The sequence below is a fragment of the Coptis chinensis genome, chromosome 6 (assembly GCF_015680905.1).
Source record: "Coptis chinensis isolate HL-2020 chromosome 6, ASM1568090v1, whole genome shotgun sequence".
Taxonomy (NCBI): domain Eukaryota; kingdom Viridiplantae; phylum Streptophyta; class Magnoliopsida; order Ranunculales; family Ranunculaceae; genus Coptis; species Coptis chinensis.
In genome coordinates, this window is record NC_141461.1 from 77,808,684 (window position 1) to 78,097,041 (window position 288,358).

Genomic DNA, 288,358 nt, shown 5'->3' on the forward strand with positions numbered 1-288,358 from the left:
AAGACAAATTTTTTTTTTCTTATTTTTCTTTCATGGAATATTAATTTGTTTCATATATTTTCTTTTCTTTTGGTTTAAAGGAATAACAAAGTGTAGTTGTATAATATAAGAATATAAGTTTACTCCTCATTATCGCTCCCCATTTTGTTTTCCTCATGGGAGAAGTTCAATGAAAAGTTCAATGGAACTGATGGCAACAAAAGAAAGATGCTTTTCTATCGACCACCCTTTTAACTTTCAATTTTAAGTTTTGAGGTTGGGATAAAGCTCCCATGTAAGCTCGATTACAAAGGAGAAGTTTTTGGCCAAGGATGCTTGGTTTCATTTTTGATTTCTTGTGTAGAAATTATGTTCTTAGCGGCTTATTTTGACTCATTATACAATGTGTATAGTGTGTTCAAGGTTAGTTCAATGCATTTTAAGGAACTTTGGGATTTTTTTGGACAAGAAATACAAGAGTGAAGATGATTATATTCATTTGGCATGAAGAAATTCATAGTTGGCGATTTCATGATTTCAAAATGACGGATAGTAAGACCGATTCCCATTAAGCCAAGTCCAAGAACTTCAAGTAATTTTTTCCATGATGTCATTTTTTCATTATATTTGAAGGAATGACCCTAAGGAGAATCTTTCCAAGTGGGTTATTTTAAAATTGTATGATTGAGAAATTACCACCATCTTGGAAGGATTTTTTTAAGAACTATCTTAAGCATAAACGCTAAAAATATGAATCTTGAAGAACCGATTGTCCGTTTAAGGATAGAGGAAGATAACCGCCAAATATCTCGAAAGAAAAAGGGCAAGGATCCTATGGTGGCAAAGGCCGATGTTGTGGAAGGATCAACTAAAAATATTAGTGGAAAGAGGAAGCACCAAGACAAAGCTATTATAAGGTGAAGAGAGTAGCATGATCATTCCATATTTACTAAGTTCAAGGGCAAGAAACATGCTACAATTGAATGGCAAGAACATTTATTTTTTATATATGTTGGCATATTCAAATTTCTTAGAGGATATTCCAAAAGGGTTCAACACGTGTATCTTTTGGTTGTGTATAAACCAATCGCTATTGGTAGAGCAGAGGTTGATGGTAGCATGTATAACCCGTCCAGAAGTCTCTTTACAAACTACTTTCAAAGAACACATCACGCCGTTTTCCAGACATAATACAAAGTTAGTAATGTTGTTAGACAATTGGACACTCTCAAATGGAGTTATCTCAATTTTGTAAGGTCGAAAAGATAACATTTTGAGCGGATTGGGCTCATTACAAAAGGTTTAACAAGAGCTTGGAATGAAGTAGAAAGAAGAATAAAGGGGGAATGGGCTTAAAGCTTTTTGAGATAATCAACCAAGAGTCATCATAATGGAAAAACCAACCTAGTTAAGAAGAAGGAGATCCCAAGATCTAAGGTTGAACAAAAATGGGCCAAAGTCGGTTTCCAAAAATTATGTTTGTAGTTTTCGGTTAGCAATTTGGAGATTAATATTATACTCTAACCCATTCCTATATAAAGTTCTGAACATTGTTCCATATGAATGGGTAAGCAGGAACCGGAAAAAAAGGATAAGTCAAGCTTTTAATGATTTACTATATCTTGGAATGTTATGTTATCCAAGTGGAGTATTAAAAGGATACTCTTTATAGAAATTATGTTCAGGGGCCGCTTCTATGAAATTTTAAAGGCAAATGTCTCAAAAGCACTATCTGAAACCGTAAGAAGTGTTCAAGCTTGATGAAAATGAACACAAACGGAGAACCAACATGATTCTGAAAGTGACTAATGAAGATGATTGTCTAGGTTTATGAATCAAGGACATTAATTGAAGTCACAGCCTCAGGAAAAAAAAAATCGACACCAATTAAATTTTTGATAATATTTGATTTCTAGGGTTCCTATTCACTAAGGCAAGTTCAAGGGCCTCCCGAAATTTCTTACTTGAGCTAGATTTGGTATAAAATTTTCATTTGTAAAAGAAGCCACTTTGAAAATCTTATTTGTTTATGATAGAAGTTTTTGCCAAATTTTTTCATTTGGGATTGTTAGAAAATTGGATTTACTCAAATCCATTTAAATATGAATGAGTAGTTTCTAATATTTTCCAAGTTACCCCAAAAAGTTTTAAGAAACATGAAATGGGTTTTTTGAAAAAAACAACCAATGTTATACAATGAAGAGAAAAACCTTTTCAAAATGATGCATTTGTTTGAAAAACAGTGCATTATGCCGAAAAGGTTCGAAATGTGCCTTTGTTTGAAACCAAAGGTGCATCATGCTTAAAAGGTGCAACCTTTAAATGCATAGGCGGTTCAAAGACCTAGAACCATTGTTATATACAATTTATGAAATGCTTCTATTTTCAACATTTGCAAACATGTGACTTTTCAAAAGAGTTGATGTCTTTTTTCTATTAAAGAGTCTTTGGTGTTATATTCAAAAAAAGGCACCTTCAACAACCTATAAATAGTGGATGAATTTGGAGAGAAAAAGATAATCAACTCAAGTTTGGAATGTTTCTTTAAATCTTAGAAATTTAATTTCTTATTCAAATACTATGTTACATGTTCTTTTATTAAGTAGTTTTTATGTGAATTTTGCTGGCTTTCTATTGAAGGAAATCCGTTTTCTATCTTGGAAGATAGTTTCCCATCAACCTTCAAGCAAGGGGAAAATCTAAAATCTTAAGGACATATAATTGTATGCAACTTAATCTACACTTCTCATCGGATTTTAATTAAGTAGTTTAGGACAAGACACTTACAAGATGAAAAGGTTTGTATAGTTTGGTAATTGTTAATCAATAAGTTTTACAATTAAGTTATATATTCCTAACACCTTTCACATGTACAAACCAAGTATTTGTTAGTATGTGGAAACCAAGTACCACTCATTATTTATTTATTTTTTTATAAAAAGTGTGTATGGTTTCATTTAAAAAATATAATGGTTTAATTTGCTCATACTATTGAAGCACTTCCTACTTCTTCTTCCTTGATTTTGTTTTTTTTTTTCTTAAGGGAAATTTATATTTAAAAGGAAGAGAATAAAAATTTGGTGGTCTTATAATCACAATAATTCTATTAATCTATCAATAGAGGAGCAAGTAGATAACAGTGTTGATATGCTTCCAACATAATGTCATGATGGTTAACAACCAAACATGTTAATTATTTTGTTATTTGTTGATGTTTTGTAGTTCGTTTGAATATTGACACTTCGATTAGTCGACCAAAACTCCATTTTAGAGTGTGTAATCTAAGCCAAATGGGCTACAAAGATTAATAATTGGTAATGAATTTTTGGGGCTTTGTTTTGTGGTTTTTTCTTAATGAATTTCAGGTCTATTCCAAAGTTCTTGGGGTTGAATTCATTGTGGGTTAGCATATACATATTTTCAAAGACATAAAACTATATCAATGAAGAATATGATTAAAATACATGTTAGACAGATGAATTTTTTTAGCTACTACTTATTTTTTCTGAAGTCATTGGGATTAAATAAGATTTCATGATTTGCAATCAACTCTCGTAGGATTCCAAGGCATGTATAGTCTTTGTGCTATAGAAACCAACCATTCTTTCAATTGAGATTATATTTTGTTATGTGAATTGGTGAAATTTCTTTAGGTAATTTTTTCCTGACTAAAAACATATATCAAGTTTTATTATGTACAAAAGGGTCTTTGATTAATTTTAAGGTAAGTTTATTGGCTTTGATTCCTTAACTTTCACTTTTGTTTAGCTAATAATTCTAGTTCAATTGGTGTTGTAGATGCCCATTTTTAGGATCATGCGTATCAATGCTTTTTAGATGCTTGAATTTGTTTGTTGAAATGTTGAAGAACCTGTAATTGCAAGGTCTTAAAATGATCTGAGGCTTTGAGTTTCATTTATTGTATTGAAAGGTGCATGATTACATGTGATTCCAATTTTCTTTTATTCTATACAACTTTACCTGTAGGTAGAAAACAATATTTTTCTTTTCTATCATCCTTGGAAGGTTGGAAGTTGCGATTTTGAGGTTTTTTCGAGGAATTATTCTTGGTACAAATGATATTTCTTCTCCTTTTTGTCTCAGGTTCTGTGTGAGAAGTGAGAAATGTGCCTCTTCTCCATATTGGAACTGAAATAAAAATTAGTTATATTTGACTAGATGACAAGTTAAGATTTTCAGAAACTGTGTGAGAATAGTTATAGCAACCGTTGTACTACTAATGAAGAACAAGAAGCCATGATTGGATATGTTCTTTGATGGCAAAATACAACTTGCACCATTGCGGTGTCAATTATTTGATCTCAGGTATAATGTCTTAACTCATTTTCATTTGAACTTCTACTATCATGCCAACTTTGTTACACTTCTTTAGTAGCTTTGGTATTGAAATTTTTATACTAGATTTGATGCGCCATGAGTTATGCCTATTTCGTTCCAAATATCACCGCCATTGTAGATGATTTTAGCTACAATTATATGTGATTAACCATAGCCTAAGTTTAGCGTGGATGCTGAGTCTATTTAGCTTAGGCATGGCATTAAGAATAATACAGAAGATAGTGTCAAAGGCTTTGTTTGTTCTAGGATGCTTTAGTTTGTGTTGGACTTCAACAATTAGAAATGTTTTATTTGGAGCATACAACTGGGCAAGCACCAACAACTTCAACAATGCATAAATTTAAGTCTCATCTCTAGGACAACATCAACATATATGATGCAGCTAAGCAAAATGTTACTTGGCCTCTTTTGGAAGTAGAGATTTCATTGTTGGCTTATATTTCATTATCATTATGCAAAATGGTTCATTGTCCTGCCTTCTTAGTTTTTTTTCCCTTGTGTCAAGAAGGAAGTAACAAATAAAATTCAAACTATTTTTTATAAGGTTTTTTTTTCAAAAAGTGAAAAAGAATGTTTAGTAGCTTAGTTAACGTTACAATGTTTACATGTGTTATTCTTTCTAGATGGCTGCATTACCCAAGACTTGCAGGTATGGCATGGAAATTACTCAAGGTCATTCGATGCAAATGTAAAGACTGTTGAGGTAAATTTTGTATCAAGTTACATTATTAATGATCGATCTGTAATATGTTGGGCTTTGGCCACTACATGGGAGATATGGAAGACTAGGAATCAGGTCGTTGCTTCTAATGACAAGCATTGCTTACAAAAAAAAAATGCAAACTGGGTATCAAGAGGTAGATAAAGCACGCTGGGACTTTAACTCGAGGAACATGATATGATTTCACTTCAATAGTAATACAGCACTGGAATTGGGCATTACCAACAAGTCACTTTGTTAAAATGAATTCAGATGGGGAATCATTAGGTCCCCCAGGCCCAGCTGGTGCAGGAAACAGGAAGAACTAGGGACATATTATGGGAGCACTTACTTGCAGGTTGCCAAAGAGTACAAGTTATTTTGTTGAATGCTGGGCTATCCGTTTGGGGTATTGAGAGAGCAGTAGAGCAAGGATCTCTTTTAATTTTAATAGGAGGTTACTTGGCAGCTGGCTTTGTTTATGCTACCATCATTATATTTCTATTACATTGTTTTCTACATGATAATATTTGCACAAAACTCTCTAACGTTGTAGACTATGTCACCTAGATGGTAACTTTGTAGCGTTTGCGAGTGGTGCAATTTTTGTTTGGGATTTCCAGTTATAACTTTTGTTTTATGCTTCATTGAAAAGAAGTTTTGTTCCATTTAGATGAATTTTTCCTATGCGGGTTCATAAAAGGATTTAAAATATTATAATGTCAATGAAACATGGGGGTTATGCCATATTTCAGCAAAGGATTTAAAATATTATAATGTTAATGAAACATGGGGGTTATGCCAGATTTCAGCGAGGCAAGGAGTCATGTTGTTCAGGAGTGCTTAGACATAGCGACAAAGACGTCCTAATTTAGAAGCTAGACAACGCCATTTTTCCTGCCTTCAGCTTGAACATTACACACCCAACCATAAATCATAAACTCATAAAGTAATCTGCATTGTTCATTTGGAGGTTGCATACACAATTGCACACTAAACCAAATAGATGTGATTTGGAAGCAGATATATATTTCCAAAGCATGGGTGAACATGCATGAGTTTCTTTTCAAACAATTAACCAACATAATCTTCCATTCATGTATACTATACCAAAATTAATTTTGGTGAGATGAATGTCACAAATGTTTTCCATTTCCTACTAAATTTCTTCCATTAGTAATAAAAGCACATGAATTAAAATATATATCCAAGACAAGAGTTGTGCAATTGCTAAATTATTCATTAAGAGACCAAAGTACTTCATTAAGACACCGATATAGTTCATTAAGAGACCAATATAATGTTGGTTTACACCATGTCAATGAATATGAGTTACCAGTTGAATTTAGTCCCCCAAATAAGAATTTGGCTGAATTCATATCGCTACTACCTTTGTGAGAAACACCGCAAATGAAGAAAATTAATTAAAAATAATTTCGCAGATGTTAATGCAAATTATTACAGAAAGTCACAGTAACTTTATGAAATTCGGCAGGGGCACTAAGTAGATTGATCGAGGTTTACACCAAGATGCAAATAACAAACAAGTTAGTTTGTTGGCATCCCTTCTTTTAAATTTTGTGCATAGGCCAGTGTTCATTATTTCGAATGGAATATCGGAATTCCGCTGAAGTATTTCATTTTGTGAGAAAATCAAAAAATAAAACATAGGGTCGAAATATAGTTAATTTCGGGTTTTTTAGATTTTCAGAATTCCAAGAATTTTGAAATCTTGAACTATGGCATAGGCTAATGTATTAAGGGTTAAGATTGTCGCTCATCGTATTGAACTTACCATTTTGAACTGCATGCATAGTTTGCTACTTTGCTCCGATCCTCTCAATCACAATTATAGTTTGATGAGTCACTCTATTGCATTTCGGCTAAGCATTGTCTGATAATATTTTTGGAGTCTTAGGCTTACTTGACCATGCAAAAGAATGTTTGAAATTCAAATTAGTTAACCATGTAAAGAAATGATGCATGTCATATGCTCTAAACTTCTCAAGTTCTTTGAAAACAACTAAACAAAACAAATTTCATTTTATTGTCCTAAGGTTTTACCTTAATCAAGTAGTTTATTCATATCTATTGTTTGGTTATGTGAGTGTGTCATTTCACTTGGGAATATGGCTCACAGTGTGCTAAGACTACTCGATGTAATTTTATTTTGAAGATTAGAAGATTGTCATAAAAATCAATATTGATGTATTAGACAATGTTTTATATGGTTGTATATAAAGTTATGAACAAGTTCATCAAAAAATTGTTGAAGGCGTGGTAGAGGATGACGTACATGTCAATTTTTTCCGGAATAAACTTTAAGTTGCTTTTGTTCATTTTTTTTTTCTAATAATTTATGGATAGACTCTATAATATTGATTACGTACAATTTACGTACCCAACTATCACTCATGTTTGACTAATCAAATTATTTTGCACATATCAATATTCAAATGTTCAATTCATCGTTAGACAGGGGTAGCTTTGAGATTTACAGGGCCCTGTGCATAACGTCGAAACAGGGCCCTCAACCATAAAAGCAAAGTAACCATAATAGCGAACTTTTTTTTTTGTCGACGTTATAGAAAAAAGAAATCGTAAACTGATATATACATACATTATATTTTTTTTTAGATTGAAAGAAAAAAAACAGAGAAGAAGACGGATAGTTTTTTTTCCCCTCTAGCTTTCTTGGTTTTCATAAGCCGATGTCTACATTAATTGATTGTAGAATTAAGTTTTAATTTGGAAACGTAACTTAATTAATTAGTTAGATAAATATTTCCATTCCGATTTTAATAGAGAGAATATAGGAATTTTCTTAGTTTAGAGAATAATCGCGTGAGAATTTCGGATTAATTAGATTTATTAGATTTTTTTTTTGGATTTTTCACCTACGTGTCAGCCCTTTATAAGTGAGTTTGGGGTCTTCAAGATTCGGAGCCCTGTGCGGTCGCACACCTTGCACATGCTCAGCGCTGCCCCTGTCATTAGATTTTAGCTTTGTAACCAAAAGTGAATAAGGAGTAGATGCATTTAGAAAAAGTGAAATTGTTACCTATCAAAAGGCTCCATCTATCAAAGGGCACAATGTTTTGGTTCGAGACACCACCACATGCTTGCATCTACAAAATAAACAATCACTTCAAAATAAAATGTCTACAAATTCCCACATAGACCACACATTTAAAAATATTTTGGGTGTACCAAGTTTAATGCCACAAACAACATAATAAGTACCTCATAACAAATCGTGTCATAGGCACGGGTGATACCTAGTCAATTAACAAAACAAACAATTTGATGAACTAACCTATGCAATTAATGATCTTGTTTACTCCTTAGGAAGTATATTAGGTGTGAGTTACGATTGTTCTTTCAAATTAAATTTTTTGTTATGTAAACTTTAATATGATTTTGAATTTGAAAATGGACAAACTAAACTAACAGTACAATTGTTTGTTTGCAATAAAAAAAAACTAAAAAGAAAATTTGACAAATATTAAACTAAAGAGAAAAAGTTAAAAAAGATACATGTACACTCTAATTGAATTGTGTTGAAAATTTGTAGTGCTAATCGGCTCACCCTGGAATAAATTCCTTGCTTCACCACTGATATAAAGTGTTTGACACGATGAAAATAAGACTAGTTGATGTTCGTTGTAGAGGTCGACCACCATCTAAAAGATTGCCATCTCAGACGGAGAAAGTTGTACTATTCAAAATTCAAGTAAAAAGATGACAAAGGTAGTGTTTTATTGTTTTATGAACTACATATTATTATATATTTTGTGAAATATAATTTATTTAATTTGTGAGGAGGAAAAAAACACTTCTCCTACGTTACATGTTACACAAGGTGTGTCTACGGCCTACCCAAGTTGATGGATCATCTGTTCAAGGTAAAATACAAGTTTGTTTTTAGTTTATTTGTTGTTGTTGTTTTTTTTTTACGGCTTTGACTTTGTTTTATATTTTAATTTGCTGTCATGTATTTTTTCGCTTAAAGTTAATTATGACACAGAAGTCGAACCTTCGGCTTTTAATTATTACACTTTTTTTCTTTTTCTATATATATATATAACAAATGTGTTTATACTTTACATTTCTTTTTTGTTTCAAGGTAACTATGGCAATGAAATTGAACGAGAAAATAGTAAGAAAGTCGTGAAGAAAATAGTGAAGAGAAACAAAAAAGAGAGTGCTAAGTCGATCTTAAAAGATGAGGAATTACATGCTAACTTTGAGGATGGCTAATCAGATTTAAATCTTATGTTTCATGATTTTGTTAAGGGATGGTCTCCAGTTAACGGGGATGGGCATTGTGGTTATGCTTCTATAGCTGCGTTGATATATAATGATCTATTTGCATGGCGTATAGTGAGGGGTGATATACTGCAAGAGTTATTGCGATATGCAGATGACTACATAGGGCTTTACGGTCTTCAAAGGTTTGATGAGATCAAAAGGAACTTACAATGTACTGCTCATTTCACAATGAATAGAAATGTTTGGCTTACTCTTCCAGATATGGGGTGCTTAATTACAAGCACTTATAATTGCATTTTTATCGGCGTTAGGAGATCAGAATGTAATTCCTACTTTCCCTTCAGGACACCTCCAAATATGTCGATAAACCGAGTAGTGGCCATTTGCCATGTATGGTGGGGAACACACTTTGTGCCACTTATACTTAAGGATGATGCCCCATTTCCTCCGATTTACCCAAGTTACAAGCCAGTTAGAACGCGAGATGCAGCAATGTGGGAGACTCTTTATCAAGGAAAGTTGAACGACTGGCGTAAGAAGGTGCCTAGCACATTTGCAGGGTTTATGCAATATGTGAATATGTTGGTTATTTTAAATTGGGCTCGGGTTTGGGCTTGGGCTCTTGATACCTTCTTTTTTGCATAACCAATTCGTCAAAAACGGAAAAGACATTTTGCATTTTGCTTTGATTGGAACGTTGGAACGTTATCAATCTTCCGCTTAGATCCCCTTTTTGCGTTTTCACTTACCTATAAAAACCAGGCTATGCAGCAGTCCAAATACACATTAGTTTTTGCATCTTGAGTCTCAATACACAGTCTAGAAATTTAAAGACATCTATGTCTATTTAGGCGTGCAAAAAAAAAGAAAAAAGAAAAACAAAGAAAATTAAGTAGCTAAACAACCGTGGGTGTAAATTGTTAATTGAAGGTGTCTTTCCAATATCAGTTCTAACTATAAAAGAGTGGGCTTCCCATGGGGTGCTTGAAGAGGTGCAGTACATAATGAGAGATACACTTAATGGAAGTCATTGAAATGAGTTCGTTATAACCTATGTCACATATATTTAAATAGAATGTTTGGTTGTAATCCTGAAAAAGCTTTTCCTCAGATATATGTGGTCTTCTCAAACATATGCTAGTTGAATTGGTATCCTGCTTCATATCATTTAGAGGACATATATTATTATTATTATTATTATTATTAGGAGAATTTTGACTTAAGCCCCCAAAACTATGTAGCGTTTTGACTAAAACCGACCCCCTATTTTTAAAATCATTTGAGTTTGCCCCCCACTCCGTCAATTTTGTCTGTAACAGACGTTTTATCTATTAACCATTTTGCCCTGATGATAAGATAGAGCCGTTAGGTTTTATTGTTTTGGGGTTTTTTTACTTAACCCACCTCCCTAAACCCTCTAAAATTTAGTATCGAATTTGAGTTTACCCCTGGTCGGTTTGGGCCTATTAACATTGGCTAAATTGTAACCCAGTTGGTTTGGTTCGGGTATTGGTTATTAGTTTAGTTCGGTTTGGTTTGGTTAGTATAACACAACCGGTTTGGTTCGGTTCCAAAAAAATATAAACCAATAGAGTTGGTTCGATTGTCGGTTTAGACCCAAACCCGACCCGTGCACACCCCTATACGGGAGAAACATTTTTTTTCTCCTTAGTTTTTTTTCTTTTCAATTTTGCTAATGGAGTAAACTCAAATGCTAAAAATTTTGGGGGGTTTATACAAAACTCTAAAGCCTATTGAACTGGGGGGGAGCAAACTCAAAACGTTACATATTTGTGGGGGGTTATTGAATTTTGGGGGGGGGGGGGCAAACTCAAAACGTTAGATATTTGTGGGGCGTTAAGTAAAAAAATCCCAAAACAATAAAACCCAATGGCTCTATCATCTCATAAGGGCAAAATGGTCAATAGATAAAATACCAACGTCTGTTACAGGCAAAATTGACGATGTGGTGGGCAAACTCAAATGATTTTAAAAATGGGTGGTTTAGTCAAAACGCTAAGTCAAAATTCCCCTTATTATTATTTGGTTTATGTGTTTTGTAGAATGCATGGTGTCACTACATAGTCCATTTTAAGTTTTGTTAGGTGGATCAAGTTCTGGAGCATCCTTAAAAAATATAGAGACAGGCTGGCCCAGTTTGTAAATGGTATGTATCTGATAGCTTCATCATGGTATGAGAAACTTGCCACATATGAGGATTTGTCACCAAATGGATAACCCTAAGATGGCAATTAAACAATCTTTGCAAAGTTTTTGAAGGCAATATGTGAATGTGTGTGTTCGTTTTTAGTTTTTAATCTAATGTTACTGGTTTCTGAGCTTATAAAGTTTTTATGAAAACTCATTACGAAAGAGTACCCCATTGTGGATGCATTTCACTTGTTGGATAGTCTACATAGATACGAGACCAACAGGAGCCAAAAGACGTCACATGATAAAAGCCCAAAAATGTAGTTTTAACCCCTTAATAATATTATATTTAGACCAATTATGTGTATAATAAATAAGAGTTAGTACTGTTTACGTGCTTTTGTGTATTTCAGGTACTGGAGTCAAATATGTAAAGAAATATGTCACTTTTGCAAGAGAAATGAGCAAAGGTTGGTTGCTAAGAAGTTTGATGATTAAAGGCCAAGTTTTAAGGAGAAAAAACCTTTTTAAAGCCTAGTCAAAGCTGAAAAGTCAAAGTCAACGCGGGCAGAAATAGAACATAAAAGTCAATAGAACTTCCACAGGCCATATCTTTGGACTCAGACCTCGGAAATGGGTCTACTATATGTCAAAACGACCGCTCGGAAAGAACTTTCTTATGGTCTAGACCTTGATCCAATCAAATAAGTAAAAGTAGACGAAAAGACTATTATAGTAATTTCTAGCAGAGAAACCCTTTTTGGACTTAACTAATTAGGCTTTGGGCTTGATTTAATGGCCCAAAACCCATGCATGAAATTGTAAACCTAGCCCTCTCCTATATAAAAAGTACTAAGATATAACTCAAAAGATATAGTTTTTAGTTTTTAGATTCCTTCCCATTAATTAGAACTCTCTTAATTAAATTAGTTTCTCTCTCTCTCTTTAGTATAACCTAATTATTAGTTCTAAACCCTAGCCTTTATTAATAAAACAAAGTTATTGTTATTATCTTCATTATGTCTTACTCTTCTTCTATTAATGATAGTCTAATGAATCTTAGCTAAACCTCCATTAGAGGGGTTTGATGAAGCGTTGATGAAGACTTGATGTCTTAGTTAGATTTATTGCTTATTAAAGAGTTTCAATCTAGAGGTTAGTTTATTCACCATGAGAATGGGTTAAACTTCCTCTCATGCTAATTATTAGTTGGTTAGAGATGTCATGAATAGTTAGAGATCAAATACTTAATCTTTATTGGTTAAGGTTGCAATAATCTACACTAACATATTAGGAATTTATCTAGGTGGAATCAAATCTCCCTAATCTTTTCTTCCCATTTAAAATCTTCGTAGTAATTTGTCGTAGTATAAACTAGACCATTAAATCTTTGTAATTAGTTATTTTTATCATATTAGTAAAATTACAATCCATTGCTCTCACGGATATATGTAGAATTGTTAAAACTAGTGAACTGTTATGTCTAAACAACTAGGAGTGGAACGAAATCTTTACTCCATAATATTGCATGATACTTGAGAGTAAAACTTTGATCTAATTGTATAATAACTAGATTTCTTATTTCACTACTAAAAGAAGGGCTTTTTGTGTCACTTTTTAAGTGACACAAGAAGTCACTTGTGTCACTTTTGAAACTAATTCTGAAGTGACCTATAATCCCCCGACACATAAAGTTCTACCAAAAGTGACACAAAAGCCTTACTAAATGTGTCACTTTTTGTTAATAAAAAGTGACACTTAAGAATAACCTCTTGTGTCACTTTTAAGAAAGAGTGTCACAGTGCTTGTCAAAAGTGAGACTAGTTGTATTAGTTTTGGACCAGAATGGGACATAATTTCATCAAAAGTGACACATTAAGTATACTAGTTGTGTCACTTTTGGACCAGAGTGAGACATAAGTACGTCAAAAGTGGCACATTAAGTATACTAGTTGTGTCACTTTTGGACCAGAGTGAGACATAAGTGCATCAAAAGTGACACATTAAGTATACTAGTTGTATCACTTTTAGACCATAGTGAGACACAAGTACGTCAAAAGTGACACATTAAGTATACTAGTTGTGTCACTTTTTAGACCGTGAGTGAGACATTACACGCCAAAAGCGAAACAAAAGCCCTTTACTTCTTGTGTCACTTTTAGGAATCAACTCCATGTAACTCGTATGAAAAAGAAAAGCGACACATAAGAGTGGTCATTTGTGTCACTTTTAATAGATATTATGTCACTTTTTCCAAAAGCGAGACAAATGAAAATAATTTTTTTTTTTTAACTTTTTCTCATTTTTGTATTCGATCGTATTCATTTCTCAACCTGCATCCTATACGTCATAACCAAAATCTCATTAACCTGCTTTATGATAGAAACAACATCCACATAAATTTATCAAAACATCACAACCAAAATCACTTTAACCTGCTTTATGATATGGAAACAACATCCACTCGAGAAGAAAGAAACAACATTCAAAACAATTAACTTCTATTGATTTCATAGATCAACCAAGTATTTATCATCTAGTTTGACTCCCAACAAAATAAATCATTCCTATACCAAAAGAATTATAATAAAATAATAAAAATAATAATTATATGACGCTAACGTTATCCTAGCTATATCTTAGTTTGTTGTGCGCACTTCCAACACCAAAAAACCTAGCTGCCATCTATTCATCTGTTAATCGATTTATGCATCTGCATCACGAAGTCCTCATTCCACTATGACTATACAAAATTAAAGAGCAAGTGAATCAAATAAAGGTACGGTATATTGCACAAGTAAGAAAAAAAAATCGATAAAAACAATATATCGTTAAAGAAGTAACTCCGGGTTCTACCATATCTTATCACGTTAGCAAAGGATGCAATGAATAGTTGTGAATCAAATTAGCTCAAATAATTGAGTAAACAACAAAGTCACTCCACATTGTTACACAAGTAACCAGAAGTTATATTTTTGTTCAGCTATATGCTTCAAATATCAAAACATGCGAGTAATAAGTTATTATAAGAAGATGCAAACAACGAAAAAAAAATGGCATGATAGTGTTTTAAGGTACCATATCAAGTACTTATAGCTTGGTTAACCGAAGGCATAGTCCTTATCCGTTCTGCACCAACGACATATCTTGGTTAACTTAGGATTCCATGAACTTATGAGGCCCTCTCCATGTGTTCAGCCCACTCAACAATTGTGCATTGGTCACAATCCCTTTTGCTTGGGTATAAATAAATGGATTCTATTACCCTGGAAAAAAAAAGTACTACTTTTTGGAAAAAGCTTTGGGCATAGGCTATTAAAATTAGTAAATGCAAACAAAAAACTAATGGTTTTACCTTAAGAAAAGCAGTGACCATACACAAAGTTCATGCACACCCTCCAAGTCTAATCGTTATCCTGTATTTCTCTTGTGCAAGCTTAGCATCCCAACATCTTATAAACATACAAGTCCAATCGTTATGCATGTTAAGAACATGCAAGGGCACTAAAAAGAAAAATATATATGTGGCGAGTTGCAGTAAACAACTGGAATTTCAGTCCGAATTTTTTTCTCTACAATCACTTGAGTGTCATAAATTATGGGTACAGAAGTAATTATACATAAAGTGTAGTTGCACTAGAGAAGCAAAGAAAAATATAAAAAGGTGGCTAAATAAAGACTTAAGATACACTTCTATTCATTTTATAGCTCATTTATAGAAAGGTAGTACCCTTAACTTTGAGGGGTTACTAGGTCGCGAAATAAAACTAAGCTATCAGAAAGATGACCAATCCACTAATGTCTCTGGTTAGAAAGGGACCAATTTCCAATTAAATGTCATTTTCTTTCTTTTTCTCTGGAATTGAATCCTTTGAGAGATTTGAGTTTAGTAGTGGAAGATTTCTATTAAAAACTTTAAAAAAACAAAATGTGTTTCAATAATTGAAAGAATTTCGTTAAACACGAGAAAAACAACACCCTAAACTAATGAACCATTAAATGTGAATTAACTTATTACCAACTGAAGAAAAGGAAGCATCTTCTTGTAATCCCTAGTATAGGAATGTACATGAAAGATACAAGAAAATACGTGTATGTGTGTTAGATACCTTTAGCCAACTTTTAAGAACAACACGTTTTTGGGCCACAATAGCATCAAGTAAATCTTCTCTAATGGGCATGGACTCATCAACAAGAACATGTACGTGTGCACTTTTCCTTCCAGCTATGAGTAATTCTAGCACCTACACAAAATACACAAAATTAGTAAAGTACCAACTTATAGAATTCTAAGCAATGTATGCCAAAATTTGTTTTTCGGTTATGAGAGGAACAAATGTTAAAGACACTCTGGCCAAAGTACTTGCAATATATGAATGGAACTTAATGTCACGTCTATTGCTTCTAAAAATTGCCAATTATGCTAAACGCAGCAGGTAAAACTGAAAACACTTGAAATGATTTACATTCCAGAAAATATAGTTGAGAAGGGAATCGTTTGTGGAGTTTACAAAAACAACACGATAAAAGAGGAAAACACTAGTGGGGAATGGTTCAAGGTTAAACCATAATTGAGAAGCACCAAAAAAAAAGTGTAGTAAGTATGCGTTTGATTGTGCATTAATATAATAGTTATACCAAGATATTGTAATGTAAAAATATAGTATGTTTAGCACCTTACTGGTAAATTTTAAAACAAGAGCATAACCAAGTTTATATTCAAATGAAGGTAATAGTAGCTAATAAAATAACAAGTTAGTCAAAAGACATGCAAATCCTCAATACAGATATAAACTAAAACTAGAAAGACCAACTCTAGTGATAATACTAACCTATAGACGATACATCTTCTTGAAGAGAACATTCCATACGATTAGCCTTTGATCCAGATACAAAAATACAAGTAGAACAAAACAGAATGAACCCGAAGAGAAACATTGTTTTTGCCAAAAGAAAATAAGAAACAATTAGCTTACGTAAGACCTACCACTCCCACACTCCCAAAATGTCCTAAACCTACAAAATTAAGCTTGCTAAAAGTCAAATTTGTAGTAAAGTATACGTAAGTCATACAATCACTTGTAGTTGGCATTACCGGTTCCAAATGATATATGGTCCCCATCTTTTATAGGGGCTTCTTTGTTTGGATACTGTTTCGGCAATAAACTGCTTCCACACAATGAGAGCAATGGTAAAGAACGCACTAAGAAACAGAGAAATTTGATGTTGGGGGAGATGAAACTGAACCAAGATAATGGCTGCCTACGTACCCAAGATCTATTATATGGGGATCAAGTTTCCACGTAGTTCCTTATGAAAAACAGTTTGGTATTTATATAGGTAGAGTAGAGAGTCCTTATAGCTTGAGTAATTATGATAGACTATAACTCTCATCTGATAATTATCTCTTTGATAAGAAATGAATCTGGACATAAATCAGTGTACATTAGTGACAAACCATGTGGCTAAGGTTTAGCTTTAGACACATGAGTTAATGGGCCTGTACATTGATCCATGGTATTACAAATTGGGCTTTAGCCCTGTCGATTAAATGAATAAAATAGACCCCTAATAATGGACGTTTGCCACGTATGTGGGGGTCGAAACACTGCCCCCTCTTTGTCATGCGAACAAAGTTCACATGGCAAAGAAGAGAAGAAAAGGCAAGGAAAAAAATTGAATAAGAAAAGAGTAAGCGGAATGTATAACAAAGTGTCGCGTGAACGTAAACGATAGGAAAATGGACAATCGGGAAAAATTCGTGAATTATTGGAAACGAAATAATGTCAAACTAATGTATACGGGACGCAAATAAAAAAAAAATGGCTGAAAAATGCTCAGAAAAAATAAAAGATGCACCGAAAAAATTTCAAAAGAAATTGATTGTCGAAAACTTTACCGAACGCATTACGTAACAATACGAAAGTTGATTTCGACGACGCGTGCCACCGGAATAGCGATACTAGGATTAGAACGTTGAAATTAAATGTAGGGGCAATATAATCATAATAGTAATAAAAGGAAGTTAAATATTAATCGGACTCAAAGTGTTCGGATGAGATAAAAATGTGGAGTAGATAAGAATTGAGATTAGAGATAAAGTTGGAGTTGGATTAGATAAAGAATCTCACCATCACTAGTAAACAACTCGACAAAACCTTATACAAGTGCTGGCTAATCTACCGCATATCTCAATCTAGGAAAAAACAGTCGCTCTCATCAAACAGAACGTGGTCAAGGCTCCCCTGAGGCAAGTGCTCGTAAACAAGTATCGTCACTTCGTTGGCGAAATGAAAACCTAACAACCTGACGAGAGTTCTGCGTGGAAGTTCAGCAACCAACACGACCTTACATCAACCAACTTAGCCGTGTATACCGACCCAAAATCCCTCTCGCCAAGCTTAAGTGAGACAGTAAAGGAGTCGTGGCATAAAAAAACAAGTGATTCGTCTGCTGCAGTATTGCCAACACTGCTGCTGTATAACGCTTTGATTCTTCTTCGCGTCAACCAACAGGTACGTCTCTCTCCATTAACCTTTGTTTAGATATAGACTTTGGTTGGTTTGTATAAAGTTAGAAAATTGTGGTTGGTTTGTACAAAGCTAGAAAATTGCATGTGGAGGACATGAAATTCTATGAAAAAATGCTGTAATGGCAATAAAAGATGGCGCCCATATTTAAAACTAAACTTAACAAAGATGATAAGGTGCAGCGCTAGCAAAGGAAGGACACCGTACCTGCTTTTCTTTAATTTGGCCCGGTGCATTCGGAACTGAAAGTAACAAACATGATACGGTGAAGCGCCCTCTAAGGAAGGGCACCGTACCTGTGTCCTATTGATCTGGCCCAGTTCACTCTTGTGGACTTAGTAAACTTGGTTTTTGAGCTATCTGACCTGTATTTTTTTTTTTTTTTTTTGCAGGTAGAAACGACCGTAATATACGGCAGGCGTAAGAAAATCGAAAAGAAAAAAAAAAACTCTATGACGATCGAAGACTTGGTGAGGTGGAAAGAAAGTGACAGATACAACGTACACACGAGGCCACGACGATGGTCACTTAAAGAACTACGGAAAATACTAGTACTCGAGAGATTTGAGATGGACGAAGTGTATGCATCTGAAACAAAAGTCGAAGAAAATGAAGTAGTAACGGCTTACAATTAAGTTGCGGGAGTGCAATTCCGTTAAGCAAAGAAATTGCGCAATTATTGAGTTATTTTGGGCTGTCGAAGAAGACGAAGAAAAGTCCGGAGAATATGACAAAGCGGTGGTAAAAAAAATCGACAGCATGAAACAGGTATGTCAGTATTTTTTTTTCCAGTTAGCTTCAAATTTTGGTTAAGTCTGAAAGACTAACGAAAAGATTTGTATTTACGTCGTAGGTTGAAACGGCGGAATTACGATCAAAAGATATTGACGAAAAGTTTCGAACGGAAAGATCACAATGTTGTAGACAAAAAAAAAATAATAATAATAATAAAGAAGCTGAATAAAGTTTTCGCTTAGAAAGTTAACGTAATGCGAATTTTTACCACACGGAGAAACGACGGTTTAATGCGAACGAGCCTCGAAAGTTTCGCTTTCGAAAGTTCAAATTTTAATGCCTTAGAAAAAATAATGACGCTTAACTTAAAATTGTCGCTCGAAAATTTTCGGTAGAGAGGTCGGCATAATGCCTTAGAAAAAATAATGACGCTGACGAAAATTTTAGCTCGAAGAATTTTTCGTAGAAAGTTCGGCAAAATGCCTTAGAAAAAATAATGACGCTGACGAAAATTTTCGCTCGGAGTATTTTTCGTAGAAAGATCAGCAGAATACCTTAGAAAAATAATGACGTACTTTTTAAAAATTTTCGCATTTCGGAGAATTTTTTCGTGAGAAAGATCAAACACAATGCCTTAGAAAAAATAATGAAGCTAACGAAAATTTTCGCTCGGAAAATTTTTCGTAGAAAGATCGGCACAATGCCTTAGAAAAATTAACGACGCTGACAAAAAGTTTAACTCTGAAAGTTTCTCAAGGCAAAAATGGCAGCCTCATACTCAGCTTCGTTATTTGAAGCGGCGAAGCCAAGTTGCACAGATTTCCCAATCTTTTCTTTGCCGGGTTTAACAAAAAATGCATCCAATTCCAGACCCAGATTTACTATAGGAGCCATCTGAGTAAACAATCCATAGGTCAATGGGATTAGAAATTGCGTTTTCATGTTAGTCTTCGTCGCCCCCAGTTATTAGCGGCATAATGTCTTCCATAGATTCTTCCTGGCACAAGAAATCGTCAATAAGAGAATCATCAATCGGAAAATCAGCTATCAAAAAGCCGAGCATGTCTTTTTTTCAAGAATACCACGACTTTCAAAGACAATGCTATATGCACTAAGATAACTTTCCCATTCGGCTAATCTACTTGATTCCTGTGCATTACGAAAGATCTTGCGTAAGGGATTTTCAGTATAATTCTGACCAACCTCCCCTGGAAGTATGGTTTCAATCGGCGAGCGACATGAACCAATGCAAGTGCAATTTTTTCCATCTTTGAATAACGAGACTCAGCTCCGGTTAAAGTCTTACTGATAAAAAAGACGGGTCTACCATCATCAATGAAAATAACAGCACTAACAGCTTGAGTTGTAGCTGCCAGGTATATGCCACTAGGTTGACCCGGTGAAGGATTTGTCAATATAGGAGGACTGACAAAGTATTTCTCCAGTTGTTGCAATGCCATCTCACAATCAACGTTCCAAGTTGCCACCCCCTTTAAAGTCTGGAAGAAGGGATGACAATGATCGAAATATTTAGAAATAAATCTATGACGAGCGGGAAGCCGACCAGTAAGTCGTTGAATTTCTTTCTTATTTTTTGGTGATGACATATCAATAACGGTGCGTATCTGATCAGGATTAGCCTTAATACCTATACGAGTCATGAGGTATCCCAGAAATTTTCCAGAAGAGAGGCCAAAAGAACATTTGGCGGGATTGAGTCTCATGTTATACTCGTAAGCCTATCAAAAACAAGTTGAAGATCGAAAAGATGATCACCAGTCTGCTTCGATTTAACGACTATATCATCGATATAAGCCTCCATTATTTTTCCCAGCAGATTGGAAAAAATTGTATTGACAAGCTTTTGGTAGGTTGCACCGGCATTTTCAGACCAAAAGGCATAACAAAGGTAGAGAAAATGCCTTGGTCGGTAATGAAGGCGGTGAACTCTTGGTCATCCACATTCAAAGAGATCTGGTAGTACCCTGAAGAAGCATCCATGAAAGATAGGCGTTGGAATCCCGAAGTGGCATCCACCAGTTCGAAAATTCGTGGCAACGGATACGGATGAATCGGACAAGCTTCGTTAAGGTTCAAATGAACTTTACGATGAGTGAGAAGTTACATCAAAGGGACTTCGTGTTAAGTGGGGGTGAAATCCATTTTATCCAGAAGATTCTAGCAGTAAATCACATTATTGTTAGGGTAGAAACGTGTTTTTTATCTTTTATCAAATGGCGCCGCTGCCATCTTAGTAGTGTTTAGATTAGTTCCCTTCATTTTTTTAATTGTATATATCCTAATTCACCCATCCACCCATTGTTTGGTTCTAACTGTGTTTGTGTTTTTCAGAAAAACAGAAAATTGCTCCTGGACGTCTACTGGAAATTTTCTGAATTGTACTCAGGAGCGCGCCCGCACCCTATTTACAGTTTATCTGAGCACGCCAGCACCTACCTTTCAGAACATCAGAAAATTGCTCCTGGAAGTCTACTGGAATTCTCCAGATTTGTGCACTCAACGCGTGCCCGCGCCCTCTTTACACTAACACTAAGCGTGTACGCGCCCGCGCCCTTGTTGCCTTATATTTGAGCGCGTCCGTTCCCCTTTTGAAGAAAGCCCGATTCACAGGTTAGGTTGCAGACTTTCCTTTTGTTCCAATTATTTTCTATTCAGTGTTTCCAACTTCTTAAATACACTGGGATTGCGTATACAAGACGCTATTAATATACGAAGCAAGGAGGCATTCAAGTACTCTTTCCTTCACTCATCGTCTTTTCTGTCAGAAGATTTTTCATTCTATCATATCAGGGTTGTTTGACTGCTGTTAGTGGTTTGTTTCATATTGGCCTTAGCCTTGCATGAGATTAAGATCCGGTAAGAGTAAACCATCTTCTGCTAGCTATCGTAAACGTCAACGCACACGCCTATCTAGAATACCACACACTACACCTACATTAATGGCTGAAGAAGCAGAGACTCCTCTCTCTGATTTTTACAAAGCCTTAAATGATAGCCCTAAGTCATGCATCGTTCTTGCCAACCCAGTGGGGGATTTTGGAATTCCCCCGAATATATTTAATTTGTTACCGGTTTTTCATGGGTTAGACCACGAGAAGCCTTATCAGCATATGCGTAGGATAGAACAAGTTCTTACCACATTTCATCATCCTACCATAGGTTCAGAACAAATTAAACTAAGGGTGTTTCCTTTCACCCTAGCCGATAAGGCGGCGTCTTGGTTAACTGCGCCCAAACGCTTAATTTCATGGACTCATGGGCCAAACTTGTTCAATTGTTCATGGAACAGTTTTTACCCACCATCAAGACATGATGAAATGCTTTAAAAGATTCATTTTTTCGCGCCGTAATCCTCATGAATCCTTTTCGAGGGCCTACAATCGTTCAATCGATCTTCATCGAAAGTGTCCACATCATAACCTCAGAAAAGACACGCTTGTTCATGCCTTTTTCAAAGGGCTTTTACATCACCATAAAAAGGTTCTTAATATAATGACTGGGGGTAGTTTCCTTAGTAAAGGAGCCTCAGATGCTTATAAGTTTTAAGAAGATCAATCTAAGCGTAATAATAACTGGGGGGCAATGACATCCCCCGCTCTGCTAATTCTTCTTCTACAGTTAAGGCTGCTAGTATGTTTGAGGTTAAATCTGATCCCGAGCTTCGAACTCTAATCGAATCCCTCACAAAAAAGGTAAAAGCCATTTCTATTCAACATAAGCCTACTTATGTAATGAACATCAACTCTCTTCCATGTAATTTCTGTTACAGCCTTGAGCATGCCGACTCCTTTTGTCCTCTTGTCTATGAACAACTATCATAACCACCATCACATCCTGATAATGTTTGCTCCATTAATAGCCAACCTAACGCACCTTGGAGACAAAACCTCAACTTCGGTTGGTGAAATAATCACCAAGTTACACCTCTAGGGTTTAATAATCAAAATATTAGGCCAGCAAACAATTACAACCAAACTCTACCAAGACAAGGATAAGGACAAGGGAATTATAATAATTATAATAATAACAATAAAGGTATCGTACCGGTTAATAATAACTATCACAACCCACCTGTTAATAATCAACGTGAGATAGTTCCAGTCACACCACTTGTGGCCACTACACCTTCACAACCGGATTGTTTCGAAGCCTATATGTAAGCTAACCAACAGATTTTACAATTCATTAATCATTCCATACAACAGTTAACCTAAGAGAAAGCCCAACCGAAAGGTGTGTTTCCAGGTCAAGCTATACCTAATCCTAAAATGCCAAACATAGCCTTTGAAGTATCAAGAAATACTATTAATGAAAACTTAAACGTAGGTGAGTTAAATGCCATCACCACTCTCCGTTCTGGCAAAGTGGTTGACAACGCCGTAACAATGCCCATTAATACGCCACCAGTAGTCGTTGAAAATGAAAAATTACTAGATACCGATATAGAAACTGAAGATCCTACTCCTGTAGAGGTACCAGTTAAACCACAACCCAAGAGGAAAGCGGCAAAGGTTAAAACTCCTATTGATCCATATGCTAAATATAGAGAGAAACCACCGTTTCCCTAGAGACTAGCTATGTTAAATAAGGATACAAATTTTGACTAGATTAGGGAAGTTTTTAAAAATCTAACAATAAACCTACCTTTTCTTGAAGCTATTAAAAAATTACCATAACATGCTAAGTTTCTAAAAGAGTTGTGCACTACTAGGCGGAAAACGAACATTCCAAAAGACGCATTTTTAACTGAACAGTTTCCAACTCTATTTGAATATAATGGAATCATTAAGTACAAGGACCCTGGTCATCCTACTGTACAATACACCCTAGGGGATACCCACACGACGACGGCGCTATTAGACCTGGGGGTGATAAGAGCCCAAAACTGTAGTTTTAACCCCTTAACAATAATACTTTTAGACCAATTATGTGAGTAATAAATAAGAGTTAATACTGATTACGTACTTTTATGTATTTTAGGCATTTAAGTCAATTATGTGCAGAAATGTGCCACTTTGGCTAGATAAAGGAGTAAGGGTTGGTTGCTAAGAAGTTCTGTGATTAAAGGCCAAGATTCAAGGAGAAAAAGCCCGGTCAAAAGCTGAAAAGTCAAAGTCAACGCCGGTAAACAAACACAAAAAGCCAGAACTTAGAAGAAGACCGTATCTTTGGACTCAAGCCTTGGAATTGGGCGTACCTTATGTCAAAACGACCGGCTCGGAAAGAGCTTTCCAATGGTCTAAGACTTGACCCAATCAGAGGAGCAGAAGAGGACAAAAAGTTTGCTGAAATGAAATCCATCTGGAAAGGGGTCCGTGGACTGAAAAAATTGGGCTTTGGGCTCGATTTTCTGGCCCAAAACATGGCTCCTCAGCCCATGCACGAAAATGTGGATCTGGTCTCCTCCATTTCCACACACAAGACTGAACTCTGAAGCAGGAATTAGGTTAGGTAGCAAGTAGCCATTAGAGATATTTTCTAGATCTAGATTTTAGTTTTCATTCCATTAATTAGTTTTTTATTATCTTGTTTTAATTTAGTTATTTGAATCATTGTTTTATTATTCATTAGATCAATAAAATAGTTAGTTCTTCATAATTTCGATTATTGATTTATTTAAGTACTTAGCTTTAAATTAAATTAATTGTTTGTTATTCATTTCTTAGTTGTTTAATTTCGAATTGAATTCTTGAGTAGATTGATGTAGTAAAGTTATAATCTTTATATTATGTCTTATTCAATTTTATATGGAAATGATAGTTTGATGAATCAAGGCTAAACCTCCATTAGAGGGGTTTGATGAAGCCTTGATGAAAACTTGATTGTGTAGTGTAGAATCGTTGTAAGAGTCTATTCCACTCTAGAAGGGAGTTGATTCGCCATGAGAATGGGTAGAACTTCCTCACATGCTAGTTATTAGTTGGTAGAGATTGCCATGAATGATTAGGAATTAGAACGACCAATTTTTATCGTAAGAACGTAAGAATTAGATTACAACAATCTATGCTAGTTTATTGAGTTGGATTCAAGGTGGATTCAACCCCCCCTAATTCTTTATCTAGATTCAAACCTTAGTATTCCGTAGCATTTCGTAGTTGAATCATTATAGTTAGTATCTTGTTATTTGAATTCACATCATAATATAAATTCCACACCATTACTCTCACTAACTTTGGTTAGGACTGATAATATTAGAAAACATTGAATGCTAAAGAACTAGGAGTGGAACGAATCTTTTACTTCACTCTATTTCGATAGATTCGAGAGTACAATAATCTTTGATAAACAAGTACGAGTTCAGTTTTAGTTTTACTTGCGTTTGAAGTTTATCGCTTAAACGTAGGTAGAACTATATTCGTTTTTACCGTTTATCAAATGGTGCCGCTGCCATCTTAGTTCCCTTTAGTATTGTTTTCTTTAGAATTGTTAGTCTTCCAAAGTCCCAAAACCCACCCACCCTTGTTTGATTCTATCTATGGTTGTCCGTTTCAGCATTGAAATTTTTCCTCACAGAATTACACGGAGTGCGACCCGTGCCCTAGGCAGTCTAAATTGGGAGCCACCCGCCTTCAACGCTGGAACTCTAGTTTTAGTCGAGAGTCGCCCTTTTGCCAAGGCAAAACTGGCGTTACCAGCTTCAAACGCATGGACCTTGAGTTTTTCCCGAAGCGCGACCCACGCCCTACCAAGGCTAAGTTCGAGCGCCCCCCGCGCCCAAACGCCTATAACTCCAGCTTGACTTGAGCGCGACCCGCGCCCTCTGCTGAAACTGCCCGATTTCCATAGGTTTGTTTCAAACTTCCCATTTCTTCAAGGTTTTCAGTGTTCTAACTTGTTATATACACTGAGCACGCGTATACAAGATACTATTCATAAGCGAAGCAAGGAGGCATTCAGGTACTTCTTTCTTCAAACACCTCACATCTCTTGTTAGAGGTTCATACTAGCATATCAGGATTGTTTTGAGTGTTGTCGTGTTTAGTTAAGATTGGTCTTAGCCTTGCATGAGATTAAGGTCAGGTCGAAGAAAAACGCCTAACGTAATCAATCGACAACGTCAACAAACACGCTTTTCTAGTATACCACTTACTACACCTCTAGCTAATATACCACACACACCACCTGAAATAATGGCTGAAGAAAGAGAGTCTCCTCTCTCCGACTTTTGCAAAGCCTTGAACGATAGCCCTAAATCTTGCATCGTTCTATCAGACCTAGTGGGGGATTTCTGAATCCCCCCAAATATATTTAATTTGTTACTCGTTTTTCGTGGGTTAGACCATGAAAAGCCTTATCAGCACATGCATAGGATTGACCAAGTCCTTATTACATTCCACCATCCTACGGTTGATGCTGAACAAATTAAACTGAGGGTATTTCCCTTCACTTTAGCCGATAAGGCGGCGTCTTGGTTAACTTCCCAAGCGCCTAATTCTATGGACTCGTGGGCTAAACTTGTTCAACTATTTATGGAACATTTTTACCCACCACTGAAGACCGATGAAATGCTTTCCAAGATTCATTTCTTTCGACAGAATCCTCATGAATCATTTTTAGAGGCTTGGAATCGTTTCACCGATCTTCTTATAGAGTGTCCACACCATAACCTAGCGAAAGACACGTTAGTTTGTGCCTTTTTCAAAGGACTTCTACACCACCATAAAGAAGTCCTTGACATAATGAATGGGGGTAGTTTCCTAAGTAAGGGAGCCTCAGAGGCTTATAAATTTTTAGAAGATCAAACTAAGCGTAATAATAACTGGGGGAGTAGTAACGATTTCTCCCGTTCCGCTAGTTCTTCTACAATAGGTAAAGCCGCCGGTATGTTTAAGATGAAACACGATCCTGAACTTAAAAATTTAATCGAATCTCTCACTAAAAAGGTAGAGGCTATTTCTATTCAACAAATGCATATCCCCGTCATGAATGTCAACTCCAATCCATGTAATTTCTGTTTGAGTCCTAAGCATCCAGACTCCTATTGTCCTCTCACCTATGAACAACAACAATTATAACAAGATAATGTTTGCTCAATTAATAGTTATCCTATTCCTAACGCCCCTTGGAGACAACACCCCAACTTCAGTTGGAGAAATAATTAACAAGTAACACCTCCAAAGTTTAATAATCAAAATGTTAGGCAAGCAAACAATTATAACCAAGCTCCAACACGACAAGGACAAGGTCAGGGAAATTATAATAATTATAACAATAATAATTCTAATTCTAATAGAGGTATCGTTCTGGATAATAATAATAACTATCACAACCCACCCATTAATAATCAACGTAACATAGTTCTTGTCACACAACCAGTAGCAAATCCTACTCCACAACCGGATCGTTTCGATACCTGTATGCAATCTCAACAACAGATTTTACAAGCCATCCAACTTTCCTTACAGCAGTTAGCTCAAGAGAAAGTATAACCCAAAGGTGTGTTTCCAGGTCAAGCAATAACTAATCCTAAAACAACAAACACAGCCTTTGAGGTGAACGGTAATACTAGTACGGAAAAGGCAAACGTAGGTGAGTTGAATGCCATCACCACTCTCCGTTATGAGAGAGTGGTTGATAACAACGTAACTATGCCTATAGTTACCCCACAAGTAGTCCCTACACTGGAGATTGAACTAGATACCGAAATAGAAACTGATGAGCCTACCCTTGTAGAGGTACCAGTTAAACCACAACCTACACTACTAACAAAATGGTTTATAAGCTCAGCTAAAAGGTGAGATGTTAGAATTTTTACATCGGTTTTCTAGGAAAAAACAACCGAGGTAAAATCCACTGAGATAATAGAGTTCTATTAAACCGAGATAATAAGCTACTAAATTATCTCAGAAGTCTGACATCTTATCTAAATATATTATCTCAGTTTTCTAAATGAAACTGATATTATATAGAATAAAACCGAGATGAATTGTTGATTGAAACCAATTAGTATATAAGAAAACTGAGATGTTTTTTTTTATTGAAACCGAGATAATATCAAAAAAATAACCGTGATAAATTCTTTTGGAAAGAGAGATTGTTAGACAACCTTTTATCTCACCCTTTGTCATTTTTTGCTGGTATTGCTCGATTATGACAATTAACCAGCAAATAAAAACCTGTCCCAAACCACCATATTCCCCCTTTCATATTCATAAACATCAACACTAATTAACAAAAGCAATCCAACATAAATAAATTCTTTGAAGAACTTATTTCATTAAGATAAGAAAGAACAATGTCGAACATGAACTTAACTTTCAAAAAGTACTAGTAATCAATCAATTATTTATAGAAACTCAAATATTGTATCAACTACTATTCTTCAAACTATAATTAGACATTTTTTTAATCTTTCTCTATATATTCAGGAAAGGAGACAAATGGTTCCTGTCGAATTTCCTCCTTATAGATGGTTCCTGCTGAATTTCCTACTCAAAAAAAATTTGAGAATCCACAGCTCCCAAGGTATTCACGTCGGTCGTCAGCTGTGAAAAATTATAGGCTCCAAGACTCTCTTCGTCAACTTAGTAAGTGTAGACGAATATCCAAGATGGTCCTGATCCATAAAAGAAACATCATTTCTAACAAACTCATCCTGTGCTAACTTCTAAAAGAATGACCAATTTTATGCTAAATCTAGTTCCATCATTGTACAACGGACTTATGCTAGAGGAGTCTTCAATCAATCTTTCCTTTGAAAATATATCTGACAGGAAATCCTGAGGAAATTGGTCATTGATGTCAATAAGAACCACACAATTAGAGATAATATAAACAAAAGAAGAAGGGCAAAAAAAGGAAGGGTTGAACAAGTAGAAAAATGTTGCAGCAGTGACCTTACCAGAAACTTTGGCAAACTGTGTCCCTTTACTTATAGAATCTCCATCTTTCTTAAACCACTCGACCTAATAGCGAAAAACGTTGTAAAAAATAGACACTTTTGTGCATTTAAAATAAATATAATAAAGATAGGAATTGCATAAACGACTCCCTACGTACCTCCAATAAAGGATCGGCCTCGTTAAATATCATCTCTGCAAGAGAAATTCCGGCAATGATGTCCTCCTCCTTGGCGAAGAAATGTGCTTCTACTTTCATATCAATTGGAACAATGGCCAAACAAGTGACGTCCCCTAGAAGCAACCCGATAAATAGAACACATAAATTAATGGCATTAAAGATGACATATCAGAATCCAATTCAATAAAAAGCCAACAATTTTTTGATTTGAATAGTTTTTATCAACATTTAAGGAAAGGACTCATAATTAACTTAAAAGTTGATCATGATACTTCTTCTATTGAGAATTAGAAAATGATGCATATAATGGTTCGCAAATATACATTTCTCTGTCTACCAAATAAAATACAATTAACTTGCAAATAACGCAGATTATGCCGCTTATTCACTTCTCTGTCTGACAAATAAAATACAGTTTGAAGTGATCAAATGAACTATTAAGAATCTCAGTGACGAGGGTACCAACATCGACTAATGAGCTGGTCAGGAAGCTTTCAATCACAGAGTGGAATCAAACTAGCATGACTCCAGTTGCAAGGGTGCATGTCGACTGGAAGGTCATTGAAGAAATAAAAGGCCTTCAACTTCTATTGCCTAAACCTTGATCATTTCCAACTTCAGATATTCTGACAACAGAAATACTAAATGTTGTGTAACTTATTGTATGATGGTCCTGGTCTACCAGTGCACTTCATTGCAGTTAAGTATTGGTTACCTGAATGAAGAGATGCTCATTGTTATCAACTTCAGAATGCTCCAAGTATTGTGTGCAGGTACTACTAGAAAGGTCACCATGCAATAAGGATCATCCAAGTAAACCTGAAACACATCTTCTTTTTCTAGACAAGCAATATTTTAACTATACATGTAATTGAAAAGTGTACAACACAGATGGATGAATTGGATTGTCTCAGCTAATGGGGGTAAGTTCATTTACATTTGACCTCCCCAGATCCAGTACTGAAGGCCATTACAAGCCATAATTATGAAAGTGACATAGTGTTATACCAAACAGTGGAGCCTTGTCTAGAAAATTGCTAAACCCAACATATAATTACTATGTTCCAATTGGCTTCCAACAAGCAAGGATTGATAGATGAAGTGATAAAAGAGCATAAAATTATTTGTAGTGTTTACCCGCTAATTCATTTGTCAAAATCATTCGTATAGTTGATGTATTGGAAGTAACAATGACATTATAAAAAAATCAAATGAAAATAAAAATGAAAGTAAAATAACAAAGACAATAGACTAACTAGAAATGAAGTGAAATTTAAAATCAGGAAGTTAATAAACACGAAAGTACTTGATAAGAGCCCAAAACTGTAGTTTTAACCCTGTAACAATCATACTTTTAGACTAATTATGTGAGTAATAATTAAGAGTTAATACTGATTGCGTGTTTTTATGCGTTACAGGCTTCAAAATCAATTATGTGCAGAAATGTGCCACTTTGATGAGATAAAGGAGCAATGGTTGGTTGTTAAGGAGTTCTGTGATTAAAGGCCAAGATTCAAGAAGACAAAGCCTTTCTAAAGTCAGTCAAAGCTGAAAAGTTAAAGTCAGCGCGAGCAGAAACAACTCACAAAGTCAGCAGAACTTCCAAAGGCCGTATCTTTGAACTCAGACCTTGGAATTGGGTCTACCTTATATCAAAACGACTGGCTCGGAAAGAACTTTCCAATGGTCCAAGCCTTGGCCCAATCAGAGGAGCAGAAGTGGACGAAAAGTCTGTCGAAGTCAACTACAGCTGAAGAGGCCTTTTTGGACTGAAAGTATTGGGTTTTGGGCCTGATTCTCTGGCCCAAAACATGGCTCCAAGCCCATGCACGATTTTTGGATCTGAACATATAAAAACAAAAGCTTAGGTCTTTGTTAATGGTAGCTAGTTAGACCTAAAAATATAGATAATTCTAGATCTAGTTTTCATTAAATAAAATTAAGTTTAGTTCATTTCAATTATTGTTTTAGATTAATCTTTAGAATCATTGTTCTTCATTAGTTTGATAAATAAAATAGCTAGTTTGTCAATTTCGATTCTTGTCATTTACAATTGTTTAGATCTAAATTCCCTTATTACTTGTTATTCATTTCCTAGTTATTACCTGAGATTTCAATCATTGTTTAGATAAATTGCATAAAGATAGAATTTTTATATGATGTCTAGTTTTAATTCAATGGGAAATGATAGTTGTATGAATCAAGGCTAAACCTCCATTAGAGGGGTTGAAGAAGCCTTGATGAAGCTTGATCTTTGTTAAACTTAGAAATCGTCGTGATAGTTATTCCACTCTAGAAACGATTAATTCACCATGAGAATGGGTTTAATCGCTCACATGCTAGTTATAAATTGGTAGAAATGTCATATATAATTATGGATTAGAATTACTATTTTGATATGCGAAGCATTCAATTTGGATCACGACGAGTCTTTGTTAGTAGGATTAAGTCGAGTTAAGGTGGATTCAATTCCCTTTAATTCTTTATCTAGATTCAAACCTTTAGCATTCTATCATTCCGTTATTAGTAACTTGTCAATTGAATCCACCCCGTAGTATAGAATTCCCCTCGTAAATCTCTCACTAGACTTAAGACCGATTAGTTAACTATGAAATCATTCCATGCTAAAGAACTAGGAGTGGAACGAATTTGTTACTCCACTCTATTTCAATAGAATTGATAGTAGAAAACTTGATAAACCTAGGCACGTAATAAGTTTTAGTTTACTTACGTTTTGAGTTTTATCGTTCATTTCGTAGGTAAACTATTATCTTTTTATGTTTTATCAAATGGCGCCGCTGCCATCTTAGTTACCTTTAGCATTGTTTTCATAGTATAATTAGTCATTTTAAGTCCCATTAAACCCACCCACCCTTGTTTGATTCATACCGTATCGGGTCGTCGTTTCAAAGATTGAAAAGTTCGCGAAAAATTAATCAACGCGACCGCCCAAAAGGAGTGCACAGCCTAAACGCCTGGAACCTTGACTGACCACCCCTAAAAATACTGTAACTTGAAGTTACACGGAGGACCTTTGCGCTTCAAAGTGAGCGCACCAGCCCCTAAGCTGAATTTTCCCGATTTCCACCGGGTTTGTTTTGAACTTCGAAGTTTTAAAGTTTTTTACGTGTTCTAACTTGTTATATACACCTGAACACGCCGTAAACAAGACGCTATTCATAAAAGCGAAGCAAGGGCTTAATCAGGTATTCCTTTCTTTTCATACCTCGCATCTCCGGTTAGAGGTTTATACTAATATATCAAGATTGTTTGGAGTGTTGTCGTGTGTTTAGACTTAGACTTGCATGAGAATAAGGTCCGGTGGGAGAAAACACCGAACGTAATTAACCGCCAACGCGTCAACAAACAATTCTATCGAAGTATACCAATCACTACACCTCTAGCTACTATCCCACCCACCACACCGACATAATGGGAAGAAAGAGACTCTCCTCTCTCCGACTTTTACAAAGCCTTGGCGATAACCCTAAATCTTGCATCGTTCTAGTAGATTGATGGGGGATTTTTGAATCCCCAAACATATTTAATTTGTTACCCGTTTTTCATGGTTTAGACCATGAAAAACTTTATCGGCTTACGCGTAGGATTGAACAAGTCCTTACAACATTCCATCATCTTACGGTTGGTGCGAGCAAATTAAAGCGAGGGTATTTCCCTTCAACTTAGCCCGATAAAGGCGTCTTGGTTAAGCGCCCAAGCGCCTAACTCTGTGGACTCGTGGGCTAAACTTGTTGTTGTTTATGGAACATTTTACCCACCCCTAAAGACGGATGAGATGCTTTCCAAGATTCATTTTTTTGAGAATCCTCATGAATCATTTTCTCGAGGCTTGGAATCGTTTCACCGAAGCGCTTATAGAGTGTCCACACCATAACCTAGCAAAAGACACGTTAGTTCGTGCCTTTTTCAAAGGACTTCTACACCACCATAAAGAAGTCCTTGACATAATGAATGGGGGTAGTTTCCTAAGTAAAGGAGCCTCGGAGGCTTACAAATTTTTAGAAGATCAAACTAAACGCAATAATAATTGGGGGTAGTGATGATATCCCCCGCTCTGCTAGTTCTTCTTCAACAGGTAAGGCCGCCGGTATGTTAGAGATGAAACCCGATCCAGAACTTAAAAATTTAATCGAATCTCTAACTAAAAAGGTAGAGGCTATTTATGTTCAACAAAAGCCTATCCCCGTCATGAATGTAAACTCCAACCCATGTAATTTCTGTTTGAGTCCTGAGCACCCTGACTCCTATTGTCCTCTCACCTATGAACAACAACAATCAGAACAAGATAATGTTTGCTCCATTAATAGCTATCCTATTCCTAATGCCCCATAGAGACAACATCCCAACTTTAGTTGGCGAAACAATCAACAAGTTACACCTCCAGGGTTTAATAACCAAAATGTTAGGCAAGCAAACAATTATAACCAAGCTCCACCTAGGCAAGGACAAGGACAAGGTCAGGGGAATTATAAACAAGCGTAACCACGACAAGGTCAAACACAAGGTCAGGGTAATTATAATAGTTATAATACCAATAGAGGTATCGTTCCGGTTAAAAATAATAACTATCACACCCCGCCCATAAATAATCAACGTGAGATAGTTCCAGTCGCACCACCTGTGACTACTACACCTACACAACCGGATCGTATCGATGCCTTTATACAGGTTACCCAATAACTTTTCCAAACAATGACTCAATCAAACCAACAGATCTTACAATCCATAAATCGGGCATACAACGGTTAGCTCAAGAGAAAGCCCAACCAAAAGTGTTTCCGAATGACAGCGATACCAAACCCTAAAATAGCAAACACGACCTTTGAGGTAAAGCGGTAATACTAGTACGAAAAACTACAATCGTAGGTGACCTAAATGCCATCACCACTCTCCGTTACGGGACGAAAGTGGTTGATAACACGATAACTATGCCTATAGTTACCCCATTAGTACTCCTACACCGGATATCGAACTAGATACCGAAATAGAAACTGAAGAGCCTACCACTGTAGAGGTACCAGTTAAACCACAACTTAAGAAACAGAAAGCCAAGGTTACACATCAAGTCGAGCCATACGCTAAATATAGAGCGAAACCACCGTTCCCTCAGAAATTAGCCATGCTAACTAGGGATACAAACTTTGAGGAGATTAGGAACATTTTCAAAAATCTAACGATAAACCTTTCTTTTCTCGAAGCTATTAAAAAGCTACCTAACCACACTAAGTTTCTTAAGGAGTTGTGCACTACCAGGCGTAAGACCAACATACCTAAAGACGCCTTTCTAATTGAACAGTTCCCAACTTTATCCGAAAATAATGGAATTGTTAAGTACAAGGACCCTAGTCGTCCTACTGTAAAATGCACCTTAGGAGATTCCCACACGACGACCGCTTTATTAGACTTGGGGGCGAGTGTTAACTTACTCCCGTATTATTTGTATAAACAAATAGGTCTACAGGAAATGCAGCCTACAAGAATAACGTTGCAGTTAGCGAGGCGGTCTATAAAGTATCCTAAGGGTGTAGTGGAAAACGTGCTTGTTAAGGTTCGGAGTTTTTCTACTATCCTGCACATTTTGTTATCCTCGATACGAAGTCGCTAGCGACTGCATGACCGATCATCTTAGGGATCCCCTTCTTGGCAACCGCCAACGCGCTTTATAAATTGCCGCGATGGTAAGATGTCCTTATCTTTTTGGCCATCTTTACGTTGAGGTAAATGTTTTTAAAATGATGAAACGATTACCGAATCGCCTATAGATAGGGGAGGTTAGCATGATCGAGAGCTTAGCTCAAGATTATTTTAACAACACTTTTCCGAAAACAATATGTACAAATTCCTTTCTTTTGGAACTTCAGATTTTGTAAATGACTCCTACTTAGAGGAAGTCAACACCATCCTTGAGTCCACACCAATTGTAAACCCACTGGTTGCTCCATATACTGAGTATGAAGACTTGCTACCTAAGCAAGTATTCATTATGCAAAATGGGGACCCTGATGAAACATCTATTGACATTCCTTCCACCCCAGTGCTTAAACCTCTTCCCCCGAAGTTAAAATATATTCAACTTGATCCGGATGGTAGTCATCCGGTAATTATATCTTCTCAGTTAACTAAGGGTGAAGAGACATGTTTAATCCGGGTGATTAGGGAACATCGGTCTGCGATTGGTTGGTCCCTAGCCGACATTAAGAGAATTCACCTTAATGTTTGCACTCATCGCATCCATTTGGAGGATAACGCAAAGACTTTCGCGAAACCAGCGTCGTTTGAACCCACGCCATGAAAGAGGTGGTTAGGGAAGAAGTCTTACGATTACTTTCGATCGCGGGTATCATATACCGATCTCGATAGCGAATGGGTAAGCCCCATTCATGTAGTTCCTAAGAAATCGGGGAGTTACCATGGTGCGTAGCGGAAAGGGTGACTATGTTGTCACACAAGGTCCTATGAAATGGAGAATCTATATTGATTACAGGCGTTTAAATGCTATGACACGAAAGGATCACTTTTTTACCTTTTATAGATCGGATGCTCGAGCGCCTAAATTGGTCATGCTTTTTATTATTTTACGGATGGCTACTCGGGCTATTTTCAGATTATTATTGATATTGATGACCAAGAAAAGACTACCTTCATATGTCCCTTTGGAGCGTATGCCTATAAACGAATGCCTTTTGGCCTTTGTAATGCTCCCGTACCTTCCGTGATTGTATGCTTCATATATTTAGTGACATGGTAGAGCGGTTTATGGAAGTTTTCATGGATGATTTTTCTATCTATGGAGACTCCTTCCGCGCATTTGCTTGTCTAACCTGTCTAAGGTTTTTGACGGTGTGAAGAAAAGAGCCTCGTTTTTTAAAGCTGGGAAAAGTGTCATTTCATGGTGAAAAGGGCATAGTACTAGGTCACATTGTATCTAGTGATGGCATCGAAGTAGATAAGGCCAAACTAGATAAGATAGTGACTCTACCTAAACCACGTTTGTCAGGTGATATTAGAGCCTTTCTAGGCCATGTAGGTTTTATAAGCGTTTTATTAAAATTTTTCGAAAATAGCTAGGCCTTTAACTAATCTGCTTTTGAAGGATGCAATCTTTAATTTTAATTTTAACTGTAAGCAGGCTTTTGAAACTTTAAAAGCCGCCCTAACCTCTGCACAAATTATCTGACCTCCCGATTGGTCTAAACCTTTCGAACTCATGTGTGATGCTAGTGATTATGCGGTTGTCTTTGTCTTGGGGACGTAAAACTAGATAATAAGTCCATTGTTATTTATTATGCTAGTAAAACCTTAAACGATGCTCAACGGAATTATTCAACTACCGAAAAATAATTCTTATTTTGTCATTTATGCTTTAGATAAGTTTTAGATCCTTATTTGGTTGGTTCTAAAACTTTAGTTTACACGGACCATGCAGACCTTTAAGTACCTTTTGCAAAGAAGGATGCTAAGCGAGATTAATCCGATGGATCCTTCTCCGCAAGAGTTCACATTAGAAATAAAGGGCAAAAGAGGGGGAAAACGTAGTTGCCGACCACTTATCTAGACTTACAAGCGGCGATAATAGTGATTACGAGTCCATACGGACTCGCGTTCACGATGAGCATCTATATGCTATTTTTCAGCACCATGGTATCGACATTGTAAATTATTTAGCGGCTGATGTTATGCCTTATAATTGTTCAAGAAATGAGCGTAAGAAGTTCTTGGCGAGTTAAGTTATACTCTCTTGGGGGATGAGCCCTACCTTTTTAAGTATTGTCGCGGATCAGATTATTCGTCGTTGCATTCCCCAGTGGGAATATAATGAAGTTCTATCGTTCTGCCATGACAAAGAGTGTGGTGGCCATTTTAGTGGAATGAAAACAGCCGCTAAAGTTCTTCAATGTGGATTTTATTGGCCTACCCTTTTTAAGGATGCCCAAGTGTATTGCAAGACGTGTATTCGTTGCCAACAACTTGGGCGAATCACGAAGCGTAATATGATGCCATTAAATCCAATCTTGATAGTAGAAATTTTTGGCGTTTGGGGTATTGATTTCATGGGTCCCTTCCCTGTTTCCCACGGTTTCATTTATATTCTAGTTGCCGTGGACTACGTGTCTAAATGGATAGAGGCCATGGCTTGCCGTAGCAATGATCATAAGACAGTTGTATTTTTTATTAAGGAGTATATTTTCTTTCGGTTTGGCATTCCTAAAGCCATCATTAGTGATGGTGGAACATATTTTTGCAATAGAGTTGTTGCATCCCTAGTGAAAAAGTATGGAGTTACACACAAAGTAGCAACTCCTTATCATCCACAAACTAGCGGACAAGTAGAAGTTTCTAATAGGAAATCAAAAAGATTTTAGAAACAACTGTAAAATCGATAGGAAAGACCGGTCGGCGCCTATCGGATGCCTTATGGGCATATAGGGGCGGCTTTCAAAACTCCTATAGGTATGTCTCCCTTTAGACTTGTATTTGGGAAACCATGTCATTTGTTCGTTGAATTAGAGCAATCGTGGCTCGTGGGCTATAAAAGCCTTAACTTCAATATTGATGAGGCGGGTGTCAAACTTGAAGTTGCAATTGAATGAGCTTGAAGAAATCCGTGGCGATTCTTTACGATCTCGCTGAAGGATTATAAAGCTAACATAAAAGCGTGTTCATGATAAGCAAATCTTGTGCAAGGAGTTTGTGGTTGGTCAAAAGGTTTTGCTTTATAACTCCCATCTACATATTTTCCCAGGGAAACTAAAAACCCGTTAGTGCGGTCCTTTTTAAGTTACTGAAGTCACCCCTTACGGGGCAATCACCTTGGTAAATCCTAAGGACAACAGTACCTTTCAAGTTAATGGTCAACGGTTAAAAAAATTTCACGAACTTCTGTCCCCTGATGTAGAGGAAGTCCTTTTACAGGACCCTGTCTATGATGATTGACCTTTGTCATTTGGTGTATGTACTTCCTTTCACTTCCATATAGTGGTAAATGCACCATTCAGGTAACCGGGCCCTCCCTATGGAGTGTGTGAATGTAAGTACCGGATCCTAAGTCCACGTTTCACATAATTCACGTTTTCACTTTTGCATGTTTTCTCGGTTTTTGAGTCATGTTCCTCTATGGGGTGAATTATATATTTATTGTTTTTCGTGTTTCTTATAATAAACTATAAACTAATAAAAAAAAAAAAAATATATATATATATATATATATATATATATATATATATATATATATATATATATATATATATATATATATAATAAAAATTCTAAAATCATAGAAATAGCAATCTAACAAGTATTGGGAATCTGACTTTAAACGACCCACGTTTAAAACAAATTTTGTGTTTAAAAATTTGTTTGGGGGTGGGCAGTCGGTCTTTCCATCCGGATTGCTCGAACTTTCCATTTGTGTTGCTTAGGCCATTAGTTATAGTTCATTTGGGTTGACGTTATCTAAAACTTAGATTTCCTTCGTTCGCATAACTTACGTCACACACTCACCTTGAGGCGTTTTTCCACCTTCTTATACGTCACCCATGGTTGGAATTGAGTGTTTTATGGATCATTGGATTGGAAATTCTCTATTGATAATTTCCATAACTCATTCGCCAAAATCGGACCAGTAACGAAGCGGCAAATTGAATTTGAAATTGCGCGAAATATAGGAAAAGTTCGGAATTCGAATTGGGCTTGGGCCCAACCCGCACGCACATCTGTGCATCTCCTTCCTTCCCAAAAACGCACAGTTGTTTCCTTTTCCAATCCCGCCGGTTACCAAAGTTTAAAACAAACCTTAAACACCTAAAAAAAAAAAAAAAAAAAAAAAAAAAAAAAAAAAAGAAAACCTAACTACACCCACGCCAAGCATTTAAATCAAACTAAAATCTTCCCCAAACCATTACCACCACCAACCCCACCAATTTTAAAACTCCGAAAACAGCCACCAATTCAAGCTTCAACCTGCCACCGTACCCACCATCCCTACCACCGTTGTTTTTAGTTGTTTTTCATCAAACTCGCTTCCTCCACCGTCTACAAAACCATTGGTTGTTTCAAAAACTTCAATGGCTCTGACGAATAATAATTGCCGAGCACGCCGCGTTTGTCGACAGCCGGCGCCATTTTACGACGCGGAGATGATTAGGAGAAAATGGAATGGATTGTGGTACTTTCGACCGAGGAATTCTATCACTACGATTTGGTAGAACGGTTTTATAAGAAGCGAGAATTGAGGGGATAGGATTTTCATTAAGATAGCAGGAATGAAGAGGGAAGTAACTTGAGGGCGGTTGTTGGAGCTGTTAGGAATTACGCTGAAAGCAACCTAGAAAGCGACCATTCGGGGAATCGATTATCTTTGGAGTTCCGCTTTGATGAAAGATCTTGTCGTGGAGGGTGAATACAATCTGAATTCTCATTCGCGTTTCGCCAGCAACCACGAGAACCAATCAACTGTTCGGTGGATTGGTAGGAACGCCCTCGGGAAAGACAAAGTCAGCGACATCGATCGGCCGCAATATCCGACGTTCTCACGGATTTTGCAAGCGAATAAGTATAATTTCTGATCCTCGATTTAATTTTTAATGTGATTAGAGGAGTGGGAAAAGAGCATGAAGCCTCTTCCCGTATTGATCACTAAGATCATGCTCTCATTTAGAGTGTCACAAAATCTGCTCCTATTAAGATCAAATTGCATTCTAATGCAAGTATTTATCTGGATTGCATCCAAGAGACTTGGCTGTTAATGCGAAGGAAATGTGGTTGAGTCGAGGAGGATGAAAGGGAGGATATGACATGTCTGGATGACGATGCATTAGATAGTTGTAGTTTTAATTTAGAACGTATGCAAGTGTTACAAACTGGCTTGCATTGCGTTTATGGTATTTGTGAAGATATCCGAGATAGACAGATTGTAGTTCGAAATAAGCAAACGAACCTTCAGACGGGAGTTGAAATGCTCAAAAGGGGTCAGGACGATATCTTGTCTAACATGGAGACTATCCACCAACATCACCAAGCCCAATTATCACGATTTTCGGGGATCGAGATGGAAGCATAGCGCTTGTTCCGAATAGAGATGCTACGACGCATGCCACCCGTGGAGGATTCTATTTCAGCCGAGTCTGAGAGGCATGAGCGTCGTCGCCGAAGGAGAGATGGCTCAAGCCATTCTTCATCCCATAACCAATCTCCATCTCAGGGTCCATCTTCATCACATGGCTAGGTGTGCACCATCAGTTTGTGTTCGCTGTTATTTCATTGTTTTTATTGTTTTATTAGTTGGATTTTAATTCAGTTGTTAAATTGAAATATTAATGTGTTTGTTTTATGTTGTTTGGATTTAAATTTTATTTTTAATATAATTGGTCATTTTCGAATTGTGCGTGTTTTTATCATTAATCCCACCTTCCCGAATTGTTTGGGGGTGGTAATATTTATACCGAGCATAATTCGTTATATGATCATCTTCTGTAAGGTTGTCTTGGAGTAAATGTTGAGAATTTGGCCGATATCGGCATATCTATGATTATGTGTGGTGGTAGCATGAAACCTAGGAGAGTTTAGAAGTTACTATCTAAATCCAGTATAAAAGATACCAGGGTTGTTAGAAAATCAAGAATATGGTTTGTTTCCGTTTTCGGGTTTGGAATTTTTCTATTTTCGGAAATTGCCTCAAAACAATTTGGCAACTTGTCGATTCATTTTGGAAGCTCAGAACCTATTTAAACTTCCTTTATTCTACACTCACAACCCACACTACACCCCACCATCATCTCTCACCTTTCACTCCAAGCTTTTCCTTCTTTTTTTCCTTAAACTGTTTCAAGATTCTACGAAGCATTCGCGCTTCTAGACCTTATCGAAATTTTACTCGGGCGCACCAGCGCCAAGTTGAGCGACTTCGCTACCAAACACTGTAACTCCAAAAACCCGAGTGCACCTGCTACCGCGACTCCGTAAAACACGAAAATTTCCAATTTTATGAGGGTTGTTCCGGATTTTTGGAATTCGTTCAAAGAGTAGTTGAGATGACATCTCCTATAGTCATACCGAATAGTCTTTCGAAGGCGTGTTGGGAACCGGAGACCTATGGACATTGGTTCCGTAATAGGATCCCCGCAGTTAGGATGAAGCCATCTACGGTAAGTGATGACGATTCATATTCAAAGACGACTTCTTCGCTTATTTCTACGACCACGTTAGATTCTATTGTAATCGGGATGGAGAACAAGAATTCTCCGTCGTAGTCGATGCCACGACACTAAAATTCAATAAAAATGTGGTCGCTTTAGTTTCGGGATTACCAATACCGATCCCTGTTTCACACATGGGGATATATGACCGATAATGCATACCTTTATGATTATACATATTTCCATGAGTATTATGGGGGAGGGTATTTCGAGTAATGGACCCGTGGGCGATATAGCATTGCCCTCCGGTAGCTCATCCCTAAACGTAGGCACCACCATGTTATTCATCCCGATGAATATTTTGGGGAATGGCGGTTCACTTCGCAAATAGTGCTGGTGACATTTTCCTCGCTTTAGGTGGAGGGGCGTCGCCGATATGACATTCCCCGAGTTTTAGTCGCTAGTCTTAAGAGAGAGCCAAAGCATAAAGGCGTAAGTATCTTCTTATGCCTGTTTTGGTAAGCCGCATCATGCATGCGTAGTTGTTTACCTGTATTCTGTGCCCAATTCACAGATTGGAAAAGGGTTAAAGTCATGAGACCCACCAATTAGGTGGTTCTCATTGTGAATTATGACTAGCGGGATGGCGGCAGTGCGACCTCATTTGTCGCCCATTACATCCCATCGGACATAATAACACTTAATAGGTTAGCATTAGTAGATGATAAATGGCGGCAAGCTTGGCAAGTTATAATGGTCGGCGGGATCGCGAAGGAACCTCATCTCTTTGATGAGGAGGAGGATCTTTTGCGGGGAGATAAGGCAAGTTTTTAGTTTCAGTTAGTGTCCGCTTATGTCCCAAGCAATTTAATTGTTAACCCCATAATGGGTGGAACTCTTATAGAGTCAAGGCCAAGTATTTTTATTTCCTATATTAGTATGTTCTAACCTTGTTTTGCGGATGTTCGAATTTCACGCGTTTCCATGGTATTTTTCTACCCTCTTTATTTAAATGCTTTGAGGACAAAGCATGCTTCTTGTTTGGGGGGCATAGAAACACATGTAATTAAGGCATCCTGTTAGGATATAGATATGTATAATATGCATTTGTTTTCAAGTTAAAATTTTCAAAAATATAAATAAATAAGTTTATGCTATACACTTAGGAATATTGGAATTGTTTTCTTTCTATGCTCTTAACAATCTAGAAGTCTCAATGAAGCTTTTGCATCGTAATAATTGTTAGAAACTTAGGTTAATATGTAGGTAATAATCTTTACATCTATCTATAAATATATTACATGAGTATCTATGATTGTTAGCAAGAAGTTTCTGAAATCTAGGCTAGAGTACTTATTCTACAAATCCTGTGAGAATATAGCCTAAAGCCTTATATATGAAATAAACATTTGAGAAATGACACTGAGGGAGAAGTAAAATCGGATAGAGAAATCACACGTCCACTTGCTTGATCACTATGACATATCCTAAGCGAGAATTTAGGCCCTCTTTGGATCGATATAGCCAGAAATTCAAACCTATGAATTATTTTCCGCTAGTCTCCCCTCTGAGCCTTTCTTTAGCCTTCCATAAAACCACAATTCCTTTACCCCATTTACAAAACAAAACAAAAAAAAAAATTCAACTTACCCAATCTAAAATAAGTCCGAGAATAGAATGAGTGAAGAAAAAGAAGAAGAGAAAACCCGTGTGTAAACAAAAATTAGTTAGTTGCTTCGAGAAAAAGAAAAGAAGTTTCCATCCAAGGAAAAGAAAAAGAAAAATAGAAATAAATAAAACTCGAAAAAATAGAATAAAAGTGAGTCAAAAGCCAAAGAAAAGAAAAAAGAAAAATATGGCTAAGGATGGAAACAAAGTATAGAAGCAAAAAGAAAATAACAAGGTTTTCTCTAAGTTACATAATATGAAGACTCTATTATCTCGGACTTGTCCTTTTGAATATCCATTTCCTTCCTTCTTAAACTATCTCCTAATCCCCCATGAACACCTAATAAAGACCTCTAGCTCAATTAGGAATAGGTTAGTGTGATAGTAAGTGGCGGATGTGTTTGATCGACTCCGGCTTTTCTTGTTTGTCATTGAGATTGTAAGGTAAAGTGTGCCCCACCGCATTAATGGAATAATAAACTCGAAAGCGAAAAAAATCGAGTGGTTTTGTCTTGACATTTATGTGAGGACCTACTTAAGGACGCTTATTCCGAGTTTTGAAACGAACCCGCTAGGCATTTCATAGTATTACTCATAGTATATATATTTGTATCATAGATGATTGATTATTATGCATATATTAGTTTAGGTTTTGACTTGGTTATTCTTATTTATTTGCTAGTGAGATGTATAGATAGTTGAGACATGAATGAGGAAACAATAGTTTTATTTCTTAGTCGTTGTAGTATAGATGAAGTTTGTGAGTACCTTCACTGGAAAACTCTCATGAGGTTATAACTTCGTCCACTAGGGAATTCCTAGTGGTTTAAAGGCCTTGTTGCAGATATGGTCAATGCAATCGCGACTCAACTAAACGCGAGAGTAGTTAGAACTTCATTTTTGGTCACTTATTCTAATTTCTCATATTTGCTTGAGGACAAGCAAAATGCTGTTTGGGGTGGTTTGATAAGAGCCCAAAACTGTAGTTTTAACCCCATAACGAGTCATACTTTTAGACCAATTATGTGAGTAATAATTACCAAGAGTTAATACCGACACGTGTTTTACGCGTTCGGGCTTCAAAGTCAATTATGTGCAGAAATGTGCCACTTTGATGAGATAAAGGAGCAATGGTTGGTTGCTAAGGAGTTCTGTGATTAAAGGCCAAGATTCAAGAAGACAAAGCCTTTTCTAAAGCCGGTCAAAGCTGAAAAGTCAAAGTCAACGCGGGCGTAAACAAAGACACAAAGTCGTGTGAGAACTTCCGAAGGCCGTATCTTTGGACTCATACCTCGGAATTGGGTCTACCTTATGTCAAAACGACCGTCTCGGAAAGAGCTTTCCAATGGGCCAAGCCTTGGTCCAATTAGAGGAGCAAAAGTGGATGAAACATCTGTCGAAGTCAACTGCAGCTGAAGAGGCCTTTCTAGACTGAAAGTATTGGGTTTTGGGCCTGATTCTCTGGCCCAAAACATGGCTCCAAGCCCATGCACGATTTTTGGATCTAAACATATAAAAACAAAAGCTTAGCTCTTTGTTAATGGTAGCTAGTTAGACCTAAAAATATAGATAATTTTAGATCTAGTTTTCATTAAATAAAATTAAGTTTAGTTCATTTCAATTATTGTTTTAGATTAATCTTTAGAATCATTGTTCTTCATTAGTTTGATAAATAAAATAGCTAGTCTGTCAATTTCGATTCTTGTCATTTACAATTGTTTAGATCTAAATTCCCTTATTACTTGTTATTCATTTCCTAGTTATTACCTGAGATTTCAATCATTGTTTAGATAAATTGCACAAAGATAGAATTTTTATATGATGTCTAGTTTTAATTCAATGGGAAATGATAGTTGTATGAATCAAGGCTAAACCTCCATTAGAGGGGTTGAAGAAGCCTTGATGAAGCTTGATCTTTGTTAAACTTAGAAATCGTCGTGATAGTTATTCCACTCTAGAAACGATTAATTCACCATGAGAATTGGTTTAATCGCTCACATGCTAGTTATGAATTGGTAGAAATTCCATATATAATTAGGGATTAGAATTACTATTTTGATATGCGAAGCATTCAATTTGGATCACGACGAGTCTTTGTTAGTAGGATTAAGTCGAGTTAAGGTGGATTCAATTCCCTTTAATTCTTTATCTAGATTCAAACCTTTAGCATTCTATCATTCCGTTATTAGTAACTTGTCAATTGAATCCACCCCGTAGTATAGAATTCCCCTCGTAAATCTCTCACTAGACTTAAGACCGATTAGTTAACTATGAAATCATTCCATGCTAAAGAACTAGGAGTGGAATGAATTTGTTACTCCACCCTATTTCAATAGAATTGAGAGTAGAAAACTTGATAAACCTAGGCACGTAATATGTTTTAGTTTACTTACGTTTTGAGTTTTATCGTTCATTTTGTAGGTAAACTATTATCTTTTTATGTTTTATCAGTACTCTATGCAATAGAAAAGACTGATTTAATTTCATTAAGGTTCTAGAATACTTAGCGACATAAGGTTTTTCCAGGTATACTGATTTGCAAATATTTCTAAAATCCAGCAAGTTAGGATCTTCTTACAAATTTAAACACAAGCATTAGAAAAGTCAGTAAAAGACTTCTCACTTCTCATGAACACGTGCAATCTGGTCATTGCCACCAGGACCGCATTGAACTAAAGGATATTCAATTGCAAGAACTCCTTTGCTAAAGCTATTGCTACCCTCCTCACTTTGAAGTTGAACAAACCCGCTATCAGTTTGGTTACCACACAAAGCTATTAACAAAAGGATTATTTCCCTATCAAGTTGGAAGTGGTATTAGAATGGTAGGCACTACAAGGCAAGGATGCAAATTTTGGTTAGCTAATATGTATGTACTTTCGAAAGGGCACGAGTCTAGGCATAAAAACAAGAAAACTTAGAATAAAGTAACACATAGTAAAGCATCTCCAATGGAGTGCTCCTGGAATTGAAGATTTAATATAAGTTTAATAAGTACAAGCCTATGTAAAACCAAAACCCAAGAAAATTTTTGTGGCCTGAATAAATATTTTTTTTTAAAAGTTAATGCATCTAGGCAGAAAAATTGAAAGCGTGGAACAACCCAGCAAAAACGCAGGCACAGTAAAACTTCTTCAATGGACTGCTCCTAATGATCGTTGATAAGAATAGAAGTATGAGAAGACTGCATAGCAACAACACTCATGTTCAGGGAGTAGCTAATGTTATGTGTAACAGAGAATGATTAGATTTATATTAAGGCTCAGCACTAGTGTTAATTACAATACTCATCTTCTACTAGAGTTTTGCTTGATAACATTCAAGTTCTTATTGTGTACAAGACTCCTATTACTAAGTGCAGCTGAGTAAGACCACGTGCTGGTCCATTCTCCATTTAAATCGAACACATGGGAATGAAAAGAGTGGTTAGATTAATTCTTTTACCACCGACTTATCGAGAACAAGACAAATCAACCCGATTCTTGATAAGGGGAAAGGTCAGCTACAAAATTGAACCCAACAACAACAAATTCTCGACAAAAATCATGGGACCAAGTAGACGAGCCGAGTTTACTTTGCAAAACATTCAATTAAAATAGATTTTCTAGTTCAATAACCATCAAAACTGATCCCATTTTAGGACCGAACCACCTCAAAGAACCACTTTTGTCAGTTACCCACCCACACAAGAACAAACAAGATAGACAAAGAATACAGGGTCCAAAGAATCACAGACAACCAAAAACTAGATAATTAATGAAGCAGATTGTGGGATCTTAGAGTTCCATAACTTTATTTTCTTTTGTCATTACAAGAAATTTACATAGCAAAAAAAGTGATAAGGAAAGTTAATGTGGAAAAGTTTTTTAAACGAATATCAAGTGTAGTTTGGTCGAAAGTAAACAAGTACATAATAAGCACTTCTGTAAGGAATTTCAGCAAACAAATGGCGGTTATGATTTATCATTTGCAATCACACGTAAAAAAATTGTTAAGCAGTGAATTTATGACTCTATTTTAAAGAGATTAATGCAAGAAAAAGGGGATTTCTTAGAAGATCAATACAATCATTTTTCAAGCTAAATACAAAATTCAATGTACACAAAAATTGAAACTTTTCCATTGTATAATTGTTAACCTAGAAACATGTTACAAACACAAAAAAGGTGAAGGAAAGCTTACTTGGGAACATATACAATGACTGTAGCAGTGTAGCCTCAACGAGATATAATGGTGGTTGATACGATTATACGAACCGTCTTCACTCTTCATCCCTGAGAACGAATAAGTTGAAGAGGAGAGGAGAGTTTTTTTCATTTTCAGTTCAGGATTGAAGAGAGATGGAGGGGGTTTCTGTTTCGTGCGGGGGATTTTTAGTTTGTTCGGTAATCGTGGGAGACTGGAAAAGAAATGTCTCTAGAGTCTAGATCGTGTCTGATATGATTTCGCCTATGCAAGATTTAAACACTATTATCTCGGTTTATTCCGAGATATTTGAAAGCTTAACTATCTCAGATGGAAGATATAGTGTGGTAACAAAATTTCTGTTAAATCGGCTATGTATGGACCAATTTAATTGATAAATTTCTCATCTTGGTTACCAGTTAACCATGATAATACATTAACTTGATTTGCCAAAAACACACTAAAAATAGTAGTTACCTCGGTTTCAAGAAAAACCGAGATGAAGCGAAATTTAAAACCGAGATAAAAAAAACCCTTTTTTAAGTAGTGCTAAGAAACATAAAGCAAATGTTAGACATCCAATTGATCCATACGCTAAATATAGAGAGAAACCACCGTTTCTTCAGAAATTAGCTATGTTAAACAGGGATACAAACTTTGACGAGATTAGGGAAGTTTTTAAAAATCTAACGATAAACTTACCTTTTCTGGAAGCTATTAAAAAATTACCTCACCATGCTAAGTTTCTCAAAGAGTTGTGCACTAAAAGGCGTAAGACAAATATTCCTAAAGACGCCTTTTTAACTGAACCATTTCCAACTTTAACGGAACACAATGGAATCGTTAAGTACAAGGACCCCGGTAGCCCTCATCGTCTAATGCACCTTTAAGAGATCCCACATCCGACGCACCGCTTTACTAGACCTGGGGGTGAGTGTTAACTTACTCCCGTATTATCTATACAAACAAATAGGTCTACAAGAGATGCAACCTACTAAAATGACGTTGCAATTAGCGGATCGATCTATTAAGTACTCTAAGGGTGTGGTTGAAAACGTGCTTGTTAAGGTCCAGGATTTCTACTATCCTGCTGATTTTGTTATCCTCGATACAGAAATCACTAACGACTCTGTTCAAATCATTTTAGGGGGTCCTTTCTTGACAACTGCCAACGCGCTCATAAACTGCCGCAATGGTTCGATGTTCTTGTCTTTTGGCCATCTTTCTGTTGAGGTAAATATTTTTAAAATGATGAAATAGTTACCAGATTCGTCTATAGATGGGGAGGTTAGCATGATTGAGAGCTTAGCTCAAGATTATTTTAATAACACATTTCCAGAAAATCAAATGCATAAATTCCTGTCTTTTGGAAGATCAAATTTCGCCGATGACTCCTACTTAGAGGAAGTTAACACCATCTTCGAGTCTACACCTATCGTAGACCCTTCTGTTGCTCCATTTACAGAGTTTGAAGACCTGCTACCTAAGAAAGTTTTCATTACTCAAGATGAGGACCCCCCAGAAGCATTTATCAATATTCCTTCCACCCCGGTGCTTAAACCTCTTCCTCCTGAGTTAAAATATATTCAACTTGATCCAGATGGTAGTCATCCGATAATAATATCTTCTCTGTTATCTAAGGAGGAAGAGACACGTTTGATCAGGGTGATTAGGGAACATTGTTCTGCGATTGGTTGGTCCCTAGCCAACATTATGGGAATTGACCCTAATGTATGCACTCATCGTATCCATTTGGAGGATAACGCAAAGACTTCTCGTGAACCTCAGCGTCGCTTGAACCCTACCATGAAAGAGGAGGTCAGGGAAGAGGTCTTACGGTTACTCGATGCGGGCATCATATATCCGATCTCTGATAGCGAATGGGTAAGTCCCATTCATGTAGGTCCTAAGAAATCAGGGATTACCATGGTACGTAATGCCAAGGGTGAATATGTTGCCACGCATGGTCCTATGAAATGGAGGATCTGTATTGATTACAGATGTTTAAATGCCATGAAACGAAAGGATCATTTTCCTTTACCCTTTATAGATCAGATGCTTGAACGTCTAGCTGGTCATGGTTTTTATTGTTTTTTGGATGGCTACTCTGGCTATTTCCAAATTATTATTGATATTGATGACCAAGAAAAGACTACCTTTACATGTCCTTTTGGAACATATGCCTATAAACGAATGCCTTTTGGCCTTTGTAATGCTCTTGGTACCTTCCAGCGGTGTATGCTTCATATATTTAGTGACATGGTAGAGTGTTTCATGGAAGTATTCATGGATGATTTTTCTATCTATGGAGACTCTTTCACTGACTGCCTATCTAACCTGTCTAAAAGTTTTGACACGATGTGAAGAGAAGAGTCTGGTTTTAAATTAGGAAAAATGTCATTTCATGGTGAAAAAAGGCATAGTACTAGGTCACATTGTATCTAGTGATGGCATCAAAGTAGATAAGGCCAAACTAGATAAGATAGCGACTCTACCTATACCACGACCGTCCGAAAGTGATATTAGAGCCTTTCTAGGCCATGCAGGTTTTATAGGCTTTATCAAAGATTTTTCGAAAATAGCTAGGTCGTTAACTAATCGCTTTTTAAAGGATGCCATTTTTATTTTAATTTTAATCGTAAACAGGCTTTTGAAACTTTAAAAGCCGCCTTAACTTTTGCACCCATTATACAGCCTCCCGATTGGTCTAAACCTTTTGAACTCATGTGTGATACTAGTGATTATGCAGTTGGTGCTGTCTTGAGACAGAAACTAGATAATAAGTCCATTGTTATTTATTATGCTAATAAAACTCTAAACGATGCTCAAAGGAATTATACAACAACTGAAAAAGAATTCTTAGTTGTCGTTTATGATTTAGATAAGTTTCGCCCTTATTTGGTTGGTTCTAAGACTCTAGTTTACACGGACCATGTAGCCCTTAGGTACCTTCTCGCAAAGAAGGATGCTAAGCAGAGATTAATCCGATGGATTCTTCTCTTGCAAGAGTTCACATTAGAAATAAAGGACAAAAAAGGGGTCGAAAAGCGTAGTTGCTGACCACTTATCTAGACTTACAAACGACGATGATAGTGATTCTGAGTCCATACCGGACTCTTTTCCTAATGAGCATCTGTATGTTATTTTTTCCCCACCATGGTATGCTGACATTGTGAATTATTTAGCATCTGATGTTATTCCTTATGATTGGTCAAGAAATGAACGTAAGAAGTTCTTGGCCAGAGTTAAACTATACTACTGGGATGAACCCTACCTTTTCAAGTATTGTGCGGATCAGATTATTCGTCGTTGTATTCCCCAATGGGAATATAATGAGGTTCTCTCATTCTGCCATGACAAAGAGTGTGGTGGCCATTTTAGTAGAATAAAAACAGCTGCTAAAATTCTTCAATGTTGGTTTTATTGGCCTACTCTCTTTAAAGATGCCCAAGTGCATTGCAAGACGTGTATTCGTTACCAACAACTTGGGCGAATCACAAAGCGTAATATGATGCCATTAAATCCAATCATGGTGGTAGAAATATTTGACGTATGGGGCATTGATTTCATGGGTCCTTTTTCCAGTTTCCCACGATTTCATTTATATTCTAGTTGTCGTGGACTACGTGTCTAAATGGATAGAGGCCATGGCTTGCCGTAGCAATGACCATAAGGCGGTTGTGTTTTTGTTAAAAGAGTATATTTTCTATCGCCCGACATTTCCAAAGCCATCATTAGTGATGGTGGAACACATTTTTGCAACAGAGTTGTTGCATCTCTCGTGAAAAAGTATGGAGTTACACATAAGGTAGCAACTCTGTATCATTCACAAATTAGCAGACAAGTAGAAGTTTCTAATAGGGAAATCAAAAAGATTTTAGAAATAACTATAAATCCCGATAGGGAAGATCGGTCAAAGTGTCTATCCGATGCCTTATGGGCATATAGGATCGCTTTCAAAACTTCTATGGGTATGTCTCCCTTTAGACTTGTATTTGGAAAACCTTGTCATTTGCGGATTGAATTGGAGCACCGTGCTATGTGGGCTATAAAAGCCTTAACTTCAATTTTGATGATATGGGTGGTGTTTGAAATTGCAATTGAATAAGCTTGAAGAAATCCGTAGCGATTCTTATGATCTCGCGAAGGATTATAAAGCTAACATGAAACGTGTTCATGATAAGCAAATCTTGCGCAAAGAGTTTGTGGTAGGTCAAAAGGTCTTACTTTACAACTCCCGTCTACATATTTTTCCGGCTTTCCTTGTGTGTCATTGAGATTGTAAGGTAAAGTGTGCCCACTACACACTGGAGTATGTAGCGAAACTTGAACGGAAAAATCATAGTGGTTTTTGTCTTGACATTTATGTGAGGACCTACTTAAGGACGCTTATTCCGAGTTTTCATAAACAAACATGCTAGTGCATTTCATAGTATTACTCATTATATATATGTTTATTTGTAGATGATTGATTATTATGCATATATTAGCTTAGGTTTCGACTTGATTATTCTTTATTCATTGCTAATGAGATATATAGATAATTGGGAGCATAAATAAGGAAACAATAGTTTTATTTCTTAGTCGTTGTAATATAGATGAAGTTTGTGCGTACCTTCACTGGAAAACTCTCACGAGGCTATAACTCGTCCACTAGGGAATTCCTAGTGGTTTAAGGTCTTGTTGTATATGGTCAATGCAATCGCACTTGGCGAAACGGGATTAGTTAGAACTCCATTTTTGGTCACTTATGCTAATTTCTCATATTTGCTTGAGGACAAGCAAAATGCTGTTTAGGGGTGGTTTGATAAGAGCCCAAAACTGTAGTTTTAACCCCTTAACAATAATACTTTTGACTAGTTATGCGAGTAATAAATAAGAGTTAATGTTGATTACGTCTTTTTATGTATTTCAGGCATTAAAGTCAATTATGTGCAGAAATATGCCACTTTGGCGAGATAAAGGAGCAAGGGTTGGTTGCTAAGAAGTTCTGTGATTAAAGGCCAAAATTCAAGGAGAAAATGCCCGGTCAAAAGCTGAAAAGTCAAAGTCAACGCTGGCAGAAACAGCACATAAAAGTTAGCAGAACTTCCAAAGACCGTATCTTTGGACTCAGGCCTCGAATTGGTCGTACCTTATGTCAAAACGATCGGCTCGGAAAGAGCTTTCCAATGATCTAAGCCTTGACCCAATTAGAGGAGCAAAAGTTGACAAAAAGTCTACTGAAATCAAATCCGGCTGGAAAGGGGTTTGTGGACTGAAAAAATTGGGCTTTGGGCTCGATTTTCTGGCCCAAAACATGGCTCCTCAGCCCATGCATGAAAATGTGGATTTGGTCTCCTCCATTTCCACACACAAGACTGAACTCTGAAATAGGAATTAGGTTAGGTAGCAAGTAGCCATTAGAGATATTTTCTAGATCTAGATTTTAGTTTTCATTCCATTAATTAGTTTTTCATTTTCTTGTTTTAATTTAGTTATTTGAATCATTGTTTTATTATTCATTAGATCAATAAAATAGTTAGTTCTTCATAATTTTGATTATTGATTTATTTAAGTACTTAGCTTTAAATTAAATTAATTGTTTGTTATTCATTTCTTAGTTGTTTAATTTCGAATTGAATTCTTGAGTAGATTGATATAATAAAGTTATAATCTTTATATTATGTCTTATTCAATTTCATATGAAAATGATAGTTTGATAAATCAAGGCTAAACCTCCATTAGAGGGGTTTGATGAAAACTTGATTGTGTGGTGTAGAATCATTGTAAGAGTCTATTCCACTCTAGAAGGGAGTTAATTCGCCATGAGAATGGGTAGAACTTCTTCACATGCTAGTCATTAGTTGGTAGAGATTGCCATGAATGATTAGGGATTAGAACGACCAATTCTTATCTTAAGAACATAAGAATTAGATTATAACAATCTATGCTAGTTTATTGAGTTGGATTCAAGGTGGATTCAACCCCCTAATTCTTTATCTAGATTCAAACCTTAGTATTCCATAGCATTTCGTAGTTGAATTATTATAGTTATTATCTTGTTATTTGAATTCACATCGTAGTATAAATTCCACACCATTACTCTCACTAACTTTGGCTAGGACTGATAATATTAGAAAACATTGAATGCTAAAGAACTAAGAGTGGAACGAATCTTTTACTCAACTCTATTTCGATAGATTCGAGAGTATAATAATATTTGATAAATAAGTACGAGTTCAGTTTTATTTTTACTTACGTTTAAAGTTCATCGCTTAAACGTAGGTAGAACTATATTCATTTTTACCGATTATCAGGGGGCGAGTGTTAACTTACTCCTTTATTATATATATAAACAAATAGGTCTACAAGAGATGCAACCAACTAAAATGACGTTGTAATTAGCTTATCGTTCTATTAAATATCCTAAGGGTGTGGTTGAAAACGTGCTGGTTAAAGTTCAAGATTTTTACTACCTAGCCGACTTCGTTATCCTCGACACAGAAGTCGCTAACGACTCTGTTCTTGTCATTCTAGGGCGTCCTTTCTTGGCAACTACCAACGCACTCATAAACTGCCACGATGGTTTGATGTCCATGTCCTTTGGCCATCTTTCTATTGAGGTAAATGTTTTCAAAATGATGCAACAGTTATCCGATACGACTATCGATGGAGAAGTTAGCATGATCGAGAGCTTAGCTCAAGATTATTTCAATGATACGTTTCTAGAGAATCAAATGCACCAATTCCTTTCCTTTGGAAGTTCCGACTTCGACGATGACTCTTACTTAGAGGAAGTTAATCCCCTTTTTGAGTCTACCCTTATCCTAGATCCCATCTGTAGCTCTATCTTTCGAGTTTGAAGACCTCTTACCTAAACAAGTCTTCACTACTCAAAACGATGACCCTCTGGAATCCTTTTTACCCATTCCTCCCACCCCTATGCTTAAACCTCTTCCTACTGAGTTGAAATATATCCAGCTTGATCCGGATGATAGTCATCCGGTGATCATATCTTCTCAGTTATCTGCTAATGAAGAGACATGTTTGATTAGGGTGATTAGGGAACATCATTCTACGATCGGTTGGTCCCTAGACGACATTAAAGGGATTGATCCTCGTGTATGCACGCATTGCATACATTTGGAGGATAATGCGAAGACTTCACGTGAACCTCAGTGTCGCTTGAACCCTTCCATGAAAGAGGTGGTCAGGGAAGAAGTTTTACGATTACTCAATGCGGGTATCATATATCCCATCTCTCGATAGCGAATGGGTAAGTCCCATTCACGTAGTTCCTAAGAAATCGGGGATTACCGTTGTTCATAATGCTGCTGGTGAATATGTTTCCATGTGAGTTCCTGTGAAATGGAGGATCTGTATTAACTACAGACACTTAAACGCCATGACATGAAAGGATCACTTTCCTTTACCTTTTATAGATCAGATGCTCGAATGTCTAGTTGGTCATGCTTATCAGTGTTTTTTAAATGGCTACTCTGGCTATTTTCAGATCATTATTGATCCTGACGACCAAGACAAGACTACCTTCACATGTCCTTTTGGAACATATGCTTATAAATGGATGCATTTTGGCCTCATATCTTCATATCTTTCGTGTATGCTCCTGGTACCTTCCAGCGGTGTATGCTTCATATCTTTAGTGACATGGTGGAGCGCTTTATGGAAGTTTTCATGGATGATTTTTCTATCTATAGAGACTTTTTCAGTGAATGCATGTCTAACATTTCCAAGGTGTTGACACGGTGTGAGGAAAAAATCTGGTTTTAAATTGGGAGAAATGTCATTTTATGGTAAAGAAAGGAATAGTTCTAGGTCATATTGTATCTAGTGACGGCATAGAAATAGATAATGCCAAATTAGATAAAATAGCGTCTCTACATATACCACGGACTATCCATGACATAAGAGCCTTTTTAGGCCATGCAGGTTTCTATAAGAGTTTTATCAAGGATTTTTCTAAATTAGCTAGTCCTTAACTAATCTGCTTTTAAAATATGCAATATTTGATTTCAATTATGACTACAAACATGCTTTTGAGACATTAAAAGCCGCTTTAACATCTGCACCGATTATATAGCCTCCCAATTGGTCTAAACCTTTCGAGCTTATGTGCGATGCTAGCGATTATACTGTTGGTGTTGTGTTAGGTCAGAAACTAGATGATAAGTCCACTGTTATTTATTATGCTAGTAAGACTTTAAATGATGCTCAAAGAAATTATATTACTACGGAAAAGGAATTTTTAGCTGTGGTTTATGCTTTAGATAAGTTCCATCCTTATTTGGTTGGTTCAAAGACCTTAGTCTACATGAACCATGCAGCTCTTAGGTATCTTCTCGCCAAGAATGAATGCTGATTCGATGGAGATTGATCAATAGTTTGGATCCTTTCCTACGAAATAGTTTACCCTAGAAATTAGAAGAATAAACGCGGGATCGAAAATATCTTTGCCGATGAGCATCTTTATTCTATTTTATCTAGACCTAACAAATTTAGCGGGTTAGTTCTTGTTTACGAATCCATTACCGATTCTTTTGCCGATGAGCATCTTTGAGATGATTTTTTTTTGGACCTTGAAATCGGAATTAGATGAATTATTTAGCTTCTAATATTTATTCTAATATTATTCCTGATGTTTGGTAAAAAATAGAACGTAAATTTTTTTGCCAGAGTTAAGTCATACTACTAGGATGAACCCTACCTTTTTAAGTATTGTGCAGATCAAATTATTTGTCGTTGTATTCCCCAGTGGGAATATAATGAAGTTTTATCCTTCTGCCATGAGAAAGAGTGTGGTGGCCATTTTAGTGGTATGAAAACGGCAGCTAAAGTTTGTCAATGTGGTTTTTATTTGCCTACTCTTTTTAAAGATGCCCAAGTACTACAAGACGTGTGTTTGTTGCCAACAACTTGTGCATATAACTAAATGTAATATGATGCCTTTAAATCTCATTATGGTAGTAGAAATTTTTGATATATGGGACATTGATTTCATGGGTCCTTTTCTTATTTCTCACGGATTTATTTATATTTTTGTTGCCGTGGACTATGTTTCCAAATGGATAGAAGTCATGGCTTGCCGTAGTAATGACTACAAGACAGTTGTATTTTTAGTTAAGGAATACATTTTCTCCCGTTTTGGCATCCCTAAAGCCATCATCAGTGATGGTGGAACTCATTTTTGAAATAGAGTTGTTACGTCCTTAGTTAAGAAATACGGAGTTACCCATAAGGTGGCAACTCCTTATCATCCGCAAACTAGTGGCAAAGTAGAAGTCTCTAATAGGGAAATTAAAAAAATATTAGAAACGACTGTAAATCCTAATAGGAAAGATTGGTTTAAGCGTCTAATAGATGCCTTATGGGCATATCAGACAACTTTTAAAACTCCTATAGGAATGTCTCCCTTTAGACTTGTGTTTGGAAAACCTTGTCACTTGCCCGTTGAATTGGAGCACCGTGCTATGTGGGCTGTTAAAAGCCTTAACTTTAATATTGATGAGGCGGGTGTCAAGCGCAAATTACAATTAAATAAGCTTGAAGAACTCCGTAGCGATTCTTATGATCTCACAAAAGATTATAAAGCTAACATGAAACACGTTCATGATAAACAAATTTTGCGTAAAGAATTTCTAGTTGGTCAAAAGGTTTTGCTTTACAACTCACGTTTGCATATTTTCCTAGGGAAATTAAAAACTCGTTGGTCTGATCCTTTTCTGGTTACTGAAGTCACCCCTCATGGGGTAATCACCTTGGTAAATCCCATGAACAATAGTACCTTTCAAGTTAATGGCCAATGATTAAAACATTTTCATGAGTTAATGTCCCTAGATGTGGAGAATGTTCTTTTACATTATCATGTCTATGAAAACTGACCTTTGAGGTTTGGTGTATTTCCTTTCATTTCCATATATTGGTAAGTGCACCATGAAGGTAACCGGGCCCTCCTTTGGAGTGTGTGGCTATAAGTACTGGATCCTAAGTCCACAGTTGACGTAATTCACGTTTTCCACTATTGCATGTTTTCTCAGTTTTTGAGTCATGTTTCTCTATGGATTGCATTATGTCTTTATTATTTTTATTGTTTTCCTTTATATTTAACCTTATTCATAAAAAATAAAAAAAAAATATTAAAACCTTATAAATAGTAATCTAGCAAGTTTTGAAAATCTGACTTTAAAAGACCCACGTTTAAAACAAATTTTCTAAACCTTGTTTTCAAAAATTTGTTTGGGGGTGGGGTGTTGGTCTTTCCCTATCTTGATCGCTCAACTTCCTATTCTTATTGTTTATGCCATTTAGTCGTAATTTGATTCGGGTTGACACTATCTATAAATTTAGATTTCTTTTGATCACATAACTTATGTCATTCACGCACTTTGAGATATTTTCCATCTTCTTATATGTCAACCACAGTTAGAATTGAGCTTGATATAGATAATTGGATTGAATTTTCTATGCTGATCATTTTCATAGCTCATTCGTAAAAATCGGACCGTTAACGAATCGGGGATTTCAGTTTTAAAATATACGAGGCATGGGATAGGATGGGAAATCTATTTTGTTTTGGGCTTGGGCCCGAAAGCTAAAAAACACTACCAGGTCACGTGCCACGCACGTGACCCCTTATTTAAATAAGAAACCCACGCATTTCTTCTTCTTTTTCTGCCTCCATTACTAAACACCTACTAACCTTGAAAAACCTTGAGCGTGCACGCCCTCTAACAAGGACCAATCAAAGCGCACCCGCGCCCTTACCTCTACACAGCTGCCCCCAAATTTGAACCGATTCATTTTCATTCATAACACACTTTCACCATCACCAAAAATTTTAATTCCAGATTGTCATGAATCCTCAAACCCCTAAAATCCTTCCCGAACAAGTTTTTATCAATGCTTAGTTTACACCATTTTTCGATACAGAAATGCGCATTAGGAAGTGGGATGGGTTGTGGTATTCGACTGAGGATTTTTACTATCCAGATTTGGTCTTGTCTTTTTACAGGAACAAGAAGGTTGAAGGTAATTGGGTTTTTGTGGATTGGGATGATGGTCGAAGGGAATTAACTAGAGGGAGGTTGGCTGAGATAACTGGCATTGAGGAAAGAAATGTTGTAATCACAATGCAGCAATCTCAATTCGGGGGTATAGGCCCGCTAATGACGGAGACGGTCTTGGAAGGATGTTACAATCCGGGTTCACATTGTGTTCATCAGTCGTCTCTGAGAAAGAACCAGCTGGCTGTGGCTCAGTGGGTTGGCAAGAACGTCATTGCCACCATGAAAGCTAGTGACATCAGTTCGAATTGTTTGCACATTCTATGGACCCTACAGAACAAAATGGGGTTTTGTTTGCTTGATATATGATTAATGAGATTATCAGAGTTGGTGGTACTACTGCCGCTTTCCTTGTTTTGATAACGAAGATCATGTTGTTGTGGGGATGTGTGCCAGGTTCGAGTAAGGTTAACTTGAAGGTGCATGAGAATGCACGGATTTATACAGAGTGTGTTTAGAAAGATTGGAATATGCATGAGGTGTTGGCTGCTGAAATGGAGTCGGAGGAGGAGGACGATGCTGCCTTGTTTTGATGCAGGGGCTTTGGAGTTGGCTACTATTGATAGAGCCCGTTTCTCCTTACTTCACTGAGGCCTGCGAACTCTCCATACTCAGTATGAGACGATTTGAACAGGTTAACGTTCCCTGGATGACCTCTGTGAGGCCCTTCAAACTAAGCAGGGTACCATTATAAATAACCAAATTAAGCTGCAGCAGAATATTCAATTGCTCAATGATAGTCACAAGGATATCCAGGATAACATGGAGAATCTCGCTCTGACTAATAAGGAGCGTTGGGAAGCCATGGATGTTTTAATGGAGCAACAATGCAAGTTTCAAGAAGAAGTTTTACGACGCCTACCATCTCACAATGGTTCTTCATCTTCTGGCTCCGGAAGGCATGAGCGTCGTAGACGTAGGACGGATGGTTCTGGACCTTCTTCAGCGCGTGGCTAGTTCATTTGTATTATTTTTAAGATATTTCCCTAATTTAGTTTATTTTTATTCCCAGTTATAATTAAGTAGTTAATATTGAATTATGTATTTGTTTATTATTTAAATTTAAAGTTGGTTTAATTTTCGGCATTTGCTATGTTGTTTATCGTGAATCCCACCATTCCAAACTTGTTTGGGGGTGACATTATTTATTTAGCAATGTGTTTAATCATATCCATGGATTTTTTTGAAATATTATTGCCTGCTTGATAAACTATCGGTTGTATGCGCACCATGCTAATAGGAAATAGCTAGAATTATATACTCTTAGTTTGTGCAACCTTAAGGTTTCGAAATTAGATGATTGCTATTTGTAATTCCAGCCGAAAAGCTATTGGTTTGATTTCCAAGGTTGCATTTCGTCTGTTTCTATTTTTGGTTTTAGAAATATTTTATTTTTCCATCATTTTACCTTCACAATTTGGGCAACTGGCGGAACTTAGATTAAGAAACTTGTGTGATATAAATACGTGAGTTGCTCTACACTTCACACTGCACCCTTATTTTCCATCACACAAGGATTAATCAAAGCGCGCACTCCCCTTATTTGCACTAATACAGAGTGTGCCCGCCCTCTGTGTCCAATATTGTAGATTTTTTCTTCTGTTAGAGATAGCACGCTCGCCCTCTGGCAAAGGCTATTCCAAGCGCACGCGCTCTCACCTCAACATACCACCAGTTCTTTTTTCTGGGGTTTTATGCACTCACTTCAAAGAGTCCAATACTGTAATTTTTTATATGAAATCCCCTCAAATCATACCGGAGCAGTCATTTGACGAATTGCTTGATAGTAACACGTATGGATACTAGTTCCGTGACAAGATCGTGTAGTCAGGATGACAGAATCTACTGGTAAGTGCTAATGACTCTTATTCTACTAAACTTACTACTTATTTCAATGATCATTATAAATTCTTTTATCGACCGGATGGGGAACAAGTGTTCTCTGTCACCATTGATGATATAATAATGGATTTCAGCAAGTTTTTGGTAGTTTTTGCTGTTGGGATGCATATGCCTCCTCCTCGAAACTCATGGGGCTATATGTCTAATAATATATACCTCTATAACTATGAGTATTTCCAAGAGACTTATGGGGTGGGGATTTATCATGTAGAGGACCAACGGCATTTTAATGTAGCCCTTGGTAGCCTGTCCCTTAACGTAGGCACTATCATATTTTTTATCATGCTGAATATCTTAGGGGAATGGCGGTTTTCTAGTTTTCATAGAATAACGCCTTATGCGGTTTTGACATCTTCCTTGCTTTAACTTAGGGACGATCTTTTATGCTATATGACATTCCCCGGACCTTAGTGTCCAGGGTTGAAGTTTAGCACGAGCCCATAGGATGAAACATAAGTACATTCTTATGCAATTTCATTTTGTTGCCTTGGTTTGCGCTTTATCATGGTATGTTTTTTCTCGATTTTGCATTTATGCATACTTACACGGATTAGGTTGGGGTTGATATTATCCCGACCCACTAAAATTGCATTATAACGATCTTTTCTATTAGGATATAAATATGTGCTATATTTTGAAGACTATATTATGAGCATCTCGGACTTATCCTTTTGAATATCCATTTTCTTCGATATAGCCAGAAATTCTTATTGAAAAACTATCACCTAATCCCCATAACACAAACACTTTTAAAATAAAATAAAATAAAGACAACCTACCCATTTTTGAATTAGAAATAGGTTGAAGTGTGAAAGAAAAAGTGGAAAACCAAAAATCTGTTTTGATCGAGTTTCCATCCAAAGAAAAGAAAAGAAAAATAAATAAATAAAATAAAAGTTAGAACTCCATAGAATCAAAGGATTGTAAAGGAAAAATATGGCTAAGGATGGAAACAAAAGGTGTAAGAACAAGGTTTTCTGGAGTTACATATTTTGAAACTTGAGTGAAAAAATCCATTTCCTTTTGTCTTGACATATATGTGAGGACTCTACTTAGGGTTACGATTATTCCAAAGTTTTCAGAAATCGACATCTTGAGATTATTACATTTCATAGCATAGTTCAATATATATATATATTTATATATATATATATATATATATATATATATATATATATATATATATATGTTTATCCGTAGATGATTGATTATTATGCACATATTAGCTTAGATTTTGAATTGATTATTCTGTATTCATTGCTAGTGAGATGTATAAATATCTGAGAATAAATAAGGAAACAATAATTTTTATTTCTTAGTTGTTGTAGTATAGATGAAGTTTTTGAGTACTTTCTCTAGAAAACTCTCATGAGGCTATAACTCATCCACTAGAGAATTCCTAGTGGTTTAAGGTCTTATTGCATATGGTCAATGCAATCACACTCGGCGAAACGAGATTAGTTAGAACTCCATTTTTGGTCACTTATTTTAATTTCTCATATTTGCTTGAGGACAAACAAAATGCTGTTTGGAGGTGGTTTGATAAGAGCTCAAAACTGTAGTTTTAACCCCTTAATAATATTATATTTAAACCAATTATGTATATAATAAATAAGAGTTAGTACTGTTTATGTGATTTTGTGTATTTTAGGTATTGGAGTCAAATATGTGAAGAAATATATCACTTTTGCAAGAGGAAGGAGCAAAGGTTGGTTGCTAAGAAGTTCGATGATTAAAAGCCAAGTTTTAAGGAGAAAAAGTCTTTTTAAAGTCCAGTCAAAACTGAAAAGTCAAAGTCAACGCGGGCAAAAATAGAGCATAAAAGTCAACAGAACTTTCGCAGGCTGTATCTTTGGACTCATACCTTATAATTGGGCCTACTATATGTCAAAACGACCGACTCAGAAAGAGCTTTCTAATTATCTAAAACTTAATTTGATCAGAGGGGTAAAAGTGGAAAAAATGCTATTGCAGTAATTTCTAACAGAGAAACCCTTTTTGGACTTAAGTAATTATGTTTTGGACTTGATTTAATGGCCCAAAATATAGCTCCAAAGCCCATGCATGAAATTGTAAACCTAGCCCTCTCCTATATAAAGAGGACTAAAGCATAACTCAAAAGATATAGTTTTTAGTTTTTAGATTTCTTCCCATTAATTAGAACTCTCTTAATTAAATTAGTTTCTCTCTCTTTCTTTAGTATAACATAATTATTAGTTCTAAACCTTAGCCTCCATTAATAAAACAAAGTTATTCTTATTATCTTCATTATGTCTTACTCTTCTTCTATTAATGATAGTCTAATGAATCTTAGCTAAACCTCCATTAGAAGAGTTTGATGAAGTTTTGATGAAGATTTGATGTGTTAGTTAGATTTATTGCTTATTAAAGAGTTTCAATCTAGATGTTAGTTTATTCACCATGAGAATAGGTTAAACTTCCTCTCATGCTAATTATTAGTTGGTTAGAGATACCATGAATAGTTAGGGATCAAATACTTAATATTTATTGGTTAAGGTTGCAATAATCTACACTAGCATATTAGGAATTTATCTAGATGGAATCAAATCCCCCTAATCCTTTCTTCCCATTAAAATCTTCGTAGTAATTTGCCGTAGTATAAACTAGACCATTAAATATTCATAATTAGTTATTTTTATCATATTAGTAAAATTACAATCCATTGCTCTCACGGATATACGTAAAATTGTTAAAACTAGTAAACTATTATGTCTAAACAACTAGGAGTGGAACGAAATCTTTACTCCATAATATTGCATAATACTGAGAATAAAACTTTGATCTAATTGTAGAATAACTAGTTTTCTTATTCCTAGCAGTAAATCACATTATTGTTAGGGTAGAAACGAGTTTTTTCTCTTTTATCATCACGCAGAATACTTTTGTCACTTAACTTTTTCTTTTCTAAATAAAAGAAGAAAAGAAAAACAAAAGAAAAAGAAAAAGGAAATATATACCTTTTTCTTAATTTGAAATTACATGAACTGGGTGGTTTGGGTATTGAAATTTAATGAAATGTGAAAGGCAAAATGGGAAATAAAAAGATAATGACCTATCAATATAACAAGGGAGCTGAGGGAAGTTTTATGACCAACGGCGGCCATCTAAGTGGTGGTTTAGGATGTTCTCGAATGGCCGTGTGTGCAAGATTAGACAATTAAATTAGCACTATTAGAATTAATCCTGTAATAAAGTTTATTATTAATTAGCAAAATTATTACTCTTATACCCAGTTACACAGCCCTTCGTCTCTCCAAAGAAAAAACATAACCAAGAAACTTTCAAACCAAAGGGAGAAATTAGAGCAACATTAGTAAATAAGAGAAATAAATTAGGAAATAAATAAAGGGCAATGAAAATAGCTCTTCGTCTTCCAATTTTATTGTTCTTTAATTAAGTTTCTCATCTCTACAACCTCTCTCTGCTCTTCTCCTCCTCTCTCAATTCTCCTTCGGAAGAACAGTAAAATTCTAACGTAGGTTACTAAATCAAATTTATTATTTTTCCTCTTCTCTCAATTTTTTAACGTGCTTTCTCCCTCCCCTCTTTCGTTGTTTTTGTTTTCACAATTTCTTTGTCTTTGTGTAGGAACTTATCAAATGGAAGATTTCATTTCAAGGTGCATACGTAGTTTAATTATTACTCGCTTATGAGATTCAACATACATGGAAAGCTTTGTCTCGACTCTTGAGGAAGTGGGACTGAACGTGATGGAGGTAATAATCGGTTCACATTATTTTTTCAGTTACATAGTTACTGTGATTCTCTTGGTGAGGTTTGTGGCACAATTAAAATTACGCTGGATCAAAACATAACAGAACCATGGTTTTCCAAAGGAAAATGCATGTAATTTTCTTTTCATTGTGTTTGCATCTCTTCAAACAATGTAATTTTCTTATTTTCAAGTATATTTCGACAACAATGTAGCATCACTTTGGCAATGGTACTGAAACTACTTTGACATATAAATTGATTTAGTTAATGTATCAAATGTATCATATATACATGAATAATATTAGTGATAGAACGACGAATTTTATTTTAAGCTCTTACAATTATTTTCAATTTTTTCTTTTTCAATGCTGCATTACAAATATTTTTCTTTTTTTCTTTCCTTTACTCTTTGTGGTAGTCCCTGTTATTGAGTTTGTTATGTTCCATTCTTTATAATCGTTACAAATATGCTAATCTGTTGTATGCCCTTTTTAGTCTTTAATCACCAAAAGACCAACTCTATGTTATTTAGTAGCTTTCAGTAAATAACCACCTCAAATGTATGTATTTGTAGCCTTGAATGGAAAAAGTGTGTGCCTTAGCCATATATGTCTCTTCAATGTAATCTAAAAGGGTATATGCTTTGAATTCAGTTGTGTTGGCCTAAAAAATGTGTGCGTCATAGGATTCTACACACCAAGAATTAGATTGAACAAAGCATTTCATATATTTGTGATCTTTCGACACATTTTTCAAATTGATACTTTCTACATATTGTCAAACCTACAATGAGGTTCCTTTTGGGAACAAGGATTTAGAAAAGGAGTCGAGGATGGTACACATTGGAGCTGAGCTTAAAGGTATTCCATTTCTGAGATGTAACCAATATGTAACAATTCAATTACAAAAATGGCAATTGTTGAACCATGCAAGTTTGCAAAATTTAATAACAATAAAAGATGATATTGTTCATTATTTGGATTGTGTATTCTATCATGATATCATCTTAGTTGTATACAAACGTGCATTGGGTACTACTATGATTGAAACCAATTAGACGCTTTGTACCATCATGATAACAATGACATTGGCAACTCTTTTCTACAAACAAAACTAATATTTACAATGTTGATACATAGAAAGTATTAATTGTATGTACCTATCCCTAGGCATTAATAAGACATAGGAGTTTGAGAGTGAATTGGGAACCTTCAACAATAAAGAAAATCAAAGGTTTTATAGTTCTCTTCTTCTACAATACTTATAGTTATAATTCGCCTTTTAGTAAGTGATTCTATGGTGTGTTTTGTCCATTATTCTCCTGACCACAGTTTTATTTTTTATTTTATTTTTTAGTTTAAATGTTTATTTATTCTTTTATTAGTTTCTTACTATGAATTCGAGATCCTTTTTTTTTTGTGGGTGACTGATGTGAATAACCTAACCAAAGTTTTTGTTATCTACGTAGATAGTAAAACTCAAACAATTATTGTGATCGACAGGTGTCGTGCCACTTAGTTGGGTTTTCATTCGAGGGTTGCATTAATGATTTTATGCAAACTTTCAAGCTGTATTGAGATATTATTCTTGAGATTCATCATCTAGAAAGCTAATTTTTTATTTGGTTCCCTCTTTGCTCTTTGATCATTTTGTCACTTTTAGAATCACCAACTTGGTTATTGTTACTAAACCGTTCAAGTACGATGTGGTTACTATTAGCGATCTTTCAAACATTTCCATTGTCTCTTTTCCATGTAGTCTATCCTATTGTCCAACTCTCAAAATCGAAATCCTCTAAAGGTAATTTATCTTTTCAAACTGTTTCATTTTATAGTTTAGATGCCATGGGCCATGGTTTAAGTTCCAGTTCCTATCATTCAAATTCATTTTATAATACACAAAATTGACTCTTGCAACTATATCCGACGTCATGTGGTATTATTATTTTCAATCCCAAGTTGGAATTGACGTTATGTGTGCCACCATGCAAGAATCATGAGTTCTAACTATTAGTCATCACAATTTTTGGTATTTTCTTGAGGTAATTTCTAGAGCATCAATAATACAATTATCTTATATGCAAGTTTTTTGTTTTTGAGTTTGCTTTTTCTATTTTTATCGAGTTTTCACAAGAAATCATTGATAAATCTATGCTATGAAACACAATTGCATCTCACCATTCTAATTGTCTTTTTTCTTATTCATTTTTTTTTTCTTTTTAGTGTTTGTTATGGTCCTAGGTGTATATTTGGAATCGCGTTAAGTTTCGCTAAGGTACTATAAAAATTTAAATATATTCATTTAACATAATAACAAGGTGACATCATATTCATAAATTGTTGCTCCCAAATCAAGAACGAAAAATGACCACGTTTTGAAGATAAGATTTAATGTGGGTGAAGATTGTCATGTTTTTAGAGCTCAATTCACATTCTGTTAACAATATTTTCCTGATTTCTGTATTTTGTTTCTACTTCTCATCAGTTTAGACTATGTACGTTTAGGTTAAGCTAAGGTTGTATTAAATTCATACTGTATCATTTTTATAGAATTTTGACATTTCTTGCATCCATCCATTAAACTGAGAACATATTCATTGGTTGTGTCACACACAATCTCTCTCTCTCTCTCTCTCTCTCTCTTTGGTTAAAGAATGAGACCTCCTAAGAACACATGTTTTATAATTTCTTGCATAGACTACTTTGATGGCCGGTAGTGGTGGATCAAGCATAGTGTTAGCAATCTTTTTTTTTTTGTCCTCTTTAAATATTTCAAGTATAACGTACATTTCATTAACTTCTGTTCTTAAAGTAATGTGTGGTTTGAGAAATCATTTTATGTCATTGTAGATTGTGCATGAAAACATGTTGAGAAAAATAGTTGTTGTTACAATATAATACATTGTTCTATTTATATCTCTTTCTTTGAGTGTGGTCATGGACATTATATATACATAAATGATGGATGTATTGTTATTGCATAAGAATGTTTATCTAAAATTGTGGTATCTGAGGGATCGTAGTTTCACAAGGACATTTTTGAGATGCAAATAAGTCGAAAACCCGTATGATTTTAAATATTGAAAACAACAAAAAAAATATTGACCACCATGTCATCTTATTTCTCACAATGTTATGCATTATTTCCTTTGTGTAATGAGTTGCGCATGCAGATTTAAAGTTTCTTTTAGATCTAGAAATGAAGAATATATAAATATTTTTGCAAAATCTCTTCACAGTGATGGACGGTTTATATGAACTTTTTGTTAGTGGAGGTGATGACGTACAGGGGTCAAACGATCTATTTTCTAGATTTCTATTTATTTATTTTTGTTGATTTGTTTTGATAGTTTTTATTTCTTTTTTTACTTTTATTTATTTTTCTTGACTAGCTTCATTAACAATACGACCTTCATTCTCAACATCACCATCACATGATTCGTTTACAATTTGGCTAGAATGTGGCTCTATCCCTCCCTTATATATATATATATATATATCTATATGATAGAGCCATATTATTCTAGCCACATTGTAAACGAATCCAAACAAAAGTGTAGACTTAAAAGTTGAATTAAGTACTAAATTTTTGTAGATAGGATCTCCTCACCATGGATAATATGCTCATAAATTTTTAGCTCATTCAAAGAAGTCTAACCTTGGGACATGCTCACAAAAAATTTGGAGCGTTAGATGAAAAACTCAAAAATGAACACTAATTTTTCCATGGTTAGACATATCCAAATATTATAATTTTTTGTGATAATGATCTTCATGGTGGGGAGATCATCTCCACAAAAAATCAAGGCTTAATACATTTGTACGTCGAAAATGTGGCTATAATATGCGCATAAGAATGTGGCACTATCCCCTCCCCCATATATATATATAGGCTACGTTGACATCTTATTTTGACATCTACAACTAGGGGTGCAAACGGATAGGTTTGGATTCGGATATGCCTGTATCCAAATCCGAATCCGAAAATTTATACTGATATCCGAATCCGAATCCGACGGATATTAAAAAATTTATCCGAATCTGATTTCGGATATCCAAATCGGATATCGGATAATATCCGATCCGAAAAGTAATATTGATTAAAATTTTATTTGGTTTGAATAATTCATTTTACCACTGTAAAAACTATTATATATATATATATATATATATATATATATATATATATATATATATATATATATATATATATATATTTGTCATTTATTATTATTATTTTGTTATTATAATTTTATATTATTAGTTTATGATTTTATATTATATTTTATACAATAATAAATAAATAAATAAATTATATATAATAACTATTAATTTTTTAAATCGGATTGGATATTTTTGGATATGGATATGGCAATATCCGAATCCAAATCCGTTATTCAAAATTTTCGGATAATATCCAATTTTTTGAATACAAATTCGAATCGGATTCGAATATTTGGATATCCACTTGCACCCATATCCACAACTTACACAATTAATTAAGGGCTGATTTTTGGTAGAGAAGATCTTCCTACTATGGATAGATCTTCTCTACCAAATAGCATATTTGTAGTGTAAAATAACCGAGTTATTCGGGCTAGGCTTGCTTACAGCTCGGCTCGGGCTCGTTCATATAATATATGAGCCAATTTTGAACTTATTTCAAAGCTCGTCAAGTGCTCCCCTAGAGTGCATGATAGGGTTATATACTAAAAGTATTACTTTTGTAATAACTCTAATTCTTTATATATTGAATGAGAATCATATGGGCAAATGTTATACATATTATATATGTTATTAGTTATATGCATGCATCTAATACTTTATGTTATAGATGATATGGTGTGTGGTCACATACAAAATATCATATCATCAGTACCTTATAAAGTATAAGTAAACGTTCACAACCTAGATGGATTTGGACAAATCATTGGTACGGTTGTAGTATAATATAATCTGGTATTAGTCTATCTTGACTATAAGATTATAATAGTACACTTTGTGTGTATTGAACATGACCAAGTGAGGTTGTTTCTCTTTATACTGACTATATAAGAGAACAAACACCTCTGTTATTATGGGTGCTTGTCCTCTTAATCCGGACATAATAACTGGCACTTACGTGCATTGTACATTGCTTTAAATTATCAATGAGTGAGATTCATTTGTGAATCAACAAACTCAATGGATTGGGTAATGACATTGTATGTAAGGTGTGCTGTTGATTATAGAAGAAATCTGTGACCCGCAAGAAGTCGGGTTGATGATGTCCCCTTGAGGAGCTTATAAGGATTGTCATGTAAACCCTACAGGAGGATTTAATCCGACATGACAATGAGGTTGAGTGGTACTACTCAAGGATATAAGAAGTTGATTAATATAGTTGTCAGTAACTTGACTTAATCAATGGGCATTCGATATCTTAAACACGGAGATCAATGAGCATATAATATCGGCCCATAAACGTAATTTTGGGATTAGGGCAGTAGTGCAACAATGGCCTTTAGTGGAATAAGTCATTTGTTGACGGACTTGGGTCGTGTGTTCTGGACGAACATGGGAAGCCCAAGCCCGTCAGGAGACCTAACGCTAATTTCTCCTCATGGTCCCTATTGTAGCCTATATAAAGAAACCCCTCTTTCTCTGGCCGAAATACTCAGGTTTTGCTCAAGAAAAGTGAGTTCCTAAATTCGGTTATGAACTAAGAGAGTGAGAGAGGCCAAGAGAGAAAGAAGGGGTTGGAAGATCGTTGCCCACACAACGTCCATTATAAGGATAGGAATACAACAGAAGATCAAGAGGTTGCTGATTCATAGAGCTTCGTATTCTCAGAGATATCACAGCTGATCAAAGGTATGTTTCCTAACCAAATCGTGAACACCCTTTATTCCGCTGCGCATGGGTTTTCACGGTTTGTAGTAAATCATTACATGAAACCATAACGGTTCCTACAGTGCATACATAATTCAATCAACGACCTTGCAGTAGCAGGGTTTAAACTATAATGCAGGGGGGGGGGGGTCGCCTTCCCCTAGCCGCTAGTGCATCAGCTACAAAGTTTGAGTTTCTACTAATATAATAGAAGCTACAATCATCCAAAATAGAAATACTGGCATAAATGTCGTGAGCAACCGAAGTAGCTCCCCAAGATAGGTTTGTCCCTCTACTCTCCAAAATCTCAACAAGTCTCTGGCAGTCCGTCAAAATGGCGATGTTCCGGATCTACATGTGATGTAAAAACTCTAGGCCTCCTCGGATGGCTCGAGCCTGCCTCTTCCGGACGGATCGAAGACTTCGTCTCTGTTATGTCCTGCACCAATGCAATAACCAAAGTTATTCCAAATAGCAAAACCTAAACCTACCTGTTTAGTATTACTATCCCACGAGGCATCTGTAGTACGTGAGGTAGCAACAGTTATCGGTTATATGAGGCCAGGCATTTATATGTTTGTTTTTAGCAAACAGTTTCTTAGTGTTAGTGATAAAAGTTGAAGCTTTGGAGATGATGCCAAAAAAATGTGTTTGTTTGTTGTTAAAGATAATATCATTCCTGCTAGTCCATATATATGGAGTACATGATTGAGGCGAGTTCACTTAGAGTGTCTTTAATATCATTTTTAAAATTTAGCATAGTGGTGATATTTGTGATGATAGAAATGATAGAATCATCGCTATGTCAATGATCGGTTTTGATAGAGAGTTTACAACCATACCATATGTGTCAGAGCATGACACAATGAAAGAGTGCATGATGAGTAGATTCCACCTGATTACTGCAGCGGGGGCAAGTAGCTGAGGAGATGATATTCCGATTTATCATATTTTCTCTTGTGGGCAAGCTGTTTTTGATTGCTTTCCAAAAGAACAATTTGACTCTCTCCGCTGTGTTGAGATTCCAAATGCTTTTCCAGAGCTGCCGATTTTGGTTTTGATCTGCATTTGTGCTTGCACTAAGGTATTTGTAAATAGACTTCACTGTTAATTCCCCATTTGTTTTCTCTAACCATTTGATAGAGTCGTTGTGTTCTTGTCGACTGAGAGGCACTTTCTAGAATTTCCTTGACAGTGGCTGGGAGAAATATGGTATCCAAAACATTTCATTTCCATGAGCGGTTTTCTTGATCAATGAGGTCGGCTACACGCCTATATGGGCCTACATGTGGTAGGGGTCCCATGGGTTTGTTGTATGGTAGAGTTGGTATCCAAGGATCGAGCCATATATCAATGTCATTTCCAGTCCCAATATGCCAGCATAGCTTAGGGAGGATCTCATCTCTTGCTTTAAGAATACCTTGCCATATCTTGGATGCTCCTCGTCTAAGGCATTTTACTCTCAAGATCGAATTTCCACGAACGTATCTCTATTAGTAAAATACACCATAATTAACCTGGCCTTTTAAAATAGACCAACCTTTTTTCTTCCACCTAATACCCCTGATTAAATAAAAAAAAATATTATTCAATGTCTTAAAAAAGGACTATTTCGTCATTTATTTTTTGATTTCTATTTATACCCTTCAATCACAACACACAGACAGAGGAGTTTTATGTAAATTCAGAGTAAAAACCCAAATCCACGCCTATATTGATATATGCAGTGTTATCTTGCCATTAATACCCACTTAAATACCATTAATACCCACTTAACTACCATTACTACTGAGTTCTTCAACTTCCCCTCCTTTCTTCTGGTTGGGTTTCTTCTGGCAATCAGAGATAGTGCATTTGATAATACCAAATATTCATTTTTTAAGTTGTCGATTTCAGGTCGAGCACATACAATCTATTTCACCACTTCATTTTTTTCCCATTCTTCTTTCTCGAAAAGAAATACACCAGCTCCAAATCCATGGCATCGAAGACGTATGCTTCTAAAGGTCATAATCCTTGGTGACAGTGGGGTTGGTAAAACATCTTTGATGAATCAATATGTGAATCGTAAGTTTAGTAATCAGTATAAAGCAACAATTGGAGCTGATTTCTTGACTAAGGAAGTTCAATTTGAAGATAGACTTTTCACTCTACAGATATGGGATACAGCAGGGCAGGAAAGGTTTCAAAGCCTTGGTGTGGCTTTTTACCGTGGGGCTGACTGTTGTGTTCTTGTATATGATGTGAATGTTATGAAGTCTTTTGAAAACCTTAACAATTGGCGAGAAGAGTTCCTGATTCAGGCAAGTCCATCTGATCCTGAAAACTTTCCATTTGTGGTGTTGGGGAACAAGGTAGATGTTGATGGAGGCAATAGCCGTGTGGTGTCTGAGAAAAAGGCAAAAGCATGGTGTGCCTCTAAAGGGAATATCCCTTACTTTGAGACTTCTGCAAAAGAAGGTTTTAATGTTGAGGCTGCTTTTGAATGCATAGCAAAAATGCACTTAAGAACGAACCTGAAGAAGAATTGTACCTACCGGAAACCATTGATGTTGTGGGTGGAGGACGACAGCAGAGATCGTCAGGCTGTGAATGTTAAGTGTCGATCGAGCTGCTTAGCATTGGTCTGCGTCGAAAAGGGTTACATCATTGTATCCCCATTATTCTCCAATGTAACTCTTCACTCAAATTCAAGCCAGTACGCGTTCTTTCATAATTGGAGCTGCCCACAATGAAATTTGCTGCGAATACTGGAAAGGAATCACATTTTCTAGAGCGATGTGTATCGAGTGGGTAAGAAACTATTTCAGTACCGACTTTGTTACCCCGATAAACTGATATTTGATACACAAAACATTCTGATGATGTTAGATGTTACATTCTCGGGCAATCTTATTAAATAGCTTCATCTGTAGTTTAATATAATGTTTTCTGTTTCCAACTTGACATATTTTTCTTTACTTGAAATGGTTTTGTGCTCTCACTAACGCAGGAAATATTGCATGCTGCTTTTTGAAACTAAGTGCTGGAGGAGTATTCAGAGGTAAAACCGTTGTTTAGCATTCAGATTGTGGACAGAGCAAGTACTTCTTCCTGCTTCCCTGCTTTTAGTCTTTTGCTCATGCTTACCAATGTTGTGTAACAACCTTGATGTCCTTTTAAAACTTTTGTGTTGGAACTTTGAAGGAAACTCTTTAATTTAAAGATCCAAAACAATCCAACTTTTCAGATTGCACATTATTGAATGAGCTGTTAGTGGTCCAATACCAAAAACTTTATATCTTTGACCTTCAGCATGCTATGAAGAGTGTTTTAGCCTTTACTGTGATTTTCTTATTTAGATGAATGGTACTTATTATAAAAATAAAGCAACAATGACGACTTATGAGCTTACTTCACTATCCTGCTGATTATAGTGGCGGACTTCATGATATGGATGAATTTGTCCAGTCGCAACTTATTCTGGCAGTGAGTACAATATTTTTTCTTTAAATGCTTATATAGTAGTTGTGGAAGATGGAATCAGTTATTATGTAATTGAGTAAAGTGACAGGTCATGAAAAATGTTATGTTGCCTCAAGACTTTGATCATACTGATTAGTAGACAAATATTTCCATTCTGAACCTTTTGAATGATGAAAACCTTCATTGATTTTTAATATGTTACGCTCGGAAAATGCCTAGCTATTTTTTTTCGTGTTTCTACACTGGGCGTTATTTTTGCTACCTTTGTTGGTTTACTATGTTACCGTCTATATTTAGATTTGCACTCACGATTTCAGATTACTTGGAAAAATAACGAGTCATGGTTTTTTAGTATCCAATACTTTGTCCTAAGGCGAACTAGACCAAGTAGTCGGTCGGTCAAGGCAATAAGGTTGAAGAAAGTGACATAAGGAAGTTACCATTTCTGCGTTGTGGTGAAGGAAACATTGAGGTTGCATCCTCCTTAACCACTTTTACTACCCACGCCACTACTTAACAACAAATGTTGGTCGACGCTGCTAACTTGAACCGTTTACACCTTGGAAAAATGTCAGGCGAAGAGGGTGTACCAACTGAGACTGCTGCTCCAGTTCTAAGCGAGCCAATGGATATAATGACAGCACTGCAGCTGGTGTTGAAGAGATTATTGGCTCACGATGGGCTTGCTCGAGGGATCCATGAAGGGCACCATCAATTAACTCTGATGGTACCAGCTAACAAAATTTTACGTACACATGTGAATCTGTGGTTAAGGATATGCTTAGTGGAAATTTTTTGTGCGCCAGATCATTTCTCCGCTCAACCACTTTCCAAACCGCATCAAAAGCCGCACGCTGTCCATTCCAACTTCCAGAGCAAAATCCTCTCGCAATCCTCTAGCGTGGTCGTCGAGGAAGGAGCCCATCAAGAGCCTACGGTCAAGACAATTGGATTTGACTTTACCTTATTGTTATTGTTGTACAAAGATGACAGAGTAAGGTATGCTGATAAATTTCCAGTACTGGTTTTTGCTTTATGCTTCCAATTCCGGTTAGATCGAACAGAACTAAAGAAGGACTTCTGACAAATTTCGCTGTTATACGTGGTGGTTTCTAGCGTGGTCGTCGACATGGGAGGAAGGACCCCATCAAAAGCCTACGGTCAAGACAATTCATGTAGCCCTTTTTGTTTCCAAACACTAAATCATTTGCCTGTGATTTTGGTTTTGAAAGTATAATCATTGTTAGTATTAGTTTGGATGATTTTTGGATTTTTGGATTGTTTCATTGTGGTTTATGTGTTTTTTATTTGGGTTTGTCTTTGTTTTGTAGATGGAATGGGGACTGCGGAATGGAGAGCTGCTAAGAGTCTGGCTTATTATAAGCGCGGTGATTATGTACATGGATTGAAGGTGAGGGGAAATTTATTTTATTGTGGTTATTATGTTCTTTACATTAAGCACACACACATAGTAACACACATTAAGCGTGTAAATCAGTGGAAGGTGGCGGTACTATTAGTTGTTTAGTCATGTTCTTAGGGGTTTGACTTGCCCACTATAAAAACGGGTAAGGGGCTCTGAATGTGTACTGATTAGAAGTATACCTTCTAAGTCTGTCAATGAGTAGGTGCAGCCTTTAGTGTGGGGAACATGTCAGAATGTCTGTTAGAACCGTATCAACTGGTGCTGGTTCTCAAATTTGAATTAGAAAGAGTTCAGTTGTTCAGTTGTTCAGATGTCCAGATGTTACTACATTAGTTCAGATGTTTTCCCACCCGTAGTTTTGGAGGACTCTTTTCAGTGTAACTCAAAGGATTTTGTTTGAGCAATTGCCACTGCTCCACATGGATATTCCTTGCCACATGAGGACAATTTTTATGCTCATGCACTTTATGGAGGGCCTCTCCACCTCTTGCGATCCCAAGACTCCCCCATGAGTCCTATACTAACTAAGTGAATAGTAAGAAGGTGTTAGTTTAGAAATTGGTATGCTTCTTAGATGACATCATGGAAACAATGATAAAAAATAGTTATTATTTTAGCAGGACTATAATTGATCTGTGAGCTATGTGCCTCTTACCCTGTATTTTGATATGGAGGATTGCCTGGGTAAGAGGTTTGGTACTACTTTGGTGTAAATAACTTAAATGGTAGTCTCGTGGTTTAAAGAAGAAGAGGGGTGTGATCTGTGAACATAATGGTGGGAGGCAGACATACCGTGTTGTGAGATGCAGTTATGGATTTATCTAATAACAATTGTTGGGTTAGTCTGTGTGTTTTTGTACTTAACTTAGAAAATACATAATGGATCTTTAGCTCAAATGGGAGAGCTCTTGGGAGTTGGAGTGCCATCTTCATGCATCCCAGGTGATGGTGGTTCAAATCCACCGGGATCCTTTTTCTTTCTTCACAGAATCTCATCCAATCCCCCTCTCCACTCACAGATGATTGGGCTCACAATACCAACCTCTGGCACAGCATTCATTCAGGGCATGGACATAAGAACTGACATGAACAAAATATATACCAGTATGGGTGTATGCCCTCAGCACGAGTAAGCAACTACTATTGATATTTTTCTTCAAAGAACTTCGTGAATCTTAGTTCTCAAATAATGACATTATTACAGCCTTTTTTTTTCTGATGAAACTCTTTTCTAATTATATCCAGCCTTCTCTGGGAAAAGCTAACCGGGAGGGAGCATCTGCTCTTCTATGGAAGACTGAAGAATCTCAAGGGTTCTGCCTTGACACAAGTAAGTTTTTGCCATGTCATCCCTGTTTTGCTTGCTCACCTTTGGCTTATGATTTTGAAGATGGCACATTACACATATGGTTATCTGCTGAGAACAGTTAATTATTAAGTAATTAACTGAGTAAATTTGACAAAATGCATGGGTGTCGGATCTTTATCTCAAGAAATTTATTGTTGTAAATGACCACATTGAGCCGCTCGTTTTGTTTTGTTCTGTCAAGAATAGGATGAGAGGGAAATGCGTACACACAAGTTCTGTATATGTTGCCTTTTAGGTACTTCTTTTGACTGCAACATTCATTGAGGGAATTCACTTATGCTCATTTACTTACTCATCTATTCTTGATATTCCTTTTGCATGAAGCACTTCCTCTGCAATGCGTTTATTTGAATAGAAAATAACTGAATGATCTAACACCAGTGTACATAAAATCCATCTACACTAAGGATTTGTGAAGCCAGGTTTTGTACTCATGTTCTGTTGGCCCTTCACAATCTCATGAAAACTTTTTGGGAGGGCTGTGAACTGTAATAGTTTATACTATTAGTATATTGGTAATAGGGTTCTACAATAATTTACAATTGAAATAGTAAAATCCTAATGGCACTTAGGTGGCGCCTATGTGGAGGTGTAATTTTACACCCCCATTGGAGATGCCCTAAGGTATTCTGTTATTTTGTTCCTCACTTTCTGGGCAAGTGAGACACCTCCTGTATCTATTTTATTATTTTATTTAGTGACGAAGCATCTATTTACAAAATAACAAAAAACCTAATATGTTGTAGCGCCGTGTTTCTGCCCGAGCTGGCATGCTGGGCGTCCTTGTTAGACCCTAGGTACGTTTGTTGTGCTGTCCTGCATCAGCTCACTGGACAGAATAATAAAGGGGACTTCGTAAGCTGAAAACTATATATTCAGTGTGGAATAGAAGGAAGCTAGCAGAAACAAGTTAATACTTGTTGAAGTTACAATGTTTGCCAGCGAAGCTTAAGTTTTTAAAGTCTGAACCTCTGAATTTTGCATTTGTTTTCTGTTTATTTGCTTCAGGCAGTGGAAGAGTCGCTAAAAAACTTTAATCTGTTTCATGGACGTGTGGGAGACAAACGAACTCACAAGTACAGTGGAGGGATGAAGAGGAGGCTTAGTGTTGCCATTTCTCTGATTGGGGATCCGAAAGTATGTTGGCCTCACTCTCTATTCCAAGTCATCTCAAAGCTAAGCCTCATGCTTAAATAGTTACTCTCCTATAACTTTTCTTACGGTATATTCCATGATATTTTTTGCAAGGTTGTCTACATGGATGAGCCCAGTAGTGGACTAGATCCAGCTTCACGAAACCTCTTATGGAATGTCGTAAAGCGAGCAAAGCAGAACCGTGCAATTATTCTGACCAGTAAGCCTATTCGTTCTGTATGACATACTTGCATAATTGAAAAGGAAGTGGATACTTGAGGATTATATATCTGTCATGTCTTTACTTGCAACTACGCTTTTCAAGTTTTCAGGCATTTGTATCTGCACTTCATGTTTTAATGTTTAGTATATTTGTGTGACTGTCTTTTTTCCGACTAACTCTTTGATAGATGCATTCTGATGGTTTCAGCACATTCAATGCAAGAGGCAGAGGTACTATGCGACCGATTGGGTATTTTTGTTGATGGAAAATTTGAGTGCATTGGAAATCCAAAAAGAGGTATGTTTATGGTAGTGTGATTGTGTATGGTTGTATGCGTGCATGTGGTTCTGCATTTTGCATGATTATGGGAGTGTGGACTGTGGACTCTTGTGGGTGTTGTGTGGACTGTGGACTCTTGTGGGTGTTGTGTGGACTGATGTGTGTATGTGGTGAATGGTGTGCGTGTGTGTAGACGTGTAGTGACTGCTGTGTGTGTGTGTGTATGTGGACTGGTGGTGACTGTTTGTGTGTGTGGTGGTGGTGGTGACTGTTGTGTGTGTGGTGGTGACTGCTGTGTGTGTGGTGAGGACTGCTGTGTGTGGTGGTGTGTGTGTCAACTGGTGGTGACTGCTGTGTGTGGTGGTGGTGGTGTGTGGACTGGTAGTGACTGGTGGTGGTGTGTGTGTCAACTGGTGGTGACTGCTGTGTGTGGTGGTGGTGTGTGTAGTGACTGGTGGTGGTGTGTGTGGACTGGTAGTGACTGGTGGTGTGTAATGCTGCTGCTGTTGGGTGTTGCTGCTCTGTTGCTGATGTTACTGCTGGGTGCTGCTGCTGCTCCAGCTTGGGTGTTAATTTAAATGTGTACAATACAACAACAACAGCAGCCCAATGTGTGGTAGCAGCATCAACAATTCAATCTGCAGCGGCCACGTCAAGTAAATATGTACCAGCCACTGCAAGGTAATGACAATGGGAGAGGCCGAGGTAGGGGAGCAAGAGGAAGAAGGGGTGGGTAGGGGTGGGCAAAATAGTTTAGTGAAGAAGGACCATAACACCAGTGCAATCAAGCCATGCCCCTGTCTAAAACCATTCTACTTACAAGCATACAAGACTCAGCTAAGGGTGGTGGATCAATCAGCTGCGTGTCAGTGTTATTTCCACATCATGGTGACTCCATCGAACAGAAGGTGATTTCCTTTTTACTTTGCATTTACGTCGACACTATAACAGCTCAACTATATGCCCCCTGCTCTTATTGTTTTTCATGAACTTCCTCTTAAAAACATTGTCAGTTATACATGTCGTCTTGGGTTTGGATTCAACCTGTATAGGTAATTTAGTTTCCAATAGGAATATCATTAGATATCAAGCCATTCATAAAGCCAAGGCTCCATGGACACGCAACTTGAATTTTGGACCGAGATACTAGCAAGGGGATCACCTACTGAGAATGCACAAAGGGGAAGCCATGTAGACTGAGATGCACTGGGACATCGGCACACAGAATACAGTGTCAAAAAGACAGAGAAAGTAATTATGAGAGTTTGTTTGGGTAGGAATATTTTCGCCTCAGTATTACTGAATACCGTACAGAGAATTCTCATAGGAATGTCTATCAAAGGTGTGCCTGTTCTCAAAGGAAGCAAGCCAAGTGTTTGCCAAAGTTTGTCTGTAAACACAATCTTGAGTACTATCCATAAAATGCCCATATGACCAATATTTCACAAAAGTAACAAAAAATCAATGTATGAATCTTTGCTCTTATCTTTCTTTTACCTAAGTTTGTCTTATAATATTTTTTCTTTCAAATTTATGCCTAAGTGTATGTAAAGATGTTTTCTTGGTTTTAATGATTATATTACAATTTATCCACAGAGTGTCATAAAAAAGAAGTATGGTCAGGATGCAACCAATGTTGGTGATGAAGGTGGATTTGCTCCCAATATCCAGGTTAAATGCAGCTATACTTGACGTCGTCGTCTTCATTTTTCTGGAAATGCAACAATCATTTCTTTTATTTGTGTTGTTAACTCTTCTTTCTTTCATGCTTTATATTCGGAGATCACATAGCGAGCGTAATCTGGGACCGCAAATTGGCGAGATCTTACAGAGAATGGGACTAAATAGTAGTTGTTAACAAAGTCATTTCCACCACAAGTGAAGAGAACAAGTGCTTCGTTCACCAGTCTTTTGGCCTGAACAGTGCCAATGAGTGCACCCACTCTTTGATGATACTGCTGGAAATACTTAATTTGCCGGCCAATCCTGATTATGTTTACCTACATAATAGTGTGTAGATAGGTTTTTTTGCCGGCCAATCCATTACGACGTATTTATTAGATAGGTTTTTTTGGCGCTAAGTGAGCAAGTTTAATTTATAATGTAAATACACTAAGTACAGTTCCATTTCGGATTAGTATTATTAGATAAGGTTCGGTGGTGTGGGAATTAGAATTTGAAATGTGAGGCTTCTTACAAATTGGATTCCAGTGTCGTTGAGGACTCCAATCCCAGCAGTGGCAAAGTTAGAACCAACCAGTAGTCTCCGTCCAGTTAGCTATGGGCTTAAGTATGACATAGTAGGTTCTTCACCAATTGACTGCCCTGATTTACATATATAATTATGGCATGTGTTAGTATATATAACATAGTTCTAAATTTAAGTAATAAAGCCCTTTCAAATAAATTATACTTAAAAGGGAATTGGAAAACAAAAAATTACTAAAGTACTTGGCCTTTGCTCAAATATGGAGCAGTACTTCCATTAACTTTACAGTCTGCGTACTATAGAGCATAGACACAAACTATAAATGTACTCCAATCAAAAGAATCTCAAAATATAAAATGCAGCACATGAAAAATGAGAGCTATTTTACTGATAATATCAGGGATGTTGAGTCCATTGGAGAAACGGCCAGTTGCACGATGAGTGGGATAGTCGATTCCATATGGATAAGCGTCAGCACGAGCAGTTGTTAACAGATAGTTGTTGTTGCCACTATCCACAAGTGAATCGCCAAATACAAAAAATGCATGCGCCTCTGCTTGAGGATCAAAAATGCCCAACACTATAACTACACTAATTACCATGGAAGCAACAAAAGCCGAAGAGTTCTCCATAGTGTGTTCAAATGTCCAGAATAAACAATGTTGAACACAGAAATCTCTTGAACTATCTGTGTTTCAACACACTCAACTCTGACACGTACAGAATGGTGGTTTGATATCGTCTTTTGGTTGTAAACAAACACAGTTGCAAGTTAATATTTATTGGGGTAGGTTAAGCGGTGTGCGTATGAAGGCAAGTTGAGTCTGATCGGCTATCCGCCATCCCAAAAATCTTTTCCTTTTAAAGTGCAATTCTTCATTGATTTCCATATGGTTTGGGGTGACAACTGTAAGAGCTATCCACTTATTTATAGGCAGGCCAAAAGAGGTACTAACATCTGCGACATCTATCAATAAAGATAAAAAGAGGATAAGGGATTCTTACTAATCACTCAAACCTCTGGTATCTGTTGTAGTTTTGAATATTTTCATGGTGGCTACACTAAAACTTTTGGAAGCAAATTCCAAATCTTAGGTTCTTCCATGTTAGTTTTGAAGCAAGATTAAAAAATGAAATTCTCTTGGTTGTTTTAACCTATGCATCTTCTACTGCAGCTTTTGCAAACTCTTTCGGTTCAGGACATGACTTCGTCAGGGGGTGGTAGTGGAATTGGAGGTGACGAAGAAAGTAGCAGTGGGGTTTCATGAGCATTGGTTAAGGACAAGTCAAAAATATGATTAATGGGTTCGGTTGATTAATCTTTGGACCTCAACTGGTTTCTCTAGCACCAACAAAAGATGCATCATTTGTAAAAGGTTTCCCTCCTGGTATTAAAAATCACATGGAGAGCCAACATAACGGGTAATTACTTATGGAAAACAATTACGCATTTGTGAACTCTCAGTCTGAAGTCTCCCATCGGTGGGAAAGAGTTAGCACACCGCAAGGGGCCTCAAGGCTACAAGCCCAACCACGTGTATGCACATTTACTCGGCTACTCATCAAGAAATCTCTTCCATACTTGAATCATGCGTACTTTGCTTTGTGCCTTTCTATAACTGTTTTTTTACTATACTTCATCTAAATCAATTAGCCCTTTGTTAATCGAGAGATCCTTAAGTTTCATATATTGTCACAACATGTTAGTAGAATCGGGTTTCCGTATAATTAGGTGGCCTAATTATTAAGAGTTCAAGACACAACACACATTACATACACACTCTCTTACAAAAAAAAATTGTGTGCTTTCTCCCAAAATTTGCTAGCTTCCAAAAAACCCAAATTGAAGATTAATAAAAAATGGCGAAGTAAAATTATGTTTACACTTTTCGCCAATTTCTTTTAAACATCGCGTGCATTGCACGTGCATCTTGCTAGTTTCTTTAGAAGGCTTACCACCCAAGGTTTGTCTGGCTCTTTAAGGATTCTCCAAAAAAGTTTAGCTTGAAGTGTGATATTGTGATAGGATGCACGCCTTATCCCCAATCCCCCACTTAATTTTGGTAAGCATATTTTGTTCCAGGAGATATAGTGCACCTTATTTGTGTTGTCTTCTTTTCTTCCCCAAAAGAAACTAGCATTTAGAGAATCCAACTTGTTGCATGTAGATGTTGTCAGTTGGAAAACTGACATCATGTAAGAGGGGATGGCCGAAGTAACTGCTTTAATGAGCATTAATTTTCCAGCTTGGAAGAGAAGCTTGGCTTTCCACCCTTCCATTATCTGAAAAACTCTTTCTAGTACTTCATCAAAATCAATACAACTCTTGCACCTAAAGATTAACGGGGCTCCCAAATATTTTTCATGGGTGATTATTTTCCCAATTTTCATAATTCTTTTCACAATGCATTGATGACGATGGTGGGTGTTGTGACTAAAATACTTGACTTCTAGAAATTGATCTCTTGACCTGAAACATTTTTAAAGAGCTCCAAAATATCCTTGAGATGATGTGCTTATGCAATATTTGCTCTGCATAAAATGAAGCTGTCATCTGCAAAAAGAAGGTGAGACATAGGAGTGTCACTCCTACTGATTTTAACCTCATGGATTTGTTTTTCTTTTTCTACTTTGGAGAGAAGACGAGAGAAAACTTCCATGCAGATAATGAACAGAAAGGGTGACAGGGGATCTCCTTGTCTGATACCTCATTCGGGTTTGAGGAAACCCATGGGTGATCCATTTATCTTGAACGAAAGAGAAGTAGTAGAAATGCACTGATTAATCCAATTCCTCTATTTCTCGGAGAAACCAAGGGTTTCCATAGTTTCTAGAAGGAAACTCCATTCTACTTTGTCAAAAGCTTTGCTCAAATCTAGCTTGATGGCCATACAACCAGATGCACCTTTTTTTATTTTCAGAGTACGAACTATCTCATGAGAGAGAACAATGTTGTCAAAGATCTGTCTTCCCTTTACAAAAGCACTATGGGACGGAAAGATAAAAATGTCAAGAAAATGTTTTATGCGATTTGCAAGGATTTTGGAGATGATTATGAGGCTTACGTTATAGAGGCTAATAGGTCGAAATTGGTCAAGAGTTTTCGGTCACTGGCATTTAGGTATAAGAGTGATGTTGGTGTGGTTCAGCTCTGCCAAGATGTGATCAAAGTTCATGAAGCTCTTGATGGTGTTAAGGAGGTCAGAAGAAATGATATCCCAATACTTATGGTTGAAAAGAGGGGTAAAACCATCGGGACCTGGAGCTTTATGTGGGTCCATAGAGAAAAGACCTTCCTTGACTTCTTCCAAAGTGACCTTTTTAGTGAGGTCATTATTTTGTTCATCCGTGATGACAGTGTCAAGAATGTTAAGGTCTCTAACATGAGTTTGGGGATTTGAAGAGGTAAAAAGGGTTTTGAAGTGCTCCACAACTATATCTTTAATAGCACTTCGCTCTTCAACCCATCTCATCCGCTTTTCTAATCTTATTGATCTCGATCCGATTTCATCGAACAACAGTGGAGAGATGGAAATAGCGGGAGTTAGTCCCATCACAGTGGAGCATTGTATCTCTAGATTTGTCTCTCCATAATTTTTCTTCAAGATGGGAGGCTTGATTAAGATCATGTATTAGATTGTTTTCGACAGTTGGGTTTGTCTTTGGATCGAGCTGGCACTTTTTAATCTCCTCTCGAATGTTCTGGATGTAGAGGTGAATATTTCCAAACACATCTCTGTTCCATTTTTGTAAGTCATTCTTGACTTTCTTGAGCTTATTGTAAAAGTAATAGGATTGTGAACCTCGGTATCTGGTATTCCAGGCTTTAGATATTACATTTTTGCATTCTGGTTCATTTACCCATATTGATTGGAAATGGAATTGCTTCCGTGTTGGGTAGGAGGAGGCTTCAAGTAAACAACTATGGGTCCATGATCAGATTTAATAATAGGGAGATTTATAGTCCTTGCATTCGGAAATAAATTCCTCCATTCTGTATTCGCAATAGCTCTATCTAAACGCTTCTTTATGAGGTCAGCTCCATTATTTTTGAATCTCTTATTTGTCCATGTGGAAGGAACACCTTCATATCCTAGATCCACAAAATTTGTAAAGAACATAAAATCCATAAAATAGGTTGCTTGAGAAAAGTTGAAAGGAGTTCCGCCACTTTTTCTCGCTTGACATGTGGTCTCATTTAGATCTCCAACAATGAGCCACGACAAATTGTGGTTTGCGAAAGATCCATGAAAGATTTCCACAATTTCGGCCTTTGGCTTTTTTCGGGTGGCCATAAGTAAAGGTGCATAGCCATTCCATGTCAACCAGATTGTTTTTTACAATGGCCGCAATATAACACTCTCAAGAATAAATAATCTCGAGGTCTATGTTGTTGTTCCATCCGAGCCATAACTTTGTCCATTTGCAGGAAAGTTCGCTGAATTTTGAAAACCAAGAAAGAAGAATCTCTGCAGACTGGTAGACACATCTACGCTTGTCTCAAAAAGAAAGCAAATATATGATTTAAGGGTGGTTATGTGGGTTTTAACCTCTCGAATTGTCATGGATGTGGCACTTTCGCAACAATTCCAAGCGAAAATACTCATTGCGACCGGTGGGGAGCCATCCTTTGGCCCGCCACCGATACAAAGTAACAAGTTTGTGAGGAATGGGATAGACTCCAAACCATCACACCAGACAAAAGAGGATGCATATATAGAGTGTGGTGGAAAGCAAATTGTGTGTGCACGGGGTGCAAAGATAAAAAGGTGCAAAGATGAGGTGAGGCAAAAATGTGAAATCCACGACTTATACTTCTAGGAGAAAGATAAGAAAAAAAGACCGACATCTCGAAAGGTTCCTCGCATTTAGGGCTAAGTGAAACACATACTTGAAAAAACATTTTAGATGTCAAAGAACAAACAACATAAATTACACAGCATAACATGGTGTAACTATAATAAAAGATGTATACACAATTATAAGAGCACCTACAAATAAACGAGGAATTATACATATAATAGATATGATAATGAAAGCAAGAGGTGTATGAGTTACAACTTTGATAAATAGCTTCAAGTAAGCTTTTGCATATGGAAGAAAAACGACAGCATGCAAACACGACAAATTGACCATTAATATGCTTATTTACACAGTCACATGTTAGCACCAGAGTAAATTCGGTTGTAGAAACGGGATACCTTAAAAAATTGAGAAACAAAATGACAACATATAAACAGACCATAAACAAGACAAAGACAATGTAAATCTTATTTAAAAAAACATTGGCGACATCTTTGAGTAGAGAGGACCATAGCTTTTTAATATGAGGCCCAGGGTCAAAAGTGAGTCTATTATGAGCATTTATTAACATAAGGCACAACATATTCATGTCCCAAAAGCATATGGACGAACTTAATAAAGATGTAGAATTGCATGCATTAAAAAGGAAGGACAAAAAATATGGAATTAAGGGCAAGCAAACCTGAGGTCCCAGCTTTACTTGCTAGTGGGTTTGTTTCTCTCCTACCCCCACAATGATGTCAGCTCCAATATGCTCCTCATGTGTATCTCCATTATTCATATCGCCCCTCACAATTGGCGAAATATAATTATAACGGTTTGGACTGCCTACTATTCCAGTGTGAGCCATATCTATTGGACACGCAAGCGGGGTGATTTCCCATGTGTCGTTCTTGCCCAGAGTAACAAGGAATCTAGGGGGTGCTGATGATGGTGTCTTAAGAGTTTGATGGAGATGATGCAAGTCAATAGGTGAGAATGGTGGAGATTTTTTGGATTTGATGGGTTGTGCTAGAGATGTGGAGAAAGAGTTTGAGTCCAGACTTGAGAAAGATAATGGGCTTACTTGATTATTTGGCCTATGCTCAGGGATAAGTCCCATCTTTATTGGGTTTTGATGCCATTTGGGCCTAGGGCCCTTAGTCTTGATTTTAAGATTCTTGGTATTGTTGGACTCTGCAGAGAAGATAAAGCAGTTGTTCTCCTTAGTTTTTGGCATTACCTTTTCCTTGGTCAGAGCACCATTTGTTAAGGAGATGTTGTGAGAAGTCTCTGTCAAGTCAGCTACTTTTTCTCTAACTTTTTCAGTGTTGAATCCCCCTTTGCCATGTGTCCCTTTAGCAAGTACTAATTCATGTGACTCTTTGACTATCCTGATTCTGCACAGCATCCTTAATAGACACCTCTGTTTCCTTAACATGCGCATATGCCTTCAACGTCTCTTTTGACAAGGGTGATATCTGGTGCTCCACATCTATTCTTGCTACCTTCGTTGCTAAAGCTGCCTCATCTAAATCTATTAGAAGATTTCTGACCACCAATTGGGTTGCTGGCGATCCCCTTTCCGTTGCCATTCTGCTGGTCATGCATCTTTTTCCAGCGAAATGCAGGGACTTGTGGAGATTGGATCAAGTTTGTGGGTTCTCCTGTCAGGAACCAAAAACATATATCCTTTGGGTTGTTTGCTGCCTCTGGTTTTTTGCACTCAGCTTCATAGTGTCCTAACATGGCGCACTTGAAACATATAGGTCCAACTTTTTCGTAGCGAAAAACCACCATTTTTCCTTTGCCATTTGGAAGTTTGGAGTTATTTCCAAGAACAAGAGGTGCAAGAGGGTTTATCATAATCTTTATCCTTGCATAACCAATGCAAGCTTGGTAGGTTTCATGGAGGATTTGTTAAACCCGGCCGGCGATGCAAATTGACCGTTTTTTTGCTCCCAACAAGAGCTGGGGAAAGTTGATTGAGTTGGACCCAAACTGTGGCAGCATCGAAATTGATCTTCTCTACATCAGTGAGAGGATCAAAATTCTTTAAAAGAAGGAGATGACTCATAACCGTCCAAGGTTGTTTTTTGACAACCTTAGAGAGTGTTGTTTCATCTTGGAATTGTGTGAGAAAGAGAATATTTTTTTTGTCATAATGACCTAAAAACCGCAACCTCAAATCTTTTGGGATTTCCCAGAAATTTCTTATGAGCTCCATAACCTTCTTTGGTTGCGCCTTGCTATTTCCTAGTAGTCTAACAGCCATGGTGTTTCTCCCATGCTCTGCTAGCTCTTCCCAAACATCTTTTGGGAACTCAGTTTCAGTGACTTTTGCTCCTGGGAGAGAGAGCACTCTCTTAAAAGATTCCTCAAGATTGACAAGTCGATCATGGTGTTGTGCCATGGCTTGAGTTGGAGGGATTTTCAGAAAGAAGAAAAGATGGAGAGGACTAAGAGGATGATGGTAGCAAGAAGAAAATAAAATGTAAAAACCCGTAGAAAAGAACTTGGAGGGACAATGAGTTTTGAGATAAAAGGGACAAGTACGTCTCCTGTCTAGGTGATGTTTAGAAAAAAGATGAGTTTTACTCTGATTCTGTAACATTTTAGTTGAGATTTCACAAGATGAAATGAGTTGTTGGCTTGATTCCATAATCTGATGTGGCAGAGAAGAGACTTTGCTCATATTATTGTTGATCCGAGAAATTAGTTGTATTAGTAAAACTCAGCTAGATTAGCTCGTACTCCACCCTTAAATTGAGAGGAACGCTTGATGATTTCAATAGGCAATCACAGTGCTTAATAAAAACCTAAATCCTAGATGATGTTACCGAGAACGCAAAAAGCCCAATGGGCCTCTTGCCATTTTAGTCCAAAAGAAATGAACGGTCCAAAACCCATCAATCTAAAAGAAAAAGATGTATATAAACCACTCTTTCATTTCATTTAGGGTTTAGCGCAACTAGGGTTTCACTGCTTCCAATTTATTTTCTCGACATGGTGAAGGGTAGACAAGGAGAGCGTGTTCGTCTTTACGTACGGGGAACTGTCCTAGGTTACAAGAGGTAGTAACTAGTAATTTCAAATCTATTTACCATTTCAAATATATTCATGGTTGTTATTGTTTGTTTATATAGGTCGAAGAGTAACCAGTACCCAAACACTTCATTGATTCAGATAGAAGGAGTGAATACAAAGGAGGAAGTTGCGTGGTATTGTGGGAAGAGGTTGGGGTATATTTATAAGGCTAAGGTCAAGAAGAATGGGTCTCATTATAGGTGCATTTGGGGGAAAGTTACTAGGCCTCATGGTAATAGTGGTGTTGTTAGGGCTAAGTTTAAGTCCAACTTGCCTCCTAAGTCTATGGTAAGTGTTGGCTTTTTTTTTTGTTGTTGTTTGTATTTGTGATGGCCTTTTTTGAGTAAGTGGGTTGTGTTTTTTTGTTTTGTAGGGAATGAAGGTTCGAGTTTTCATGTACCCAAGCAATATCTAAGGTAATATTTGTGATCTGATTATTGGGTTTTGATATGTTGATGTTTATAGAGCTATTGGGTTTCACATTTGTTATTTCAAGTGTTGGATTACCATATTGGTTTTGGCAGTGTATGAAATTTTATAATGTTGTTTTCGTAGGGCATGTTGTAAATATTATGTTGAGCTGAAAACAATGTGATTGTGTTATCTGGGGAGGAAAATTTATTCTACTTTATCTTGATGGGGATTGGATGGGTGATTGGTCTAATTAATCTGGTTTATCGTGTTTGAGTTGAAATATAGCTGTAAATTAGATAGAACATACACCATTTTTTTTTCCTATTAAGTATTTTGATATATAAATAGCAAGTATTTATATGGATAACTCTAACATGGTGGTGAACTACTTATTGCTTTGTATTCCCTTTTGTGTTAATCACTCAGCTGTGTTTGGTGTATGTTATTAAATCTTAGGAAAGTTAAAGAAAGAGAGAGGAAAGTGCAAGAGGAACAATTGAAAGATAAGATTCATCTCTGGATCTATTAGAGAAAAAGAAGTAAATCTACTTTTAATCTTTTGAAAAGAAAGTTGGTTTAAAATTTTCTCCATACGATTAAGAGATCAAGCTCATCTCTCCCTCTTTGCACTGTACTCTTTCTCTTTTTTCCTCTCCTGATATTTAGAATTACTGTACTAATCACAGCCTCTTGATTGGGGAAGATCTCATTACTTGGGTGTGATTGGTATGACATTATAAAATTTTAGGAAAGCTTGAGATAGAGGGGAGAAGGCAAGATGAAATGAGTGTGAGATGAGTTTCATCCGGGTCCATTTTGAAGAGGAAGGTGCTTTACATAATTATCTCTACAGTTAGGATATCAAGCTGATCTCTCCCTCTTTGTGTACTCTCCTTCATTTTGTCCAACTCTCGTGAAGTTTTGGCTGACTGAACACAGCCTTTTAAGTTTGGTATTTTCACAGCACTTGAAAGTGTTTGGTGTAGCATTATTAAATTCTATGAAAATTTGAGAAAGAACGAGAGAGTGCTAGAGGAAACAAGTGGGAGATGAGTCTCTGGATCTATATGTGAAAAAGTAGATTACCTTTTCATCTTTTGTAAGGGAAGTTAGATGGAGCTTATCTCTTCCTCTCTGTCCGCCACTCTCTCCTGATAAGATTTACTGAACCAAAAGCAGCCTTTTCAATCTGGTAAGATAAAAATGAAATCTAGTTATTTTGAGCTCCATCTGTTTGGTATGCATGTTAGTGTTCTGCTTGTTTGTTTGATTTTGGTTTTCTGTGAAACGGGACTGGTTTAGAGATTGTTTATTATTATTGTGGAGTGATGTGGTTTGAGTATGTGTTGGGATTTGGTGAGCAGATTACTATCATTTTTGTGTGTTTGGATAGGTGTTATTGTGAATTCGATATTTAGGCTGTACAGATGGTACACAGGATTTATTTTTTTAAGTGATTAAAATGTTGAGTTCTTTTGTGTTAAATATAGCTGTAACTAGATTAAACAAAGGCTTTGAGATCTAGTGGGCTGTTCTAACATATTAATAACTACTTGATAACCTGAAGCTTGTTTTTTCGAATGGATGTTTGAGCATATGTTTTTAAATTGGCTGATATAAGATATACTTCTTCTGTTCTGCATGACCCCATTTGTATTAATCATTTTAATTTACTGTAAGAATGAATAATTGTACGAACACATCTTATATATATTTAAAGTAACACTAATAGTTAATTAATGCTGTAAGCTCTTAGCCAACATTTTGCTGTTCTTGTTCTTCAAGTCTCTATACAGTAGTGTTCGTGTGACTTTTGTGTACTCTTCTGCTTTCAATACAAAGAAACAGTCTTAATTTCTTGCAGTCATTGTTATACATTTTTTATCCTTGAAAAGGTCACAAGTATCTACAGTGAGCACTCTTTAGAGTTATATATTGAGCTTCTGTTGTTTGGTTCTATGTTGTCCTATCTGCATATAAAATGTTTGATTTAGTGCTGTGTTGTTTGGTATAGATGTTTAGGCTTTTGTAGTTATTAAGTTGAGGGACTAGTAATTTAAGAAATGAATTGTAGTTAAAAACTAACCACAATTAATGCCCTTAAATGAATGAAAAAGAACTTAGCAACATCAGACGACAGGTTCAGAAATAAGGATCTGAAGTACACATTTTGATCACAGTGATTCTGTTTTGCATGTATGTTTTTGTCTTGGCAAGTGGAATTAAAAATCTGATGTGCTCCCTGATTTGTGCACTGCCCTTGGTTTGGGTCGCTATTGTGATCACTATGTTTTCTTTATTCATGGAATTTGTTTGGATCTGGTGAAGTAGGATTAGTGGAAAATGGCCAAAGGTGGAGAGTGAACTTTGGAGAGTCCTGCCAGAAAAAATAAGGAAAGTGATTTCTCATTGCTTAACAAGGTTGTTGCTTTCCTTGTCGTCTCTTACAGATTATGTCTCTTTCACTCTCTCCATCTTCATGCCAGTCTCTCATTTCACAAAATAAATACTGCGCACTTGTGTGTTTACTTTTCCTTTAGTCCCATTTGTATACTTACTGCACATTCTTAGTAGTGGAAGTTCAGTTGTATGAAAGTGTACTTATTATTGACCAGCATCAACCTTTTCATGGGTGCAGGTTGCAGTTCTGCGAAGATTAGTATTGCGGTTTTCGGGGGATGGTTTCTCAAGTTTATTACTTAGTTTTCCAAAATTTTGTGATGTAATTTGCAGACAAATTATTGACTTGTTCTATGTTGCTTTTACTTCAGTTGGAAAGAATTGGAACCTATCTTTTAGTTGCTATACTGTAACCTTCATTACTTTTGTTTTGCTTGATAGTATGTAGTTTACCTGTTTGTTTTTTCACTTCGAATTGTTGTGATATGTTCACAACTTCACCTAAGCACTATTTAGGTGAAAAGCTCTGGTACTTGCTTCCCATGTGATTATGGGAAGTAGAATTGAGCTGTAGATATTAACCTGGAAATTATTATTATTATCATTATTATTATTTGGTTTATGTGTTTTGTAAGAATGTTGTCATTGCATGGCCCATTTTAAGTTTTGTTAGGTGGATCAAGTTCTGGAGTGTCTTTGAAAAAATAGACAGGCCGGCCCAGCTTAAATGGTATGTGATACTCAACTTTGATGATCTTTGTTGCTAGCAAACTTCCTTTTGATCGCCTTCTTCTGGCAGAGACCCGAGATAACCTTTAAAGTGTCCTTGTAGCTCAGCTTGTCAAGTATTTCTTCACTCATTCTCTGTAAGATGTTGCATGTGTTCTGGAGCTCCTGAAAGTTCCTTTCCACAATGTACGTTATATTCTATGAGCTGTGTCCACAATATAATCTTAGAGCTCAATATAGGCAGACATGAAAAGATCAAAGTTAACAAAGCCTTGCTATTTGGTGGTACACTGTCATCTTTCTCAAGAGCAAAAGTTGCTGGTGAAGCATTGTTATCAACATGCTGCCAAGTCTTCTCGGTGCATGTTCCGGAAGTACTTCCGCCTTTTCAAAAAGAGACATAAGGAGTCACCGTTAAGGATAATTCTATCTTCATTTAGAACCATGGTTATAGGCATGGGAATTTTACAATTGCAATGTTGTTCTTATGCAATTCTTGTAGCTCCTTACAAAAATAATGGACAGTGTCAAGTTCGGACGCTCCAGCATGCAGATGCAGAAATGTGTTTGGTCCAACCTAACTTTGCCAAATTTGTTCCTTAGACCATTCTAGATTTTTCTTAGGGTATTCAATTACTATATCCCTATGCTCTGCTGCCAAATTTGAACCTTACATAAGCTTTTGAATGAGTTCAAGGGAGTCCTTTCGCTCTTGGTCATCAGATGCTGACCAGTTCTCTATGGTTGCCCATTCCCAGGGACAACTTTTTCTCAATTCAGAGTTCCACCCGGCTTCAACTATAGGCAACACAACAGAAGTATTTATCGGTGTCCAAGTTCCACCCTTAATCGCCGATTTCCAATATCCATGCATCAAGTGCTAAACACTGGACAAAACCCTGTTCTGTTGACAATACTTCAATGTGATTTTTCTCCATAAGATGTTGAATATGCAATCTAACATTAGCAAATGGCTTGCTACAATCTTATCAAAAAAAAAAAAAAAATGGCTTACTACAGCAACAGCAGCGCACATTCAAATTTAAGTCAAGTTTTTTGTAGTTAGTGGAAGTTGTATACAAGTAACACCACACAACAGCGTTCCTTGAGTCTCTTCAGAATCTCATCCTGATTACTTAAGATTTATTGGGATCTCTGAAGAAATATTTGACACGTGAATTTACGTTTGCCAAAAGGATCAAAGGCCATAAACAGATTTAAAATGTGGGGTTATGTACTTCTTTGTTCTCTATACAACCATGCAAGTTCATATGTTTTCCGACTTCTAAACCTTCCGCCAAAGCAGATGTTTTTGCAGCTTTATCGAAAACGGTGTTAATTGACTTAATTCTACGTTAAACAATCCCAATCCCAAAGAATATCTAACTAGAATGGGTGCGCTCACAGAAGTTGGCCTTGTGCGTGTACCCTCTCTGAATCCGGACTCATAGAAGAAGGCAATAAACTCAGCTCCCAAGGCCAAAGGGTACTGCAGTAGTGCAGGTTTCATTTCAATTTTAAAAGATCCACAAGATTTTATCTCTTTATTTTCTTAGTTTTGTAGTATAGTTTTCCTTCTCAAATTTGCTCGGGTTGTGGAATCGTTATGCACTTATTGATAGTTCTTATGATATGAAGTGAGTTTGGTTAGTTCACACTTGGTATAATACATCCGTTCATTTTTCCTTGGATACCGAACGCCAGGAGTTCATGAGTTAAGCGTGATGACCATTTCAATTTCAACGAACGGTAGAAGTAGAAAGGATTGAGCCAATGTGCCCAGATTAAATTCATCTAGCAAAGAACTTAAATGCTCTGTGTTAGAATAGTTGTATGAACACAGCAACTAAAGTAGAACAGAAGAAACAGTACACAGTAGTAACAATGAAGAGACAAGGACAGCAGTAACTGAGAATAACCAAGGCGCGGATTAGGCTGTCCTTAAGGAAAGATTTCGCCCCTTCCAATGGTGCAGAAAGACAACTGTGGCGTCTTCCTCACAGGATTCAATGGTTAACAATGACTGACTTTGCACTAGAACGGACTACCCTCTAGAAGCGGCAATATAACTCTCTCGGGCGGCCGTGGCGGAAGAAGAAGAAGAAAAGAATTGGTTTGAGTTTCTGTTTCTCTGAGTTGAGTTTCTGATCAAGTCTACTCTCTCTATGGACTCACAGTCCTATTTATAGAGGTTAGGAGGAAGAGAGACCAACTCCTAATAGAACACCTGAAACTTGTCTTTCAAGAAAAGGCAAAACAAGTTTAGGCTATTGGTCAAACCACTACCCACAACAAGAAGCCCAAGCCCAAGCCCGAACCCACCCGATGTGGTGGATAACCAATGTGGGACTATCTACTATGCACTAAAGTGGAGAGAACACCATTTGTTCATCTCCTCCACTTTGCACACACACACTAGTATTTAGAAATACACAAGAGATTCCAACAATCCCCCACTATTTCAAAATACTAATAGTCCCTCCACTATTTTGGAATAGGATATTACAAAAGAAATGGGTTAACGAAATGCCAGAGAGAATCGAAAAAACAATGCATAAGATACTGGTGCTTTACGGGCTTGAACCAGTCATAGGGTAATATGTCTTATAATACGTGAAAGTGGTTGGAATCTCCAAGAGTATTTCAAAATACTTGTGTGTTGTTTAGTCCCACATTGGTGAACCACCACTAGCAAGTGAGGTATATGAGAAATTCCTCCAACATAAGGGCGTGCCCTTAGGGTACAAAGGCTTTTGTGTTAGGAGGGAGGACTCACCCAAAGCCTCACACGCGCCCGCCCCGCACCGAACCGAGCCAAGTCGCGTCGTGGCGTGTCGGGTTCGGGCTTGGGCTTGGGCTTATTGTCTAGTGAGTAGTGGATTACCAATTGCCTAAACTTGGTTTTTGCTTTTGCAGCAAGTTTAGGCTAGCTAGAGTTCTACTTCGAATTGGTTTGTGAAACCGACTCTGAGAGGTGTCCTTCTCCCATCCCATCTGGTAACCGTATGATCCCTCTATATAAACACTGCTGTGTTCATAGAGGGAGAGATCATATTACAATACAGAGGCAGAGAGAGATAGGAGATAGAACTCGAGTATAGAGAGAGAAGTCGTCGCAGCTGCTCTTTGCCTATACACCGGTGAATCAATCAAGAGAAAAGAAATCGTGAATACCACGACCGCTTCATCAACCCAAGCGAATCGGAGAAAGCGAAACCATTGATTGCTTTATTCTTCTTCTCTTCTCTTCTTCCTATCGGCCGCCGCCGAGAGAGTTATATTCTTTACATTCTAGAGGGTAGTACGTTCTAGTGCAAAGTCGTGTTTGTTAACCATTGAATCCTATGAGGGAGGAAGACGCTTGTTGCCTTTCGTCCTTGTCTTCTATTGTTTTCTTTTATCTGCATACAACAATCTTAAGGTTCAAATTGGGAGGATAAAAATTGTTGTATGCAGATAAAAGAAAACAATAGAAGACAAGGACAGAATAATAGGTAATAACCAAGGCGCGGATTAGGTCAGCCCTTAAGGAAATATTTAAGCCCCTTCCAATGGTGCGAGAAAGGCAACAGATGGCGTCTTCCTCACAGATTCAATGGTTAACGAGCGACTTTGCTTTTACTATAACAGACTACCCTCTAGAACAACAATATAACTCTCTCTAGCGGCTGACAGGAAGAAGAGAAGAGAAGAAGAATAAAGCAATCAATGGTTTATGTTTCTCTGATTCGTTTGGGTTGGGATGAAGGGCTGTGTATTCACGATTTATGGTTTTCTCTTGGATTGACCGGTGTATAGAGGCAAAGAAGAAAGAATAACGACGCCTCTCTATATCTCGAAGTTCTATCTCCTATCTCTCTCCCCTCTGTATTGTAATATGATCTCTCCCTCTATGAACACAGCAGTGTTTATATATATTTGAGAATGAAAGCCAACTTTTGGTGGAAAAGTCATGTAGAGATGAGAACATTTGATGAGTACTGAATTATTGGAAAGAGACCTAAAGTAGTAGTACGTGCAATAGGGACGAAAACCATATTAAGCGTGTATTATATTTTCAGGTTATCCAAATACGAAGTTAACATCACCACGCATATCATGTCGTACAAGTGAGCTACAATGTCTTACTATGATCATATTTAGTTCAGTTAAATGTGTATTTTCAGGTTATCCAAATACGAATGTTACAATACTACATAATATCGTACATATGAGATACAATGTCTTCATATATAAATATTGTGGAAGGGTATTAGGGGTATTTCATACTATCATTAAGTGGGGGCCACGTCTGGAAGTGGAATAAATCTTCTTTGACACATTCAACGGGTTATTTTGTCCTACTCTTTAAGTCAACATCTGATTCAAGAATTTACCCTTCCAAATTTCCAACAAAGTGAAATTTCAAAACGTCTTTAACACAATCTTAAGTATTAGATAATCCACACGTTTAACTTTTAATCGTTGCTGGCATGCTAGGAAAGCTTCAACAAATATATACTAACTTTACTAAGGTAAAAAATGCCAAAGAATGGTTGGTATGCACTAATGGTTGGTATCCATTTGCCACCTCTGCATCTGCACAGAAATCACTAGAGTAAAAAAGAGTTGGATTGCTCACAAAAAAAAATAATAAAATAAAATAGTTAGATTCAAGAAGTACCCTGCTGAATGGAGGGGACTATGAAGAATGTTAGCCCAAATTTCATCAATAATAACCATAAGGGCATGTACTTTGCTTTCTTGTTTTTGAATTTCTTTGATAGTCTCCTTTGCTTGATTCATAGTGTAAATGTCTAATTTTATTCTACGGGATTAATAAAACATTACACTAGTGATTTAAGACTTAGCTCTAACTTCGGATGAAGAAAAAGGGATGGTTTTGGTTGGTGAAAATGGTTGCTCTTCATAAGTAAGAAGATGCTTACGTATCCAGCACTATGTAGTGAGACTAGAATCAAGTGTGCTGGAATCAAGCCATCCAACGTAGTTCTGAAAGTGATTTTTATAGGCATTGAGGGTGTACATATGATAGGACACATGTGGTGGTATGAACAGATGTGCGGTTAATATAAACACGTGTGTAGTAGCTCTAAGTGTTAGGTTGTTTGAGTGGCATAGTATGTAATGATGGTAAGAACAATGTAATGATGGTAAATAGTTGTAATGATTTTGTATTATTACTGGTGGAAGCCTAATGCTAATGCTAGCAATGATGAGAGTAATAGGTGATGATGTCACTAGATGAAGTCAAGTGACGAGTTATTGATGTTGTTCTGATCTTTGATGCTGAGTGAGCGAGTGCTCATGTTCTTGGAGTCGAGTTGGTGGAGTCGTTGTGTACGTGTGGACTGTGTGCACATCACGTGTTTGATAGGATGTCCCTTACACATAGTTTCGTATATGTAAGGCATTTGGGGTTTCCCGAATTCTTGAGGCTTGACGCTTCGACTAACTCTAATCTTCCACTCCTCCATATGTTACTTGGAGAAGCAACAAGTGAGGCAAATCAAACTTATATGCACATGTCCAAGTACCATAATAAATCCAATTCCTTGTATCATACCATCCAAAATATAAGGAAGACAACAAATAGAGATTTCTTGTAATCACACACAAATTCTTATTTTCCAAATATCCATATTCCATATAACAGTTAATAGTTGATATTGTGGTAAAATAAGAAGCTCCAATTCAACCAATGAAATTGCTTAAAAGAATAACCAGAACCCGACCCATTTCCACCAACTTTTCCTGTATCAAGATCATAAAAGATCCAATTAAAAGTACAAAAGCCAAAAGCCATACAAGATGCATAGAAGTTACACTAAGAGCATCATCACGTGCTGCTAAAAAAAAATTGTGACACGTCAGCTTTTTGAGTCAGCAAAAATTGTTAAAATCATGTTATGTACCAATGCATTTTTTTTTTTCTAAATTTTTGGTTTCTATTTTAGACTGGAATACTTGTCCTGTCCCATTTTTTTTTACAGGGTAAACTTGTCCTGTCCATTATTCCCTCCATTTCCTTGGCGCCAATTTATTTTGGCTCCCAACGGTACAAAATCCAGACGTTTCAATTTTTTATTAAAAAAAATAGAAACAAGTTTGAATGGTAAAACTTGACCCATCCCATTTGCAAGTGGGGGCGGGAAAACTTGTCTCGTCTGACCCGTTGCTAAAATTGTCACTATTTTGGTTGTGAATTTAACAATTGTTAAGATAGAAACAAGATTTTAGCAGCGCGTTGGTGGCCCAAATTGCCAAAAAAAATGCTACCTGTCACATTAGAAATGGTTTTAAGCAATGCATTGATGATGCTCTAAAGTGTTATGAAAAAGGCAGAAAACATCAATGTTGATATATATATAACACTTTTTATACAGCAATTTATACAATGGTCTATATCTCACTCTACAAATTCATTTAAGATTTGATTTTTTGTGGATCTCACAGTCTCACCATAGAGAACATCCCTACAAAAAATGGGCTAGTTTGGAAATTTCTAAATATGCCAAAAGAGGGTTGCAAAATTTCAAATCCTGGCCGTTAAAAAAATTCATATTTTCAAATATACTTTTGAAAGGGATAGAGATTTCGAAATGAACTAAAATTTTGTGGATATGATCTATATAGTGATAAGATCATATCCACAAAGTATTAGCTCTTAGATCAACTTAAAAAAGGGTGTTGTATAAACTGTTGTATAAAAAGTGTTGTATATGGATCCCTTTATCCGATCACTATATATATACTAGTGAATGTCTGTGTCAGTTAGCACTCTTGACACAATACTTGTGCTTGTTTTTCTTTTTCGTGAAATAACTCCCAAAAAACGATCTCTATTGGTAGCAGGGGATCAGATCGATGTTATTACTTATTTCACGCGCACACTCAAGTGAACTTATCGGAGTTGATAAGCATCCAAAACTGTAATATAAAATCTCGTAGAGACTTAGCATTTTGGTTAATTATATATTTAATAATCATGAAATAATCGTATTTTCGTGCTTTTGCAGGTTTGAGCAATCAACGTGAAAATGAGTATAAAAGCTTGTATTTAAACACGGAATAGGGTGTCTACCTGAAGTTTCCAATTTAGCCCACGTAAGGCCCAACTAAAGCCCAAAGAAGCAAAAAGGACAAATTCAAGTGAGTACAGTAGGGATGTAAATGGGGCGGGTCGGGGGCGGGTTTGCCATCCCCATCCCCATCCCCGACTTCAATTTTATTCCCCATACCCGCCCCAATCCCCACTTGAGAGTAGTCGGGGATTTCCCATCCCCGCCCCGTATGGGTACCAGGTCCCCATACCTGCCCCATTCCCCATTAACCTACTTTGACAAAAATAAATAAATCATGACTTGTACTCATCATACTCACCTAACTAAGTAATTGTACTAAAAAAAATTAGATCATTTAATAAAAACTAATAAGCTTTCACAATAGTATAAGTAGTAAATTGAATTTGCAAATACAAAAACTATATTCTAGCTCAATAATATCTAAGTCTAAGTATCTAACCAATAATATATTTTTTATAGCATAAAGTGGTTTAGGTCTAGTGGTTTGAGGGTTACTTTTCCATAAGAGGGGTCTTGTGTTCAACTTGTATACAAGTGGGGAAAAAAAATTCATGCATACATAATCGGGTCAGGGTCGGGTCGGGGACCCCCTTCCCCGTACCCGCCCCATCCCCGCTTAAGACCAGTCGGGGATTCCCCATACCCATTTAGTGCCCCCCATACCTGCCCCATTAGGGTCGGATCCCCATGGAGCCCCGTACCCATGGGTAATATTTACATCCCTAGAGTACAGGATGAACGTGTTGAAAAGCTTCAAACTCTAGAAGCCCATATCTTCTGAACCTGGACTCCAATGGCGGAAAATGAACCATCAGAATGATCAGTGCGATGAGCTCTACACATAGGCGAGACTTTATAACAAGTCAACTTTTGGACCCGCCACTGGTCGAAGCATGAGGGATCCACTGTGCGGACCCACAAGAATTGGTGACCAAGCTCACACCTCAAGCTTCAGCACACGTGTCAATTTGCATGAAAGACTTTTGTGCATAACTTTGGCACAAAGTCTTATTTGGTAGGCACAAATCATTAGGTGCATAAAGTCTTCATTAGGTGGCAATTAAGTTATCAAATGATAAAAAGTATTGAGTGGTAATTAAATGGACAGTTGGTATTCACGTGAAGGAAAGGAAAAAGAGCACTCTCATTTGCTATAAAAAGATGTCTTCAGTAGCAAGACACAACTTTTGCTCCGTAGTTTAGTTTTGTTATAGAGTTTAAAAGTTTCCATGTAAGGTTTTTAGTAATGTAATTTGTTTTATATCTAAGTTGTTAACAAAAAACTTTTTTATGTCTTTACATGTACTCCAATAAAATCTTTATATCTAAATTAGAGGTTTATGTCTTTTTGTTATTTCATTTGCCAACCATTAGATTTCTTTATTAGATTCACATTTTTAGTAACTTGCATATTAAGTCACCTAGGAAAATAGGTTTAAATAATATTTGTAAAATCCTGCTCACATAAGTTCCTCTTAGAGAAATTTCCGTTGGTTTTTAACTAGAGTTCTAGCCATTTGGTTTGGAACGAAACCCTCACTCCAAGTATATTGAAACGTGCACGTGAGCGAGGTATTTGAACGGTCGAATTCGAGTGTGCGTGAGAAACGCGTTCTTTACACTTGCAAAAGTACGATTATTAGGAGTCTTATATATGCATGTCATTTCCCGTAAATCAACTCATGGCACCTACTGCTTACATACTAACTCATGTGGAAAGCAGGCTGCGTGGGTCATACCAAATATAATGATCAAAATTGTTTTCAGTGCTACTACATAGAAACTAAAAGTACGTACGAACCAAAAAGCGTTTGCAGAGATACGACAATGAATCGAACCAGCTATCAATTGGATTGGAAAGATGCTACAAAGCAATTTCTTCATAAAATTGCAATGTGCAAACAGCGATGTAAAGGCCCGATTGGTTTCAACAATTTATTTTGCAAGTATATGGCTACCCTCATGGATAGGTGCATCCAAAACAAAATGTGTGACGATATAATTTGGTACCTTTTAACTTTCTTTCTTGGTTTCAAACCAAGATTTTTCTTTTATGGACAGAGATAAAATGGTGTCAGGTTTAACGAATAATTTGATATTTAGTTTTTACGAACATGTATAATCAATTTGCTTAAAAAGGGTGTTGTCGGGGATGTCTTAAACCAAGGTTGCAGAATGCAACACTAAATGGGTTCGTTTCTTACAACAATTTCAGTTTTGCACATTTGATTTATCTGGGACTATATAGGTAAAAAAATATTATAATTCCTAGACAACATTACAATTCAATTTATCTGAGAAAAGTAATTTAGCAGATTGACTTGCAAATTGCCGTGGATTCAACTCAGTCCTAGAGGCTTCAGGAGGATTAGTTCTCGAGTCTGTATGCCAAGTGCTCTTGAAAGTTACATTGCAAAGGAAAGTGCTCTTGGATCGAAACACACAGATTCATTATACATGGCACTTAAATTATGATAAAACAACTAATTAAGCTCAAACCCCAATTCATTAAAAAAAAATTTGGCTCCCGGAGTGCTCTATCTTATTAATAAAATTAACCGAAAACCTCAAAATCAATCTCCATCATCATCAATAGCTGCTCCTCTGCAATACTGTTCATTCTTTCTTCTCCATTAAATTGAATTGAAGGATGTGGATGGTTTGTGTCTCTGACAGTCAAAAACGTTAAATTGTGTAGTGTAAAACCCAAAGAGGAGTGGAAGTAGAGGTGGGGAAAAAAGTAGAGTTTTGTTATTGGGGCAGTAGGAGTGAAGAAGACGAAAAAAAACAAAAACTCATGTTTTTCTTGTTCGAACTCGCGACTTAATGTAAAAAAAGCTCGTAATAACCAAGTGAGACCCGTTTCCGTCAGTGCACCGGTTTTACCAATTAATTGTGTTTCACAGCAGCTGTTTGATCTTGCTCAAAATGATTTGGACCGTCCTTTGTGTGTTATTTTGGCCTGTAGCGGGAAAAAAAAATCTTATCTTATTAGATAGATAGGGGAGGGATAGAGCCACTCTATCAACTTACAAATTGAATTAAGACCTCATTTTTTGTGGATAAGATCTTCTCACAATGGATAGCATGCCTACATAATTTCATCATATTTGGATATGTCTAACCTTCTGAAAACTAGTGTTTAATTTTGAACGTTTATCTAACGGTCCAAAATTTTCCGATTTCATAATAACATTTTATTAGATTAGACATATTTGAATGAGCTGAAATTTGGTGGGCATGTTATTCATGGTGGGGAGATCATATCTATAAAATATTAGCCCTTAATTCAACTGGTAGGATGAGATATGACTTTGTACATTTTGGGAGTGGCTCTATCTCTCCCCCATGGGGTATATATATATATATATATATATATATATATATATATATATATATATATCAATCTTTCTCTAAAAAATAGCTACTTAAGTTAACTTAAAATAAGTACGTAAATAAAACTTCACCTAGAAAATGAATTCAAACCTAATTTTTTGTAGTTATGAAGCACTCACCATAAATATCATCTCCACAAAATTTTCGTTCATCGGGAAACCTCTAACATAGATAAAAATTGTTGTCATATTTAAAAAGAAATCAACCAGTCCAGAAATGTCGAGTTTTTGCAATCATTTTTTTACCAATGTAAAAGGTTTCCAAATGAGCTAAAATTTTGTAGAGATGATCATGCATTATGGTGAGTATATCATATCCACAAAAAATTAGGGTTAAATTCATTTTCTATGTGAAGTTTTACTTACGTACTTATTTTAAGTTAACTTAAGTAGCTACTTTTTAGAGAAAGACTATATATATATATATATATATATATATATATATATATATATATATATATATATATATATATATATATATAGAGACGCCATCCCCCTCCCCGCGACATAGATATCGCCCCCCGCCGCATCCCCCCCCCAAGACGACACAGATATACGCGTCTTTGGCTCCCTCGACGCACATCCCCCTTTTCCAGAGCCCAACAACCTATAAAAGTTCAGCCCAAAAATAGTCCACACTTTTTTTGTATGGGGTGGGTGAGGTGAGAAAAATTTTAAACTCACCCCAAAAAACTGTTTTCGTGCCGAAGGCGCGGCTGGCCTTGCGCCGGGCGCGACATGTTGTTTCATGCCGAAGGCACGCATTTCAGCACGCGTACGCCTTGCGCCGAAGGCGCGACGAGTTGTCGGAGGTAGCGCGGCAGGCGCGTTGAAGTCTCGCAGGCTGTAGGCACGGGCATATCCTAGTATAATAAGAAGAGGAGCTGTTGATAACTTGATATGCATTGGTCCAATGAACATTTCAACTGTGTCGGCAGCCTAAGACAATATTTTGAGGCCAAGGCAAATTGCAAATATTTTTTTTTTTTTTTTTTTAAAATGGTTTTGCACTTAAAGACCTTATTCTAAATTTCACTCCCCTAACAAAGCTTAAGGGAAGTAGGAACTAATTCCTAATCCCTATTTTTTAGGGGTATCCCAGTTATTTTATACGGTCGCATTTTCTTTGGAGGTGACACGTGGCAAAAGGCTTTGGAAAAAGAGTTTTTGGTCATTTTAGATAATTTTGGCCAACTTTGTATTAAATTGCGTGCTTTTGTTATCATGTATCTTCTAATGTGGACGCAATATGCAATTCATCCACATTAAGTCATTAAATGATGAAAATCCTATTTGTGCTCTTCCTTAAGTTTAAAAATACATTTTGGGGGAGTAAAATATTATATTTATTTTGGAGTGAATTTTTCATTTTATTTTATACGTCCAATTGATTGTTTAAGTGGCTTATTATGCATGTGGACTCAGGCCTCCCCGATTGATTCTACCATAGAGGCTAACGATAGACAATAACTCCCCCCCCCCACCCAGCTTACAACTTTCATCGTACTGTGCTCTCCAAAGAGCAACTCTTTTCAAAATCTCAAAAGGGTGCTGAGTTGGAATCCCATTCTAAGGATTCTTGCGGTTCCAGAGAATCCAGCAACAGGAGAACTAGGAACAGAGAGCTTTACCCCCTTTTCCTCCTATTGTAATTTGTTTAATTATATATATCTGGAAAAAAAAAATGTTATTTTGGAGTGAATGTATTTCATTCAATATATAAGTGTTTAATCACAATTCACACACCCCAATCTACAACACATTTAATTATACATACAAATTGAACATATATACAACCGAAGAAAACGACAAATGGAAAACGGGTATTCTTGAAAAAAATAAGAAAACAAGAAACAAGTCTACCTCAAATCAAAATCAAGAAATGAAGAAAAGAAAAGGCAACGATGGAAATAAAAGTGCTTACCTTAGAGTGGAAAGTAGTATAACAACCGAATCAAGACGGTCACTATGGTGGTGGATGATAGGATCGTTCCATGTCTTATGTATGTATATAGTTAACTAGTCACCTATGTATTGTATACTATTCAAATGTAGTTATCTTACCTGTTGAGTAGTTATGAAACTTCTCCAACTCCTCCAATGGATAGGAGTGTTTGTGTATATATATTGCCATATGGCCAATACATAAAATAGAGAAGTTCAACTATTCCTTATATTATAATGCATTCTATCATGTTTTCTTATTCTTCTTTTCTTAATTATGAATATTAATTCTCATCTATATAATGTGTACGTATCATTTAGTATCAGAGCAAAGTTAATTATGGCATATGGAATTGGTTTTGCAAGTTCCTCCCTATCTAAAGAAATATTGCGTGAGGTAGATCTCAAAAGTCTACTTAAAAAGTTAAAAAAAGTAAAAAGTATGAAGAAAATTATAGGAAAATCTTGCAAAAATTGTCAGCCCTGAACGAAATACGATTATATGGTTACCACTCTTACTCGACAAATGTCTTAAAATAATTTTCCTCTACGGAATGAAGGTGGTGAAGAGATTAATTATTCTATATAACAGGGGGCTGTATCCGAACGCGAGCAATTCGCTTGGATTTTCCTCGCTTTGATGGTGATGATCCAGACGGGTGGGAAATTGTGTCGAGCAATTTTTTTCTCATCACCATATTGACTCGGATCAGTGCATGACGATTGTCTCTTTTCATTTAGAAGGGGAAGCACTTCAATTAATGGTTCAGATGGATGGGCAAAGCTTCTAGACCACTCTCCTGCCAGGAATTTCTGAAAGGATCAATTTCAAAATTTGGATTGTCTCCATCTGAGGACCACACTGCTGCTCTCGCAAAGTTGAAACAGGTTACGATTCGATTTGATGTGCAAATGTTTAAACCTCAAAATGTGGTGTCTGCAATTAGCCTAGCAAGCTTACAAGAAGAAAAACTAGCAGCAAGAAGAAAAAGCTTCCACGAAAATGTTTACGGGAAATGGCAGAACCGGGTGGAACCAAGCAATGAACCAGGTCTTTTAGGACCAAAGCCTACAATTCCACCCATTAAACACTTGACGCAAGAAGAAATGGCAGAAAGACGCAAGAAGAATCTTTGTTATAATTGTGACGAAAAATATGCTCGTGACACCATTGTAAGAAGAAACGATTATTCTTGATTGAAGGAGATTGGTCTGATGGTGACGAAGAAAAGGAGGTGGAGAATACTGGTTTTGGCACTGAACAAGACCAAAACTTGAAGCCGAGCAACTGGAAATTTCTCTTCACGCCATTAGCCGGATCACATGCTCCACAAACTATGCGGGCTTCGTTAAAGGCCAATCTATCATGGTGCTAATTGATTCTGGAATCACACATAATTTCTTGGACAAAACTCTAACAAAAAGGCTTGGTTACCCAAAACACTACCAAAAATGCTTGGTTATCCAATTACTTCTTACGGTAATTTAGATGTAATGCTGGTCGATGGAGAGAGGGTTTCCTGTAATAGGAAGTGCACAGGAGTAGCAGTGAAGTTACAATCATACACATTCATAACAGATTTTCACGACATTCACAACAAATTTTCACGTGTTGAAGTGAGGTGCGTGGTTGTGATATGGTTTTGGGGGCTCAATGGCTACGCACCTTGGGTCTGATTCTTTGGGATTTTACTCACATGTGGATGCAATTTTTGACTAAAGGACATGAGTTTAAATTCTCTGGTTCTCAAGTTAATCCTATCTAGACTATTAGTGCCCATTGCATGGAACATCTGGTGAACAATGACAGTGTGGGAATGATATGTTGTTTGTACTCCATTGCTGAAATTCCTTCACAAAGTCAAATAGTGGAGTCTCCTGATCTTCAACAATTGTTCCAGCAATACAAAGATGTTTTCGAAACTCCTCATGGCTTACCTTTGCGAAGATTACATGACCACAAGATCAAATTGGTCCAAGGCGGCCAACCAACAAATGTTAGGCCCTATCGGTACCCTCATTTCCAAAAGAATGAAATTGAGAGAATTGTTTATGAAATGCTAGATTTTGGTGTTATTTTTTTAAAAAAAAATAAACTAAGGTTAAGGAAGACCCCCACCTGTTATATTGCAAATAGTTAAACCTTACAAAGCCTCCCTAAGAGTAGATCATTAAAAGGAGGAACTCGAAGACACAACAATAACAATAGGCTTCAAGCCTAACATACTTAAGATAACACATTGACCATGCTACATTCGAACCTAAGAAAGTAGGTATAGTAATCCTATTTCCTAGTCATGATGTCTGTAAAGGTTATATTTGGTTTTACCTTACAGATTCAAGAAAGGGAGGGGGATGATGTGTAAATATGATATTGACCGAGTTCATATGGACGAACTGCCTACGTATCAAGTTCTCTATCTGGGGAGATGTAACCTCGATTATATGACCAATTATATATTACATTAGTGATCTGGTCTCTTATTTTACAATACTATCGTCAACAATCCTAACTACACTAAAGACTCATATATATTTATGTAATACATAGTCAATTATTCCATCTTCTCAAAACATTATCCGACTCTAAGGGCAATCAACATGGTGAAACACACAGTAGTTCTATACCCTTCACCAGCAATAGGCCACTTGATCTCGGCGGTAGAATTAGGCAAGCTCATACTCAAACACCATCCTTCTCTCTCCATCACAATTCTCATCACAACTCCACCTTACAACACTGGCTCCACTGCTCCTTACATCAAATATGTCTCTCATACTTGTCCATTAATCCATTTTTACTACCTTCCCATTATCAATCTTCCTTCCACCAATTCACCTCACAATGAAACTCTAGCTTTCGAGCTTCTTCGCCTTAACAGCCCATTAGTCCACCAAGCTCTTCAGTCTATCTCTCATAACTCCACCGTCCAATCTTTCATCATTGACAGCTTTTGTACTCCTGCTCTTGATATTGGTATAAATCTCAACATCCCTACTTTCTACTTCTTCACCTCTGGCATCTCTGCTCTTTCTCATCTTCTTTACTTCCCCACACACACAAAGAAACTTGATGATCAAGACACCTATCTCGATTTCCCTGGATTGCCGCGTATCTCAATATCTGATATGCCGAAACCGATGCTCGATCGTACTGATAAGGTTCATGAGTTCATCTTAAGTACGGCTACTCACATGCCTAAATCGCAAGGAGTCATAGTCAACTCGTTTGAATCGTTGGAACCACGAGCTTTGAAAGCGATATATCGAAGGCCTCTGTGTACCAAGATCCTTCATTTAAAGGACCCGAAGCTGTGCAAGGAACGCTGCACAGAGATCAAGGAAGAGAAACTGTGGTCCATTGATCCGCTGTAGATCAAGCAGATACTTCTCCTCGCGAGTCTTATACAACTGTATGAATACAAAGAATTAATAAACGCATTCTTGTACACCAAAGAACATCTATCGCAGAAATTACTAAAGAAAGTTCATTTAACTAAATGACTGTTTACATGTCTGTTATTAGTAGTCTTCAGTTGCAGCAAATAACTTGTTGAAAATTATAAGATCCTCAGACTGAAAGACTTTAAAGCACCACAACCAAATGGCAAAAACTTAATGACTAGTGAAGAGTATGTAGATGATAGGGATGGTCTATTAGTAATTAGTAACACTGTAGTACATCGTGCACCAACTAGAGCACTAAGGTAATTTTAACGACGAGATCTCCTTGACCAGGAGCTCTTCCAAACCAAAAGAATGAATAACCATCCAATGTCTGTATGCCTACCTTTCTTAAAGTCAACTAGCCAAACCTCTCAATACTATTTTTTAATAACGCCAAATGAAGGAAATAATGGACACTTATTTCATCCGAGCGGTTCAGTCAGAAAAGATCTTCAAAGCGGAAGCATCAATTGACATCTATCTGCTTTCGTAGAAGGAAGGAAAGCAATAATGCCCCTACCACCCCACCACAATCCAGATAAATTATTTCTTTCTGGTAAAAGTGAGATATCATCTATATCTTGAAGTCTACGAGTACAAGAAAAAGAAGAATAATGAGTCCAGACAAGTAACTCTTAAATCTTAATCACCATATATCAGTAAAACCAAAGATTCCACCTAGCTACAAAATGTTCAAAAGGGCATACAAAAGATTGCCTGGTCTTAACTATGATATCCTATGTGTGATGATTGGTCAAGGTTGGTTTTACCATAACGGAAGCTTAATCTCCCTCTTTCAGAATTAATACGACATTGACAAAAAGACCTGATATTTCTTCTTTGGTTTTGCAAATAACTCAGCGAAGTATGGTTTCCAATTTAGGGGTGTAAAAACGGCCCTCAAGCCCTCGGCCCGCCCGACCCGACCCGGCCCATAGACCAAAAAAGCCCTCAAATTTAAGCCCGCATGCAATTTGAGGGCAGGGGTTAATCTCCGACCCTCATGTTTTGAGGGGAGGGTAAGGGCCTAAATATGGAAACATGAGGGCGGCCCTCAGCCCGACCCTCTAAAGCCCTCACAAAGCCCGTATTAAGGCCCTCATTGATATTTAGATTTTCTAAACAAAATTACGTATAATACCCTTAGGGTTTTAAGTTTTACTTATTATTACATAGGGTAGAAATGTAAATTTCAAGTATAGTAGTTGATATAATGAAGTCTTGTAATGAAGGTTCTCTCTCTTGTAATGAATATATTGTTAGAATATGTGAATATATTATATAGGATACAGCTGTATTATATGGATATAAGAATATATTCATATATTCTATTGTATATGTTAATGAAGTTTGATAGGTTTTCAAGAATTTTTGTAATGAATATGTTAATCAGTTAATGAAATCTGATAAAAACCAAATATGTTAATGAAGTCTAAACAAGTTGTATTCAAGAGTTTTGAATAATTGACAAGTTGTACAGCCCAGCCCATAGACCCGGCCCTCAGGCCCGGCCCATAGTTTTCTAAAAGGGGCTGAGGTGAGGGCAAGGGCTGTATAATTCAAGTGTTGGCCCTCACAGGCCCGACCCTCATAGCATAAGGGGGCTGGGCCAGCCCGGCCCTCAAATCATATGGGCTTTATGATTTGAGGGCCGGGCCAGCCCTACACCCCTAGTTTCCATGATATCTTGTAAAAATGAATAATTAAATAATAAAGACTGCATACCTGCACTTCAAACTTAACCACATTTGCTGATCTCATTAGAACACCATCATTTTCAACATTCGCAGATTCATCTCCAAAATAATCGTTACCTTGCACAAAATTCTTAAGCATGCCTTCATTAAAAAGCCTGGGAACCACCTGCACTTCATGTTATACTGCCCAGTCTTTTTCCATGCTACATTCAAATCTTGCAAAGCTTTGAGAACTTCCATCATTATTTCACGAGGATGGACTTGAGACTGTCAGATGAACCAAACAACACCATAAAGTATGAACCTATTAAAATTTCATCAGATAAGACAGCACCCCTGGCATGTTTTCACTACCTAACAGTAATGAAAATTATCATGCCAATCTTATCTGGGAGAGGGAATGAGTAAGTTTTCATCAAACAACCAGCCTATTTCACTTGGCCGAATTCGCTAGTAAAGGTAGCTAGTTTCTCATTGTTTGCATTTAAGAAGGCAGCATCTTTTTTTCCTCTCATCATCATCATTATTATTATTATTATTATTATTATTATTATTATTATTATTATTATTATTATTATTATCAGTAAAACGTAATAGATTGATATAAACACTTACGACATTAGCAAGAAGCTAAAGGACCCAAGACCATAACCCTATTACACCTATAAACAACCAGAAACACACACCAACACACAAAAAACAGTACAAGAAACTGAAAGTGCCAGAATCCAAAAAAGGCAAAAGCAAAGAGCAGGCATAATTTCAATGACTTCCACCATGCCAAAACCAACTCCACCACCAACATAGCTACCCTTCGACTCTCCTGTAACCTGCCATCTTTCTCTTCATTTTTTTCATTGAGGAAGGCAGCATCGATCAATCAAGTACGGCACTTGAGTTGAGAAACTCAACGAGACAAAACAATCGGTTTACAAGACCTCTGAAATCAATTCTCTTTACTCTTTATATGGGTTTATAAGACCAGCCAGTTGGTAATCTAGTACATATGTTCGTGATCTTTATATCCACCATATGTCTCACGCTTTGGGAAAAAGGATTGCATTGAGACATGAACAAGATTGAAACAAACCTGAAGTCCAAGAGACCACTTTCTTTCAACTGGAAGTTGGGGTCTTAAACCATTTTCCTGATGATCCATATACCCTACGATGCGATGTCCAACAGGTGAAGCAGCAGCTTCACTTGGATGTGTGCTGGTTAAATTGCTTTCCTGGGGGAAACACCCACAGAAGAAATTAGGAGATGACTCGAATATATCTGGTACATGCCACCTAAATTAAATACAAACGATGAGAGAAACTTGAGTTATCCATCAATCTGATTAGACAAATTAGTCTACAGATGGTGACCATCTAACATGTAAACTATACCAGTTCACCGTGAGTTGGAACATACTTGAATGTGGAAATTAGTTGGAAATATATGATCAAGATAATGGAATATTCCTAAAATAGTATGTCATGGACATACATACTTGATTCAAACCCAAACATTAATAAATAATTTGTAAAATCTACCGTTCAGGAGCTAATGAATTACAAAAGGGAAGTGCTTATCATGTCAAAAAACAAGTAACATCTCAGAATGAAAGATAGCATATGAGACAAAAAGATCCAATTAACAATGAGTGGCGTACTGGCATCAAATAAAGGTCTAACATATAGGATTCAGTTAAATTTATAGCTGACCTTTACAACCTCTTAGGAGAAAGGGATTGAGTGAATGAGTAAGGAGATAAAGAAACCCCACATTTGTACTCTTTTAGTTTTATTACTTTGAGGTAATTATGTTTATTCTGTGGATATCATCCAGTTTTATTTATCTCAGAAAGAAAAAAGTAGAGGCAGTGTCTTTTCAGAATCTTATGTATCCTGTTTATTGAACAGGATATCTGTTTTATGCTAAAAGTTCTGGTTTGAAAAGCTATTTAGTATGGGAAGAAACAGTATATGGTGAATATGCAGTGTTCAACTTGCAGGAGGACAAGACTCAAATTTTCGCTCTGCCTCGGAGATGTCCTAAGTCCAATTCGACAAAAAATCGTAAATAGACCACAAGCCTCAGAGAATCACTTAAGTCTTAAGGTATCATCAATATCATCAATCAGGTCAAGCGGCAGCCTGAGATTTCTTTTCCCAAATAAGACTAGTAATTTGTATACCAATATTTTTCTTTTGGATCATGCAAGAAAGAGCAAACAAAACTAAAGACTAAAATGTAGCACTCTCTCTCTCTCTCTCATGGTGGAGATATCACATCCACCAAAATTCAGTCCTTAGTGGTGGAAGGAGTTCAAGGAGATACCATTTGGGTCATTTGCTTTTTCTTGGGAGGATATCATCCGAGATGTCTAATCACTGTTGTATTTCTGCGTTTCCTTCTTGTTGTCTTTTATTTTACGGTTCTTAGTAGGATATCTCATCCTATATTGTAATTATCTTTTATATAGTTTAGATATATATTGATCATTTACCTCTTCAAAAAAAAAAAAAAAATCAGTCCTTAGTTCCCCCTAACAAGTTCACTGTTGGGTGTCGAGTCATGGGTAAAATCATGTGTACAAAACCATGGGTACAATGATCCCATTATACATGGTCCTGTGGGCCCTACAAATTTGTGAAGCTTTTTATGAGTAATTTTGGCATCTCAGCTATCTGCTCTTATATTATTATCGTGCCATTGAAGTCTATACCATGGCTACACTATTGGCTGAGGCAGGTATCCCCCACCCACTAGTATATAAAATAAGCAAAGAACTACAAAATGATAAAAGGAAACTATACATTGAGAAAAGAACACACCATTGACTCCTGAAACTCAGCTCCAAGAGAGCCGCTGGTAGCTCGGAAACGGTTATCCATAAGCAAATAATATGCAACGGTGGCCTGAAAAGGTTTCAACAAATTACACCAATGAAGTGGAAAAAATATCAAGATCGCCATGAAACATCAGATAGTACCTCATTTTGTACTCTGCTGCGAAGAGATTCAGTTAATTGATTCCTGTCAAATCCCATCTTAATCACTTCCAGGAGAATGTCTTTGTCAATCTGAAATTACATAAATTGCAGCAATAAAATAACATCAGGATTACACAGTGACTCAAAAGAAGGTAAACAACACAACTGTATCTGTCAGCAGTGGACCACTACATAAGCCATCCAGCAAAATTTATGAAAACTTCTCAGTGATTGGATTTGAGTAAAACAAAATCCAAGAGAGATTTACAAAAAAGATAGACAAATAAAAGATAGACAGATACTAAGAATGATTTCAGTATTAGATAAATTTAACAGATAGTCGTCTGAGTACACTATTACATACTTTACAGTCACAATTGACATTTCTAACATATATAGGATAACACTTCGAGACAATATATGGAAGCTTATGCTACAATGCTCTACAACGGCTTCTCTGTGTCATAACAAGTCGCACCGAAGAACTTAGTGAACATAAGACAAGCTTAAACAACAATTCCAAACATTAAATCAACACCCTGGAAACAAAAGCGAATTCGCAGATATCCATCCAGAACGGACATCTAAGTTTTCTGTTAGCATTCACAAGATACAAATATTAACAGTAAATCTCTCCGACCCCCTTTTCCTTGATAAATAGCTAAATGCAAAAACTATAACTGGTTGAGCTAGCAGTGCAAAGCATACATTTTTAGCCTGTTGCAGTGTATCTGGTGGAGGAACGGCTAAATAGCGTGGAAGATGAGCTTGGAACCATGTATGTTGACGGATTTCAGGAATAGTCATTCTTTTCATGGGGTCAACCACAAGCAACCTAGGTATCAGATCCCTTGCTCCAGCTGATAAAGGGCTCGGAAGTGTATAAATTCCACCCTAAAGAACAGGATGGTGTAAATATAAGAAAATTAACTTCACCATGAACAGAAAAACAAACAGAGACAAAAGATTAAATAAATAGAGAATAATAATGATGACAATAATAGTAATAACAATAATAATAGTAGTAATAATAATAATTTGCTATTCATTTTGAACAGGATTCGTTTTGCAATTCAGAAAGGACTCACTGCGCAATTTGTAGCGCGCTTGTTCTCTCCCTTTGTATAATTTATTATGGTTCAAAAAATAAATCTGCACTGCATAGATTACGAGGATTAGCTGCCTTTGAAAGAATATAAACCATAAAATGCATGTAATTACTCCACAACGACCAACGTCTAGTATAACCTAAAAGATAATTCTAACGGTCCACCACATACTATGTATCCATACAGTCCCCACACTCAGCCAGGATAACAACAAACATGTCGAGATTGTCCCTACTTAGCCATATCAGACCTCCAAAAAATGTGGAGATTTGTTTTCGACTGAGTTTCCCAGAATCCCAGGAGGTCATCCATAGCACTGTCCATGTGGTACCAAAGCCCCTAGTACTGCTACCTGCAAGCATGCCTAGCTGCTCTGTTCAGAAGGGATCTGCTTCCTTCATGCTTGACAAGGGTTGGGTATTACTTATTAGTATGTGATAAATCATCACCGTATCCAGTATCTAGGACTACTTTCTATAAATGTGGGACTAAAGGTTTGTGCTAGCATCACGACTATTTGGTGCCTTTCCAACATAACCCCCCTCCCTTTCTCTCGTTGGAGCTAAACCCATGGCCTGTCACAAGCCACCTTCTTAGCAGGAGCCTTCCTCAGGTCTGGCATCTGTAATCACCCACCACAAAGTACGTGCTGATGCTACCCACTTAGCTACTCTGGACCTCCACCAGTATAAGGTTTTGTACCCAATAGGACTTCCCAGGAGGACACTACATCCTAGTACTCGTGCCTGAGCATGCTTAAGACTTAACTATAGAGTTTCTGCAGGACTTTCTTTCTTCAGCCATTGCTTAAAAATTCCTCAAAAATACTATGATACATCATTAGAGTATCCACAATCTCGGACGACTTCTGGAAGGGGTACCAAACCTTGGAGCTACCATAAGTGGCTCTGGAGGTTTGGGGAGGATAGAGAGAGTCTCTGGAGGAAAGTTATTGTGTCTCGGTTTGGGGAAAGAAATGGGAGCTGGGAGAGCGGGCCTGTTCATACTGCTTATGGATGCGGAATATGGAAAGGGATTCAGAAGGTCAGGAAGTTTTTTCTCAAAAACATTGGCTACAACCTAGGTAGTGGGGATAGTATCCGCTTTTGGGAGGATGTTTGGTTGGAGGAGAGAACTCTGATGATGGCGTTACCTCAGTTATATGCTCTATCTGACTCAAAGAATAAACCAGTTCGCTGGTTCATGCGGAAAGATAATGGTTCGATTGCTTGGAACCTTGGGATATATGGGGCTCTCTGTGACAGGGACATTGCTAGTGTGGCTGCTCTTATAGGGAAGTTGGAACTCATTCCTAATGTGAGACCGGATAGAGATAAAAGACTGTGGCTCATCGACAAGAAGGGAATTTTTTCTTGTAGGTCATTTTATTTCATCCTTCATTTAACGCTTCAATGTCCAGGTATGAGAGTGTTGCATGATTTCCCGGGTCATATTATATGGTGTTCTAAAGTCCCTTTGAAAGTTGCTTTCTTTGTATGGTGTGCATCTCTAAACAAGATTCTGACTGTGGATAATCTTAGGAAAAGGCGTATTAAAGAGATGCTTATTAATTTCTGCCCTCTGTGTTTGAGGGATGGCGAGTCGGTCAGTCATATCCTTCTTAGCTGTCCTTTTTCTTGGAGTATTTGGTGTTTCTTTGTCTCGGAATCAGGCATTTCGTGGGTATGCCCTAAGTCGGTGAAGGCTTTACTAGCATCATGGCACTTGGATGTCTACTGTCGTAAAGGGAGACGCGTATGGAATATGCTAACCGCATTTTTGAGGGGGTGTCTTTGCCTAGGGAGAAGGTGGTGTTGACCATCAAGGCGCTACTTTGCTTCTGGCTGCGCATTTATGATGAGTTCCGGACAGTACCTTTTGAGAATTATGTCTGTAGATGGGAGTCCATTATGCTATGAGGACTCTCATAGAGGTTTTTCGTTTAGTTTTTTTCTTTGGTTTCTTTCCTCTTTGGTTCTTTTCACCGTTCATGTTGTACGCATAAGGATATCTCATCCTTTTTTCTTTTATTTTTAATATATTCACCTTTACCGCAAAAAAAAAAAAAAAAAAACCACTTGTGATTTAAGTGTTTTCCCATGGGGTATCACAATAAAGTATGCAACGTTACCAACACCAAACCATATAACTATAGCGAACTGAATTACATGTCATGGTAGTCGATATTTTTTTAAAAAATCTGAAAAAAATTTATGGATGGGAACAAGCGATAGACATTCGCCAAAAACATAGTCAACATAGGCAATTGGGACTGACTGAACGGTTGGAGATAACATGAATAAAACACTTTTAAGTACCATTCTGCTCCAAATGCCTGAGTTGAGGTGGGGGTGGGGGACTACATTATATAAATTGTACCATTCATGTACCTATAACGAGGATGGAACAAAATGCATACCAAAAGGAGCACATGTCTAATAGGATATATGTACCAAACATCCATGGGGATGCTAGCGGGGCACACCTAGTATAACACCACGTATCAGCATTGTTTCAGAGAGGAGCAACAAAGTATATCAAATTAACCAAAACTCCACCAAGTGAGCAGTGGAAGACAGATGGCTAACAGCCTCTCAAGGGAATAACACACCAAAGAAGTTACGATCTGGGAGCAAAATTAGCAAAACAAATTCACTTAATCAAGTTTTAGCAGGGAATGAATGCCCAGCTTCCTTAGACTACTTCTCAAGTAAAGCAACACAGGAAACAAAAACAAATGTAGTAACTAAATAGATAAATGATCCATAAGGCACCTTGCTAAATAACTTTTTAAGTTTTTATATAGGGTCGGGTTCTAGGGACATATATTTTTGACATAAATTCACTCATGTGCCCAACCACATGATCTCAAAGATTTAATGATGGACACATTGCCACGTGGCGAGCCACAAGGGTGATTCTCTTGTTTTTGAACTCAGCTTAGTCAAGCTAATCCCAACAAACCGCACAAACCAGGACCACCCTCCATTCCCTTAGTCTTCTTCTTGCTCCTGTTGCGCTTTCTCTTTTCTTGTTCTCTTTCTCACTTAAAACAATAGTTCTGTACTCCTTTACCGACCAAGCAGGCAGTGCAAGCAACAAGGTGACTCATGGACCACGCAGAAGCTTCACGGCTCAAAGGCCTTTTTTTTTTTTTACAAATTCAGCAATATTACTAAATAGATTGTACATCAAAATCCTCAAACTCAAAGTAACAATTGTTTAATTTTCCTATTGGAACCCTATTTTTGCCAAGCCTATATAAAGTATAATCACAATTCTTAATCAGAATATATTGGAAATTCGAAAGGATAAAGAAATATAACTTGTGAATAGAGGGGCCAACATTAAATAGGGGAAAAACAGGATCGATCTATGGTTTGGAGTTTTCTAGATTGGAATTGGATTTGTAGGAGCTTGGGTAATGAGGTATCAGGGCATGGGTTTAAAGTGACCGATTTTATGTAAGGAAGAAAAGAAATGGGTAATCTGTTTAGTAAGAAATCAAAACAGTTGAACAAAGCCACTTTGTAGAAAAATGTAAACCCATAATTACCTAAGAAATCTGGTAATAAAAAAAAGCGGTCCTCCTTATCTTATCCAGAAAAACACGTCCATTGTATTCACTTGGAGATTATGAGGAAGACTGGGGGGAGTTTTTTCAGTTATGGGCCATTTATTTTTGCCTCTTATAAGACACCAAGGTCTTAAAACCTCTTCTAAGAGGTGGACCACTGATTTTGGACATTTTTTTGGTTTGTTTTTTTGCCTCTTAGAAGAGGCATTCTACTAGAAATTTCTTATAAGAGACTCCAATTTTATAAGTACCAAAATTGGTTCTACTTCAATTCTATAAGTCTTATAACTTGGAAAATGACTCAAACGCACCCATATACCTCTAGCCCCCATTTCTCTCTTCTCCCCTTTTCACTATCTTCTTCTCCAAATAACTCCACTGCCCTAGCCGCCACTCACCCCTCCAAATAACTCCACTGCTGCTCCACCACCGCCACCACCATGCTATTAAGGTAATTTTCTAATTATCAAAATTGATTTGAAACCGAAAATCAAATGTTATGCTTGTTTAAAATTAATCAATTCAAGTTAAATGTGACGTAAAGCATGGTCATATTTGTCAAATAACCATTTATAGGATGTTGTGGATTTTCTTTTTCTTTTTTTACATGCGCTTATAAGAGAAACTTAAATTGAAAAACAAACCAATTTATAAGACATGGTCCTATAAGACCTTATAACTTAACCCAAAAACACCAATAGCCCCTCAGAATGGATGAAATCCCAGAATGGTGGCTTGCACAAAAAACTCGCAACTAGTCTCCTCGCGGTTTGATTAACTCGGTCCTTTTCGAATTGATTTTGGTGTTGTCGAAAAACAGATAAGGCAAGATGAGGAACTGAGGAAGAAGAAGACTCGACTACCAAGGTGAATGGTGGGCAAGGTGTGTACATTTGTTGCAGTTAGCTTGGCTAAAGCTGAGTTTGAAAACTAAGAGAATCACTCTTTTGGCTCACCGCGTGGCAATGTTTCAATCGTTGAATTTTTAAGATCATGTGGTTGGGCACATGAGTGAGTTTATATCTCAAACATATATGTCCCCAGATCCCGAACCTCCTATACAATGTTTGGGTTCTCTACTATGGTGGTACGCGTGCTCAATTTCAATATCAAAGAAACCTTGATTTTACCAACTACTTAAGAGTTAAGACAAATATTGTAGGGTCAACAAGCAGTAGACCTCACCAATAAGACTTGCTGGAGCAAAAAAACATTGGCAGTAAAGCAGCACAGAGACCTTAAAAAACGCATTATGAGTGTGGGACAAAAACCCAAATATCAATCTCATCAGACAATCTTGAAGTAAAATGTAATGCATGTGGCAGCACAAAGATAACTCCAAGAAAATCAATGAAGGTTCCAGAGAAAAATCCCTCAGCCAAAGGCAAATTGAGTAATTAGATGCCTGCTGTAACAGTACAAGTAAAACTGGAAGGTGCAAACAGTAAAAAACGAACCTTGGCATAAACGATGCGGAAAGAAGGAGAGGATGATGATATATTTTAAAGTGGACTTGCAGATACAGTATATGTCATAATAGAAGCTTCAAAGTGGGGATATCCAATCGAAACATAATTTGACCACCTTTGCAGTATATGGTGATAAGAAAGTGGTCTTAGTCATACTGGTACGGTATAGAAAGAATTTGCGAAAAAGAAATACATCAAGCCATAATACAATATTGCAAACAATGATACTACAATCCTATTTTAGGTCAAATATTAATATAATCTATATACTTCATAGAACATACCTTTATTTTCTTGAACAAGTTCGGAATGTTCTCGTCATCGAAAGGAAGAGTACCACAGAGGAGCGCATACAGTATAACACCACAGCTCCAAACATCTACTTCAGGCCCCGTGAGATATAACTTGCCGGAAATAACCTGCACAAAAGATTAAATGTTTATAACATATTACTTCAACCATTAGCACCGAAAGTAGCTAAAAAAACATTTAAAAGCCATCATTATTTCCAGGATCTTGAGTATTCAAGCCATACCTCGGGTGCAGCATAATTTGGACTTCCACAGCTTGTCTTTAGAAAGTGGCCATCCCGCATGATGTTGCTCAAGCCAAAGTCGGCTATCTTCACATTAGATCTCGAATCCAAGAGAAGGTTTTCTGGCTTAAGGTCCCGATGAACGACCATGTTTCTGTGGCAATACTCCACACCAGAAATTATCTGTTTTCAACAAAGTTACACTGAAAAAATGAGTAAACTTTCTATGGTACACTTGCGGAATAACAAAAGTGACATTGTAAATTTCCACAAAGGATATAGTATGTCCACCTGCTGAAAGAAGTTGCGAGCTTCATCCTCCTGCAATCGACCCTTTTCTACAATGTAATCAAACAACTCTCCAGACTTCACATACTCCATTACAACGTAGATATCTGCCTGTGTCTCTATAACCTCATAAAGTCGTATGATATGAGGATGCATGAATAATCTCAATATTTTAATTTCTCGCCTCACTGCAGGCATCAAACACAAGGTTCATTACAACGAACCGTAGAGAAATTTAAGGTTAGATTACATGCATCAGTTTGTAATAAGTTCATAGTCATCAGGGTATCAGAGTCGAGGTTAAGCTTCATTAGGAACTAGTGTTTAACTAATGTTATGACCCTTTCATTTTCCAAACTCCATGAAACGGAAATTACGATACAAACTGAAAGACATCACATACCCAAATGGGAGAGGTAAAAAAATTTAAATAAAAAATGAGATCCTAATAGATCAATAAATTATTCAAGAAGTGTTGGTCCGTAAAAGTCATTGGTATGAGTGTCTTTGAAGAAGCTGTAGCTATGAGTATCTTTGAATAAAAATAAAATGAACCTTTAATCATTCGTGTTAAGAAGTCAGAAGTGTACATTTTCACAGCACCATAGGGTACATGAATGTTTTGCGGTATAGTAGGGGTACCTTTCTCTTCCATTTCCATGTTCTTTATCTTGCGGCGGTTAAGGATCTTGATAGCAACCTTGTGCCCTGTGAGCGCATGCTCTGCAATTTTTACCTTACCAAATGAGCCTATTCCAAGGGTCTTCCCTAGCTTATAATTTTGTAAAACTGTATCAGCACTACTGCCCACTCTGCCATATGGTCCATCCATTCTTTTTCTACAAAGACATGCAAAAAGAGAGTTTAGAACAAGAGTGATAAACTTGGTATATAGTAGTGTCGTATTGTGTTATTGTGTGTTGCACATGTTCTCAAATCAGACTAATTAGTTAACGAAATGCATCAGGTTCCCACAAAATCTCATGCTTCCTAACGTCACTTTTTTCCACCACAATTTGCATGTTGAATAGTTAATCATAATTTGGACTATGGATTTAAAGAGAAAAGAAACTTCAGCTTTTCACAATATGCTAAATGTAGCATACAACTCTTTTCTTCTTTAGTTTAAAGTTCTAAACGTGCTTTTCAGTCCAAGAAATTTTCACTCTTGTTCTATCACCCACTATTGGGGAAAAAAATAAATAACAAAAATTCCACAAACACTAAAAATAACAACAAATCAGAGCCACAACCAATAACTGAAGTTCGACAGTTTTCTCATCCAAATCAAAGTCTACTTTCCCCAATTACAAGAATGAACCAAACTTACACGTTCTTGTCTAGTTATCCTAGATAAAAGGCGACACCCACTTGCGAAGCTTACAATTGCTCTTAAAGAAAACTGAAGAAAATATTGTCATGCTTGATCAACAAAAATGTGATCACCTTCTACAGAAAACAAAGCAAATCACTCCGTTTCATATAGTATAGTATCACCAATGATACCTGACTTTGAAATAGATACATCAAACGGAAATGGAAAAGAAACGGATACATTAAATAGAAACAAATAAACATAATAAGCACACTCAACCATAGTACAAAATATCCCGATATATCGCGATATTTGGGGATATCTATCCACATTTCAGAAAAAGATATATAAATATCACGATATGTTTAGAAATATATACGATTGCAAATATCGGCGATATTTCAATAATATTTGTGATATTTTAGGATATTTGGAGATATTTGGCGATATTTTATGTATATAACAATTTTATTTAATATTTACCATTATATTTCAAATAAATATAAATAATGTATCATGATATATCAAGAAGCATCCACAATATCCATGATATTTGTCGATATTTTGGATATATTCACGATATTTGCATGTGAAACAATGTTAAATATCCTCAAAGAGAAGGATATATCTACGATACATATCCAGAAATTGAATATCGATAAATACCCATATCCTGATATTTTGTACTATGCACTCAACTGCATAAATATAAACTCAATCGTCGTCTTCTCCAGGAGGAAGATTTCTCATCCTATTCCATAGATGCCACATGAGGTCTGTTTTCAACCTACTATGGATATCCTTTGAATTATCTCGTTGTACGCCCGTTACCCAATGAGATAAAACGAATTGTCGTTCTTCTTGAGTTTGTCCTTCCTCAGCCGACTCAATATCAGGAATGTATTGCCTAATGTCCTCTCCATGTTCATCTTCCACAATCATGTTGTGTAAGATGATACATGCTCTCAGAACAGTAACCATAATCTCCAAATACCATAACTTGCAAGGACTCCTTAAAAAAGCCCAACGACCCTGTAAGATGCCAAAAGCTTGTTTGATATCCTTTCTTGTAGCTTCATGTTTCTTTGCAAAGTACTTTTGTAACTAGAGATAGTTTGTATAAGAGTAGGATCTTCGGGATATATACAATCAGACAGGTAATATCCCATATCATAATGATGACCATTTACCACAAAATTGCAAGGATGGGTTGTACCATTGACTGATTCACCAAACACTGGCGATCGATCCACTCCATTGAGGTCGTTATGTGACCCAACCATTCCAAAGAAGGTATGACAGATCCATAGGTCTTGTGTGGCGACTGCTTCTAGAACAACTGTTGGAACATGATCGTGACCAACCCATGAAGGTGGACAGTTCTTCCATCGCCATTGCATGCAACCAATACTTCCCAACATACCAGGCCATCCCCGTTTCTCCGACTCAGCAAGCAAACGCTCTACATCCACCTGATTTGGTGCCCGTAAGTATTCCGCACCATACAATTTAACAATGGCATCACAAAAATATTTCAAACATTCATGACCCGTAAAGTCAGCAATATCCAACCGATCACCTACTCGATCATCCGGAGAACCAAACACAAGAATGCCCAATGCAACAGTTACTTTCATTTTCAGAGGCAATCCCAACTTCCCCGCCGCATCAATTTTTTGCTCAAAGTACTCCATTTTTTTTTTTTTTTATTGGTAAGCCTGTTTTAAATGAGATCAATAACTCTTTGATGCTGGCGGGATTCGAACCCTAGACCTCTGGTATCATCACCCAAAGGTTTTACCAAACCATTCAAACACGAGTAAACAACTTCTTGGACATACGAAACCGACGACAAAAATGATAATCATCAAAAACCGGATTGGGAACAAAATAATTATTCTCCAACTGATCCAAAGTCTCCTCGTAATTCCTAGGCTTAAATTTCCTACCAGGCTTGGACCCGCCGTGCTCGCATTTCATAGACTCCACTTCTAATTGTTGCATTAAACGCAAATGGTGTTTAATAAGTGGTAACCCAAGTGCAATAGAGTCGTCATTACTACCTACCAAGTCGTCAGAAGATGACGACGAAGACGACCATGATTTGTAATTAGGCCACTCTTCATCCATATCCTCTAATCTAAAAAATAATAATGCTTCGAGATTCGTGTAAATAGAACATTACAAATTGTTAGATGATTATATTCATACATTACAAATAAAACTATATAGTAAAAAAGAAATTAATTAGTGTGGTGAGGGAGCTTACGTACGGATTAGAGAGAGAAAACGTTGTTGGTCTTAATTTTAATGATTCCCAATTACTTGTTTTCGTTTTCAGAGATATCCAAATATATCGACATATTTTCACAGCACTATGTACTTTTATGTCTTTGTGCAGGACTAGTTGTGAAATATCGAGGGACAATTACAGTTTGTTTGTTTTGGTGTACGTATTTTGGTTCACTGCAATTTTCAGTTGAAACTGGATTTTGCTTTGAAAATTTAATTGTTATGTGAGGGCAGTCAACAAAAATTAACATTGAGGGGCCGTTTGGTAACTATTATGGTAATCCATTATATGAGAAATAATGTATGATGAGTTCCATAATTGATTTTGGATATGAAAAAAATTGTTTGGTAAAAAATTTTAGAAGCCATTATCTCATTCTCATAAACAAAATGAGATAATCCAATCTAATAAAACATAAACAAAAAAAAAAAAAGCCTAAAGAATGAGAAACAAAAATTATGGACTTTTTCTTTTGAAATGAGTTGTCATATTTTTATCATCTTTCGTTTTTGGTAATTTCAATTCTCTTTCCAATTTTGGTTTGGTCATTAAATCAATAATTGATTTGTATTTAGTTGTTTGATATCATTTCTTCCGTAAATGTTTTATCTAAAAACTATTTGTGTTAGAATTGCTTTTAGAAATATAATTATTTCTCACTGAAAACACAAAAATTGGACCGAATTATAGAAACACACTGATGTGGCAGTAGATACCACATGATTTCTAAGTGTTTCGTTATTTTCCTCTCACCTGCAAACCAACCCAACTCCCAATAGAAGAGATTGATGACTTGATCGTAAAGAAGAGTTTTCTTTCCTGTCGCTTGACAAAGAAGTTCACAGAGCCAGTTTGAAGTGTGAATTACAGGGGCTTATGAAAATAAAAGAAATATCATGGAACCAAAAATCTCGCACTAAATACTTCATAGAAGAGGAGAATAATACCGTTTTCTTTCATAAAACTACGAATGCTATGAACAAATCTAATAGCGTTAGCGCATTGTTTGTTGATGGTGTGGAGATGAGAGACAAAAAATGCATCAGGGAGCACATTGTTAAATACTATGAAAATCTTTATTCAGAGACCCTCTAGTGCAACCTGAAATGGCTGGAGTGGAATTTAATAGTATCACAGATTACCAGGCCATGACTTTGGATGCAGACTTTACTGAAGACGAAGTAGTCTCAGCAATCAATGAGTTGGGAGGAGACAGAGCTCCGGGACCAGATGGGTTCTAAATGGGTGTCTTTAAAAGGTGCTGGCATATTTTTAAATCTGACTTCATGGCTGTAGTGCGGGTATTTCAGGAGAACTCGACTATGGATAGAAGGAATAACTCTACCTTCATCACACTCATACCTAAGAAAGCCAGTGCCACATCCTTAATAGACTTTTGACCAATTAGTCTTGTTGGAGGGATATACAAGATAATTTCAAAAGTTCTTGCTACTAGAATTAGGGGTGTACTTCCATTCATTGTTTCTCAGCAACAATGCGCCTTTGTGGGAGGCATACAGATTTTAGATGGGCATTTGATCGCTAATGAGTGCATCGATACTCGTCTAAAAAACAAAGAAAATGGTATCTTGTATAAGGTAGATATCTCAAAAGTGTATGACCGTGTTAATTGGGAATTTCTACATTACTTGCTTAGAAGGATGGGTTTCGATGTAAGATACATAAACTGGATTATGACGCGTGATAACATGATTAAATTAGATTGAAAGATAGTAGATAAAGGATGGTGAAACAGTAAATAGATCACTTTCAAATATCATAGGATAAAGGGGAGTAGTCGTGTTCGATCCACTCTTGTTCCTTACATACTTAAATGCGAATCTAGACTAAATAAACTAATTTACTAATGAGAGTAATATTTTTATACTATGAAAACAATAAACTAAGATGCTAAAATAGTGATTTAAATTATATGAGAAGGATATAGAGAGGGGTAATCCACCACGCAATTCAATTGACTATTATAGTTGTCGAATTGCTTGTTTGATCCCTATTGAATACCAAATTATTTCTAATCAAGACTTCATTAGCATGAGAGATTAGCACCCCCACAAGTCTTTTTGATGGGGTTTCTAATCTCTAGTTCACCGTTATAAGTTCTATCTTTAGAATCTCACAGCGAATTGCCAAATATCGAATCTTTTGATGCAACGTATGAATCTCATTCAGCTTACATGCGAGTAGATTGTGAGGAGGTAATTTGGGTTGACAACAATAAATCTTGAGTTTCATTGTTTTCTAGTACTTGGTTATAATGAAAGCTTTGACTTATTAATTATTTGCGTTATCATTTTGATATATTTGATAGTTCTACAAACTCATTTTCTCTTAGTCAGTTTTGTTTGCCGATATTGTTTAGTCTACTTTAGTTGTATACATTGGTATTCTATCAATCTCAAGAACATTTAAGTCAAGTGAGTAATGTTTGTTTTGGTTTGCTTATGATAGGTAAGTTTAAGTCATGCATTTCTTTTTATTATTTCTTCGAAGTATCAATCTTTCTAACCTTATGTACTAATGTGTCTGCCCTTTGTAACAGTTTTCTATGGATCCATAAAGGGATGTCCAAGCACCTAAGAAAAGAAAGAGGATACATAAAAGGGGTTTTTAGGTTTTGGTCCTCCTAATAATAGGGTAATTAGGCTTTGGTTCAACAATGATCGATTATTAGGTTTTGGTCCTCCTAACCGTGAGTTGACTTGGTTGACCATCACATATTTTGCTATTACCCACAATACCCTTATGAGGTCAATGTTGACCGAGTTGACCATCTCCAATTACTCTATAACGAGTTCTACATTACCTCATAGATGAAAACAGGGAACAATAAATGGCTGAACCCAATTCCATGCAAATATTCTACAAGGTTTGTTTATTTCTTATTTTAATTGATCTAAAACACTGCACTGTTATCATTAGATGTTTTTGCACTTTGTTCCAGTTAAAGTAGAGAGAATTTTGTAAGTTTGCATCATAGCATGAACACAGAGGTAATGGAAGTTAAAGGATTATTTATGGAAAACTCACCCAATGTTCTCTGCACCTGAAAGGTTCTGAAAAGCAACTCCAGCAACCTTGTGAGACATAATTGCAGGGCCACCACTGTTTCCTGGATTGATAGCAGCATCAATCTGGATAGCCATGAGATGGGTTGCGCCATGGACATACTGTGTTGGTTCAACTCTGGAAACAACGCCTTTAGTGATAGAGATACTATCTCTACCTTGAGGGTAGCCAACAACAGCTACAACTTCCTGCAAGAAAGGAATGTCACCAAGCTCCAAACAGGTCATTCCCTCCCAGAACTCAGGACTTTGAACAACGAGAAGAGCTAAATAACATTCGTGGCCAACGGCTCTAACTTGGGCTCTGTACTTGGTTGGAGAGCCATGCTTTCTGACAAGAACAAATGTGTGCTCAGGTAAGAACTTTACGGCCCCTAATAACAAATTTTGCATTCAGTGAGTGAATTCATGAGAATAGTGAATAGTGTTCTTTGGGTGGGGGGTACGAACCAGAGTCGGTGGTTTCACGCTGGGATTTGTTCTGCCAGGGAAGAAAATAATTGGGGCTGCTGGCGACTATAAATATCTTGACAACAGAGTCCAAAGCGAGGTCGAAAGCGTCCAAACCTTGTTCTTCAATGGGAGGAGTGCAAGTGCTAGTAAAATTACGATAATGGAACAAACAAACGGTAGAAGTAGTAGTAGGAGACTGAATGCGAGGAGGAGAGAGGGTTTTGTAATGACAGAGAGTAGTAGAAGAAGAGATTCTCTGTGGACGGGGAGAATAGAGCTTCTTGGCCACTCTGCGAGATAACATTTCAACAGCTCCTCTTCTCTGTTTCTGTTTCTGTCTCCGCCTAAGTTGTTTGTTTGTTGATGTTCGTTCGTTCGACCCGGTATTTCGCTGTTATATCAACATTTCGGCCACGAAATGTTTCACGAAAGTTTTGAGTAATTGGAGATGGTCAACTCGGTCAACATTGACCTCATAAGGGTATTGTGGGTAATAGCAAAATATGTGATGGTTAACCAAGTCAACTCACGGTTAGGAGGACCAAAACCTAATAATCGATCTTTGTTGGACCAAAGCCTAATTACCCTATTATTAGGAGGACCAAAACCTAAAAACCCCGACATAAAATGAAGAAATCTACCAATGACGGTGAGCCTAACGTTAGAGTCCAAACAGTGAAACATTCATACAATAGGGATTGGAACGGTGTGAGAGTTGAAGTTGAGTTAGATGAACATGGAGTCCCAATAAATGAAAAGGTACGAGCAGACTTTGCTAGTTGGGCAGGCACTCATGTGAAAACTAATGTTCCGCTTGCTAAATAGTCAACTTGGCCAAAAGTTGATAAGAGAATAAAAGATGATGTATGGGTAGGCTTACTGATAATGCTTAAACTTTCATTTCTTTATAGTTTAAAATGTTTTGTGTTTTTTTATTTGTAAGTCAAAGTTTGACTACATTTTATTTGTAGGCGAGGTTCATTATAAATCCGAAATTTAGGAAGGCGGCTATTAAACAATGTGGTAAAATATGGAGGAAGTTTAAGAATTATCTGACAAGGGAGTTTATTAGACCTTTCATAGACGAACCTGAAGAGCTAGTAAAAGCACCTGAAATGTATCCCGATATCAAGCAACTAGAATGGGAAAAGTTTGTGCGGATAAGGTTATCAAAAGAATTCCAAGTATATGGCTATGTACATAATGCAAGTTTTATTTCACCATTTGACTATATTTCTACCGGCTTGTTGAAATATAGATATGTATACATCCTGCTCAGTTATCTTGGATATGCTCTTGTTGGGGATGAGTTCATCTATAGCAAATTAGATGTTAGCGCGTGGTTTTCTTTGCGACGGCGAATTCTCTCTGATTGTTTTTTTAATCTATTTGTACTGCTTTTCAAGGAACGCTAGCAGGGGAGTTTATAGTTTTCTAGTTCTCACTTCCAAGTTAGTTGAAGTATGACTTATGAAATTGTTTTTTTTTTTTGTGACGTGCATGCTAGCTTTAAATTTGTTCAGCATCCTTCAACTTTGTGCTTCTAGTTGTCTAGAATGTGATTTGTTGGACGACATCCCATATGAATTTGTGAAGGTCATCATATCAGTGAATTGATTGCTCCTAGTTTGCTTGCTACTATGGTCTTATGCATGACACGTGAACTGCTAGTGTTTCAATTGCTCTTTCTCTAGTGAGAAAATGTTTTCTTTTAAACATGAACCCTTGATATTGTTGGTTAAACTCTCATTCTGACTTGATTATATTATTGATACATAGTCATATTGTTATTATTTTGTAGGTGATTGAAGAACTTAAACGAAGATGGAATGCCTTTTGCTAAGTGGATATACTAATTAGGTTACGTTGATTTTGGTTTGTTAGGGATTTCCGTAAATTGTTTACAGTGTAACTAGTTTTTTTTTAATGATTTTGTGAAGGTTTTGGATTATGTCGTGACGCTTTGGTTACGAATTTGAAGGTTAACGGGGTCTAGGTTTATGGATGGATTCAAATTGACTATGTTTTGAATAGTTTGTTGGATTTAGTGTGTGGACCTTATTGTGAATGGCGATTAATTTCCAATTAATGAAATGGTTCTTATTGAATGTTGCTACCTATATTTTTTTTGCATCTTTTGTAAGGCAGGTTTAGTGATGATAGTATTGTAGATTTATATTCACTCTCATTTGCAAGTGTACCCATATTGCAGCAGGTTATTAGTCATGTATATATTGCATTTTTATTTATTTTAAACATAATAGATGCTATCTCGCTTCTATATGAAACCCGTCACAACTTATGATTACTTTGTGTGTCACTTTTGGCCCGAATTTTTTTTCTTAATCAATGGTTTTGAAAAGCGACACAGAAAAGTCATCTTCTGGTGACGCTTTTAAGTTATTTCTGGGTCACTTTTGGGTTTAAAGTGACACAAATAACAATTTTTTTGTGTCACTTTGATAACAGAAACTGACACAACAAATGTATTTCTTGAGACGCTTTTGCGAACTTTTAGTAACGTCGGCAGATAAGACGCTTTCATAATAATTAGAAAAGTGACACAAACCATTTTTTAAGACACTTTAAAAGTGTCTCGTTAAGACATTTTTTTTGTAGTGAAAGTAGATACTGATGCCGAACAGTGCGAGCTCTTTTCAGATTAGTGATAATACAGTTTATGATATCAAATAATGTATGATCTTGAGCAAGCGCATTGAACACTACACATGCAGCATCATTGGTAGTAGAAAAATGTCAATCTCCCATGATGTTCAAAATGATAAACAACATCGCATTCCCCATGTTCATGGTCATGGTTGCTAAGGGAATGGTGGTGTCTGACCATCTACCAGGTGTAGGTTATTATTCTTTAATTGCAAGACCATCACCATATGTTCCACGAAAAGCAGGCCATGAAAATGAACGGTATAAGTTATGGCTGATGTATGGCCATGTTGTTGCAGGCTCGTAGTAAGGAAGATCCAAAGCTAGGGCAAGCGTTGGCTCAGAAAAGATATGTGGTGTGCCACCAACTTGGATTGTGAACCCGTCTAAGAAGAAACCTTGGGCATGATTAAATGCATGTGTGTCTCCCATATTAGCATAAAAATATGCAGCCAAACTTATAAAATAAGTTTGGTCAGGTTGAAAAACTATGGAAGACCACCCGATGTTGGTGATGTATTCATGGAGTGAAGGCCATAAGCAAGGGAGTCTATTATAGCCTGGAAGGATTGCTCAGGAATGATTTTGGGGGTAGCCATGCTTGATGAAGATTAGTCAGTTGGAGCAGATAGAGTGGTAAGGCAGGGAGTCCTAATAGACTATCAATCAACGTGGCGAGAAGTCCAAAAATAAATAGTCACTATGCGTGAAGCAACTAGAAGGTCCCACCACAAGGGAATCAAATATGTTCCCCACGCCTAATGATGAAGTGGAAGAAAGTATGTCGTGATGGATGGAAGAGTATGGAAGAAGATAAAACCCTCTTGCAAACAAATTTAATTCAATAGTTTAAAAATTGTCTTTAAATGATGGTTTATTGATAACAACAATAATTATTACATCTAATGGGCACAATATCCTCAACCACTGCTTAACAATAGAAAACACAAGAAAAACAAAATAGGTTGACTAAGAGATAAATATAACTAAAAACCTAACTTTTAAAAGTGAACCAAAATCCAGAGCTTTGTTGACGACGAGGATGGCTAAGTGGAAGCAGATAATTTACAAGACTGTTAAGTTGATCAATCTGCTGGATAAGTTGCTGCTGAAGTTCACCTTGGTGTGTGGAAAAATCACTTTGGTTCTTCATTATGATAACGTGATTTTCCAAAATTTGTGAGTGGTTTTGCAAGAATTCATCCTGTGCCACTTCGTGCATTGCCTGAACTTCTTGGAATTCCGGGAGACGTGTAAAGAATTGAAGACGTCCTGATGTGCGTGCAGTGATTGCAGGCATTGGTGAAGAAATTGAATGTCTTCCATAGGATTAAAGATGTTATGTGATAAGATTGTGGTTTTTTTACTAACTAAAAACAGTAGATATGGGGAAAAACAGTAATTAAAATACTCTCAATATCAATATCGTAGAAATAATGAGGAGTAGTTGTGTTCAGTTCACTCAAGTCGTACGTTACTATAATGCAAGTTTAGATTAGATAGATGATTTACTAATTTGAGTAAAAATAATAGATTTGAGACACTAAAATAGTATATTTAAATGATAAGAGAAAATATTAGAGAAGGTTAATCCGCCACGCAATTCGATTGACCATTAGGTTGATTATCGAATCTGCCACAATTCGATTGACGTATCTTTGGACTCGGGCCTCGAAATAGGGCCTACTTTATGTCAAAATGACCGGCTAAGAACCAGCTTTCCAATAGACCCGGCCTTACCCCAATCAGAGACGAAAATGCTATAGAAATAATTTCCAGCAGCTGTGGCCTCTTTGGAGTTAACCTAATAGACTTTGGGCTCACTTTATAGTGACCCACCGTGTCCCTTTTTGGCCCAAAGTCCTCTTTTTTGAGCCATGACACAAAAATGTAATCTTAACCCTCTTGTAACCCTAACCGTCTTGCCTCTTGTTGTACTCTAGCAGTCTAGCCTAAACAAAGACCCTAACCCTCTTGCCTCTTGTTGTACTCTAACCCAAGGCCCAAAATATCGATATCGATCAATATATCGGTGTACCTAAAAACCGATATATATCGGATATTGGATATATCTATTTTTTTGGTGACCAGTCTAAACTATTTAAAATATCGAAAAAATATATTGGAAATATCGGATTTATATTAAAAAATGGTCAAAAAGTCAACTGATATATATCGATTATATCGGAAATATCAATTATATCGGCAATATAAAGTTTCATATCAGAAATTTCGATATATATCGGAAAAAAGGGTTCAATATTCAGTAGATATATGTCAAAAATATCGATATCGGTGTACCAATTTACCGAGATATATCGGCGATATTTTGGGCCTTGCTCCAGCCTAAACAAACCGGGTCAGTTGTTGTGGGGAGGTTGCTGGTAACCCTGTTGTTGGTTTTGTCCTCCCTTTTGGAGCTGAACCTAGTCGCTGGATTTGCAGTTCGTACGCTCTAAAAGATCTGCTCTAGCGGCTTGTTTTTGACTTGGGAAGCCTAAGATTATCTGAGACTAAACCTTTGCGCTTCACATTTTGCTACTCTGAAGTTCCACACTGCTTAACTAGCAACGAGTGTGGGAGGCTCCACTCTGCTACTTCCCAACCAGAAGAAAGCCCGGGTAATATAAATTTATTTCTTTACTCCGCCCCTGCCTAAAACCCTGCTACTTCCAGACTTCCAGAAGAAAGCCGGGTAATATAAATTTCTTTACTCCGCCTCCGAAAAACAGAGGGAGTCCACGAAAGGATTTACTTCAAAGTACCTAATTTTCCTCATTTCTATACTCTGCCCGGGTAATTTACTTGTTGTAATGGCTGGAGGATACATAGATAATAGTAGGAGCCAACGAAGCTTATCATAATGTTGTTGTCATTGCACGTGCCGGAGGGGGAATGCAAGGTGATCATCACCTTATTGTTCACGAAGACATGATGGAGCCAGATAACTCTGGAAGGCTAAGAGAGGTTGTTCAACGACACCAGCTTAGAGCTCGACGTCCTACTGCTGTACCACCAGCCGACCGATATTATAGAATGCATCAAGTAGTTGAAGTTTTACACGACAATGCATGGTGGGAAGGCACCATTGAGGCTCAGGGGCACGGGCAATTTCAGGTTCACAGCAACTTTGGTCTCCATTTTTATGATATTTCTAACATTCGTCCCCGTTTAGTACTCGTTAACGGTGTTTGGGGTCCTCATCCTTAGGTTTGTTTATTTGGCGATGTTAGTGGATGGGGGATGAACCGGATGTGGAGGAACCTAGAGATATCGGCAGCCAAGCTCAGGATTATAGTGCACTGCACTGAGGCCAACTAATGAGTGGAAGTTGTTTAGGACCAACTTTACTGAGAATATGTGGAACGAGCGTTGTATGTTTCAAACACAGAGTGATTGACCAGTTTTATGTTTTTTAGTTAGTTATATGTTGTATTTGTTTTGATTTGCAAATGCTATGGTTTGATTATATGTTGTTGATTAAAACGATGAAATCTAAATTTTATGGATCTTTTCAATTCCTACGTACTATATATTTTTTTAATAACTTATATTGTGGAAATGGATATGTGTTATGATCATATAATAATTTTAATAGGGATAGCAACACAAGCAACACCACAAGCACCAGTATACGATCTGAAAGGGAGACTAGTGTGGACTCAATCTATGGATGATGTCATGTTGGAAGTTTTCTTGGAACATCTTGCGAAGGGTTTAAGGGGAACCGGTGGATGTAAGAAAGAAATCACATTCTTTGCTGTCACTGAGGCAATGAGAGATCAGTTGGGTTTTGCTATCGATATTGAACACGTTGAAAACCGAATCAAGACAAAGAAGGTTGCGGTTAAATCATTCAAAGATTTGAGATCTTTTTCTCCTAGTGGTTTTGATTGGAATCCGGATACAATGATGATAGAAAGTGATACTTCAGTATGGGTAGGAGCATCATAGTGAAATAATTTTCTCTGTAATGACTCGGGTCATTAATATTGATCGTGCGATTCATTTCTATAAACGTTTTTGAAGTTTGTTTGTAAACATTTTTTCTATATAATTTATTCATTTGTTTGTGCAGGCATTGGGGATGAAATTGTTAATGAAAGAAGTGTGCCCCGAACTAAAGGTAAAATCATTTACCAAAACATCCTTTAACTTCTTTATGTTATGATCTTTTTTCCTCTTTATGTTATGATCAAGCAACATCAGTATGCCGGTACATCAACATTGATAGTTTGGTCCAATTTTCGAATGTCAAGTAGCATCGAGTAATGTGCAAAAGAAATGTAGGAAAATTTTTAAACATGATTTTCTAGCTAAACTAGAATTTTATCTTAGCAATGTTGAGATGGTATATTTTAGAATGGTCAATCAATGAAAAGCTGGGGATGCTGTAATCCCACCTTAATTGTCAAAATAATAAAAAATGGTTTTTCCAAGGAATTCAATGGTAGTCTTGCCTGTAGCTCTTGGACTCGTATTATTAGGTATCCTCATTTCCGAATTTGCTTTTTTCATAGTTTGTTAATGAACCTTGACTAATCACCCTAGCAAGTCCTTTATTCAGTTGAAGAATTAAGAACCAGTTGACTAAGTTACATTTCCTTGAGCATAACTAGTAGAGACCAAAGATTGTTATCCATATCCAGCAGATACGAGGTTACAGTACGAGTAGAACATCAAATTACAAATCCTATAGAAGCCAAGCCAAGGGTGCAGGGCATAGCCAAGATCAGTAAACCGACACCAGCAGTTGATGACGCTTTTAATGTATATTCAATGCTGTTGATGAGGTTATTGAAACACCACTAGTACTGCCAATAGCAGTTCTTCTAGGCGCTTGGCAATTTTTCCCTCGAATATATATGAGTCAAATGGAGCTGATTTAAGTGCAAACTAATGTCCAAGGGAACTGATTTGCACTATCGCCCTTTTCAACTTTTACTTTTACGTCTATATACAAATATACAATTACCAATGTGTCGTCGACAATCTTCCAAACTCAAATGCTCAAACTCCAAAACCGAATACGCCCCGCCTACTAATTTAGTTTCTTACATTCTGAATTGGGCGTCAGTTTGCGTATGATCAAGCTTTAGGGTTTTTTTTTAATTATTATAGAGACTTTATCTACGACGTCCCAATAGGTAGGTGCACTTCTCATCCTTGGAATCCTGTTTATAGTTTTATTACCTAGATAAAAAGGGTCTTATATATAACCAGTGGTTAGGGCGTTGCCAAGGCAAGCCTTCATAAGAAAGGTCCACATCAATGTTTAAAGGGTCTAAATGAAGGTTTTGGACGCATTTTGGAAGTATAAAGAGGGTGTTCTCCAATCGGTTCCTTTAAAGTATACATAAATTCATCCCGATTAGCGTGTCTGTAGGCAATATTTTTTTTTGAAAGTTATTGCTCTAATGGCTGAGATATTACATGAGTGTTTACTTCAAAATGCTTCAGGGGCTCCTCCTGCTTTCTCATGGGACTAAAGTTGGTGCTGGACCTACTCTTTCTTCCTGTATCCATGCATCTGCAAAGAAAGTTGTTGAGTGCAGTTTAACATTTTTGAGAGAGGTTGTCTTATCTTATGGTAATATTCTCCTTCTTTGCCTGTCTTTTCAACAACATCTGATTTGTATAAATATCAGGAGATATAATGGATAGAACTGCATCTTGGTCTTTCATTCTTCTCCTTTTCTTGGGTGCTCAATTGCTTTAGCTTTTCTATAGCATTGCTACGTGGTAAAAGTTTCTTGTTGGTATTTTTTTTAGATGAATGCACTTGTTGTTGTTTGCAAATTGAAAGTGTGAGACTTGTTTGTAGGAATGCGATGATTTAACTTTTAAAAGTTGATGTGCAGGTTCTCGCAGTTTGACTCATATCCCGCCGCTAGCTGGCACTGTGTGGGAGGCCTGTGAGTCCCTGAAGAAGACTCCCATCACAAACTACACAGCCATTGGGCGAGGCATAAAACAGGCAGCAGTATCTGTGAAGGATGTAGTGCGTGAGCTGAAGGAGCTGAAGCCAGGTAACAATGATCCAGTAGATGATGCTCTTGATAGGGATGCTGCTGCTGAAACTTCCCATGAGTCCCACAGTAATCACAGTTCAAGTGAAGATGACCTTGGTGATGATTTGAACGAAGAAGAAGAGGTGAAGTCACCAATGAGAATCTTCGTTGGAGGATTAGGAGAGAAAGTAACGGAGGCTGATTTACAAAAGACGTTCTCGTCTCTAGGGACAGTTAAATCCGTTGAGTTTGTTAAAACCAGCGGCCGTAGTTTTGCCTATGTGGATTTCCAACCTTCCTCGGATAAGTCCCTCAACAAACTCTTCAGCTCGGTCAGTATATATATATATATATATATATATATATATACCTTACCCCCCCTTTTTGATTTCATTTATTTACTTGTACATATCATTCCATTTAGGTTGATACTTTGTTGTGTTGTTGGACTTGATAATATGGCAGTATAACGGATGTGTATGGAAAGGAGGGAGATTGAGACTCGAGAAGGCTAAGGAGCATTATCTAGTTCGCCTGAGGCGAGAGTGGGAAGAAGATGTTGAAGTTGCTCAGGACAACATTGACATTCCAGAAAAGCCAAAGCTCTTGACCCAAGATAAGACACAGCTTAAGATATTCTTTCCCAGGTTACACAAGGTAATTTTTATATCGTGGGTCATTTTTGACAGATTATACTTAGATATATTGAAATTGAAATTTTTTATGCAGATTAAATCAGTGCCTTACAGTGGAACTGGCAAACACAAATATAGTTTCCGGCGCATTGAGGTTCCTTCTCTCCCAATTCATTTCTGTGACTGTGAGGAGCATTGTGGTGATTCTGAAATAGCAAAGGTGAAGCAGATATCTGCTAATGAAGAGCAAACTGAGATAATGAAGGAGGAAGAGCTGAATATGATGAGATCGGTGATGGACAAGATATTTAATAGAGAAGTTAAACCGAGTTCAGAGGGTCGCAAGGTTGAAGTGCCCACCGAGGAGGAGAGTCCAAAACACTCAATAGATGATCTTCCGAGTGAAAGTGAAGCAGATGAGGACAATGACAACATTGTGATTAACATAGTGAGAGGAGGGAAGACCAAACTGGGTTCTGTGGAAAAGGGGAGACTGGAAAATGTGGATCAGGTATGCTATTTTATGCCAATTGGTAAAGTTCCCTATATTTTTTATTTTTTATTTAAGGATTTCTATCGGGTCACCAAATCTAACAAGAGCTATACGTTTGTTTATTCCAGGAATCAGGGTTTGGGAAGCTCCAACCATCTAATGTTGCTCCATCCCATAATAAGATCAAAGCTCGCAAGGAAATTAGTGTTAATCCGTCAGACACAATTGCAAAGAAACCCCGGCTACTTCTATCTGAGGAAAGTAACATAAATGAGTTCACATCTACTATGCACAAAAGGAAGGAGTGCCCAGAGACCAACCTGGAGGCATCAAAGAGTCCAGTTGAGGCTCAACCTAAGCAAACAGGAAATAGTCAACAATTAACTACCGGTCATTCGTGGAAACAGAAGTCGTGCTGGAGGGAGCTGGTTGGTGAGACTGCCAAGAGTTCATTCAGCATCTCCCATATCTTGCCAGATGCTAATATATTGCCAAAGTCTACGGATTTTGAATCTGCAAGCTCCACTGACATGAAAAGGCATAAATCAATGAAAAAGGTGAGATTTGAATCCACTTGCTCCTTTGAACCTGTAGGACATTATCAAGAACACCATCATTATCTTGTAAAAATGAATAATTAAATAATAAAGACTGCATACCTGCACTTCAAACTTAACCACATTTGCTGATCTCATTAGAACACCATCATTTTCAACAATCGCAGATTCATCTCCAAAATAATCGTTACCCTGCACAAAATTCTTAAGCATGCCTTCATTAAAGCCTGGGAACCACCTGCACTTCATGTTATACTGCCCAGTCTTTTTCCATGCTACATTCAAATCTTGCAAAGCTTTGAGAACTTCCATCATTATTTCACGAGGATGGGCTCGAGACTGTCGGATGAACCAAACAACACCATAAAGTATGAACCTATTAAAATTTCATCAGATAAGACAGCACCCCTGGCAAAGCTGGCATGTTTTCACTACCTAACAGTAATGAAAATTATCATGCCAATCTTATCTGGGAGAGGGAATGAGTAAGTTTTCATCAAACAACCAGCCTATTTCACTTGGCCGAATTCGCTAGTAAAGGTAGCTAGTTTCTCATTGTTTGCATTTAAGAAGGCAGCATCTTTTTTTCTTCTCATCATCATCATTATTATTATTATTATTATTATTATTATTATTATTATTATTAGTAAAATGTAATAGATTGATATAAACACTTAGGACATTATCAAGAAGCTAAAGACCTAAGACCATATAGCCCATAACCCTATTACACCTATAAACAACCAGAAACACACACCAACACACAAAAAAACAGAACAAAAAAACAGTACAAGAAACTGAAAGTGCCAGAATCCAAAAAAGGCAAAAGCAAAGAACAGGCATAATTTCAATGACTTCCACCATGCCAAAACCAACTCCACCACCAACATAGCTACCCTTTGACTCTCTTGTAACCTGCCATCTTTCTCTTCATTTTTTTCATTGAGGAAGGCGGCATCAATCAATCAAGTAGGGCACTTGAGTTGAGAAACTCAACGAGACAAAACAATCGGTTTACAAGGCCTCTGAAATCAATTCTCTACTCTTTATATGGGTTTATAAGACCAGCCAGTTGTAATCTAGTACATATGTTCGTGATCTTTATATCCACCATATGTCTCACACTTTGGGAAAAAGGATTGCATTGAGACATGAACAAGATTGAAACAAACCTGAAGTCCAAGAGACCACTTTCTTTCAACTGGAAGTTGGGGTCTTAAACCATTTTCCTGATGATCCATATACCCTAGGATGCGATGTCCAACAGGTGAAGCAGCAGCGTCACTTGGATGTGTGCTGGTTAAATTGCTTTCCTGGGGGAAACACCCACAGAAGAAATTAGGAGATGACTCGAATATATCTGGTACATGCCACCTAAATTAAATAGAAACAATGAGAGAAACTTGAGCTATCCATCAATCTGATTAGACAAATTAGTCTACATATGGTGGCCATCTAACATGTAAACTATACCAGTTCACCATGAGTTGGAATATACTTGAATGTGGAAATTAGTTGGAAATATATGATCAAGATAATGGAATATTCCTAAAATAGTATGTCATGGACATACATACTGATGCAGTACAGATGCTTGCGGTAGAATACCTTGATGAATATGATAGGGTCGTCAACGTATGAATATTTGCTCTGAGGAGTACGAACGCTCAGTTTGCCTTGATACAAGCGCGGGTCGCGCTCAAGGCTAGTGAATGTTACAGTAGAGATAGCGCGTGGCGCGCTTAGTTTTGCCTTGCCATAAGCGCGGGTTGCGCTCTGGGCCTTATTGTGGGCTTTACACGAATAAAGTTATTGTTTTGCTTATTTTGGTAGGATTGGTTTTGGAAAGTCACTGCTTGTTTAGTTTAGGGTTAAGACGCCTATTTAAAGGCTTAGGAGGGTTGTGATAAGACTATTCATTGATTTTATAAAGTTACTTCATCGTTTCTTGGTTAAAGAGCGATTCTTTTGATAGTTTGTGAGCTAACGCACTTAGTATTATATTAGTTGGTATTAGATTCAGCTACGATCTAAATATGCCTCGTCAAGCAGCAAGAGGACGTGGTAGACCTCAGAGAGAAGCTTTTCTGGACGATGTGTATGCTAGTGACTGCATGGCCAAACTTTCAAGGCAGGTAACAGCGCTAACCCGCCAAGTCGAGGCCCTTAATCGGCAACCCGACCAACCACAAGACCGTGCACCATAGCATGTGGAGGACGATCTGGAGGCAGAGGATAACAACCCCTTTACCGTTTTGGAGGAGGATGATAATTTCCCCCATATTCCGCAACACAGGGAGAATAGACACTGGGAATCGGGTTTGAAAATTGATTTGCCTGAGTTTCATGGCAGCTTACAGCCGGACGATCTGATTGATTGGCTCGGGACTGTGGAGGAGGTTATAGAGTTCAAAGAAGTGCCAGACGACAAACAGGTGGCGCTTGCCAGGGCAACTTCGTTTTTCGTGGTCGTGCTATGGCTTGGTGGCAACAGTTGAAAGCGACTCATCACCGAAGAGGTAAATCTAAAATCGTTGATTGGGGGAAACTTAAAAAATATCTCCGTGCCAATTTTTTACTATTCAATTATACGCGTGAACTATATCAACACTTTCAGAACTTGCGTCAAGGTGCAAAATCTGTGGATGACTATACCAAAGATTTTTATCAGTTATTGTCTCGTGTTGATTTGACAGAGTCTGATGATCAGTTAGTGGCCCGTTATATTGGGGGTTTCCGTTCTAACCTATAGGATGCCTTGAACCTGTTTGATGTTTTTTCGGTCTCTGAGGCTCATCAACGTGCCTTAATTCTGGAAAAACAACAGAACCGCAGGAGTAGTGGTCCCTGTTCCCGTGCACTCTAATGTTCCTATCACTAGGCCGCAGTGGTCCTAAAGCTATAGGTGGGCGCTTAATGCGCAGTTAAGTGTTTTCGTTGTGGTGAGATGGGTCACTATGCTAACCGATGTTCCAAACCGCTTGCTCCTGGTAAGATTTTGTTTGCCGAGAATGAGGATATTGATGAGGATCCCGTGGGTGGTTTTCTGGGGGGTCCCATCTTTGATGTGGTTCGGATGACAACCAAAGAAATAGTCACCGGTGGCGGGGGTGAACCGGTGGTGGTACCGACCGCGGTTTTTTACTCCTAAGAAGAGGGTGTGGTGATGGTTGGCTCCACAATCATATTTTCCAGTCGACTTGTACCATTCTAAGAAAGTTTCGTAAAGTCGGTTATTGATTCGTAGTGTGAGAATGTCATCTCTTCCGTCGCTCATAAGTTTAACTTGGCCATCGAGAAACATCCGGTATTTATTCTCTCTCTTGGTGAAGAAAGGCAATGAGGTAATGTTGATGACTAAACGTTGTTTGGTTTCTTTTTCTATTGGTTCTAAGTATGTTGATAAGGTGTGGTGTGATGTTGTTACTATGGATGCTTGCCATTTGTTATTGGGTCGCCCCTGACAATTTGATCGGCGGGTTGCTCATGATGGTTGGAAGAATACTCATAGTTTTCAGTTTGAGGGTGTTAAAATTGTGTTAGTACCTACTTGGGAGCCTGTGCCCACAGCCTCAGCCGAGCCAAAGTCTTCTTGTTTGGCTTTGCGCAATTTTGAGACCAAAATGTTTGGTGCTAGTCACGTGTTTATTTTAATGTGTGAACCTAACACGCCGAAGATTGCAGTGCCAACATGTGTGCAGGGATTGTTACAGGAGTTCGCGAACCTTTTTCCGGATGAGTTACCGGCTGGTTTGCCTCCTATGAGGGATATACAGCACCAAATCGATTTGGTTCCTGGTTCTAAAATCCCAAATCGTCCGCATTATCGGATGAGTCCGAAAAAACATGCTGAATTACAACAACAGTTTACCGATTTGCTTAATAAAGGATTTATTCCGGAAAGTTTAAGCCCATGTGCGGTTCCTGCTTTATTAGTTCCCAAGAAGGATGGATCTTGGCGTATGTGTGTTGACAGTCGGGCTATTAATAAGATCACTACCAAATACAGATTTCCTATTCCCCGGTTAGATGATCTTCTAGATTAGTTACATGGTGTTGTCGTTTTTACCAAGCTTGACTTAAAATCTGGTTATTATCAGATTCGCATCCAAATTGGTGATGAGTGGAAGACCGCCTTTAAGACAAAGGAGGGCCTATATGAATGGTTGGTCATGCCATTCGGCCTCTCTAATGCACCCAATACTTTCATGTTAGTCATGAACCAGGTGTTGAAGCCATTTATGGGCAAGTGTGTGGTGGTTTACTTCGATGACATCTTAATATACAGCAAGAATACCGCGTCTCATCTCCAGGACCTCCAGGCGGTGTTGTCTGTCTTACGCCAAGCTCAGCTATTTGCTGCTGTTGCCAAATGCATTTTCTGTACTGACTCAGTTCTGTTTCTGGGTTATGTGGTTTCGGCAAAAGGTATCTCTATGGATATGTCTAAGGTCGAGGCGGTTCGCTCCTGGACTAGCCTGTCGACATTAACTGAAGCCCGTAGTTTTCATGGGTTTGCTTCTTTTTATAGCCGCTTTGTTCCTCATTTTAGTACTATCACTGCTCCTATTACTGACTGTTTGCGCGGTAGTAAGTTTCTTTGGTCTCAGGTAGCTGAAGAGAGTTTTCAGTTTCTCAAGACTAAGCTTATTTCGGCACCAATTCTTAAACTGCCGGATTTTTCATCTCCCTTTAAAGTGTGTACTGATGCTTCTAAGGTTGGTATTGGGGCTATTCTTAGTTAGCATACTCACCCTGTCGCTTATTTTAGTGAGAAACTCTCAGGTGCGAAACAGAAATACAGTGCTTATGAGTTAGAATTTTATGCCGTTGTTCAGACACTTAAACATTGGCATCATTATTTGATTCACTCCGAATTTCTTCTTTATACTGACCATGAAGCACTCAAGCATATTGGTAACCAAGATAACATCAGTGCCCGACAACTGCGCTGGTCTAGTTATTTGCAGGATTTTACCATTGTCTTGCGCCACAAATCTGGGGTTCAAAATCGTGTGGCGGATGCTCTTAGCAGGCGTTCTTTGTTGTTGGTGTCCTTGCGTACTTCAGTTTTTAGGTTTGACTCTTTTCCCGAGATGTACACTAGTGATCCCTATTTTTCACTCGTCGATTGACCTATATGGGAGGGCCGCTTATCCGAGTTTTAAATGCGGGAAGGGTTTTGTTTAAGGGTAAGAGTCTCTGTGTTTCTGCTTGCAGCCTTCGTCTTCGCCTCATCACTGAATTGCATAATGAGGGCCACTTTGGGTGTGACAAGACACTACGGCTCGTCTCTGAGTCTTATTTTTAGCCAGGTCTTAGCACAGATGTTCACAAATTTGTTGCTCGTTGTCATATTTGCCAGGTTTCAAAGGGCCATGCTACTAATGCAGGGTTATATATGCCTTTACCTGTTCCGAGTCGTCCATCATTAGGAGTTGGTTGCATTGTGGAGTCTTTATGTTTATCTTGTTTGTAAAATGCCTATAAAAGGCTAGTTGGTTTCAATTACAGATAATAAGAAGATAGTTCCCATACGTGTGTGTTTTCTTTAGTTCTTTGTTGCTATCTTAACACTATCAGCAACATGTCTAAACTTTTGATTTTATCTGTATTGAAGTCGGTTGCTTCCCATATTCTACTCACTCTGACTTTTATTCTGTAACTTCCGTTGGTGTCATTGATCTCCTTTATGCTTTTGTATCCTTTTTCAGCCATGTTCCTGTACAAAAAGTTAGTCTGAATCAAACACTCAAAAATTAAAATAGTTGTTCTGGTGGGATGTTCAATTCTGATGGGATTCATGACTGGTATTGTTCATTGTGAACTAAAATTTGTAATGTATAAGATGATTGCAGATGCGATGAATAGTCTAATTGCAAATGAGATGAGTTGTGTTGTAGCAAGTTGAAGAACATAAAAGTAATATATTAATAGGTTTGATGATCATAGAATAGTAGTGAGAACTAAGAAAACATACCTTTGAGTAGTCAATTAATAGACCAAGATTATGTTGCAGTTGAGATACTGGAGATTAATCACGTATCACGTAGGAAGTCACAGAAGTTATAATAAATTGTTTCTCCTTAGTGCCCTTTATATAGACCATTGTGTATTTTTTCTCAGAGAAGGTTTTATATTTTGATTTGTAATATAAATTCTAAATTTATTAGGATTGTTGTCCACAGAGTTATGTTATTAGAGAGTAGATATCAAATATGATTAGGACTCTTATATAGTTCCTAAAAAATAGGCAAGTTTACCATTAGTCTATGTATGATAGGTCTTCAGCTGCGTGTCTAGGCTCAGAAAGCCGAGAAACGGGATTATTAATTGCAAGTTCAAGCACTTTCAGTTTCTCCTCAGAGTGAATCCAAAATGGGAGAAGAGACGAACCATAAGCCAAAAGTGACTTGAAATCAGAGAGCCTGATTTCAATTCTGATGGAATTAAAGGAAGAAAGATTCATCATTCATTTCCTATGACGTTTTTCCAGGTACATAGACAAAGTTTGCCCAATTTTTTTTGTCCACATATTATGTCTAACAAGTATGCAAACCATGCTGGCATTGGTTTTTTTTTTTTTTTTTTTTCTAAAGTCTTGAAGTCTTGAAACCTGTCTCTCGAGTTGATAGTTAACATGATTTTTTTGGATTCTAATTGTAATATGTAGGAAAGGCTTATCTATTTTTTTTTTAATAGGGAATAATTATGTTATTTAAGTGACCATTAGAAAGGTTTTTCTAAATTATTAATAAAAGAGAGCTTGTTCTAATATTAGCGAGGGAAATTGGAGATAATTATATAATTTAAGTGATATTAGGGAGGCTTTTCTAAATTATTAATAAATAGGGTTTGTTCTAATTTTTGTGAGGGAGGTATTTTGAAATTGAGCAACTATGGAGATTACAAATTGCCTACTCGACAGTGGAGAGGGGTTCCTAAATACCGGCTATCATATAGTCTAGAGATAGCAAATTGGAGAAAGTAAGATTGTTGTATGTGAGTCGAAGTAAAACTTTGTCCTATGGGTTATTTAGGGTATCTGGTATGTGAGACGTTCTCAGAAAATTTGTGGCATCATTTGAAGTGACTGGGACTACAGGAAACTGATGAAAGTCATCCAGTTCTTGGTAACCTCAAGCAGGCAGTAAAGGCTCTTGTTCAACAAAGGTTAGAGTGCTTGAACCATGACAATCTTTGTGCAGTTTCTAAAATCTGATAAGAAAATGTGGAAGATGTTTCCGTTGCATCCTCGGACTAAAAAGAAAAAGAATTGTGTGTAGATATTTGCAGAAGGACAAAGTTAATGGTCCAGAAGGCAATACATTTTTTTATGAGCTTGCTGAGAGAGCACTGGATGAGTGCTTGAATAAGAGACTAAAAGAATACATATCACAGGTAAGCTTTCGAGGCTATATGCTGCTTATTTATTGGCCATGTTCTATGTTGGGCGTCATGTCTTTATGGGAAATATGGTGCCATTTATATGCATAGGACACATGTAGATGGAAGGTCACAAAATGTAATAGCTTGAAGCAATGGATATCCTTAAGGATCAGATGATTTCCTAGAAGACATTCCTCTTCTATTCATTAGAAATGCTATTATGATGGATGCAATCTGATTGGCTTGTATGTTAGCATAGACCGGTCTTTAGTGTAGAGCATTGCTTAAGTGCTAGTTTCACTAACCTTGGGACCATAATTTACTAAGTAATCTGTAGTTGGTAAAACGGCAACCATGCTGCGTACTTGCCTGTATGGCTTCTTATAGGGTCTATTCAGAACCATGTTTTTTGGGTATGTGTTTGTTTAGTGTCTGACATGATGATACTGAGCTTGGGATGGAGCTCTGTTCTGAGGCTCTTGAAGAGACAGTCACGAGCGAAGAGGCTCAAAGCCTATTCGACATGGCGGCTTCAAAGTTCCAGGAGGTTGCTGCCTTGGCTTTTTTTAACTGGGGAAATGTTCACATGTGTGCGGCTAGGAAGCGTATCCCGTTAGATGACAACGCGCCAAAGGAGGTGATAACCGCACACCTTCAGCTGGCTTATGATTGGGTTAAGGAGAAGTATGCCCTTGCGGGGGGAGAAGTATGAGGAAGCACTCAAAATCAAGCCAGACTTTTACGATGGCTTGCTTGCATTGGGGCAGCAACATTTTGAGACCGCAAAGCTACAATGGTCATTTACTTTGGCAAATAAGGTTGATCTGGAAACTTGGGATCCGACAGAAACCATTAAGCTATTTAATGATGCTGAAGAAAAGATGAAGGCCGCTATTGCAATGTGGGAGAAACTGGAGGAACAGAGAATTAATGAACTCAAAGACCACCCATAGTACTTCCACTTGGGCCTAATAAGTGCCAGGTGATATTTGATGGTCAAGCATTAGTATTGATTTAACATGTACTACCCATGTTGACCACACTTATTTTAGAAAGAGTAAATCTAGCATCTAAAGATCACTTATATCATACAATGGCATGGAACTAAGATGTGATGTTTGCGGAGATTGATCTAGACATCATGAAGAACATCATACCTGGCTTTGAAATGTCTGAACTTGCCAAATGTACCCCGCAGTTTTTAATATTTCTCAAATTTTTTAGTTCATCAGTTTTACATTAAATTTTCAGGCTTTTGTCGGGGTCAGAAAATTGATCATCTTTGCCAATCACAAAAATCCGCATTGTTGATGCTTTTTTGCCCAATAAAGTTGGAAACTATTGTTTTCTTTCGTAAAATATAGTATACATAAGTGAAAAATCTCCGATTCTATGTTTTATTTTCACCTAAGTTATAGTGACACGGATAGGTGTGTCCGAATCTGGCACAGATACGAAGTGTCTAACATGGCGAAATGTCAAAAAGCGAGGTATATCAGATAATATGTGTCCGACACGGACATGTGGATATGTATCTAACACGTACGGATTATTTTTAAGTCCATTTAACATAGGTGTTCACTTAAAAGTCAAAACCATAGTCGAAGTGTTGAACCTGTCTCATTTTTTAATTCCATCGACTGATTTAGCTACTCTTCATCTAATGCCTCAGGATGACAAATCTTTTATTGAAAGTAGTTTAGCAGAAAGTGAAAGAGTCCAAGTTTGAACTGTCAAATGCTTTTATTAAAGAAATAATTTGTGTCCCCCTTCCCTTTTCCTGAAAAATCTATCTATCTATTGTGACTGTAGATGGAAGACATTACATTGTGTGAAGGTGTTCAAAAGGGCCTGGAATCACCAGCATACTGCACTGGCAAGTATGCTCCCACCTTTGAGAAAGCAACGCATCATTTTCATTGCCTGTTGTTTGAGAACCTCACCAAATGAATAATAATTGTGTACCTGTTTGATGTTTCAACGGGATAAATAATATCTGTGAATCAAATGTATTCTATTTCATGTATCACATCAGCAATTAATGTATCTGTGAGGTGTATCAGTCTATTTTCCCCTGACGATTAGTATTGTGATAGGATTTGGATGTCCAATAGAGTTATGTTGCTTGAAAGCTTTAGTTGTTGAAAATCAATTGTCATTAAGCAATGACAGATAGTCCTAACAGACCCCTGCCGCTAATATAGATGGGATCTATGCTGCTTAACAACTTAGAGTTGAACTTTAAATCTGCTTCAAAGTTTTACAATTTTCTTAAACAATGATGCTGACACAGCACATCACATGCCAGATTGTATCTCATGTAACAGCCTATAGCCAGCTAATGTCGAGTGCGATGCATGTCAGAGTTGGATAATCAGTTGGTTTTTCTTAGTTTTATTGTAATGAACCTTGCTGTCTGTGTAGACCTTGTGACTTGGTCCTCAGACTTCTAGCTAGGACCTGCGTAGACCATTTGTTAGTTCTTCAATTTTTCATGTGGCCCTATACCCCTCTTGGCATAATCGGACGTAAGAAAATTGATGAGTGATATCTCCTCATCATGGTGCCGTAGTGTAAAAAGGGGATTGGCCATATATTGTAGTTTTTCTAAAAAATATGTAACTTGCTAGACTTCTTGTGATCTCCAAAACCACTCCAGCATTTTCATATGGCTTTACAGGGACGGAACTGTGCATCTACTGTTTGAAAGGTTGGCTGCCTTCATTTGTCCCACACTATTCCACGGGTAAGTCTGACATCACTACTTTTTTTTTCTTTTATATTTCTCCTAATTCTTCTTCTATTTCTTTTCTGACTCCCCCTCACCTTTTTTTTATCTTTACTTCTTCTAATTATATATATATATATATATATATAGTTTGATATCCATGGCCTTCTTCTACTTTATTGCCTGAGGTTCTTATTCTCTACGGACTCATTCCAGAAGAAAGAAATGAGAAGAAAGAGATTGTGACTTATTCCAAAATCAAAGAGAAGCTCCATCACAAGTACGTACAATTAACTACTCAAAATCTACTTATATATATATATATATATATATATATATATATATATATATATATATATATATATATAATCAACGAACTACATTATGTCAAAGTCAACAACAGGTCTATTTCTATATCTGCTTTTTCTATTATTAGTCTAGCATATATATTGTAGAAATTCTCCAATCTCTTAAATTAAATTCATATAAAAAATAAAAAATATGCTCATTACATTGTATATAAAATTGTTCTTATTGAAAATGCTCCAGTAGGTCCGTATTGTTTTCCTCACCTGCAAATATGAGAAAATTAAACAAAATAATTTTTTATAAGTAATAATATTATAAGAATAGTATAATGTAGTTTGAAAAGTACCTTTTCAAATATTTGTATTATGTGAAACCGTATTCGCTTCATCAATAGATCTATTGTTCCCACTGTTTCTTGATGTACCTGTTTGAATCATTGTAGGAATTACAGAGAGTTGATTTGATTTTGAATACTAAATCGTATGTATGTACTTTCTAAAGGTCGCCAGTAAATTGTATTACCCGTAGGCAAGTTGTTGAAAACTTCCTGAAAGACTATGTTTTGTGTGTAGCCATAGGGTTCACCGTCTTTACGCATTACCAGTATCTTCAGTCCTTCCCGTGAGTTTGTGCGCTAGACAACAACGTACAATTGTCCATGGCTAAAAACAGGTTTTGGAAGGTAGAGTCCGACATGTTTCAAGTCTGGCCTTGGCTTTTGTTAATAGTCATTGCGAAGCAAATTTTTATCGGAATTGTCGTCGTTTTAAAACGAATGGCCATTTCGTTGGATTGGACGACGTGACAATACGGTGTATTGAGACTTATTGTCCTATGTTTCTCCCGGTTAAAATTTTTGCCCTGATAATTCTGTCGCCAAATTCTGTCACTATAAGCCTTGTCTCATTGTAAAGACCCAATCCAGGATTGATGTTTCGTAGGAGCATAATCGGAACGCCTTTTTTTAACTCGAGGGCATGGTTTGGCATCCCAGACAGTTGCAGTATGTTAAGGTATTCCGTGGGGAACAAAATGTCTTGGTTTCTTATTTTCCCATTGACTGGGCAAATTGAGTCCGCACTTAAATATTTCTTTGACTCTCCTGGTAGAGTTGAAAGAATGAACACATTCACTTCTTCTATGCAATCATTTGTTGGTGCCAAAATACACCTGTCCTTTAGGTACTTCTGTTCGCTGTAGTTTTGCAAGATATCAGGATAAGTGCTTGTCACAATTTGCTGTATTGGATCATCCCCTTCTGGTATTAGGACTCATCTGCAATTTTTTTTCCAGTTTGCCTCTTCCCATTCATTGATTGCTATGACTGGCAATTTGCCTTCTCCAACATCTAGAACCCATTGACTGAACTGTGATATCGACTCGGCCTTTGTTGGATCAAGGTCTTTCTTTTGGAGGCGCATATTTGTTGTCAGCACAAATACCCGACAATAATCCCACAGATAAGATTTGTTTAGTGAAGCAGCCACCACCTGTTCCCTTGTTGATCTCTCAATGACGGGGAGTGTTTGTCTAAAATCCCCTCCTAAGAGCATGGTCTTCCCACCAAACAATTTCTCACTGGAATTCTGAACAGTGAATTGCATCAGATCTCTTAATGTCATATCTACTGCTTCAAAAATGTTTTTATTATTCATTGGTGCCTCGTCCCACACAACCAAATCCGTTTCTTTCATTAGCTTGGCCAAATGTGTTCCTTGGCCGATGTCGCAGCATGAGTTCTCATCTGTGTTAGTTGGAATTTTGAACCGTGAATGCGCAGTTCTCCCTCCCGGCAACAAAAGAGATGCTATTCCATAAGATGCAACAGCTAAGACAATTTTCCCTTGAGATCTCAACCTTGCTAGAATTGTTTTCCAAATAAATGTTTTTCCGGTTCCTCCACAGCCGTATACAAAAAATAGCTCCCCTGACTTGTTTTCTACCGCCTCAATGACTGCATCAAAAATGAGTTTCTGCTCTCTGTTTAGGTCCTTGTGAAGTTCAAAGAATTCCTTCTCAAGTGCGACTGTTTTCAACGCCTTTGTTTAGTGACATGTCAGGAAACGGGAAGCCCAACTTCTTGAACTCCTTGAGTGATCTGTTGTTCCTGTTCATTATCTTTTCTATTTCGCAGAGAGCATCGTTTTGTAGTTCACCGTCAGTGAGCGTTAGTTCATTGTTGTTCATCTTTTGTCTTTTGCGGAATAGAATGTCTTCAGATAGCAACTTCCAGTGACTGGTCCATAACTATAATGGATTGGTGACTTCATAGAATAGTAGAATTGTGACGAATGTTCTCTTAGTGAGGGAGGTAATGCCCAGCGTGATGCCTCTACAATTTCATCGTGCCACTCTCCGTCGTCCTGAAGTAATCCTAGCGCCATGCAAGCTGATTTGAAGCTTGGATGTACAATGCCATCTACGGTTTTTATTTCATCGTAGTTTCGTGGTTCCTTTACAATGTTCAAAAGCAAACGTAGATAGAACCGTTCCCCTGCTGTTGGGTGGCAATAGTAAATTCTTCCGATTGTCTCCTTGTCCATGTTTTAAACTTTTTGTTCCAAACCCATTTTGTTGGAAAGTCAACATATGTGAGCTGCCTTGCATCTTCGTTCTCCGCATTAATTCTCATCCATTCAGTGAATTTTGTCTTCTGCACGCCATCTGCATTGACTACCACAACAGGATTGTCTTTGTCATTGTATATTATGGGCTGCTCATTTTCAAGATGAAAAGAAAGGCGTTCTACTGCTGGGAATCTATATTGAATTGGAAATTCATAAATTCTCCAACATGCTTCGGGAGTTGAAATGTATCGACAGTCCAAGTATCTTTTTATCTCATCGACTTCGGGAGCAGCTTGTTCTCCATTTGACTCTCCATTCTGATTTTTCTCTTCAATAACAAATGTTCCCCTGTCTCTCCCCTTGTTTATGTACTTGAACAAATACTTCACGGACCTCATTTGGTTGCAGGATGTTGATGTGAGCTTGGTATTTTACGACCAAGTTGACATTATGAGGAACTACCCAACTGTTATCAACTTTAAACTGTTTCCGATGCTTTATCTTTATGGCCACCCTTTTGTCATCTCTTCTTCTATACACGGCATATCCGTTGATGTCAAATGTGGTTTGGCTACAAAGTTTCTTCGGATAGAAGCTTTTGCACTTGTTGTTTACCATGCAAGGACATTTCTCATCTAGGTGTCCACACGGACCATGTATCATAAATTGTAAAACTGCTTCGTAAGCAATGGGGTCGCTTTTATCGAGCAACTCTGTTGCAGTCCTCGGTTTGTTTTCAAAGAACAACAAAATGTGAGCATGTGGTAGTCCCCTTTTTTGAAACTCAATCGTGTAGACAGCTGCAAATTAACAATAAATGAAATGAGGTTTTAGTATTTGACAAAACACTTGGACTGTAGTAGAGTTACTTGAATAGGAATATGAATTCAGATAGTGTATATACATAGAGTGCTATGCTTTGTTAATTTGTACTTTTTTGGTCTTTGCTTATCATCTCTTTATCGTTGCTCAATTTTTTTTTTACATGTAGGTCTGTAGAGGCGTGATGAAGCTGCTTTGCTATTAACTGGGGGATTTTATGATAATGCACAATTTCTCTTCCTTAGAATATTTCAGACGACGGTACGGTATGGTAAGTGTTCCATTGTTATGTGAACTTCAGCTAAACGTTTGAAGCTAAGTGCTATATTGTTGTATCTCAATTTGATATTGTCTAAGTATGTTTTCTTGTGTCATCTAAGGTAATGAAACAACTCTATTTATCTCCTGAAATTTCACTTCAAGATGGAAAAGGGGAATTGGACAGGGCAAGAAAGATGTTGGGATACTCTACCTAAGGACCACAAAATAGGGACACCAGAGCCTTTGTTCAAGTAACTGGTACATCCATTTTCTGTTCTTGATTATTTATGTTGCCTAATTATAGAACATTTTTTTGTCTGTGTCGTTCTTGATATCCTTGCAGTCACTATATAGTTTACTGTTAAGTATTCTTTTGATGCTAACAGAATTTATAAATCGATTTTTATGTAGCGAAAAGCAAAACACAAAATCATGTTGTCAGTAGTCCTAAATCAGCTAAAATAGATTTAGTAAAACATAAATTTAAAAGTGATATTACCTGCCCAGACTTTTCCAAAGTGTTTTCTTTTGCACAAATCATCTATCAGTTCATCCAATTTGATTTTGAAAGCCCGAGCTACTATTTCGTCTCTATTTTCTGCTGTTTGCCCAGTTTTCTTTGTGAACTCTTCAATTTCTGGTGTCATGTAAAAGTGATGAAGAGGTCAGGTGATCCTGTAAATCTACAGATGGTGAGCGCATCTTGATAATTTTGTACCATATATCGTGGTCCTCCTGTGAATGTTGACGGTAAAACTACCCTCTTTCCTACAAATGATGGTGTTGTGTCTCCGGCAATAACGGCATCTTTTAGGTTTTGGTACAATTCGGATCTTATTTTGTTTTGGTTTTATCTTATATAGGAAAACCTGTCCTCTTCTGTGTATGCGTATAAGTCAACCAAATATTGTTTGAAGAGACGGTCACTTAGAATCACAATATGGCCTTCATTTTCTCTTTGTTGAATTCTGAATGCATAGAATTCTCGCATGCTGATTCTCTTTCTTTTTGACGTCCTTGTTCCTGGCACTTGATTGCGCTCAATGGCCACTGAGTATCCGTCTTCGCTGTGTGGAAAGAGCAATGGATATTCCAAAGCCATGAAACTTGGTTGTAGCTGATGTATTCTCTGTAACCCTTGTCCGACTCTATCCACAATGACATCTCTTCCTCGATTATGCTCAAATCCATCGTCTACAATTAGGGCAGCTACTTCAGATCCCGTTGGTAGATTATATTGTCTTGCGTCTCTGTTACGCGTTCCGATTAATCTTATACGCACAGGAACAAATTCAAATTCCTTAAATCTATCTCTTGCCATTCTGAAAACTTTTGTCAGATCATTCTCTTTGTCAAGCATTTTGATTAGTCCCTCAATTACTTCTCTATCTAAAGTTTTGCTTTTCTCAGCTTCGCTCAAGCCATTTATTCTGTTATCCACTTCATTTTGTGTGTCATAGATGTACAACTGTGCAAATTTTGGTTTGGTTCCAGGTATTGGTAGCAAAGATTCAATTTTATGGTGATTTTGGCCATCGAGTTTGAAAATGTAAGGTCCACCACCATTATTGATTTTTCTGTCAATTTTGCCACCCATTGATGTAAACGCAAACATCATATTATATGCCCTGATATTTTCTCTAAACTTTGCTGATCTAGGTCCTCCATTGTAGTCTAACAACTGTTTTAAAAATCTTGGAGTTTCTTTCAGCTATGCCAATTTAACTTTTCCATCCTGACAATTCAGAGAAAATTTTGGATTAAGCGGTCGCTTACTTCTTATGGTTCTTTCTTCGTACCACATTATAGCTCCACAGTGTCTGCACACGCAAGTTGGTCCACCAAAATTCCAAGGTTCAAAAAACTTTCCTGAAAAAAGATATATTAGGTTAGACAAAATACTTCATTGTAATTAATCAGTATTATTTGTGAATGTGTTATATGGAAATCCTACTTACTTGTGATAGTATCTTCACTGTTATCTCCGTCGTCATTCATTTCTTCATCTTGTGAACCTACATTTTCCTCATCTGTTACAAAATAATTTTAATTAATATGTATATAACGACAGTAAAAAAAATTATAATAAATTGATAATTTTATTTACCACCACTTGAAATTTGATCATCGTAGTCTGCGTACTCATTTTCGATGTCCATAGCATCAACGACAATTTCATGTTGATTTGTTTTTGTGGTAGTTTGCAAAGGTGTTGTGAAAGATTGGTGTGGGAATTGATTTGCCAGATAATTTCCATAAGTAGTCCAATTCATCCATTGTGTACGTGTCCCACCTGTAGAAAATATAATATATAAACCATGATATATAGAAATTCACCTTTGATATACCTTTTTTCATTATGCATGTTTTTATTTCTCTGATAACAGATTTGAAGCCAAGAACAACACACATAAGTAAGATACATTTGCATGTCCATTCAACTGAAGACTTCACCCCAATACTTGGAATACCTCTCCTGCTAAGGGTTACCTTCAGTCCAAATTTCATGTACAGGCCAATGATAACTTGGGTGCTACAGGATGATCCTTTACAACCCTCACTCGATAACAATAATAGATTTTGGAAGATGATAAAGTGAATTAGAAAGTATTTTAGTGTTCATACTTTTTCCTTTCTTGGATTATTTGTATAAGATGTATGTTTAGAACGGGCGTGCTTGCTGATTTGAGTGTGATTTAGAAAGTAAAATTGTCAAAGAAGTATCCATGAAGTACTGAGTGCTAGTGTCGAGGTAATGTAGTTTATATTTGGGTACTGTAGTACCCGGCTATTGAGATAGTAATTGTTTGTCATAGATGTTAAGTTGGTCAAGCAATTTTGTCACTTGGTAGTCTACTACCATATTAAGTGTCCCAGGGTGTATAATAATGTTTTTGTATATTAGGGACAAATATAGTCTTTGTTTTTCTCTTGCAGACTAATTATTGATATACCGCTTGTACAATATATATTACAGCTTTCTCTTATAAATAAATTTTTTGCTTTATACTTGCAGATTAAAAGATGTGGAGAGATGGCACGAAAACTATGTTATTTCAAGGACCAAATGACAAAGACTGGTTTTTCACCTTCAGCAAGGTCAATGATAGAAGTTGACATTGATCTTGATGACTTGGAGGTACAGACTGTTTATTGTATTGTAAGAAAAGTTAAAGTCACAATGTCACACTATCTATATTGACATATTTTTGTGCTTATTTGAAGATTAAACTTGGCAAGCTTGAAGCTGAGCTAGTAGAAGTCAATGCAAACAGTGAAAAGTTGCAACGTGCTTATAATGAGCTTGTAGAATATAAGCTTGTTTTAGAGAAGGCAAGGCATCTTTTCTTGTTTTATATTTCAGGTTGAGACATGTGATACCGCCAGAAGTTGACATAGCGGGCTGGAACAAAAAAGTTATCTGGCTGTGCTTTGCTACTATTTACTTTTGCACAAAACAGTGGCTGTTTGTGTTGCCTGATTTGTCTGGATTTCCAATTGGTTATTGCGTCTTGGTCTATCAATCTGTTTCTCGAGAAACTTTCTCATTGCACGTAATTAAATAGCCAAACTTGCAACTATACAGGGTTATGTAACCTGTTTGTGTTTGTTTTATAACCTGTGTTGTGTTTTTTTTGTAACCCGTTTCATTGGGTGTTTATCCTCTCTTGTTTAGAACATAAATTCTTTTACATTTTTTTTTTTAAAGTTGGTCTTACGGATTTTTCTTATGAAGTGATTCTTGGGTGGGTTTCTATGGGTTTAGCTTTCGGAAACTATTGATTGTACTGTTATTTTGGCAATCTCTTGTCCTCTCCTTGGGTTACATTTTCTGCTCAATTTCATTCAAGTTTGTGTCCACGTCCAGAGGTGTTAGTATCTTACTACTTCCCTATTATGAAGCACTATTTCTAGCTTTTTTAATTATATGTTATCGTGTTATATTGTGTAGTGTGTCTTCTCTGGCCTGGTTTATGTCAAATCAGGAGACAGTTTTGTAACTATTGGGCAGAGAGTGTTGGTGGCTTTAAAGTAAGTTACTTAGTTTTTGTATCTTCATGAAATTGGAACAATGGTCGTATGGGAAAGGTAAGGAAGCCAAATCCTTGTTCTTTTCTTTTCTTCAAAGGTTTAAAGTCTTTGGTGTGTCATATCCAAACAGATGAAGATGGTACTGTTGTTTTTGGTGTAAAGGCAAACCACCTTATGCATTAGAAACTTAGTCTTCTCACAACTTCTTATTATACTTTTTATTTTTTCTTTAGTTCGATCTACCTGGATTTTTAGGTCAAGTAGTGTCGAGGTAAGCTTAACTTTTCTCATTAGATCAAGTAGTGTCGAGGTAAACTAAAATTAGGAATATTGTTTTATATAGTAAACTTACCAAATGGTTGTGTGACAATATTTTGACACATGGAGTGAGAAGGCGTTGCAAAAGATTGGTTTGGAAATTGAAACGCAGGGTAATGTCCATGCTCAGTCCAATCCAAAAACTGAGTATGTGTTCCACCTGTAGATGCATGAAAAGGTGTTGCAAATTGATACATAGGATTATGTCCATAGGGAGTCCAATTCAGCAATTGAGTATCTGTAGAAAATATATATAGTGACATATATATGATTCCAATTCTTCTATCTACTATCTATATAAATAACATAAAACTTGATATGTAGAACTTACCAATTTTTTGTGTTACTGTGTTTCCTCGTATCATTGTAGAAGAGATTCTTTTGTTTTGTAGACACTGAATTCTCCATCTTCGTGATTCTTTTGAACTTTGCTTACTTGGAGTAGGAGTTGGAGCTGCATTAGAATTTTTTCGTCGTCATTTTCGTCTTGTTGAGATTTCTTTACCAGAGACCCAGAGTTGTCCATATTACCGGAGTTGTCCATATTGTTGAGTCTGAAATAGAAATAGGTTTCTTCATTAGATTGGATTGTTATTAGTTAATAATATAGTCTAATTGAATTATCATAGTCTAATTGAATTGTCTTACCTTTTACAGGATTTGAATTATCATAGTCTAATTGAATTGTCTTGCCTTTTCCAGGATCAATGAGAAGAAGAGAAGAACAAAATAACTCGATTGTTGTTGAGAATTAGGAGAAGCAAGATCTGAAACTATATATAGGAATTTTTTAGCAAAAGTTGATTTTAGACTCACTATTGTATTAAGATTTTATTCGCAATTTAGACTGTGAAATACACTAAGACTTGTACCGTAATTGGTATGCTAGCATTCATAGTGGTTTCCAAATTGGATTTGTAGAGATAATTGTTCTGCTAACTGGTTCGCTATTCAGGGAGTCTCCTAGGGACGTAATATATGTGTCAAACTGTCAACAGTGTTGACACAGGAAAGCTTCCGCTCCTATCCAAATTGGATTTGTAGAGGTAATTGTTCTGCTAACTGGTTCGCTATTCAGGGAGTCTCCTTGGGACGTAATATATGTGTCAACTATCAACAGTGTTGACACAGAATCACCTATTTTTTAGCTCCTCACGATAAGGCACAACATGCCAAAATCACCTATTTTTAAGTTCCTCACGTTAAGTTTTTAAAAGATTCACCTATTTGTTAGGATCGATTTGGGTTTGGTAGCACTCCAAATTGGATACACTGAATCACTCAGGAGACTGTACCTAAAACTCTTAAGCTCAATTTGTCAAGGCTAAGGGATGTTCAGGCTCAACTTCAGAAGATCATTGTCTACCAGGTATGTGGATAAGAAATACAATGTTTGTTAGATTTCTCTGTGTTGGTGTTGCATGGACATAGGTTGTTCTCTTGTTTGCAAATTCTATGTTTTGTTGTGTCCGTGTAACACAGTACCCCACTTCTAATTGCAAGAGGTCTACCCTGGTGAAAACCCTTGCTGACCAGATCATCTTAAGCTTTTTTTAGTAACAGAATAAAGGAACCGGTGTGTGTGTATGGGGGGGGGGAGGAATTAGCTCTTTCTTGATCTTCATTTAATCAACCATATATCGTTGTTTATCTTATACTTCTCCTAATGTTAATTTAATGAAATGTGCAGCATATTGGTTCTCCGGCAAATTCTTGTCAGTGAGAAATTAGCAACCAGTGCTGCAGATGTAGAAAATGCAGTACTCAACTATGTTGGTCGACTCACTGAGCTGCTGGACCAAGTCGAAGATGTGGGTATAGCAGAAATTGTTGAAACAATCAGTGAATCTTCATGTGACTTTGTGGACGCTGAGAAACTCCAGTCGAGGAAGGAGGTCATGGCAAATATGTTGGGAAAAAGCTTGAGAGATGGGGACCCTGTGTTTTCAAGTGTGTCTCGTGCTGTTTACTTGGCTGCAATGGCAGTTGTCTTTGGAGGAAGTGGGTTGCAAGGTAAAGAATTGGCAGAAATAGCACTTCGGCGCATTGGGGCTGCTGTTCTTACTGAAAAATTGATGAAGGCTGTAGAGGTTCTGGTCGTTGTTGCAACAGTTTACATGGACCCTGGTATGCAAAAATTATCAAGAAGATGTGATGTTTGCAAATTTGTCATGTATTGTACATAAGAAGTATGTATAATTGTCGGTAGTGCAGTTGCAGCAAAAGTTGTTAGGGGGGTTGTATATGGTGTAGATAGGATGCTAGACTGATGTCATGTAAAGTTACTTAAATACACGTGGAAAGTGTTTCAATTAGAGTAGTATTATTCCTTAATTACACGTAAGAAGTGTTTCAATTAGAGTACGAAGGGTTTCACGTAGGAAGTGTTTCAATTAGAGTAGAAAGGGTTTCAGTTAGAGATCCACGTGGTGTAGCAAACTCAAAAGCTTTAATATTAGAGTGCCACGTGGTGTAGCAGACTCAAAGCTTTGATATTAGAGTGTCACCTAGGAGAGAGAAAAATCTCACCTAGAGGTCTCTGCTTTAGTATATAGACAAGGTTTTTGACCCCGTCCATACCGGCCGGGATCTTTTAGATAGTTTTTGCCATAATTGTTTTATAATTTTGCAAACTTACTTCGTGGATTTTTAATTTGTTGTTTAGGCAAAACCATCAATTAAAAAATAATCAATTTGTTTATGTTGCACACCACTTTTGCAATATTGTTGCAAGGGGAATTCTATGTGCTAAGAATGTTTTTAATGGGAATGGATATATGGAGTATAAACATCTTATTATTTAGACACTTACGTAAATACCTAGCTCAAAAGATGAACTTTCATAAAGAGTTAAGGGCTTATGAACTTTCACAAAAGATGAACTTATGTACAGACGATGATCATACCACAGTTCCATAATAATAGGGCTCGAGTGCTAGCTTGACCTTGTTAACTGCTCCTTGGAGGTCATTGAAGCTAAACAACATGCATCCAAAACTATTGTCATAACTCCTATGGTATACAACATTCCCTAAGAGGTGTTGTATATAAATGAGATTCTTCGTTATGTTCATGCATTATATCCTACGCTTAAGAGCAAGATTTACACCCTTTTGCTACACTACATAATCTATATGGATTTTGCAGTGCAAGAGTTTCCAAGCTGGGATAGAACGTCCACCTAAGAGAAATTAAGAAAATCTTGCTTGGGTGGTAATTTCCTCAATTTTCTGAATTTAAGGAGTCACTACCTTGTATATCAAACAATTGCTTAGCTCAGGGAGCATATGATAAAAAGATAAATAACTAACGCAAAACATATTTCAGGTAACGTAGTTTAAACTGGACCAATCAATTTCAATATGGGATAAGTACTATAGTGATCAATTTGATCAGTAGTATAACTTGTGAATGGCATGATCATATCATGTCTAGATGCCTCAATTCTTAGCTTGCTTGTGAATATATTGTAGTAGATGTTTGTAAAACTGTAACCATTGTAGCATTCTCGATCTATAACCACCCGGTCTTTGAGTACTTACTTATCTATTAGAAAGAGGCTTCATAAATGACGCCAATACTGCACCTACACATCACATGCTCACAATTGTTATTGTATTATCTTTTAGAGTTTTTTAGGGTGACCTAATACTTTTAGCTATCGTTGAATTTTGAGGCTATGCCATTATTTTTAGGAATGTGTACGTCCTTAAGGTTCTTAGCTTTCGAGTGGGAGAGGAGACACGACTTTTGGACACGAACTCTTTTTCAAGAAAAAATATAATTAAATTGATGATATATATGAAACCGATATATATATTGATAATCTGCCAAAGTTGTATATAATAATCGCTTAAGCTAAGCGCTTCTATTAAGCCAAGCCAACGTCTACCCATTTCATTGGAGCTACAATAATATAATTCCAAAGCTTTTTAATTTTTTTTTTGTTATAACTTTCCATCAACTACATTCAACTACATTCTTGAAGACATAGTTTGAATAACATTATCACACGTCTAACAACGAACAAATTGAACACAAATCAAAGCACTACTCCATTATCACATATACTTTATTTACCAAAAATCAGTTCAATAGATCTTATACATATAACCTACACATAATCAATTCAATACATGCATATTCCATAATTAATATATAAATAACACCGTACCAAATAGCTAGCTTGAAGCTTTGAACATCAGACTTTTTCTACATAATTAAGGTAAAAGACTAAAGGATTAAACACCGTACCATAGGTTGAAGCCTTGAACGCCATAACCTCGACTATATAGATTTGGTATTATACACCAAAAAGAAGGCATACTACACATACCTGTGGAAAGAAAGACGGGTCTTAATAATCTCTCTACCAATAAAATCATTCCTCTTATTTCCTAATTTCATGTCTGATTTCCTATCTTGCTCCACCGTTAGATAATACTGTAAGGTATGGAAATTTAATCAATAACGTATCTCATGCACTCACGACTGTACATACTTGCAGCAAGTATATCCCAACCAAGACCATGAATGTAGATATTAATGAATATCGCGATATACAATTGTAGGAATTAGTTAAAGATACAAATTCATTGAAGTGAAGATCAAGTTAGTAATGGAAACCTTGCATATAGGAATTCATGTTTTGAAAGCAACGAAGGGTCAAATTTCATGCTATTTGTTTCCTGATCGGATCAGAATTGATTTCTAAATGTGGCTTATATTTGTTTACCTTTTTTTCAGTATATTATATTTGTTAGTTTAAGGATCAATTATGAAACTAAATACACAAAGATATAATTATTAAGCAGTAAATTATATTTGTTTACTTAAAAGTTCAAGTTCAATTAGAAAACTAAATACACAAAGATATAATTATTAAAAGTGTCCACGTCTCGGTGTGGTCGTATCCATGTATACATAACTTATGTGGACTTTTTATTACTCTCAATAACAAGCCCAGAACGCAGAGACCATGTTGCACGACGAATGTAAGCCTTGATTAATTAGGGCCCAAGCAGGAGACACATGTCCTTGCTGTTTTGATTCTTAACTCTTTACAAGTACCCACATGAAAAGAAAGGACACCAAGAAAATTGCCTAACAGCATAAAGTTGTAGATTACATTGAAATTCTTCTAACCAAAAAGTGCAGATGTTGAAGTTTGGATCACTACAGAGAATTGCACTCCTTAATCAATCCTAAGCAAAGAAGTTGCAGCATAAAAGGCTGTCACTGACAGCTTAAGCAAACAGGAGACCGTGACAAGTTGCGTTCATGTCATCCAAATTGTCCCAGGGATTGTCTTAGACCTGCAAGGCGCAAAACCCATAAACAATCAAATTGAGCTGACATGAAACAACACTGCATATTTTAAGGTAGTAGCCCATTGTGGAACTTTGCTATACATGTTAATGTTTGAGTTACCAACTTGACAAAATGTTCGCACTTCTAATTAAAAACAGAATCATTCTCTTATTAAAACGAGAATCACATTTCTTAATTAAGTCAACTATTAAAACGAGATCTCTCTCCCAATTAAAAACCAGGTTTCTAAAACTTAATTAAACCACTTTGTTAGGAAATTAGAGCGGGTTAGCAACTAAAACGGAAATTCTTTCCCCCAATTAAAACAATTTGTTAACAAATTTCTATATGTATAGTACGTCATGATTATTGAGCAAGTTTTCAAAAGAGTCAGTGCATATGCATGGGCCTACTTTCTAGTAATACATGGTGAAACATAACAAATCTATGAATACCATATAGGATTTGCCCTTTTCCATTATTAAAAAAAAAATCCTTTGTCCAATTATGTGCAACCAAAATAACCATTAATCAAAATAATAATAAACTCCGAAATGCACCAACTCAAAACTACATAAAAGAAACAACAAAGGAAAACCTAAATTGTTAAACAATAACAAAAAAAAAAAAAATAATATACATACATAAAATATCTAACAAGAGTTGTGTGAGCCAACTCACCCTCATTTATTCACTCCATCCATCCACTTTAGAAATAAAGAGCGAGCCAATACCTATAAAAGCAATAACAAAAAGTTATATCACCATTAAATTTGAGGCAATAGCTAAAAGCAACAACAAAAACTTATATCAACAGTAAATTTAAACAACCTAATACATGACATTAATATCTCACCATCTTCAATCCATCTGGATCAAGAAAACAAAGTGAATTCATTCTATCTCCTTCAGAACGTGAGTACAAACGCTTAATACTCCCTCCAAATTCTTGTACAGCCTGGTAGACAACCTCGCCAATCTCGTATAAATCCTCGGAAAGCACAAAATACTAAAAAACCAAAAAAAACAAAAATCATAAAATACCAAAGAATAAGAAACCATATGATGGACTAGAAAAGAAACCAACTGGAAAAAGGAAATGAAAAGAGACCACAACATCTACACAAAAACAACATAAAGCACTACTAAGTTAAAATCTAACATGCAGAGTCTTTCTCCATCTTCTCTTGTTTATTCTTTTTGGCGCCTTTCCATGCCATGCCTCGCCTAAAGCATTATGCCAAGGTAGCGGCCGGAACTCATGAAGCGATCATTACACAAAGACAGGGTGGAGGGCTTGAAGATGGAGCCTTTGGCGCACCCGAGGAAGTATAGGATAATTGGACCCCTCATTGCCCACTGTCCGGTCCCATTGCCACAACCAACCTAAGTGAAACACCCTATAAGGTTACATGATACAGACTCCTTTGTTTGGAAGCGATTCTAATTGGATAACCTAGTCTTGATACTTTGTGGTGAGGCTGCAATAATAAAATGGTTGGACCCGAAGTCCAAATGTATCGGTGCTTACCAAATCCACACATCACTACCTCTCTCACACAAAAATAAGACCAAAATCGGTAACCCTCTCAAATGTAAAGTACTCAATAATACTATTTCATTTCCTCGTGCTTACATATGATGTGAATGGTGTGTGGCATGTGGCACGTGATGTGGCACGGCGTGCACCATCTCATAAGCAAATTGAACACCTTGGTGACACCTTAGATAATAGCCATTTCCAATAACATAAACATATATAAACTGCATTACCATACTAGCTTTAACCCGTGGCTACGCCACTCATTGTCTTACAGGATTACTCCTTTCCACATTAACATGCATGTGGGGCATCCACAAAGATTATGCAATCCATATATATAAACATGTACGTCATCTCGTATTAGTTCAACTCCATCTTAATAATTTAAAGTCCACTAACGATGTAGCATTTCAAAATAGGTGTAGGAGTGCTGCTTAAAGGTACGGTACTAACTATTAAGCACACACACGTAGAATCAAAATAAAGCAGACAATGCAGAAGAAAAATAGCCTCCATTATATTTCATAAATGTCAGTTCAAAAAGACAAATTAAAAACGGAAATTCTACCTGCAATCAATTGAACAAATCTAAGAGCAAGTAACACAAATTGGAAAAAGCATGATATGAGTGGGTTTTGTGTTGTTCTATCAGTCCTGCTCCTTTGAGAATACTCATTTCAGTACCATAGATAAGAATGACAAGAGGTATGAGTACATAAACGGATCAAAGACCAATTGGCAAGGCAAAGTAGTGCCAGTAGACAAAGACAATACATCCACCGAAGTAGAAAAATGACTTCCACAAAAAGAGTAATTCAAAAGACTGATATGCATATCCAACTAAAGAATTACATCTACCTGACAAAAAAAAAACAAATACAAAATTTCCTAAAGGACGTGAACACGTGAAGCACAACATAACAGAGAAGAATAAGGTGGTGTGTCCAACGTTCAACACCATCTCCGATGCCAAATTTTGAACACTGAATTATGATTATACACAACATCTAGACTCAAATAAATTCTGATTGCAGATCAAAATTTTATAGTTACCAATTGGAGAAAACCATACAAAGAGGAATATAAGCGAACATGTAGATTATGGATAAACAACTCTAATAAGAGTGATTGAGGGCTTTTTTTTAAAAAAAAAGTATCACAAAAGCATAAATCACATGTTACCACATTTAACAAAAAAGACAGGGTAGATGCCTATGACAGTTCTTTGAGGCTAGGCTACATCATTTTGGTTGTGGCTAAGCTACACATACACTGATACAATGGTCAAGTATATATCATGGAGTAAATCCAATCACCAATTAATTGCACAACGGGATCCATACACTGATCATGGCTGTCACAACTCACAACCAATTTATTTTGCAAGGTGTTGGTGATTTGCAGCACCTATATCATATGTTTGATAATGGTCATTAAGAACGTAAAATACCAAGCAAACACATTGCCATTAGGGATGGTAAAGCATAGAGCTTAGCATTGGAATAACACAGCATTAATAACCATTAGGGGTTCAGGGTTCATGACTTAGGTTGCCACATAATTGAGTTACAAATAGTACATAACTAAACCTATCTATCTATACTAACTCTTTATAAAAATAGCACTTCGGGATTATAACAATTCAATGGAGAAGGAAAGGACGTTAATGTACAATTCGATGGAGAAGAAAAGCTTGGGTAAGCACAGTTTCAGTAAGCACAAGTATAATATTGTTGATTTCTTGCCATGTTTGAATCTAACAGATTTTGCAATCCATTAATAAAGAAAGTATTAAAAAAATTGGGGAAAATCATGGTGTAGTCTTGCCTAATTGAGAATTATTACCCTATATTTTCAGACCCAAGACCCAACTTTCTTTGAAATATAGAATTAGAAGATGGAAAGAAACTTAATAGATATAAGAAAGGCAAGAACGTACCATAATTTAAGAAGATGATGGTTGAATTTCAGAGAAACAAATGAGAAATGGATTCAATCATTGAAAGTGGGTTGAATACAAAGGGTAGAGTTGATACCTAAAAACTTGAATTCTTGACACAAGCTCTTGTGGTATCTCGACGGAATTTGGTTCTCTAAGGTATCAAAATTGTCATTTTGAGATCTTGAACTATGGTTATATTTGTCAAAATTGACAAGCCCCGAAACCAAAAAAAGTAACCCTAAACTCGATCGATCAAGTGATGCTTATTTTCCTTCTAGTTTGTTCTTCGCTCATGCTCAGTCTCCTCTTTTTGGGAAGGTAAGTTCACAACTACAAAATAAAAAATTCAGGTGAAGTAAGATATGCATATCTTTTCATCTTCTTCAAAATTTCAGAAGTAGCAACTTGGGTCAGAAGCTCTTTTTTGCGCATTTCCACGCTTTTATTCACCACGCCTTGCCTATAGTGGTCAGCTAGGTGCGCCGAGGCGGTAGGAGCACAATAAGAGATCATTACACATTGCAGAGGTGGAAGGTTGAAACATGGACGCCTTCACATGCTTCAGCAACACCTTTAACAGCATGGGTGCTTACATAGTCAATGAGTTTTACACGTCTCTCATTTTGTACATTTATCAAATAAAAGCATCAAGTTAATTGATCCAAGCGAGAAACTGAACAAGCATGTTAGTGGTTTGACTTGCTACTGTAAAAACTAAAAATCGACCAAGAGTATAATCTTTACACAACAAACCAGCATTTACCAATTTCATCCTTCAACTTACCTGTATGTTTGAGTTTCCTTGTTGGTATTCCACGACACCATGATAGGCACGAAACTCAAAAACAACTTGATTGGTCGAATCATGTGCAAAGCTCAAAAAAGCTGAAGTGTACTGCAAGGTGTGCAAAAAAAAAAAAAAAAAAAATCAATTAGTGTAGATCTATAAAGTGCCACATCGGATTTTTACCATTATCCAAAAACAAAGAGGGAAGGCATTGATAGGAAATTGTCACAGCAAAGTGTACTTTTAAATAAAGTGCACATCAGATTACATGAGTAACTCAATCCATATTACAAACAAACATTAGACAACTAGTACAAACACATCTTGTAAAAGGAGAACAACAACACTGAACTCACTCGCACACAATGGAGATAATTCCGTAAGACAAAATTTTTACATGTCACTCCAATAAATTCTTAGAAGTCTTTGATTCCTTAAAGTTAAAGAAAATGCATCCACTTTAGTTAGCAAGATGTCAACATAAGGTCCAGATCAAATCTGAAGAAAGTTTAATCGGGTAGACAAAGATGATGGTTAGCTGGCTGGCGCAAGAGCAAAAAATAGATTTGGTTGGTATTCGCCCTCGAATGAAGATGCTTAACTGGTTCGAACCTAGCTAGGAATTGGCGGAGTCTGCTTGCTTACCTTCTCTCGATGGAGGGCTTCCTTGCCTCATAGGGCTCCGATAGCTTTCACTGGGCCTTGCAAGGCATTGAGAAGGATAAAGAGCTGGGCTTGGAGTCGAAGAAACGCAGTTGGTTCAGGTAAATGTCTTGAGTCTGGAGATGGATAAATGGATGGTATTGGCCATTTGGCCGGGCTCGCTAATGGGTCAGTAGTTCCTATTACTGCTTCTGAAGCTGCTGTATCCGCCCCCACACACCTCCCCAAGCTGATGATTCAACGAGAAGTTCACTCATTGGGGCTCTTGCCTCCGCTGGAGAGCTTGAAACAGATAGCATTGGATTAGCTGGACTAGAGCTTTCAATCGATTGATTGGATTCCACAGATGAAGGAGCAGAGGGAGGGAGTGCCTCTTACTAAAGAAACTACGCGATTCGATAAGTTTTATAAGCAAACTGATCCTATTACTAAATCTTATAAGCTTCCAGAGCAAACTGAAGTTCTGATAAGCTTACTTCAGAAAGAGTAATGCCATCTCTTACTGAATTGGGATTAGATAAGTCTCATAAGCAAACAATGCATAAGCCAGAAACTCTGCCTTTACCACAGGTTCTTCTTTCTTTTCTCAGAGAAGAAATGATTCAAAGATAGTAAAAGAGTCTCCCGCTTTAAGAATCTCAGGCTAATCTGACAGGATAAACAAGCGCCTATCTTTCCTATTTCTTTCGAATCGGTATGAAAAGAAGTTGAAACTATTGTTTCGGACACTCCCCGGCCCCGATTAAACATCCGTTTTTCATTATATAAATAGAGATTGCGTATCCGATATGAGATAGATTGAAGTCTGGTATCCTAGTTTTGGGACTAGAGTTCGCTTACTTTCTCTATTGACTGCTTAACCGAACAGTTCATCGAATCGGAGCCTGTGAAAACAAGAACTCCCATCGCTTGCTAGATCCACCAGTGGACCCGCGACTTGCCTCACCTGTGGAAACTGATAGATTAGCTGCAGCATAAATCTAATTTCCTACCTCGAGTGATGTGTTAAGAGTCCCTGCCTAAAACAATTTCATCAATGCAATAAATAAAAAGTTAGATAAAGCTGAGATTGGATCCCCTAAAACAGAATTACAAGTTCACATAAACATTTATTTATTTATCCAATATTGAGTTCCTTCCAAACTCCATTACTAGCTTTTCTCTATAAATCGCCTCTTTCCCCATTACAGCCGCCACTTTATCAATCACTTTGTTAGCTGACAAAAAGTCCATTCTTCTTCTTCTTCTTCAATTTGAGGCAGGATTTCACTATCATTGTTTTTTCTTTTTTCTCAATCCCTTGAAATCCGTTGACTATTCTAAATGAGCATCAAGCAATATCTCAGCCATTAGAGCAATAACTTTCAAAAAAACAGATTGCCTACAGACACGTTGATTCGGGATTATGTATGAAGGTGTGGAATCTCCTGCATTGTTGTAGTCTTTTGTAGAATCCAAATCCTAGCATATATGACAAGTTATATTGTACTAGAAAACCACATGACTACACCTTCTTTAATGTTAATAAGCAACTTCCAATGAAGTTAATTTTATAGCGCACTGAGTGAGTCAGAATTTGCCAACTAACGAAAGACTAACATCACAAATTTCCAATGCCATTCCTGTATGACATATTTATGCATAAAAAGCCTTTAGAATCCATATTTGAACCAATCTGACTCTTGAATACAACCTCATTGCATATACCAAGTAGCTAAGCTGGAAACCTAACAGTGGTCCAATTAGTTAGGTCTAGGAAATAAATTAGTCCGTGTAAGCAGACTAATCGGCCTCTAGACGGTCTAATAGGGCTCAAGTTTGTATTTTTGTTTTTTAAAACTGATGACTTTCCAAAACAAAACCCAAGAAGGCTTATGATTTGAATATGGGTTCAAAAGACAAGTCCAATATTAATTTAAAAAATTCCCATGGGGATTTTGAAACAGAGTCTTTCACTTCAGCCCTCCCAAAATAGATTGTATTGTTTGGTCATCTCTTTCTCTGTGTCTCTGTTCAACTCAAACAGCTCACTTTCCATCTGCTATGTCTATTTTAAGTACTTGTGATTGTGTTTAATATTTGTATCATAGTAAACTAGCACTTCCGAACGCACCATGCGCTGCACCAAACGAATGAGATATGACAATGTAGGAAATTTCACACAAAAAATAAGATATTCCGTATCAGCATCAAATATGACTCTTGAAATTAAGTATAGTTAATCACCTCTCAAAAGAAGAGCACGAATTTGAGATATTAAAATAATTGTAATTGTACAGACTACAGAATGAGTTTTTAGTCCCCGAGTAGGTAGGAGTGTTAGTAATTGTTTAGTCTTTATTTAAGGAGAGTGAGTTGTATGTAATCATTACATTCACTTTCGCTATTATCAACATAATTTTATATTTCCATTGTAATTATTAAAGAGACACTGCTCCGATTTTTAACTGCAAGTACCAAACCTTTTAAACGATAAAAAGAGAAAACAATGACTGAATAATTTCTTCAAAATTAGTCTTCAAAATTGTGTTTCATATCATCCTCAGGAGAATTTCTTCAAGAACAAATGGGTATCCAACACCATTATTGTAAGGTTGATGTCGAGAGATAGTGTCTATGAGAAGAAAAATAATAAAATAAAAAGTGTAGATCACTTTACCTTAATAAAAAAAGCATTACAGCTTCAGCTTCGTATAACAACAGGCATTGTTTCCTATCTGTGAATTCAGCGAAATGGAATTAGGGGTTTTCTTGTTTTCTGTTTTCTCCTCAATTGTGTTGTGAGTTATAATTGTTTTGCTCCTTACATTTGGGGTTTGGGCATATTGTATGCACTTGAGGTATTTGAGTACTTGTTTCCATTTCGCATTTTCTCAGTTGTTTGGTCTGAACAGAAGTGGTGGGAAAGATGGTGAAGATATTAGGGAAAAGTGAGGGTGAGGGTTCTGGTTCGGTTGTTATTTTTTTCTTTTTGACAGTGTTGGTTCGGTTGGTGGACTTGTAAAGCCGATAGGGAAAATTTTGAATAAGAAGAGATGTTATGCTCCGTTTCTATTGGATTTTGGGCAGTCTAATTCCGTTCTACATAATTATATGTTCCTCAAGTAATGAACACACGGCCTAGAGGTATCGAGAAGAGGACTTGCAAACGACTCAATGGGACCGCACCAAGCACTTGCAGTGTCAAGGCAAACTCACAATAACTTTTCGAGCGACTCAATTCATTTGCGACACCCTAAACCCAAACGACTTGGCACTGTCGCCCCAAGGAAAAAAATCACAGTAAACTTTTCGAGAAACTCAATGGGACCGCATCACCCTTAACCCAAACGACTTGGTGGTGCTGCCTTGTAGTCCCCCAGATGACCTCGTTGGGCCATTTTCAATTAAAAAAAAGTTGATTTAATTACATCAATTAAAAGCACATAGAAGTTGATTTCAATCAAATGTTGTTTTTTTTTAATTACATTAAAAAGTTGATTTAGGACTTGGAGTTTTGAAAGTGGGGGGTATAAGAGAAGACAAAGAAAGTAAGGGCAAAAGATGGTTGCAACAGGTTACCTTCATGTAGTTGGGGAGTGCCCAACACAAAACATGTTTTTTAGGGCAATGGCAAACTTGTAATAATTCTTTTTTTTTGGCCTGCCCAACACAAAATGGTGCCCAATGAGAAACCCTTAAATATTATTTTACTTTAAAGGAGCCCATTGGAGGACACCCTCTTTATACTTCCAAAACGAGTCCAAAACCTTCATTTAGAATTTTAGACCCTTTAAACGTTGATGTGGACCTTTATTATGAAGGCTTGCCTTGGCAATGCCCTAACCACTGGTTATATATAAGACCCTTTTTATCTAGGCAATAAAACTATAAACAGGATTCCAAGGATGAGAAGTGCACCTACCTATTGAGACGTCATAGATAAAGTCTCTCTAATAAATTAATTAATTAAAAAAAAAAAACCCCTAAAGCTTGATCATACGCAAAGTGACACCCAATCCAGAATGTAAGAAACTAAATTAGTAGGCGGGTATTCGGTTTTGGAGTTTGAGCATTTGAGTTTGGAAGATTGTCGACGACATATTGGTAATTGTATATTTGTATATAGACTTAAAAGTAAAAGTTGAAAAAGGCGACGGTGCAAATCAGCTCCCTTGGACGTTAGTTTGCACTTAAATCAGCTCCATTGGACTCATATTTATTCGGGGGGAAAATTGCCAAGCGCCTAGAAGAACTGCTATTGGCGGTTCTAGTGGTATTTCAATAACCTCGTCAACAACATTAAATATACATTAAAAGCGTCATCGACTGCTGGTGTCGGTTTACTGATCTTGGCTATGCCCTGCACCCTTAGCTTGGCTTCTATAGGATTTGTAATTTGATATTCTACTCGTACTCTAACCTCGTATATGCTGGATATGGATAACAATCTTCGGTCTCTACTAGTTATGCTCAAGGAAATGTAACTTAGTCAACTGGTTCATAACAACTGAATAAAGGACTTGCTATGGTGATTAGTCGAGGTTCATTAACAAACTATGAAAAAAGCAAATTCGGAAATGAGAATACCTAATAATATGAGTCCAAGAGCTAGAGGCAAGACCACCATAGAATTCCTTGGAAAAACCATTTTTTATTAGTTTGACAATTAAGGTGGGATTACAGCATCCCTAACTTTTCATTGATTGACAATTCTAAAATATACCATCTTAACATTGCTAAGATAAAAGTCTAGTTTAACTAGAAAATCATGTTTAAAATTTTTCCTATATTTCTTTTGCACATTACTCGATGCTACTTAGCATTCGAAAATTGGACCAAACTACCAATGTTGATGTACTAGCATACCGATGTTGCTTGATCATAACATAAAGAGGAAAAAAGATAAAATTAACACATTAGAAGTTAAAGGATGTTTTGGTAAATGACTTTACCTTTAGTTCGGGGCTCACTTTTTTCCTCAGCAATTTCATCCCCAATGCCTGCACGAACAAATGAATAAATTATATAGAAAAAATGTTTACAGACAAACTTCAAAAATGTTATATCCAATATTCAACCTTTTCATAGAAATGAATCGCACGATCAATATTAATGACCCAAGTCATTACAGGGGAAATTATTTCACTATGATGCTCCTGCTCAATGAGCTCAAACGTATATCCATCGGGATCCTTCACCAAAACTTTACCAAATCCACCATCTAAGACAATTCCATCTTTCTCTAAAATTCGTTGGACCTTCCCATTCACCTGTCAATTCATGAAATTAAAAAATTATATATTTTAATAACAGGATACTATTTACAAAATTATGAATTTCTGTTAATTAGGAAACACTTACATCATTTGTGACAATAGTGAAATGTCCGAACTGATTTCCAACATCATAACCTACCGCTCCAAAAACTACAAATTGTTAAAAAATATATATATATTAGTGCAATTAAATGTCATTGGGCATAGAAAGTAATATTTTCGTGAAAGAGTAGACCATCTGGATTTCAGGTGGATGCTAGTGTGCCGGATGATGTGGTACTGGGAGAAAGGGCTATTCAGAATTCAAATTCTAATGTTATCAGTACTGGATGCTTTGTAATCGGGAGAAGTATTGGTTGAAGAGTGTCTGAACAAGCAATGAGTGTTCAAAGGTGGAGCTCTCATTCCATTAATAGGTAGAGATCAGAATCCCTTTTTGACTAGTAAATAAGCATAACTTGGCAAGCTCGGAGGAATCTAAAATTGAACAAAGCCCTAATTGTGTACTAAAGCTCATTACTGATCTACTAAACCACAAGGATACGTCACTAATCCTCCCTCTCTTGGAGACACGAATTGAAATAGTCCCAACGAGGTTTCAATTAGGTAATCGGGGATAACATCATTTTGGATACCCTCTAACGAAGCGAAATGGTTGACGACATCACAAAAAAAACATAAGTATTTTCGAAAATAAGGAAAAAGAGGAACATAAATTGGTTGACGATGTCACAAAATTATTATTTCATTAGCCATTTGCTTCTCTATTTCTTAATATAAAGTGAAATTTACCGAAGAAACTTACTTTGTGTAGGATGTAAGAAGAAGTCATGGCTTAGTTGTACAGCCCCACACAAGTATCTGTCTCGCGGAACAAGCCATCCCTTTACAAATTTAAGCCCAAGAAACTCGGTGTAAAATCTGTAATTAGATTTCGATAATTAGAACTTTCATAATCATACTAGGCACAATCAGTGGCGGAGCCAGGGGGGGCCCAGGGTACACCCTGGCTCACCCTCAACTTCTTAAAAAAAAAGTTTTTTTTTTTTTTTTTTTTTTGGATAATACTCAAAAAAAGTAACTACCATATATATGAATACAGTTTTGTTACTAAAACCTCACCGTGAATCCTGACCAAAATAAAAATCTATTTCCCTAACTAACATTGAGAAAGCTCATGATCTCTAATTTTATGTATTTTGAGAAACAACACTTTTGGCAAAGTTTTTCTTTGTTTGGAAAAACAAAAGAGATGAAAGAGAAAAAAGAGTAATAACACTCTCAACTCTCCGTCCCAATAACTCATATGTATATTTATTGGTATGTTTTCTAAACCTTAATTCCCCAATCTCTTATTCTTTTAGTTTTTGTTAATGAATTTTATTAATTATAATTCAATTTTGTATGTAATGAATTCGATCTATCGGCGGTTTTTCGAGTCCATTACAATTTTAATTTGTTGCATAAATTTTTTGATTGTCAATTGTAGTGAATTTATTACTTTTGAATCTACTTAAGGCGTTGATTGGAATTTGAATTGAATGAAAATGAAAACAATTAAAATAAACGCTAAAGTGACGACAAAAAAATGTACTAGCAAGTGTCTAAACATATACTTTTTTTAAACAATGGTGGGATCATAAACCATGTTGGCTATAACAAACTAGCTTGAAAATTCAATTTTTGCTTACCCACTATAGATTTTTGACAAAGCGGAAACATGGGGATTATATTCCCAATCTAGAATTTGTAAACGCTTTTGTAAGTCCAGAACACTATTTTTGCTATTAATATTAATTACTTTTTAGCCAAAAAAATGTCTAAACATTGTACAATATTCTTTATTGTGCCCTAAGTGCTTATGTTTTTCCTAATGCCTTTTGGACTATTTTCCTTACAATTCCAAAGAATTCATTGCTTTTTTTCATTTGTGGAATTTTAAAGTGGTTTCCATAAGCATATATATTTGTAAGAAGCATATATTTGTAGGCACTTTTTTCCCAAGTTCTTAATTTTCCAAAGCTAAATGTCCGTGTATTTATTTATTTTCTCCTAAATCATTTCATTAAGCAATCTAGTCTTTTGTAATTCCAAAATTTACATATCTTTTGTGATGGGATTCGAATTGTGTGTTTTTTTTTTATTTTTAAAAAATATGCAAGGGAAAACAAAAATTCTACAAATTGGGTGTTATTTTATTTTAGTTTTTTTTTATAGTGACTAGTTGTGGCTCACCCTCACCCAATTTTCTGGCTCCGCCACTGGGCACAATAACATATTATCAATATTGTAACTTACTCGAGAGTTTGTTGTAGGTTTGACACGTAAAATGTTGCATGCGAAACTTTAGGTTTCAGGGTCCTCGCCCAACCATCAAGCTCTATAGGTAAACTAGGTGGAAGATCTATCATATCCATCATTAAATTTACAGAATGCCTTCGCTGCAACCAGAAATCAAAACAAATGAAAACAGAAATAAAAATATGATAAATTTTAACAAGATGGTTTAATAAGATTTAAGACTTACAGAGAAGTATTCTTGGCCTAGTTTAACATGTTCATTATAAATACTAGCTCGAGTTTCAATGAGAGTCGAATTTGGTGGAATCACAAAATGTTTGAAGAATTTATCTGACCCCCCAAAAAACAATGTCCTATACGAGGATCTCCAAAATTCTTCCGGCGATAAACGCGCCGTCGTCACTGTCGTCGGTTGTAAAATAGTCGGTGGTAGAATAGGAAATTCTTGCGGCGATAAACGCGTCGTCACTGTCGTCGGTTGTAGAATAGTCGGTGGTAGAATAGGTCGTAGAATAGTCGGTACTGTAAGAGTTAAATCCTTTCTTGGTCTCCCTCTCTTTTTGGGTGCCATATTGGAGGATTTTAGGGCAGGGGCGGGGTAAAGAAATTTATATTACAGGCAGTGAGGGGGAACTTCAGAGTAGCAAAATGTGAAGCGCAAAGGTTTAGTCTCATATATAATCTTTAGTCTATGAGTGCAGTTTGTAGACATAAATTGGGTTTATTTGGCAATGATCACTGCTTAACAAATGCCCATGTCTACCAAGGGAAGTATGATGTCAGTTAACGCGTTGTGTGTCGCAAGAATGTCTTCTCGCTCAGCATTTTTTGCTCAGGAATGTTACAGCGCAATTAGTCCTCGGAATACATTGTCGGCGTACGTCAGTCCAGGACTAATAATGCTTTGTGATACACTGACCAAAACCGATGATTATTCATCTGCTAATTGAGTTCTTATGAAAGTCACGCTTATAATCCAGCAGTTTACTCATGATTGTTACCAAATAATGATTCCATTTCAGCATCGATGACCATATAGAAAAATTGAGCACAATAATGAATAAACTGCATTGTAAGTATCTTTACAACTTTTCAAGAAGTTAGGTACATTAGAAATTTAGAACGGGCTGATTGTTGGGAAAGTTGAATCTGCCGTGAGCAAATCCCAATCATATAACCTACTACAAAACTGTCTACTTATAGTCAACTTTTTCACTAACTCTTAAATAAGCTAACAAAACTCTGTAAATCTTTTTGAAAATAAGAAGTTGAAGTTATAAAGAGCTTTATGATCAGCCAAAATTGCCACTAGACATCTTCAAGACGTGCAAGAGGCCAGTGCAAGGAGTGAGAACAAATCACTATGTTTAAAGCTTTTAGCTGCTATAAAACTTGCAAACTGATGGTCCTAATCAGAGATGAATCAGATGACTTATAGAGTCACAGTTGTCACTTGACAAGCTTCGAAAACGATGGTTGTTAATAAGCTCAAGCGGCCCTAAGTTTTCTAGCTTACAAGTTACAACGTTCTCACATTTGACTTTTTGTAAGAGTACTATCATGAATTCTGATTGCGTTGTTTTTGTTTTCACAATTTGGGTTCCATGTTTGGTCTCCATGGAAAGGTATCGACGACTGCATACAAAGTACTAACATTTTCTCATGAATTTTGGATTAAAAGTTGAAAACAGAAACGTACACAAACAGTTGCTCTTTCCGCCCACATGACAATCATTCTCTGCAATACGAGTTCCTTACTTCCTTTTCAACTCATTGTGTCTTTAACCTTCACGACATTCCCACTTATTTCAACCTTTTCTAAGTTAAGGGGAAACATAATCAAGGTCTATAGTTTTAATTATACGGTTAAATACATCAGGCCATCAGGGCTTACCAAAATCTAAAGAAGAGAAATGTGTCCGGGCTTTGAATCTCATCGTGAACGTATGGGACTAGGTTGGTGTGCGAGTTGCAGCATCACCCGACCCAGGCTTCGACCTTTGCTGGTCCACTAAAACCGACCAACCTAATATTATTAGATCTGAAAGGCAAATGAAGCAACTGTCTTTTAACTGTTAAAGTACAAGAGAACAGCGTAAAGTGTTGCGAGTGGTTTTCAAGCAAAGAATCCAAAAGGCCAACCACACGTCTTTTAAGTACAAGAGAACGTAGAAATAAGTAGGATGCAGCCACAAAACGAACAAAACAGGTCAAAAAAGGGTTCTTCAGCAGATGGAGGGCATGAGTAGTAAGAGCACTAAGCCAATTTTGATCCACAGCTAACGAAACTTGTGACACCAATACACCTTTTAGTTAGCAAACTAGATGTCCGGGAATATAGAACAGGTTGAGAACTTGAGAACGAATTTCCTTTATCACCGCCTCCGTCTTCATTCTACAATCCCCCAAGTACAGTAAATCAGCAAGCAGTCTTTGTCTAATTTACAGAGTTTGCATGCAGCCAGCCAAATATGATGCTAAATGATATAACTAAGAAATTACAAAATGAGATCAGTCTGCAGAGGGGAACCTGTACGAATTCATAACATCGCTATCGTTTTTCTTCCATTTTCTCATAGTTTGACTAAAGTTAAATCATTGCATCTCACTAAACATGCACAAATCCTACTACTTCGGAAACAAAGCCTTGAGAAGCTAATCAGTCATCCCAACATCAACCAGATGTGCCTTCATTTTGTTCAACTCTCCAGTCATTAACTTCTGAAGAAGCGCCTGAAATCACACATAGAGATAGCAAGAAACTAAGATCTCTCTTGTGAGTCGTGCATAAAATTTCTAAAATTCTTAAAATGATACAATCTCAAGAAGACTTAGATTAAAATATCAAGCAATTGTTAAATAGGAAACAAAGACACAGTTCAGACAAGCACATATGGCACGTGTAAGGCCCTGTAAGTGTCAGTTTTCTCATGAAAAGAAAAACTAGTTCCTCCGCAGAATCCTGAGAAGAATTCGATCTAAATACCAGAAGTGGTAGTTTAAGTCGGTACCAAACAGAGTTCAGACAAGCACATATGAACACACTTAAGACCTGATAAGAGTCGATCTATGTTTGAACAAAGTGTTATACTCAATAGTGAAGATAATGCCAACTTTAGGTCAGATCTGTATAGCACCTCAAGCCTCACAAATTTTGTTTCTAAGATTTGCAAAGGTGAGGCTATCCATTTCAAATTTTTACTTGAATTTTGCATATGATCAGGAGCATCTTCTACAGCTATCCATGAGGACGATCCCCATAAGTTCGACCAAGTGAAACAGCACAAGAAATGTGCAACCTTTGCCAACGGCTGTTCATATGTTTTTATTTATTTATTTATTTCTTTTTATTTTCTTTTTGGAAATAGCTATGGAGTTAAGGCAGACCGCTACCTGTATCATAAAAAACAAGGCATGCAGCTTACAACATACAATCTTCTCCCTAAGACTATGATCAGGGGGTTCATAATATCCTAATATCCTCAAGGACAATCACATAAAACTCAATCCACAAGCCCTAAAGAAACGACATATACTATACATTAACAAGTTTCTGAATTGAAACTGACTACTAGATATAGAAAATCCTGATTCTGACATGAAGCACACATATGGATAGCAAGCCGCTATGCCAAAAGATTCACTAGAAATTACAGGAGGATCAAAGCGGAAACCTAAACAGTATATGTCCCATAGTTTAACTCATAACACCCTTTTTGTTAACCCAGAGCACCTCAAGTCAAATCCTCCACAACCCAACCTAATCAGCAATGAAGCACCATCACAAAAAGATGAAAAGGAAAGGCTGGTTCAAAATTTTACCCTGAAGTTTAATGGTGGGCAAGGGAACCATTCAACCTCAAAGGCAAAGAACAACCCCTACCAAACGAAGATTTGACATGAAGTGCCATGCAAGGATATCAAACAACAAATATAGGGAGATCCACTAAAGCTAGAGAGATCAAACAGAAGAACACAGTGATTGCACTTTAAACAAATCGGGTTCGGAAGGACCCGAAAACATACTTCCTACTCGAAGAAGGAAAAACCAACCCCAAAACAACTATGTCTCTAAGTCTCCGGTAACTAACACACTTCAGCTCCTATGATCCTTTATCACTATCACCATACCAAGTTGTATCTACTGTTTCTTCCAAAAATTCATTCCTTAGGATTGTTTTTAACTACATTTCTTAGGAATGTTTGAACTACAGAACTCTATGTTCACTGGGTACTGCTCACTGAAGCTGTTCATAAGGTAGTCCATTGCTTGTGATGCTGAGTTCCATGTACATTGTTTTTTTTTCCTGAGTGCACTAATCCAATTGGAGATTCTTCTAGAGCTGATAGCCGAGACGTTAAATGGTATCTCATACATGAGTTACGCGGATTACACATTTGTACTATTTAATTAGGTGTTGCATCTTCATCATTTTTTCTTTTTATTTTTTTTTTCTTTTTTATTTAATTTTTGCCAGATAAAACAATAATTTTATAGATAGAAACTAGTGTGATTAAGGAAATCACACTATAGCCCTACAAATAAGTAACATATATTAATGACTACCATCTTGGTTGTGTATTCCGTTCTATTTTCGTAAAAGTTGATCTGTCGGATTGTGCAAGTGTCTATCTATAGTTATACTGTGAGAAACCCATTTTCTATATGATTGTGTTTAATCATGTCCCTAAAGTTAAGCTATCATTTTACAATCAACAAATATCTACATTCCTAAAGTTAAGTTAAGCATTTAATCAATATTTTCACTGCCTAAATATATCTATCTCACAAGAGCTAAATCTCCACAAATATAAAGTTTTCAACATGGGAAAGAATTGTATTAGTTGTTAGTATACCCATTGACCAATGCCAACAAGGTATAGCTATTTTAGGGCAAAAGTTCTCTCGAGCACTGCATCACACTTACCGGACAAGAGCGATACGATTTCAACCCCTGATGCAGTTCCTGTGAAGAAATAAGTAGCTTCACTGGACGAAATTCAATTGATTGATTTTGTCCCCTGTTGTCCGTAAAGCTGATTAATTCACGTTGGAGGAGGTGTTCAAAGGCCTAGAGAAGATGAGTAAAAAGTTGTCAATATATCAGAAGAAGAATTAGGAAGAGACTGACTCTCAAAAGAATGATACATACCCGCAAGAAAACATTCCGTGCATAATAGTCAGAGATCCGATAAGAATCATGTATGTCTTTGTACTCTGTCAAATTTGACAAGATATCACATAGAGCACTAGCATTGAGTTATTTAAGATAGGAGAGCATATAAAAACAACATCAAATTCACACCTATCATAACTGAATTGAAATTGTTTGAGTTCTGCTCTTTGTCTTCCAATCTCTTCATGCATGCCAGAATATAAAGTTCTAAAACAGAACAACCTGCTTGAAACAAACAACTTAAATCCATCAGATTTATACAAGAAAAAAGAACTCCGACCAACTCTAAGAAACTATAAAAACAAAGATAACATCTAATTATGATGCCCGTCATTTGTTACATAAGATGTATATTCATTCATGCAAGTCTTGGAGCAGACATCATTATACATACGAAGACGTCTAATTTACATAAATCTCAGGAGAAACACGTGAACTGATAGAAATGCTATTTTAATTCACAACTTCCTTCTTGGTGCTAAGCCACAAAACACATATATATCAAAATTCAGAAGTACTGGAGTGAAACTTTTGATATGGATAACATGTTAGAGAGAGTATAATAACAAATATAGAATAGATTTTATATCCAATTGCCTAGCAACATATGAAGAATCTACCAAAATGAATGGAGATAAACGCTCAGCATGTTGTACAAGACTACAAATAAAACAATTTGAAACGAAGAAATGGAGATTTTGATAATAAATATGTCAATTCTGCCACCGACCTTGTAAGATTTCAAGCTTGTACGGCCTCTGAATACTCAACAGTGCAGTCTTAAAGTTCTCAACTGACAAAAATCCATACTCCAAATTCATATTGCAAACGCCCAAAAATCTGGCAACATTGATTTCACCAAATTTAATTTTGCCTCCTTAAATTGTACTGGAATAACTTACAATCAAAATGCAGTTCACCATGGGGAACCAGATGAGGCCAAGTAGACTTACAGGAAATTCAACAAGTGGTGAACACTGGAATCAGCATCTGACAAGGTATCAAGAATTTCTACAAATCGTTCATCTCCACAAATACTCTGTATAATGTCAAGGCCTTACATAACTTTATAAAAGAGATCCCATTTAATGGACCAGTACAATATATTCTTCCAAACAGTTTCTACTTTCCATTGTATAAAAAACCAGGCAACCACTCACGTGAGATGAGACTCAACTTAATTGTTCTAACAAAAACACTTAAAATCGATTCCCTTTAGAAAGATTGATAAAAGGCATTTACAATGATCATAATATGTAATTTTAAGTCAAGGATATCTTAAAGCAAATCATTAAAACTTACACAGTGACAAGCTAGTGGCTATTAGGAACTGAGGTATATAAGCAGGGACCAACTCAGCTGTAAAAGCACGATACTAGAATGACAACTTATATTGCCTGTATACAATTGCTACTAACTGTGCAAGATCACAGTCAACTTGTACAACATCGAGCAGCTATACGCGTATGCATGTGTTAAATAAGAGCTCAGTTTGAGACATAAAAACAGAGGGAATGAGATTTAATATTAGGTTTTTATAGAGATGACCTTCTCGTAGATGTGGAGTTGAAATTAACTCTCGTGCTTTAAAATGGAAGCATTAATGTAAATACAAATCATCAGTCCTGTCATAATAAGCCACGGTATGTTGTGTGTCAGAGTGTGCAGTGTGTCAGAGTGTAATTAACTACAACATTTTCTGAAAGACCCTAAAGTTTAAAGAGTGAAAAACCAATGAAAAATGAGAATGTATCAGCATTCACGGTCATCAGTCCCGTACTCTTGTCATACTGAGCCACGATATTAGACAAATTGGACCACCACTTTTATCTCAAACAGAACAGCAAATTGCCAAAAAAGGAGAATTAATTGAAAATTAAAACTTGTAATAGGTGTCGATCATTGTAAACCGGGAAAAGGATACATGAAGCTTTGCGTTGAATGTAACCGCATAACCATGAGGAAAAGTTGAGTCTTCTGGTAAAGCCAATACATGCTTGATCAATCTGCATAACAAGTAGGCAAAACAACAAGATAAAATCATTGATTAAATTGCAAAGCACAAGCCAACAAAATCGCCTCAGGTCAAAGTGTAAGAGAGCTTGCCTCTGCATATCTTCCTTTGAGGGAGGAAGAAACAATAGCTTTCTGTGTGAAAAACGAGATCTTACTCTCTTTTCTAAGAGCTGGTCTGCATCCTGCATGGCATAAAGCCTAACTTTTCAGTGAATTCTTAAGCAAAAGAGTTATTCAAACCATACATTTATAGAAAAGAGTTAGGATTTGAGGGGCACCAATAGTTCATTCTTTTCAGTTTTCAAATTCAATCGATCTATTTGTTTATTTATTTTTCAGTTAGTATCCTGAAGGAATTCCTTGGCACATGATTCAATATCTATCAAAGTTAATCAAAATTGGGAAGTAGGCAGCCATAGTAGAATAGATGAAATAAACCCCCCATCCCCCCTATTATTGCAATTCATTGAATAAACTAAATGACGCCTTTGGAGGATTTCCTAGGAAATCCAGGTGGCAAGGGAAAGAGTGCAGATTCTAGGAAACTGGATTCAGTGATAGAGAGTGATGTAATGATGAGGTATGAACCCCTCCCTCTCATTTCCACCCAAATCCCAAATCCTTTTGGGGTGTCGAATCCAACTTAGGAAGGTAATGGTGTCAGAAAGGTAAACTAGATTTCACAACCAAACGGTAAATGATGATAAAAAAAGAAAAACAGCTATGAAATGGGTGGGTGGCTTCGAAACACACCATAACTGAAGGAAAAAAACAACTCATAGAACCATAATGAAATTCAGTATTATAAACAGTGCATTAAGGTATGTACATAAATAATGTTCTTAACATAGAAAGAGAGTTTAAAGTATACCAAGCGGCAACTCACACCAATCACTACAGCCTGTGATGTCACAGATTGCATTGCATCTAGCAAGCTATAGAGCAGCCGCTGCTTTCCCTGAAAGAATCAATATGCAAGTTCTTGAAACTGTATAGTTCATTGTCCCCAGTTCGAAATGGAGGATAGATCACATTTTCACAAAAAATAGCGACCATGAAAAGAATGTCAATATGAAAGTGTTTCAACTTTTAAAGACATACCCGAGTAAAAAGATCAAACTCGTCAAGTACAAAGACGACAGTTTTATGAGCCAATCCGTATTCTCTAGCAGCAGAGAGTAATTCAAATTAGTTTATGCATAAGAGACACAGAAACAAGTACAGTGGTCAAATGATTAAAAATCTGCAAGCATCATTGAATTGAATGCATGCTGTTCCGGTCCCCACAAATGTAGCCCAATAAAAGCCCAATTCAATACAAGCACACCAGCCTACTTACCTTCCTATAATAAAGCCCATGCTCAGACCAAAATTGACCCTACTTACCATAACGTAAAATATTTGATATTCAACTAAACACGTGTCTTCACTTGACGAGGAAGTCGTTTGACCAATTCAAACAACTTCCACAACTTTGTCCACTTTCAATTCGTTCGCAAAACTTCATCCACTTCATATCTCCAGCCAGTTCTCCAACTTCATCTCACGATTGGAATATTGAAGAATGAGAAAGTAACCATCATCAATCCTACCTATAAAATTCAACATTCGTCATTCTCCAGAACTACGCAATCGAGACTTGATCCCAATCAATACATTTAGATGTAATAGGGCAACTTCACAATGAAGTCGGTCTCGGCTCTCCCAACAATCATCTCCTTCACAATCTCTTCCGAAAATAACACTTCCGACCCAACTAGTGTGTTTTGTCAAATCTTGCTGAAACATATTTGGCGCCGTCTGTGAGGATACTTTCAACCACAAAAAAGTTACGTCAATGGCTTCACGAAGAACAAACAACGATGAAAATTCTTCTCTTGCTGCTCAAGTTCAGCACTCAACTTCTACGAATGAGAATTCACTTTCCAAGTCCGATGGTTCTCAACCATCTGTGACTAAGAAGGTGGATATTCATATTGCAGATCCAACAACTCAATTCGCTCGTCGTCTTCGACAATTGGAGAACAAGAACAAAAATCTAAAGAAACAAATGCGTTGACTTCTCGAAGATGATTCAGGATCAACGACCCCAACAACTAAAAATCCAAAAAGTGTTTGGGATCGTCTGAATTCCGATGCATCATTATCAAAGACTCCAAGCACAAACTCCTGCACTAAGAGAAATCAGAGAAACTGTGCGAGTCGCTTACGAAAGGCTTCACGCAAACATGTGCAAGTGTGCAACACCGAAAGCCAACACAAAAAAGTTATGTCAATGGCTTCACGAAGAACAAACAACGGTAAAAATTCTCCTCTTGCTGCTCAAGTTCAGCCCTCAAACTTTTGCGAATGAGAATTTACTTTCCAAGTCTGATGGTTCTCAACCATCTGCGACTAAGAGGGTGGGTATCTGTGCCATCTGTGCTCTTACTCTCAACCACAAAAAAAAAGTTACGTCAATGGCATCATCAAACACTCAACCTAACGGAGAGGACTATCCTCCCGTTCAATTTTCAAATTCATAAGTTAATGGATATTCCCACGTCTCCAAGAGCATCAATGGTTCCCAACAATCATCTAATGCAATTGAGAGAGTGAATCGGATATCCATATTGCGGATCCAACAACTCTGATCAATCGTCATCTCCGAAGATTGGAAAACGAAAATAACAATCTCGGGAGATAGCTATGACGACTGCTTGAAGTTAATTTGGAACCAACGAAACCAACACGTAAGGAAAGATGTGTTTGAGATCGTTTGGACGATATTGGATCCTCATATAGCTGATGAAAGAATAAAAGCACTTGCTCACGCTCCAAGAGAAATCATGCGAGTCGATTATGGAAGGCTGCTCACAACAATATGAATGGGCAGTTCCGACGACCCTCAGTTTCGAGTGTGATTGTGAATGAGTCCAAAAACTCTTCCACTAACTTTGCAACCAATCACTCAACGGAATGGTAGACAACTCATTGAAGATATGAAGAAAAATAATGTTGGTGTAGCCAATCATAGCCGAAAGGCTATAAGAGGTCAGCTCTCTCCCAGAAGAAATTATCTAGACTCCGGACCACTAGAGCAGGTCAGCATGACAGACCACAAATGGAGGGTCGATATGCAAGTCCAAGTCGTAGTCCATTGCCAAGATGCCGATATTAGTTCCCATGTTTTAGCAGTTCAACGTCTCTGGAGGGTTGCTTTGCAAGTAGTGGTCCCAACTTTCGAGCTCTTTGTGACCAATGCATGTTTCACATTACATGCCATTGTGACTCAATTATAGAGGACCACAAAATGGGTGAGCAGATTCCCACATTTTGTCCATATTCTCCAGATGTTCAACCTAGGCGATGAAAGAACCGATCTTGGTCTCCTTCATTGCCAATTTGCAATATCTAATCCAACAACCAACAAAAAAATGCCGATCTAAAATTGGTTTTCACTTTGGTAGATCCAATTGGTCGGCAAAAGAAATTCTGTTATAATTGACTTTTTCCAATTTTGGCGCTCCAAGAATTTTTCTTCTTCGAAATAGCTCTTTTAATTTGGTCGTCAAGGAAAATGACGCAATTTGGTCACATGTACGTACAATAACTTAACAGTTGAACAATTCAATATGTTTGCCTTAAGGATCAACAACTCCAAACTAGTTCGACAAACTTTATTCGGACCAAGTAGATCTATATTTTATTCGGATCCCTTTATATTGCATAGATCATAAAGTATTGAGGAGATCACTTCATTAATAAATCTTCTTTTTATTCTGATCCCTTTATATTGAGTAGATTATAATATACTATTAAGCAGCTCAATTCATATTGGTTAGATCTCATTTTTATTATGATCCTCTTATATTGAGTATATCATAATCTAATATTGAGCATATCAATCATTTTGAGTAAATCTCATATAAAGTAGCTCGATCGTAAACATTGGAACTATAAGAAATTGGTATGCAACAAGAAGTGGTTGACCTCATATTGGAACTAGCACAATGGATAACAGCCAACATTTAGGGCTCATCGACATGCTAATTTGTCCAATATGATGATGTCGACAACCTTCTGTTTGTAGCCCCACCAAAGAATGAATCGACATACAACAAGAAGTGATTGATCTTGTCGTGGAACTCGCATAGTCGATATTAGCCTGAGCTTTTGGGCTCACTGACATGCTGATTTGTCCAAATGACGATATTTGATATCCTTCGATTTGTTTTTAGCCTTAACACCAAATTGAATTAGCATACAACAAGGGAAGTTAATCGTCGTCGTTGACTCAAATAAGTCGATTGTAGTCTAACTTTATGACTCATCCAAGTGTGTTATTCAAAGTTCAATATGACAAAACTAATAAACATTGCTTAAAGATATGTTGATTCATTGGTATTTTACATGAATGATGACATTCACTCTTTTACAAAAGAGAGACAAAGTCTCACAGTCAAAATGAAAGACCTTCCATTCATGCATAAGGGCGTCTTACATATCCTTTTACATTTATAATTAGTTTATTATCCATGCATGCACACATTTAAATTAGCATTCATATATAGCAATTCATTCAAAGTATTTTAATCATTACACTATGGGTGACACCCCAAATTTAATTACGTTATCAATACATTATTGAGGTGGCAACACCCCAAATTTCATTACGTTATTATTACACTTTGGGGGCGGCGACACCCCAAATTTCATTACGTTATCATTATATTATGGAGGCGGCGACACCCCAAATTTAATTACATTATCAATACATTATAGGGGTGGCCCATTACATCATCATTACACTATGGAGATCATTACGTTACTATTACAATATGGGGGCGACGACACCCCAAATTCCATTACATTATTATTATACTATGGGTGCCAATTACATTATCGTTATACTATAGGGGCGGCAACACCCCAAGTTTCATTACGTTATCATTACACTATGGGGGCGGCAAAACCCCAAGTTTCATTACGTTATCAATACAACATTGGGGCAGGTGACACCCCTAGTTTCATTACGTTATTAATACACTATGGGGCAACGACACCCTAGTTTCATTATCTTATCATCACACTATGGGGGCGGCAACACTCCAAGTTTCATTATGTTAGCATTACATTATGGGGCGGCGACACCCCTAGTTTCATTACGTTATCAATACACTATGGGGTGGCGACACTTCAAATTTCATTAACAAAACCTATCTTATGCAAACTTATTTTGAGTTGGAGTATGTCTCTTAAAAAAATAGATCTTCCTGTTAACTTTCGTAAAGATCTCTTTCGTTGGTAAAATTGATCTTTTCGAAAACTTTTTCTTTTGATCGATCCGAAATATTGTTTGACCGACCCTTATTGGTTCGGCCACAAAAAACTCACTTCTGTTGATAACCGGTCCTTGTTGGATTGGCTACCCAAATATTTTTTTTCCTTGAATAGTTCTACGTATATATACTGAGCACCCACCACTTACTTGTTTTGGTTAATATCTGTTAAATTGTTTACTAGCTAACTTATCTATTTTGAGTCGACCGCCCTCTATTACTTTATCCAAATTAAACTTGAGTTCTCAATTGCTTTGTTTTTTCACCGATCCCCCTTCATTAATAGACAACACCTTCTATGCTGAGCCGATCCTAGTTTTTTCCGCCAAGTCTTTCTGCCAAACCGATCCTCTTCTCTAATGAAGAAACGACCTCACTTATTTCATATCATCCATAAGTTTCAATCAAAAAATCCAATACCATTTTAGGATGGCTTTGTTCTTTTCTTATACAAGCCAATCTTTTTTAATGAAAGAGTGTCGGACTCCTTTTCTCTCAATTTTAGCCTGTATAGCCGATCCCTTCGTCACTTTTCAAACAAGTTTAACCGCTATTCTTTTTATTTTTCAGTCTTACTAGTCTAAAACAATCCGAAACCCGATAAAAAACCAATCAATTTTTCGAAAATAATTGTCGATCTTTAGTGTATTATTGTCAGCTATAAAATTACTGATCCTTTTATTACAAATTATAGCCGCCAGTTTGCAATCCAAACCAATCAGTTTAGAACTTGCCGACCAATTTGTTTAATTTGCCAATCAATTTGTTTGAACAGCCGATCAATTTACTTACTTGCTGAAATTCAATTTGACTATTAAGTTGCCAATTTAGCTTTTACACCGATCAAACTAAACTTAAAAGTTGCCGACCAAATCAATTCAATAAAACTTGCCGCTCCAATTCAAAATTACCGATAAAAAACAACCCAACTGTTTCTAATTGAGATCTTTTAGAAAGCTACACACAATTTCTTAACTGATCCCTTTAAACAAACCTGTCTAGAAATTGTCGATATAGCCACCTTTACCAATCAAACTAAGCACAACTCAATGACCAAGCTGAATCAATTTCAAATAGTGTCGTTCACTCCTTTTTCTACAAAATCAATCTTTCCCTATACAAGCTCCCTATTACCGTTCTCCTTCTTTTGCTAGTATCTTTTCTCTGTAATTACTGATCCCTGAATCCCCTTTTCATATTGATAACAACTACCTTCCTTTTATCATACTACCGTCGATTTTGAGTAGTTTAATACCTTTTAATAAAAATTTGGTCGGTCACTTCTAAGCTCTGTTATAACCCAACAGTTAGATAGCCGATCAATCCATCAACCCATTTCAATAATTTACCAATCAAACCAATTTAATTGTTTGCGATCGAAAACCATACAGTTTCTATAGCACAATCAATTTGTATCATTGCCGCTCAAACTCCAAAGGTCTATCAAGTAGCCGATCATTACAACCCAAAACCGATCCGTTTTTCAAAATTGTACCCAATTAAAAGGACATAATCAAATCAAATATCCGATGTAGCCATCTGTTCTTTTCCTATATCCAATCAATTCGCTCACAAGTCACAACCCAACCAAAGTTAGGAGCCGAATAAAATTGAAACCAATAAGCTATATCAAAAAATTATCGATCAAAATCCCAACCAATACTTGCCTTTTCTGCCGATCAAATTAATCAATGAAGATTGCCGACCCTTTGGATCTTCTCTTTGTTTTACTTTCGTCAAATAAGCGAAACCGAAACCGATCCTTAAATCCTTACATCTATTTTGCCGACCTACCTTAAGACCAATCATCTACTTAGGCCACCCGACCCTATATCACCCATTAAACCCATTAGACATAGCCCATCTCTAAAAGGAGGTCCATTGGCCCATTTCATTTTCAATAGTCTTCCTACCTATATTAATATCCGTTTCTCCCAATATGCTCACGGAAAGCCACATCAGCAATATTTTTAAAAAAGTCCCTACTTAAAATATAATTACTATGTTGATTACCAAGCTAGCCTTATTATTGGTGTGTTTAGCAAATTATAAAAAAACGTTTTGGTCTTTTCTCATGTGTAGGAAAACAAAAACCAAATACACGCTCATATTTGAATTATACGTCGGGGTAATTGAGTAATTAACCACCGAAAACAGAAACAAAACCTCACCCTACTCCAAACTCTCTCAAAATATCAACATATCTCTAATCTCTCTCTCTATACAATTTCTCTAAAGAAGAAGATCTGAAAAATGGCTTTGGACATCAGACTGAAACCAATAAGAAAAGAGATATAATAGTAAGCCTGGCCATAGGACAGGCAGATTAGCTAGTTTAACTATAGTTTTCTAATCCAAAAATTGCCAACCCTTTGCTTATATTTACCAAACTGCCATCATATGCTACCGAAAAACCACTTGTGAAACTAATTACTTGGCCAACCCAAATCTTTTTGCCAAGGTGTTCTGGCCCAATCTCTATACATTTCGATCAATTCAAAAATATTGAAAAGTGTACTTTTGACACCAATCTATTTGTCCACAACTCTCAAATTAACACCTCTCCGTTTGCCGATCAATCCAATTTAACTAATCAGTTACCAATCCAATTTAATTACTCAACTGTCAACTTGCCGATCCAATTATATTCCTAAAACCAATTAACATGCCGATCAATTTGTTTTGAACTTGCCGCTGGATACTATTGCTGATCAATTTCTTTAACTGACCACTCGATTGCCGCCCGAAGTAAGTGCCGATCAAGTTGAGTGGGTAGTTTACCTTTTGGTTATTGCCGATCCATAAACAGACCTTTATTTACCGATCCCTTTGAACTGCCGCTCGATTATATTGCCGATCAATTTGAACTGCTCAACTTTGAATTTTGAGCCGATCAGTTTATTTCGAAAAAGGAAGTTGCCGATCGAAATCCAATTTGCCAATCGATCAAACTAGCTACCAAGTTGCCGATCAAAATAACTTATCAAATTATCGATTTGTGTGAAGTTCGAACTAAACTATAGTCAATCATTAGCCGATCTGTCAATTTGCCGATCAAGTTACTTAACCCAAAACCCAATCTCAATTGGGTCAATTAGCAATCTCAATCGAAACCAATTCGAATTCATCCCTACTTTCTATATTAGCCAAACCATACCTACTTCACTTTATGGCCTTGTTTTACCGATCAATTGATCTTGCTCGCTTTCGCAGATCATTTTACTCACCACACCTACTTCTCTTTTGCAACTAAAAAATGCTGATCCTTACATCTGTCTTAGCTACCCGATCCTTTTAACATCAAAGCCCAATATGTCAACCCAAAAAACCCATATTAATATAAGTTTTAAAACACAATATAACACCCATCTATAAAACCTATGGACCCGCCTTTAGTCATATCTTTAGCTAGTCTACACATCTTCAAATCTTTGGTGGCCAATCCGTTTTTCCTCACCCCATAATATTTGCCAAACTGCCTATTCCCTCCATGAACTGCAAATCACTTCTACTTTACCAATCAATTTAATAAAAAACCTACCACGTACCAAAAAAAAACAATATTTTCTTTGCCACATGGGATTTGCCCATATAACAAAGAGAGGGCGATGTTCCGGGCCCCACAAATGTAGCCCAATAAAAGCCCAATTCAATACAAGCCTACCAGCCTACTTATCTTCCTATAATAAAGCCCGTGCTCAGACCAAAATTGACCCTACTTACAGTTAGAGAATTGAGAGCATCAATTAGAGAGAGGAGAGAGCAGAAAAGAGAGAGTCCGCTTAGATTCAAGCTGGCCTCTTCATATATTATTTATATAAACCCTAAAATAGGTGCAAAGACTAAACTGCCCTTTAAGACATAATACTAATACCGCTAACACTCCCCCTCAAGCTGGAGCATACAAGTCAAACATGCCCAGCTTGGAACACATAGTTGAAAAACTAGGTCGAGCCAAAGGTTTGGTAAGAATATCACCCAGCTGATCACTAGACTTCACATAAGGAGTAACAATCTGCTTGGACATCATTAAATCACGAACGAAGTGACAATCAACCTTGATATGTTTGGTACGCTCATGGAACACTGGGTTACTAGCTATATAGATCGCAGCTTGATTGTCACAGAACATAGACATAGGAGAAGGAGCATGAACATCCATTTCTAACAGTAGAGACCGAACCCAAATCATCTCAGAAGCTGTGTGAGCCATAGCACGATATCTCTTTGACCGAAGCTACAACACTTTGTTTCTTCTGCGCCAAGTGACTAAATTTCCTCCAACAAATGTACAATACCTGTATACCCGGCGATCCGTAGGATCACCTACCCAATCAAGATCTAAAACCCACAAATATCTAGTGTAATGCGTGAAGCGGCGATAAAGAAGTCCATTACCGGAGAACCCCGGATATCTTAGAATACTAATAACAAACATTCCAATGAAAAATATGTGGGCGTGTATGAACTTACTAACTACTCCAACCAGATAAGTAATATCCGGACGAAGTCAAAAGAAGATAGATAAGGCGACCAACAAGGCGACGATACCAACCACAATCGAAAACACCTCCCCCCGCTCAAAGATGAAGCTTCACGGTAGGATCCATGGGGTATCAAGCGAGGCTTCAATCCAAGAAGCCCGCCTCACTAAGAAGATCCAACACATACTTACGTTACGACAAACTAATACCTTCATTGGAACGAAAGCAACCTCAATCCTAAGAAAGTACCGAAGGAGACCTAAATCCTTCATTATGAAAATCTTTGCCCCAAATACCGTTTCAAATGAGAAATAATTTGCATCACTACTAGAAATAATGATATCATCAACATATACAATCGTAACAATAGTGCGGACGCGGAATGTCGAACAAACACGTAATGATCGAGACGGATCAATGAAAACCAACTGGATAACCACGTAACTAAACCTATCAAACCAAGCACGAGGTGATCGCTTCAATCCATAAATAGCCTTTTTCAACTTGCACACCATATTCTCTCGTCGGGGACAACAAACCCGGTGGGTGATCCATATACACCTATTCTTGTAACACACCATGCAAGAAGGCATTTTAATGTCAAGCCGATAAAAAGGCCAACCCTTGCACACAAAGAATGAAAGTAAAATCCTAACAGAGAGTTAAGCCGAAAGCAACGGAGAAAATGTCTCCATATAATCAACCCCATATGTCCGAGTGTACCCTTTAGCAACCAAACGCGTGCCTTGACGCCAACGTAACCATCGGGAGGTACTTCATCGTGAAAACCCACCTACATCCAACCGTGTTCTTCCCGGTGGAAGAGGCATAAGGTCCCAAGTCTTATTCCCATGAAGGGTGAGATTTCCTCTTTCATGGCTAATGTCCGACCAGAAAAAGCTAGTGCTTGGGTAAGGGGACGAGGAACTCAAAGCGTAAGACACGCACAAAGCAAAAGTCACGAAAACCGGGAGCAACACGATGTAATGAAAAAACCGAGAGATAGGATAAGGAGACTTAGACCTGATCCGTTTTAGCAATGGGTTCAACTCGAGTCGTAGTCCGTGTAAATGTACAACACGAACCGAAGGAGCCTCTAAAGAAGATGACGCATTCGTTTAGGTGTTGGTTCAACAAAGAGTAATGGGTAGGTTCAACATTAGTAACTTTCTTTCGAGGAAAAATACGATGATATTGAGCATAAATAGGCATGGACCCCCTAACGGTTGTAATAGGAACACGACTAGGCCCCTCCGCACAAGGCATAATAGGTGCGGGAGGCACCTCCTCGAAGGTACAACCGAATGGGACCAACTGGTTGGGGTAGCAGATTAAGTAACTCCCCCTCACGACAAGACACTAAATTTGGATCAAACAACTGCCCCTCTGTAGAGAAATAGGAAATAGACTCAAAGAAAGTAACATTAGCACTGACATAATAACGACGAGTAGCGGGACTATAACAGCGATACCGCTTTTGAAAGCACGCGGAGTAACCCACAAAACACACTTTATAGACCGAGGATCTAATTTGTCATGACCATGACCTAAAACATGAACAAACGAAACACAACCAAACACTCGAGGTGGCAAACCATAAGATGACCGAAAGTAGGATACATCAATGCAAAAGGAGACCGACCATCAAGAGCATCGACGATGGCATACGATTAATGAGATAATTAGCGGTGAGAACGAGAATCACTCCAATATGGCTTAGAAACCCCCATGGCAAACATCATAGTGCGAGTAACATCGAGTAAATGACGAAGTTTGTGTTCAGCAACTCCATTCTGTTGAGAGGTGTGGGGACAAGTGGTTTGATGAATAACACCTCGATCTTCACAAAATGTCGCGACACAAGATCGAAAGTATACTCTAAGGCATTGTCGTAAGCTTAATAATTTTAATTTTTTTATCAAACTGAGTCGCAACTTCATTGTAAAAATTGAACAAAGCACGAGGTAGCTCAATACGATCCTTTAACAAATATAGCCATGTCATTCTAGAAAAATCATTAACAAACACTACAAAATAAAGAAACCAGACAAGCTTTTATTTCGTGAAGGACCCCAAATGTCCGTATGGACTACATCAAAAGGACCCAAAGACCTCTTATCAAACCTACTGGGAAACGTACTACGATGGTGTTTTCCCAACTGACATGCTTCACAATCTAAGACAGATACTGGACTTAACTTAGGAAGTAATTGATGCAACTTAACCAATGAGGGATGACCAAGACAACGATGCCACTGAAGTGGAGACACAGACGCACTCAAAGCCGAAACAGAACTTGATTTCGCAACATCCAATACATATAACCCATCATGCTCATACCCCGAACCAATCGTCATCTTCGTCTTGAGGTCCTGAAACACACAACCAGTAGGAGTAAAAGTTACAGAACAATGTAGAGATTTAGTAAATTCACTAACAGAGACTAGATTAAATGAAAGATGAGGAACATAAATACTCGACTGCAAATTTAAGAACTTTGTAGGACGAAGAACACCGGTAGCAAGAACAGGACGGGAGGACCCATCAGCTAAAGTCATGCTAGTCTTAGTTGGCACAAAATTAGAAAGAAACGAGGGATTACCGGTCATATGAGCACTAGCTCCTGAATCAATGATCCAAGAGGAAGAAGGTACCGCCAAACTAGCGGACTTACTTAACTTGCCATAGTAGCCGTGTGGGTTGCGAAGGAACAAAATACATTAAGATGATTCAAAATTTGACCCAAAATTTCAGCAAGTAGAGGAGGAGAAGCACTAGAAGGTCCGGCGGAAGACCCAAAAGTCCGATCATAAGCATTATGGGCATAGGCGGGCTTCCCATGTTTGTTCCAACAAAATGGCTCCGGTGTGACCATCCTTACCACAATATGTGCACTTTTCTCTCACAAGTCACCATCATACCTATCCCCACGACCATTACGTCCTCCAAAAACCACCACGGTTACCTCCCGCCAAAACCAGAATTACCACTCTAACTTAGGGATGTCCAAGCGGGTACCCGACCCGCCCGAACCGATTTTTTCGGGTTTTGAGCGGTATCGGGTTACCCGGCCCGCCCTATTCTTTTGGTCGGGTCGGGTTCGGTATTTGTTGGATACATGTGACCAAACCCTACCCTAACCCCTATATTTCGGTGGGGTTCGGGTTCGGGTTCGGGTTTCGGTATGGTAAAACCCGAAATATATGAAATAAAAAGAATATTAAATCTCTTCATCCGGGAACATCATTTTCGGTTATTAGATCTCAAGATCTCAAGAAAAACCTCTTTTCATCTAATTAATCAAAAGCCATCTTCTTTTATTGGATTTGATCGTTTTAACTTTAACATCGTGAAGCCACCCAATAACAGCCATCAAAGATTCAAAACACAATGTGATTGCATTTTTGAAAAAAAAAAAGAAGAGAAAAGTAGACCAAGCAAAGCAAGCAATTCCAAGACAATAACTCAATAAGATTGATGGTTTTTTGGGAGTTTCGACTTCTTGTGGTGGTGTGAATCGACTGTTGATTTGACAATAAGATTGATGGCTTTTGGGAGTTCGGTTTCTTGTGGTGGTGTGAATCCGAATTCGTTGATTTGCTTTCGGTCTTGGTGACCACATTTAGAAAGAGATATTTGAGGAGGTGCTGCAAATTTTCTGAGTGAATGCAAACTTAGCAGCACCATCAAACCCACCAATCTCTTCATCATGAACGTGTGATTGGGTTGTCTTGTTCTTGGGGAGTTGTTGGAGGGAAGAGAGAGAAGAGTAGTAAGGGCGGTCAAAGGTAATTTGTCTTGAAGACTAAAAAAAAATAAATAAGAATGAAAAAGACTAAAAGTTTGTTGAAGATAAATAGATAATAAATGAAAATATAGTTGTTGGGAATTATGGTCTGGTTCGGGTTCGGGTTTTGGTCGGGCATTTTTACCCTATATAACTGGGTTTTGGGTTCGGGTTCGGTCTGGATATGGTTTCGGCTTTTAACCCTTTTAACGGGTTTAGGCCAAATTATCGGGCCGGGTTCGGTCGGTCGGGTTTAGATAGTGTGACCAAACCCGACCCTATGTATTTCGGTCCGGGTCGGGTTCGGGTTTTGTCGGCTCCAGGCAGGGTGGTTCTAAGGGTTTTTTTTCGGTTTTGGGCGGGTTTCGGGTTTTAGGCAGAATGGACATCCCTACATCTAACTCCACGGCCTATTAAAGCCTCGACCACCACCAAAACCTCCTCATCCACCACGATTACTTTCGGAGTAGAGAGTAAAGCAAATGACTCCTTAGCAACAGAACAAACTCACCATGCTCCAAACGCTTTCTTAAGACGCCGAAAAAGCTTCAGGCTGGCAGAGGGTACCGTTTCACTTGCTAAAATTTGATCCTTGTAAACACTATACTCAGAATTCAGCCCATGCAGCAACAAAGCAACCTGAAAGTGTTCACGTTGTTCTCGTTGCTTCTCCAAATTAAATGTAAATGGTTGATAAAGCAAAAGCTCTTCCCATAGTCCTTTCATAGTGCTATAGTACTCATCAATAGGTTGATCACCCTGTTTTGTCTTGAACAAAGACTCAAACAGATCATAAATTCGAGATAGATTATTTTCTTGGGAATACATCTCCTTCAATGATGACCATACCTGTTTTGTCGTGGGTAAGAACTGCACATTAGTAAGAACTTTTGGCTCCATACTATTCCACAACCAAGTCAAAACCATAGAGTTAGAAGCCATCCAGTCTTCATAAGTAGAATCATTAGAATTCGGAGGATCATCAGTAAGAATTTTAGATTTTTTTTCACACGAATAAAGTGTTCAACAGCATAACTCCATGAAAGATAATTGTTCCCATTTAAATGAAAATTAGTAATGGGCTTACCGAGATCATCGTTGACATAATATAAAGACTGTTTAGAGTCAGGTTTAGGATTCACTGTGTCATCCATTGTTCACACCAGAAAACACCAGAAACAACCACACAGAAAACAACCAAATCAGTAAAAAAAACCACACCGATTACAAACTGGATACAACCCTAGATACTAACGATTTCAACTCATCTAGGGTGCACAAACACACAAGGAAACAACAAACCACATAGGACATGGAGAGTCTCTCTAAACTTCCACCAAACCAGCAGAGTTATTGCAACCCACAAAAAAAAGGAAGAAGAAAGAGAAGAAGAAAGAAAGAGAAAAAAAAAGTTGCTCCGATACCAAGTTAGAGAATTAAGAGCATCAATTAGAGAGAGGAGAGAAAGAGAGTCATGGTGAGAGAGCAGAAAAGAGAGAGTCCGCTTAGCTTCAAGCTGGCCTCCTCATATATTATTTATATAAACCCTAAAATAGGTGCAAAGACTAAACTGCCCTTTAAGACATAATACTAATACTGCTAACACTTACCATAACGTAAAATATTTGATATTCAATTAAACACGTGTCTTCACTTGACGAGGAAGTCGTTTGACCAATTCAAACAACTTCCACAACTTTGTCCACTTTCAATTCGTTCGCAAAACTTCCATCCACTTCATATCTCCAACTAGTTCTCCAACTTCATCTCACGATTGGAATATTGAAGAATGAGGAAGTAACTATCATCAATCCTACCTATAAAATCCAACATTCGTCATTCTCTAGAACTACGCAATCGAGACTTGATCCCAATCAATACATTTGGGTACGTAGGCAACTTCACACTGAAGTCCAGTCTCAGCTCTCCCCAACAACCATCTCCTTCACAATCTCTTCCGAAAATAACACTTCCGACCCAACTAATGTGTTTTGGCAAATCTTGCTGAAACACATGCTCATGGAAAAAATTCTTAACTCACCGCAACACAGCCATCAGGAATTGGGTGTTATCATCTGATGAGGCCTACAATAGCACAAATTGTTCAAGAAACCAAGAATTCTACTCTTATAGATCATAAAGTGCATTGCCGTGACAAAAAATGCAAAAAAAAAAGACGAGAGAGAGAGAATTTCCACATACCATTTTAGAAAATAACAATTGATTCTCGGAGCATAATTGTCTAGCGATCTCCTGGAAAACTCATATCGATGTCAACGAAAATCAAGCCAGAGATGTAAGATTTACTGCCAAAAGGACAAGTTTGCAACAAGGAACAACATAATGAATGTAGATATCTCATATCAAAGAAACCAAGTTCTAGTAACCCGTATGGTTCAACGAGTTGTGAGGTGTTCTTAGACTTTGACGTGGTTAAATGGCACGAAGCAGAACACAACAAGCAAGAAGGCAGAAATTGGCATATGCGTCATCTGCTAGGTTACATGGACACGCCATATTTTGAAAAAAATTTGTGTCGGATACATATCCACATGTTCGTGTCTGTATCCGTGTCGGACACACACGGACACATATTGTATTTAATTTACCTTGAATTTCTGATTTACCATCTAATTTAATAAATTTATAATTATTAAAAAATTAATTAATTATTCCTATCCGTGTCCCCGTGTCGATCTTCAACTGCTCCCCGTATCCGTGTCGGACACCGACACGCGTGCCCGTGTCAATGTAACCTAAGTCATCTGACTTCTCTAGAACACCAAACACAATCTGAGGAAGAACCATTTTGGCAAAAGGGTTCTTTAAATGATTCCAGAGAACATTCATGCAACATACACCATATAAGTTGCATCAATGTTATAGAATGTGGAAAATGATAGGTTGGGTCATTCTGCGAATTATGCATCTAACTCTCCAACTAACAATCTACTCCGGATCGTCTTTTGCCTCTGTTGAGGCTCGCTCAGCTAGGTCTTGTTACAATATGAACCGAACGTGAACAAATTTTTAGTGCTATTATGAATAATGAACTTGACCATACTGAAGCTCAACCGGCTCGAGTCAAATACCATTCCTACTGGTAAACTAGCTCAGCTGTTCGGCTCATTTCTGCCTTGCTCGCCGAGCCTGAACATACTGAAGCTTGAATCGCTAGTCTTAAATACCGATTGTAGTAGAAAGTAAGGAGTATATTTTATTGTGAAAGCTGGACAAAATGCAATTGGGAATCATAAAAACTGGAAAACAAACCTTGAGGGAGCAGTTGTCATCATAGTGCAGTACCCCATCCAGTCTGACCTGACACATTATAGGTCACTCAAAAAATCAAAAACCATCTTCTAAAACATCTGTACAGTAAAATAATTATATCAAATCAACATACAACTGAGATTATATCCGGGTATTCAGCCTTTAAATCTCCCAGAACGAGACCCAACACCTAAAATAACCCAAAACATATATCAAAACAGAAAAAACACACCCTTTTCACCATCATAACAGTTAAAGGAAACAACTTTACCTCAATTTGACCACAGCCACGTGGCCCAAGTAACAAAACAGAATTATTACAACCTTCAGTCACTGAATTTGATACAATAAACTTCAATTTACTGAAAAATATCAATTACCCATTTCATATTAGTACTCAATTAATTCATTAACCAACAAAAAAAAAAACTGTTTCAAAGATAATGGGAACCTGAAATTGGAGTCAGGGGAAGAAGAGAAGATGGAAGTGCGGTTACAGAGTTTGGTTCTGAGATGAAGTTGGGCTTTTTCTACTTCTTTCTGAGTTTTTTGTGACTCCATTTCTAAGTGTATGTGTGTAAGCAACAAATAGTTGGTTATGATGTCGCTGGAATTGGTCATTTGGTTGAGATCTCGGTGTTATCTGTCATTTCTGTTTCTAACTGTGTCATTGATACAGATTTGTATTCGTGTTTATTCAAGTGCCCTGCAATTCTATGGAGTCTATGGTTATGTCACAGTATATAATTGTACTCAATGTATGTGTATAGTTAATGTACAGTAGGTTTATACAACAAAAACATTGATTTCTAAGAAAATAAGCTCTAGGAGCAAAACGAAGGAAGATTCAGCAACTATAAATATATTTTAGAGGCTTACTAACATTTTTGAAGAGGTAGCAAAATAATAGCAGTCCAACATTTAGAAATCCTTGCTTCAAAGAAACAATTAGAGGCTGGAGCTGATTCTCACAGGGTTAATTCTCAGATTTGTCGACATGCTATCTGCCTTTATGCTTTGACACTGGTCATATGGAGAATTTGATGATTGTTTTAGATGATTACCTAGTTGGTTTTGTTCTACAATGCTTATTTTATTGTTATCGTTATTATTATTTTTGACAGATCAATGAAGAGATTGCTGATGAAAAGGAGTATGGGAATTATGAAGTTGAAATTAATGACACGGAGAGCTATTGGGAAGAACTAGATGGCAGTTTTGAGCTCTATGGCTGCATGCGTAACAGCCTGCAACGGATTGAAATAAACAACTTCACCGGATTGGATTCTGAGGTAGCTCTTGTGAAGTTCTTCGTGAGCAACACACAGTGGTTGAGGACCATGACTATAAATCCTGCGAAAGAAATGAACCCATGTCAGCAGTTGGGATTCGCAAATCTTTTCAAATGGTTACCAAGGTCATGTCCTGATACGAAAATAATCGTGAACCAGGTAAAACCTGAAGTTTGAACTGTTGTTTATCTCGATTCTCAAATGGATGTACTGATTTCTGTCAGTTATCCCAATGTATAACTGATTTTGTTATGAGTAGTTTGATACTGTCTAGCAGTTATAGTCTTGTTGTAGGTATAATCTGGAACTGTTTAGTCGATATGAATATGTTCTTTAATTGATACTTTTCATTTGAAAGTGCTTTTTTTTTGGCACACAAACTGTCTTTATATTTGTTGATTCATTTGAAAGTGCTTATTAAGGTGCTCACTGGGTCTCTTAAGGTATCCTGCAAAGTCAGATAGGAAACTAAATGGTGTGATTGTGCAGAATGTTTACTATTGGTAGCCAGTTTTATATCCCATAACATAAAGAGTGTGATATTTACCGTTTTAGTTTTTTTTTTTGGGTAATAACATATATTATTTATGGCTAAATCTACCGTGCGCGAGATGTACTGAAACTAATGGTGCGCGCGTTTTCTAGCCACACATTTGCGAGGGTAGAACCGGAACAAACCGGGTGAACAAGTCAATGCAACAAAAAAGTCACATAAACTACTATTCCGGGTCAACAAGTTAATCCAACCAAAATGTAACAAAAAGTACATAACATTCGAGTATGATATATATAGTGTCATATATGAGATAACATTATCAGTCATATAAAAAGTGAGATAACATTCGAGTAAGACATATATAGTGTCATATCTATCTGTGATTGTTGGTATCGAACGTATAAAACTCTAATTAACATATATTCTAAAAAGTAACATAACATTCGAGTATGACATATATAGTGTCATATCTATCAGTGAGTATCTAAAATGATGTGACATAACTCCTAGGAGGTCGGAAGATCTAAAATTATTGTGTATACCTGCTGGTTCCTCCTCATATGATGAGGACTTGCCTGATTAGTACTAATTACAGTAATGAGATTAAGAAACCAATTCTTGATTGTAATGCGTGGGGAGAAAGGGACTATGAACATCTCATTATTCATAGCTACCGAACTATGAACAATTCTACTTTCGGTATGTTTTCAGATATCAGACGCATTACTTAACAATCAATGTTCATAGTCATGAGCTATGAATATTCTTTGTTCATACCCACAATTCGACTATGAACAATGATTGTTCATAGTTAGGTAGCTATGAACACTCAATGCTATGAACAATGAGTGTTCATAGTCATGAAGCTATGAACATTCTTTGTTCATACCACAATTGGACTATGAAGAACAATGAGTGTTCATACCACAATGGACTATGACAATGATTGTTCATAGTCATGAAGCTATGAACATTCTTTGTTCATACCACAATTGGACTATGAACATAATGTAAGGTTGGAGCTTTGCAGAGGAATATGTCATATGTTAACACATAACATTCTAGTATGACAACAAATATAGTGTTATATCTATCCGTGATTCTTATGATATACTACCAACTAATATATTATAAAAACTCACATAACATTCGAGTATGACATATATAGTGTCATATAAAACTCACATAATATATTAGCGATTTAATAATACTACCAAAAGTATAAAACTCTTATTAGCATATATTATAAATAGTGACATAAAATTGAGTATGATATATATAGTGTCATATCTATCATATAAAACTCTTACTAGCATATATTATAATTTCATATATTAGTAACATAATATCGAAAGTATGACATATATAGTGTCATATCTATCTGTGATTAGACCCAACATATAAAACTCTTATTGACGTATCAAATAAAAACTGAAATAAAACATTCGAGTATGACATTTATGAGTATAGTCATATCAGTGATTGTAGCGCTTATGACATACTACCAAACGTAAAACTCTTATTGAATTAAACAATTGGACCACCCATAAAGTATGATATACTTTCTGTTTATAGAATATGAGTATGATATACCATAAAGTATGCTATACTACATCCTATATGACATTTTTTATAACATATATCCATGCTTTTACAATGCAATACCAGGTAGTAGGTCACGTACCCTATGTTACTCTTAACATGAGTAAAACTCGTCACACCCCGATTGTCTCTCTACACACGGCACGTTTATTCCAAAAAAAACTGGTGCTCTCTCCACACCCCATTTTTTGTTAATATGACAATTATAACCTTAAATAACTCTCTCCACACCCCATTTTTATTAATATGACCATTATAACCTTAAAAAACTCTCTCCACACCCCATTGTAATTCAAACGAGCTCTTCACCGCATTTCTTACTACTCCACCTAACACTCCTACCACTCATGCTCTCTGAAATTTCTCCCTCCCTCCGTTGTTCTCGTAGGTTAGTCTTGAGTCACCCACAAAATTGTTGTTATTCCCACCAAATTTTCACTTTAAGAATGGACTCATGTGCTGGAAGCAACGTTCAAGATAAATTCTCCCGCCAAAATCAAAATGATAACTTTGATTAGTGTTAAAAGTGACATGGAGTCACTTTAACACTACCGCAATCAAATTATTATTCCGATGATGAACTTTACAACAATGTTGAAATTAGCTATCCCGATATGACCAATCATTTACAACAATTGAGGTAATAATGTAATTTGAAAGCTTGTATTTTTTATTTATTTTATCAATAACTTAGCAAAAACAATTTTCGGCCAATAGTATCTAAGATCAAGGGTTTACGCAGGTCTTCAAGATCGCCACTCGTTGATCCGATGGTGTTCGACAAAGCTTGGTATGATTGTTGGAGTTGTGGTTGTGGATATCAAGGTCCGATAATTCGACTTGGGCTAAGACCTAGAGTTTTCTTGAGTTGCGAAAGGAGTGGAAAATTTAGACCATCCGTAGAAAAGCCTAAAAATATTGAACAAAAAACCAAAGAATATAGGCAATCCAGTTCCAAGAAATGTGGTCAGCCCATTTGTGTTGAAAGGGGAATTACTTAAACGAAGGTGGATGGATACCGAAAGTGTTATGTGTGGAACTCATAATCATACTATCGGGGAGCATCTTATAGGTCGCGGCATTCATTCGGAAGGTTAAAAGTCAAGAAAAATTGATTGTTCAGATTTGTCTTTGAGTGGTGTTAAACCGCGTGATATTTTACCCTCTTGAAAAGAGAGATGACAATAATTTGTCAAACAAAAGCACTTTATACAATTATCGCCACAAGAATCGGTTGGTTCGGTTGAGTGGAAGAAACCAAATGCAAGAATTTCTAAGAAATTTAGAAGAATTTGGGTACAATGAGAGTTTCATAGGGATAATCCAAAGAATGTGAATGTAGAGATTTGTTGTTTGCACATCCCCAATCAATTCATTTGGCAAAGTGTTTTCCCGAGGTCATTGTCATGGATTGCACGCACAAAGACCTAATCTCTTCAAGATGCCATTGTTTGAAGTTGTTGGGTTCACATCCACGATGAAGACATTCTCAGATTGCTTTTGGGTATTTGGAGAGTGAGAAAGAAGGTTCTTACCTATGGGTTTTGAAGAGGTCATGCGTTGATATTCGACTACAAAGCTACTTCAGAAAGATAATTACGATCGATTGTGAGTTGGCACTTATGAATGCGATAGCTATAGTGTTTCCTCGGTCGCACACTTCTTGTGTCGAAGTTCACATCGAGGAACATCGAGACAAAGGCCAAAAAACATTTGAGAAATTTGTTGAGTATGAACAATTTATGTTTATGTTCAAATGTTGATAAAAACCGTGATCAAGTTGAGTACTTGGAACACCTACGCTTGTTTTAAACTTGAGCACGGAGATCATTATGGTGTTGTGGAATACATAGAAGACCGCTGGCTTTCAAGTACAAAGAAAGGTTTGTCTCGGCTTGATAGATCTCCATATGCATTTTGGTACTTCGAAAGCAAGAATCGAATTGAAAGTATGCATTCCTCTTTGAAGAGGCATTTATGCGTTCTAGCAATAATGGGTAACTGGCCAAACTTTAATTTGATTAATAATCTCGACAAACCAAGTGACGTAAATTGAAAGTTCTTTTAATAGGAGCTTGAATCTCCGGGATCATCGTTACATAAAAACAAAAACACATATGTGCAACTTAGAGGGTACATTTCTAGAGATGCATTGGATTTGATAGCAAAAGAGCTAATAAGGTCCGTTAGAGTTGGGACAGATGAAATTCGTTGTCGCTTGGTTTACAAGAGTATGTATGGGCTTCCTCAGGCGCATGAGTTATGTGAAATTGTTCTAATTGGGGGAAGCATCCCCTTATCTTTGATACACCCTAGGTGGAGACATTTTAGTAGCACTGATTGATCTTCCTAATGGGTCCTTTGATATTCAGCCCGAGCTTGCACATGATTCGAAGAAGTTTCAGCCGCCTCGATGAACAAAAGGTTTTGATGCTGAAAAAGTGTGTAGAACTAGGTGATCCAAAGGCAACTTTCAGGCGAGAGCCTCGGTCAACACCAATGTGAGGGTAGGCCACCCGGAATAAAAATTGGTGTGAAGACTTGTAAAGATAAAAGGGACACAAAGAGAGAGCCTTCAATTTCGAAAGTATGCACAAACAGTTGAGGAACAAATTGTAACTCAAGAAAGCAAGAATAGTAAAGCCAAGAAGTTGGTACCATGCAAAAGAAAACCAAGAAGAACTCATATTCAAGTGTTTGTAGATTTACCGAAATTGAGTCTAAATGGGATGATGGGCTACGTGACTTAAATCCATTGATAATGGAGACTTCATTGTGGATTGGCAAGATGTTGAACCGAATGGACATTGTGGATTTAGCGATTGCACGATGCTTAGTGGTCTAATGGAGGTGATGCATGGATTACCGTGGAGGGCTCTTATGTTGACAGAGTTGATTTCCCATGAGGCAGATTATACTTCAATGATGGGTGGAGAAGAACTAAAAAGAAGCGATCAAGACAAATCTACGATGTACGGTTCCATATACGATGAACCCCAAAGAATGGTTTGAACTTCCTTCAATGGGATTTTTAGCCGCTTAATACTTTTCAAGGTGTGTCCTTGTCGCCATGGGGAGAAAGAATGTATGTCATACTTTCCTTTGTGGATCGCTCCCCGATCCAACTCGGTCCGATGATAGCGCAATAGGCCACATCGAGGAGGCACACATTTTGTGAAACTCGCGGCTTGAAGATGATAGTCCTATTCCGCCACTTGCTCCAGGGTGGGGAGTCATTTGCATGGACGTAGCTTGGGATTGGGCAACTATAATGGAACCAAGGATCGCGGAAGTGGTATAAAAGGGTTCCAAAAATGTTATGGATTTAGACCTTTCGTGAACTATCCTTGTAATCGACGGGGTTTTTGGCTTTAATATCTATTTTGTGTATGTGTATATACCGCCATAAATTGCAGAATGTATTAGAATATAGAAATGGTATTAACTAGTTTTTGTTAAGTGTTTCTCAGAAATAGCATTAAAATGCAAGAATATATATGGTAAGTGCTTTGTCGGTTTAAGGTAGGAACCAAAGGCGTATCGAGCTTCGGGTGAGCTTTATCACTTGTGTTGTGACAAAAGAACACCAGCTGCCTTTACAGCACAAAGTGAACGAGGGACTGATGGGTTCTAGAACAAGCTATCTTAATTCGTAATAAGAATTCAGGATCGGGCTTAACTAGCAAGGATATTCCCCGCCATACAAATGCAAAAAGATTTTTTTTTTCTCTTGTAAATAAACATAAGTCGAGTATGTTTATGATGCTCGCAGTTGTACTTGAATCGCTTTTATAGCTAATTTTGGCACTTGTTTGAACTTGCATTAATTTAGTGAATTGGCAATGGAACGAAAGCAACCCGTGAGTCCAATACACATCTTAATCTCTCGACAAATGTTTCTTAATCACGCTTTGCACAAACTTTTGTTTTTCAAACATTCTCTTACAACATTTTTATAAAGAAAATGTAGCAAACTTCATGGAGTGCCTAACCAATTCCCATTATTTTAAACAACTCCTCCACTAGAAATTTCATTGCCAACCATGTTGACAACTCCTCCACTAGGCTTAGAGTAAGTAAGTTCATCTCTTTCATTTTGATTTAGTTATGACATTTTTCATGCTTGTCGAAAGTGAGCGGAGCTTAACGATCTTTTGCGTAGGGGTATGGACAAAACAAAGTTGGTTGGTTTCTGTCTCGCCCCTCAACTTTCTCTCATTTTTTCTTCGCCCCAATACCCTTTCTCCTTCACCCAACTCTCTCTCCCCAAGAATTCGCCACTCCCCAATCGCCATGCAAGATACTACTTGAATGTTCTTAGAATTTGTTGTTTCTCGCCAAAATTTTATAACCGGGTCAAAATATATTTTTATATCTTATCCCTTTATCTTATCTTCAATGCTACTCTATTGTCCTCCATACTACATAGTGGACTTTAAGTGTTCATACTCCTAGTGGCTCAAACAGGGGGTATCTCAATTGACCCATGAACATTCAAGTGTTCATACTCCTAGTGGACTATGAACACCTAATGTTCATACTCTTTGTGGACTATGAACATTCAAGTGTTCATACCATTGAATTATGAACAGTTGAATGTTCATAATTTTGTCGGACTATGAACAATGAATGTTCATACTCTTGTCGGACTATGAACAACTAATGTTCATACTCTTGTTGGACAGCCTTTATACATTGTCGTGATATAAACTTTCTTTGTTATATAGTGTTGTGCATAGCTTATTCAAGGTCGCCCATATAATGTCGTGATATAAGCTCTCATGAGTAGATATGACACTATAACTGCCATACTTATATGTTATGTCACTTCTTACAAAACAGACGGGTCGGTATGTCACTTACTTTAAGTGACATACTTTCGCAAGGTAAAACTCCAATCGTTGACATCTCATCGCATATGTCGTGATGCTTCCACAATGCCATTTCTAGTTGCATAAATTTGGCATAAAGTATGATATACTTTCGTTTATAAAACTATCCTTAATTTTATGTACCGGTAGTAGACCACGACTGTGACTCTATCAAATTTTGCATAACATACTATACTATGTTAATTAAAAGCAGATTTACAATTATGTTTACATAATACATTCGCATCACGTTGGTATGTACTTTGTTATGTATGACGGTATGCTATGATATTTTCCATGACATACTATATACTATGTATGTTATTTATAATCACATACATCATTATTTTACATAGTACCTTCGTAAGGTGTTACTTATGACATACTTTCTTGGCTATGGACTATTCGATGACATACTATCATCAACATAATGATATAGACAATTATTTGTTTATTATTTGTTTATACTAATTTTAGTGAAGCATTTTTAATGACATACTTTACTACGCATGAGCTAGGATTTTGGTGAACACGGTTTACCCTCGTCGGTAAAGTTGCACCTGTTTTAGTGGGGAAGAAGTTGTTTAGCATTACAATTAGGATTGCTGGAACCATCATTATGGTTTGACTAGAAAGATGCCTAAAGAAGGTGATGCAACCGCCGCGGCTTAAATATTTTATGCGTAAGAGTGCCGAGAATCCCCAGCTTTACTACGCTTATTGATCTAGATCAAAATGGGACTGCAAAGAACTTTTTTCGGGTTGATGGGAGGTCTCGAAAGTGCGAGATGAGTATTTCGGGATGTTGTCTCTTTTGATACCACATAACGCATTTAATGCATACTCTATGCCTTTTGCCCCTTTTCCGAGAGTCAATCAAAGATGCAGTCGATTCAGCTTATTTGGTTGCGCTACTGTTATTTGATGAGACGTAAGATACATTCATATGGTTGTTTAAGGGCCCGGCTTGCAGCCATGGGTGGTCGTGGCGCCAACCGCAATCATCACTTACCGTGATAGAGCGATGATGATCGCAGCCATTGCAAAAGTGTTCCCCGATACTCGCCATCGCATCGCTCTTTGGCATATTATGCAGAAATTTCAAGAGAAGCTATCCTTTACTAAAAATCGAGACAACCGTAACCGACCAATAACACTATTTCTCTCCTCGATTTTTTTTTTTTAAAGCGGTAATTGTATTAGATAGCAAAGAAAAACAAGATACATTTTGTGAGGGCCCCGGTAGACCACTCCAACATACATTTCCTAAATTTTAAGAAATAAATCTGAAATAAGTAGAGTGTTGATTCTCTAACCTATAAACAAAATTGGGTCTATTCTCCCACCATTGCTTCCGCCTTTGCTGTGGTCTCTCCTCGTGATAAGATTGCTGGTTTTGAAAGAAGATGGTGTACAATAATAGAGAAGAATGAGTTGTCCGCAAATCCTTTGGTTGTCGAAATGTATAATATGCGGAGAAATGGGTTCCTTTGTTATCTCGCTGACACATTTTTGCCGGTATGCATAATGACCGAGGAGTGAATCGATGAATTCTCGCTAATTTAACCAATTCAGAATTCGAAAGCACTATGTCGATGGAGTTTGTACATGGTAATGAGAGATCTTTGGCTTTGATTGCTAGGAATGAAAGAGATGCCGATTACCGCGACCGAAAGCATAGTTCACTTAATTGTGGCTAAAGATGCTTTCCTCCTTATGCATGCCGCTAAGGTCTATAATGATTAATGCATTCAATATATTTAAGGAGCAATTAGAGAAGGCAAAGATGGAGTACAAAATTGATGGGGACGAGATTGTCAACAATGGAACCGAAGCTACATGGTGAAATTCAGAGACCCGCAGAAGAAGTCCGCTTTGGAAAGTGAGTTTCAATAGAGGAACCTTAGAGGGAGACTGTGGAATGTAAGTATTTTCAGTTTATGGGGTTACTTTGTGGTCACATGTTAAAGATTTTTCAGCCGCTATTTAAATCAAGAGATTCCAAGGCATTTTCTTTGAAGCGGTGGATGCAAAAGGCAACACACGATAGAGCGGAGTTTCATAATCGATTAGTGGCCGCCATGAAAACCATGAACTTTTGAGAGTGGCTCATTGTATCAAGGTTGCTTCTCAAGTGGCTTACGACGCGGGAGTAGTGTTGAGGCTTATTCATATTTTATAGAAAAGATGGATGAAATGGCTAAGCATGTCTCAACGTTGAATATAGCTTCGAACTAAGGAGACTAAGATAATGAAGTTGAAGAGTCTTTCTTTGATGATACCTCACAAGGTTATGATTGTGATATTAATGTTTAATTTGATGGCATATAGGTTTAGTGTTTAATGTTATTTGATTTCTTATTATAATGTTTAATTTGATAAAAATATATATATAATATATATTTTGACTTCCAAATCTTTATTTCAGATATTGATTTTGAATCCCAACATTTCTCAAACAAAAGGGAGGAAGAAGAAAGAAAGAGAGATGGAAATCCCCGAGAGAAATAGCCCTAAACAATCCAGAAGAATGTGTAGAAACTGTGGAAAATAAGACTCGAGAAATTGTCCAGAGAAAAATAAGACGTAATTTGTGAAATAATGTAAGTATTTTTGGTTGCTAGGTTGCTTGGTTTGTAGGTTAATACATAATCTATGATATGTTAGAAGGGTGCACATGCTTTGTGCATTTTGGTATTTTTCTGACCCTCTACTTGATATATGAAAGTGATTATGCTGTGGTTGTTCATACCTATTTGGGGTATGAACAATCACTGTTCAAACCCCAATATGAGCTATGAACACTCATTGTTCATATCTTAACATGACCTATGAACACTCATTGTTCATGTGAACAACCATTGATGATGCATTAGCCAATGCATATGTCATTGAACTTGGCATATGTGATGCAGTACAGGTTGCCAATGCATATGTCAATGAACTTGGCATATGTCAATGAACTGGAAAAACGGGCAACAAAGTCGGAAAGACATGGACGCCGCCATATTTGATCGTAAACGCCAAAATAAGCATAACCCATCGCTTTGCCGTGGGCACCACCCCCTCTCGGCCTTAAATCCATCGCTTAGGCATTCAAAATCACGCTTTTTGCCGCTTTTAGGAAAGTTTTGTTTTTGCTATATCTTTTGATAGGAGAGTCCGCTTTTTATTTGGCCACTGTGTTAGTTATATTTTGATTAGTAGTTTCTTATATATGTTATCCCAAAACTTTCCATTTTGAAAATTTTCAAGTTTTGTGGTAATCGTGGTATTTTCGCCTATATAAAGGCCGGTAGTCTCATTAGAGTTTTCAGTTTTGGTTTTGAGTTAATCATATTAAGAGTTACCACAATTGGACCATGAACAGTGATATTAAGAGTTAATCATATTATGAGCTATGAACATTCTTTGTTCATATCACAATTGACTATGAACAAGTTGATTGATCATAGTTCGAGTGTGACGAAAGTATTACTCTTATTTATAAGCCCATATAAACTACAAACAATTAAGATCTAACAATTAATTATCCTCTTAATTATCGCTCCATTAATTATTTTTACATAATACATTCTGCATCGCTGGGTATGTAGGTATGTAGATACTATGTATGTTCTTTATAATCACATATAACGCTATGAAACATAGTACCTTCAAAGGTGTTACTTATGACATACTTTCTTGATGACTATTCGATGACATACTATCATGTATGTCAAACGTAATGATATATATACATTTGTCTATACTAATTTTAGTGAATTTTAATCACATACTTTACTACGATAATGCTTTGTGAGTTTTGAGATTTTAAGGCCCCTTGGAGCCTGGAGGAATGAATGTTGCACGCCACAATGAATGGTATGAAGTTAGGAAAATTTTCTAGTAGGGTGGAGTCCAATACAATAGCTAACACAATAGCATTTTGATAGTGATGGATAAATATGATGATCTATTTTGGATGATACTTAGGCACCTAGCTTTTCGGATAAGTGTGTAACTTCGTAACTTATAAATAACTATAAATAATTCCAAAATATAGTATTTGGTTGAATATGGATTTTGTTAGTTGGTTCAAATTTTCGCTTCATATGATTCTTAGGAAATTCAAGAAAAGAGTGGAACTAAAAAAGAGAAGCAATGAAATCTCATGTAATGGCATCTAATTTAAGAGAGAGAGTGAAAAATGACTTTTCGTTGAGAGAGAGAGAGTTAGATATGGCATTTTCTTTCCTTTTTGTGAGAGAGTTAGTTAGAAAACTTTTAGATGGTTTCTTTGAGGTTTTTGAGAGAGAACATAACAACAAGAAGTACCAAATCCAAAATAAATTTAACTTCATTAAGTCATGACCCAATAATTACATAGTCATAAAACCAAAGCACCTAATGAGTAATCAAATCCTCATGAAATTATCCTTAACAAAATTGACATTTTCAGCAACATGGACAAAATGGATCATCACTCTTGTCCCCACATTCTAAAAATCTAAAGTATTTGTTATTTTACGGACCCCAATTTTGTCATGATTCTCACAAAAAAAAATTATTATTACAAGTGTGCCATTGGTCTCAAAAAATCTGAATTCAAAAACAATTATTACAAGTATGCCATTGGTCCCAAAAAGTTGAATTCAAAAACCCCAAACTTAAACGAATGGCCAGGTCGCTTGAGACTTAGACAAAGGTCGCTTTGGGACTTATTACAAACGACTTACTTGGCCACACCGCTTGGGACTTGGTCCAAACGACGGCCACACCGGGTCAAGAACCCAAAAACGTAACTTTAAATTTTTTCAAAGTTCAAATCCCAAACGACATGGCCATACCATTCTGGATCGAGTCCAAAACGATGTGGCCATGTTGTTTGGGATTTGGACTTAGAAAAATGGCCCCAAGAAAAATCCCCAACCACACCGCTTGGACTAAGTCTCTCACGATATGGCCACACCATTTGGACTTAGTCCAAAACGATGTGGGCCATGTCATTTGGGATTTGAACTTTGAAAAATATAAAGTTCTGCTTTTTTGGGCTCTTAGGTCGGTCGGACTAAGACTTAGGGACCCAAACGACCTATCCGGTCGCTTAAGTTTGGGATTTCAATTCAATTTTTCGGGACCAATGGCATACTTGTAATAATTTTTTTTTTTAGATTTTTTGAAACCAATGGCACACTTGTAATAATTGTTTTTTGGGAGTCCGCCCCAACACAAATTGGGGTCCCAAGTAGTCATCTAAATGGGACTCATAAACAACCAAAGCAACTAATGATCCTAACAAAATATACATTTTCAGCACCATATACAATGGATAATCACATTAGCATCCAAGATCCACATTCTAAATTTATAGGCAAAAACTAACTAAAGCAACCGAATGACCCCTCAAAAAGATATGCGCTTCAAAGAACAAACACAAAATGGATCACCACTTTAGTTCCCACATTCCAAATCATTTTTGGCTAGATGATATAGCAACCATTCCCTACTCTCCAAAATTTTTTAACACCATGAACACCCTTTGCTTTTTGTCATCATCAAGGAGCTCTAAAGCTTTAATGAAAGTAATGCTATCTAGGTCGCACATTTTCTAATTCAAGAATGATCTTTGCTTCTTCTCAGATGTTCAACACTAGAACCGTAATTTGTTTCTTCATATTACTTAACCCTTTTCGAAATCGCAACAGTTTCCATGCCATGAATTGCCTCTTCCATACCCTCTCCAATGATTTTTCGCAGCTTCCTAGCATCGATTGATTGCTTGATCGCTATTGATCGATTCCTCTTAGCATTAGTTGATGGACTTGAACATTGTTCATCACCTTTTGCCTTCGCTCTAAATAAAAGACATATTTATTTTAATCGATCGCTTGATAACCTTAATAACCGACAGTAGTACGACATAGAAAATGACGCCAACAATACATGTGTTTACCAAGTTACCAACTAAGTCCAGTATAGTTCATTTATCCTATTCATAATCCATAAACCAAAATGACAACTGAAAAGGGATCCACCATTTTGATCCTTACCATGGCCCAAAGCAGCCTAATTCTTCATCTACTAAGTTGTTCATCACAGATTTGGGGAGGAGTCACAGTTGCCTCCTCGCTTCAGCTCGGGCCATTTTGTGCCTCTATCCGATATATTGATTCAAGAAGAACTCGCTACTGCATCTAGACTGCCTAGAACGACGATGATAACGCATGATACGCTGATTTCTTTCTTGAAAGTTCGCACCATTTCCACTTCGATTTGTCCGAGCCATATGAAACCCGAAATAAAAAGTTTTATAACTTCGAGGTACCAATCAACCACCCTACCTCTACTAAAGCCTCAGATAAGAATCGCTACTCGCTTTGAAGAGCGAGTAGTGAGTAGGTGTAATCGGGTCGGGATTAATTGATGATTTTTCATAACACTACATTTCTTTACAAATAATTATTAAATATATTTAACTTTGAAATACCAACATAATGAAGCCAATTAAGAACCCAATCAATCAATAAACAATTAAAACACTCAATCAACTAAAATAAATATGATTAAAGTGTAGAACTTTACGTAATCGAGGGGTTGGTCGAATCAGCAAAATGTTGAGTTCAATGTTTAACATTGAAATAGTGAACACAATTACGGCTAATCGAATTAGCCTAATCGGCCGAAAGTACTTGGGAGTTTTGAGCCCGACAGATCGGGATTAAATTGTTAGTCGGTCGGCTAAGCAAATGAGTAGCGAAGTACTCACCGACACTCGGGAGTACTCAACCATTTAATAGCCCGCACTAAAGCTCTATAAAGATGTACAAATGCTCCAAAATAAAATGATTTCCAAAATGATATATTACTTAAGTTTGCGGACGGGTGGAGACCGAGAGAGAGAGGAGGAAATTTCTGATTTTGTGGGAAGGAAATTTTATAAATTATCACGGTCGAGGGTCTGGTGGGGAAATCTGCTGGTTAATGGAAGAAAATTTACCCGAATTTTTGATTATTGATTTAATCCCAGGAGTTCGAAGATCTAAAATTATTGTGAATATACCGCCGGTTCCTCCTCGTAGGATGAGGACTTGCCCGATTAGTACCAATGGCAAAGACGATGAAGCCTCACCTCCACTACTTAACCCTAACATCTTCATCACTCAAAGTTCTCTCAATCCATCGATCAACATAAACTTCCCCACTCAAACTATCACCGGGTCATTGACATTGCAAAATAAAAAGAAGAAGAAAGATCAATTTTTATTAAAAGCACGACTGATAGCAAAGGATGGAAAAATTTCTTTCTTTCTAGCCTCGCCTTTCCTTTGATTGAAGAATGAAGGGACGAAAAACCTTTCACAAACCGAAAAGGCAAAAACCCTTACCTGCACAAACCTCGAAAACTGACAAAACCTTTCGCATTCCCATGACAGCAATGATAACTCGCCCACAAACCTGTCCAACACGTGTTCCAAAACTTTATTTTGGCTTTATTTTAGGCTAAATCTACTGTCCATCGCGGCGCGAGATGTATCGTGCGCCCTCACATCTGGGCCACTCACACACAAGGAGTGAGGTATTGCATCAATGGCATCGTGATCTATGGCCTCTAAGATGTATCGCGGCGCAGGATGTGAGTGGGCCTTTGATCAAGATTGCGGATGCAATACACACACAACCCCTGTGGATGAGTGGCCCAGATGTGAGGGCGTACCATACATCTCGCGCACAGTAGATTTAGCCCAAAAATAAAGGGAGCTTGTGTAAGTACTCTCCGTTCTACACCCAGTACACGTGTCCACACATCAGGTCGTGTTCCACCAGTTCGTACCAAGTCATCAGGTCGTTGTCCCCTTAACACCAAACCTCTACAATTGATTAGGCTATTTCATTATGAGTGCTATTTGATTAGGACTGCTACAAACAAACAAATTGATTATGTTCTCGTTTAATTGCAGATAACCGCACTACATTGGCGATAACTAAACTACATTGTTTATTTAAAGAACAAGCATAAGAAACCGTAATCGATAATAAACTAGAAAGATTGATGTCCGACATGAATGGGAGAATGGAGTGATTGCCGATGGTTGGGATTCTTTTGACAAATAACAACTTTCTTCATCAAATCGCATCTAAGGATACCGCCGTTGCATTCAAAAAAACTGCAATATTTTCTGTGGGAAGGTCAACGAAAAAATGGGTGACGGTAATGTAGTGAATAGTGAATACAATTTGTCCAACTAATACGCCCTCGGTTCACTCCACAACCTGTTGTCGTGAATCATGTAAAACCCTAAATTCTAATTTCTCAAGAGCATTGTTCTCCTCACCCCTTAACCCGAACATAATAGCAATAGTACCATTAAACCAAAACAGCTTTGTAATGACTTTGGTGGGGATTTAGTCCCAGGGTAGCCCAATCCTCGCCCAAGATTCGAGGGCAATGTTAAATACCAATATGCCTTCCTCATAAAGAGACCAGTGAAGATATCCTTTTGCAGCCACCGCTGGTCGCTTCCTCGATGCTCATCATAAAATGCCAAGTCCAAGTCGCTCAACCTTTCCATTCCAAACTTCGAATCAAACAATTCAACATACTTGATGCAGATAGTTTCGCTTTTATCTGCTTCGGTAGGCCTTTACAGAGTTGAATTTGGGATCCGACAAAATAAAACATAATGGTTCCATTGAATTCACCAACATTCCATGGGATTTTATAAAGAATCTAACCCTAGGAGTATGATTTGATACTCATGACATACTTTCTTGGATATGACTATTCATATGACATACTATCATGTATGTCAAACATATTGATATAGACAATTATTTGTATATACTAATTTTAGTGAAGCCGCTTTTAATGGCATACTTTACTACGATAATGCTTTGTGAGTTTTGAGTGTTAATGAAGTGAGCTAGGATTTTGCAGCTTCCATGGAGCCTTGAGGAATGAATGTTGCACACAAAGACACATAATGAATGGTACGAAGTTAGGAAAATTTTCTAGTAGTGGTGGAGTCCAATAGCTACACAATAGCATTTTGATAGTGATGGACAAATATGATGATCTATTTTAGATGATACTTAGGCACCAAGCTTTTTGATAAGTGTGTAACTTCGAACATAAATAATTCCAAAATATAGTATTTGGTTGAATATGGATTTTGTTAGTTGGTTCAAATTTTCGCTTCATATGATTCTTAGGAAATTCAAGAAAAGAGTGGAACGAAAAAAAGAGAAGCAATGAAATCCCAAGTAATGGCATCTAATCTCGAGTCCAAGTAAACAATTAGTAGTTAATCTTACTTATCGATTTTGTTTACAATCATTATCTCACTGCTTTTATTGCTCTACCTATCACTAGTCCGCAACGCTTTGCAACATATTAATTCTTGAACATGAACTAAGTAAAATACTTTACTCCATGTAACTAATTGAAGTCATAACCATGGAAATTCCTCGCTTCAAAGAGTCTTGAGCTAGACCTAATGCCCTAGTAGGTCTACGGTTTAGCTTAATCAACATTTAGAAGAACATATGAAATGTGCATGTTTAGAATCAATAGTAAGAGCTCACCAACACCGATGCAAAGACAATAGTGTTAAGGTATTACAAATCTAAAGGCTACATTCTATTGATTTGTTCAATAACCCTAGAAACCTAATACAAATATATACATACCCCAAATATATGCCCCCTGCAGCTTGATTACAATACCCCTTACGTAACGACCTAAATATCCTTATTATCGTGAATAAAGGTAATGCAAGGAAAGATGCAAGCAATAAGCATTTCAAGTTTTTCTCGATTCCATAGAGATGGAGGTAATCAAGACAATGCTATGATGCAAAGAACACTGCGTGGCAAGCAATTAAATTACGCATTGAGAGCGTAAATGGGAAAGGCTTAGTCAAATGCGTTGTTAAGAGATCCGACCTCTTATTTTCTTATAGTTAACTAAACTGCAAGAAATCTGAGCACCACAAAGAAGCTCCAACAAATTTTGTTTAAGAAGTGTGAATGCAGTAAATGTAATGTTTTTGTTCTTTTTGTTATGAAAAGGTTAGGGTCTGTGGCTTAACCCAAACCCGCAGAGATTCAATGAGTTGTATCCCAAGACAGCCTTTTTCCACAATACATCAGAGGCTTTCATTCAGTGGAGGAGAGTAGAGTACAAAATTGCATCCCTGTGCATACTCAAATACATTACAAATTGAAAAAGAGATGAACGATATGGAAGATAATATTTATAAGCAATATTGAGTATTTGATAGTTTAGTACGTATTTGATAGTTTGACAATAGAGCATTAAAGCTTATTGTTTTAATACCCATTTTCTACCAATGTAGAATCACTTGCCTTTAGTTAGAGCTATACCAAGCAAAAGCCCCGACCTAGCATTGTTCCCAAAACACTATCCTCCAATATCATCAATTTACCTTTTAAGTCCGCTTTGAAACCCTAACTACTCTAGTAAGTTAGCCACATATCCCAAATGATGGGTATGAGATACTAGGAACTGCCCAAGGATTAAAAAAAAAAAAAGAAAAGAAAAAGGTAACTTAAGTTAAAGAGAATGTACATCAAAATCAAGAAATTTAGATACAATTCAAACAAATGGGGATATTATATCCAACCATAATTGGGTCAACCATCCTGTGTCCTGCCCCAATTGTTCGCCTCCCACATTCTTTTTTTCTCTCAAAAAGAGACAACTCACTAACAAGACAAGTAAACAAACCTAATCTCACCTTCACAAACTTGAGACGGGCTATATGCAATGCAACACATCCCCGCACCTAGTATAAAATGTTTGGTGCGAGAGTGGTATTGTATCCCGACATGGATATAACACCATGACATAACCGATGTGTACCAACCGGGTCAACATATATGGGGATTGGGTCACCTGTAGCAATGAAATCACATAACATGGAACAATCTATTTATTTTCCATGACTCTTAAGCCTAAGCAATTTATGCATCATTTATATAGAAAAGTTATCGTGGTCCCTTTGGGGCATACCGGTTGTGGAACGCGACTGTGGTGACTCGATGACACGAGTCCTCCTAACAAGCCAAGTTGCCACCCACAACACAAAAGATAACACACAAGCGAAAAGCTTTGTAACAAAAACTAAACACCACCGCTTCATCGTGGTGGTGCCATTTACACAAGTTAATATATATAACAAACTTAAAGAAACTACAAATTGTCCAAAATACATGATGAACAACAACAAAATTATACACCTAATTTAATATATTTAATGTAGTCCTACTCTAATTACTTAAAGAAGTATGGTCGGACACAGAATCGAACACCTAAGTGTAAACACACTAAGCAAACATAGATGACCAAGTGAAGTAGTCCTAGTCTCCAGATCGGACTCGGCCCCGCATATATATACTTTTTTTTAATTATTGGCTAAATATTGTAGATATTTTGGTAGACTTCTACGCTGGTTGCATATTTATTTTTGCTATGTATACTTTGGACAAATTTATCTAGTTTTCATGGAATTTAAACCTTTGTACCATATATGTAGAATGTATATGACATGATTTGGTCGATGGTGAATTTTAACTAACTTAAATACACATTTTAATATGCTATACATTTTCTTTACCATGGGTTGCAAGTGAATAAGTATTTGGTTCTACACATCTTGCCTCATCATCACGTGTATTGCATCACAAAGTATCGATCCAAAGGTCTCACATCCGCGCAAGACGATACATCCAACAAGACTACTTCTTAATATATGGCTAAACCAACCATTTTCTTTACCATGGGTTGCAAGTGAATAAGTATTTGGTCTACTATCTTGAGGCCTCGTTTGTGGAGTGAATAGGTCCGCTCCAGCATTCAATCCAAAGTGGGTCGCTTTGAGGACGCATTTAAACCAACCAAACTCCCTTTGTCCCACAGAACACCCCCAAGCCTAGAAATTCGGCCACTTGAAAAAAATACGCCCAATTTACTCAAGAAACAAGACTTTTTTTTCGCTTCTATTATTTTTAGAGTTTATGAAATTGAAACACCCCCATAATTTCAAAATTAAATAAAATCATTGTGAAGTAAACACCCTTGAACCAACTAAAATTATAACAAAGATGAAGATACTAATTTCAAAACAAATAAGATAAAAATAAAGTATCTTCAAACCAAGCAAAACCGAACAAGATCGATATATTAAATTCACATCAATAACTAACAAAATATAAAACATCCCTAAAACATACCTTTGAAGCAAGAAAATCAAAGCGTAATCAATGCAAGCAAAATCTAAGCAAATGTAAACTAAAACCATAAATTAAGAATGAGATGAAAACAAATTGTTAACAATTAATGGAGAGATGAGTGGAGTATTCTACTTACCCTAGCTAGTTTAGAATATCGCAAAGAAAGCCAGCTAAAAAATAGTGTGTACTAGCCTTGAGGGGAGAGAGGAGAGAAAGGGAGGTTTTGTTTTCATATATGAGCCAGTGCCGACTAGCAAAGCGGTAAAACCTTTGGGTGATGATAGAGAGGAGAAGAAAGATCAAAGAGGATCTCATTTGCAAAAAAAAAAAATATATATATATATATATATATATATATATATATATATATATATATATATATATATATATATGAGCCGATTGAGCCGGGATATTGAGGTTTCCAAAAGGATTCAAAATAATGATAGAGCGGATTTTTGGTTTCCAAATTTCGCCAAATTTTCGGGTTGCTTTGGTTTCCTTTTTCGAAAAATTTTGAAATTTGCATTGACCAAGATGACCCTATGAAATTTGAGTATCGGTCGAACCGATGGAAATTTGACTAAATTTCATCAACCTTTACCCGATATGGGTCAAAGTCGAATCGGTTTTTGACCGATCAGGTTAGACCACTAGTTCAAATAAAACCAGAGCGTTCTTTGTTAGACCGGTTTTTGAAAAATCGTTAGACCATTAGTTAGAGAAAAAATCGTACCATTAGTTTTGGTAATTCTCCGACTCCAAAGACATCGTAGATTTAGCGATATGATTATAACCTCAGTAATTATAATGGCTCAATTATAATTGAGGCAACTAAAGGAAGTATTTGGTTGAATCAACACGCCGTGTTAATTGAAAACTCCAAAGTTAAACACGCTTTTTAACATTTGAACAACCGAAGTTGACCGGGTTCACCGGGTTCATAACTTGAATCGGCAGCTCAAACTTCAAACCATAGTACAAAATATCGATATGAGTGTTTATCGATACTCAATTTCTTGATATGTATCGTGGATATATCCCCATCTTTGGGGACATTTTACATTGTTTGATGGGAGGGGTTCAAGGTACATATCTTATCTTAACACTTAAACAAACTCAAAATTGTTAGGGCATTTATAAGTTTTGGGTTAGGCTAATTTTTTGTGGATATGATTTTCTAACTATTTTAAACATTGTCACAAATATTTTTAAAAAATATATATATATTATAAACTTGCTAAATACAATATCAACAATGGTGAAAATGAACGGTCTACAATTAGCCAAATTTTGTAAATTGTTAACTACATTAAACAAGTTTTGAATTTTTGTATTTTTTTATTATTTGTGAGAATGTTTAGAATAGTTAGGAGATCATATCAACAAAAAATTAGCCTAATTCAAAACTTATAAATGCCCTAACGATTTTGAGTTTGTTTACTTGTTAAGCTAAAATATGTCCCTAGAACCCTCCCTTGTTTGATATGCAAATATCGAGATATATCTAAAGCAATCTACTATCTATATACTAAAGCAGAGACCTATTGTATTTTCTATCCTACAATCCTAATGCATATGGGATCTCTTTGAAGGTTTGAGTATATTTCCAATTCTTATATTTGGAGAGTTTGAGTGTATTTCCAATTTTTATCTATTTGATTAAAAAAAAAAAAAATACTATAAAATATGTGATTTGTAGAAGGTAATTTCCTATTACTTAATCAAACACTTTTAGTGTTCCAATTCTTATATATTTGATCAAATAAAAAAATACTATAAATTAGGTGATTTGTAGAAACTAATTCCCTATTACAAATCATACAATTTTAGTGTCTATGATAAAGCACCACATATTTTGAATATATCCTTAACATGGCCTCAAAACATAGTTATTATACAAAAAATAACATCACAAAATAACAACAAAACAATAATGACAAATATTTTAAAATATGTATTCTAAATGAAACTAACGCCAAAAACAATTAATGGGGAATCAAAACTGATGCAAAATGTATCGAACTAACCTCAAATAATATTTAACAATAAATTGAAACCGATGCAAATGCAAACATTAAACTAATCTTAAAAAGTAATTAATATAAAACCGAATATGGATACAACTACATTAAACTAACCTCAAAGAATAATTAACAGTGAAATCAAAACTTGATGGAAATACATCAAACTAACATGAAAAAATAATTGTTGAAAATCGAAAATTGGATGCAAATGCATTGAGCTAATCGCTAACCCTCAAGATTAAATTAACGGAAATTGAAATTGGTTGTAAACTGCATTGAACTAACCTCAAAGAAAAATTAATTATAAATTGGAAACATATAATGCAAATGTGTGGAACTAATCTTATAAAATAAGAGTTAGTCTTCAAAGCATGATGCCGTGATGGTATGCATGCAAGATGGGCCTTTGATCAAGATTTTTGATGAAATACACCCACCCTCCGTGGTGTGATCGAGTGGCCAGATGTATCTCACAAGACGATACATCTCGGCAAGACCATAGATTTAGCCATAAAATAATTAACGGAAATCAGAAACCGGATGCAACCGCGATCAACTAATCTAAAAAAAAAATACACTAGATGCAAAACCTCAAGAAGTAATTAATGGAAATCGGAAACCGGTTGCAAATTAATTTAACTAACCTCAAACAATAACTAACCTCAAATAATAATTTACATTTATTGAATTTGGATTAATACAATAATTATTTGATGCAAAATGCATGGAACTCGACTCAAGAACAATTAACACAAAATTGAAAATTGATGCAAAATGTATTAAACTAACCAAAAAAATAATAATTAACGAGAAATCATAAATTTGATTATAACCGCATTGAAACCGATCTCAAAAAATAAATAACGGAATTGAAATTGATGCAACTGCATTGAACTAACATCAAAATATAAATAACGGAAAATCATAAACCTGATGCAAATACATTGAACTAACCTCAAAACATAGTTGGGTTATATGTTGTGGGAATATCTCGATAAGTATAGTTTTGCATTTAAAATGGTGTTTATCTTATCTCTTCCCAGATGATTGGGATATCCTTGCTATTCAAGTAGCTTCAATATATATGAACTTCACTTTATTAGGTAATCTCACAAAACTTCAATCAAACTTCTATTATTAAACAACAAAATGAAGTTGAGGGGTTTTATCAAAGGTGAGTTTTTTTTTTTTAATGGAGAGGAGATTTTCACGCTATAAGAAATTTGGTCGAGTAATCAATATAATTTTAATATATAATAGTTATGCATATTTGCAAATATTTTTAGAATAATTAATATAACAACACCCGCTTGTAGATAATATTTGAAGATTCCACATAGCTTAGCCATGCATAATTTAAAGAATAATTAACGGAAAATCGAACCGGATAATCTCGATGATCCCACATAGTAAATTAAGCATAATTTATTTTTATGTCATGTTTGCAAGGGCATGCACTACAAATGGATTAGTAGAAGTTGGTATTACACACCACATTGATAATTATAAGAAAATCGGAAACTCGATTCAAATACATAACTAAGCTCAAAGAGTAATTAACGGAAATCGAAACTTTATGCAAATGCAATAAACTAAACTCAAAAAGTAATTAACTAGAAATCGGAAACTGGATGCAATTGCATTAAACTAACGCCGAGAATAACTAACGGAAATCATAAATTGATGCAAATCCTTGAAAAATATTTAACGGAAATCGGAAACGGTATGCAAATACATCAAACAAACTTCAAATAATAATTAATGGGAAACCGAAATTTGATACAAATGTATTAAACTTAACTCAAAAAAATAATTAATAGAAAATTAAAACTGAATGCAACCGCATTGAACTAACCTCATAGAATAATTAGTGGGGAATCGTAAAACTAAATGCAAATGCATTTAAATAACCTCAAAGAATAGTTAACGGAAATAAAAATCGGATATAATTGTATTGAACTAATCTCAAATCATAAATAATCGAAACTAGATGCAGATCTATTGAACTAACCTTAAAAAGTTGAGCATGTCTTTAGTGCGCAGGTCGTGATGTGGGCCTTTGATCAAGACTTTTGCATTGCAATACACAACCCCGCCTCGTGTATGAGTGGCTCCTCATGTGATGGCACACGCCACCATACATCACGCACCCATAGATTTAGCCTAAAAGTTATTAACGGAAATCGAAACCGGATCCAAATGCAATGAACTAATCTCAAAGACTAATTAACTAAAAATTGAAAAATGGATGAAACTGCATGAACTAACCTAAATGAATAATTAACGGAAATTATAAATTTGATGTAACTACATTGAACTATCCTCAAAAAATAATTAACGGAAATCGAAACTTGATGCAAATGCATTAAACTAACCTCAAAGAACAATTAACATTAAATCGAAATTGATGCAACTGCATTGAACTAGCCTCAAAAGAGATTAACTAACGGAAATCAGGAAATCGATGCAAATGCATTGAAATAACCTCAAAAAAATATTAACTATAATCGAAGTCGGATGTAATTCCATCAGACCTACCTCAAAACATAATGTAAAGCTATCTTACAATCAACAAATATCACATTCCTAAAGTTAAGTTAAGCATTTAATCAATATTTTCACTGCCTAAATATATCTATCTCACAAGAGCTAAATCTCCACAAATATAAAGTTTTCAACATGGGAAAGAATTGTATTAGTTGTTAGTATACCCATTGACCAATGCCAACAAGGTATAGCTATTTTAGGGCAAAAGTTCTCGAGCACTGCATCACACTTACGGACAAGAGCGTCGATTTCCAACCCTGATGCAGTTCCTGTGAAGAAATAAGTAGCTTCACTGGGCTTAAAATTCAATTGATTGATTTTTGTCCCTGTTGTCCGTAAAGCTGATTAATTCAATGCGTTTGGAGGAGGTGTTCAAAGGCCTAGAGAGAAGATGAGTAAAAAAAGTTGTCAATATATCAGAAGAAGAATTAGGAAGAGACTGACTCTCAAAAGAATGATACATACCCGCAAGAAAACATTCATGCATAATAGTCAGAGATCCGATAAGAATCATGTATGTCTTTGTACTCTGTCAAATTTGACAAGATATCACATAGAGCACTAGCATTGAGTTATTTAAGATAGGAGAGCATATAAAAACAACATCAAATTCACACCTATCATAACTGAATTGAAATTGTATGAGTTCTGCTCTTTGTCTTCCAATCTCTTCATGCATGCCAGAATATAAAGTTCTAAAAACAGAACAACCTGCTTGAAACAAACAACTTAAATCCATCAGATTTATACAAGAAAAAAAGAACTCGACCAACTCTAAGAAACTATAAAAACAAAGATAACATCTAATTATGATGCCCGCCATTTGTTACATAAGATGTATATATTCATTCATGCAAGTCTTGGAGCAGACATCATTATACATAATGAAGACGTCTAATTTACATAAATCTCAGGAGAAACACGTGAACTGATAGAAATGCTATTTTAATTCACAACTTCCTTCTTGGTGCTAAGCCACAAAACACATATATATCAAAATTCAGAAGTACTGGAGTGAAACTTTTGATATGGATAACATGTTAGAGAGAGAGTATAATAACAAATATAGAATAGATTTTATATCCAATTGCCTAGCAACATATGAAGAATCTACCAAAATGAATGGAGATAAACGCCAGCATGTTGTACAAGACTACAAATAAACAATTTGAAACTTAAGAAATGGAGATTTTGATAATAAATATGTCAATTCTGCCACCGACCTTGTAAGATTTCAAGCTTGCGGCCTCTGAATACTCAACAGTGCAGTCTTAAAGTTCTCAACTGACTAAAAATCCATACTCCAAATTCATATTGCAAGCGCCAAAAATCTGGCAACATTGATTTCACCAAATTTAATTTTGCCTCCTTAAATTGTACTGGAATAACTTACAATCAAAATGCAGTTCACCATGGGGAACCAGATGAGGCCAAGTAGACTTACAGGAAATTCAACAAGTGGTGAACACTGGAATCAGCATCTGACAAGGTATCAAGAATTTTCTACAAATCGTTCATCTCCACAAATACTCTGTATAATGTCAAGGCCTTACATAACTTTATAAAGAGATCCCATTTAATGGACCAGTACAATATATTCTTCCAAACAGTTTCTACTTTCCATTGTATAAAACCAGGCAACCACTCCATTGAGATGAGACTCAACTTAATTGTTCTAACAAAACACTTAAAATCGATTCCCTTTAGAAAGATTGATAAAAGGCATTTACAATGATCATAATATGTAATTTTAAGTCAAAGGATATCTTAAAAGCAAATCATTAAAACTTACACAGTGACAAGCTAGTGGCTATTAGGAACTGAGGCATATAAGCAGGGACCAACTCAGCTGTAAAAGCACGATACTAGAATGACAACTTATATTGCCTGTATACAATTGCTACTAACTGTGCAAGATCACAGTCAACTTGTACAACATCGAAAGCAGCTATCTTGGCGTATGCATGTGTTAAATAAGAGCTCAGTTTGAGACATAAAACAGAGGGAATGAGATTTAATATTAGGTTTTATAGAGATGACCTTCTCAGTAGTGTGGAGTTGAAATTAACTCTCGCGCTTTAAAATGGAAGCATTAATGTAAATACAAATCATCAGTCCTGTCATAATAAACCCGCGGTATTTGTGTGTCAGAGTGTGCAGTGTGTCAGAGTGTAATTAACTACAACATTTTCTGAAAGACCCAAAAAGTTTAAAGAGTGAAAAACCAATGAAAAATGAGAATGTATCAGCATTCACGGTCATCAGTCATTACTCTTGTCATACTGAGCCACGATATTAGACAAATTGGACCACCACTTTTATCTCAAACAGAACAGCAAATTGCCAAAAAGGAGAATTAATTGAAAATTAAAACTTGTAATAGGTGTCGATCATTGTAAACCCGGGGAAAAGGATACATGAAGCTTTGCGTTGAATGTAACCTAAGCATAACCATGAGGAAAAAGTTGAGTCTTCTGGTAAAGCCAATACATGCTTGATCAATCTGCATAACAAGTAGGCAAAACAACAAGATAAAATCATTGATTAAATTGCAAAGCACAAGCCAACAAAATCGCCTCAGGTCAAAGTGTAAGAGAGCTTGCCTCTGCATATCTTCCTTTGAGGGAGGAAGAAACAATAGCTTTTCTGTGTGAAAAGCGAGATCTTACTCTCTTTTCTAAGAGCTGGTCTGCATCCTGCATGGCATAAAAGCCTAACTTTTCAGTGAATTCTTAAGCAAAAGAGTTATTCAAACCATACATTTATAGAAAAGAGTTAGGATTTGAGGGGGCACCAATAGTTCATTCTTTTCAGTTTTCAAATTCAATCGATCTATTTGTTTATTTATTTTTCAGTTAGTATCCTGAAGGAATTCCTTGGCACATGATTCAATATCTATCAAAGTTAATCAAAATTGGGAAGTAGGCAGCCATAGTAGAATAGATGAAATAAACCCCCATCCCCCTATTATTGCAATTCATTGAATAAACTAAATGGCGCTTTGGAGGATTTCCTAGGAAATCCAGGTGGCAAGGGAAAAGAGTGCAGATTCTAGGAAACTGGATTCAGTGATAGAGAGTGATGTAATGATGAGGTATGAACCCCTCCCTCTCATTTCCACCCAAATCCCAAATCCTTTTGGGGTGTCGAATCCAACTTAGGAAGGTAATGGTGTCAGAAAGGTAAACTAGATTTCACAACCAAGCGGTAAATGATGATAAAAAAGAAAAACAGCTATGAAATGGGTGGGTGGCTTGAAACACACCATAACTGAAGGAAAAAAAACAACTCATAGAACCATAATGAAATTCAGTATTATAAACAGTGCATTAAGGTATGTACATAAATAATGTTCTTAACATAGAAAGAGAGTTTAAAGTATACCAATGACAGCTCACACCAATCACTACAGCCTGTGATGTCACAGATTGCATTGCATCTAGCAAGCTATAGAGCAGCAGCTGCTTTCCCTGAAAGAATCAATATGCAAGTTCTTGAAACTGTATAGTTCATTGTCCCCAGTTCGAAATGGAGGATAGATCACATTTTCACAAAAAATAGCGACCATGAAAAGAATGTCAATATGAAAGTGTTTCAACTTTAAAGACATACCAGTAAAAGATCAAACTCGTCAAGTACAAAGACGACAGTTTTATGAGCCAATCCGTATTCTCTAGCAGCAGAGAGTAATTCAAATTAGTTTATGCATAAGAGACACAGAAACAAGTACAGTGGTCAAATGATTAAAAAATCTGCAAGCATCATTGAATTGAATGCATGCTGTTCGTCCCCACAAATGTAGCCCAATAAAAGCCCAATTCAATACAAGCACACCAGCCTACTTTACCTTCCTATAATAAAGCCCATGCTCAGACCAAAATTGACCCTACTTACCATAACGTAAAATATTTGATATTCAACTAAACCGCGGTTGTCTTCACTTGGCCGGGAAGTCGTTTGACCAATTCAAACAACTTCCAATAACTTTGTCCACTTTCAATTAGATTCGCAAAACTTCATCCACTTCATATCTCCAGCCAGTTCTCCAACTTCATCTCACGATTGGAATATTGAAGAATGAGAAAGTAACCATCATCAATCCTACCTATAAAATTCAACATTCGTCATTCTCCAGAACTACGCAATCGAGACTTGATCCCAATCAATACATTTAGGTACGTAGGCAACTTCACAATGAAGTCCAGTCTCAGCTCTCCCCAACAATCATCTCCTTCACAATCTCTTCCGAAAATAACACTTCCGACCCAACTAGTGTGTTTTGTCAAATCTTGCTGAAACATATTTGGCGCCGTCTGTGAGGATACTTTCAACCACAAAAAAGTTACGTCAATGGCTTCACGAAGAACAAACAACGATGAAAATTCTTCTCTTGCTGCTCAAGTTCAGCACTCAACTTCTACGAATGAGAATTCACTTTCCAAGTCCGATGGTTCTCAACCATCTGTGACTAAGAAGGTGGATATTCATATTGCAGATCCAACAACTCAATTCGCTCGTCGTCTTCGACAATTGGAGAACAAGAACAAAAATCTAAAGAAACAAATGCGTTGACTTTCGAAGATGATTTCCGTGATCAACGGCCCCAACAACTAAAAAATCCAAAAGTGTTTGGGATCGCCTCAATTCGATGCATCATTATCAAAGACTCCAAGCACAAACTCCCGCACTAAGAGAAATCGAGAAACCGCGGCGAAGTCGCTACTTAAAGGCTTCAACGCAAACATGTGCAAGTGTGCAACACCGAAAAGCCAACACAAAAAGTTATGTCAATGGCTTCGAAGAACAAACAACGGTAAAATTCTCCTCTTTTTTTTCGAGTTCAGCCCTCAAACTTTTTAATGAGAATTTACTTTCCAAGTCGATGGTTCTCAACCATCCGCGACTAAAGGGGGAATTATCGTGCCATCCGGTGGCTCTTTACTCTCAACCACAAAAAAGTTACGCCAATGGCATCATCAAACACTTTCAACCTAACGGAGAGGACTATCCTCCCGCTCAATTTTCAAATTGAGGAAGCTAATGGATATTCCCCGTCTCCAAGAGCATCAATGGTTCCCCAACAATCATCTAATGCAATTGAGAGTGAATCGGATATCCATATTATGATCCAACAACTCGATCAATCGTCATCTCAGAAGATTGGAAAACGAAAATAACAATCTGGGGAGATAGCTGACGACGCTTGAAGTTAATTTGGGTGTGAAAACCAACACGTAAGGAAAGATGTGTTTGAGATCGTTTGGACGATATTGGATCCTCATATAGGCGATGAAAGAATAAAAGCACTTGCTCACGCTCCAAGAGAAATCATGCGAAGTCGATTATGGAAGGCTGCTCACAACAATATGAATGGGCAGTTCGGACGACCACCGGTTCCGAGTGTGATTGTGAATGAGTCCAAAACTCTTCCACTAACTTTGCAACCAATCACTCAACGGAATGGTAGACAACTCATTGAAGATATGAAGAAAAATAATGTTGGTGTAGCCAATCATAGCCGAAAGGCTATAAGAGGTCAGCTCTCTCCCAGAAGAAATTATCTAGACTCCGGACCACTAGAGCAAGTCAGCATGACTGACCACAAATGGAGGGTCGATATGCAAGTCCAAGTCGTAGTCCATTGCCAAGATGCCGATATTAGTTCCCATGTTTTAGCATTCAACGTCTCGGAGGGTTGCTTTGCAAGTAGTGGTCCCAACTTTTCGAGCTCTTTGTGACCAATGCATGTTTCACATTACATGCCATTGTGACTAATTATAGAGGACCACAAAATGGGTGAGCAGATTCCCACATTTTGTCCATATTCTCCGTGATGTTCAACCTAGGCGATGAAAGAACCGATCTTGGTCTCCCTTCATTGCCAATTTGCAATATCTAATCCAACAACCAACAAAAAATGCCGATCTAAAATTGGTTTTCACTTTGGTAGATCAATTGGTCGGCAAAAGAAATTCTCGTTATAATTGACTTTTTCCAATTTTGGCTCCAAGAATTTTTCTTCTTGAAATAGCTCTTTTAATTTGGTCGTCAAGGAAAATGACTTAATTTGGTCACATGTAACGCATAATAACTTAACAGGTTGAACAATTCAATATGTTTGCCTTAAGGATCAACAACTCCAAACTAGTTCGACAAACTTTATTCGGACCAAGTAGATCTATATTTTATTAGGATCCCTTTATATTGCATAGATCATAAAGTATTGAGGAGATCACTTCATTAATAAATCTTCTTTTTTATTTCGATCCCTTTATATTGAGTAGATTATAATATACTATTAAGCATTTCAATTCATATTGGTTAGATCTCATTTTATTATGATCCTCTTATATTGAGTATATCATAATCTAATATTGAGCATATCAATCATTTTGAGTAAATCTCATATAAAGTAGCTCGATCGTAAACATTGGAACTATAAGAAATTGGTATGCAACAAGAAGTGGTTGACCTCATATTGGAACTAGCACAATGGATAACAGCCAACATTTAGGGCTCATCGACATGCTAATTTGTCCAATATGATGATGTCGACAACCTTCTGTTTGTAGCCCCACCAAAGAATGAATCGACATACAACAAGAAGTGATTGATCTTGTCGTGGAACTCGTGATAGTCGATATTAGCCTCGAGCTTTTTGGGCTCACCGACATGCTTTGATTTGTCCAAATGGCGATATTTGATATCCTTCGATTTGTTTTAGCCTTAACACCAAATTGAATTAGCATACAACAAGGGAAGTTAATCGTCGTCGTTGACTCAAATAAGTCGATTGTAGTCTAACTTTATGACTCATCCAAGTGTGTTATTCAAAGTTCAATATGACAAAACTAATAAACATTGCTTAAAGATATGTTGATTCATTGGTATTTTACATGAATGATGACATTCACTCTTTTACAAAAGAGAGACAAAGTCTCACAGTCAAAATGAAAGACCTTCCATTCATGCATAAGGGCGTCTTACATATCCTTTTACATTTATAATTAGTTTATTATCCATGCATGCACACATTTAAATTAGCATTCATATATAGCAATTCATTCAAAGTATTTTAATCATTACACTATGGGGCGGCGACACCCCAAATTTAATTACGTTATCAATACATTATTGAGGTGGCAACACCCCAAATTTCATTACGTTATTATTACACTTTGGGGGCGGCGACACCCCAAATTTCATTACGTTATCATTATATTATGGAGGCGGCGACACCCCAAATTTAATTACGTTATCAATACATTATAGGGGTGGCCCATTACATCATCATTACACTATGGAGATCATTACGTTACTATTACAATATGGGGGCGACGACACCCCAAATTCCATTACATTATTATTATACTATGGGTGCCAATTACATTATCGTTATATCATAGGGCTGCAACACCCCAAGTTTCATTCGTTATCATTACACTATGGGGGGGCAAAACCCCAAGTTTCATTACGTTATCAATACAACATTAAAGAGGTGACACCCTAGTTTCATTACGTTATTAATACACTATGGAGGCAAGCGACACCCTAGTTTCATTATCTTATCATCACACTATGGGGGCGGCAACACTCCAAGTTTCATTATGTTAGCATTACATTATGGGGCGGCGACACCCCTAGTTTCATTACGTTATCAATACACTATGGGGTGGCGACACTTCAAATTTCATTAACAAAACCTATCTTATGCAAACTTATTTTGAGTTGGAGTATGTCTCTTAAAAAAATAGATCTTCCTGTTAACTCAGAAAGATCTCTTCGTTGGTAAAATTGATCTTTTCGAAAACTTTTTCTTTTGATCGATCCGAAATATTGTTTGACCGACCCTTATTGGTTCGGCCACAAAAAACTCACTTCTGTTGATAACCGGTCCTTGTTGGATTGGCTACCCAAATATTTTTTTTCTTCGAATAGTTCTACGTATATATACTGAGCACCCACCACTTACTTGTTTTGGTTAATATCTGTTAAATTGTTTACTAGCTAACTTATCTATTTTGAGTCGACCGCCCTCTATTACTTTATCCAAATTAAACTTGAGTTCTCAATTGCTTTGTTTTTTCACCGATCCCCCTTCATTAATAGACAACACCTTCTATGCTGAGCCGATCCTAGTTTTTTCCGCCAAGTCTTTCTGCCAAACCGATCCTCTTCTCTAATGAAGAAACGACCTCACTTATTTCATATCATCCATAAGTTTCAATCAAAAAATCCAATACCATTTTAGGATGGCTTTGTTCTTTTCTTATACAAGCCAATCTTTTTAATGAAAGAGTGTCGGACTCCTTTTCTCTCAATTTTAGCCTCTATAGCCGATCCCTTCGTCACTTTTCAAACAAGTTTAACCGCTATTCTTTTTATTTTTCAGTCTTACTAGTCTAAAACAATCCGAAACCCGATAAAAAACCAATCAATTTTTCGAAAATAATTGTCGATCTTTAGTGTATTATTGTCAGCTATAAAATTACTGATCCTTTTATTACAAATTATAGCCGCCAGTTTGCAATCCAAACCAATCAGTTTAGAACTTGCCGACCAATTTGTTTAATTTGCCAATCAATTTGTTTGAACAGCCGATCAATTTACTTACTTGCTGAAATTCAATTTGACTATTAAGTTGCCAATTTAGCTTTTATACCGATCAAACTAAACTTAAAAGTTGCCGACCAAATCAATTCAATAAAACTTGCCGCTCCAATTCAAAATTACCGATAAAAAACAACCCAACTGTTTCTAATTGAGATCTTTTAGAAAGCTACACACAATTTCTTAACTGATCCCTTTAAACAAACCTGTCTAGAAATTGTCGATATAGCCACCTTTACCAATCAAACTAAGCACAACTCAATGACCAATTTGAATCAATTTCAAATAGTGTCGTTTCACTCCTTTTTCTACAAAATCAATCTTTCCTATACAAGCTCCCTATTACCGTTTCTCCTTCTTTTTGCTAGTATCTTTTCTCTCAGAATTAATCGATCCCCTCGAATCCCCTTTTCATATTGATAACAACTACCTTCCTTTTATCATACTACCGTCGATTTTGAGTAGTTTAATACCTTTTAATAAAAATTTGGTCGGTCACTTCTAAGCTCTGTTATAACCCAACAGTTAGATAGCCGATCAATCCATCAACCCATTTCAATAATTTACCAATCAAACCAATTTAATTGTTTGCGATCGAAAACCATACAGTTTCTATAGCACAATCAATTTGTATCATTTGCCAAACTCCAAAGGTCTATCAAGTAGCCGATCATTACAACCCAAAACCGATCCGTTTTTCAAAATTGTACCCAATTAAAAGGACATAATCAAATCAAATATCCGATGTAGCCATCTGTTCTTTTCCTATATCCAATCAATTCGCCACAAGTCACAACCCAACCAAAGTTAGGAGCCGAATAAAATTGAAACCAATAAGCTATATCAAAAATTATCGATCAAAATCCCAACCAATACTTGCCTTTTCTCACGATCAAATTAATCAATGAAGATTGCCGACCTTTGGATCTTCTCTTTGTTTTACTTTCGTCAAATAAGTTTAAACCGAAACCGATCCTTAAATCCTTACATCTATTTTGCCGACCTACCTTAAGACCAATCATCTACTTAGGCCACCCGACCCTATATCACCCATTAAACCCATTAGACATAGCCCATCTCTAAAAGGAGGTCCATTGGCCCATTTCATTTTCAATAGTCTTCCTACCTATATTAATATCCGTTTCTCCCAATATGCTCACGGAAAGCCACATCACAATATTTTTAAAAAGTCCCTACTTAAAATATAATTACTATGTTGATTACCAAGCTAGCCTTATTATTGGTGTGTTTAGCAAATTATAAAAACGCGTTTTGGTCTTTTTCTCATGTGTAGGAAAACAAAACCAGATACACGCTCATATTTGATTTATCGTGGGGTAATTGAGTAATTAACCACCAAAACGTAAAACAAAACCTCACCCTACTCCAAACTCTCTCAAAATATCAACATATCTCTAATCTCTCTCTATACAATTTCTAAAGAAGAAGATCTGAAAAATGGCTTTGGACATCGATTTGAAACCAATAAGAAAAGAGATATAATAGTAAGCCCTTTGGCCATAGGACGGTGATTAGCTAGTTTAACTATAGTTTTCTAATCCAAAAATTGCCAACCCTTTGCTTATATTTACCAAACTGCCATCATATGCTACCGAAAAACCACTTGTGAAACTAATTACTTGGCCAACCCAAATCTTTTTGCCAAGGTGTTCTGGCCCAATCTCTATACATTTCGATCAATTCAAAAATATTGAAAAGTGTACTTTTGACACCAATCTATTTGTCCACAACTCTCAAATTAACACCTCTCCGTTTGCCGATCAATCCAATTTAACTAATCAGTTACCAATCCAATTTAATTACTCAACTGTCAACTTGCCGATCCAATTATATTCCTAAAACCAATTAACATGCCGATCAATTTGTTTTGAACTTGCCGCTGGATACTATTGCTGATCAATTTCTTTAACTGACCACTCGATTGCCGCCCGAAGTAAGTGCCGATCAAGTTGAGTGGGTAGTTTACCTTTTGGTTATTGCCGATCCATAAACGGACCTTTTTATTTACCGATCCCTTTGAACGGCTCGATTATATTGCCGATCAATTTGAACCGCTTCAACTTTGAATTTTGAGCCGATCGGGTTTATTTCGAAAAAAGGAAGTTGCCGATCGAAATCAATTTGCCAATCGATCAAACTAGCTACCAAGTTGCCGATCAAAATAACTTATCAAATTATCGATTTGTGTGAAGTTCGAACTAAACTATAGTCAATCATTAGCCGATCGTCAATTTGCCGATCAAGTTATTTTAACCCAAAACCCAATCTCAATGGGTCAATTAGCAATCTCAATCGAAACCAATTCGAATTCATCCCTACTTTCTATATTAGCCAAACCATACCCTACTTCACTTTATGGCCTTGTTTTACCGATCAATTGATCTTGCTTTCGCTTTTCGCAGATCATTTTACTCACCACACCTACTTCTTTTGCAACTAAAAATGCCGATCCTTACATCCGCCTTAGCTACCCGATCCTTTTAACATCAAAGCCCAATATGTCAACCCAAAAAACCCATATTAATATAAGTTTTAAAACACAATATAACACCCATCTATAAAACCTATGGACCCGCCTTTAGTCATATCTTTAGCTAGTCTACACATCTTCAAATCTTTGGTGGCCAATCCGTTTTCCTCACCCCATAATATTTGCCAAAGCTGCTATTCCTCCATGAACCGCAAATCACTTCTACTTTACCAATCAATTTAATAAAAAACCTACCACGTACAAAAAAAAAACAATATTTTCTTTGCCACATGGGATTTGCCCATATAACAAAGAGAGGGCGATGTTCCGGGCCCCACAAATGTAGCCCAATAAAAGCCCAATTCAATACAAGCCTACCAGCCTACTTATCTTCCTATAATAAAGCCCGTGCTCAGACCAAAATTGACCCTACTTACAGTTAGAGAATTGAGAGCATCAATTAGAGAGAGGAGAGAGCAGAAAAGAGAGAGTCCGCTTAGATTCAAGCGGGCCTCTTCATATATTATTTATATAAACCCTAAAATAGGTGCAAAGACTAAAGCGCGCCTTTAAGACATAATACTAATACCGCTTAACACTCCCCCTCAATTTTGGAGCATACAAGTCAAACATGCTGACTTGGAACATATAGTTGAAAAACTAGGTCGAGCCAAAGGTTTGGTAAGAATATCACCCGGTGATCACTAGACTTCACATAAGGAGTAACAATCTGCTTGGACATCATTAAATCATTTAACGAAGTGACAATCAACCTTGATATGTTTGGTGCGGCTCATGGAACACCGGGTTACTAGCTATATAGATCGCAGACTTGATTGTCGCACGAACATAAACATAGGAGAAGGAGCATGAACATCCATTTCTAATGGTAGAGACCGAACCCAAATCATCTCGGTTTGTGGCGAGCCATATAGCACGATACTCGCTTCGGCCATTGACCGAAGCTACAACACTTTGTTTCTTCTTCGCGCCAAGTGACTAAATTTCCTCCAACAAATGTACAATACCCAGTAGGCCGGCGATCCGTAGGATCACCTACCCAATCAAACATCTAAAACCCACAAATATCTAAAGTGTAATGCGTGAAGCGGCGATAAAGAAGTCCATTACCGGGAGAACCTTCGGATATCTTAGAATCTGAATAACAAACATTCCAATGAAAAATATGTGGAGCGTGTATGAACTTACTAACTACTCCAACTGCATAAGTAATATCTGGACGAGTCACAGTAAGATAGATAAGACGACCAACAAGGCGACGATACCAACCACAATCAGAAAACACCTCCCCCTGTTCAGCATGAAGCTTCACAGTAGGATCCATGGGGGTATCAACAGGCTTCAATCCAAGAAGCCCCGTCTCACTAAGAAGATCCAACACATACTTACGTTACGACAAACTAATACCTTCATTGGAACGAGCAACCTCAATCCCAAGAAAGTACCGAAGGAGACCTAAATCCTTCGTATGAAAATGCTACCCCAAATACCGTTTCAAATGAGAAATACCTGTTGCATCACTACTAGAAATAATGATATCATCAACATATACAATCAGAACAATAGTGCCAGACGCGGAATGTCGAACAAACACAGAATGATCAGAGACAGATCAATGAAAACCAAACTGGATAACCACAGAACTAAACCTATCAAACCAAGCACGAGGTGACTGCTTCAATCCATAAATAGCCTTTTTCAACTTGCACACCATATTCTCTGTCGGGGACAACAAACCGGGTGGTGATCCATATACACCTCTTCTTGTAACACACCATGCAAGAAGGCATTTTTAATGTCAAGCTGATAAAAAGGCCAACCCTTGCACACAGCAACAGAAAGTAAAATCCTAACAGAGTTAAGCCGAGCAACAGGAGAAAATGTCTCCATATAATCAACCCCATATGTCTGAGTGTACCCTTTAGCAACCAAAGCGTGCCTTGGGCCTTTCAACGTAACCATCAGGAGGTACTTCCTTTGTGAAAACCCACCTACATCCAACTGTGTTCTTCCCTGGTGGAAGAGGCATAAGGTCCCAAGTCTTATTCCCATGAAGGGCTGAGATTTCCTCTTTCATGGCTAATGTCCAGCCAGAAAAAGCTAGTGCTTGGGTAAGGGACGAGGGAACTGAAACAGAAGACACAGACAAAGCAAAAGTACGAAAACCAGGAGCAACACGATGTAATGAAACAAACTGAGAGATAGGATAAGGAGACTTAGACCTGATCCGTTTAGCAATGGGTTCAACTCGAAGTGTAGTCCGGTAATAAGTACAACACGAACCGAAGGAGCCTCTAAAGAAGATGACGACTGTTTCAGTGTTGGTTCAACAGTAGTAACAGGGGTAGGTTCAACATTAGTAACTTTCTTTCGAGGAAAAATACGATGATATTGAGCATAAATAGGCATGGACCCCCTAACGGTTGTAATAGGAACACGACTAGGCCCCTCCGCACAAGGCATAATAGGTCGCGGGAGGCACCTCCTCGAAGGTACAACGGAATGGGACCAACCGGTTGGGGTAGCGGATTAAGTAACTCCCCTCACGACAAGACACTAAATTTGGATCAAACAACTGCCCCTCTGTAGAGAAATAGGAAATAGACTCAAAGAAAGTAACATTAGCACTGACATAATAACGACGAGTAACAGGACTATAACAGCGATACCCTTTTTGAGTACGTGAGTAACCCACAAAAACACACTTTATAGACCGAGGATCTAATTTGTCATGACCATGACCTAAAACATGAACAAGCATAAAACACAACCAAACACTCGAGGTGGCAAACCATAAGATGACTGAGTAGGATACATCAATGCAAAAGGAGACTGACCATCAAGAACAGACGATGGCATACGATTAATGAGATAATTAGCAGTGAGAACAGAATCACTCCAATATGGCTTAGAAAACCCCATGGCAAAACATCATAGTCGCGAAAGTAACATCGAAAGTAAATGACGAAGTTTGTGTTCAAAGAACTCCATTCTGTTGAGAGGTGTGGGGACAAGTGGTTTGATGAATAACACCTCGATCTTCACAAAATGTCGACACAAGGTAGGTATACTCTAAGGCATTGTCGAGCGAATAATTTTAATTTTTTATCAAACCGAAGTCGCAACTTCATTGTAAAATTGAACAAAGCACGAGGTAGCTCAATAACGATCCTTTAACAAATATAGCCATGTCATTCTAGAAAAATCATTAACAAACACTACAAAATAAAGAAACGGACAAGCTTTTATTTCGTGGAAGGACCCCAAATGGTATGATGGACTACATCAAAAGGACCAAACCTCTTTATCAAACCCTCTTGGGAAACGCGTTTCACGATGGTGTTTTCCCCTAACCGACATGCTTCACAATCTAAGGCGGATCTGGACTTAACTTAGGAAGTAATTGATGCAACTTAACCAAATGAGGGATGACCAAGACAACGATGCAATGAAGTGGAGACCACAGACGCACTCAAAGCGAAAACGTAACTTGATTTCGCGAACATCCAATACATATAACCCATCATGCTCATACCCAACCAATCGTCATCTTCGTCTTGAGGTCCCGAAACACACAACCGATGGGAGTAAAAGTTCTGAGAACAATGTAGAGATTTAGTAAATTCACTACTTGAGAGACTAGATTAAATGAAAGATGAGGAACATAAAGACTGGACCGCAAATTTAAGAACTTTGTAGAGACGAAGAAGAACCGGTAGCAAGACGCGGGACGGGAGGACCCATCACCTAAAGTCATGCTAGTCTTAGTTGGCACAAAATTAGAAAGAAAACGAGGGATTACCGGTCATATGAGCACTAGCTCTGAATCAATGATCCAAGAGGAAGAAGGTACCGCCAAACTAGCGGACTTACGAACTTGCCATAGTAGCAGGTGTGGGTTGCGGAAGGCAAATGATTAAGATGATTCAAAATTTGACCCAAAAATTTCAGCAAAGTAGAAGGAGGAGAAGCACTAGAAGGTCCAAAGAAATGGAAGACCCAAAAGTCCGATCATAAGCATTATGGGGGCAAAGGCGGGCTTCCCATGTTTGTTCCAACAAAATGGCTCGGTGTGACCATCCTTACCACCAATATGTGCACTTCCTCTCGTCGGTACCATCATACCTATCCCCACCACCACGGCGGCGCCCCTCCAAAACCACCACGGTTACCTACGCCAAAACCGAATTACCACGAACTCCGCGGCTATTAAAGCCACCGACCACCACCAAAACCTCCTCATCCACCACGATTACCGGAGTAGAGAGTAAAGCAAATGACTCCTTCAAGCGGGAACAAACTCACCATGCTCCAAACGCTTTCTCTTAAGGCGAAAAAGCTTGTCAGGCTGGAGAAGGTGGATTTCACTTGCTAAAATTTGATCCTTGTAAACACTATACTTTCGAGAATTCAGCCCCATGCGGCAACAAAAGCAACACGAAAGTGTTCACGTTGTTCTCGTTGCTTCTCCAAATTAAATGTAAATGGTTGATAAAGCAAAAGCTCTTCCCATAGTCCTTTCATAGTGCTATAGTACTCATCGATAGGTTGATCACCTGTTTTTGTCTTGAACAAAGACTCAAACAGATCATAAATTCGAGATAGATTATTTTCTTGGGAATACATCTCCTTCAATGATGACCATACCTGTTTTGTCGGGTAAGAAGCGACATTAGTAAGAACTTTTGGCTCCATACTATTCCACAACCAAGTCAAAACCATAGAGTTAGAAGCCATCCAGTCTTCATAAGTAGAATCATTAGAATTCGGAGGATCATCAGTAAGAATTTTAGATTTTTTTTCACACGAATAAAGTGTTCAACAGCATAACTCCATGAAAGATAATTGTTCCCATTTAAATGAAAATTAGTAATGGGCTTACCGAGATCATCGTTGACATAATATAAAGACTGTTTAGAGTCAGGTTTAGGATTCCTTGTGGTCATCCATTGTTCACGGAAAACACGAAACAACCACCACGAAAAAAACAACCAAATCAAAAAAAACCACACCGATTACAAACTGGATACAACCACAGATACTAACGATTTCAACTCATCTAGGGTGCACAAACACACAAGGAAACAACAAACCACATGGGACATGGAGAGTCTCTCTAAACTTCCACCAAACCGAAGAGTTATTGCAACCCACAAAAAAAGGAAGAAGAAAGAAGAAGAAGAAAGAGGAAGAAAAAAAAAGTTGTCTCGATACCAAGTTAGAGAATTAAGAGCATCAATAGAGAGAGGAGAGAAAGAGAGTCATGGTGAGAGAAGCAGAAAGAGAGAGTCCGCTTAGCTTCAAGGTGGCCTCCTCATATATTATTTATATAAACCCTAAAATAGGTGCAAAGACTAAACTGCCCTTTAAGACATAATACTAATACTGCTAACACTTACCATAACGTAAAATATTTGATATTCAATTAAACACGTGTCTTCACTTGACGAGGAAGTCGTTTGACCAATTCAAACAACTTCCACAACTTTGTCCTTTCAATTAGATTCATGAAAACTTCCATCCACTTCATATCTCCAACTAGTTCTCCAACTTCATCTCACGATTGGAATATTGAAGAATGAGGAAGTAACTATCATCAATCCTACCTATAAAATCCAACATTCGTCATTCTCTAGAACTACGCAATCGAGACTTGATCCCAATCAATACATTTGGGTGCGTAGGCAACTTCTTAATCGAAGTCCGGTCCTCTCTCCCAACAACCATCTCCTTCCACAATCTCTTCCGAAAATAACACTTCCGAATTGACAACTGTGTTTTGGCAAATCTTTTTGAAACACATGCTCATGGAAAAATTCTTAACTTCACCGCCGACCGCCCCGTGAATTGGGTGTTATCATCCGACGAGGCCTACAATAGCACAAATTGTTCAAGAAACCAAGAATTCTACTCTTATAGATCATAAAGTGCATGCCGTGACAAAAATGCAAAAAAAGACGAGAGAGAATTTCCACATACCATTTTAGAAAATAACAATTGATTCTGGGAGCATAATTGTCTAGCGATCTCCTCGAAAACTCATATCGATGTCAACGAAAATCAAGCCGAGATGTAAGATTTATCGCCAAAAGGACAAGTTTGCAACAAGGAACAACATAATGAATGTAGATATCTCATATCAAAGAAACCAAGTTCTAGTAACCCGTATGGTTCAACGAGTTGTGAGGTGTTCTTAGACTTTGGCGTGGTTAAATGGCACGGGCGAACACAACAAGCAAGAAGGCGAGAAATTGGCATATCGTCATCCGCTAGGTTACATGGACACGCCATATTTTGAAAAAATTTGTGTGGGATACATATCCACATGTTAGGTAATGCAGATCCGTCCGGACACACGGACACATATATTGTATTTAATTTACCTTGAATTTCGATTTACCATCTAATTTAATAAATTTATAATTATTAAAAAATTAATTAATTATTCTATCCGTGTCCCGTGTCGATCTTCAAGCTGCTCCCGTATCCGTGTGGGACACCGACACACGCGTGCTGCGCCCGTGTCAATGTAACCTAAGTCATCCGACTTCTCTAGAACACCAAACACAATCGAGGAAGAACCATTTTGGCAAAAGGGTTCTTTAAATGATTCGAGAGAACATTCATGCAACATACACCATATAAGTTGCATCAATGTTATAGAATGTGGAAAATGATAGGTTGGGTCATTCTGCGAATTATGCATCTAACTCTCCAACTAACAATCTACTCGGATCGTCTTTTGCCTCTGTTGAGGCTCAAGCTCAGCTAGGTCTTGTTACAATATGAACCGAGCGTGAACAAATTTTTAGTGCTATTATGAATAATGAACTTGACCATACTGAAGCTCAACCGGCTCGAGTCAAATACCATTCCTACTGGTAAACTAGCTCAGCTATTCGGCTCATTTCTGCCTTGCTCGCCGAGCCTGAACATACTGAAGCTTGAATCGCTAGTCTTAAATACCGATTGTAGTAGAAAGTAAGGAGTATATTTTATTGTGAAAGCTGGACAAAATGCAATTGGGAATCATAAAAACTGGAAAACAAACCTTGAGGGAGCAGTTGTCATCATAGTGCAGTACCCCATCCAGTCTGACCTGACACATTATAGGTCACTCAAAAAATCAAAAACCATCTTCTAAAACATCTGTACAGTAAAATAATTATATCAAATCAACATACAACTGAGATTATATCCGGGTATTCAGCCTTTAAATCTCCCAGAACGAGATCCAACACCTAAAATAACCCAAAACATATATCAAAACAGAAAAAACACACCCTTTTCACCATCATAACAGTTAAAGGAAACAACTTTACCTCAATTTGACCACAGCCACGTGGCCCAAGTAACAAAACAGAATTATTACAACCTTCAGTCACTGAATTTGATACAATAAACTTCAATTTACTGAAAAATATCAATTACCCATTTCATATTAGTACTCAATTAATTCATTAACCAACAAAAAAAAAAAACTGTTTCAAAGATAATGGGAACCTGAAATTGGAGTCAGGGGAAGAAGAGAAGATGGAAGTGCGGTTACAGAGTTTGGTTCTGAGATGAAGTTGGGCTTTTTCTACTTCTTTCTGAGTTTTTTGTGACTCCATTTCTAAGTGTATGTGTGTAAGCAACAAATAGTTGGTTATGATGTCGCTGGAATTGGTCATTTGGTTGAGATCTCGTGTTATCTGTCATTTCTGTTTCTAACTGTGTCATTGATACAGATTTGTATTCGTGTTTATTCAAGTACCCTGCAATTCTATGGAGTCTATGGTTATGTCACAGTATATAATTGTACTCAATGTATGTGTATAGTTAATGTACAGTAGGTTTATACAACAAAAACATTGATTTCTAAGAAAATAAGCTCTAGGAGCAAAACGAAGGAAGATTCAGCAACTATAAATATATTTTAGAGGCTTACTAACATTTTTGAAGAGGTAGCAAAATAATAGCAGTCCAACATTTAGAAATCCTTGCTTCAAAGAAACAATTAGAGGGTGGAGCTGATTCTCACAGGATTAATTCTCAGATTTGTCGACATGCTATCTGCCTTTATGCTTTGACACTGGTCATATGGAGAATTTGATGATTGTTTTAGATGATTACCTAGTTGGTTTTGTTCTACAATGCTTATTTTATTGTTATCGTTATTATTATTTTTGACAGATCAATGAAGAGATTGCTGATGAAAAGGAGTATGGGAATTATGAAGTTGAAATTAATGACACGGAGAGCTATTGGGAAGAACTAGATGGCAGTTTTGAGCTCTATGGCTGCATGCGTAACAGCCTGCAACGGATTGAAATAAACAACTTCACCGGATTGGATTCTGAGGTAGATCTTGTGAAGTTCTTCGTGAGCAACACACAGTGGTTGAGGACCATGACTATAAATCCTGCGAAAGAAATGAACCCATGTCAGCAGTTGGGATTCGCAAATCTTTTCAAATGGTTACCAAGGTCATGTCCTGATACGAAAATAATCGTGAACCAGGTAAAACCTGAAGTTTGAACTGTTGTTTATCTCGATTCTCAAATGGATGTACTGATTTCTGTCAGTTATCCCAATGTATAACTGATTTTGTTATGAGTAGTTTGATACTGTCTAGCAGTTATAGTCTTGTTGTAGGTATAATCTGGAATTGTTTAGTCGATATGAATATGTTCTTTAATTGATACTTTTCATTTGAAAGTGCTTTTTTTTTGGCACACAAACTGTCTTTATATTTGTTGATTCATTTGAAAGTGCTTATTAAGGTGCTCACTGGGTCTCTTAAGGTATCCTGCAAAGTCAGATAGGAAACTAAATGGTGTGATTGTGCAGAATGTTTACTATTGGTAGCCAGTTTTATAACCCATAACATAAAGAGTGTGATATTTACCGTTTTAGTTTTTTTTTTGGGTAATAACATATATTATTTATATATTAAGAAGCAGAATTTACATTCAGTCTAACTCCTCTTCCATCCAAGGAGTTCATCAGCTAGCCATATAAGTGGTAGCTGGACCCATTCACAAGGAAGTTGAATATTATTTATACGATTAAAAAGGGTATCAAATTTTACAAACCTGAAAAAAGTTAACAAGGAGCTGGAAGCTGAATGGTTGGTTAAGGAGGAAAGTTTCTGGAAACAGAAATCCACTATTCACTGGTTGAAGGATGGGGAAAAAACACTAGGTTTTTCCATCTTTCCACCATTTTTAGAAGAAGAAAAAACAGTATTGAGAGGCTGCTTGGGGGGATGGAGTAAGGGAAGAGCTGAATTGGGAGATAACATCAACTCCTATTTCCAAGCTCTCTTCAAGTCTGATCAACCTCATCAAAATGATAGCATTCTCAACTGTTTCACTCCTTGTATCCTTGGAAAAGGAAAAAATGAGACGCTTTTCTTGCCATCCCATCTTCTGAGGATATTTGGAGAGTTGTTAATAAGATGGGAAGCCTGAAGGCTCCTGGGCCTGATGGGTTCCAAAGGTGTTTCTATCAAAACACTTGGGAGATTGTGGGGAGCAGTATTGTTGCTTTTGTGAAGGATTTTTTCCATAAGGGGGAGCTGAACCCTACTTTTAATGAAACCTATATTGCTTTCATTCCTAAGATCAATAATCCGGAGACTGTGGCACAATTTAGGCCTATTAGTCTCTGCAACTTTTGTTATAAAGTCATCTCAAAAATCCTTGCCAATAGGCTCAAGCAGCATCTGAATAAAATCATATCTCCCTTCCAAGGGGCTTTCATCAAAGGTAGAAACATAGGAGATAACACTGGGTTAGCTTGTGAGCTCTTTCATCACATGAAAAACATGAAAGATAAGAACCATGGCTGGGTAGCGTTGAAGATGGACATGGCAAAAGCCTATGATAAAGTTGAGTGGTCCCTGGTGGACAACATCTTTGATAGACTGGGTTTTAGCCAGAAGTGGAGGAATCTGATTAAGCAGTGTATATCCACTGTTTCCTTTCAAGTGCTTCTAAATGGGAGTCCTCTTAATAAGATAATCCCTGAAAGAGGTCTCAGACAGGGTGATCCCCTATCACCATATCTCTTTATCATCATGTCTGAGGGCCTTTCTAGGATGATTGCAAAAGCTGAGGCTGAGGAGAAAGTCCATGGGATTAAGATCCAGAGGGCTTCTCCTCCCATCTCCCATCTTCGTATGATGAGATGACTGATCCTCGCTTCACCGAGGAAATCTTGAGGATGGGGGTCATCTTAAAGATATCCTCCAAGACTATTGTGCTGCTTCTGGTCAGTTGATAAATGTTGATAAATCTAGCATGTTTTTCAGCATAAACATCAAGTTTCGAAATAAAATAAAGTTAAAGAAGTTATGGAAAATGAGGTTTTTTTATCCAAAAGACAAATACTTGGGTATACCTATCATGCTATCCAAAAAAAAAGCTGAGGATTTTGACTTTTTAGTTGATAAGATCCATAAGAAAATAAAAGGTTGGAAGGCTAAGGTCCTTTCACAGGCTGGAAGGGCTACCCTAATCCAATCTGTGGTACAAGCTACTCCTCTCTATGCTATGTCTACATATATGCTCCCCATGTCTACTTGCAATAAAATAGACAAAGCATGCAGAGATTTTTTTTGGCATGGTGTTGAAAATTCTAAAAGTGTCCACACCATTGGGTGGGACAAAGTTATGTAAAACTAAACCTGAAGGAAGGTTGGGGTTTAGAAAGATGAGGGATATAAATGTAGCAATGCTAGCCAAGCTCCCTTGGAAAGCTGCTACAGATACTGAATCTGTTTGGACAAAAACTCTTGCTAGTATATAAGTAAAAACTGGATAGGGGATGTCTGGAAACCTCCTGGGCATGCCTCTTTCTTTTGGAAAGGTATCCATAACACTTTCAATCTCATAAGTGGAGGGTTAGTCTGGGGAATCCACAGTGGTAACTCCACCTCAGTTTTAGATGACCCTTGGGTGATTTGCAATGGAAAACCTCAGACTCTGAGAGAGTTAAGGGTGGAGGATCCCAGACTTGAAGGCCTTCATGTGGCTGATCTCTTTCTGGAGGATAGAACTGGATGGGATGAGGCCAAGCTACAAGGCTTCTTTCATCCTTTCCTTGTGGCAAGAATCAAAGATATTATGATCAGACCTCTGGGTCTTGGCAAGGATAGGGCCGATCTGGAGTGGGAGAGAAGTCCGAGGAGATTCTTGTGAAATGGTCCACAAGTATCTAGCCAAAGATAGTGGTGAAGGACAGAGTTCTAGTTTCAATACTAAAACAGTAAAGCTTATTTGGAAAGCCAAAATACCAGCCAACATTCAAATGTTCATATGGAAAGTCTATATGAATGCCTTACCTATGGGAGATAGGTTGGCTTCTCGGAAGATGGAGGGGGACTTTTCTTGTCCCCTGTGTTACAACAGTTTGGAAACAGAAAACCATATGTTTTTTGAATGTGATTGGACCAGAAATTTGTGGTTCACTTCAAGCTTGGGTTTAAGAATGGAGATTCAGGGTAGAAACAACACTAAGGATTGGATTTCCAAATTCATAAGTTGGAGCAATAATAAGAGCCAACATATAGCTCAGGCAGGAGTCCAGGCTTGTTATCTTCTATACAACATCTAGAAAACTAGGAATGAAGCCAAGTTTGAACAGAGGCTCCCTAATAGGGAAAGAATTCTCAGAAGGAGTGAGATGGAGGCCTGCAACTGCTACAAGGGTTTTGCCACTACCAAAATGCAGAATGAGAACTCTATCCCCTCTGAAACTTACTTTGATCAAAACTTTTTTGAGTTAGATTCTTTGTTCTTTGTTATTCCAAATGATTGTATTAATATTAGATATGATGCTACCTTTCAGGTTATGTCAGGGGAGGCAGTTGCTGGTACTATAGCCTGGGACTCAGAAGGCAAAATAGTAGGGGCAGGCACTAGAAGGTTCCAAGCTAGGTCTGCAGAGGAAGCAGAGATGGTGGCTGCTGAGGTGGCACTAGGACTTGCGATGCTTCATGGGTGGACTGCTGTGTACATAGAAATGGACTGCTTAGAGGTCACTAAGGCTCTTAATGGCCAGACATGTTCTTGGAAGTCTGAGAGCTTGCGAGACTATGTAGTAAAGTTAATCTCTAATTTTGCTTTCTGTAAGTTTAAGTGGATCAATAGGAGGTCTAATGGAGAGACACATTTGCTTGCACAATGGGCTTTCCATAAGCAGCAAATGGATCAGCTTCCTCTTTGTATCCTGCAAGACAAGTTAATCCCTGTTCTGGTTTGATGGTATTAGTAATATATATATGGTATTATCAAAAAATAAAAAATTACACGTTTTGACAATATGGAGACCAAACTTTTTTTCCCTCCCCAAACTGTTTGATTTTTGCAATGTAGGAATTTCCGTCAAATTTTTCTAACACCGTTTCTAATTTGTATTTTTTTTTTCGAAAAGTAAAAGACATGCTGATGTGGCAAGAAACGGTGTTAGAGAAATTTGACGGAAGTTCCTACATTGCAAAAATCAAATAGTTTGGTCCCCAAACTGTCAAGAAAAAAAGTTTGGTCCCCATATTATCAAAATATGTAAAGTTTGATACCATTTTTAGTCGTTTTTCATTATTTATATATTGATTGTCATAAGTTGCTAGGATATGTGCAACTTTGTTTCCAGTACGTCCTACCCAGTTTGTACTGACGTTATCAAAACAACCAAAAAATACTAGTCCATCATTGAGAATGAACTGTGATGTCCATGATAGGTTCGTATTCTTCCGCTCCAATTTTTTTTTTGCTGCCTAAAAACTTGTCTCCACCTCTATATTGGTAGACGTAAACTTCCTACACCAGCTGATTCCTCTGAGTAAGGCTCAGCATACTGCCTCTTCAAAGCATTTGTCCCATCCCTGTTCTATTACTGCAACAATATAGATTCCATTAATTAGAGTCTCTTGAGACATAGCTATAAATAGATTTGTCTCCCATTTTTTTAAAACTTGCGTCAGTATTAAGTTTTAGGTAATTCCCCGAAGGGGGTTTCCACTTCTTGAATTGTTATGACATCTGTAGAGTACATAAATGGTCACATGAGAATGATTAGTGGCAAAGAAATTTTGAACTAAACTATTTAGTTTATACATATTTAGTGGTTGTTTATTGTGGAAGATTGAACATCTTTCTAGCCAGATGTTCCAGTACAACATCAGGCATAATTTGGTCCATGTTTCATTGTCAAAGGGCAACTCTGCAGGTAGTGCAAACCACATATTACCGGTAGATTATCAAAATTTGATATTTGGACCAGCCAAGGAATGGCATACCATAGATTCTATATGTAAACCACATAGCATGCATGATTTATCAGGTATGTACATGAATTGACTAAGATGATCTAGTATGAATAATATCATAATAACATTTCCAAGCAAATAAAGAGGCTCTTGGGTTATGATTATTTTTCAATAAAGCTATATTAGATTTATTGACACAGTAATTATGAGTTATACTAGCTGATTATTAGCATTTCCACATGAAAATCAGATTGGGGGAAATGCTTTTAAGCATCAAATTAGATAATTGCATGAAATTCATAGTAATCGTTTACCCCTGACTCCCTGAGCCTTCTATTGGGTTTTAGAGTCGGACCCATATATATACCTAACCGAGCCCAACCAAACCTTATTGGGCCTCACAGACAACAAAGATAAAATACGGCTCACAATAGCTACACTTGACGGAATCTCGCTAACATACGCAGTGAGATACATCTCAAAATACCAGCCAAACAAGTGCAAAAACAGAAGACCACTTATTACCATTATTTTAGATTCTTCCATACAGAATTTGTAAGCTTTGTTTCAGATGATGGGTTGCACTAGTACTAGTACTGCTCTCATTTCTCACTCTCCCCATATCAGCAACTCTTGCTTCACCTCAAAACAAAGAACAACAAGCTTTGTTCATTTCAAATCCAGCATAAGAAGAAGAAGAACTAATAATAAGTATCAGTTTTTTCCAAATCAACTTATTAGTTATAAGAGGTTGGGTAGGATTGTTTGTTCAGCTGTTGAAGACTTAAATGGACAGAAACAACAGCTGGGCGGTGTTGGTTCTGTTCTTGAAGAAAAGCCCGGTAAGTTTTTTTTGTTAAAGGAATGATTTTTATTCATATTTTGTTTATTTTAATTAAAGGGTATTATTTTTATTGGATTTTATAATCAATAACCTCAAAAAGGCAAAAACATAAGGCCCCTTGCTACTGGACAATAGCATAGGTGACCTGTTGCCGAAGGTGCCAATAGAACTGTATGCAGAAATGTGTTTATTAGCCATTGTGAGGGAGGTTATACCATAAGTCAATCCAGTTCTGTACCTGCACATGCTGAAATGCGGGTAGTTTTAGATTACATGGAGTATTTAAAATATAATGCTCAAGTGAAGGGACAATTTAGTAGATATGGTGTAGTGATTCTCTATCCATACCACATACTTCCCAAGCTTGACCACTAATGTGCATAAGTCTAGCAAGGTGATCTCTGGTTGGCACGATCTTATGGTAACATTTTCATGCAAATAGGGTGGATCTAGGGTACATTTCTTTCTGCCAAAAGACAAGGTAGTATTTGGAAAAACACCGCTGGTAATATGAAAGCTTAGTTGGTGGTAGGTGGATTCCATTTTTAATCAGTGCCCATTTGACGGTATCTTTCAATTGACTGTGGGGAAGGTTGATATTTTGGAGTTTGAGGCTAGTTCGAGTGTCAAACAGTCAGTCAAGGATATCAAACCTGAGTTTGGTAGTCGGTTCAGATTCCATTTTGAAAGCACAATATATAGGATGCGGATTGATATAGTACTGTTTCGGGTGAGAGAAAGGCAATAGATTTGGGTAATCCAACTCAAAACCAATTGGAAATTAATGGAGCGGCCCCGGCCCTGGATTTATATTGTTATCTGAGGCTTTAAATTCCCAATATGGGAATTTGCAAATGCCAACAACAGGAGAGAGGTGCTACTCTCTTGGAGTTTAGGATGTCTTTTTTGGTTAGCTGAGTGTGTTCAGCATATTAGGAAATGTTATTGGGTCTCAGGTACTTGTAGTTATAGAACTGGTATTGAACCTGAGTAGAGTATTGTACATCTGGAAACTGCTGTTACAAAAATTTTGTTTCTCTTGCAAGCGTTCTCCCTTTGGAAGATTTTGGAGCTACTACAGAGTAACAGAGAAGTGTAGACTTGGAGCCACCATTGATCTTTTAGAGTTGCGATCCAGAACTCTTAAGGTGCTTACAGTTTCTTGTGGGGCATGAGATACATGTTCAGGTCATAGGACAAGTCCTTGAATTCCTGCTGAGTGTATCTGTCTCACATAGAATTACCTCTGAGTGGGGATATGTTTCATGCCAATTCTTCGGTGAGTACACAACGCACAGTTATAAACTCCAACTAGTCTCTACGGAATCACCAAATGATGATCAATGATATAGCAGTCTCTAAGTCCTCATGTATTATATGTCTCCATCACTACTATCATTGTTTACACAGACTGTGTCTAATGAATGTAAAGCCATGGTGCTGACATCAGCAAGAAACCTGTTGAATATGGAAGGGGTGAATGCAATTTTGTCTTGATCCTCCAATCACCCCATACATGTATAATTTCATATTTCCATAATTAGGGGATATGAAAATATAATAAATGCCTTCTAATTTGCCTCCATGGTAAGTACAACCTAGTGAGTTTCGCTCATTGTTAGACTATATGAACTTGTATATGTAATATGTTCATGCAAATTAGTACGTTCCATATCTGATCCTGTGAAAATAAGTAGCACAATCCCAATCACTGCAAAATCATATACAGACCGTAATCAAAGTTTGCTACTTCCCTGAGGTTGGGGTTCGAAGAGCATGATGTATGAAAAGGGCGATGGTTTACTGCTCCGTTGATGTTCCTCTTTTATTGGTGAACAATAACAGAGTACTGCTTTATTTTCACAGAGTTAGGAAAATAGGCTCCCCTAATAACAGTTGGAATACACATCTAATGACATTGAGCCCCCCACCCCCTCCTTTCTTGTCTCCTAAGCTCAAAAGTATGATTTGGAGGCCATAAAAAAATGATGTAATGGCTAATTAGAAAACAAACAAAGAAAAGAAGGATTCTTCATTTGTTTAGTACTTTAGTTGCAACACCCAAAACTTTCTTTTAGAAAGAATCACATAACTTTGTAGGGAAACTCGCTGATATGGTTTCTACCATAGTGAATCTGATATCTTTCACGGTTGTTACGCGAAGTGTATTTTCCTCATATGCTTTCATCATGACATCGCCCTCCGATATGATCTAAATGTAGATCACCAAAGTTGATTTCTGCATCTCCTGTTCTGATCGTACTTCCTATTATAGTTTCTTGGCCACTTGAATCTGCGTCCCCCCCTCTTTTCTCTGTCCAAGTCCTTTATATGCATGTTGTGAACTTGTTTATAGAAAGAATTTAACTCCTTTTTGTTATCAGTTTTTAATGTTCTTCTTGTTTGAACTGTAGACCCTGGAGACAACTTAGAAGATGGAGCTATAGAAAATGCTGATCAAGCAGAAGGGTCAAATTCCGTTTATGATTTTCTCTATCCTAGTAAAGAGCTGCTCCCAGATGATAAAGAAATGAGCCTATTTGATCACCTTGAAGAGCTACGCCAGAGGTTATTTGTGTCGGTGTTGGCAGTGGGAGCTGCGATGTTGGGATGCTTTGCATTTTCTAAAGAACTGATAATGATCCTTGAAGCCCCTGTTAAATCCCAGGGAGTTCGCTTTCTACAACTAGCTCCTGGAGAGTTTTTCTTTACTACTGTGAAGGTAACAGCGGACAATTTCTTTTTGTCAATAATTAGAAATCAAATGTCCATACAAATGATCACATACATGGAATAATGAATATTTATTTCTGTTTGTGAATTACGAAAACTCATTACTGTAATGTCTTCAATGGCACTATGGCAGGTATCTGGCTACTGTGGGCTTCTCTTAGGGAGCCCAATCATTCTGTATGAGATCATAGCCTTTGTTCTTCCAGGTCTCACGAGCTCCGAGAGAAGGTTCTTGGGGCCAATTGTTTTAGGCTCCTCGGTGCTTTTCTATGCTGGTATTTTCTTCTCCTACTCAGTTCTCACTCCAGCAGCCTTGAATTTCTTTGTCACCTATGCGGAAGGGGTGGTGGAATCACTATGGTCCATCGATCAGTACTTTGAATTTGTACTTGTTCTCATGTTCAGCACAGGCTTGTCTTTCCAGGTATGTAGCAACATAAGATTATCATTTACCAGGGAGATTCAAAAGGAAACAAGAATCAGTTCTCTCAGACACAGGAAAAAAGAAAAATGGAGAGATATCCCAAAAATATACCCGTATAAACGATAAGGTTTTTGTGGATTCCTATATCTCCAAATTATAAAAGTGAAGTACTTGTTTTGGAATCCACAAAAAAGCTGTCATTTGGATGGGCAGCTTTATGGTACCTCCACTAAGGGGCACCTCCTTCAGCATTCCTTTAAGGGAACTATGGAAATTCTTCCAAGAACATGATGTCTTTTTTCTGGAACTTGTGAACCTAATAGTCGTACAATAAGGATACATATTACAGCATAGTTGCCTCCTTATCTAGCCAGCACAAATTCGAGGGACACATAGTCATTAATTTCATAACAATAGATGTTGATTCTTTGGATATTTGTTTCTGGAGGAATCTTATTATCTTTTTATCATGATTAGAGTTGTTGGATAATTCCATCTTTTATCATCATGCAGTCACCTATTTAAGGAAATCCTCGTTTATTTAAGAGTCGTATTTCTTTTTCCAGGTTCCCGTTATACAACTTCTATTGGGACAAGTAGGTTTAGTGACCGGAGACCAAATGTTGTCAATTTGGAGATATGTTGTGGTTGGTGCAGTTGTTGTAGCAGCTGTTCTCACACCGTCAACTGATCCGCTGACACAGATGCTGTTAGCAGGACCTCTTTTGGGTCTCTACTTGGGCGGTGCATGGATGGCAAAACTAACTGGACGTTAACTGGATGGTGGATGCTGCGCTGCATTACTTCATGTCAAGAACATAGTTTTCTTTTCATCAACACTGCCATATTATACACAATATGCCTGTTTACTTTGAGTATTTATCATATAGCAGATAATGTCAAATTGTTGTATTCCTTCTTGACATTGCTGTGAAAGGGGAATGGCATAAATTCATTTTATATGTAACCTAAATCTTCATATAAAATAGTAGGGACAGTAAACTTCTTTAGCATCTCTAAGTGTGGAAAAACTTTGATTTGTCCCTTTTAAGAAATTTGTTTGTTTACATACACCATCAGTGCATAGTGCATACCACCCATGCTTCCACAGTGTTTACATTCTTAAATGAAATGCGTGTATTATCTCGCATAGTCACACTCAAGATTGTGTTAAAGACGTTTTGAAATTTCACTTTGTTGGAATTACGACATATTTGTAAACTTAGAACTTTTTTTCTATTTTCTCGTTGTTCAAGCCCAATTGCATCATGGGATTGGTCCAATTATTGGGCTGGAAAAAAACAGGAAAAAAAAATGGGGAGAGCTGGAAAAAGGTACCTTACTCGAACTCTGAAATCATATACAGATGGTATTCAAGAGACTATTCAGGTAAAGCCTATTTCATAACTTATTCTTTCTTGCCTGCCCATCTTTTCAAAATTGTATTTTGAGTATTCTTTTTGTTAGAAAGTATGTTTTTTTTCCTACTTTGTATGTTGTTGTTTCTTAATATATTATTGTTATGCTTGTTTTTGTTACTGTAGTTGTTTCAAGAAGCACCTGCTTCTACACTTGATAAAGTACCATGGGAACAAGTGGTTGCAATGGCAGACCAAGTATCAAAACAGGCTACAATAGGTATTATTCTCTATTTTTTTTTTTTTGAGAATTTGTGACTTGGGGGATTCTTTTCATATGTACTTGGAGTAATACCTTTAGTATCTGTTTGTGGGGGGTAGGTATAGAAGTAATTTTGTTCTGTACGTTGTTAATAATGAGAGGTGAGGCATGAATATAATTGATGGTATGATGGTTGCATTTGGATTAAGTAATTAAGTGTGGCTTCTTTACTGTTTTAGTTGAGAAATTATTTGTAGGTGCGGGTTCTGCAAATGTAAGCATAGAGAAATGTGCTAGGATGTTGGGGAAGGTCTATGAGGGAAGTGCGCCATGTTGCTTATAAAGGAACGTAAATGTTGACTTTTAGCATCAAACTGTGTAGTCCCACACCACCACAATGTGCCCTCAAAGTTCCATTAGTATTCTGTTGTGAAGTGGTCATTAATTGTAGCTATTTCTTCATGGCTTTAAAGTATTCCATGGTCTCGGGCTGCTAACAAGTATCCCCATGTGTTGCTCCCAGTATAGCCTTCTCTCAGGTAAGAAAAAATCCTAGCAATAAGAAACGGTGTTATCCTGCTCTTTCCAGGACTAGTGTTCATCTTATGGAAATACCCTGGCACAACTTAGGGCCATCTTGTGTTACTACTCAAGATTACATTATTGGGTAGCAAAAAACTCGGGGACGCTCCTTATTTTATCTCACTACTTTTTATCTTATATTTTTAGCATAAAATTTAATTTGTTTTAGCATCTAAATTGAGTGGGAACTTAATTTTAAATGTATGTTAGGGAAAATCAACATAGTTATATCTCAAGTTGATTTCCCAATTGCTATTGAGCTTGGCACTGTACGTGGCATACATTTCAATCATGTTGATGAAAAAGAAAATAAAGGTAATTTCTAATGGTTCATCTTCTCCCTGTTTTATGATCACTTCCCATCTTAATCACATATTGATTTTAGTCTTTTTAGACAACTGAGTTAGCCAGGAAAGTTACTATGTATACATGTACTTCTGGAATCAAGTCATTCCTCATGGTTGCAAGTCATTACTCATGGTTGTTTTGTATACAGCTGGGTTGCTATGGAAAGAGGCAACGACAGAATTGCAAGCACTGGAAGAAAACATGAGTGTTTACTTCAAAATTCTTCAGGGGCTTCTCCTGCTTTCTCTTGGGACTAGAGTTGGTACTGGACCTACTCTTTCTTCCTGTATCCATGCATCTGCAAAGAAAGTTGTTGAGTGCAGTTTAACATTTTTGAGAGAGGCAGGCTTATCGTATGGTAATATTCTCCTTCTTTGCCTGTCTTTTCAACAACATCTGATTTGTATAAATATCTGGAGATATAATGGATAGAACTGCATCTTGGTCTTTTGTTCTTCTTCTCCTTTTCTTGGGTGCTTAATTGCTTTAGCTTTTCTATAGCATTGCTACATGGTAAAAAATTCTTGTTATTTTTTTTAGATGAATGCACTTGTTGTTGTTTGCAAATTGAAAGTGTGAGACTTGTTTGTAGGAATGCGATGATTGAACTTTTAAAAATTGATGTGCAGATACTCGCAGTTTGACTCTTATCCTGCCGCTAGCTGGCACTGTGTGGGAGGCCTGTGAGTCCCTGAAAAAGACTCCCACCACAAACTACACAGCCATTGGGCGAGGCATAACACAGGCAGCAGTATCTGTGAAGGATGTAGTGTGTGAGCTGAAGGAGCTGAAGCCAGGTAACAATGATCCAGTAGATGATGCTCTTGATAGGGCTGCTGCTGCTGAAACTTCCCATGAGTCCCGTAATCACAGTTCAAGTGAAGATGACCTTGGTGATGATTTGAACGAAGAAGAAGAGGTGAAGGCACCAATGAGAATCTTCGTTGGAGGATTAGGAGAGAAACAGAGGCTGATTTACAAAAGACGTTCTTGTCTCTAGGGACAGTTAAATCCATTGAGTTTGTTAAAACCAGCAGCCGTAGTTTTACTTACTTGGATTTCCAACCTTCCTCGGATAAGTCCCTCAGCAAACTCTTCAGCTCGGTCAGTATATATATATATATATATATATTCCTTCCCCCCTCGTTTTCATTTCATTTATTTACTTGTACATATCATTGCATTTAGGTTGATACTGTGTTGTGTTGAACTTGATAATATGGCAGTATAACGGATGTGTATGGAAAGGAGGGAGATTGAGACTCGAGAAGGCTAAGGAGCATTATCTAGTTCGCCTGAGGCGAGAGTGGGAAGAAGATGTTGAAGTTGCTCAGGACAACATTGACATTGCAGAAAAGCCAAAGCTCTTGACCCAAGATAAGACACAGCTTAAGATATTCTTTCCCAGGTTACACGAGGTAATTCTTATATCGTGGGTCATTTTTGACAGATTATATTAAGATATGTTGAAATTGAAATTTTTTATGCAGATTAAATCAGTAACTTATGGTGTTTCAGTTTGAACTTTGAACAAGAGCTCAAAGAGGGCAGCCCATCAGAGAAAAATTGCTTCAGTTTGAACAAGAGCTCAAAGATAGGTAGAATTTGCAGGACTTGAGGTTTGCTCAATTGTTATTGGACTTTTATATGCAACAGTTCTAAGATTTTTGGTTTCAATGTAACTAGGCATGCGTTTTTGCTGTCTGGAAGTCAATTTTCTTAGGTGAACTATTTACTCGGGTATTTGATATCTTCTTTATCGTAACAGTGGATAGATTCAGGGCTTATTTGTTTGTTTGTTTATCGTAACATTATCTTGATTTAATTCAGCTAGAGAAACTGCACATATCTAGTTTTATGAGGAATAATATGGAGTGGTGGTAAATATGCCTAGCAATAGCATCACCATTCACCACAGCAGTTGTTTAATTTTTGCAAATGATTAAAAAAATATAACTGCACTACTCCGTCGTCGGTTGAACAGTTGTGACTGTTATGCTTGGTTTCGAAAGCAACCCTTTGTCACTGGTAAATATAACTAGCGTCATAATTATTCACCCGTAATACAAATTCACAAACGGTTCACTATTCTTGGCATCTAATTTTAGATGAGAAATTTGGGTAAGAGAAATCAGTAACATAATTCTTGAAACGAACCACACTGTTGGTTCACTGGTGATCGATTTCTTGCGAAGATGATAGTATTGCCACCGAAATGTATTTTCAAAAGGAAAATTGTAGGTACCATTTTGTGTTACACCACTCCCACAGCGTTTAAGCATAGAATCTCGATGCATTTTACTTGGATCACTTACAAAAGCTACTGGTGAAAACCGCACCTCGATCACTTACAATGGTATTTGGCATTCCATGTAATTTGAAGATGTTGTCAATGTAAACATGAGCAATGACTGAAGCACTTGAAGGACGAGAAACAGCAACAAAATGTGCATATTTAGATAGGCAATCAACAACCACCATGATAACACTCTTCCCATTTGAAACCGGTAGCCCTTCGATAAAATCCATGGAAACATCAGTCCATATTATAGTGGGTATAGGCAGAGGTTGGAGTAAACCAGGTGAAGCAACTGGTTTAGACTTATTCTTTTGACAAATATCACACGGAGTAACATAATCACGAATGAAGCGACGCATACCCCGCTAATAGAATGAACGCTTAACACGATGATAGGTTCGTAAATAGCCTGAGTGGCCTGCAGCAGCGGAATCACGGAATTCTTGCAAAATATGTGATAGCCAAGTTGAATTTGGTCCGAGCGCCAAAGAGCCCTTGTACTTGAGAACTCCATTTTCATTGGTAAACTTGTCAGAATGTCCACTTCCAATCTATTGTAGCTTTGTCTGAACCCATGAGTCTTGTTGGACAGAAGTTTTCAAGTCTTCCAACCAAGTCATTTGTGGAAAAGATATAGCCAGAAGTTCTTGATTATCATGTTGTCTTGATAATGCATCAGCCACCTTGTTATCAACACCACGCCCATCTCATAATCATACCCAAGTAACTTTATAACCCATTTTTGCTGTGCAGGGGTTGTTGCTTTAGCGTGTAGAAAATAGTGGTGCTATTGTAAATATTTCTACTGGGGTCAGTCTAGTGGCGCTGCACAAGGAGTTACTACCCTGGCCATTCAAGTAGAAAATCAGAATCATGTGAGGGGAGTTGAACAAGTCCAGGTAACGGCTCAACAACTCTATGAAGGGACTACTCATAAGGAAACAGAGAGTGATGTAACAGTGCAGCAAGGAGGTGACCGCGTATCTGAAGGAGCAGTTGAACCTCTTGCCATAGCGGTTGCGACGAGCTCACTTACGGAACAAGTATTGGCCATCAGAGAAGCAGATATTGAAGGAAACTTAAATCAGAGGGGCGAACGTGTAGAACCCTCGTCGTTGCTACAGAAAGAGGTGGTGCCATAAACCCTCAAACTGCAAGCCCTAGACAAGGAAGTAACAGAGGAGTGGCAAGTGCAGATGAGAGTCGTCAACATAGAGTTTTACCGGTTAACCAACTGCCGAGTAGTAGAGAACGAAATATGTATGAAGGGTTAGTTGCTGGATATGAGGACGAAGATGATGATCTCTCAGAGAATGAAACTGAGTTCTTTAGCGATAAAGTAGCACTTGTGTTGCCTAAGAGCTCATCAAGGTATGAAGTGAAGGTATGAAGTGCCTTATGAGGATCAAAATCAATGGACTACTGTGAAGCCAAAAAGAAGCAAAAGGATTCAAGAGCGTTCTTCGGGAGAAATAGAGCCTACGCTTGCAATGATGAAGAAGGTAAAATTGCTAACAAAAAAAAAAGATGAGACGACTTGAGGACTACACTAAAGAGTATTGGGATGATACTTTGGGACTCACTTATGTGTATTGTGCTTACGAAGGATTCTTTTGTAACTATGAGGAAGCGCATACTCATCTTAGGAAGGATCATCTTAAGATTGTTAAGGACATTGTGAGGGAGTAATATTCACATCCAATGAATATCACACACGTGTCCAACATACACAGAACTACCAACCAACCTAACATCCTCGTCCTTAGAGCTTGCTTCATATATAGTGACTCCACTCAGGCAAGCAACCTACTCAACTTGCACCTAGAGCGATATCACCATCGACCGAGCTCACGTACTCGGCCTGTAAGCTCGCTCCAAAGGAGCTCAAGGCGAGTAGGCGATCTCACCCCGAAGAGATCTCCATAGCGCTCGCTTCTCTCGCGCCACAACGGCTGGTAACGTAAGCCTTTACTACAACCATCAAGATCGTAGCTTCAGGCACGCATCTCATTGATCCATCATAACTCGCCTTCATGGCTCATAAGTGACCTGAAGATCTGGATCTGACCTGAAGCAAGAGAGCAAGAGGTGCGGGCATCTTGCCTATATAAAGAGAATGAGGAACTACGTCTGACCTGATTCAAGTCCCCCCAGAGAGAGAACTTGATACGTAGGCAGTTCGTCCATACGAACTCGGTCATTATCATATTTACACATCATTCCCCTCCCTTTCTTGAATCTGTAAAGTAAAACCAAATATAACCTTTACATTGGCGCCGTATGTGGATCGAATTACTTGAAAATTCATCTACTCAGAAGTTGCATCACTTCTAACAATCTTCTTAGATTCCTAAATTTTCAAGCCCACGAAGCATGGAAAGCCTTTAAGAACAAGTGAAGAATATGGCTACCCAAATGGAAGCCATGATCGGTAACATCACCCAACTCTGACAGGAAAATGCCACTCTCAGAACCTAGGTCGAGTCTCAGAACCCGAACGGAGTTACCGCTGAGGGCGGGATCAATGAGGTCAACCAGCAGATCAATAGCCTCTCTCAGCAAATCGAGCAGAACAATGGAAAGAAGGATGCCACTCAGGTCGTCCATAAGATGTTGAAGACATACCGGGCGTCACCCTTCACACTCGAGGTACTCAGTAAGCCTCCCCTACATATTCCATTCAGCCTAGGGTTCGCAATAATGCGGCGTCGGCACATGCCCAGTCGACATGTGGCTCGCTACATTCGAGCCTGCGACTATAAAGCGCGAGGAATTCGACCACCCTCTGATCTTTGCTTATTCCCAGCAAGTTTAAAGGATGGAGCTCTTGATTGGTTCTACTCGTTAGGACCAAACTCCATCGACAGCTTCAAAAAGTTCATTGACCAGTTTGCCAGCCAGTACGTCCACAAGAGACGTAAAACGGCCGACCTGAATTCACTTTTCCAACTAACTCAGAAGAGTGATGAGTCAATTCACACCTTCCTCGGATGTTTCAAGACAGAGCTATTGTCCATGGAAAGCGGCCTCAAGGAGTCGTTCGCCACAGTAGCTTTCTCCAATGCGATCGGGAAAAACACTGAGTTATCCAGGTTGCTCATGAAAGAGCACCAAACACCGCCGAAGCAGACGTATGCGTGCGAGTGGAGAAATACATCAAGCTTGCCGAAGGCCCTCAAAAAGAAAGGTGAAGGGCGGGAGAGGAGAAGTCATTTGCGATCTCGGATAACGCCCCATCCTCCAACAAGCAACCCAAGCAATAGAGCCAACAGACTAGCACCAGGAACCAAAGCAAAAGAGAGTTCACTGTGCTAACTAGATCTCCAAGTTACATACTGGAGAAGATAAAAAACACGGCTTATTACAGACCTGAGGTAAAATGCCCAGAGGACACACCAGGAATGCCGTACTGCGCTTTTCATAAAGCAAAGTGTCACGAGACTAACGAATGTCGGGGGCTAAAAAGCTACCTTCAAGACCTCATCGAGGCAGGGCATATCAAACACTACACTGATATACCTGATGGCGACCTGCGCCACAAACTCATGGCTCGCAGGGAGCGAAGTTGAACTCCGCCACGACCAACCGACAGAGCTCGTTCTCATGCTAGAGGACGTTCAAAGGAGCGATCGCGTCACGAGCGTCGCCAGCACTCCTCTAACAGAGACACCGATAGAACAATCAATATGATCACCTTCCAGGACGACTCTGTCACGTTCTCCAGAGAAAAAAGGAGATGAGTAGGTGCCCTCTAGGAAGTCTACCAGTTCTCCTCACAAACGGCCCCCATCCCACGTACACATGGTCGCAGCTCAGGAGACATCACCTTCACCAAGGCCGACCTCAACAAGGTGTGCCTCCCTCATAATGATGCCTTGGTAGTCCACGTCAGAATCAGCGATTGGCCTGTCAAACGCGTCCTCATCGACCCAGGCAGCTCGTGCGATATCCTATTCTATCGAACTTTGAAGGAGATGAACATGCCCAAGTCGGTTATGATCGATCCAATAGCCCCCCTTTATGGCTTTAACGGATCACGAGCTGATCCAATAGGTGATATCATTCTACCTGTCTTAGTGGGATCGCATGAAGACAAGGTCAGCATCAACACACGCTTTAGAGTCCTGGATGTCAACTCGTCCTACATGGCTATACTAGGACGTCGTTGGATCCACAAGATGCAAGTCGTCCCATCAACATTTCATCAAGTGTTGCATTTCCCTGGCCCCAGGGGCATGATGGAGCTCCGAAGCAACCAGCTTGACGCCCACAACTGTAATCAGATCCATTCAGTTAGCAAACCCACTAGGGCTTCCCTCAGTAACAACGGAGAGATTGCTAAAATCAAGTTGGCAAAAGACTTCATCTCTGAGGTCAAGGCATTGATCAATACCCCCCTTATCGAGGTCGCTAAAGAAAACATTAGGGGCTCAGTAGAAAACGTCCTTCCAGGACTCCAGCCCCCAGAAGTCGCTCCACCCATGCAAGCGGAGGAGCCATCGTCGCAAGGGAGCAAGACAGCAGAGGTCGCCCAGCTTACCGAAGCGGTTACCCAGACTGAGATGAAGGAAAAGGTCAACTTATGAATGGAGGATGACTCCAAGTTTGTTTATGTAGGAGCCAACCTTGATCCTACTCTCAAAGCACAACTTGTAAGCTTTTTATCGTTGAATAAAGATGTTTTTGCTTGGTCGTATATTGATGTGCCAATAATCGATCCTAATATTGCATGCCATAAGTTAAATGTGAACCCCAATGCAAAGCCAGTTCACCAACGACCTAGGAAACTATCTCTTAGGTTCAGAAAAGCAATTAATGACGAGATCGACAATCTCAAAAAGGTAGGCTTCATTAGAGAGGTGGACTACCCCGAGTGGATTGCTAACATAGTAGTAGTCCCAAAAAAGAACGACACAGTTCGCCTATGTGTCGACTTCACCAACGTCAATCAAAATACCCCTAAAGATAGCTTCCCTTTACCAAAAATTGACTAGCTCGTAGACCAAACCGCTGGCCACGAACTCATATCATTCATGGACGCCTACAGCGGCTACAACCAGATTCCTCTGGCCGAAGAAGACCAAGAGAAAACATCATTCGTCACAGAACAAGGCATCTACTACTACAACGTCATCCCGTTCGGTCTAAAGAATGCGGGGCGACCTACCAGAGATTGGTAACCAAAATGTTCCAGGACATGTTAGGAGACACCATGGAAGTTTACATAGATGACATGGTTGTAAAAAGCAAGAAATCTGGAGATCACTTAGAGTCTTAGACCATCTTTAGACGAACTCAGATGAAGCTCAACCTAGAGAAATACGTCTTCGGCGTGTCCTCCGGTAAATTTATGGGGTATCAAGTATCCCAACGAGGGATAGAAGTGAACCCAGACCAGATTCGAGCATTCTTGGATATGCCCGATCCAAAAACAAAACAACAAATACAGAAACTATCAGGAATGGTGGCCATCCTGAACCGATTCATATCGAGAGCGTCAGACAAGTGCCGACCTTTCCTGTAAATCCTCAAGAAAGGGGAACAATTCTCCTGGAATGATTAATGCCACCGAGCGTTCTCTACTCTCAAGGAATATCTGACAACACCACCTGTGATAGCAAAACCGATTGATAATGAAACGCTGGGGCTGTACCTAGCTGTTTCTGACTTCTCTATCAGTTCAGTTCTCTTCAAAGAGGACCTGAACGCAGAGAAACCGATCTACTTCACAAGCAAGACTTTGTTGCAAGCTGAAAAGAACTACTCCCCCATTGAAAAGGCAGTACTAGCACTGCTTTATTCAACAAGAAAGTCCATGCCCTACTTCCAAGCACATCCAATCAAAGTGCTTACCGACCTGCCACTTAAGAAGATCCTTCTTAGGGCCAATAAGACAACTCGCATGGCAGTATGGGCAGAAGAACTCGGCGAACACCATATTGAGTTCTTCCCAAGAACATCTCAGAAAGGCCAAGTCGTTATTGACTTCTTAGTGGATTTCCCAGTTGACAACTTGAACTGGGAACTAGAGGAGAAAATTCCCGACTTCTAAACAACGAGACCCATCGGTTTGGTCACTATTCGTGGATGGAGCTAGCAATCCTGGGGGTAGTAGAGTCGGCATAGTCTTGGTATCACCAGATGGCTCCATGGTCGAGAAGTCAGTTTGCATCGATTTTGTGACCTCCAACAATGAAACGGAGTACGAAGCCCTTATTATGGGATTCCAGATGGCTTTAAAACTCGATGTTCAGGAGCTCAAGGTCTTTAGTGATTCACAACTGGTCGTTCGCCAGGTCGCTCATAAGTATACCACCAACGAAAGTAACCTTTCTAAGTACCTTCAAGTTGTAGATCAATTATTACCATCTTTCAGAAAAGTCACTATACAACACTTTCTACGAGACGAGAATCACCACGCTGATAGCTTGGCGTACCTCGCAACCCAAACACTGAACTGTGACCCTAGGAAACTACTCATCGAAGTAGTAGACCGACCTGCTTACCAAAATGAGCACGTCCTAGAGGTTACCGACCTATGCCCACTTTCTGACAGTCAGATGAGTCAAACATGGATGCAACCTATCATAGATTACATTCAGCTAGGCAAAGCACCAGAAGATCGCATAAAGGCCAGACAGGTTCATTATCAGTTAGGTCGCTACTGCCTCGTCAACGATAAACTTTTCAAAAAGTCGGCTAGAGGACCACATCTGAGGTGCATAAGCCCAGAACAAGGTCAGACGATTTTCATAGAAATTCACGAGGGAGAATGCGGTAAACACGCAGGAGGTCGCTCTCTGGCTCACAAAATGATCTCACAAGGATACTTCTGGCCGCGAATGCAGATCGATGCCAAGAAGTATGTACTCAAATGGGTTAAGTGCCAAACATTTGGCCACAACATCATTAAGCCAGCTTGGGAACTGATCAACATTTCCAGCCCTTGGCCATTCCACATGTGGGGCTTGGACATCATGGGTCCATTCATTCCACAGAAGAGCACATGCTTTCAATTCGTCCTAGCTGCAACATACTACTTCACCAAATGGGTGGAAGCGATTCCCTTGGCACATGTCAAAGAGGCTAATGTCAGGAGCTTCATTTGGGCCAACATCATCACCAGATTTGGCCTCCCCCACACATTGGTGATGAACAATGGCTCTTAGTTCAAAGGAAAAATGGTGAAAGAATTCTTGGCTAAATGAAAGATCGTTCACGCATTCTCCACTCCCCAGTACGCCCAGAGTAATGGTCAAGCGGAAGCTAGTAACAAAGCGATCCTAGAAAACTTGAAAAAGAATATTGAAAAGAAAAAAAGCCAATGACCAATGCAACTAGAAAACATTCTGTGGGCTTATAGAACGACAACCCGTTCTAGTACAGGTGAGTCACCATTCTCATTATGCTACGGCACCGAGGTCGTCATCCCTACTGAGCTGACAATTACAACGATTCGATCAGAGATCATCAAATCTGGCCAGAACGATTCCATTCTAGCTCGTGAGGTCGATTTACTCGAAGAACGACGCGACCTAGCAGCCATTCGAGTGGCATCCTACCAACAAACCCTGAGGAAAACTTATAACAAAAAAGTTAACCCTCGAAGTTTCCAACCTGGAGACCTAGTCTTGAAAAAGACCAAGGATGACTCGAAACTGGCACCAACTTGGGAAGGCCCTTATATAGTGGAACGAGTCCCTGGCAATGGAGCATATTGAATCAAAACCCAAGAGGGACAGGCACTTTCGCCTCCTTGAAATACTTTCTTGCTAAAGAAATTTTATCAATAAATAATTCCATTTTATGAATTCTTATTCTTAGTATTAATACTCATACTTTTTATTTTGCACCAATGCACTGCAATCTCGCAATATTGTCAAATCGACGCACAACTCACTCTCGAGGAGCAGAACACGCAATTGAACTAAAACGCTCTACAGAGTTTAAACGTTCTCCACATTTAAATGCTCACTTGAGCTCAGAGCTACATAGCTCATAGGCTTCTTAGCCTTAGCACTTCTCACTAGTTGGAAACCTATACTTCTAGGGTCAACTAAGTGCAAAACGCTCTCTAAGGGCAAAACATTTAAACGAACTTAAACGCTCTTTGAAGCTCAAACGTTCTGAATGCCAAAACGCTGACTGAAGCTACATGATATGGCAAGAGATTAACACTAGCACCAAGGTCTAAAAGAGCATTACCTGTGAATTTTTCTCCTATCTTGCATGATATTGTAGGACTTCCTAGCTCTTTGAGCTTGACTGGAGCTTGCTGATGGATAATAGATGTTGTTTATCCAGCTAGAAACACTCACTTTGGAACATAAGTACTTCTCTTTATGTTGCATGCATCCTTCAAGAATTTGGCATATGATGGAAACTGCTTGATCGCTTTGAGAAATGGGATATTGATGTTATCTTTCTCAAATACCTCCTTCATCTCTAAAAATTGCTTGTCCTTTTTGCTTTGAGCAAAAAACATAGGAAAAGGTTCCTTCGGTACAAACACATCAGCATATGTCTACTCTTCTTTCTCTTTGGCATTCTTGCATATCTTGTCTTGGTTATCTTGAAAAATGGGAGTTAAAAGGATTTCTCCCACTTCCTTTTGAACTTCATTTGAAATTTTGACCAATTGCTCTGTAGCAATGTCATCATGAGAAGGTAAGTTAACCTTGTTGTCTATCTTCAATCCTGATCTAAGAGTAGTAACTGAGCTGACATGATCATGGAGGTGATCAATACTAGAAGTTATCCCAATGTGGCATACATCTTCACTCCTCAATATTGGTTCCAATAAGCTAGGTTGAGTGGCTTTTGTCTTTACAGACAAAGCAGTAGCGAGTTGGTCGACCTTAGCCTCTGAAGACTCCATTCTAGAACATTGACTTGTCTGAGATTGCTAGAGATTGAGTTGAGACTATGCAATAAGCTCTAGAACACTTTCAAACTTCTTATTTTTCTGTGATAGCAAAGTAATAGCATTCTCCAGGTTGGCAGGTGCGGCATAATTTCTCCTAGGATCAGGCACTAACTCTCCACTTATATTGGAATTCTGCTGAGAGTATAATTGTTATTGAGGAACCAACTATGAAGCTTGACTTGTCTGTGGAATATAACTTTGATCTTGAGAACCTGGGGGTCCAGCGTTCTGTCTCCAATAATTGCCTTGAAAGTTATTACCACATTGGTTGGGCCTCTAAAATGAGTTAATATTGTACTCTCCAACTGATGCATGTTGATAGTAACTAGGACATTCTAGAGTTGCATCTAACAGACTTCACAGTATCGGCTAGCTTGCATGACTGGGAGAGATTTAGCTTGAAACTTGTTGATCTTGGAGGGATTCATGGAGAACTGGTTGAATTTCTTACTCGAGAGTTTCAATCTTTGGTGGCCAAACCGCCAATGTAGACTTCAGTTCTTGATCTGATTGTTCATGTGCTTGGTAACCAAATTGCTTTGGCTCCCCCTCCATGCTAGCGACATCCTCGTTGCTAGTAGTCCATTGTTGTGTTTCTTCAGCTAAATTCTCAAGAAAGTTGTATGCTTCCTCTCCATCCATTGATGTAAACTTGCCTTTGTGCATTGACTGTATCATCTGCTTGTTCATCATCGAGAGTCCTCGATAGAAAAAATGAGCCAGTGTGCTCTTGTCGTATCCATGATGTGGACACGAGACTAGCAGATTGTTAAATCGCTCCCAACTATAATGATATTCTTCAGTCGCTTTTCCTTTGAAATTGCTGATAGCTTGCTGCATGGCATCAGTCTTCTGGGGTGGGTAGAACTTGTTCATAAACTTCATTCTTAACTTCTCCCATGAATCAATGGAATTGATCGGTTAAGCAGATAACCATTCAGATGTTTTACCTTCGAGTGAGAGTGGAAAAAGAATTAACTTGATACTCTCATCCCTGATATTCTGGTTCTTGAAAGTTCTGAGGACTGATAGAAATTTGTTCATGTGAACATAAGGTTGAACATTGTCTGAACCATTGAACTTTGGAAGCATAGAGATTACTGATGCTCTAAGTTCAAACTGGTTAGCTTCTGTCTCTGGAAAAACAATACTGCTGGGAGGGTCTCCAATGATTGGCGAATAGAAATCGCTCAGCTTCTTCCTCTGCTGTGCTTGCATGGGTGGGATAGCTTCAGGATTATTCAGGTCCACAACACCTCCATCATTGCGTGCGGCCATTGTATCAATCTTGTCTAGTATTCTTGTGAGTCGGTTGTTAAATCTTGTCCACTGTTGTGTTCTTACTAGACGACGATTGGGACGACAGGGCATACACTAGAAAATGCTATGCAAAAAATGACGAACACTATTCTACTATGCTTGAATGCAATTACACTAATATGCAACTATTCTAAATTATACTAATATGCAAAACTACTTTCCTTCAACTAGGTTGGGCTTTGCAGCTAGTATCTCGCCCGTTGTCTAAAGCTGTCTCTTCTAGGGTTATAGTGAATCACTTGGATTGCTTAAGTACCACGGCCCATAGACGATAGTCCGTTTGTCAAGATTCAGACAAGAAACACTAGAGTTTGATGTTTCGTTGTGTTGGCTTACAACTTCAGTTGTTGAAAAGGTCCTAAATGCAATTATACTAGAAATCAATAATACTAAACTATGATGCAATTATACTAAGAATGAAATAAAAAGAATGAAGATTCGACTAACCTGGATGGTAGATCTTGTCTTCGAGATGTCCTTCAAGCTTCTTTCTTTCTTAAAAGGATGGATGATGCGGCTAAAATTACCTCAAGATCCAAAGTTCTAATCTTGAAAGAAAACGTTAAACACAAACAACTTAAAACGACAGCGGCGCTATTTGACCTTGCTCCTTTTTGTGTATGTAATGGTATATGGATGATGTAGATAGATGATGTAGATAGATGATGGTCGTTGAATAAAATAGAAGCGTATCGAAACCTAATCATCCCTCAATAAGTAAAGGATGAGTAGGGTATCGTTCTACTTTTAAGTGTATGTTATATAAAGGACAGGACTAGAAAGGGGGTTTGAGGGATTAAAAACTATGATTGTAGAGATTTTAGATTCTAATGCTAAACTAAACTAAACTAACTAAACTTATACTAAAGCTAAGAATTGGAAATAGGGAGAGAATATGAGAGAGATAAATTCAAGAGATTCAAATCCACTAATGCTTTTGATTCAATGACCTTTTGCTTCATGTTGTTCTCCAAGTAGACTACAATCGGGCAATCAAGCAAGTGTTGATGCCTTTTTGGGTGAAACATCGTTAAACAATTAATTCTACTCAAGGTTGTTCCTATGTTTATGTTACTAGTATCTTCTTTCCTTTTATGTGAGCTTGGGCAGCTATTCAATGAATCACCATCTAAGGCAAACACAAGGAATACTTCCCTTACTCTAAATAAACACTACACAACTAGAAGAAAAGTAGAGAATAATAGTATAATATTCAATTACAATAAATAAAACCCTATTCTAGCATTATATTCAATTGCAATAAATAAAAGCATGTCACTAGCAAATATTCAATTGCAATAAATATAACCGTAAATTAGCATGATATTCGATTGTAATAAATAAAAACCTTAATCTATACTTCCATCCCCTGGTCTGGGCAATGGAACTAATAACTAAAAACATAAAGAACTAACCTGATTGAAGAACACCATGAACCAGAAGAATCATTAAACCTTAAGCACTTGGACGGCCATCTCCTCCCTTGAAGGAGAAGATTAGCCTTCCATAAAGAAGGAAGAACACGAAGAAGCGAGAAGAAGAAGAGTCGAAGAACATAAGACTAGAAAGACTAACTTATTAAGACTCGACTAGTTAAAACCGAATCTTTTATTATTAATCTCTCTCTGCCTCAAGTTCTGGAGACAAGAATATAAGTGAATTGGCGAATTACATGAGGCACTTAGGTCCTCTATTTATAGAGGTTACAATGAGTTCTAGAAGCATTCCAAACCGTCATTTGTTTCCTAATACAAATCAACTTCCTTCAGAGTCCAACTTAATCTCCAAAACTGAGAAGAAAGTGGCTACAGTGTCAGTTCATGCGTCTAGAAGCACGATCCATGCGTCCCAGACACGGAAGTCTATTTTCCCTCTTTTGCTCTATCCTTCTGTCTTCTTTTGTGGGATTTGGTCCAAGCAACGAATCCTTTTGCCTTGAGCTTCCAAATAGGCTTTAAAATAGGTCCAAGTCACATATTTAATAGCTTCAATTCCTTGGCCTTCTCTATGATTGTCCACGAGCTTCCCATGTGATCCTTAATGCTCCGAATTGCTCCATATTACCCCTTTTTCTCTAATATTCCACAAAACTCTCTTTTTCACCTGTAGAATCATAAAACATAACTTACAAACATTATTAGTCCACTAAGATGGCTAAACAAGAGCATAATCAAGGGTTAAATTGCACTTTTTGAGCACTTATCACATCTCGAGCGAGTTGCAAACTCAGCAGGTCCGCCTTTATCTTTCCCACATCATTTTCTACATTTCCCATAACTCGGGCCGCATGCTTCAACTTATGATACCCAGTTAGAAACTACAACAAAAACATACACGTTATTCTCACCAATAAAAGAAAGAGACCAGAGAATAGTAAAAAACTTACCAAACAGCAAGCCATATCCATGGTATCCACACTCTTATCCAAGTCTTGGTCTTCTAGAATCTCATTGTTACCATCCAAGACAATACCTTCCAGAAGACAGTTAGCTATGGGTGCCGACCCGAGGCTACAGTCAGATCGTTTTACCGCTCGCCTCTTCCCTGTTTTCCTAGCGTAGATGAACGATCTTCCCAGGTCGCCATCCAGCCCCCCTAATATATCAGCCCCAGAGCTTTCCCCAGCAACAACTTTTCCTTCCTTCCCAGCCACAGCACGGCTTCACTGCGAGCGCCCAAATCGACCCTACTCCCAGAACGCAGGCCCCAGATCACCAAAACTCTAGTTCGCTTGCGCAAACCAGAATCGGAGCGACCCACACTTTTAGAACGCTTCTTGGCCCTCGAGTCAGAAGCAACCGCTTTCCGTTTACCCACATCACACGAACAACGTGGCAAGAATTCAATCTCCTCCATGACGAGCGGAGAGGTCTCCCTCACCCCTCCCATTGGAGGGACCAAATAGTCAAAATCGTCACCATCTGCCCTCGACATGCTACACTCCATTGACAACACAAAAATCAGCGAAGGAAGCATACTAAGCTTACACAGCACAAAGTAGAAAAAGGAACAGAGGTCGCAAACAAACCTGAAACGCTACACCACTTTGGAAAGAACTTCGACGGAGCTAACTTTAGAAGCACTTTGGCAAGAACTTGGCAACAAGCTTGAAGAAAGTGACGAACCAGTACCCCCAAAAGCTCACACAAAAGACCTTTAAGGCAACCGTTCCACTTCCCAAGGCATTCCATAAATATACCGAAACCCTAACCGACGTGCTAAAAAGACCGCCATTTTTTAGAAAATCCCATAAATCAGCGAGGTTCCTTTTCTGGCTCCCAAACGGTTCACATCCTCACACGTGCCACACACGTGCTAAGGTCCACTCCAACCAAAACGTTCTAAGACGAAAAACGCTCTCTAAGAGCAGGACGCCCACTCGAACTAACAAGTTACATAACCTTAGAACTTCTCATAAGTTGGAAAATGCAACGGAATACAAGTACAACAATATCAGGCAAAATGCATTCCAGACGTCAAAAAAAAGAGCAGGGAAAATAAACATGCATTTTCAAGAATGTAAAAAAGCGAACTTCCCGAACAGACTCACGAAACCAGTTCTCTATAGTTACCGAACTGCCACTCCGGTGCAAGCCAGTTCGTTCCGACATAAAGCAGATAATAAAGGCGAACTGCCCAGGCAAACCAGGTTATCAGCTCTTAATGTATCGGGCCATAGGCTATACAACAATAAATAAAAGCGAATTGCCCGGACAAACCCAGAAAACCAGTTCTATTGTATCAGGAAGAAAAAAAAAACCCCAATATCAGACAAGACAAGTAAAACAGGGAAACATCCTCTCAAAGCTGACAAGATTTAAGAAATATTTGGCAAGTTCTCAGTGGCTAGGGGCTCCAACACATCCTCCACAACAGCACTATCCAGGATGGGATCCACGGCAACCTCATTCACAGGAGTAAGATCTTCACATATAGGAAGAACGGTACTAGCATCTCCAGGTGCATCTAGCACTACAGCACATCGAGCCCCACGTTCTGGTTCTGCCTATAATGCAAGGTATTTCTGCTCCAGATCGTTATAGTCTTTGGCCAGCTCGTTCGCCTCCCCAAACGGAGTCTCATAGGCGTCCTTCTCCGCCCTAGCTACAGCTGTTGCCTTCTCCACGTACCCAGTGTACTATACCACCTCGTTAGTTGCTTCTTCCAGTGCCGTAGCCATAACCATCTTTTCCATAACAACCTGATCATGCTGCTTCTTCAGTTCGTTATAATTGGTTTGGAGAGAGATCTGAATAGAACACACATTCTCTAGTTTTTCCTTCATCTTCTCTCACTCACCTTTTTCAGCATCAGCGATCACAACCAACTCTTTCAATTTTTGGTAACCGGACAATACCTACGACGCAGCAGTACGACCACAAAATCAGCAAATCATCCTACTCACAAAAAGCAAAATTCAATGCGTACAAATACGTACCAAACAATATGCAAGGTCCATGGCCCTCACTGTTGCAGAAAGGTCACCCATAGCATCTAAGTTCCGTCGATCTCCATCAAGAACAATGCTATCCAGCAAGCAATTCACAATTGGAGCTGACTGGAAGCTACAGTCCGACCTCATAACGTACTGGGCCTCTCCAGTATTAGGATTAACATAAGTGACACCCGTCTCCAAAGCCTCCCCCTTACCAAAATCACCCTTGACACTACCCTTGCCAGAAGACTTCTCTTTTCTAATGGAAGGAACAACAATCACAACAGCAGAACCTTTCTCCTTCTCAAGAGGGTTCAGGTTGTCATCTCCCAGATCGACCCTCTGGAACGACCTCACCTGATAGCTCGAACCACCCTCAGAACGACCAGTTTTCTTTCCCACAAAATGGTAACCAGACTCCACCCCTATTATATTCTCCAAGCGAGCTACCTTAGCCATCCTATCTTCATCGTCACTAGCTTTTCTTTTCCGTAAACTTCCAAGTTCACGAGCTATAACTCTCAGCTCGTCTACATCCACCAGAGCGGGCACCCGCCTCTTGCTGTGGTCCCAGGGAGTAGGATCAGAACCAGAGTGGTGACCCTTCCCACCACTAAGCCTGGGCATCCCACTATCACCCCCAGAAGGCCCAGCACCTCCCACAGGCTTTAGGGGCTCGCTATGGTTTTTATTCCTTTGCTCTCTTGTCAGAACGCCACTATCTTCCCTATTCATGATGAACTTGTTAGAAGACTCACTGTCGACTTGACCACAAGCTCTTTTCTTTTGATTCCTCTGCTTAAGCCTTATTCCATGACCTCCCCTTTCTACAAAGAAAGCAGCGACCTCGGGAAGTTGCTCTTGCTTCTTGGCTCGACTAAGCTTAGCGAACCTCTCAATCATGCCACGTTTAGTACGAGTGCCAACAGGACCTCTGCAAAATAACCGATTACAAAATCAATTCAAAAACAAGCAAGTACTGCTCAGTATACAACAAAGGACACAACAACATACCAGAAAAGTTGCAAACCCTAGTATGAATTGCAAACCCACTAGCACAGTATTGTCCAATTAATAAACAACAGCTTTCTCTCCCAAGGCTCGTTGCTCACACCATCTAGAATGCTTGACTTCCCCGTCAGCGTCTGCAAGCTAAAATTATGAGCATGAGATCGCTTCACAGCGAAGTGCTCAATAATATCAACGACCTCAACACGATACCCCAACCTCTCATTCAACAGATCGAATACCCTCAGTAAACGCCAAGTGTTGCCTACGAAATGACAAGGCGACTTCTGACAAAAGTTCAAAAACTTACAGACAAGTGGCGAAAACGGTATCCTCATACCAGCTCGCAATTGCCCTTCACAGACTACCACCCCATATGCCCACGGGATATACTCATTACTTAAAGCATCAACATCACCATCTACTTCATGTATCTCCAGGTCGCTAACATGAATACCACAAGTGTCCCTTAATTCAACAAAACTCTCCAAAGCACGCCTATCTACAGTTCTAGGGGGCAACCCACTAGAAGAGGAACCTTCACAAAGTCCAAAGCTGCTCGCCACCGTGACCACAGACTCAGAATCAACCTTTTCAACTTCCTCACTTAAAGAAACTTCTCGAATCTCATCAGATCGGGTATCATCTGAGTCCAACATACTTCCTCTCCTCTCACAAGTTAACACCAATAGCAGACAACCACCAATGACCTCACAAACCAACACAAAAAAAAATATAGCAAAGATTGAAAATAAAAAATGGCAGAGGAGAGAAACTAACATTACGCTCTCGTTTTTCAGTGAGATGCAAATGACGAACCATTCACTTCTCCAGGCGTATTAGGCAAGTCACCAGTTCATTTTCCAAAAGAAACGTAATCATTTCATTTAACCTTAACGTGCCACGTCTCCCCACAAAACGAGGCGGTTCAGCTGCAACCTTTCAAATCAGTCGTACCACGTGCCCACCACGTGCCACTTAAAACTCCCACCAGGTCGCCATTCACTGTGTACACAACCTGCGTAGATAAGTTGGTTGCTATTTCTGCGCGAATGGATTCACTTCCTCAAATGTGTTTAACACGTGCTATCGTTCTTTCTCAGCAGAACGCTCTTCTGCAAACAACGACCTACTGAGATGGGGCTGTGTGAGGGAGTAATATTCACATCCAATGAATATCACATACGGTTCCAACATACACAGAACTACCAACCTAGACCATTTTTATGCAAAAACTTTAACTAGCCATAAGAGGATTATCAGAACTAACTAATTTTTTTGATAGACACGTAATTGATGGAATTACAAATAGTATTGGTGTTACAAGTTTCTTTGTAGCAGAGATTATAAAATATGTAGGGGGTAAGGACTAAACAATTTCAAGGTGGCCATATGCCCCACTTTCAACTCCTGAATTTGACGGTCTATTTATCATGCTTCTATCGTTTTCCATTCCCCGGTGGTATAAGAAAACAATTCGAAATAAGGAATGTGAAAACAACCTCTAAAATATTATCTTGATACAACCAACTGCTACTCAGTTCAAGCAATATTTACACTATATTAAGAAATCTATCAGTCACAAAGAAGCAATTCATTTGCATAAACAATCGAGTTTCAACAAATTGTGGAAACCAGTTTCAAAATGAAGCTGAGTGATCTCCCACGGGATATTGCTCAAGTAGTAACAATTTTTTGGGTAGATACATCACCACTTTTCTCTACTGGGATTCTATCCTGTGGATTTGAAAGATCACTTTGATGAAAGAGTTACTGATCTCATTTAAAACAGGCTTACCAATCAAAAAAAAAAAATCACTTTGATGAAAGCTTGGTGTAACCGTAACCAGTGATACAGTCATACAGATGTGTAGGTCGTTTCTTGATTAACGTACAAAAACATAGATCATTTGGTAAAGAAACTCCAAATTAACTAAAACTAGAGCCGAATGGTATATATGCTGCATAAGATTAGCAGTTCTTTACATGCTCACCGTAAGGTTCTGCATACCAGGAACCAATTCAGTGGCATCGGGGGAACCCAACTCAGACTGCAGTTTTCTTAGCGATTTGCCAAAATCTTCACACGCATGAGAGAAACGTTCTAAAGAGACTTCAAGGCTGAGGGCCTCTGCCTTCATTCCATTCACAGCACTGGATATATTATCAGATGCCACCTTTATGCTAGTAAGTTCTTGTGGAGGATAAAGGCATGCCCCAAGGTTGTCCACCTCTGCTACAATACATTGAGAAAGCCCCAATAATCTCTCCAACGAATTAACAGACTGGCAGCTTTCCATGTGGTCTGGACACTTCAGCAAACGCGTAATGAAACGCAGAAGTTCCTTGATGATGACAAGTATGTCAGATACAAAGCTGACAGCAGATTGGGCAATTATCATCTCTTCTGCTGACAAGTCATCACCAAGGTCATCTTCGCTAGAACTGTGATTACTGTGGGACTCATGGGAAGTTTCAGCAGCAGCATCCCTATCAAGAGCATCATCTACGGGATCATTGTTACCTGGCTTCAGATCCTTCAGCTCACGCACTACATCCTTCACAGATACTGCTGCCTGTGTTATGCCTCGCCCAATGGCTGTGTAGTTTGTGGTGGGAGTCTTCTTCAGGGATTCACAGGCCTCCCACACAGTGCCAGCTAGCGGCGGGATATGAGTCAAACTGCAAGAACCTGCACATCAACTTTTAAAAGTTCAATCATTATAGGTCTAAAGCAAAGATATGGTCACTGAAAGATCTTGATGTACAGTAACCATGTGGATGCATCAAAGATGTCCATAAGATGCATCGAGCTGGTCCCATTTGATTGAGTGCACAATTCATTTCCATATCAAATAAATAAAGAAAAATGTTTCTGGTTCCCCATCTCATTAAGTATTGAATAAGTTTAATATCTTTATAAGAACAGAAGAGCAATGAACCGGTTGTGTTCCATTCTGTCTTTCAACTCCAGGAGAGTGAACAACAATTTTCCATAGATCGAGCAGTAATGCCTATGAAGCTCTTGCAGGAATTCCTACTTCTCTTTACTTTTCTTTTTAAGGGCACCGCTTAGGGCTGCTCTTGTCTTTATCCATTCCTTCTCTGAATCATTGCTCCTCATGAAAGGACAGACTTTGCTAATGACGATCTTCATAGGAGCTTTATTATTTGACGCATTACTCCCCATGGATTTTTCTGGCGCAGTGTTGTCTATTTTACTATTTTCTGAATTCATTTCCACTTTGTCACTCTCGCCATCCAAACTAGCTGACGTCTTTTCTTCCTTGGCAGAGGGGCTAGAAGGCTTGTCATGCAGGATGGTATGCTTCCCAACATTGTTGGACTCGTTTACAGGAACTTCACTTGTAACCTGCTTCGTTGAGTTCTCTCGTTTGTTGTGAAAGGCGCCTGCAATGCCTGTACTGAAGTGATTTTGTGCATTTTGTCTTTTAGAAGCAATGTCTGGCACTATGTTTGAGATGCTGAAAGAACCATTGCCCATCTCACCAACCAGTTCCTTCCACGAGGACTTCTGACTCCATAAATGACCACCAGTTGTTACAGGGGCATTAGCTAGTACTTCAGCAGGTTGAGCTTCTTCAGGGGCTTTTGATTCTTGCTTAGGTGCATTAGCTAGTAGTTCCATAGGTTGGGCTTCATTAGGTATCTTTGATTCTTTGGATAGGCTTCCAGATTGTACCATAATGGAGGCACCATCTCTACTGTCTGGTAGACTTTCATCCTTCAAATGTCCTACAGGTTCAGAGGAGCAAGTGGATTCAAATCTCACCTTTTTCATTGATTTATGCCTGTTCATGTCAGTGGAGCTTGCAGATTCAAAATCCGTAGACTTTGGCAAGATGTGGGAGATGCTGAATGAACTCTTGGCAGTCTCACCAACCAGCTCCCTCCAGCATGACTTCTGTTTCCACGAATGACCGGTAGTTAATTGTTGACTATTTCCTGTTTGCTTAGGTTGAGCCTCAACTGGACTCTTTGATGCCTCCAGGTTGGTCTCTGGGCACTCCTTCCTTTTGTGCATAGTAGATGTGAACTCATTTATGTTACTTTCATCAGATAAAAGTAGCCGAGGTTTCTTTGTAATTGTGTCTGACGGATTACCACTAACTTCCTTGCGAGCTTTGATCTTATTATGGGATGGAGCAACATTAGATGGTTGGAGCTTCCCAAATCCTGATTCCTGGAAGAAACAAATGTATAGCTCTTGTTAGATTTGGTGACCCGATAGAAATCCTTAAATAAAAAATAAAAAATATAGGGAACTTTACCAATAGGCATAAAATAACATACCTGATCCACATTTTCCAGTCTCCCCTTTTCCACAGAACCCAGTTTGGTCTTCCCTCCTCTCACTATGTTAATCACAATGTTGTCACCGTCATTGTCCTCATCTGCTTCACTTTCACTCGGAAGATCATCTATTGAGTGTTTTGGACTCTCCTCCTCAGTGGGCACTTTGACCCTGCGACGCTCTGAACTCGGTTTAACTTCTCTATTAAATATCTTGTCCATCACAGATCTCATCATATTCAGCTCTTCCTCCTTCATTATCTCAGTTTGCTCTTCATTAGCAGATATTTGCTTCACCTTTGCTATTTCAGAAGCACCACAATGCTCGTCACAGTCACAGAAATGAATTGGGAGAGAGGGAACCTCAACGCGCCGGAAACTATATTTGTGCTTGCCAGTTCCACTGTAAGGCACTGATTTAAGCTGCATAAAAAATTTCAATTTCAGTATCTTAATATAATCTGTCAAAAATGACCCATGATATAAGAATTAGCTTGTGTAACCTGGGAAAGAATATCTTAAGTTGTGTCTTATCTTGGGTCAAGAGCTTTGGCTTTTCTGGAATGTCAATGTTGTCCTGAGCAACTTCAACATCTTCTTCCCACTCTCGCCTCAGGTGAACTAGATAATGCTCCTTAGCCTTCTCGAGTCTCAATCTCCCTCCTTTCCATACACATCCGTTATACTGCCATATTATCAAGTCCAACAACACAACACAGTATCAACTTAAATGCAATGATATGTACAAGTAAATAAATGAAATGAAAAAGGGGGGGTAAGGAAAATATATATATACTGACCGCGCTGAAGAGTTTGTTGAGGGACTTATCCGAGGAAGGTTGTAAATCCACATAAGCAAAACTACTGCCGCTGGTTTTAACAAACTCAATGGATTTAACTGTCCCTAGAGACGAGAACGTCTTTTGTAAATCAGCCTCCGTTACTTTCTCTCCTAATCCTCCAACGAAGATTCTCATTGGTGCCTTCACCTCTTCTTCTTCGTTCAAATCATCACCAAGGTCATCTTCACTTGAACTGTGATTACTGTGGGACTCATGGGAAGTTTCAGCAGCAGCCCTATCAAGAGCATCATCTACTGGATCATTGTTACCTGGCTTCAGCTCCTTCAGCTCACGCACTACATCCTTCACAGATACTGCTGCCTGTGTTATGCCTCGCCCAATGGCTGTGTAGTTTGTGGTGGAAGTCTTTTTCAGGGACTCACAGGCCTCCCACACAGTGCCAGCTAGCGGCGGGATATGAGTCAAACTGCGAGAACCTGCACATCAACTTTTAAAAGTTCAATCATTGCATTCCTACAAACAAGTCTCACACTTTCAATTTGCAAACAACAACAAGTGCATTCATCTAAAAAAAATAACAGCAATAAACTTTTACCAACTAGCAATCCTATAGAAAAGCTAAAGCAATTAAGCACCCAAGAAAAGGAGAAGAAGAACGAAAGACCAAGATGCAGTTCTATCCATTATATCTCCTGATATTTATACAAATCAGATGTTGTTGAAAAGGCATGCGAAGAAGGAGAATATTACCATACGATAAGACTGCCTCTCTCAAAAATGTTAAACTGCACTCAACAACTTTCTTTGCAGATGCATGGATACAGGAAGAAAGAGTAGGTCCAGCACCAACTTTAGTCCCATGAGAAAGGAGGAGGAGCCCCTGAAGCATTTTGAAGTAAACACTCATGTTTTCTTCCAGTGCTTGCAATTCTGTCGTTGCCTCTTTCCATAGCAACCCAACTGCATAGAAAACAACCATGAGTAATGACTTGATTCCAGAAGTACACGTATAGATAGTAACTTTCCTGGCTAACTCAGTTGTCTAAAAAGACTACAATCAATATGTGATTAAGATGGGAAGTGATCATAAAACAGGGAGAAGACGAACCATTAGAAATTACCTATATTTTCCTTTTCATCAACATGATTGTGATGTATGCCACGTACAAAGCTAAGCTCAATAACAATTGGGAAATCAACTTGAGATATAACTATGTTGATTTTCCCTAACATACTTTTAAAATCAAGTCCCCACTCAATTTATATGCTAAAACAAACTAAATTTTATGCTAAAAATATAAGATAAAAAAGTAATGAGATAAAATAAGGAGTGTCCCCGAGTTTTTCGCTACCCAATAATGTAATCTTGAGTAGTAACACGAGATGGCCCTAAGTTGTGCCAGGGTATTTCCATAAGATGAACACTAGTCCTAGAAAGAGCAGGATAACACCGTTTCTTATTGCTAGGATATTTTCTTACCTGAGAGAAGGCTATACTGGGAGCAACACATGGGGATACTTGTTAGCATCCCGAGACCATGGAATACTTTAAAGCCATGAAGAAATAGCTACAATTAATGACCAATTCAACGGAACTTTGAGGGCACATTGTGGTGGTGTGTGGGACTACACAGTCTGATGCTAAAATTTAACATGTACGTTCCTTTATAAGCAAAGTAGCGCACTTCCCTCATAGACCTTCCCCAACATCCTACCACATTTCTCTATGCTTACATTCGCAGAACCCGCACCCACAAATAATTTTCTCAACTAAAACAGTAAAGAAGCCACACTTAATTACTTAATCCACATGCAACCATCATACCATCAATTAAAACAAGAGCAGAACAAAATTACTTCTACACACACACACAAAATAGGTAGAGAATAATACCTATTGTAGCCTGTTTTGATACTTGGTCTGCCATTGCAACAACTTGTTCCCATGGTACTTTCTCAAGTGTAGAAGCAGGTGCTTCTTGAAACAACTACAGTAACAAAAAAAAAAAAAAAAAAAACATAACAAAAAGAAGAGTCAAAATAAAATTTTGAAAAGAATAAGTTAAGAAATAGGCTTTACCTGAATAGTCTCTTGAATACCATCTGTGTATGATTTTAGAGTTCGAGTAAGGTACTTTTTTCCAGCTTTCGCCATTTTTTTTTTTTTTTTTTTCTGTTTCTTTCTTGCCGCTGTGTTCTTGGAAAAGTTTTGGGGTTTATGAACGAAGCCCAATTCAATGTATGTATTTGGGCTGGATCAAGCCTACAGGCCCAATAGTAAAGGCCCAGCCCAATAATTGGACCAATCCCGAGATGCAATTGGGCTTGAAGAACGAGAAAATAGAAAAAAGCTCAGAGTTTACAAATATGAAATATGAAATGAGTGTTTCTTCAATGTGCATCACATTGAGGAGACTCAATGAGCACAATTTGTTGCCTTTGATTTGAGTAGACTCAATGTCGTAATTCCAAATTCGGTGAATTGCTGGATCGGACGTTGAATAATGTATCATCCCATTCTTGCCCGTTGAAAGTGGCAGAGATGTTTTAATCCCATTTTGGACGTGGTCCCCACACAAAAAGTAGTTTTGACAAAACACAGTTACGTTTGTACCCTTCGTCCTCTCTCTCCTTATTTTCTCTCAAGAACCCTCTTTCTCATCGCTTTCTCTGTCTATCCTAGTTTAACACTTTCCAAATTAAGGCTTGTGTTTTCTTCTAACCCACTAAGAAGGTTCTACATATGTTGTCATACCATTAAAAAATATATATATGTTGTCATAGGAAAACGTTGGTATCATCTTCCAAAAACAAGCTACTTATTTCCATCGCTAAAGTGATGGTAGTGACCATTATACAATAGTTTGAACTAATAGGAGATTGTAGCCTGCAAGATAGATTTTAAGATATCGGCTTCTCCTTTTCTTAGCTATCTCATTCAAGATGTATTCTGCCAATTAAAAAATCGTAACCCACTAACAATTATGTGAAGTTGATGAGATTGGTTACTAAAAATCGTAATCTAGATGAGATTGGTTACTATGAACTTGATTTGTAGATTATTTGTCATTTAATGTTTGTGTTTGGCGTGATGACAAGTACTATGTGCTTTGGTGAGCTATTCCTCCACCTATATACTATTATTCAATATAATGTCTTAATTCCTTGTTATGTTGTTTCTATGTTCATTTTCAGAATAAATTTCTACAACAGTAATGAATATTAAAAAGGCTAAGGAAAAGGAGCCTTCAAATAGCTAGAATGAGACGAATTTAACAGCACCACGCACATAATGTCGGACAAGTGAGATACAATGTCTTACTATGATTATATTTAGTTCAGTTAAACGTGTATTTAACATCACAACATAATGTCGTACATGTGAGATACAATGTCTTACTATGATCATATTTAGTTCAGTTAAACGTGTATTTTCAGGTTATCCAAATACTAATTATATAGAGGGATCATACGGTTACCAGATAGGATGGGAGAAGGACACCTCTCAGAGTCGGTTTCACAAACCAAATCGAAGTAGAACTCTAGCTAGCCAAAACTTGCTGCAAAAGCAAAAACCAAGTTTAGGCAATTGGTAATCCACTACCCACTAGACAGTAAGCCCAAGCCCAAGCCCAAACCCGACACGACACGACGCGACTCGGCTCGGTTCGGTGCGGGGCGGGCGGGCGCGTGTGAGGCTTTGGGTGAGTCCTCCCTCCTAACATAAAAGCCTTTGTACCCTAAGGGCACGCCCTTATGTTGGAGGAATTTCTCATATACCTCACTTGCTAGTGGTGGTTCACCAATGTGGGACTAAACAACACACATGTATTTTGAAATACTCTTGGAGATTCCAACAATCCCCCACTATTTCAAAATACTAATAGTCCCCCACTATTTTGGAATAGGATATTACAAAAGAAATGGGTTAACAAAATGCCAGAGAGAATCGAAAAACCAATGCATAAGATACTGGTGCTTTTCGGGCTTGAACCAGTCATAGGGTAATATGTCTTATAATACGTGAAAGTGGTGGATTAAAAAATCTTTGAACCAACATTCCCTTGTAGTAAAATAGAGGACATGCACCCACATTGCTCTTTCATTATATGCCTGTTCTGCGGTGTTGCGCTTTTTGGCCCTTGCGCTGCCTGTGTTCCATGAATGCTCTAGAGTATTTGCCTGAATACTCATAAGAACCGACCCAGTTCTACATTCACGTAGGTGGATATCCATCAAGTGTACATTGCAGTTAAAATACACTATCTCAAAAAAAAATAATGGACTATGGATTCCATTAAGAGTAAAATAACTCATCCTTTTCTCATTACAATTCAAGTTATACAAAGTATACAATAATGCTATCTAGTCATAGGGTGGGACGTCTCAAAGAAAGACAATAGCATACCAGAGCGACGAGGTGACTTGTTTTTCCAATTGAACCTACTTCATGGGATCTCCAATCACATAGGTGGGGTTGCCATCAGTGTCGCCCTCTATCTAAGGCAAAAGTCCCATCCCCCTTGACGTATCAACCACTTGTCTCCTGTTAAGTGGTTTTGTCAGAGGATCGGCCAAATTTAACTCTGACCTCACATAATCTAGAGCCACAACTCCAGATTCCAGCAGCTACTTTATAGACTGTAGTCTCAGACGAATATGTCTGCTTTTCCCATTATACAATTTGCTCTTTGCCTTTGCTATCGCGGCCTGACAGACACAATGCATAGGTACAGTTGGAGGCGGTTTTGTACCAATAGGAAGATCTGCCAAGAGGTTTCTAAGCCACTCAGCCTCAGCACTTGCTTTATCTAAAGCAATAAGCTCGGACTCCATGGTTGAACAAGCTATCAAGGTCTGCTTTGAAGATTTCCAAGCGGCTGCACCTCCACCTAGGGTGAAAATATAACCACTAGTGGACTTGATATCATGAGAATTAGATATCCAGTTTGCATCACAATAACCCTCTATCACAGGTGGAGTTTGTCTAAACCGCATGCCGTAATTCATTGTTCCTCTCAAGTACTTGGCTAATCTTTCTAAGGCACTCCAATGTTCCTGGCTAGGACAATGAGTGTATCTGCTTAGCCTGCTAACTGCATAAGCAATGTCAGGTCTAGTGCAATTCATCAAGTACATGAGACTACCAATAATTTGGGCATATCTAGACTGAAGGACACCATGTTGAGCATTTTTCTGAAGTTCACTATTTGCCTCATAAGGTGTCAACACAGGCTTACTATCATAAAAGTTAAACTTCTTCAAAAACTTCTCAACATAATGCTCTTGTGAAAGCATATAGCCATCATCAAGTTTCGATGATTTTGATTCCAAGAATCACATCGCCTTCTCCCAAATCCTTCATTTCAAATTGGGAGGATAAAAACATCTTGGTGTTTCTCACAATATCAAGGCTAGGACTCATGATTAACATGTCATCCACATATAGACAGATAATCACATATGTATTCACATCAAAAGATTTAAAGTAAATACATTTATCAACATCATTTACATTGATATCCATTAGACATCATGACAACATCAAACTTTTCATGCCATTGTTTTGGCTTGTTTCAACCCATACAAAGACTTAACTAACTTGCATACCTTATGCTCATTCCCGGTACTATCGTACCCTCAACGCATCATATATATTTCTTCATCAAGATCACCATTCAAAAATACAGTTTTACATCCATTTGATGAATAAATAAATTATGAATAGCAGCTAGAGCTATTAGAACTCTTATAGAAGAAATCCTAGATTTACGGAGCATAAGTATCAAAATAGTCAATGCCTTTTTTTCTAGGAGAATCCCTTGACTACAAGTCTAGCCTTGTATTTCTCAATGGAACCATCTAGTTTCAATTTCTTTTTGAAGATCCACTTGTAGCGTTATAGGTTTTAGCCCCGTGAGGTAGATCAACTATCTCCCATGTGTGATTAGCTATAATCGAATCTAGTTACGAGTGTATAACATCCTTCCAAAAGGTGCATCTCGAGAACTGATTGCCTCATTATCGTCCACGGGATCATCATCAAGAAGAAATGTGTAAAAGTCATCACCAAAATTGGTGGATTTCTGTCTCTTTTACTCTTTTCGAATTTCTTGTTCAGAAATTTTCGGGATCTGTTGATTGTTGTTCACTAGGAGCAACCAACCTCTCAATGCTAATTTTCAAAGGAAACAAATTCTCAAAGAAATCAGCATTTTTACTCTCTATAATAGTGTTAGCATCGACAAGGTTATTATCAGATTTTACTACTAAAAATCTATATGCAGCACTATTATGAGCATAACCAATGAACATACAATCAATAGTTCTAGGTCCCAATTTTCTCTTTTTAGGTTCTTTCACAAGAACCTTAGCAAGACACCCCCACATTTTGAAGTATGTCAGGTTAGGTACATGACCTTTCCATAACTCATATGGTGTCTTATTCCCTGTTTTCTTGTTGGGTATCCTATTCTGTATATGGCAAGCAGATAGGATTGCTTCCCCCCACAAGTTCAGGGAAGCTCCAAAACTTACAAGCATAGCATTCATCATCTCTTTTAGTGTTATGTTTTTCCATTCGGCTACTCCATTAGACTCAGGAGAGTATGGTGGAGTAGTCTCATGAATAATGCCATTCTTGTCACAAAAGTCCTGGAAGGGGTTAGACTCATACTCTCCACCCCTGTGAGACCGAAGTCTTTTAATCTTACAGTTAAGCTGGTTTTCAACTTCAGCTTTGTACTTGAGAAACATCTCACCTGCCTCATGCTTGTTTCTAAGTAAATATACCATGGTGTACCTAGAGAAGTCATCTATGAATGTAATATAATAAAACTTCCCCCCCTCTAGACATGCTACTTCTGAATTCACCCAAATCCGTATGAATAAGAGTTAGTAATCCAGTTTTATCTCTAGAAACAATTCTGCAGGGTTTCTTCGTGGCTTTAGTCTCAGCACATATCTCACATTTATCATTAGAAAAATCAGAAATATCAGACAATAAACCACATGCTTTCATCCTTTTCATATACTGAACATTCACATGTCCTAGTCTACCGTGCCATATATTAAAAGAGTCAAGCAAGTAAAGCGGTATGATTCATTCTTATTAATAATAATGTTGTCAAGTACATTCAACATGAAAAGACCACTGTTATTACAATAACCTTTACCAACAAAACCCTCATTCTTTGTCGAACAAACTTGTCACTCTCAAAAGTTACCTTGGCCGACTTTTCCCAAGATGGGACACGAAATCAGATTCGGCGAATCTCGAAACATGAAGAACATTACTAAATGAAAGGGTTTTCCCTCGAAGTTAACGAGGAGAAGAATCTTGCCTGTTCCTTCAACAGAACGGACCTAGAGTCACCCATATAGACCTTTTCATCTTTCACTAGTATGTAGTCCGAGAAGGCTTCAACATCACCACACACGCGTGGCGGGTGGCACCGAGAATCTAGTACCCGGTTCTTCTTCCCGGTGGCCATGAACACTTGTGACACACCACAAACAAAGAATAATATCATCTCCCTCAACTAGATTAGCATTGGGAGGATTATCGGTGTCTTTCTTGTGTTATGACTTTGAAAAGCCCTATGTCGGGTTTACCACAAACATAACAATTTCCATTGCCGATTACCACTCCTTTTAAAAGAAGTGCCTTTGACCTTGAAATTCTTATTTTTGTTGTCTTTCGCTTTTAGAGGTTTTGTTAGATTTCTTTGGGTTACCTTCAATGATATTGGCTTTAGAATGGAATTCCTTAGACAACACCTCATCCCGAAGTCTTGTTCTTTTCCTCTATGTGAATGTGAAAGATCACATCCTCAAGAGTCATCACGCTTCACGCTTTTATGCTTCATACTATTTTTATAGTGTTTCCAAGACTCGGGGAGTTTCTCAATCAAACAACCAGCAACAAAGGTTTCGGGTAAATTAATACCCTCAGTTTTCAAATCATTAATCAGCACATGATAATCATGGATTTGAGACGTTACATCTCTATCCTCTCTCATATGGAACTTTAGAAAAGTTCCAATAGCATATTTCTGAGTACCAGCATCCTCTATTATGTATTTCTTGTTCAAACTCTCCTATATATCATGTGCATTCTTATTTGAACAATAAATATCAAAAATTTCATTGGACAAGGTACTCAAAATAGCATGACGACATACCTTATTCCCATTGAGCCAAGCAGCTTGATTTCTTTCAAAATCATTAGAACCCTCCATGGGTGCTGTATCAGTGAGATACCTTGCATAGTTGAGTACATCTAGGGCTGTGAACACCCTTTCTCTCCATCACTTGAAGTGTGAACCGTTGAATGATTCAATCTTTGACACATTGGGTAAGTTGCGAGCATTCAGTAGAGGTGCAGCATCTCTTATAGATGAAGTAACTTCCATGACTCCAGAATTGGTTTCCTTGATCGGCGTGGTGTCAACAGGTGTAGACATCTTGATCTTTCCTTAAGATTGTTGTATTCAGTGGCTAGATTTGCTTAAATATCGTATAATTTTTGTTGTGAGGGGTACAGTTAAAGTTTACTTTTCCTGAACCTATGATATGATATTTACCATGTTTGGCATGAATGCATTATTTAACATTGGCATGAAGCTTAACCATGTCATATATTATTAAGTAATGAGCATTGTTGTCTACGAGAGGAAACAATATGGGAAACAATCAATATCCTCTTAAACCTAATTTAGTCAAGGAGATGTAAGGTAATGGATTGTCTTCTTAGACAATATCCTCCAGTGACTATTTTAGACAAGGAGATGTAACGCTTGTAGATTGTCTTATTAGGCATTATCCTCCTATGACTATGAATAAATAGCCAAGGTGATGTACAAGTGCGTGGATTGTCTCCCTATGACAGTTAGAATGTTGAATGATGAAAAGAAGGATGATAATGATATTATCTCGAGTAAAACCCTTTTTATCTAATTCTTCTATTTTTTAAGATTCATTAAAATCTTTTGTGGATTTTCTTTCATATAGATAACATGAACATAATATGACTATGTTTAATATGATCCAGAATCATAGACTTGAGTAAAGTATATTCTTGTCATAAGAGTGCATTTTATTGTTGTTGTTTCTTTTAGTGTTTGTAGCGGTATAATGTGTTTTGCATGTAAGTTTGATTAGGTTGAGTAACCATTGAACTGTGGGGGGTGGTGACCCATATGCATAATACTGTTTTACCATAGTTCATCTCACAAGATAATTGGAAAGACACTGAACTACAAAGTATGGAAAGGTCTTGGGCTTATCCAAAAAATGTTTCAAAATATGGGGGGTGTCTTGCCAAGGCTATTGTGAATGAATCTAAAAGAAATATTTTTTTTTAAGACCTAGAACTATCTAGTAGATGTTCATTGGTAAAACTCATAATAGTAATGTTTGTTTTAGTTGTCATGCGTGATAACAATCTTGTAGATACCACACTATTATTGAATGTCTTATATGCTAATTTTATTTGAGGTTGTGCTTTCTGAGAAATTGGCATAGAGTGGTTGAATGTTCATAATGAACTACATAAGATAATCCCATTATTTCTGCACAAGAAATTTGGAAGACTATCAATGAGTATTTCCACCATTCACGGTGATGATGTTTATATGTTTCTTGAGAAAGATTCATTAACCTATAAGGAAGTTGTCTGTCTATGAGAAGTGTCATTTTTTGAAGGATACAACTCCTCTAAACTAGACTCTTGTTTTATTGGGGGATCTATAGGTTGAATTGGATATTCAAGAGAAAACTAAAACGTGATAGTTGTATTGCAAAATACAAGGCTAATAATAATAACCAAGGGGTTTCAATCAGAGACAAGATTTATACTACTTTGAAACCTTGCTCATGTAACTAGAATTTCTTCTACAGAATTCAAAAGACTCTAGTTGAGTAGTTGTGCGGAACTACAATACCAAGTAGTACCAGGTGATGAGCTGAAGGTATACAATTTAGTTAAATCTTTGTATGAGTTGATTCAAGCGCCTATAACTGGCATGAGCAATTCAACAACATATTAGTGTCATATGGATGTCAAAGTACCGTTGTTGATAAAGGTGTGTCTTTCCTTTAGAATAAAGCAAGACATATGTGTTAATCTCTCTTTGTTTAGATGATTTAATATCATGAGTGCTAGCATTGAGAATGTGTATGAGACAGAGAAATTCCTATTTGAAACACATAATAGACCGTCATTGAAAATGATAGTTCATTATGTTGTTAAACTCATTTCTGTAACTGCTATATTCAATTGTCAAATGTTGACGTTTGAATATGGTTGAAGCCCACATCGTACCTTAAACCAGACCGGCCGGATGGTCTAAGGGATTTTTAGGCACTATAGAATTGAATGACTGGTGAATATAGGAATTATAACTCATGTTGGTCTTATTATATTGTTTTAGCACGTAGTAGAAATATTTTTCATTGAAAAGTATGGGTATTCTAATAATAAGCATGCGTCAACACCTTTTGTGGCAAATATCCATCTTATGAAAAATAATCTACTTGTGTTTTCTCATACTAAATATGTCAATATCATTGGTAGCCTACAGTACTTGATAGATAATGTATGTGAGACATGACATTGCCTACATTTATGGCATACTGAGCTGATAACCCATTGTGTCTTTATAAGGAACTTTGATGTATATTGTCAGATTATCAAAGTACTATAGCAGAGCCATTGATTATGGACTGATATTTAGTAGATTTCCATCATTGTTAGAAGGGTAATATGTTATAAACTGGATCCAATAATGTTTATGTGTTTACCTTTGGTGGAAATTGAGTATCTTGGATATCATCCAAGCTAATCGCCTTAGAAAAGACATGTGATGATGCTGAGTGGGTTAGCAACCTCTTGGCAAATCTTCCCATTGGCTTTAAACAGCCTCCTGATGTGTATATGCTTTGCAACTGTCTCATTGCAATAGCTAAGACATGTTATCTTATGTGCAATGGGAAAAGAATACATGTAAGTTGAGATATAACTTAATCAAGCAACTGCTAGAGATTATGTTAGGTTGGACTTAGTTTGGCCACATGTCTAACCGCACCACTTCTTTGGAGGCAAGTGGTTATACGTCGATGGGGATGGGACTTTTGCCTTAGATAGAGGGCGACACTGACGGCAACCCCACCTATGTGATTGGAGATCCCATGAATTAGGTTCAAAGGGAAAAACAAGTCACCTCGTCGCTCTGGTATGCTATTGTCTTTCTTTGAGATGTCCCACCCTATGACTAGATAGCATTTTTTGTATACTTAGTATAACTTGAATTGCAATGAGAAAGGATGAGTTATTTTACTCTTATTAGAATCCATAGTCCATTTTTTTTTATAATGAGATAGTGTATTTTAACTGCAATGTACACTTGATGGATATCCACCTACGTGAATGTAGAACTGGGTCGGTTCTTATGAGTATTCAAGCAAGTACTCTAGAGCATTCATGGAACAGGCAAGCAAAGGGCCAAAAAGCATAACACCCATGAAACGGACATATAATGAAATAGCAATGTGGGTGCATGTCCTCTATTTTACTACAAGGGAATGTTGGTTCAAAGATTTTTTAATCCACCACTTTCACGTATTATAAAACATGTTACCCTATGACTGGTTCAAGCCCGTAAAGCACCAGTATCTTATGCATTGTTTTTTCGATTCTCTCTGGCATTTCGTTAACCCATTTCTTTTGTAATATCCTATTCCAAAATAGTGGAGGGACTATTAGTATTTTGAAATAGTGGGGGATTGTTGGAATCTCTTGTGTATTTCTAAATACTAGTGTGTGTGTGTGTGCAAAGTGGAGGAGATGAACAAATGGTGTTCTCTCCACTTTAGTGCATAGTAGATAGTCCCACATTGGTTATCCACCACATCGGGTAGGGTTCGGGCTTGGGCTTGGGCTTACTGTTGTGGGTAGTGGTTTGACCAATAGCCTAAACTTGTTTTGCCTTTTTCTTGAAAGCAAGTTTGGTGTTCTATTAGGAGTTGGTCTCTCTTCCTCCTAACCTCTATAAATAGGACTATGAGTCCATAGAGAGAGTAGACTTGATCAGAAACTCAACTCAGAGAAACAAAACTCAAGCCAGTTCTTTTCTTCTTCTCTTCTTCTTGTCGGCCCTTGAGAGAGAGAGTTATATTGTTTGTTCTAGAGGGGTAGTACGTTTCTAGTGCAAAGTCAGGCTGCTGTTAACAATTGAATATGCAAAACAATTGAGGACTCCACCTCTTCTTTTTACATGAGCTCAAGCAAGATAGGATACCCTATCAACAAGACCTCAAGTACTACCACAACATCTAATGGCTCAATCCATTAATGTTTTAAACTAGAAAACATTTACCAATAAACTATCATCGATAAAGTTCAAAGTAAATTCACGATGATTAATATCCAAAACTAGCATGCTATACAACTTTAACATATGCTATATTGGATATAAGCTACAAGTTACTTTATCTAACATGTATTTTCACAACAGTACAATTATAACCATCGTCTAACAACTTGTACACTCAATAGAGGTAAACAATTATATATTGAATACATTATAATTACTATCCAAAATTTGAGTGTGGTTGATACTAACTATCTTAAGGTCTCTCTTAGACCATCTACATACATCTACATATATACAAAGAAAATTAATATCAAACTACTTCTAGTCAAACCAATTAATATCTTAGTGAGAAACACATATAATTTGTTGACTAGGTTATTAAAGAAGTTTAAACTTAGGGATTTCCCTCCTAAGAAAAACTAGCATGCAACTCAAGGCAAGAATATCACCATATAATCAAACCAAAAGAATTGCAAAGAGTGAAAGAATACGATACCTAACCGATTGAAAAATCGGATTACCATATTTTCCTCCTTCTAGAAAAAATAGTTCAAAAGAACTGTAATTCTGAACCAGCTCATGAAGAATTGGGTATCAAGCCTTATACCACTGGAAAGCTATTTGAATCAGCTATCCAACACAAAAAGCATATTGCAAAACCGAGCTCTGAGCTGAACGTTATAGCAGTTTCAGTAACGA

General features: G+C 37.4%; 9 protein-coding genes, 3 long non-coding RNA genes and 4 pseudogenes across 47 annotated transcripts; 8 read left to right on the forward strand and 8 right to left on the reverse strand.

The window, feature by feature from the left end:
• Positions 1 to 28,533: 28,533 nt before the first annotated feature.
• On the reverse strand, positions 28,534 to 30,036 carry LOC147494609 (uncharacterized). Of its 2 annotated transcripts, none has more exons than XR_015198669.1 (3): positions 29,483 to 30,036; positions 28,747 to 28,880; positions 28,534 to 28,652 (listed from the first exon to the last, which is right to left on the reverse strand). It is a non-coding gene; the product is annotated as an uncharacterized LOC147494609 (long non-coding RNA). The 2 variants fall into 2 exon arrangements; XR_015198670.1 differs by having other exon boundaries at positions 28,747 to 29,367.
• Positions 30,037 to 71,304: 41,268 nt separating this feature from the next.
• LOC147494610 (ras-related protein Rab7 pseudogene) lies at positions 71,305 to 72,004 on the forward strand (annotated as a pseudogene).
• Positions 72,005 to 74,096: 2,092 nt separating this feature from the next.
• Positions 74,097 to 79,095, forward strand: LOC147494611 (ABC transporter A family member 8-like). 2 transcript variants are annotated; one of them, XM_086569111.1, is made up of 8 exons: positions 74,097 to 74,221; positions 75,256 to 75,365; positions 75,482 to 75,566; positions 76,614 to 76,742; positions 76,854 to 76,959; positions 77,170 to 78,149; positions 78,838 to 78,912; positions 79,033 to 79,095. In XM_086569111.1, exons 1-6 carry the CDS (start codon positions 74,147 to 74,149, stop codon positions 77,277 to 77,279), a joined length of 615 nt encoding a protein of 204 aa, XP_086425237.1. In that variant the 5' UTR covers positions 74,097 to 74,146; the 3' UTR covers positions 77,280 to 78,149; positions 78,838 to 78,912; positions 79,033 to 79,095. The 2 variants fall into 2 exon arrangements, with proteins under 2 accessions (XP_086425237.1, XP_086425236.1); XM_086569110.1 differs by lacking the exon at positions 79,033 to 79,095 and having other exon boundaries at positions 78,838 to 78,913.
• On the reverse strand, positions 79,005 to 80,082 carry LOC147494612 (GDSL esterase/lipase LTL1 pseudogene; annotated as a pseudogene). The gene is made up of 3 exons (XR_015199531.1): positions 79,839 to 80,082; positions 79,439 to 79,566; positions 79,005 to 79,241 (listed from the first exon to the last, which is right to left on the reverse strand). The product of XR_015199531.1 is annotated as a GDSL esterase/lipase LTL1 pseudogene (transcript).
• Positions 80,083 to 87,148: 7,066 nt separating this feature from the next.
• Positions 87,149 to 90,601, forward strand: LOC147494613 (large ribosomal subunit protein eL33w). 3 transcript variants are annotated; one of them, XR_015200064.1, is made up of 5 exons: positions 87,149 to 87,306; positions 87,379 to 87,607; positions 87,693 to 87,735; positions 90,062 to 90,154; positions 90,372 to 90,601. XR_015200064.1 is itself a non-coding variant. In XM_086569113.1 (4 exons), the coding sequence occupies exons 1-3, from the start codon at positions 87,239 to 87,241 to the stop codon at positions 87,732 to 87,734; spliced, it is 339 nt and encodes a 112-aa protein (XP_086425239.1). In that variant the 5' UTR covers positions 87,149 to 87,238; the 3' UTR covers position 87,735; positions 90,372 to 90,601. The 3 variants fall into 3 exon arrangements, 1 of the variants encoding a protein (XP_086425239.1); XR_015200063.1 differs by having other exon boundaries at positions 90,065 to 90,154; XM_086569113.1 differs by lacking the exon at positions 90,062 to 90,154.
• A 15,093-nt stretch (positions 90,602 to 105,694) lies between these two features.
• LOC147494614 (SNF1-related protein kinase catalytic subunit alpha KIN10-like) lies at positions 105,695 to 125,933 on the reverse strand (annotated as a pseudogene). The gene is made up of 12 exons (XR_015200065.1): positions 125,533 to 125,933; positions 125,045 to 125,456; positions 119,031 to 119,227; positions 118,392 to 118,576; positions 118,101 to 118,283; positions 117,850 to 117,984; positions 112,119 to 112,304; positions 111,411 to 111,500; positions 111,253 to 111,336; positions 109,521 to 109,661; positions 108,459 to 108,697; positions 105,695 to 106,697 (listed from the first exon to the last, which is right to left on the reverse strand). The product of XR_015200065.1 is annotated as an SNF1-related protein kinase catalytic subunit alpha KIN10-like (transcript).
• On the forward strand, positions 124,815 to 127,655 carry LOC147494615 (uncharacterized). The gene is made up of 3 exons (XR_015200066.1): positions 124,815 to 124,883; positions 125,068 to 125,438; positions 127,337 to 127,655. It is a non-coding gene; the product is annotated as an uncharacterized LOC147494615 (long non-coding RNA).
• Positions 127,656 to 130,549: 2,894 nt separating this feature from the next.
• On the forward strand, positions 130,550 to 156,688 carry LOC147494616 (protein REPRESSOR OF SILENCING 3-like). Of its 19 annotated transcripts, XM_086569120.1 has the most exons (20): positions 131,175 to 131,576; positions 131,801 to 132,141; positions 132,281 to 132,328; positions 133,663 to 133,792; positions 134,064 to 134,545; positions 134,679 to 134,870; positions 134,943 to 135,359; positions 135,470 to 135,898; positions 142,182 to 142,394; positions 142,939 to 143,071; positions 143,185 to 143,299; positions 145,100 to 145,167; positions 145,968 to 146,033; positions 146,166 to 146,295; positions 149,883 to 149,984; positions 150,094 to 150,232; positions 152,991 to 153,113; positions 153,200 to 153,307; positions 155,027 to 155,693; positions 156,015 to 156,688. In XM_086569120.1, the coding sequence occupies exons 1-9, from the start codon at positions 131,561 to 131,563 to the stop codon at positions 142,308 to 142,310; spliced, it is 2,184 nt and encodes a 727-aa protein (XP_086425246.1). In that variant the 5' UTR covers positions 131,175 to 131,560; the 3' UTR covers positions 142,311 to 142,394; positions 142,939 to 143,071; positions 143,185 to 143,299; positions 145,100 to 145,167; positions 145,968 to 146,033; positions 146,166 to 146,295; positions 149,883 to 149,984; positions 150,094 to 150,232; positions 152,991 to 153,113; positions 153,200 to 153,307; positions 155,027 to 155,693; positions 156,015 to 156,688. The 19 variants fall into 19 exon arrangements, with proteins under 19 accessions (XP_086425257.1, XP_086425246.1, XP_086425242.1 ...); XM_086569116.1 differs by lacking the exons at positions 142,182 to 142,394; positions 142,939 to 143,071; positions 143,185 to 143,299 and having other exon boundaries at positions 155,027 to 155,370; positions 155,559 to 155,693; XM_086569127.1 differs by lacking the exons at positions 142,182 to 142,394; positions 142,939 to 143,071; positions 143,185 to 143,299 and having other exon boundaries at positions 134,943 to 135,002; positions 135,078 to 135,359.
• A 2,556-nt stretch (positions 156,689 to 159,244) lies between these two features.
• Positions 159,245 to 172,884, reverse strand: LOC147494617 (lactoylglutathione lyase GLX1-like). 3 transcript variants are annotated; one of them, XM_086569136.1, is made up of 10 exons: positions 172,355 to 172,853; positions 172,126 to 172,268; positions 170,633 to 170,748; positions 169,913 to 169,962; positions 169,630 to 169,821; positions 169,504 to 169,551; positions 163,904 to 164,014; positions 160,491 to 160,643; positions 160,316 to 160,368; positions 159,245 to 159,639 (listed from the first exon to the last, which is right to left on the reverse strand). In XM_086569136.1, exons 1-9 carry the CDS (start codon positions 172,697 to 172,699, stop codon positions 160,318 to 160,320), a joined length of 1,209 nt encoding a protein of 402 aa, XP_086425262.1. In that variant the 5' UTR covers positions 172,700 to 172,853; the 3' UTR covers positions 159,245 to 159,639; positions 160,316 to 160,317. The 3 variants fall into 3 exon arrangements, 2 of the variants coding, with proteins under 2 accessions (XP_086425262.1, XP_086425261.1); XM_086569135.1 differs by having other exon boundaries at positions 169,913 to 169,977; XR_015200067.1 differs by lacking the exons at positions 159,245 to 159,639; positions 160,316 to 160,368 and adding an exon at positions 163,214 to 163,449 and having other exon boundaries at positions 160,510 to 160,643; positions 169,913 to 169,977; positions 172,355 to 172,884.
• A 1,248-nt stretch (positions 172,885 to 174,132) lies between these two features.
• LOC147494618 (origin of replication complex subunit 4-like) lies at positions 174,133 to 197,312 on the reverse strand. Of its 7 annotated transcripts, none has more exons than XR_015200074.1 (17): positions 197,070 to 197,312; positions 196,458 to 196,548; positions 196,320 to 196,376; positions 196,187 to 196,234; positions 195,116 to 195,166; positions 194,955 to 194,998; positions 180,423 to 180,486; positions 180,193 to 180,279; positions 179,412 to 179,503; positions 179,230 to 179,311; positions 178,259 to 178,344; positions 178,036 to 178,145; positions 177,435 to 177,527; positions 177,282 to 177,346; positions 177,057 to 177,200; positions 174,659 to 174,861; positions 174,133 to 174,523 (listed from the first exon to the last, which is right to left on the reverse strand). XR_015200074.1 is itself a non-coding variant. In XM_086569138.1 (16 exons), exons 1-16 carry the CDS (start codon positions 196,805 to 196,807, stop codon positions 174,784 to 174,786), a joined length of 1,362 nt encoding a protein of 453 aa, XP_086425264.1. In that variant the 5' UTR covers positions 196,808 to 197,312; the 3' UTR covers positions 174,133 to 174,783. The 7 variants fall into 7 exon arrangements, 1 of the variants encoding a protein (XP_086425264.1); XR_015200070.1 differs by lacking the exon at positions 194,955 to 194,998 and adding an exon at positions 191,467 to 191,498 and having other exon boundaries at positions 196,638 to 197,312; XR_015200071.1 differs by having other exon boundaries at positions 180,208 to 180,279; positions 196,638 to 197,312.
• LOC147494619 (uncharacterized) lies at positions 196,615 to 197,905 on the forward strand. Its single transcript, XR_015200075.1, has 2 exons — positions 196,615 to 196,755; positions 197,311 to 197,905. It is a non-coding gene; the product is annotated as an uncharacterized LOC147494619 (long non-coding RNA).
• Positions 197,906 to 222,692: 24,787 nt separating this feature from the next.
• LOC147494620 (origin of replication complex subunit 4-like) lies at positions 222,693 to 240,302 on the reverse strand (annotated as a pseudogene). The gene is made up of 11 exons (XR_015199532.1): positions 239,878 to 240,302; positions 239,697 to 239,787; positions 239,559 to 239,615; positions 239,426 to 239,473; positions 238,354 to 238,404; positions 238,199 to 238,245; positions 224,861 to 224,925; positions 224,644 to 224,745; positions 223,856 to 223,965; positions 223,670 to 223,755; positions 222,693 to 222,783 (listed from the first exon to the last, which is right to left on the reverse strand). The product of XR_015199532.1 is annotated as an origin of replication complex subunit 4-like (transcript).
• A 5,765-nt stretch (positions 240,303 to 246,067) lies between these two features.
• Positions 246,068 to 250,643, forward strand: LOC147494621 (sec-independent protein translocase protein TATC, chloroplastic-like). The gene is made up of 4 exons (XM_086569140.1): positions 246,068 to 246,471; positions 248,888 to 249,195; positions 249,340 to 249,630; positions 250,197 to 250,643. Exons 1-4 carry the CDS (start codon positions 246,201 to 246,203, stop codon positions 250,404 to 250,406), a joined length of 1,080 nt encoding a protein of 359 aa, XP_086425266.1. The 5' UTR covers positions 246,068 to 246,200; the 3' UTR covers positions 250,407 to 250,643.
• Positions 250,644 to 250,808: 165 nt separating this feature from the next.
• On the forward strand, positions 250,809 to 253,965 carry LOC147494622 (uncharacterized). Of its 3 annotated transcripts, none has more exons than XM_086569141.1 (7): positions 250,809 to 251,019; positions 251,175 to 251,268; positions 252,043 to 252,147; positions 252,329 to 252,538; positions 252,810 to 253,284; positions 253,407 to 253,598; positions 253,671 to 253,965. In XM_086569141.1, exons 1-5 carry the CDS (start codon positions 250,945 to 250,947, stop codon positions 253,178 to 253,180), a joined length of 855 nt encoding a protein of 284 aa, XP_086425267.1. In that variant the 5' UTR covers positions 250,809 to 250,944; the 3' UTR covers positions 253,181 to 253,284; positions 253,407 to 253,598; positions 253,671 to 253,965. The 3 variants fall into 3 exon arrangements, with proteins under 3 accessions (XP_086425267.1, XP_086425268.1, XP_086425269.1); XM_086569142.1 differs by having other exon boundaries at positions 253,699 to 253,965; XM_086569143.1 differs by lacking the exon at positions 252,043 to 252,147.
• Positions 253,966 to 272,021: 18,056 nt separating this feature from the next.
• LOC147494623 (uncharacterized) lies at positions 272,022 to 277,514 on the reverse strand. The gene is made up of 6 exons (XM_086568185.1): positions 277,366 to 277,514; positions 277,180 to 277,273; positions 276,036 to 276,245; positions 275,283 to 275,761; positions 274,939 to 275,167; positions 272,022 to 272,860 (listed from the first exon to the last, which is right to left on the reverse strand). The coding sequence occupies exons 1-6, from the start codon at positions 277,438 to 277,440 to the stop codon at positions 272,151 to 272,153; spliced, it is 1,797 nt and encodes a 598-aa protein (XP_086424311.1). The 5' UTR covers positions 277,441 to 277,514; the 3' UTR covers positions 272,022 to 272,150.
• Positions 273,027 to 274,939, reverse strand: LOC147494624 (uncharacterized). The gene is made up of 2 exons (XM_086569149.1): positions 274,483 to 274,939; positions 273,027 to 274,372 (listed from the first exon to the last, which is right to left on the reverse strand). The coding sequence occupies exons 1-2, from the start codon at positions 274,909 to 274,911 to the stop codon at positions 273,206 to 273,208; spliced, it is 1,596 nt and encodes a 531-aa protein (XP_086425275.1). The 5' UTR covers positions 274,912 to 274,939; the 3' UTR covers positions 273,027 to 273,205.
• Positions 277,515 to 288,358: the final 10,844 nt, after the last annotated feature.

Bases quoted from the DNA above. Each gene is read 5' to 3' on its own strand.
- LOC147494611 (XM_086569111.1), top strand. From the start codon at position 74,147: ATGGGGACTGCGGAATGGAGAGCTGCTAAGAGTCTGGCTTATTATAAG. The intron at 75,366-75,481 runs GTAAGCAACTAC...AATTATATCCAG, and splicing joins GGTGTATGCCCTCAGCACGA to CCTTCTCTGGGAAAAGCTAA. The intron at 76,960-77,169 runs GTAAGCCTATTC...TGATGGTTTCAG, and splicing joins CCGTGCAATTATTCTGACCA to CACATTCAATGCAAGAGGCA.
- LOC147494613 (XM_086569113.1), top strand. From the start codon at position 87,239: ATGGTGAAGGGTAGACAAGGAGAGCGTGTTCGTCTTTACGTACGGGGA. The intron at 87,307-87,378 runs GTAGTAACTAGT...TTGTTTATATAG, and splicing joins ACTGTCCTAGGTTACAAGAG to GTCGAAGAGTAACCAGTACC. The intron at 87,608-87,692 runs GTAAGTGTTGGC...TTTGTTTTGTAG, and splicing joins ACTTGCCTCCTAAGTCTATG to GGAATGAAGGTTCGAGTTTT.
- LOC147494616 (XM_086569115.1), top strand. The intron at 135,899-145,099 runs GTGAGATTTGAA...TTGTGACTGTAG, and splicing joins GGCATAAATCAATGAAAAAG to ATGGAAGACATTACATTGTG. The intron at 146,034-146,165 runs GTAAGTCTGACA...ATATATATATAG, and splicing joins TGTCCCACACTATTCCACGG to TTTGATATCCATGGCCTTCT.
- LOC147494617 (XM_086569135.1), bottom strand. From the start codon at position 172,699: ATGGCACCCAAAAAGAGAGGGAGACCAAGAAAGGATTTAACTCTTACA. The intron at 170,749-172,125 runs GTAAGTTACAAT...ATCTAATTACAG, and splicing joins AACCTACAACAAACTCTCGA to ATTTTACACCGAGTTTCTTG. The intron at 164,015-169,503 runs GTAAAGTCATTT...CACACCTTGCAG, and splicing joins AAGTGAGCCCCGAACTAAAG to TACACTTCAGCTTTTTTGAG.
- LOC147494618 (XM_086569138.1), bottom strand. From the start codon at position 196,807: ATGACCAATTCCAGCGACATCATAACCAACTATTTGTTGCTTACACAC. The intron at 196,549-196,637 runs GTTCCCATTATC...GATATTTTTCAG, and splicing joins TCCCCTGACTCCAATTTCAG to TAAATTGAAGTTTATTGTAT. The intron at 195,167-196,186 runs GTTTGTTTTCCA...TGAGTTTTCCAG, and splicing joins ATGACAACTGCTCCCTCAAG to GAGATCGCTAGACAATTATG.
- LOC147494621 (XM_086569140.1), top strand. From the start codon at position 246,201: ATGATGGGTTGCACTAGTACTAGTACTGCTCTCATTTCTCACTCTCCC. The intron at 249,196-249,339 runs GTAACAGCGGAC...GCACTATGGCAG, and splicing joins TTTTCTTTACTACTGTGAAG to GTATCTGGCTACTGTGGGCT. The intron at 249,631-250,196 runs GTATGTAGCAAC...TTCTTTTTCCAG, and splicing joins GCACAGGCTTGTCTTTCCAG to GTTCCCGTTATACAACTTCT.
- LOC147494622 (XM_086569141.1), top strand. From the start codon at position 250,945: ATGGGGAGAGCTGGAAAAAGGTACCTTACTCGAACTCTGAAATCATAT. The intron at 251,269-252,042 runs GTATTATTCTCT...AATGTATGTTAG, and splicing joins ATCAAAACAGGCTACAATAG to GGAAAATCAACATAGTTATA. The intron at 252,539-252,809 runs GTAATATTCTCC...ATTGATGTGCAG, and splicing joins AGAGGCAGGCTTATCGTATG to ATACTCGCAGTTTGACTCTT.
- LOC147494624 (XM_086569149.1), bottom strand. From the start codon at position 274,911: ATGCAGCTTAAATCAGTGCCTTACAGTGGAACTGGCAAGCACAAATAT. The intron at 274,373-274,482 runs GTATGTTATTTT...TGTTTCTTCCAG, and splicing joins GACTGGAAAATGTGGATCAG to GAATCAGGATTTGGGAAGCT.
- LOC147494623 (XM_086568185.1), bottom strand. From the start codon at position 277,440: ATGGCGAAAGCTGGAAAAAAGTACCTTACTCGAACTCTAAAATCATAC. The intron at 277,274-277,365 runs GTAAAGCCTATT...TTGTTACTGTAG, and splicing joins GTATTCAAGAGACTATTCAG to TTGTTTCAAGAAGCACCTGC. The intron at 275,762-276,035 runs GTAATATTCTCC...GTTGATGTGCAG, and splicing joins AGAGGCAGTCTTATCGTATG to GTTCTCGCAGTTTGACTCAT.